The sequence below is a fragment of the Anomaloglossus baeobatrachus genome, chromosome 1 (genome assembly GCF_048569485.1).
Source record: "Anomaloglossus baeobatrachus isolate aAnoBae1 chromosome 1, aAnoBae1.hap1, whole genome shotgun sequence".
In the NCBI taxonomy this organism is placed as follows: domain Eukaryota; kingdom Metazoa; phylum Chordata; class Amphibia; order Anura; family Aromobatidae; genus Anomaloglossus; species Anomaloglossus baeobatrachus.
The window spans coordinates 395635588-395923945 of record NC_134353.1 but is presented as its reverse complement, the minus strand read 5'-3'; the positions used below and the strand labels follow the sequence as shown (position 1 = coordinate 395923945).

At 49.4% G+C, this 288358-nt stretch overlaps 1 protein-coding gene across 1 annotated transcript; it reads left to right on the top strand.

Moving 5' to 3' along the window:
* Positions 1-124586: 124586 nt before the first annotated feature.
* Positions 124587-246662, top strand: LOC142293767 (complexin-4-like). Its single transcript, XM_075337840.1, has 3 exons — positions 124587-124759; positions 124989-125076; positions 246385-246662. The coding sequence occupies exons 1-3, from the start codon at positions 124587-124589 to the stop codon at positions 246598-246600; spliced, it is 477 nt and encodes a 158-aa protein (XP_075193955.1). The 3' UTR covers positions 246601-246662.
* Positions 246663-288358: the final 41696 nt, after the last annotated feature.

Sequence of the window (288358 nt, the reverse complement as noted above, 5' to 3'; positions counted from 1 at the left end):
ACCAATGGGAAGACACCACACCCTTTTTTAGGCCCCTCCTGTCTGCAGATCACTGCCAGACAAAGCTATGAACCTCTTGTTACTGTTACCCCCAGTTCAGTTTTATGATTTTGTGTGCTTGTTACCTGACTACTTTTCCTGCTTGCTGTTTATGTACCTTCTTGGCCGATCCGCATTTCACCTCTGCTTGTTTTCTGATTAAGTCCTGGCCATCCCATTCTGTTCCTCTTCCTCAATTAATGTTTTTGACCCTGCATAACTACTATTCTCTTGAACTGCAGCCTTCTTCAGGTATTGATCAACTTGGGCCCTGTGTAATTCCAAATCACTGTATAGGGGTTAAAGGGTTTCAGGGTTCTGGGTGTCCAGCTTGGTGAGTGGCTTGCCTCTAGCCTATCCTTTACAGCCGATCTGAGTGTGTTGATCCAGGCAGGCGTTACACCGTGCCCTCTGCAGAAGGCCATGTAGGCCGGGATAGTGTTTTAAAAATTACTGGACAACCAGGTTCAACACGTGAGCCATACAAGGCACGTGTGTCACATTGCCCTGAAGAAGGGTCGCAGACTGGTTTGCATCATTGTCACACCCGGCCTTCGCTGGCTGCTGGTTGAGTGGAGACAACCATTGATGAAACTCGGTCACACTCTCCAGAGCTTACCGTCCACAACTCCTCAGCGGTGTGACTCACATTTCCCAGACATTTCTAAGTAAAGAGTCGACCGCATCATGCTGTTGAGCTGTGCTGCCAGCATAGTAAGGAGGTGTGTGGGCTTCCTTGGGCGCAGTTACAAGGAAGGGTGGCCTGACCACACAGGGGTTGGGCTGAGGTGGAGGACCCACATGAGGTTGAGGAGGCAGAAGCAGTGGAGGAACTTGTACATACAGAGGAAGGATTGACACACAAGTCGTGGGGACGGCAAGACTTGTACAGCAAACCCTTCTCCATCTCTCACCATAGTTACCCAGTGCCCAGTCAGCAACATGTAACTCCCCTGTCCATGCTTACTGGTCCAAGTATCTGTGGTGAAATGCACCCTGTCACACACAGAGTTTCTCAAGGAATCGGTGAGGTTGTGTGCGACCTGCTGTGGTACCGCGGGCACGCCTTTCTTGGAGAAGGAGTGACGACTGGCCATCGGCTCTTGGGGCACTGCAATGGGCATAAGGTCTCGAAAATCCTCGGTCTCAAAAGGGTGTAAAGGCAGCCTTTCTGTTGCCAACAAGTTGCAGATGATGAAACTCAACCTCTTAGGCATGTCATGCCCTTTGAAAATCATGTAAAACACAGTGAGGGGACTCCAACCACAGTCTCCCTCGTTGCCCCTAATTGGGCCACACACACCCCACTTGACTGGCATCAGTTGACCCCCCTTTTGAAAAAGAAAAAGATGCTTTGCATGAAGCACTCTAAAAAATACGCGTGCCTTTCGCCTCCCCTGGCTGACCCAGGGGAATAAAAGTCCTCTGAGAGCCATGTCCACATTGTCAATGGACAGACACGTGTGCTTATCTGCCAGCAGACCCCCAGCAGCACTGAAGACAGGTTCCGAGAGAACGCTGGCTGCAGGACACGACAAGATCCCCAAGGCGTACGTGGCAAGCTCAGGCAATTTATCCAGATTGGAAGCCTAAAATGAGCAGGGCTCAAGTTGCACAGTAATGGCATCGATGTTTCATGGCATATACTCATATATCTGTGTGTCTTCCTCTTTTTCCTTGTCCTGCTCTTTTGTTTTAGCATGAGTATATGTCCTTGTCACTTTCCCATGTGTTTGTGTTGTGTTGTGAGTTGTTTGTCACCTTTTGGACACCTTTGAGGGTGTTTTCTAGGTGTTTTTCTGTGTTTGTGATTGCCTGCCATTGTTTCCTATGCGGTTCGAGTTCGGTTCGTCGAACGTTCGACGAACCGACCTCGAACGAGACCTCCGTTCCGCGAACCGAACTCGAGCCGAGCCGGGACCGGTTCGCTCATCTCTAGTCACTAGGATTATGTGAATTAATGTAAAGTCAGTTTTCCACTCATCTGTGTTGGTGTAGTGGTAGGCTCTTTGCTTGGGCTGCGAGAGGTTGTGAGTTTGACTCTGAAGCAAAGCCCATGGACTTTTTATGGCTGCATGTAATTGCCTAGTCCAATGGACTGTGTTGCCTATGAGGTTCCATTGGATTGATAGGCCAGTTACTGTGTTTGGCCATGTTGTGTGCGCAGTCACTAGGATTATGTGAATTAATGTAGAGTCAGTTTCCCACTTCTCTGTGTTGGTGAGTGTTAGGCTCTTTGCTTAGGCTGCGAGAGGTTGTGGGTTTGACTCTGCGGCAAGGCCCTTGGACTTTAATGGTGTAGTGGTACGCTCTTTGCTTGGGCTGCGAAAGATTGTGGGTTCGACTTTGAGGGAAGGCCCATGGACTTTGTATGGCTGCATGTAATTGCCTAGTCCAATGGACTGTGTTGCCTATGAGTTTCCATTGGATTGATAGGCCAGTTACTGTGTTTGGCCATGTTGTGTGCGCAGTCACTAGGATTATGTGAATTAATGTAGAGTCAATTTCCCACTTCTCTGTGTTGGTGTAGTGGGAGGCACTTTGCTTGGGCTAAGAGAAGTACTGGGTTTGACTCTGAGGCAAGGCCAATGGACTTTGTATGGCTGCATGTAATTGCCTAGTCCAATGGACTGTGTTGCCTATGAGTTTCCATTGGATTGATAGGCCAGGTACTGTCTTTTGCTTTTGTTTGGCCATATTGTGTGCGCAGTCACTAGGATTATGTGAATTAATGTAGAGTCAGTTTCCCACTTCTCTGTGTTGGTGTAGTGGTAGGTGTGGAGACACGGGGCTCAGTGGGTGCTCTTGTCCACTGAACCAGCCGCCTTTAGAAAGACAGCGTGGCTCAGGGCTCATCCCAACTGAACGCACGACCTCCTTAACCGTGGGCGGAACACTACTCAGACAACTCAGGGTGAGGGAACCACAATAATTAGACTTCATTGGATTCCCAAACAATTAACGGCAAATAACACATAACCAGCAAAACACAAATGTAACAGGCAACAGAGTCTCACCATTCCGCTGGCTCACCAGGGATTAGAATGTCCTTGCCTCAGAGCTTCCAGGGCCGCTTACTCCAATCCAGCAGCACCCTGCTTTTGGCAGGCACCCACCGAGAAAGGAATAATGCCAGATTTAGGAAGCTGTGTAAGGTCTGCAAAGTCTGTAGCAGGTGACTGAACTGTCCCAACCTGAGTGTCCTCCTTAGGTAGTCCTGGTATGATGATGCATTCCTGTCAGCCGGTGTCGAAATCCCTAGGCTGTGGATATGGTCTCCAACCGGAACCGTAGTCCCTAGATTGAAGCCATAGATATCCTGATCCTCTAGTCAGCTCCTAAGAGCTTAGACTGGATCCGTCAGCATCCATCAACCTTCATCAATCTGGTGGCTTAAAGAAGTCCTCTCTTATAGCCACAGCCCTCCCTCTGGGCACACTGCGTCCTCATCGATTGGTTGGACAAGATCGCCTCTCCCATTGGATGAATCTCAAGCTGCATGGACAATGTTCATCCACATGATGTCTACAGAAATACTGAGGGTATACATGTAGTCTGGAATGCACATACTAGATAATGGCTACTAAGGTAATCACATTAGCAGTACACAACTACAATACAATGATTACTGGAAGAGTCTGGAGAAACAATACGTCTGGCTTTCAGTGGCCAACACAATTACATGAGTCAACAAGAGTCTTGTAAAAACAATGAGGGACTTATCCCCCGTCTATAAACAATCTATCATCCTGTCTGGCTGAATTTTAAGAAACTTTAACCCAAGAGAGTCCATGTCGTCACATTCCTCCCCCTTCTTAATATTAGCCAGACATGATAGGCTTCCGATCATCCTTCTCCTCTTGACGGCATTGTCCTTTTTAATGGTGAGGTCAGCAACAGAGGCTCGCATCTATACACCTTCCCCTGTTTACCTACCCCAAGTTGAGCAGCCATATTGTGGACAAGCACTAAGGTGGGGTCGATGAGTTGGGCTTGCATATATTTCTTACTATCAATCTTCCCCCAGTCAATAGCCACATCTTGGTTAGGCTTACTCACGGTTCTTGGCTCAGAAGTGGATGCTGGAGACTGGGAATGTGAATTATCCTTGGAAAAGATTTTAGAAGATCCACATCAGGGTCCTGCTTGGCTTGGAAGTGGGTGATGGCTGCTTCAAACTGACTGGATAGTCCTTGTCCTAGGTCATTCTCCAAAATGACTGGTGTGAGCAGGTAATCCCCAAGCCTCACTTTCACTTCGCTCTGAGTGGTAATCGAAACAACAGGCTTGGTGGAGCCATCTATGAACCCCACTTCAACTTCCTCCTGGCTAGTCCCCGAAACAACAGGTGTGGGGATGCTGTCCATAAACTCCATATGGACCTCTTCGTGGTCAGACCCCAAAGTAACTGGTGTGGGGACGGTGTCCATAAGCTCCACATCAGCCTTGCTCTGGTCAGTCTCCACAAGGACAGGTATAGGGAGACTGTTCACAAGTCCCACATTGATCGCTTCCTGGTTAGTTCCCAAAATACCAGGGGTGGGGAGGCTGTTCATAAGCTCCACATCAGCCTTGCTCTGGTCAGTCTCCACAAGGACAGGTATAGGGAGACTGTTCACAAGTCCCACATTGATCGCTTCCTGGTTAGTTCCCAAAATACCAGGTGTGGGGAGTCTATCCACAAGGTCCACCTCGACCTCTCTCTGGTCGGTCCTTAGGTCCAACTGCACACATGCCAGAGGGACGTCTGAGCGCTGGCCCTCAGCCAGGGAGATGGATAATTGGGAATCTGGTAAAGGGTCTTCTGGGGAAACAATAACTGGGCTTACCAGGGTAATGGAGGAACCAGTGTCTCGTAGTCCCTGGCTCTTGACCGGCTGCTTTTGTTTGGCCATGTTGTGTTCGCAGTCACTAGGATTATGTGAATTAATGTAGAGTCAGTTTCCCACTTCTCTGTGTTGTTTTAGTGGTAGGCTCTTTGCTTTGGACACGAGAGATTGTGGGTTTGACTCTGAGGCAAGGTCCATGGACTTTGTATGGCTGCATGTAATTGCCTAGCCAAATGGACTGTGTTGCCTATGAGTTTCCATTGGATTGATAGGCCAGGTACTGTCTTTTGCTTTTGTGGCGCCCTGGACAAGCCAGGGGCCACAGGTAACAACACCACCACACCCCACACTCCCTGTAGGCACATCAAGGTCAGACACAAAAATCCTTGTTGCCTTCCCCAGGGGCTGATGTCCACACCAGGGGGTAGAGCCAGGCGGTTGGTCTCCACCCAGCGAGGAGTTCACAGTCCTGGAGGAGGGAAAAGGAGCAGTTAGAGTTTGGAGGAGGAAGTGAGAGGAGTGGAACAGTAAGGGAGAGTCTAGTTTTGGAGGTGAAAGTGTGAGGAACAAAGTAGTAGTGGAGCAACTGACTGACAGAGTCCGGGTGTGTGGCCCGGACAGAACAGCAAGGTTGGCAGACGGTGGTGACCGTCTGCAGGAGTGGCCGATTGGAGTCTACCGTAAGGACCGTGGACGGGCGGTGGCCGGGCGGTACCGGATCGGTACACAAAGAGAAGCCAGAACCAGTGGCAGGGGCTTTTCGGACCCCGGCAAGGCTAGGAGTCGCCGTGAAGTTGCCAAATCCGTTAGTGAAGGGGACCTCCTGGGTTTCCAAACAGTCAAGTCCCGACAGAAGGCAACCGTCCAACCGTGCAGGGGAGACACCGCCACCGCCAAGGGCAACCGTCTCCCAGGGCCAGCGCCTGCGGGCAAAAGGGGCTCCTCCGGCCCATATCCAAGTCGTGGAGCGGGTTACTGGTTGGAACCGATCGCTACCAACACTGAACTTAGGTGCAGGGAGAGACAGTCATCACTAACCTGCAGGGATGAACAACCGCAGCCGTCCGGGGGACCCGTCCATCCAGCCGAGTGTTTTACCAAGAACTGTGTCCTGATTACTGGCTGAGTGAGTACCCCCGTGCCGTGCGGCACAGCGCTGCCCCTGCGACCCTGCACCTCACCAGGCCCCGCAACCCGCCTGTCATGCATCCCTACCGGGCCCCGGGACAACCAACCCCCCTACCCACGGAGGGTAGAACTACCAACAAAGCTGTTCCCTGTCCCCGCTCCCGGGATCCCCGTCTAGAGCAGCGGTGGTGTCACCAATATCACCACAACCGTGGGTGGCGTCATGGACAATATACAAATCCCCACAATCAAACCCCCTTTTCACTCACGGGCGAGGAGCGCCGCTCGAGTCCCCGGGATCCGGCCCACCGCTCGAGCCACCACCGAGCAGCAGCAGCCGCAGCGGCCGGACCCGAGCAGTGGGAGAGCGCAGCGTCACCTCCTCCGCCAGCGACAACTTGGCGTCACGAACAGGATCTTACCGCTCTGCCGTCTGGTAGAGGTGCGCCTTGTAACCGCCGGAGGTGTCCGGCCGAAAATTTCGAGAAGCCGCCATCTTGGGCGCGAAGAATTCCCGCTCGAGCATCTCCTCGAGTAGTGGAGGCGCGAAGGCCAAAACTCCGCCCCTAGAGAGGAGGATCCGGAAAGAGGCTAAGGGGGACGGAAACAAGATGTCTGCGCCCGTCAGAGCCGCTGGAGGATCGGCGAACGCAGCCGTAAAAGCAACCGCAGCTGGGAATGGGCCTGCCCAGGTCCCGGCCGCATTGGCGGGGGGCGCCGCGGCCCCAGCTCTCGCTCAGGTGATGCCGTTCTCTTTGCCCTATGTGCCCGGAGCTGTCTGGCTACCGCAGTACGATGGGAAACCTGATGCTCTGCAGGTTTTCCGGAAAAAGCTTAGCCCGCTACTGGAACTGTACCCCCTGACTGATAAGCAAGGTGCAGCGCTAGTGCTGGGGCAGCTAACCGGCGCGGCAGAGCAAGAGGCGGAGACCTGGGCTGAGGGGGACCGGTCCTCTGCGGCCACCATCTTTGAAAAGCTGCAGACTGCCTTTGAGACCCGTACCGAGGCCGAGTTGCGGATGCAGTTCTATCAATGCCGACAGCGGCCCGCAGATAACATTCGGGACTATGCCCTGCGCCTGCAAACCGCACTCCGCACACTGAAGCGGGTGGACACCATCAACAGTGTGGACAGTAACAAGATGTTAAGTGAGCAGTTTGTGCAGGGGATAAGATCCTCAGAGGACCGCAAACAGCTCCGGCTGTGGGCTCTAAAACACCCTGACGCGGACTTTGCCGTTTTAAAGGAACGGGCCATCAAGGCTCTACAACCTCCCGCATTAGAAGCTCCTGAACCAGCCCCGTGGCCAGTTGAGACTGCTCCCGTCGTGGTGGCCCCTACCCCACCAGCACCTCCAGTGCCTACAGCCCCGAGCGGGGCGATGGAGGAACTCGCTGCTCGAGTTCGCCGCATGGATGGGGACCTTGCTAAGATTCTCGCCGCACTCCAGCCTCCAACCAGATCCCAGGCACCGGTGAAGATGCAACTCGCCGACAGCCCGGAGGACGTCCCCTGGATGCAGCGGAGAAGGGCCACTGACTCCCGGAAAGGGCCCCCAATCTGCTAAAGGTGCAGCAAACCCGGCCACTACTACCGACGGTGTCCGTTAAACGAGCAACCCCTGGGGCCACAGGCCAATCCTCAGGAGTAGAACCCCATGGCCTCCCAGACTGGTGGGACCAGTACATCGGGGCCCGGCCCATAATCCCCGTGGCTGTGGACGGCATACCGGTGATGGCTCTCCTGGACACTGGATCACAGGTAACCACCATACCATACACACTGTATCAACGGTATTGGGGAACAGACGAGCTGGCTCCCCCAGATGCCAGCATAACACTGATTGCTGCTAATGGATTCCCATTGACCCAAGTGGGATACAAACAAGTAGCCATGACCGTGGGACGAGCTGAACTGCAACACCAGGGTATGATTGTGATAATGAATGAACCCAGTGATCATAACCCGAAGATAGTGCTAGGGACCAATGTGATGGAGCACTGTATGAGTGATGTGCTGACCCTATTGCAGCAGCTGGCCGCCACGGCGGCGGGGACCCGACAGAGAGCTGTGCAGCGTGAGATCCGAGCCTTGATGTACCGCCAACATGTGAACTCGACAGGAGGAGAGATTGGTGGGGTGAGAGTGATGGATGTTGCCCCTTTGATTGTGCCTCCCAGGAGCGAGATGATGATTTGGTGTAGGGCAGCAGTGGAGCCCCAGGGGCGTGACTACCCTGCCATGATAGAGCCCATGCCCTCCAAACACTGGCCCACAGTAATGGACGCCCGAGGGGTGGTGGATGTAAGGAAGGGGAGAGTGCCTGTGAGAGTGCTGAACTGTGGAGAGAAATAAGTCAGGCTTCCCCGGTACGCTACACTTGCTAAGTTGCTCACTCTGGATCCCCACACCATCCATGAGGCAGCCCCCCCAATCTCACCACCTGCTGCCAGCACTCCCCCGCCCCAAGGGGAGTTAGATGAGTGGCACCGACAGCTACACGTAGGCACTGACGATACACCTACACACCACAAAGAAGGGGTATACCGGGTGGTCCGGGAGTATGAGCAGGTTTTTAGCAAACATCCCCTAGACTTTGGGCAGATTAAAGGGGTTCAGCACCATATCCCCACCGGTGAGCATCCCCCTATTAAGGAAAGGTACAGGCCTATTCCCCCTGCACACTACCAATGTGCCAAGGACATGTTGAGGAACATGAAGGAGGCAGGAGTTATCAGGGACAGTTGTAGTCCCTGGGCCGCCCCATTGGTGCTGGTTAAGAAGAAGGACGGCACCATGCGGATGTGTGTAGATTACAGGAAGATCAATCAGATAACGCATAAAGATGCTTACCCTCTGCCCCGTATTGAGGAGTCCTTGTCCGCGCTGAGAACCGCAAACTACTTCTCTACTCTTGACCTCACCAACGGGTATTGGCAAGTGGCCGTGGCGCCCGAAGACCGAGAGAAAACTGCCTTTACCACCCCTATGGGGCTAAGGGAATTCAACAGTATGCCATTTGGGCTGTGCAACGCCCCTGGTACCTTCCAGCGGCTGATGTAGTGCTGTTTGGGGCACCTGAATTTCGAGACCGTCCTGTTGTACTTGGATGATGTGATTGTGTATTCACAGACATATGAAGCCCACCTGAAGCACCTAGCTGAGGTGTTCGCGTCCCTTGCTAAGTACGGGATGAAGTTGAAGCCCTCCAAGTGTCATCTGCTGAAACCCAGAGTGCAGTACCTTGTGCATGTGGTGGGAGCAGAAGGTGTCGCCCCCGACCCCGAGAAGATCACTGCCATCCAGGACTGGCCGAGGCCAACCACGGTGAGGGAAGTAAGGCAGTTTCTGGGCCTGGTAGGGTACTACCGTCGCTTCATCAAGGGGTACACGAAGATGGCTGCCCCCATGCAAGACCTCCTCGTGGGACAAACCAAAGGTGGTAGACCCCTCGGAGCCCCGCTGGTGTGGGAAGAGCGGCATGAAGGATCCTTCCGCCAGCTGAAAGCGGCCTTGACTGGAGAGGAGATCCTAGCGTACCCGGACTACAGCCACCCATTCATCCTCTACACCGATGCCAGCAATGTGGGCTTGGGGGCAGTCCTATCTCAGGTCCAAGACGGGAAGGAAAAAGTGATTGCTTATGCTAGCCGAAAACTCCGACCGACTGAAAGGAACCCTGAGAACTACAGCTCTTTCAAGCTGGAGCTCCTGGCGCTGGTGTGGGCTATCACCGAGCGGTTCCGCCATTACCTGGCGGCAGCAAAATTCACTGCTTTCACACACAACAATCCACTGACCCACCTGGACACAGCCAAGCTGGGCGCGTTGGAACAGCGGTGGGTGGCCAGGCTAGCCAACTATTTCACCATAAAATACAGGGCCGGCCGTGCCAACGTTAATGCTGATGCACTCTCTCGGAAGCCCCACCTGTCAGAAGAGGGGTGCGAGGATGACGACCTCGAGGAGATAGAGTTGCCTGCATTTCACCAGCCGCCAACTGAAAAGGTGCATGTCTACCAACAACGGGTGAACCTGGACCCACTGCCCAGTCAGGAGTGGCAGGAAGCTCAGGACCAGGCGCCCGCTGTCCACCTAGTCAAGACCCTGGTGGAGCAAGGCGCTACTGGGATAGACCCTGCCGCCCCGGCTGAAGCCCAACGCCTGTGGCGAGAATGGACCCGGCTGTACCTACAACAGGGAAAGTTGTACCGTGAGCTGATCAACCCAAAGACTCATGAGAAAATCCGCCAGTTGGTGATTCCCCAAGCTAATGTACCGACCGTCCTACAGGCATACCATGATGGTGCTGGACACTTCGGATGTAAGAAACTGGAGATGCTGTTGAGAGAGCGGTTCTATTGGAGTGGAATGCGGGTATCTGTGGAGGCCTGGTGCCGAGAGTGCGGTCCTTGCACACTGAGAAGGAAGGATGAGGCCAGCCAGAAGGCTCCCCTACACCCGATCGTTACACATCAACCGCTGGAGCTGGTCGCCCTGGACCATGTAAAGCTCACTCCCAGCCGAAGTGGGTACACCTACGCTCTGACCATGATAGACCACTATTCCAGATTCATGGTGGTTGTCCCAGTCAAAGACCTAACTGGCCGTACCGCCGCTAGGGCGTTCCAAGCTTATTTCTGTCGACCACATGGATACCCTGAGAAGGTGCTTAGTGACCAAGGCCCGGCCTTTGAGGCGGAGGTGTTCCATGAGTTTTGTCAGTTGTACGGCTGCAAGAAGATCCGGACCACACCTTACCATGCTCAAACCAACGGCATGTGTGAGAAGATGAACCACCTGGTCCTGGGCCTCCTTAAAATGTTGCCGCTAGAAGAGCGGAACCTATGGCCGGAGAAGCTACCTGACTTGGTCGATATGTACAACAATATCCCTTCCAGCTCAACGAAATGCACCCCAGCCTACCTGATGAGGGCTCGCCCCGGCCGGCTACCGGTGGATCTGGATATAGGATTGGAGGCCCCAGAAGCACTCCCTTCGACAGCTGACTGGGAAACTCGGCGGAGGGCGCAATACCGACAGATTCAGGAATATGTTGAGAAGAACTTGAGTCGAAGTCGGGAACAACAGGAGCAGCGCTTCAACCAGAAGGCGTCTGCTGGCCCTTTCCAGCCTGGAGATATAGTGCTGAAGCGGAAGAGGAGAACCCACAAGCTGGATGATCAATGGGAACAAAACCCATATGTCATACAGCCCACAGGGTGGGAAGATGGGAAGACCTACCAGATCAGTCGTGACCAAGGGGGCACTTTGGCCACGGTTTCCCGGGACCATCTAAAGAGGTGCCCACCAGCATTGAGGTCAGCGGCTGAAGTACCAGTTCCTACCCCGGCGGAGAAGGCAAAAGATGTCATCCACACCGCAATGGGTGACATCCCAGCGAACTAGCCTACGCAAAACGGCGCGGTGATTCTTCCAGTGATACTGTTCCCACAACCCGTGGAGGAGGAAGTGATGGAAGTGGTCAACCGTGAGCCAGTGCCAGTGCCCAGGGATGAACCTGTGCCCAGCTCCCCTATGCCTCCGCCTACCCTACACGATAGCAGGGGGGAGGAACTGAGTGTTCCCTCTCCCCCGCTGCCTGTCACCACTGACACCGGACCCCGGAGGTCCACCCGTCCCAACCTAGGTAGACCCCCACTTAGGTACAGGGAAACCAGTATCTAGGGGGGGGGGAAACCTTGTGTGTGTTAAAAGTTTGCAAGTTTTGAAATGATGAAAATGAGTAATTGATGAGCAAGTAACCTGATTGTCTGCTACTGTGATTTGAACCGGTCGTTGCCGGCACCGTTGTCCCCGTGGGGACCGTCTACAGTTGCATAAGGAACTCCTTATGGACAAGCCCGTGAACTTGCAGGGCAACCACAAACTAGTGGCTTGTAAATAAAAATGTTGTTTTACAGCTTCAACCGTTACCGCCTCCGGAGAGGCAGATTGGAGGAAGGGCCCGCAGTGGAGCAGGCTGGGGCCCAGACAACCACCGGAACCAGTGGCGACCCTCTGGAGGGGAAGGACAGATCCCGCTCGGGTGACTTGTGCTGGACTGGGGGTCAAGGGGTGCTGCCTGTTTTCTTAGGGGCAGCATCAGGGCCAGGTTGCTTGGGTGGGAGAGAGCGGAAGCCGTACCGTTTAGTAACGTTTAAGTAAAAGTGCCTCCCGTTGTGGGATGATGTTAATATACCTGTATTATGTCCTTATCTTTTTGCAGTTCAAAAGAAAAATAAAACCGGTGATAGCCGGGCAGCCCGAGGACGGTCTGCATTTTGCTAAGGGGGAATGTGGCGCCCTGGACAAGCCAGGGGCCACAGGTAACAACACCACCACACCCCACACTCCCTGTAGGCACATCAAGGTCAGACACAAAAATCCTTGTTGCCTTCCCCAGGGGCTGATGTCCACACCAGGGGGTGGAGCCAGGCGATTCGTCTCCACCCACCGAGGAGTTCACAGTCCTGGAGGAGGGAAAAGGAGCAGTTAGAGTTTGGAGGAGGAAGTGAGAGGAGTGGAACAGTAAGGGAGAGTCTAGTTTTGGAGGTGAAAGTGTGAGGAGCAAAGTAGTAGTGGAGCAACTGACTGACAGAGTCCGGGTGTGTGGCCCGGACAGAACAGGAAGGTTGGCAGACGGTGGTGACCGTCTGCAGGAGTGGCCGATTGGAGTCTACCGTAAGGACCGTGGACGGGCGGTGGCCCGGCGGTACCGGACCGGTATACAAAGAGAAGCCAGCACCAGTGGCAGGGGTGTTATGATCCGGAACCATGGAAGATCACCTCAAATCATTGGCAAAAAGGTGACAAGAGCATTGGTAACTAATCTGGCCGCCATCCCCTTACTAACCAACACAACTAGAAGTAGCCGAGGGGTGAACGAACATCCTGTGCACCGCGAACCCAGCCGGAGAACTAACTATCCTAAAGCTAGGAAAGATGAATAACTCTCTGCCTCAGAAAATAGACAAGAATAGCAAGCCCCCCACATTCAAAGACTGCGGTGATATAGGAAAAACACAATACACAGGTAGATGACAGGATTAGCAAAAGGTGAGGCCCCAGCTGACTAAAATAGGAAAAGACAGGAAAGGGACTGATGGTAGCCAGAGAAAAACCCTGCAAAATACCAACTTCCTGATAGTACAAAAAGGCCCTCAGATCGCTCGATCTGAACTCCGTCCTATACCTGGTGCCCTTGTCATACCAATGAACAGAAAACAAGAATTATAACAAATTCAACAAGCCATAAACACATGGACCCAAAGGAGCTATACTCCACACAGAACTGCAGGGAGTTCCACAACAATCCACTGAGAAGGAAAATCCCTGGAAGGAAATAAACTGAAACCAACCACAACAAATGACAAACCCAGATAAGCAAAAGAAGCAGGCAATAAATAAAGAGCAAGAACTTATCTGGAGTGGATGTGATGTAGAGCAGGATTAAGCAGGCTGTAGATACAAAGAACAACTGACATCCGGCAACAGCCTGCAATCAGACCAGGACTTAAAATAAGCAGAGAGTTAGGAAAGGAAACACCCACTGCACAACACACCTGGTCTCTGTCCAAACCCTTCCTGGCCACCAGAGGGAGCCTCCCAGCAGCCAAGACATAACTAACATTCACAACAAAGGGGCTTTTTGGACCCCGGCAAGGCTAGGAGTCGCCGTGAAGTTGCCAAATCCGTTAGTGAAGGGGACCTCCTGGGTTTCCAAACAGTCAAGTCCCAACAGAAGGCAACCGTCCAACCGTGCAGGGGAGACACCGCCACTGCAAAGGGCAACCGTCTCCCAGGGCCAGCGCCTGCGGACAAAAGGGGCTCCGCCGCCCCATATCCAAGTTGGGGAGCGGGTTGTTCTTCTCTGTGTTGGTGTAGTGGTAGGCTCTTTGCTTGCACTGCAAAAGGTTGTGGGTTTGACTCTAAGGCAAGGCCCATGGACTTTGTATGCCTGCATGTAATTGCCTAGTCCAATGGACTGTGTTGTCTAAGAGTTTTCATTGGATTGAAAGGCCAGGTACTGTCTTTTGCTTTTGTTTGGCCATGTTGTGTGCGCAGTCACAAGGATTATGTGAATTATTGTATAATCAGTTTCCCACTTCTCTGTATTGGTGTAGTGCTAGGCTCTTTGCTTGGCTGCGAGAGGTTGTAGGCTCCACTCTGAGGCAATGCCCATGGACTTTGTATGGCTGCATATAATTGCTTAGTTCAATGGACTGTGTTACCTATGAGGTTTCATTGGATTAAAAGGCCAGGTACAGTCTTTTGCTTTTGTTTGGCCATGTTGTGTGCGCAGTAACTGGGATGATGTGAATTATTGTAGAATTAGATTCCCACTTCTCTGTGTTGGTGTATTGGAAGGCTCATTGCTTGGGCTGCGAGAGGTTGTGGGTTTGACTCTGAGGCAAGACCTATGTACTTTGGCTGCTTGTAATTGTCTAGTCCAATGGATTTTGTTGCCTATGAGGTTCCATTGGATTGATAGGCCAGATGCTGTGTTTTGCTTTTGTTTGGCCATGTTGTGTGCGCAGTCACTAGGATTATGTGAATTAATGTAGAGTCAGCTTCCCACTTCTCTGTGTTGGTGTATTGGAAGGCTCATTGCTTGGGCTACGAGAGGTTATGGGTTCGACTCTGAGGCAAGACACATGATCTTCGAATGGTTGCATGTAATTGCTTAATCCAATGGACTGTGTTGCCTATGAGTTTCCATTGGATTGAAATGCCAGGTACTAACTTTTGCTTTTGTTTGGCCATGATGTGTGCGCAGTCACTAGGATTATGTGAATTAATGTAGCAATAATCTCCCACTTCTCTGTGTTGGTGTAGTGGTAGGCTCATTGCTTGCTCTACGAGAGGTTATGGGTTCGACTCTGAGGCAAGACACATGAACTTCGAATGGTTGCATGTAATTGCCTAGTCCAATGGACTGTATTGCCTATGAGTTTCCATTGGATTGATAGGCCATGTATGGTCTTTTGCTTTTGTTTGGCCAAGTCACTAGGATTATGTGAGTTAATGTAGAACCAGTTTCCCTCTTCTCTGTGTTAGTGTAGTGGTAGTCTCTTTGCTTGGGCTGCGAAAAGTTGTGGGTTAGACTCTGAGGCAAGGCCCATGGACTTTGTATGGCTGCATGTAATAATCTTGTTCAATGGACTGTGTTACCTATGAGTTTCCATTGGATTGATAGGCCAGGTACTGTCTTTTGCTTTTGTTTGGCCATGTTGTGTGAGCAGTCACTAGGATTATGTGAGTTAATGTAGAACCAGTTTCCCACTTCTCTGTGTTGGTGTAGTGGTAGGCTCGTTGCTTGGGCTACGAGAGGTTGTGGGTTAGACTCTGAGGCAAGGCCCATGGACTTTGAATGGCTGCATGTAATTGCCTAGTCCAATGGAATTTACCTATGAGTGTCAATTGGATTGATAAGCCATGTACTGTCGTTTGGCGATGTTGTGTGCGCAGTCACTAGGATTATGTGAATTAATGTAGAATCAGCTTCCCACTTCTCTGTGTTGGTGTATTGGAAGGCTCATTGCTTGGGCTACGAGCGTCTTTGAGTTCAACTCTGAGGCAAGGCACATGAACTTTGAATGGCTGCATGTAATTGCCTAGTCCAATGGACTGTGTTGCCTATGAGTTTCCATTGGATTGATAGGCCAGGTACAGTCTTTTGCTTTTGTTTGGCCATGTTGTGTGCGCAGTCACTAGGATTATGTGAGTTAATGTAGAATCAGCTTCCCATTTCTCTGTATTGTTGTAGTGGTTGGCTCTTTGCTTGGGCTACGCGAGGTTGTGGATTCAACTCTGAGGCAAGGCCCATGGACTTTGCATGGCTGCATGTGATTGCCTAGTCCAATGGACTGTGTTGCCTATGAGGTTCCATTGGATTGATAGGCCAGATACTGTGTTTTGCTTTTGTTTGGCCATGTTGTGTGCGCAGTCACTAGGATTATGTGAATTAATGTAGAGTCAGCTTCCTACTTCTCTGTGTTGGTGTATTGGAAGGCTCATTGCTTGGGCTACGAGAAATTACGGGTTCGACTCTGAGGCAAGGCACATGAGCTTCGAATGGCTGCATGTAATTGCCTAGTACAATGGACTGTGTTGCCTATGAGTTTCCATTGGATTGATAGGCCAGGTACTATCTTTTACTTTTGTTTGGCCATGTTGTGTGCGCAGTCACTAGGATTATGTGAATTAATGTAGCGAGAGTCTCCCACTTCTCTGTGTTGGTGTAGTGGTAGGCTCATTGCTTGGGCTACGAGAGGTTTTGGGTTCGACTCTGAGGCAAGGCCCATGGACTTTGCATGGCTGCATGTAAATGCCTAGTCCAATAAACTGTGTTGCCTATGAGTTTCCATTGGATTGATGGGCCAGGTACTGTCTTTTGCTTTTGTTTGGCCATGTTGTTTGCGCAGTCACTAGGATTATGTAAATTATTGTAGAATCAACTTCCAAATTCTCAGTGTTGGTGTAGTGGTAGGCTCTTTGCTTGGGCTATGAGAAGTTGTGGGTTTGACTCTGAGGCAAGGCAAAAGGACTTTGTATGGCTGCATGTAATTGCCTAGTCCAATGTACTGTGTAACTTATGAGTTTCCATTGGATTGATAGGCTAGGTACTGTCTTTTGTTTTTGTTTGGCCATGTTATGTGCGCAGTCACTAGGAATATGTGAATTAATGTACAATCAGTTTCCCACTTCTCTGTGTTGGTGTAGTGGTAGGCTCTTTACTTGGGCTGCGAGAGGTTGTGGGTTCGACTCTGAGGCAAGGCCCATGGACTTTCTATGGCTACATGCAATTGCCTAGTCCAATGGACTGTGTTACCTTAGTGTTTCCATTGGATTAATAGGCCAGGTATTGTCTTTTGTTTTTGTTTGGCCATATTGTGTGTGCAGTCGGTAGGATTATGTGAATTATTGTTGAGACAACTTCTTACTTCACTCTGTTGGAGTAGTGGTAGGCTCTTTGCTTGGGCTACGAAAGGTTGTGGGTTTGACTCTGAAGCAAGGCCAGTGGGCTTGTAATTGCCTAGTCCAATGGACTGTGTTGCCTATGAATTTCCATTAAATTGATAGTCCAGGTACTGTCTTTTGCTTTTGTTTGGCCATGTTGTTTGCGCAGTCACTAGGATTATGTGAATTATTGTAGAGTCAGTTTCCCACTTCTCTGTGTTGGTGTAGTGGTAGGCTCTTTGCTTGGGCTACGAGAGGTTCTGGGTTTGACTCTATAGCAAGGCCCAAAGACTTTGTATGGCTGCATGTAATTGCCTAGTCCAATGGATTGTGTTGCTTATGAGTTTCCATTGGATTGATAGGCCAGGTACTGTCTTTTGCTTTTGTTTGTCCTTGTTGTGTGCGCAGTCACTAGGATTATGTGAATTAATGTAGAGTCAGTTTACCACTTCTCTGTGTTAGTGTAGTGGTAGGTTCTTAGCTTGGGCTACGAGAGGTTGTGGGTTTGACTCTGAGGCAAGGCCAATTGGCTTGTAATTGCCTAGTCCAATGGACTGTGTTGCTTATTATTTTCCATTGGATTGATAGGCCAGGTACTTTCTTTTGCTTTTGTTTGGCCATGTTGTTTGCGCAGTCACTAGGATTATGTGAATTATTGTAGAATCAGTTTCCCACTTCTATGTGTTGGTGTAGTGGTAGGCTCTTTGCTTGGGCTACAAGAGGTTGTGGGTTTGACTCTGAGGCAATTTCCATGGACTTTGTATGGCTGCATGTAATTGCCTAGTCCAATGGACTTTGTTGCCTATGAGTTTCCTTTGGATTGATAGGCCAGGTATTGTCTTTTGTTTTTGTTTGGCCATATTGTGTGTTCAGTCGGTAGGATTATGTGAATTATTGTTGAGTCAACTTCTAACTTCTCTCTGTTGGTGTAGTGGTAGGCTCTTTGCTTGGGCTGAGAGAGGTTGTGGGTTTGACTCTGAAGCAAGGCCAGTGGGCTTGTAATTGCCTAGTCCAATGGACTGTGTTGCCTATGAATTTCCATTAAATTGATAGGCCAGGTACTGTCTTTTGCTGTTGTTTGCGCAGTCACTAGGATTATGTGAATTATTGTAGAGTCAGTTTCCCACTTCTCTGTGTTGTTGTAGTGGTAGGCTCTTTGCTTGGGCTACGAGAGGTTCTGTGTTTGACTCTGTGGCAAGGCCCAAAGACTTTGTATGGCTGCATGTAATTGCCTAGTCCAATGGATTGTGTTGCTTATGAGTTTCCATTGGATTGATAGGCCAGGTAATGTCTTTTGCTTTTGTTTGTCCTTGTTGTGTGCGCAGTCACTAGGATTATGTGAATTAATGTAGAGTCAGTTTACCACTTCTCTGTGTTAGTGTAGTGGTAGGTTCTTAGCTTGGGCTACGAGAGGTTGTGGGTTTGACTCTGAGGCAAGGCCAATTGGCTTGTAATTACCTTGTCCAATGGACTGTGTTGCTTATTATTTTCCATTGGATTGATAGGCCAGGTACTTTCTTTTGCTTTTGTTTGGCCATGTTGTTTGCGCAGTCACTAGGATTATGTGAATTATTGTAGAATCAGTTTCCCACTTCTATGTGTTGGTGTAGTGGTAGGCTCTTTGCTTGGGCTACAAGAGGTTGTGGGTTTGACTCTGAGGCAATGTCCATGGACTTTGTATGGCTGCATGTAAGTGCCTAGTCCAATGGACTTTGTTGCCTATGAGTTTCCTTTGGATTGATAGGCAAGGTACTGTTTTTGGCCATGTTGCTTGCGCAGTCACTAGGATTATGTGAATTAATGTATTCAATGTAGTCAGTTTCCAACTTCTCTGTTGGTGTAGTGGTAGGCTCTTTGCTCAGGCTGCAAAAGGTTGTGGGCAGAGATAAGCGAACTGGTCGTGGTTCGGCTCGAGTTCGGTTCGCCGAACGGAGGTCCCGTTCGAGTTCGGTTCGTTGTCGTTGAACCGAACTCAAACAGCATAGGAAACAATGACAGGCATTCACAAACACTTAGAAAACACCCTCAAAGGTGTCCAAAAGGTGACACACAACCCACAACACAAACACATGGGAAAGTGACAAGGACATATACTCATGTGAAAATATAAGAGCTTGACAAGGAAAAAGAGGAGGAGACACAGATATAGGCATGGCACGCCCTTCTAAAATCATGTAAAACACCGTAAGGTGACTCCAAGAGGAGTCTCCCTTTTTTCCAAAAATTGGGCCCCACACACACCCACCCATTCATTGGCAGCACTTGTGCCCCAGTTGTACACTTCACAGCTAGATTTGCATCAAGCACATTCAAAAATACGCCATACTTAACCGTCCCCAGGATGACACCGGGGTAGGTAGCAAAGTCTTTCCTGATCCCAGCTCTGTTCATCTTGGATCATTTTTAAAAACAATATAAGCAAGGGTTACTCCAAGCGGAGTCTCCCTTTTTTCCAAAAATTGTGCCCCACACACACCAACCCCTTCAGTGGCAGCACTTGTGCCCTAGTTGTACACTTCACAGCTAGATTTGCATCAAGCACATTCAAAAATACGCCATACTTAACCGTCCCCAGGATGACACCGGGGTAGGTAGCAAAGTCTTTCCTGATCCCAGCTCTGTTCAAGGATGGGGAACAATAGTACAGGATGGGGGACATTACTACATAATGAAGGGGAGGGACAATTTGTTTCTCTTTACAGGATTTAAAATGCTATAATGTGTCACATATCTGACCAACATGAGGAAAGGGGGGATGTCCCAGACCCAAACTTTGCACTGGGGCCCATCGATCTTTAATTATGATGTGGCGCCCCTGAGGCTTCAGTCGCCACAGGGTACTGCACCTTACTTAGGGTGCAGTATTCATCTCGGGTAAGGAGGGGGTCATTCCCACTGGGGACTGGACTAGGGTAGACAAGAAGGTGGCCATCACGAAGCATGGGTCTTTCCCGGTTACTAGAACAACCACCTGAGGGGCGGGCACCACTTGGGGTAGAATTAGGCGCAACTCTTACACAAACTTGAGTCAAGTCGGGACTACAGTTCTTGCAATGCGACACCAACTTCTTTCATCTTTCTTCTTCACGGGGCCTGTGGTTTGGAACGTGAAGCTTAGCTCGGGTTCCTCAGTTCCACAGGGACAACTCTTAGGAAAGGACATTTCCAAATACCGGTGGCTGTCTCCAACTTATTCGGGATCGGCTGGGGCCCATCATGGCAGAGACCGGTACTCTGAGGCAGCACTTGAACTGTGAGTAGAAAGACCTGGAACCGCAGCAGCTGATTAAGGCTCTTATTGCTAACGCTGGCGCCCCGCGCTTTGGCGCTAATGTCCACGACTACAACCTCCATCATCCTCCCAGGGGCCCGCTCCGCCTGTGGGGAGCAGAACCATACTTGCTGCGACACCACTAGCCCCAGAGGACATCACCCCCATCGGCAGGTAATCCTTGGCCGCGTACCACAGGTGGCGTCACGAGACAACCATGACTCCCAACCTCCTCAACCTCCATCATCCCACCATCATCCCATCCCCCATCCTCCTTCCCTTTTATTGTACACCTTGGGGCCATGAAGCCGGGCAGGGCCACCCGTGACATCCCCAGACCCGACATCACCGGCCCAGCAACGAGTACGTTTAACGCTTGCTCTGCGGGTGCTACAATGACACTGCTTATCCCATTGTCTTTTGACATCCACTCATCATCCTCTTCTCCTGCCTGAGCCTTCACACAGTGAACAGGTTCAATTCAATATATTTGAGTACACAGTTGACTTTACAGACTTTCCATTGAACCTGTAAACTGCCTTGTTTGCACCCTCTGGCAGAAGCTGAGCATATCTGTTGTGAGGCTGTGACAGGGGTAATATTTGAAGGTCACTATGTGTCCCTCAGAATGTGTCTGGAAACCCTCTGAGTTTGCTATAGCCATTACTGGGAAAGAGATGGATTCCTTCTCCAGTCCAGGTTTTGTAACATCCTCATGTCCAGCATTTGGTTTAACCCCTTCAGCCCCCAGCCTGTTTTCACCTTAAAGACCCGGCCATTTTTTGCAATTTTGACCAGTGTCACTTTGACAGGTTATAACTCTGGAACACTTCAACGGATCCCGGTGATTCTGACATTGTATTTTCGTGACATATTGTACTTCATGTCAGTGGTAAATTTAGGCCGATATGTTTTGCGTTTATTTGTGAAAATTTTGGAAATTTGGCGAAAATTTTGAAAATTTCGCAATTTCAAAATTTTAAATTTTATGCCCATAAATCTGAGAGATATGTCACACAAAATAGTTACTAAATAACATTTCCCACTTGTCTGCTTTACACCAGCGCAATTTTTGAAAAAAAAAAAATTTCCGTTAGGAAGTTAGAAGGGTTCAAAGTTCATCAGCAATTTCTCATTTTTCCAACAAAATTTACAAAAAAAAATTTTTTAGGTACCACATCACATTTGGAGTGATTTGAGAAACCTAGGCGAAAGAAAATACCCAAAAGTGACCCCATTCTAAAATCTGCACCCCTCACTCTGCTCAAAACCACATCCAAGAAGTTTATTAACCCTTTAGGAGCATCACTGCAACCAAAGCAATGTAGAAGAAAAAATGAAAATTTTACTTTTTTAACACAAAAATGTTATTTTAGCCATAAAAATTAGTATTTTCACAAGGGTATCAGGAAAAATGCATCATAAAATGTATCGTGCATTTTCACCTGAGTACGCAGATACCTCATATGAGGTGGAAATCAAATGTTTGGGCACACAGCAGGACTCGGAAGGCAAGGAGCGCCATTTGAATTTTTGAGTGCAAAATTAGCTGCACTCATTAGCGGACGCCATGTCGGGTTTGAAGACTCCCTGAGGTGCCTAAACAATGGAGCTCCCCCATAAGTGACCCCATTTTGGAAACTAGAGCCCTCAAATATTTTTTCTAGATGTTTGATGTGCACTTTGAACCCTTGGGGGCTTCACAGAAGTTTATAACGTTAAGCCGTGAAAAGAAAAAAAAATGTTTTTACCACAAAACTGTTTCTTCAACCAGGTAGCTTTTTTTTATCACAAGGGTATCAGGAAAAAATGCACCATAAAATGTATTGTGCATTTTCTCCTGAGTACGCAGATACCCCATATGTGGTGGAAATCAAATGTTTGGGCACACGGCAGGACTCGGAAGGCAAGGAGCGCCATTTGAATTTTTGAGTGCAAAATTAGCTGCACTCATTAGCGGACGCCATGTCGGGTTTGAAGACTCCCTGAGGTGCCTAAACAATGGAGCTTCCCCATAAGTGACCCCATTTTGGAAACTAGAGCCCTCAAATATTTTTTCTAGATGTTTGATGTGCACTTTGAACCCCTGGGGGCTTCACAGAAGTTTATAACGTTGAGCCGTGAAAAGAAAAAAAATGTTTTTTTACCACAAAACTGTTGCTTCAACCAGGTAGCTTTTTTTTATCACAAGGGTATCAGGAAAAAATGCACCATAAAATGTATTGTGCATTTTCTCCTGAGTACGCAGATACCCCCATATGTGGTCGAAATCAAATGTTTGGGCACACGGCAGGACTCGGAAGGCAAGGAGCGCCATTTGAATTTTTGAGTGCAAAATTAGCTGCACTCATTAGCGGACGCCATGTCGGGTTTGAAGACTCCCTGAGGTGCCTAAACAATGGAGCTCCCCCATAAGTGACCCCATTTTGGAAACTAGAGCCCTCAAATATTTTTTCTAGATGTTTGATGTGCACTTTGAACCCCTGGGGGCTTCACAGAAGTTTATAACGTTGAGCCGTGAAAAGAAGTTTTTTTTTTTTTTTTACCACAAAACTGTTGCTTCAACCAGGTAGCTTTTTTTATCACAAGGGTATCAGGAAAAAATGCACCATAAAATGTATTGTGCATTTTCTCCTGAGTACGCAGATACTTCATATGTGGTGGAAATCAAATGTTTGGGCACACAGCAGGACTCGGAAGGCAAGGAGCGCCATTTCACAGGAAAATTGTTTGGAATTATTAGCGGACGCCATGTTGCGTTTGGAGACCCCCCTGAGGTGCCTAAACAATGGAGGTTCCCCACAATTGACCCCATTTTGGAAACTAGACCCCTCATGGAATTTATCTAGCTGTTTAGTGAGCACTTTGAACCCCTGGAGGCTTCACAAACGTTTGTAATGTTCAGCCGTGAAAATATTTTATTCTTTTTTTTACCACAAAATTGTTTTTTCAAACAGGTAGCTTTTTTTTCACAAGGGTATCAGGAAAAAATGCACCATAAAATGTATTGTGCAATTTCTCCTGAGTACACAGGTACCTCATATGTGGTGGAAATCAATTGTTTGGGCGTACGGCGGGGCTCAGAAGAGAAGGAGCGTCATTTCACAGTAAAATTGATTGGAATTAATAGCAGACACCATGTTGCATTTGGAGACCCCCTGAAGTGCCTAAACAATGGAGCTCCCCCACATGTGATCCCATTTTGGAAACTAGACGCCCCCCCCATACAAAAAAATTAGTTTGGCGAAATAAAAAATACAGACATCAGTAAAAAAAAAAATGAATTAAAAAAAAAATAATATGAGCGCCTGCCACTAAGACCAGTGTCAAACGTCAGAGCAATGCACGAGTCTCGCATCGCATCATCCACTCCAGTCTGGAAGCGAGCAACTGCGCTGAATAATGCGATGCGAGAGGGCGGGGCGGCAGATGAGAAAGGGCTCAGCGGATGGAAGATGGGAAAGGGCGCAGCGGATGGAGGAGCGGCAGAGGATGGGAAAGGGTGCAGCGGATGGATGATGGGAAATGGTGCAGCGGATGGAGGAGCGGCGGAGGATAGGGGGGAGGGAGGTGAGATGGGGATACCTACCTTACAGGATGGATCTAGGCAGCAGGATCACAGCAGACAGAAGAGGCAGCAGATGAAGGAGGCAACAGATTGAGGAGTGTGAGAGGGGGCAGTAGATGAAGAGGATGGGAGAGAGCAGGCAGCAGATCGGGGAGGGGGGCAGAGTCTGATGGGAGAGAGAGATGGCACATGGTGGAGGGGGGGCCCCGGGGGGAGGAGGGCCCCCAGAACATGGAGGGGGGAGGGTGGCTTGCACCACATGAGGGGGGAGAGTGGCTTGCAGCACATGTGGGGGGAGGGTGGCTTGCAGCACATGGAGGGGGAGGAGGTGTAGTGGCGATGGAGAAGGGGCAGCCGATGAAGGAGGTGGCCGATCGGGAACAGTGGGGGCCGATTCGGGGGCAGCAGCGGCTGAAAACGGTGGGTGCGACGACGGCGGCGGGGACAGTGGCGAGCGTGGTGGCGAGCGTGGCGGCGGGGACAGTGGCGAGCGTGGCAGCGGGGACAGTGGCGAACGTGGCGGCGGGGACAGTGGCGGGCGGGGCCATCGGGGACAGCGGTGGATTGGGAGCAGCGGCGGGGCGATCGGAGACAGCGGCTGGGGCTGGCGGTGGCGATCGGAGCCGCGGCGGGGCTGGCGGTGGCGGGCGGGGCGATCGGAGACACAGCGGCGGGGCTGGCGGTGGCGGGCGGGGCGATAGGAGACAGCGGCGGGGCTGGCAGGGCGATCGGGGACAGGGGTGGGCGGTGGGGGCAGCAACTTACCGATGGGCACCCGCAGAGACCGCTCTCCTCGGCTTTCAGGGACGGACACAGGTCACTGGCACCAGATCCACGGTGATTGGAGAGATCGGTCACAAGACCGGTCTCTCCAATCAGAGCTGGGGGCAGGTGAAGCACCGATCACCCAGCTCCAGCCAATTGCCAGTGCTACAGCAGCACTGATCAGGGCTGGATTTCAATGTTCCAGCCATTTTCAATGGCTGGAACATTACAGTGACTGTATTTGGCTGAGCGGCGTTCGTCAGCCAATCACAGCCTCTGTAGGTTCGGGGAGGAGGCACCACCCCTCCTGAGGTCAGGCAGAGGTCCCCTCCTTCCCGAATCTACTGTATAATTAAACAAATTTCACTCCCCGGGGCTCCGGGACCCCGATTTCGCCATGACGTACCGGGTACGACATGGGTCATTTAGCACCATGTCACCATGACGTACCCAGTACGTCAAGGGTCGTTAAGGGGTTAAATCTTGCAGGGCACATCAGGGTGTGTCTCAGTTGAGAGCCAGGCTTGTTGAAGCAAACATATGCTGTGTGAACTGGCTCTGTGTGGAGTGAACACTGGCTAGGAGTGTGAGCCTGGGAGAACCTAAACAGATCCCTGCAGTTAACGGGGTCCTAAGGTAACAAGACCTTTATGATTTGTTTATATGCACTGGCTGTGATCCGGAAGAGACTTTATTTGACTGTGGAAAACTGGATGTATTTATGCTGCAACAATAAATAGCCTGTTGGTGTGAACACGCTGCTGCCTCACTGCCTCCTGTTTTTGCCGAAGCAACGCTTCTACCTCACATTGTGGTGGAGAGTGCGGGCATTGCAGCCTGGTTGCTAGGGGCAACAACCCAGTTTCCACATGTTCATGATCAAGCCTGCAAGGCTACAATTTAACCCAGCAGCCACCATGGAGGATCTTGTAAAGCAGCTGGCCCAGTCTAGTGCTGAATTACAGCAAGCTTTTTCACAAACCAGTGCTCAGCAGCAACAAACCAATGCCCAGCTGCAGCAGGTGTTAGTTCAGCAACAGGAGACAAACAGCTTGTTAACTCAGCAGCTTGCAGCTCTGCGAGATGCACTCCCAGCAGCAACTCCATGTCATCCAGTCCCTCCTGCGGCCCTGGAAAGAGTAAAGGCCCCGTCACACACACAGATAAATCTTTGGCAAATCTGTGGTTGCAGTGAAATCATGGACATATTGTTCCATTTGTACACAGCCACAAACCTGGCACTGATTGTCCACAATTTCACTGCAACCACAGATCTGCCGCAGATTTATCTCTGTGTGACAGGGCCTTTAGAGTAAGAGGACTGCTGAGCGAGAGAAATTGCCTATCAACCGTTGGACTGATGTCGTGTCCCCGTTCTTGGTGGGTGAACCCCAAAAAGCCTACCTGGATCTCAGTACGGAGGATGCCCAGGACTATGGCACACTGAAAGGTGAGATCCTTGCATGAATGGGGGTAAACACTTATCTCCAGGCCCAGCGAGTGCATCAGTGGTCCTTTGTGGAGGGAAAAACCCGCACGTTCAAAGGCCCATATCTTACTGGACCTTGTAAAAAAAATATGGCTCCAGCCGGAGACCTTGAGCCCTGGACAGATGATTGAGCGCATTGTGATTGAACAGTTTGTGCAGACTTTGCCAGCTCCCATTCAACGGTGGGTGGGCCAGGGGGATTCCGGTACCTTAGAGCAACTAGTGAGTTTGGTGGAACGCTACACGGCTATCCAGGAGTTGGTCCAATACTCTGCTTCACGGCGGGCACTCCGTAGGGACACGTCCCCTACACAGTCGGCGAAAGACTCCTGTCCCTCCTCGGGGGCTACCCTGTCTCCAGCCCTGGCAGAGAGTAAACCCCAGACTAATGTCAGCCGGGGTCCCGGTTCCCCAAAGCCAGACACCCAGAACAGGGACACCTCTGCTGTTATGTGCTGGCGGTGCCATCAGCTGGGGCATATGATGGCACAGTGCCCGCTCACATCAGAACCCATGGAGTGCCGGGACGCTCGCCGGGAATCAATGTATGCCCATACTGTTTGTGCCGTAAGTGTCGCGGGCGGGGAGGGGACACTGCGCTCACCACGCTCGGGTCCGGCGCTGCTGCTTCGCTTGCTGCTCGTGGTGGCTCAAGCGGTGGGCCGCATCCCGGGGACTCGAGCGGCGCTCCTCGCCCGTGAGTGAAAAGGGAAATGGTTTTGGGTTTTATTGTCCGTGACACCACCCACGGTTGTGGTGAGGTTGTGACACCACCGCTGCTCTGGACGGGGATCCCCGGGAGCGATGACAGTGAGCAGCTTGGATGTTGTTTTTCCCCTCCGTGGGTAGGGGGTTGGTTGTCCCGGGGACCGGTGAGGGAGGGATGGCAGGCGGGTTACGGGGCCTGGTGAAGTGCAGGGTCGCGGGGGCAGCGCGGTGCCGCACGGCACAGTGGTATTCACTCAGCTAATGATGAATGCAAAGTCTCCGGTAAAACAAACGGCTGGATGGACGGGTCCCACAGACGGCTGCGGTGGTTCTTCTTCCGGTAGGTTAGTGGTGACTGCCTTTCCCTGCACCTGCGTTATGTTCTCGGTTCTGGTGGCTTCCCACTGGTAACCCGCTCCCCAGCTTGGATGGAGGCTGAGGGAGCCCCTTTTGCCCACAGGCTCTGGCCCTGGGAACTGTAGCCTTGGCGGTGACTGTATTTCCCTTCACGGTTTGAGCTGTTGCCTTCAATCGGGTCTTGGCTGCTGGGAAACCCCGGAGGTTCCCTTTGCTAACGGATTTGACCGGTTTTACGGCGACTCCTAGCCTGGTCGGGGTCCGTAAGCCCTGCCGAGTGGTGCTGGCTTCTCTTTGCTCCCCGATCCGGTACCGGCGGGCCACCGCCGGTCCCCGGTCCTTACGGTTCACGTCAATCAGCCCCTCCTGCAGACTGTCACCACCGTCTGCCAACCTTGCTGTCAAGTGCCCGGGCCACGCACCCGGACACGGTCAGTCTCCTCCACTACCACTTCACTTCTCCAACTCCAAAACTCAACTCTTCACTACACTGACTTCCTTTTCCCGCTTCCAGGACTGTGAACTCCTCGGTGGATGGGGCCAACCGCCTGGCTCCAACCCCCTGGTGTGGACATCAGCCCCTGGAGGGAGGCAACAAGGATTTTTGTCTGACCTTGATGTGCCTAGCCAGGGTGTGGGGTGTGTTGTTGCAGTACCTGTGATGTCCTGGCTTGTCCAGGGCGCCACATTAGCACTGTCACTATGGGGGAGGAGCCCCATCTCTGCAAAGTACGTGTTAATGACTATATGGCAGAGGCTTTGTTGGACTCAGGAAGTGTGGTGACTCTTGTACATGCCTCCTTGGTCTCCGAGGAAAACCCCACAGGACACAAAATAGGGGTACTCTGTATACATGGAGACCTCCGTGAATACCCGATTGAAAGGGTCACCATTGCTACCTCATGTAGAGAGGTACAACATGAAGTGGGGGTGACGAAAACCCTCCCTTATGATGTTATTTTGGGAAGAGACTTGCCCCTGTTCTGGACATTATGTGGGAGGTGACCAAGCCCTCCAAGGTGTATGATTGAAATGATTGAACCAGGCTCTGAGCCGGAAGATCATGAATCAGGGATACATGCCGCAGGGGTCACCAGTATAGGGACAGAGTGTAACCCTGACAGGTTCCCCCTAGAGGTAATGGCAGGAGAGGTTGAGCCACCCGAGCTAATCCCGGAGTTGATTGTGTCCCCAGATAATTTTGAGACAGCACAGCTCCGGGACCCTACCTTGGCTCCAGGACGTGGAAATGTACAGGTAATTGATGGGGTGCCCCAGTGGCCTGGTGCCAAGCTGGAAACTCCCTACATGGCTCTAAAGCGAGAGTTGCTCTATCGGGTTGATAAAATCCAGGGTGAAATAGTGGAATAGTTGGTGGTCCCTCAGACGTAGCGCCATCAGGCCTTGGAATTGGCTCATAAGCACCTAATGAGTGGGCACCTAGGTGAAGAGAAAACGCGGGAGCGCATGTTCCAGCGATTTTTTGTCCAGGGGTAGGCGCAGAAATTAAGAGTCCTGCCCCGTTTGTCAGTTGACTGCACCCACACACCGTTTCCGTAGTCCTCTGATACCTTTACCCATTATAGAGGTGCCTTTTCAGCAGATTGCTATGGATCTGATCGGACCTATTGTAAAATCAGCCCGTGGTCACCAGCACATCCTGGTAGTGATGGATTACGCAACGCGTTATACGGAGGCCGTTCCACTGCATCACACCTCGGCAAAGCTTATTGCTCAGGAGTTGTTTGCCATGTTCTGTCGCATGGGGTTACCCAAAGAAATCCTGACCTATCAGAGAACTCCCTTTATGTCTAAAATTACTAAGGAACTGTGCAAACTCCTTCACATTAAGCAGCTACGCACGTCAGTGTACCATCCCCAGCCCGACGGTCTAGTGGAATGTTTCAATAAAACTCTGAAGTCTATATAGAAAAAGGTGGTCTCCAAAGAGGGGAAAGATTGGGACATGTTATTGCCCTTTTTAATGTTCGCTATCTGTGAGGTCCCACAATCTTCCACCGGGTTCTGGCCATTTGAGTAACTGTATGGCAGACATCCGCGGGGACTGATGGATATAGTTAAAGAAACTTGGGAACAGGAGCTCACCCCTCAGAGAAGCACAGTTGAATATGTTATGGGTATGCAGGATCGTATCACGGCAGTAATTTCCATTGTTAAAGAACATTTGCTGGATGCTCAGGCGGTCCAAAGCACTCAGTATAATAGAAGCCTCCGTCCGTTCTTTTAAACCGGGGGATTGTGTCTTAGTCCTAATGCCTACCGCAGAAAGTAAGTTCTTAGCCAAATGGCAAGGTCCTTATGAGATCCGGGAGAAGGTAGGGGAAGTAAACTATAAGGTGTATCAGCCAGGTAGAAGAAAACCTGAGCAAATATACCATGTAAATCTGCTAAAGGCGTGGAAAGACAGGGAATGTATGGTGACAAACGTACTGTTAAACCTATCCTCTTCAGGTGCCTTGACAACCACCAAGGAGGAGTCCCCTGATGATGAATTGGGAGTAAGGATAGGGGATTCTCTCTCAAAATAGCAGAGACTGGAATCTCGGAGGTTAGTGCAGTAGAATATGGATGTGTTCTCAGACCTGCCAGGCCGAACAACCGTAATCCACCATGACATTGCCACCAAGCCTCAAGTAAGGGTACGCATGAGGCCATACCGGGTACCAGAGGCTCATAGGCAAGCCATTGCGGAGGAGGTAAAAAAAATGCTCCAACTAGGAGTTATTGAAAAATCCACGAGCGAATGGGCCAGTCCCATTGTGCTGATCCCAAAACCAGATGGGTCTTTAAGATTCTGTAATGATTTCCGAAAGTTAAATGAAGTTTCAAAATTTGATATGTATCCCATGCCCAGGATCGACGAGCTAATAGAGAGATTGGGACGGGCCCAGTACTTCACAACTCTCGATCTCACTAAAGGTTACTGGCAGGTGCCGCTGACAGAGACGGCAAAAGAAAAGACTGCTTTTGTCACGCCAGAGGGGCTCTATCACTATGTCGTCTTACCATTTGGTTTACATGGGGCACTGGCCACGTTTCAGAGATTAATGGACATAGTGTTAGAGCCCCATCAAAAGTATGCCTCCGCATATTTGGATGACATCATCATCTATAGCAGTGACTGGAGCACCCATCTATCTCAGGTACAAGCGGTAGTGGATTTGCTCAGAGCTGCTGGTCTGACGGCGAATCCACACAAATGTGCTATGGGTCTCAAAGAAGCCCGTTACTTGGGGTATGTGATAGGCCAAGGGATTATCAAGCCCCAAGTGAACAAAATGAAGCCATTCAAAACTGGCCTTGTCCCCTTACCACAAAACAGGTAAGAGCCTTTCTGGGCATAATGGGGTATTACTGACGGTTCATACCCAATTTTGCTGGGAGGTCGGTGCCCTTGACCGATCTCTTAAAAGGGAAGAAGTCTGTCATGGTACACTGGAATACACAAGCAGAGGAAGCCTTTCAGGCACTAAAGGTAGTCCTATGTGATCAGCCTGTCCTTTCCAACCCTGACTTTTAAAAGGAGTTTATAGTACAGGCCGATGCCTCTGAGGTGGGTCTGGGTGCAGTTCTGCCCCAGGAGGTAGATGGAGAAGAGCATCTGGTCACCTATTTGAGTAGAAAACTCACCCCGGCAGAGAAGAACTATAGCATAGTGGAGAAGGAGTGCCTAGCCATAAAATGGGCTCTGGAGTCCCTACGCTACTACCTGCTGGGGCGACACTTTCGCCTGGTGACAGATCACTCTCCTTTGGTCTGGATGAGGAATGCCAAGGAGAGAAATGCTAGAGTCACCAGGTGGTTTCTCTCCATGCAGAACTTTCACTGTTCTGTGGAACACCGGGCAGGGAGGTTGCAGGTCAATGCGGATGCCCTATCCAGAGGCCCCTGTATGTTGGCAAATGTTCAACCCTACCCGTTTGAACTGAGGGAGGGGGGATATGTGAGGCTGTGACAGGGGTAATATTTTAAGGTCGCTATGTGTCCCCCAGAATGTGTCTGGAAACCCTCTGAGTTTGCTATAGCTATTACTGGGAAAGCGAGACGGATTCCTTCCCCAGTCCAGGTTTTGTAACATCCTCATGTCCAGCATTTTGTTTAAATCTTGCAGAGCACATCAGGGTGTGTCTCAGTTGAGAGCCAGGCTTGTTGAAGCAAACACATGCTGTGTGAGCTGAGCTGGCTCTGTGTGGAGTGAACACTGGCGAGGAGTGTGAGCCTGGGAGAACCTAAACAGATTCCTGCAGTTAACGGGGTCCTAAGGTAACAAGACCTTTAGGATTTGTTTATATGCACTGGCTGTGATCCGGAAGAGACTTTATTTGACTGTGGAAAACCGGATCTATTTATGCTGCAACAATAAATAGACTGTTGGTGTGAACACGCTGCTGCCTCACTGCCTCCCGATTTTGCCCAAACTGCTACCTCACACTCTCTGCGGAGCTGTGTGTTTCAGGGTAGCTTTTATAAAATAAAATGCAGCATTTTACTTTACCAGTAAATAGAGATTTCTGAAATATTATGCACACACTGCATATTTTTTTTTCTTTGCAGATTTTAAGCAGTTTCAAATCTGTGTAGAATGTCAATTTTTTTCAGAGTTTTTGCAGCATTTTTCACCAATTTAAAATACTGCGAAAAATAGAAGAAAAAGAGGCATAAAAAACAAACGTGAATATGGTCAAAATGCAATAGAAAATTTGTGTTTATTACAGAATGTTTTTTCCTGGCAATATTCCAGCATTTGCAGCAGATGTTACTGCTTATTTCTGAATCAGTTACAAATATGTATGTAACATTTAAATATTTGACATGTATTTGCATATATAGTGTGGAAAAAAAGTATTTAGTCAACCACCAATTGTGCAAGTTCTCCCACTTAAAAAGGTGAGAGAGGCCTGTAATTGACATCATAGGTGACTACAACTATGAGAGACAAAATGAGAAAACAAATCCAGAAAATCACCATGTCTGATTTGGCAAGATTTTTTTTTTTGTTGCAAATTATGGTGGAAAATAAGTATTTAGTCAATAACAAAAGTTCATCTCAATATTTTGTTATATATCTTTTGCTGGCAATGACCGAGATCAAATGTTTTCTGTAAGTCTTCACTAGGCTGGCACACACTGTTGGTGGTATGTTGGCCTATTCCTCCATGCAGATCTCCTCTAGAGCAGTGATGCTTTGGGCCTGTTGCTTGGCAATACGGACTTTCAACTCCCTCCAAAGGTCTTCTATGGGGTTGAGATTTGGAGACTGGCTAGGCCACTCCAAGACCTTCCAATGCTTCTTACAAAGCCACTCTTTTGTTGCCCTGGCAGTGTGCTTGGGATCATTATCATGCTGAAAGACCCAGCCACGTTTCATTTTCAATGCCCTTGCTGATAGAAGGAGGTTTGCACTCAAAATCTCACGATGCATGGCCCCATTCATTCTTTCATGTACACAGATCAGTCATCCTGGTCCCTTTGCAGAGAAACAGCCACAAAGCATGACGTTACCACCCCCATGCTTCACAGTAGGTATGGTGTTATTTGCATGCAACTCAGTATTCTGTCTCCTTCAAACACGACGAGTTGTGTTTCTAGTAAACAGTTCTACTTTGGTTTCATCAGCCCATATGACATTCTCCCAATGCTTTTTTGGATAATCCAAATACTCTCTAGCAAACTTAAGACAGGCCCGGACATGTACTGGCATAAGCGGTGGAACACGTCTGGCACTGCAGAATCTGAGTCTCTGGCGACGTGGTGTGTTACTGATGGTAGCCTTTGTTATGGTGGTCCCAGCTCGATGCAGATCATTTACTAGGACCCCCTGTGTGGTTCTGTTATTTTTGCTCACCGCTCTTGTGATTTTTGACCCCACAGGGTGAGATCTTGCATGGAGCCTCAGATCAAGGGAGATTATCAGTGGTCTTGTATGTCTTCCACTTTCTTATTATTGCTCCCACAGTAGATTTCATCACACCAAGCTGCTTGCTTATTGCAGATTCAGTCTTCCCAGCCTGGTGCAAGGCTACAATTTGGTTTTTGGTGTCCTTTGACAGCTCTTTGGTCTTTACCATAGTGGAGTTTAGAGTGGGACTGTTTGAGGTTGTGGAAAGGTGTCTTTTATACTGATAACAAGTTCAAACAGCTGCCATTACTACAGGTAATGAGTTGATGACAGAGGAGCCTCTTAAAGAAAAAGTTCCAGGTCTGTGAGAGTCAAAAATCGTGCATGTTTTTATGTGACTAAATACTTAAATACTTATTTTCCACTATAATTTGCAAAAAAAATCTTGCCAAATCAGACAAGGTGATTTTCTGGATTTTTTTTCTCATTTTCTCTCTCATAGTTGTGGTCTACCTATGCTGTCAATTACAGGCCTCTCTCACATCTTTTTAACTGGGAGAACTTGCACAATTGGGGGCTGACTAAGTACTCCCCCCCCCACACTGTATTTGGATAATACTAAATACTAATACTAAACTTATGTTGGAATTGACCCTTTAAGAAATCCACCTTGGAGTCAAATGATTGGCTACTAATAGCTATACTATATCAGGGGCGTACATACAACTCATGGCCCCAAAAAAATAACCTGATTAGGTGGGGTCACAGAAGGACATACCTCTCAACTTATAAGCATGGGAGAATAGCATGTATTGTGGCATATAGACATAATAGTGCCCCTAATAAAGCCCCTTAGTGTTATTAATTACCTAATATGACTACCCTTCCATAGCTCTCATACAGTATGAAAAATACTCCACAGACACACTGTAATAATACACAATGAATTCTCCACACATTTTGTCCCCATAATACCCCCAACACACGGTATGATAACCTTGATTGACCCCCCACACACACAATATATTGGTCTACATAGCCTTCCCATACAGTGTGATCCCCGACATTCCCTCACACAGTATGATAGCCCCCACAATCGAGCCACACTGTATGATTGCCTCCACATGCAGGATGATGGCCCGCACAGTCCCCCCACACAGTATGTTGGCCCATACATTTGCACACCTAGTATAAAATATGGAGAATGAGGCAAGCATGCGTGAAAAAGCTCACTGGATATTTCACTGGATGGTCTGTGTCGTTCTTTATTTGTTAATTATTGATGACTGCTGGATTAACAATGTAGATTCATGCACTTTCTCTTTCAAATTGCAAGTGCTGCTACTTTTCCTTTACGCTCACATAGTATAATGACTCCACACAGTTTGATGGCACCACAAGTAATGAAGGACAAAATACGAAAAAAAAACCTCATCCCTGTTCCCTTGATGCACTGCTCTATATTGTACAGTGTGTAAACAGATGCTTTGCACAGTGGGTAACATCTAGTGACGTTTCAGAACTGTAGCATTAAGTCTTAGATCCACTTGTTGAATGATGAAAGTGGCAAAAATGGCTCCCTCCTCCATCATTATATTATTGGTACCCCTGAAATCAGAATGCATGGCAAAAAGATGAATGGTGCCACCCAGCAATGGGCTAAGCAATGGGCACCCTCCCAGCACAAGGGCTTCATAAATGTAAAATTTATAATTACCCTGAACACATAAATATCATGTCCTCATGAGGAGCAGGCTGCAAATTGCATATCAGTGGCCTGAAAATGAATGAAACAAAGAAAAGCCCGGACGCCTGCCCTGAAAGGGCTCAAGGGAGGGCAACATGACTGAGGAGGGATGCTAGGCCTGAGGGTTAGCAAGGGGTTAAGGTGCAGGGTAGTTTGTGCGGGAAAAGTGGGAGGTGGAGTTATGGGGCTGTGGGGTCATGTAATTGGTCAGGGGGTTGCTAGTGTAGGGGGGCTATATATAGGGCCGGATTAGGAGGTGGGAGGTCATTCCTACCTGGAAGACGCTTGGAATTGTCCCCTGTCCAGGTGAAGTCGGCTATGGCGGAGCGGAGCTGGTTCCAGGGACGCAGTGGATGGCGGTCGTGTGCTGGAGGAGGTCCAGGCTTCTACAGGACCTCGACTCCAGATGGCGCTCTGGACCGGAGGCCTGGCGGGACCCATCTGGCGACGGCGGCTGGATCCAGGTGCAGAGGCAGCGGTCGGTGGACGGCGGTGGAGCGACGCTGAGAGGAGCCCGACGGCGAGGTGGTGAGTGACGTCACCGGCCTCAATACCTTTCCCGCGGCGCGGGGTCACCAGGGTGACGCGGCCACGTGACCCGGGGCGCGGTCACGTGGTCCGGCGTCGCCGTCACGTGCCCCCGGCGTCCTGACGTCACGGTCACATGGCTCGGCGGTGCGGTCATGTGACCGGGCGCTGAACCCGGAAGTGCGGCCTGCGCGATAGCGCAGGGCTACGTCAGCACAGAGGGGGCTGCTGCGGCCCGTTTTCACGGGGCCTGGTCACGGAGGAGCTTTAGGAAGGGAGCGGATGAGGGCCCATGGCGGGTTTCCACCTGTCATGGGATGATGTCGGGGCAGAAACTGCGGACCGGGACGGCAATCAAACTGCGGTGCGGGCGGTAGTGGGTTGGTAAGTGCCATCACTGGCCCCTTCTATTTTCCATCAGTTGCGGCGCAGGGGTCAGCGTGACACCATGGGTGGCGCGGCCACGTGATCCAGGACTCGGTGCGTGGTCTGGCGGCACAATCATATGCCCCTGGCGTCACGGTCATCTGCGACTGCCGGGGATCTCGGTGGAACAGCCTGAGCAGGGTCCAGCGGGCAGTGGCGGCACGACTGGCGCTGGCTCGGGGGGTCAGCGAACGGCAGGGCTGTTCCAGAGCTGGACTTGTCGCGTGCTCGTCTGCATATTCCAGGAGTGCGGCCTGCGCAGCCGCGTAGGGTCAGGCCAGCGGTCGGGTGGCAGCACGTGTTCCAGCTGGCGGATGTGCGGCTGGAGCGCACCACCCCCCTCCCCCCCAAGTTGTGGCTCCGAGCCAGTTACTACGGGACAAGCGTCCCCGGACGAATGGTCAGTCCGGCCGGTGGCGTTGCGGCCCTGGAAGGCTGCAACCTGCGTTACCCGTGGAAAAGATGGCGGTGCTCGACGCGGAGGACACGTGACGGCTGTTCCGTGGGATTCCATGGAGTCAGCCTAGTAACTTAAGGCTCACTTAAAACCTTGTATTAATGCTTGGATTAAGGTGGGTGGTAAGGGTGTTGATACGTATGATTTTGGGTGCAATAGGGCGTTAGTTTGTGTGTCAGTGGGTTTCGTCAGGAGGTTGGGGGCCCTGTGTACGGCGTTGAATTTTGTGTGGGAGTGGTTGCTATGTGGTCCCGGATGCCATGCTAGGGGGTTTTCATGCTAGGATGTCTATCTCTAGGTGAGGACATTGTTTATTCTGGTTGGCGTAATTGCGCTTGCATTATCTGGGTGATTTTGTATGACTGGGTGATTTCCTGGTGGTTCACGACTGATTCAGGTGTAAGCCGGCGGTGGTGGGGAGATTGAGACAGGGATACGAATACTTGCAAAGGGGTGGTGGATAGCCGTGTTCAGGGCGATTCCATGGTTTAGGTAATGGTCATAGGGGCCTTTTGGCTAGAGGATTATCGCGGTTCATAGTATTTGGTAAGGGTTCCATGGTAGTCCACTGACGTGATGGCCCATTCTGCCGGGGGCATTTGCATTGGCGGCTTATTCTTGAGCATTGCATGGGGTGTGCTATCGCCGGTAGGAGGTGAAGGTGAAGGTGGTTGCATTTTACGAGGGGGTGTTATCTATTTTATAGGCATCGGTCTAGGTCCGGTTTCACAACAGGGGTTGTGTGAGTGCTGGGGTTTTTCAGGTTCCCTGGGACGCGGCATGTTTTGTTGCGGCCAGATGTTAAGGAGAGGTCGAGAGGATTGGGACAGCAGTTCTTTGGAGATCTGTCCCTCCTTGCGGCGGTTGATGACACCTCCCTGGGGGTCTTGAAATTGACCATTCACCTGTATGCGGTGCCCAGGCTAGCCGTCTATTAACAGGAGTGATAGGCGATTAATATATAAAAAAAAAAAAAAAAAAAAAGAGGCACGATTTTATGGCCTTTGCCTGTAATCGGGTTTCAGTGTTTTTGTACGATTGCTTTCGTAGATATATTGTGTGGAGCTGGGTGTTTTATGGTTGCTCAATATCTGGTTATTGTGGTCCATGGTTCAGGTTCGGTCCCATAGTTGGGGGATTATCCAATGTTCGGGATTGCTGAGTGCTTATTTTCTGTTTCTGGGACAACCTGGGACTGCTAAGCTGTTTCTTCATGCCCAGGGTGTATTTGCAGAGTTAGCATGTGTTTGATAAGTCAATGTGTTTGGTTCGTCTAGGGGGGGCCCTATGTCTGAGGTCAGGTTACGGGCCATTATCAGGTTCCGGTGTATATCGTGCTCCTGTTTTGTGGTCAAGTTTGGTTTATTGAACACGGGGATCCACGTGCCGTTTGGGGGGCCTTTACAGGATCTGCGAATTCATGGTGAGGTTACGAGAGTTTGGGGGCAGTGTCTGCACAGGGGCAGTTTTAACAAGTTTTATACGCGCGGATTGGTATGCGGTCATAGTAGGGTTGCCGGCTTAACGTTGACAGACCTTATCGGGCTGCATTCGTTATGGCAGTTGATCATAGCTCCGCAGGAGTTTATTATGAGTAGGTGGTTCTCGTTTACGATGGGCTTGGGGGTGTTCTTTTGGGGACAACTGGCTTTGCTTTGCCTTATGGGTATACTGCATATCGTAGAGTGTTTCTTTCTGGTGCTCCCGGATAGGGGGCTCGGGTAATGTGTAGGTGCGAGAAATGAGTGACATTTGGGTGGGGTATACAGTGTGTGGATTATTGGTGTCGGGGGCCTCTGATTGGCGACTTGTGTGATTTTCAGCTAGCTAGTGCTGATGGCGGGTGTTGTTCCAATTTTGGTTATGCGGATAGATCATGGGGCATGTTGTGGTTTCGCCGGCTGTCACGCGGCAGTGTAGCCCCTCCCGGCACTACATTGCCAGGTGGTTTCTTGGTTTTACGTATTGGTCGGGACTGGCAGGTATTACGGGTACGCAGTCGTGCGGCGCAACTATGGGTGAGTTATTCGAAGTAGTGTGCGAGTAGGTCGCAACTATGGCATTACCTCCCTCAATGTCGGGCTGGAGGGCAGTGGTAGTCAATGCGGTGTGCACTGACTCTTATGGTTTAAGGACCTGGTAATCGTCTGGGGTGGTGCCCCGTGTCGGGGGTGTTTTGCGGCACTTTAAGGCTGAGTGGCGGACAAGCACCAGGCACCTGTAGGTGCAACGTTTGACGGTTGGCCCTGGCTTATGGTGCCTAAAAGCTTCGGAGAAATGGGGTGTCTAAGTTTTCCGGACTACGGGTTGAGTGGGAGTTGATGCTCTCTCATTTTGTGAGTAGTATTGAGTCTGCCGTTCAGCAGGGATTGGGCGTGGGGTACAGTTGTCTTTTGGCGAGAGGGTGGCAACGGTAGTGTTGTTCTTTCGGGTTCGACGTGCACGGAGATACCAATGATTAACTGTGGTCATGTGCCCCTCTTACGGGGCTTTGAGCAATATGTGGTGGTCAGAAGGGTGTATTCTGACTTAGTTTTGGGAAATCGTCTGGTGGTGGGAGTATCGTTACACATTGGTATAGTTAAGGTCTTTTCTTCAGGCCGGTGGTCGGCTTGACTGTCTTTGGTTCCGTGTTGTTGTGACTTCGGGGTGGAATGGTTTTGACTATTGGGCTGGGTAGGAATTTCAGGATCGGTGCGATCACACACAGTTTTCGGGAACAGCAGCGTTTTGGTACTGCACGTGGGTGGAGGAGACGTGGTCGCTGGGGGCATCCGGGGTGCTTGATTTGTGACATCGGGTCTGTTTGGCCCGAGCCATTTCTTCCTGCCTGGGTGCCGTGCTCATGTTGTTGTTCACAGGGGCATGACTGCCTAGTGGTTTTATTACTGGGCATGTTTTAGGAATCTGTCAGAGGTTGGGGAAACAGGAGAGGTTGTTTTGTTTCCAATTATAAGGGTTGGCTTTGCTTAATTATCATTGGATGTGTAATTTTCGGAGGCGCCTGCTGTGTAGCTGTCTCAACGAGGCCGAGCTTGCCCCTTGTTCCATGGAGATGGGGGTGGCAGCTCAGGTGGCTCGTTGGGGACTGGTCGCGCAATCGGTGCATAGGATCGGATAATGTGGTCGGCTAGTGGCAGGTCTAGGGTGCGGCTGCCCTTGTTGTACTGGTACACCAATAATGGTTGGCTTTGCTTAACTATCAGTTGGTGGGTAATTTTCAGAGGCGCCTGCAGTGTAGCTGTCTCAACGAGGCTGAGCTTGCCCCTTATTTCATGGAGATGGGGGCGGCGGCTCAGGTGGCTCGTTGGGGACTTGTCGCGCAGGCGGTACATAGGATCGGAAGATGTGGTCGGCTGGTTACAGGTCTTGGGGGTGGCTGCCCTTGTTGTACTAGTACATCAATAATGGTTGGCTTTGCTTAACTATCAGTTGATGGGTAATTTTTGGAGGCGCCTGCAGTGTAGCTGTCTCAACGAGGCTGAGCTTGCCCCTTATTTCATGGAAATGGGGGCGGCGGCTCAGGTGGCTCGTTGGGGACTGGTCGCGCAGGCGGTATATAGGATCGGACGATGTGGTCGGCTGGTTGCAGGTCTTGGGGGCGGCTGACCTTGTTGTACTTGTGGTTTGGGGTTGGCATCGTGAGGTCTAGAGGGGGTTATTTTGCTCGATTGGCATTGGTCCCACAGCATTGGTTACTCGAGCCGAGGAGCCGGCTCGGGTCGGGGTTTTTGGTGGTGGGGCTTGCACGTACAAGGAGTCATACGTGCTCGCTGTGGCGGAAAGGAGGGGGGTATTTGAAGTCGGAGGATTGCACAAAGAGCGGGGGGGAACCCAGTGCAGGAGCGGGTTACCCCTGGTGGTGCAATGGTATGGTTGGTGGGTCCCTACTGTGCTCGGTCACAGCGGGACATGTTAACGTGGGACCCTGCTGTGCTGGGTCACAGCAGGGCATGTTAATGTGCTGGGTGTCCTCGAGCCGGTGTGGTGCGGCTGAGGGCACATGGTGGAGCAACACTCGGCTGGGTGTCCTCGAGTCGGTGTGGTGCGGCTGAGGGCACATGGTGGAGCTGGTGCTGCAATCATGTACAAAGGGACTCTTCACTTACCCCCCCTCCTTTGCTGGTGGTTATGTTTATGGAGTTATTTACTATATTTATGAATAAAATGTTATTGATTATTTTGGTGTTAATAAACGAGGCTGCTGTGGCCTTTTACATCCAATGTCACGCAGTCTGTGTCTTATTTAAGTGAAAGGCGGTAAAAGGTGGATAACTGGTTTGGTTCAGAACGGCAAGTTAGGGCCGTCAGTCAGACGTTCCTAAGTCAAGAAAAGCCCGGACGCCTGCCCTGAAAGGGCTCAAGGGAGGGCAACATGACTGAGGAGGGATGCTAGGCCTGAGGGTTAGCAAGGGGTTAAGGTGCAGGGTAGTTTGTGCGGGAAAAGTGGGAGGTGGAGTTATGGGGCTGTGGGGTCATGTAATTGGTCAGGGGGTTGCTAGTGTAGGGGGGGTATATATAGGGCCGGATTAGGAGGTGGGAGGTCATTCCTACCTGGAAGACGCTTGGAATTGTCCCGCCCACCCGCCCTATTTTAGGATTTCTGGCGATCACCATGGAGAGATGAAGAGGATTGACCTTGTCGCAGCAGTTGGCGGAAAGGAGGGGGGTATTTGAAGTCGGAGGATTGCACAAAGAGCGGGGGGGAACCCAGTGCAGGAGCGGGTTACCCCTGGTGGTGCAATGGTATGGTTGGTGGGTCCCTACTGTGCTCGGTCACAGCGGGACATGTTAACGTGGGACCCTGCTGTGCTGGGTCACAGCAGGGCATGTTAATGTGCTGGGTGTCCTCGAGCCGGTGTGGTGCGGCTGAGGGCACATGGTGGAGCAACACTCGGCTGGGTGTCCTCGAGTCGGTGTGGTGCGGCTGAGGGCACATGGTGGAGCTGGTGCTGCAATCATGTACAAAGGGACTCTTCACTTACCCCCCCTCCTTTGCTGGTGGTTATGTTTATGGAGTTATTTACTATATTTATGAATAAAATGTTATTGATTATTTTGGTGTTAATAAACGAGGCTGCTGTGGCCTTTACATCCAATGTCACGCAGTCCGTGTCTTATTTAAGTGAAAAGCGGTAAAAGGTGGATAACTGGTTTGGTTCAGAACGGCAAGTTAGGGCCGTCAGTCAGACGTTCCTAAGTCATGAAAATTGCATCCTGTAACTTAAAGAGGCTATCAAGCCTCAGAAGAAAAGTCTGCAGGCTTAACAGTGTGCAATGTGCAGAGTGTCACAATTCTCCTGTATTCCTTATGTGGGTGGGTGGTCATGTTACCCCAGGTATGCAATTTGCATACTTGTAATAAAGTGCCAAACAGATTTCCCAAGGCTTCTCTGAATTATCTTCTAGCGAGGTGACACTGGTGACTACCATATGAATACAAGTATACAAATCCCATACGGAAGTTCATATATCCACTCATCTACACAGGGAATTCAGGGGAATTGTGACAGTGTGTGCATTACACGCTGTCATGATCCGGTAGTCTGGAGTCACTGAGTGACTGCAGACTTTTCTTCTGAGAATGAACAACCATATCAATGCAACAGTTTTTTACTAAAAGTAAGCAGTAACATATTGTATGAATAAATATTTTTTTAACCTCTTTCACATGTCAATCAAAACACATGTTTTTCACTAATGTGTTAAAGATGCATATGGCCATCCATGTGCCATGATTTTGGCACACATTCTCCGTGTGCTATCAATGATAACACACGGAGATCAGGCACTCATCCTCACCTGTCCGCTCCACGGTCTGTGGTGCTGGTCCCGCAGTGCTGTCTCCAGCCACCGCTGTCTGTCCCCTGCTGTTCCTTCCGAGTTGCGCTGCAGTGAATATGTGGCTCCCCTGACCTGGTCAGGCACCACTGAGTACTGCACCCATGCTGGGGACAGTACAACACAGGTAATCCAGAAGGCTGACCGAGGTGTGACTAGACAGGCGCATAGTGATCAGGTCTCACACATGTACCTATGAGAGGACCCCTGGGGACCCCAGGAGGGGGAAAAGCCTTCACCTCCACTGGAATAGTGGAGGGGGCCAAAAGCCTCCATCTCCTCTCAAGGGGTGTGGTAAGAGAGCCTGGTTGCTAGGTGGCGTAGGCAGGCACAAAGGGAAAAGAGAAGGAGGAGTAAACAGTCTGCAGCAGAGTGTGGAGGAGTGAGGAGCAGGAAAGTGGAGCTCTGACAGGAGCAGCAGTGAAGGTCCCAGATGTGAGCCGGTTCAGAGCAGAGTCCAGGGAGCTCCGAGGAGAGCTGACCCCTTCCCCTGGGCTGCTGTAGTCTGACAGCGTCCGCGCAGTGGCTACCGACGGGGGAGAACGGTCACCTAGGAGTGCTACCCGAAACCCATCTCCAGCTAGAGAGAGAGCACAGAGTGGGAAGTAAGGAGACTGCTAGGGAGAACCAGGCCCAAACGGGCGGCAGATCCCGGAGCGGGGATAGATCCACCTTTCCCTGCTAAACCTGCCGGTGTGGGGCCCTCAAAGCCCACACCACAACACCTAAAAGCCGCAGCCACGTAGCCACAGATAGGGCCCATAGTTCACAGGAGGCAAGCAGCTGGAGTGATCTGGCCCAGGCAACAAGCAAACGGCAAACGAAGGGGAGTGAGGCTTCAGCAACTTCCCTGGGTGACCCCCATAGGGACTAAAAGTCGGGGTCACCCCAAACCACCAAGGGCTAAGGAAGGCGAGTTGGTAGTCACCATCAGAAGTCAGCCTGAAGGATACCTGGTTCCCGCCTGGTTCATCCCAGCTACGCCCGGGTTACTCACCCTGCCACCTGAAGTGAGTAAAAACCCTGAAAGACATTCTGCCTGTGTGGAGTTATTCTGCGCCTTGTGGTTCTACGCACCTACATAGGGCCCTGGGGCTTGCCTCACTCTCAGGAGGCTATTCCAACTAACTGCACTCACCATCAGCCCCAGGCGTCCCTCAACCTGCAGTGGCGGTCCCCACTGACCGCAATTCTGAGAGTGGCGTCACGACAATCCTAAAAGAAGATCTCCTACCTGTGACAAGATCCAGCCGAGTGGAGTCCCTGAAGGTAATGCACCGACACTACACCTGTGGGGCTTCACAAATATGCATGAGCATAATTAGCGGGCCTGGAAGCAGGACACAGCAGCGGCCGAAGACAGCATCACTGGAGAAGGAGAGTATAAAAATCATTTTATTTCAAAGACGTGTTTTCTGTGGCAAATGTAACATGGCTCACACCACTGTGAGGTCCATATGACATCAGTGATGCCATAGAAAAACAGACTTGTCTCCGCGTGGAACAAACGGACACGCGTGTGCACAGCACTGAAACACAGTCAGTGAGAATTGTTGTGTGCGGAGACCCATTGATTTTAACGGTTCTGCATATGGCCGTGATTCTTGTATGTATAAAAACAATAACATACGTACCAGAATCATGGACCTGCGTGTGAAGGGGGGCCTTAGTGACAGAGTTAATTTATACCTTCATGATAAAGCCAGATTTTTCAAATCTGACATGTAACACTTTATGTGGTAATAATTTTGGATTGCATCTACATATCTGTGATTCTGAGATTGTTTTTTTCATGACACATTTTACTTTATATTAGTGGGAAATATACCGTAGTTGTTTTGTGTTCATGAAAATATCTGAAATTTGATTACAGTTTTGAAAAATTTGCATTTTTTAAACTTTTAAATTTTACACTGTTAAATTTGTTAATTATACCACACAATAAAAAGTTAAATAACATTTCCAATATGTCTTTCGCATCAAAAATACATTTCATACATCTTTTTATTGTGTTAGAGTGTTAAAAGGGTTTCAAGTTTAACAGCAAATTGCTATTTTTCAAGAAAATTTTACAAAATCAGTTTTTTTTACTGACTTGTTTTTTTTAAATGTCTTTGAGTCCAGATTTGGGAAAACCTCTGAAGATGATACCATTTTAAAAATCCTCACCCCTCCAATTGAAAACCGGTGTCAGCAAATGTGCCAACCTTCAGGTGCTTCACAGTTGTGTTGCTTGAGCTTGATTTTTTTTTACTTTCTCAAAAGAAAATAGAAGAAAATAAGCAACAAATGCTGCAATACCCTACATGTGGTCAGAAACTGCATTTAGGCCCCATTCATGTGTGTGTGTTTCCGGTATGTGTGGTATTTATTTACATGTACCCATTATAAGTTATGTTGCTTTTCACATGTGCAAGGGGCTGCTGATAAGTCTTTGGCTTTACCCAGAAACAAACAAGATAGGATGATGAAACTTTACATTTATTCCACATACTCTCCACTGATGTCAACATACTTCTTACATCAGTATTCCAAGTTCTGTAAGCCTAGCAAAAAGAAGGATTTCGGTTGTGCCTCAAACCAGGCATCCGTAGCAGCCATGGCATCAGAAATGGTGTGAAATTTGGTACCCTTGAGGTGTTTCTTCAGGTTTGGAAACAGAGGATAGTCAGAGGGAGCTAGATCAGGTGAATAAGGTGGGTGTCAACCAGCTGGAAGCCCAGCTCTGTCACTTTTGCGAGAGTCGCTTGTGCAGTGTGAGCGGAGGCGTTGTCTTGCAGGAACAAGATTCCTTTGGACAGCTTGCCGTGCATTTTGGCCTTTAGAGCTGCCTCCATTTGGTCCACTGATGGTGGAACCCTTTTGAAAGTAGTCCACTAGCAACACGCTCTCTTTATCCCAGAACACAGACGCCATCACCTTAGTTGCTGATTTTTGCATCCTGAACTTCTTTGGATGAGGAGAACCACTGTAACTCCACTCTTTTGACTGCTCCTTGTTTTCAGAGTCATATCAATAAATCCAGGTCTCATCCATAGTGACCAGTCGATCCAGGAAGTCCTCATCAGTCCAGAAACACTAACAAATGGACAGAGAAATTTTCACTTGCATGCTTCTATGATCTGTTGTCAAACATTTGGGGACCCACTTTTAAGATAGCTTCCTCATGTCTAAATGTTCATGGATAATGACACAAACACGTTTACGGGAAATCTCCATGCTGTCTGCTATTGCATTAGCTGAAATTCGTTGGTTTTCCAGTATGAGGTTGTGCATAGCATCGACGATCTCCGGAACAACAACCACTCTTGGTCATCCAGGATGTTCCTCATCATTGGTGCTGAAGTGGCCCATTTTAAATTTGGCAACCCAGTTCTTAACTGTGGAACATGAAGGGCATTGATCCCTCAATGTCTGCTTCATATCCCCATGAATATCCTTCACGGACTTTCCATGCAGAAACAAGAATTTTATCACTCCTCTGCTCTCAGTTGCGCTCTGCGGTATTTTTGATTTTTAGCGCAGATAAAGCGGACGGCTACGGGCTGCTACCCCCATCTACCTGGCTTTATCTTGGCTGGCAATCAAAATTGCAGGAAGCCCATTCATTTTTTTAATTTAAAAAAATAATTAAAAAAAATGCATGAGCTCCCGCCGTATTTCGATCGCCAGTCAGCTAAAGCCAGGCAGCTGGAGGCTGGGATTCTCAGTATGGTAAGGCCCAAGAATTCTAACTCCCCCACGCTAAAACCGCAGCCCACAGCCGCCCCTGCAAATGGTGCATTGTTTCTTAGCACCATTTCCAGGTGCTTTACCTGGCTCATCCAGCAGCCCTGATGGCGGTGGCACGCTGGGTAATAAAGGGATTAATACCAGCGTTGTATTCTCAACTGGTACTAAGACTAAAATTCATAGTGTCACTCCAAATTAGACATGGCCACCATGAATTTGTAGTAAACAATAAAAAAACACAACACATAGAAAACATTTTTTATTAGAAATAAAACAAGAAATGCATTTAGAGACTCCATCTTTATTATAAAGTATTATCCTTAGTCTGACGTAGTCCACAGGTAGAGCAATGTCAGCTCTGCTTCATCACTCTGTATAGACTAGTGTCTCTACCGAGTGAGAAGCAGAGAGAACAATTTCAGCTCTTCATCACTCTGTACAAACAAGTATTTATACAGAGCAAGAAGCACAGCGAGCAATGTCAGCTCTGCTTCATCACTCTGTACAGACAAGTGTCTCTACAGAGAAAGAAACATGTAGAGCCATGTCAGCTCTGCTTTATTGCTCTGTACAGACACATACAGAGCGAGAAGCAGTGAGAGCCATGTCAGCTCTGCTTCATCGCTCTGTACAGAGCGAGAAGCAGGCTGACACTGAGGGTATGATTCCACTTGCTTATGATTCTTGCAGTCTCACATTATATCACCCCGCACAAGCTGACACTTTACAGACAGGGGCGGCTCAGCTGCATGGAAATAAATGCTCCTGTCGAGAGAGTGTGCGCTGTGCCGGTGATGAGATGTGACACTCGCACAGCTACAGTCAAAGTTCAATCAAGTCCATGAGCCATGGACTCAGGTGAACCCTGATGTCACTGCGAACATGGCCGAAAACAGCCGAAGACTGCCGAGTGACGAGCAGTGCAATGAATACCCCCGGAAGGAAACTGGACCTTTGATGACATCATAGTCATGTGGCCAGTGTGTAAGCCAATGTCTGTACAACATTCACACCAGACTGGTCACATGGCTATAACATTATGGAATGTCCTTTAGTCAGTGGTGGTTACCTGGGGGCACAGTAATGATCGGACGTGGAAGCAAAAGCAGCCGAGAGACAGAGTCTGCAGGACGCATCGCAGGACCTCTAAGTATAATCAGAATGTTTTTTAATAATGTGCTTTTTTTTATTTATTTTTTTTTTTTTTCTTTACAGCCCATGGACCCGAACTGGACCTGAACTGTAAGGCCTTGTGCGCACTAGGCGTTTTTAGCGGCGTTTTTTACCGCGTTTTTGTGCTGAAAACGCAGTGACATTGCTTCCCCAGCAATGTCTATGGGTTTTCAGAAGTGCTGTCCGCACACAGCGTTTTTTTGTAGCTGCGTTTTTGTGGTGACCACAAAAATGCAGCATGTCAATTATTTCTGCATTTTTCACTGCGTTTTTGACCCATTGTGTTCAATGAGATGTTCAACAACGCAATGAAAAACGCATATAGCTGCGTTTCTATGACTAAAAACGCAGCTATAAACGCAAGGGGTGGGCAGTATAGTGACGTGTACAGGAAGAGGATTCCTTCTGTTGGTAAACACAGAAGCATGAATCCTCCCGGTACCGTCACCGCTGCTTCCACAACCCGCCCGGTGCCATGTCAGCTCCGTGCGGCGCCATGTCTGGGCGGGAGGTGGAGGCAGCGGCGAAAACAAAAGTGAACAGTAGAAAAAAAAAATGTCATATATACTCACCTGTCTGCAGGGTCCCGGTGCCATGCCCGCTCCTGTCCCGGTCCCGCCGCTCTGGCTGTGTGCAGTCTCCCCGGGGCACGTACGAAGCTTGCAGGACCTGGCGGTGGATCACCTGATGCAGTCACCTGATGCATCAGCTGATCGTAAGTCTCGCGGTGTCGCCGGCTTTTTCATGCCCGGCCGGCTATCAGCTGATCCTGCCATCAGGAGACTTCATCAGCTGATTACCGGCAGCTCCTGCAGCGATGGGACAGGATCAGACTCTCATCCGATCGCTCCAGGAGCTGCCGGTAATCAGCACAGACGTGAGTATTTATTTATTTTTTTTTTTTTGCACCGATGCATCAGCTGATTGTATAATCGGCTTTTATACAATCAGCTGATGTGTGATGTGCTTCAGCCCCTAGAACCTGACACATCATCTGATCGCTTTGCCTTCCAGCAAACCGATCAGATGATATTGGATCCGGATTGGACGGCGCGGGACCCTGACCCAGGATTACTGCAGAGGGGGGTTCTTTATTTCAATAAAGATGGAGTCACTAATTGTGTTGTGTTTTATTTCTAATAAAAATATTTTTCTGTGTGTTGTGTTTTTTTTTTATCATTACTAGAAATTCATGGTGACCATGTCTAATATTGGCGTGACACCATGAATTTCGGGCTTAGGGCCAGCTGATAATATACAGCTAGCCCTAACTCCATTATTACCCAGCAAGCCACCCGGCATCAGGGCAGCTGGAGAGAGTTGGATACAGCGCCAGAAGATGGCGCTTCTATGAAAGCGCCATTTTCTGGGGTGGCTGCGGGACTGCAATTCACAGCGGGGGTGCCCAGAAAGCATGGGCACCCTGCACTGTGGATTCCAATCCCCAGCTGCCTAGTTGTACCCGGCTGGACTCAAAAATTGGGCGAAGCTCACGTCATTTTTTTTTAAAATTATTTCATGAAATTCATGAAATATAAAAAAAGGGCTTCCCTATATTTTTGGTTCCCAGCCGGGTACAAATAGGCAGCTGGGGGTTGGGGGCAGCCCGTACCTGCCTGCTGTACCCGGCTAGCATACAAAAATATGGCGAAGCCCACGTCATTTTTTTGGGGGGCAAAAAACTCCTGCATTCAGTCCTGGATGGAGGATGCTGAGCCTTTTAGTTCTGCAGCTGCTGTCTGCTCTCCTGCATACACTAGTTCTGCAGCTGTCTGCTCTCCTGCATACAATGAAGAAGCAAATGACATCAGACCTTTTTTTTTTTCATCAACAATCTTTAATGGCATTTGGCACTGATTAAAAACGCAGTGAGCAAAAACGCAGCAAAAAACGCACCAAATCGCGGTAAAAACGCATGCGTTTTTATCGCGTTTTTTTAGCCGGGGGTGCGTTTTTTGAGACAAAAACGCATATAAAATCGCAGCGTGAAAAAAACGCCTAGTGCGCACATACCCTAACACGAGCTTCCCAGGAAAGCTCGTGTTCGGGGGATCGTGTGCACGAACACTATGTGTTCGATACGAACTCCGAACTTAACCACTAATAATTAGCCGTTTTGCTGTTCAGAGGGATGTTGAAGCACTGCTCTGAACAGCGGAAGCGATCGGACAGTGCAGGCTTTAAGTCCCCTAAGGGGACTAATAAAATCAATGCGAAAAAAAAAGTTTTTAAAAAATATGAAAAAACAAACAAAAAAAAACCTAAAAGTTCAAATCACCACCCTTTTTTCCCATTGAAAATAAATCAATAAGAAAAAAAAATATATACACATATTTGGTATCACTAAGTGCAGAAATGCCCGATCTAACAAAATATAGAATCAATTAATCTGATTGGTAAATGGCATACAAGGAAAAAAATTAAAACCCCAGAATTACTATGAAATAGTGTCACATTAAGTAAAATAATAAGTGTGTGTGTGTGTGTGTGTAAGGTGATCTGCTACACGCAGACATAATTTGTATGCCCTTACATACTTTAGGTAATTATGCCAGATGTGAACAGAAACCAAAGTCCACTTGTGTTCAATATTATTATGCTACCATTACATTAAATTATGTAATGGTAGACTAATAATGATAGTCCACTTCTATTACGTAATTATTATTAGCCTATCATTACATTACATAATTACATTACCTAATTATATTATGCAATGTAATAGTAGCGTAATAATAATTATGATTATTATTATTCTAATTAATTCAAGGGCACATTGGCTACTGTTCACATGTGAATCACCGACAAAGGAAAGAGAAGAAGTTTAATAAAAAATAACTTTTATTAATTGATAAAATATAAAAGCATAGACAAGGATGTCTTCAGGAAAAACAAACCCCATTGATGGGTCAAAAATATGTAACTCACAAAGTCATGTTTGGGAACACCATAATTTCGCATAAAAATAATAATAACCATGAAGATATACCAATATTCCTGCAGCTATAAATATATATGTAATATAACACAAAAGTGTTGTAAAAATACAAGACTCAGCTAAGTCAGTTGTAACTAAGTAGCGATCAGTATACCTACGGAATCTTACATAATTTAAATGATGTCCCGCACCCTCTCCGACGCACGTTTCGCGCTGTACAGCGCTTTATCCAGGAGGTACTGTTCACGTGTCAAATTTATTTACCTGAATTATGTCAGGGCATTATGGCCGTGTATGATAAGATATTTATATTGGCATAAAATTATAGCTCAATTAGCAGCATTACCACAGTCTAATTGCCAGGATACAGTGCAATTGCTTAATAGGTGAACTTACACTAACATTTTAATATCTAATTATTAGTCAAAGTTATATTTTATTCATATTCTATTACCTGTTTCCCCATATATATAGTGCCTTGCGAAAGTATTCGGCCCTTTGAATTTTCAAACCTTTTTCCACATTTGAGGCTTCAAACATAAAGATAAAAATGTTAATTTTATGGTGAAGAATCAACAAGTGGGACACAATTGTGAAGTTGAATGAAATTTATCGCTTATTTTAAACTTTTTTAAAAAATAAATAACTGAAAAGTGGGGCGTGCAATATTATTCATCCCCTTTAAGTTAATACTTTGTAGCGCCACCTTTTGCTGTGATTATAGCTGCAAGTCGCTTGGGATATGTGTCTATCAGTTTTGCACATCGAGAGACTGAAATTCTTGCCCATTCTTCATTTGCAAATAGCTTGAGCTGAGTGAGGTTGGATGGAGAGCGTTTGTGAACAGCAGTTTTCTGCTCTTTCCACAGATTCTCGATTGGATTCAGTTCTGGATTTTGACTTGGCCATCCTAAGACCTGGATACATTTATTTGTAAACCATTCCATTGTAGATTTTTCTTTGTTTGGGATCATTGTCTTGTTGGAAGACAAATCTCCGTCCCAGTCTCAGGTCTTTTGCGGACTCCAACAGGTTTTCTTCAAGAATGGTCCTGTGTTTGGCTCCATCCATCTTTCCATTAATTTTAACCATCTTCCCTGTCCCTGCTGAAGAAAAGCAGGCCCAAACCATGATGCTGCCACCACCATGGTTGACAGTGGGGATGGTGTGTTCAGGGTGATGAGCTGTGTTGCTTTTACGCCAAACATATCGTTTGGCATTGTGCCCAAATAGTTCGATTTTGGTTTCATCTGACCAGATCACCTTCTTCCACATGTTTGGTGTGTCTCCCAGGTGGCTTGTGGCAAACTTTAAACGACACTTTTTATGGATATCTTTGAGAAATAGCTTTCTTCTTGCCACTCTTCCATTAAGGCCAGATTTGTGCAGTGTACAACTGATTGTTGTCCTATGGACAGACTCTCCCACCTCAGCTGTAGATCTCTGCAGATCATCCAGAGTGATCATGGTCTCTTGGCTGCATCTCTGATCAGTCTTCTCCTTGTTTGAGATGAAATTTTGCATGGACAGCCGGGTCTTGGTAGATTTGCAGTTGTATGATACTCCTTCCATTTCAATATGATCGCTTGCACAGTGCTCCTTGGGATGTTTAAAGTTTTGGAAATATTTTTGTTACCAAATCTGGCTTTAAACTTCTCTAAAACAGTATTACGGACCTGCCTGTTGTGTTCCTTGGTCTTCATGATGCTATTTGCGCTTTAAACAGAACACTGAGACTATCACAGAGCAGGTGCATTTACACGGAGACTATATTACACACAGGTGGATTATATTTATCATCATCAGTCATTTAGGACAACATTGGATCATTCAGAGATCCTCAATGAACTTCTGGAGTGAGTTTGCGGCACTGAAAATAAAAGGGCCGAATAATAATGCACGCCCCGATTTTCGGTTATTTTTTTTAAAAATGTTTAAAATAAGCAATAAATTTCGTTCAACTTCACAATTGTGTCCCACTTGTTGTTGATTCTTTACCATAACATTAAAATATTTATCTTTATGTTTGAAGCCTGAAATGTGGGAAAAGGTTGAAAAATTCAAGAGGGCCGAATACTTTCGCAAGACACTGTATTTATTTGTTATTATTTACGGTAGTGTACACTAGTGTGAATTTATGATAGGTGGGGCTTCTATAACTTTAGTGAACATAGTAAGGCCTCTTTCACACATCAATTAAAGAATGTACATCTGGAACACCAATGGTGTGAACTCAAAGACTCAAAAACATAACTATACACACTAGTCACAATGTATAGGGGAATACTAGAATGAAAAATACAATGAACTATCTGAAAAAATGGAAAACATGAAAATGGAATGTGCATAACTGCTATAAATAATAGGAATATAAGAGATGTTTAACCATTGTATTGCTCAATGCAAAATAGCCCCAAAATCACGCCAAGGTAATCTCTATTTTTGGGGTCCCTAACCTACGTGTAACCTCACCTGCAGTTAAAAAACTTGCTCTGTATGGAAAGCAAAGGACCAAGCTATATACGTGAAATAAGACACATTGCTATGGGTGGGGCAGGGTTCTCAGACAGAAAGTGCATACTAATTAAAGAATGTACGTCTGGAACACCAATGGTGTGAGCAAGGTGTAAGACTCAAAAACATAACTATACAATAGGATAAAAAGTTGCACACTAGTCACAATGTATAGGGGAATGATGTAAAGCAGAGTCGGTAGCCTGGTTTTCAGGTGCCTAGGAGTCGGTAGCCGGGTCTTCACCTCTGGTCTGGTCTGAGGCCGGGTCAGATGGATCTGCCACCGGGGGTTGCAGACTGCTTGGTGGGGCCTGGAGGGTGTCACCGATGGCAGGGGTGACCGGGATCCCTGTTCCTCCTGTCCTAGGTTCCTCCTCCTCCAGGATTGGCGGCTCCCATTCTTCGTGGGCCCGCATGGCTTCCACCATCCCCACCATGGATGCCTCCCAGTCATGGATGGCGTCAAACTGCATCCTTCACAGCTGATGTCTCACCTGAGCCACCTCTGCCTCCATCTCCCTGGCGCTCCAGAATAGAGGGCACACCGGTGTTGTCCCGTGATGGCCAGGGTTTGCCATGTCTGACACCCTGCGCTTCAGGTGGTCCCGGTACGTCTGTACTCTTTGGGCTTTGAAATCCGACTCCCTTTCTGTTAGTTTCGTTTCTCTCTCTTGGTGCTTGGGAGGAGGCGGGTCTCGACCTTAATGCCACTCTCCCCGCCAACCCACGGAGGGCGGGCATTCTTCATCCACCTGTTGTTCTGTAATGGCCACTGTGTAAAAACTTTCAATTAAACAGTCCTGTAGGCATTCAGTTCACATTCGCATCATGTCCTTTTTATAGGTGACAGTAAGTAGTGAGAAGAGTAAAATCACACTGTGCCTTGTTCTATTCCTGTAATCTGAGCGGGGGGCACCATAGAGCAATAATATTTGTTCTCCAATCTAAAGTTCAATTGATTAACAACCTGCTGAGCCTGTGAGTGTGCTGAATGGCATGTCAATCAACTGATCAGAGGGTATCATTTCAGAACAGCTATGGCAGCTCAGTGCTATGCCCTACTCAAAAAACTGGAGTTGAGATAATAATAAGTTTTATTTCTATAGCGCCAACATATTCCGCAGCGCTTCACAATTCAGAGGGGACATGTACAGACAATATTAGACAATACAAAATAACAAAATTAAGATACCAGGAGGAGTGAGGGCCCTGCTTGTAAGCTTACAGTCTGAGGAAATAGGGGAGACACAAAAGGTGAATGGGGGGGAGAAGAGCTTGTTATATATAGTCCAGCCATCGATTTAATAGGGAATTCAAAAGCAGCTGCATGAACCTGTCATCGGCCAGAATTTATACACTTACAGGGGACAAGAATTGGACGTAATTTTTTTTTTTTTTAGGAAGGGCAGAAAGGGACTAGATTAGATCAGGGCAGTGAGGTGATAGGCTAGTCTAAAGAAATGCGTTTTTAGGGCCTGCTTAAAGGTGTGGATGTTGGGAATTAATCGGATTTCTCTTGGTAGTGTGTTCCAGAGCATAGGCGCAGCTCGTGAGAAATCTTGAAGACAGGATTGAGAGGTTTGAATTGTTGATGTCAGTCTTAGGGAATTAGCAGAGCGGAGGGCATGGGTGGGGTGATAGACAGAGATGAGGGAGGAGATGTAGGGTGGTGCAGAACCATGGAGAGCTTTGTAAGTGAGAGTAATAAGTTTATGTTGGATTCTGTAGCGGATAGGCAACCAGTGCAATGACTGGCAAAGAGCAGAGGCATCAGTGAAGCGGTTGCAGAGGAAAATGATCCTGGCTTTGGCATTCAGAATGGATTGTAGAGGGGAGAGTTTAGTAACAGGGAGACTAATAAGTAAAGAATTACAATAATCCAGGCCAGAATGAATGAGAGTGACAGTAAGAGTTTTTGCAGAGTCAATGGTAAGAAGAGGTCGAATTCTCGAGATGTTTTTGAGGTGGAATTAACAAGAACGAGCAAGTGAACGAATATGGGGACTGAAGGAAAGATCGGAGTCGAATATAACCCCAAGACAGCGGGCGTGCTGCTGGGGCGTAATGGTCGAGCCACACACAGAAATGGTAATATTGGGTTTCGGAAGGTTAGAAGAGGGAGGAAACAGAAGAAGTTCAGTTTCTGACAGGTTCAGTTTTAGATAGAGGGAGGACATGATGTTGGAGACAGCGGACAGACAATCGGTAGTATTTTGTAATAGTGCAGGGATGATGTCAGGAGAAGATGTGTACAGTTGGGTGTCATCAGCATAGAGATGGTACTGGAAACCAAATTTGCTGATGGTTTGTCCAATAGGGGCTGTGTATAGAGAAAAAAGGAGTGGGCCAAGGACTGAACGCTGAGGAACCCTGACCGTAAGGCTATGTGCGCACGTTGCGTACAGTTCACTGCAGAACGTTCTGCAGCGATCTGAAGAGTACATGTGCGCTTTAAATCGCTGCAGAAATGTCCGTAGTGAAGCCGATTCCATGCGCTCTGCCTGCAGCTCCTCCCATAGACAGAGCAGGAGCTGCCGGCAAAGCGCACGGAAGAAGTGCCGAAGCGCTGCGCTCTAAAACGCCACGTGCGCACGTCCCCTGCACAATCTCCATAGACTGTGCAGGGGACGCAGGACGCATGCAGTTACGCTGCGCTACAAAGCGCAGCGTAACTGCATGTATATACGCAACATGCGCACATAGCCTAAGGGAAAGAGGAGAGGAAGAGGATTCAGCAAAGGATACAGTGACTGAGCGGTCAAAGAGGTAAGAGGAGAACCAAGAAAGAACTGTGTCCTTGAGCCCGATAGACCAGAGCATAGTGAGGAGGAGCTGGTGATCCACAGTATCGAATGCAGCAGAGCGATCCAGGAGGATCAGCAGGGAGTAGTGACCATTAGATTTAGCTGTTAGTAAATCATTAGAGACTTTAGTAAGAGCAGTTTCAGTAGAATGTAAGCAGTGAAAACTGGATTGTAGACGGTCGAGGAGAGAATTATCTGACAGATAGTGGATTAGACAGGAGTAAACCAGGCATTCAAGGAGTTTTGAGATGAATGGGAGATTATTATTATTATTTATTATTATTATAGTGTGGCGCCCCAGGACCTGGTCGCCACAACAGCATTGCCCTCCCAAAGGGTTAATGCTGAGCCTGGAGGTAATTGGGAGGTCCATTGGCCAGCAAGTTTAACATCCAACGCAGTTCTCCCTCCGGCCAGCAGGGGGAGCTCTGAACCTGGGATTCCAGGGAGGATCCCCTTAAGTCTGATCTGAGGGAGGAAGTAGTGGTCAGTCTGTAGAGAGCAGTAGAAGTGAACAGACGCAGAGTGAGCTGTCCTGTGGATCTGGGGCCTAGAGCTAGAGTAGCTTGGCCCAGAGAAGCAGGAGTAGCTGAGAGGCAGTGGAGAGACTCGGACATCGGAGTCTGTGGCCACCAGGGCTTAAACATACTCCCTGGTAGCCGAATCCGAAGGGCAGGAGAGCTGCAAGCACATGGCTCAAAACATCCCAAAGGTACAGCTGCAGCATCAAGGCCCGGTGTGGACTCCAGCAGAGAAGCACCAGAGAGAGGGCCTGCGCAGCCTGCTACAGAGGGAAAGGGACGCACCATCAGTCCCAGCAGCAAAGAGGGCCATTGCTGGATTCAGAGAAGCAGGGTCCTATCATAACAAAGAAAAGTACAGGAGTAGGCCTCATACTCAGCTGGCCAGAAAGATCACCCCAAGTATTTCCAGGCCGACCGGATCCCCATCACCACCTGTAACGGTCTCCCAGGACTGGACTGTTTCCAAAGTAAAAGAGGAAAAGGTAAAGAGACTGTTGTTTGTGCCTGGTTCTTTCATTGCCTGTCGGCCCTGCACCGTGTTAGCCACACAACCCCATAGACTTCCACGAGCACTAACAGTGTCCCCGGGGCTCCGCTCCACCTGTGGGGAGCAGTACCACCATAGCTGCTATAACATCACCCCGGAGGCCTCACACAGCAGCGGCGGTTTAATAGCCGCAGACCACAGGTGGCGTCACGAAAACAAACTTTATTAATTCAAGCCACATATTCTACTGACACCCACCAGGGCCACGGAGCCGGGCCCAGCCACCACTCGGAGCCGGGCCCAGCCACCACTGACTACCACCGGACTAGTCCGGCCCGGCACCGGGTGTCCCATAGCCCTGGGGTGGGCGAGTCAATTTTGGCGTCACGAACAGGATTTCGTGCCCGGTCACACCGGGTACTGTGCGCCTGAAGAATTGTGTTTTACTGTGAGAAACTGCCGCCATTGCAGCCACTGAGCGCAGGAAGAAGGGGGGCATGCCTGACAAAGAGCGCGAAGGGAGCGCGCCATCAGAGCAGAGCGCTGTTAACCCCGCGCGACCCAGAAGGGAATTTGAAAAGTGAACGGAGCCTGGTAAGGTTCACTAAGGGGGAGGAAGATGTCCGACTCAGAGGGAGGGCAGGTGGCTGCCATAGCCCGAGACGCCGCAGCACCAGCCGAAGCAATCCCAGTCGCCGTCGCCCCAGCCCCCGCTGTAGCGCCGGTAATGCCGATCACGATGCCGTACATCCCGGGAGCGGAGTGGCTGCCGCAGTACTCCGGGGAGTCCCATACCTTGAGCGACTTCAGAGAAAGTCTGCACAGCTTGTTCCGGGTGTATCCTCTGACTGAGAGCCAGAAGGTGGGCATATTAATGGGGCAGCTAGCCGGCGCGGCCCAGCGTGAAGTGAAGTCCTGGCCTGATACAGATAAAGGGACAGCAACCCAGATACTGGCCAAGCTAAAGAGTACTTTTGACACCCGCACCGCAGCAGAAATAAAGATGAGATTCTTTGGGTGCAAACAACGGGCCACAGACAGCATACGGGACTATGCCTTAAACTTGCAGGAGGCCCTGAAAGCAGTTAAACAGGTGGACCCAGAGAGTGTACGTGAAGAACACAAACTCCTAACTGAGCAGTTTATAGAGGGGCTCCTGTCAGATGCCCACAGGACACAGCTGCGTATCATGGTCCTGCAGAACCCTGCTCTGGACTTTGCAAAGTTTAAGGACCAGGCCATCCGGGTACTGAGAGAATCTACACCGAATGACCCAGTACCCCTCCGGCCTCTTGCTATCACGTACCCCGGGGTGGTGCCTGCAACACGAGCCGCTGCAGGGGCTGAGGCGCAGTCCCTGGATAAGGACCCCACTGCAGAGCTCAGACAGCAGGTCCAGGAGCTGACCAAGACTGTAGCTGCCCTGGCCAAGACCGTGCAGTCTCTACAAGTGACCCCATCACCTGCAAGAATCGAGTTGGCCTCCAGCCCAGATGACGTCCCATGGATGCGACAGAGGAGGATTCCGCCGACCCGAGGCAGAGACACAGACCGGTATGATTCCACGGGACAACCGATCTGCCGCCGCTGCAGCCAGGCGGGCCACATTGCACGACACTGTCCTTTAAATGGGCCGAGCCTGGGGCCAGGAGCCGACCCCAGGTGTAAGGAAGCCCGACTCAACCCCCAGCCGCAGCAAGTATGTGGGAGGACGACCGGTCCTTCCTATTGTGCTGGATGGGATCCCTTTGAATGCCCTCCTGGATACGGGGTCCCAGGTAACAACCATCCCCTATAAACTGTACAAAAGATATTGGGCTGATTCAGACATTGACCATGGCCCAGATGATGATTTAACAATTGTGGCCAGTAATGGTCAGCCCTTACCTCAAATTGGGTACAAAGAAGTAACCATTAAAGTGGGGCGGGTAGAATTGCCATGTCAGGGGATGATAATTGTAGATATTGATCGCAAAGAATCTGACCCACTGCTAACCATTGGTACAAATGTGATAGAAAATTGTATTGCCGAAGTGATAATTTTGTTGCAGCAGGCGTCTGAAACTGCCAGCTCCGGGCAGCAGTGTGCCCTACAGAGGGAGATCAGAGCCCTGGTGAGGAGGCAGCAGGTAGAGCTTGCCGGAGGAGAAATTGGCAGTGTGAGGGTAAGTGACCCCCTCCCCATTGCAATACCCCCAAGAAGTGAAATGTTGATATGGTGTCGGGCAGCAATAGGCCTCAAGGGTCAAGATTACCAGGCCTTGGTAGAACCGGTGTATTCAGACAGCAGGCCTGGAGTCCTGATAGCCAGAGGGGTAGCAGACGTCCGCAAGGGAAGAGTGCCCGTCCGTGTCCTGAATTGTGGGGAGGAGGAAGCCAAATTGCCCCGCTACGCCACTGTAGCAAAACTGTACACTGTCAGCAACAATACCATCAAAGCAGTGGAACCCTTCATCCCGTCCGACCAGGCGGAAGACAATGACTCCAAGGGGCAGCTGGAAGACTGGTGCCAAAAATTACATGTGGGCACCGACTCCACCCCCTCACACCAAAAGCATGGGGTTTACCGGGTGGTACAGGAGTACGAGCGGGTCTTCAGCAAACACCCCCTAGATTTTGGGCAGGTGAAAGGGGTTAAACATCAAATCCCCACGGGTGATCATCATCCCATTAAAGAGAGATACCGCCCTGTACCTCCCGCCCAGTATCAGCGTGCCAAAGAAATGTTACGGGAAATGAAGGAGGCTGGGGTTATCAGAGATAGTTGTAGCCCCTGGGCAGCTCCACTAGTGCTCGTAAAGAAAAAAGATGGTACAATGAGAATGTGTGTAGATTACAGGCAAATTAACCGCATTACACATAAAGATGCTTATCCACTGCCCAGAATAGAGGAGTCACTAACAGCCTTAAAGTCAGCTAACTATTTCTCCACCTTGGATCTTGACATTTCCAGGAGGGATTTTCCGGTCGTTGATTCCTATATTATTCCCAAATTACCCTTACCCGGTATCAATAATACACGGACACTGCTTGTGACTTGGTAAAATATGGCCACAGCAGCCCTTTATTGCCTATTGTTTACACACTAACACAAGGGGGCGCCGTCCAACGGGCGTCCCCAACATTTAACAATAGGTAATACCATAATAATAATAATAATACAGTACGTAATACAATACGTAACCCTGGGTAGGCCCGGTCCAGAAACCACCTTCCACCACCAAAACATGATCCCTGGCCGCAACACACACCGGGCCGGAGATGAGGTATGAATCACCTACGGATCAATACCCCCCACCTTGCAGGACCCATGCCTGCAAGATCCTTGTAACCGGAGCCACTATATCCTACAAGTGACTCTCCAATCAAACAACATTATCCGTTAAACCGCCTCTGGACCAGACCTACCCCCGCCACAGAACAGGCCACGTGACACCTTGCGTGGCCTGGACCCCCACACACCCAACGCTTGCTCCCCCAACTTGCAAGCCAAACCAACCATTAAAACCTTTCCATCCATCACTTAAACTCTGAGCATCCAATATATGCACCAGCCAGCGTACCCAGTCCACCTTACTGCACCGCACTCCCCTGATCCTTAGTGGCAGGAGCCACCGGGTCCCTCTGACGGCCACTCAGGCCCACCATGCCACAAGCTCCCAAACTATACCGGAATCCACACCATGCCGCGCTGGCCTTATTATAACCAATTAAATGCAGTACCGACTGTACCATCGTCCTCCCCAGTACCGACCAAAGAACCACTGTACAGTCACCCTGCTCCTCCTCCTGTCTCCAGCTGAATTAAACCACCACTGGGGTTGAAATACAACAACAGGATGACACTCACACTGCTTATGCGACTGGGTCACTTCGCACCCCAAACCTAGTTCTCCCAGGAAACCGCTAAAGTGAAACCCCGCTGTAAAACAACTGCAATCCATAGCCTTGAAATTTCCCCTACAGCTGACCTTGCAGCTTTCCCAGAGCCAAATATCACTACCGGTCTCCCCTGACCAATTTATTCCGCCATCACACCCTCTGACAACAACAGAGGCTCGAGCTGTCTTCCCCAGAAAATCCCAAAATCTTCCCACATACTCAACTACCACACTAATGGACCTTCTTCATCCGAAATCAGGCCCACTTAATTTCAACGAGGCCCACACGGCCTAACGGAACTATGCTCTACCCCAAAATTAATACGGCCTCAAAAAACAAAACAACCGCAATCATCGCCCTGTACCCCTTACTGAGGCGAAGATATTGAAGCATTACCTTCGATCCCAAGGTCCCAAACAACACCTCCAACCATAATGCATAGTCCGCTTGCCTCCGCAAACCGGACCACGACAAGCTCCCTGTACTACAATGCCCACCGGAAAATTGTAGCCACACCACTGGCCCGATTGACTCCATATGCAACTATGGGCATCAGGAGACACAACTTTACCAAACACCATGTCCGGGCCTTTCGATCTCAAGGAAAAACCTTGTGACACGCAACCCCCTTTGAGCTCTCATATTACACCACAAGATAAATTAAAACCTTGGCCACACCATAGTATCCGCTCAAAGCCGACCACCGAGGGGCGTACCACTATTTTCCCGTAACGCACAACTGCACCTTCAAACCAAATAACTTCGTGCCGTGAGACCGGAGCACCACGACTCCCTAAGCAAATCCTTACCCAGATGCCCATACCTACCACCGGGCCAAGAATTCCTTTTTTTTTTTTTTTTTTTTTTTAAATTGTATATGAATATAAAATAGACTCCACCAGCCCACAGATGCCAGGAGTCCACCCATGCAAAACACCCAATAATACCAGATGGCCCCAAGCTATCCGACTTACACTCTATGCACCACAAGTACCCAATCCTCTAGTCCAAACCATAACTCGCATAGTCCCCACCCGTAATCACGGCTGTCCGAAGAACTCCATTATTCCGTCCACAGCCCACCATTGCTGATTAACCGAGTTCACCCACAGCAGCCCAAAGCTGCCCAGCACCTACATTAACACCAATTCAGTCACGCTGGACTCAACATTCCTCCCAGCACCAACCTCCACAATGGGATAACATGCTGACTAGCCACAAATTAACCCCATGTTACCATTGATGCGGTTGCAAACCTATAAACCCATTACAGCAACCAACACTTCACCTTCTCCTACATTTCCGCTCTCCTTTATTCACTTATCCACAGCAACCCTCGCGCCATACCGGGGCCCCGCACCTACACATCACTCACAAAAACCCCCTGAAAACTCCTCGCATACACCGTACCGCGGGACCCCCCGCCCCTTTACCTGACCCACCATAATTCATCCAATAAGAACCACCATGCATCAGAAGATTAATAATGAAATACCCCAGCAAACCTTCAATAACTGCGCCGTCTCACCCGCTCACATGTGCCGCAATCATCAGCCCCCTTAACCAAGTCTCACAAGACCTAAACTGCGGTAAACGCCGAACCTCGCCATCCCCAACCTGCGACTGTAACCACCGGACCTGACGCCACCTGCACCCTCACGGCCCCGCTGCCATGAGACCACCCCGTCCGTAACTCTGCCCCTGGCCTCCAGAACATGAACCCACACCCCCCGGGGACCACGGCAGCAACCGACCTATGAACTAACCACATGCTCCAAACCCCCCCAGCTGCTACCCATATCTCCAGACACTACTCCACTACAGCGACTGTCACCCCACCACTACAAAAAGGCTGAAACTTAAATTGATTACCGCGCCAGGCTGCCTCCAGAGGACGCCCTCAGATCAGCCGTCACCGTCCTTTTCGCCAGTCGTCTGTCGCTGATCTCGGGACAGTCCCTCAAGCTGCAGGCACCTAATGCCCGCCGGGTTCACCCCCTGACGCCAGGAGCACCGTGTCCACATGCCCTGTTTGGGCCGATTGTCACCTCCACAATGCTGGGCGCTCCCCTCCTGGGGGAAGCCGCTACTGATTAGAGCTGCACGCTTGTCCCAATGCCTGCTCCAGGATAGACAGCAGGCCTCCTGTCTCCTCCTCGTCGCCACCTGCTGCGCCCAGTCCTCTGGTCCCGATGATCCAGCCACACAGGTGAGGTGACCCTGCAGGCGCCTCCTGTCTCCTCCTCGCCGCCTACTGCGCCCAGTCCTCCGGTCCCGATAATCCAGCCACACAGGTGAGGTGACCCTGCAGGCGCCTCCTGTCTCCTCCTCGCCGCCGCCTGCTGCGCCCAGTCCTCCGGTCCCGATAATCCAGCCACACAGGTGAGGTGACCCTGCAGGCAGCCGTCCTTCGGCCCCCCCGCGGAGGGAGGGGGGGGTTGTTGTCCAACCACCGCCGCTGGGCGCGCTCCCGGCCGGGAGCGGCCGCATCGCTCAAAAATCCAGGCTGAGGCCTCACACCGGAAGTAGGCCCCCGGGCTGGACACGCCCCCTTTTCGGCCGTCGCGGCCCTGCAGAAGATTCCTCCCGACAGCCAGAGCGGGCGCAGCAAGCTACCGCCGCCCGCCCAGCTGCGGAGGGTCCCCACGGAAGTGGGGGCTCTCACGTTGTCCTCCTCACCCCCACCTTCCCAAAAAGACCCCGGCGAGTCCTGAAACTGCCAGCACTGCAGCAAAGAGGGGGGGAGGGGAAGGTGCCGAGGAGACACCCAGGCAGCCTGGGTGTGGGACTGCACTGCCTGGGCGCCCTGCACCGCCATGCTGACCAGATCCGAGAATTCCTCAGGACATCATGATGGAGGTTCCCCAGCCCGTCCAAGCTGCAGATGTGCGATGTTCGGATCCATCAGGCTAGATGTCATGATGGAGGTTCCCCAGCCCATCCAGGCTGTCATCCAGGAAGTGCAAAAGGAGGTAATTGACTCCCACCTCCTATTATATACAACATAAAGCTCCCTCCTTTCCTTCCACCACACTCCACCCCCTAACCAATCACCTTCTTTTCCTCATTCCTAAATGAACCAACACTGTTTAACCCCATCAACTCCCTACCCTCCGGGCTGTCATGTCGCCCCTACACCCTATGGGTTCCATGGCTTTCTCACCAGTGGGTATTGGCAGGTTCCCGTGGCAGAGGCGGACAGGGAGAAGACTGCATTCACGACACCAATGGGCCTCTGTGAGTTCAACTGTATGCCATTCGGGCTCTGCAACGCCCCAGGGACATTCCAAAGGTTGATGGAGTGCTGCTTGGGCCACCACAACTTTGAAACCGTGCTGTTGTACCTGGATGACTTCATAGTCTACTCCAAGACTTATGAAGACCACCTGAGGCACTTAGCAGAAGTGTTTGAGTCCTTGTCGAAATATGGCCTGAAGATAAAGCCGTCTAAATGTCACCTCTTGAAGCCAAAGGTACAGTACCTGGGTCATGTGGTCAGCGCAGAAGGTGTGGCACCTGATCCGGAGAAAGTCACCGTAATCAAGGACTGGCCAAGACCCACCACGGTAAAGGAGGTGCGGCAGTTCCTTGGGCTGGTGGGCTACTACCGAAGGTTCATTGATGGTTTCACCAAGATAGCAGCGCCCCTTCAAGATCTCCTGGTGGGCCAGCCAAAGCAGGCTAAGAAGCAGAGCCCTCCATTTGAATGGAGCAGCCAACTAGAAACATCCCTAACTACAGCCAGCCGTTTGTACTGTATACAGACGCCAGCAACGTGGGACTGGGAGCAGTTCTGTCCCAGGTGCAGGGAGGCAGAGAGAGGGTGATAGCGTACGCCAGTAGGAAGCTTCGGCCCACAGAAAGGAATCCAGAAAACTACAGTTCCTTCAAGCTGGAGTTCCTCACTATTGTTTGGGCAGTGACTGAACGCTTCAAGCACTATCTGGCATCGGCCAAGTTCACCATCTTCACGGACAACAATCCATTAACACACCTGGCAACAGCCAAGCTAGGTGCGTTGGAACAGCGATGGATGGCCCGGCTGTCTAACTTTGACTTTACCATCAAGTATCGGGCTGGCAAGAAGAATAACAATGCTGATGCGCTGTCCAGAATGCCTCACTTACCCGAGTCTGGAGAAGACCTGGATGAACTCGAAGAGATAGAGTTACCGGCTTTCCATCATCAAGGTGTTTCCCAGTGTGAGCATGCTGTAGGAGTGAAGCGTTCGAGCCAGCACGAGGTCTCGGTCAACCCATTACTCCACCATAATTGGGAAGAGACACAGAACGGTGACCCGGCCGTGCGACTGGTCAAAGAAAAGCTAGCACAAGCTGAGACTCATCTTGGCCCAGATGCTCCAGAAGAAGCCCAGCAGTTGTGGGAGAGGGGACGACTGTTCACCTACCAAGGCAAGCTCTGCAAGAGATATGTCAACTGGCGAACGAATGAACTCGTCTGGCAGATAGTGGTCCCGCAGAGGGATGCTCCAATGGTCCTAGCAGCTTATCATGATAATGCAGGACACTTTGGGTGGAAGAAGTTGGAGACCCTACTCCGTGATCGGTTCTACTGGGTGCACATGAGAAAGACAGTCGAGAAGTGGTGCCGAGACTGTGGTCCGTGTAACCTGAGGCGGAAAGATGATGCCAGCCAGAAGTCTCCCCTACAGCCAATTGTCACGAAGCAGCCCCTGGAGTTGGTGGCCCTGGACCACGTGAGGTTAACACCAAGCCGGTCAGGCTATGTGTACGCCCTCACCATTGTGGACCATTACTCTCGTTTCCTGGTAGTAGTGCCCGTGAAGGACCAGACAGCCAGAACAGCAGCGAGAGCATTTCAGGCCTACTTTTGTCGACCTCACGGTTACCCTGAAAGGGTACTGACTGATCAGGGTCCTGCATTCGAGGCAGAAGTGTTCCAAGAGTTCTGTAACATGTACGGTTGTAAGAAAATCAGAACCACACCGTACCACCCCCAAACCAATGGATTGTGCGAGAAGATGAACCATGTGGTTATTGATATGCTCAAGACTCTACTTTTGGAAGAAAGAAACCAATGGCCAGAAAAGTTACCAGATCTGGTAGACTTGTACAACCATATCCCGGTAAATTCGACCAACTGCAGCCCTGCTTACCTGATGCGAGCCAGACCTGGCAAGTTACCTGTAGACTTGGAGATGGGGACTGTGTCACCTGAGGCGGTTCAGGAAATAGAGGATTGGGATACAGAGCGGCAGCAGCGGTACCGTAAGGTCCAGGAATGCGTAGAGAGGAGCCTGTCTCAAGCAAGAACGAGACAAGAGCAGCATTACAATCAAACAGCCCCAGCAACTCCCTTAGCACCTGGAGAACAAGTCCTCAAGAAGAAGCGGAGGACGCAAAAATTGGATGATCAGTGGGAGAACGAGCCCTACACCATTATCCCCTCCAACTTTGACAATGGTAAGGTATGCCTCATAAGGAAGGATGAAGGCAAGACCTATCAAGCAGTTTCTCGGGACCGCCTGAAAGCGTGCCCTGAACGGTGCAGAACCCAAAAAGAAGTAGAAGAAGTACAATAAAGTCCCCAAAGTCAAGAAAAAGAGGAAGAGATGATCCAAACAATCCTTGGAAAATTCCCCAAAACTTGGACCCGAATAAACAATGCCATAGTGGTACCAGTCTTGACGTTCCCGCAGTTGGTCGAGCCAGAAACAGAAGAGGTTCCAGATCCACCTAAAGAACCGTCCGCTCCAACACGAGGTGACACGCCAGCAGTGGAACAGGAGGTTCAACCCCCTGCCAGTGGTGAACCTGCCGTACCCTTGGTGAATCTGAGATCCCGTAGGCAACCGACATGTATCCCTGTCAGGGTTAGGCCTACCAATCACACGGGGGGGGCAGACACTCTAAGTAGTCAGGGACAAACCCCAGAGCTACGCTGGTCCCAACGTAGCACTCGGGGACAGCCCCCTCCAAGGTATAGAACATAGAAAGTAAAATACCTAACAGAATGTAAATAGTTATGTGAAATGTCTGTAATGTTGTGTATAAAATGCTTTTTTTGTCTTAGGCGATTAAGTAAATGGACAATTGGGCCACTGAACTATGGGTGGCCAACACCTAAATTGTTCATAGTTAGCACCAGTGTGCTCAACACCCCTGAAGAAAAACCCGTCCGGCGTGCATAGAGTGGGGTCATCAATGCTCTGACGCACGCCCAGAGCCTACGTTGGGGGTTTGATCGCGGCGAGTCCCCCATGGAGCAGTGTAATGGACACCCGGCAGGGAGCCACACTGGACTCTTATAGTAGTGTTTAAGTTTGTAACGTTTAAGTAATGCGCCTCCCATAATGGGATGAATTGTTGTAACATGTTATGTTTGTTTCCACAGTCTGGGAGTACTGAATTTAACTAAGGGGGAGTGTGGCGCCCCAGGACCTGGTCGCCACAACAGCATTGCCCTCCCAAAGGGTTAATGCTGAGCCTGGAGGTAATTGGGAGGTCCATTGGCCAGCAAGTTTAACATCCAACGCAGTTCTCCCTCCGGCCAGCAGGGGGAGCTCTGAACCTGGGATTCCAGGGAGGATCCCCTTAAGTCTGATCTGAGGGAGGAAGTAGTGGTCAGTCTGTAGAGAGCAGTAGAAGTGAACAGACGCAGAGTGAGCTGTCCTGTGGATCTGGGGCCTAGAGCTAGAGTAGCTTGGCCCAGAGAAGCAGGAGTAGCTGAGAGGCAGCGGAGAGACTCGGACATCGGAGTCTGTGGCCACCAGGGCTTAAACATACTCCCTGGTAGCCGAATTCGAAGGGCAGGAGAGCTGCAAGCACATGGCTCAAAACATCCCAAAGGTACAGCTGCAGCATCAAGGCCCGGTGTGGACTCCAGCAGAGAAGCACCAGAGAGAGGGCCTGCGCAGCCTGCTACAGAGGGAAAGGGACGCACCATCAGTCCCAGCAGCAAAGAGGGCCATTGCTGGATTCAGAGAAGCAGGGTCCTATCATAACAAAGAAAAGTACAGGAGTAGGCCTCATACTCAGCTGGCCAGAAAGATCACCCCAAGTATTTCCAGGCCGACCGGATCCCCATCACCACCTGTAACAGTCTCCCAGGACTGGACTGTTTCCAAAGTAAAAGAGGAAAAGGTAAAGAGACTGTTGTTTGTGCCTGGTTCTTTCATTGCCTGTCGGCCCTGCACCGTGTTAGCCACACAACCCCATAGACTTCCACGAGCACTAACAGTGTCCCCGGGGCTCCGCTCCACCTGTGGGGAGCAGTACCACCATAGCTGCTATAACATCACCCCGGAGGCCTCACACAGCAGCGGCGGTTTAATAGCCGCAGACCACAGGTGGCGTCACGAAAACAAACTTTATTAATTCAAGCCACATATTCTACTGACACCCACCAGGGCCACGGAGCCGGGCCCAGCCACCACTGACTACCACCGGACTAGTCCGGCCCGGCACCGGGTGTCCCATAGCCCTGGGGTGGGCGAGTCAATAGCGCCATCAATTCCATGGCGCTTTACATGTGAAAGGGGTATACATAATAGGGACAAGTAGAATAATCATAAACAGTACAAGACACAGACAGGTACAGGAGGAGAGAGGTCCCTGCCCGCGAGGGCTCACAGTCTACAAGGGATAGATGAGGATACAGTAGGTTAGGGTAGAGCTGATTGTGTGGCGCTGTATCAGACTGAGGGTTACGGCAGGTTGTAGGCTTGTCGGAATAGGTGGGTCTTCAGGTTTCTTTTGAAGCTTGGCAAGGTAGGCGAGAGTCTGATGTGTTGTGGCAGAGCATTCCAGAGTATGGGGGAGGCACGGGCGAAATCTTGGATGCGATGGTGGGAAGAGGAGATGAGAGGGGAGTAGAGAAGGAGATCTTGTGAGGATCGGAGGTTACGTGTAGGTACAGTTAGGTCCAGAAATATTTGGACAGTGACACAAGTTTTGTTATTTTAGCTGTTTACAAAAACATGTTCAGAAATACAATTATATATATAATATGGGCTGAAAGTGCACACTCCCAGCTGCAATATGAGAGTTTTCACATCCAAATCGGAGAAAGGGTTTAGGAATCATAGCTCTGTAATGCATAGCCTCCTCTTTTTCAAGGGACCAAAAGTAATTGGACAAGGGACTCTAAGGGTTGCAATTAACTCTGAAGGCGTCTCCCTCGTTAACCTGTAATCAATGAAGTAGTTAAAAGGTCTGGGGTTGATTACAGGTGTGTGGTTTTGCATTTGGAAGCTGTTGCTGTGACCAGACAACATGCGGTCTAAGGAACTCTCAATTGAGGTGAAGCAGAACATCCTGAGGCTGAAAAAAAAAGAAAACATCTATCAGAGAGATAGCAGACATGCTTGGAGTAGCAAAATCAACAGTCGGGTACATTCTGAGAAAAAAGGAATTGACTGGTGAGCTTGGGAACTCAAAAAGGCCTGGGCGTCCATGGATGACAACAGTGGTGGATGATTGCCACATACTTTCTTTGGTGAAGAAGAACCTGTTCACAACATCAACTGAAGTCCAGAACACTCTCAGTGAAGTGGGTGTATCTGTCTCTAAGTCAACAGTAAAGAGAAGACTCCATGAAAGTAAATACAAAGGGTTCACATCTAGATGCAAACCATTCATCAATTCCAAAAATAGACAGGCCAGAGTTAAATTTGCTGAAAAACACCTCATGAAGCCAGCTCAGTTCTGGAAAAGTATTCTATGGACAGATGAGACAAAGATCAACCTGTACCAGAATGATGGGAAGAAAAAAGTTTGGAGAAGAAAGGGAACGGCACATGATCCAAGGCACACCACATCCTCTGTAAAACATGGTGGAGGCAACGTGATGGCATGGGCATGCATGGCTTTCAATGGCACTGGGTCACTTGTGTTTATTGATGACATAACAGCAGACAAGAGTAGCCGGATGAATTCTGAAGTGTACCGGGATATACTTTCAGCCCAGATTCAGCCAAATGCCGCAAAGTTGATCGGACGCCGCTTCATAGTACAGATGGACAATGACCCCAAGCATACAGCCAAAGCTACCCAGGAGTTCATGAGTGCAAAAAAGTGGAACATTCTGCAATGTCCAAGTCAATCACCATATCTTAACCCAATTGAGCATGCATTTCACTTGCTCAAATCCAGACTTAAGACGGAAAGACCCACAAACAAGCAAGACCTGAAGGCTGCGGCTGTAAAGGCCTGGCAAAGCATTAAGAAGGAGGAAACCCAGCGTTTGGTGATGTCCATGGGTTTCAGACTTAAGGCAGTGATTGCCTCCAAAGGATTCGCAACAAAATATTGAAAATAAAAATATTTTTTTTGGGTTTGGTTTATTTGTCCAATTACTTTTGACCTCCTAAAATGTGGAGTGTTTGTAAAGAAATGTGTACAATTCCTACAATTTCTATCAGATATTTTTGTTCAAACCTTCAAATTAAACGTTACAATCTGCACTTGAATTCTGTTGTAGAGGTTTCATTTCAAATCCAATGTGGTGGCATGCAGAGCCCAACTCGCAAAAATTGTGTCACTGTCCAAATATTTCTGGACCTAACTGTAAGTACCAGGAGACTAGGTCACAGATGTAGGGAGGAGACAAGTTGTGGATGGCTTTGTTTAGAGACAGGTCTGTAGTTAGCGGCACAATTTTGGTCCAGGGATTTTTTTTAAGTAATGGATGTATTCTGGCATGCTTGAAGGACGAGGGAAAGACACCAGAGGAGAGAGAGAGATTGAATATTTTAGTTAGGTGAGTGGTGAGAGCTGGGGTGACAGATTTAAGGAGATGTGTGACGCCCTGGGCAAGCCAGGGGTCACAGGTCATAACACCACACCCTACACCCCAGCTAGGAACACCAAGGCTAACCTAAAATCCTTGTTGCCTTCCTCCAGGGGCTGATGTCCACACCAGGGGGTGGCCAGGCGGTTGGCTCCGCCCACCGAGGAGTTCACAGCCCTGGAGGCGGGAGAACCAGGCAGTGAAGTTAGGGAAGTGAAAGAAGAAGGAAGTGAAGTGGTAGAGGATTTAAGGAGAGAAGCTGAAGTAAAGGGAAAGTGACAGTTAAGACAGCCTGAAGCTGGTCCGGGTGTGTGCCCCGGACTGAAACAGCAATGTCAGCAGACGGCGGTGACTGTCTGCAGGGGTGACTGTTTGGAGGATGCCGAAAGGAATGCGGACGGGTGGTGGCCCGGCGGTACCGGAGCAGTATACGAAGAACAGTCAGCACCAGTGGCAGGGGCCTTTCGGATCCCGGCAAGGCTAGGAGTCACCGTGAATTTGCCAAATCCGTTAGTGAAGGGGATCTCTGGGTCTCCCAACAAGCAAGTCCCAATTGAAGGCAACAGTCCAACCGTTACAGAGAGACACTGCCACCGCCAGGGCACCAGTTTCTCAGGGCCAGCGCCTGCGGGCAAAGTAGGGCTCCTCCGGCCCACATCCAAGCCGGGGAGCTGATTACCGGTGGGAACCCATCGCAACCATCATCATCTTAGGTGCAGAAGAAGGGACCGTCACCGTCAACTACTGGGGAAAAGCAAGTGCAGCCGTCCGTGGGAACCGTCTTTCCAGCCGTGTGTTTTACCGAGAACTGTGTCATCGTCTCAGGCTGAGTGAGTACCACAGTGCCGCAAGGCACAGCGCTGCCCCCGCGTCTCTGCACCCCACCAAGCCCTGCATCACCCACCTCATCACTGGGCCCCGGGACAACTACCCCCTACCCACGGAGGGGAGGACTAACATCTAGCTGCTCCATACCATCACTCCCGGGATCCCCATACAGAGCAGCGGTGGTGTCAACAAATCACCACAACCGTGGGTGGCGTCACGGACAAACTATCCCAAAAACCAATCCCCTTTCACTCACGGGCGAGGAGCGCCGCTCGAGTCCCCGGGATCCGGCCCATCGCTCGAGCCACCGAGCAGCAGCAGGCCGCAGCAGCCGCGGCAGCCGGACCCGAGCAGTGGGAGAGCGCGGCGTCCCCTCCTCCGCCCGCGACAACTTGGCGTCACGAACAGGATCTTACCGCTCTGCCGTTGGGTAGAGGTGCGCCTTGTTACCGCCGGAGGTGTCCGGCCAGAAAATTTCAGAAGCCGCCATCTTTGGCGCGAAAAGTTCCCACTCGAGCGTCTTCTCGAGTAGTAGAGGCGCGAAGGCCAAAACCCCGCCCCGATAGAGGAGGGGCCGGAAAGAGGCTAAGGGGGACGGAAACAAGATGTCTGCGCACGACGGAGCCGCTGGAGGAGCGGTGGTCGCAGCCGCAGTGGCACCCGTGGATGGGAATGGGCCTGCCCAGGTCCCGGCCGCGCTGGCGGGAGGTGCCGCGGCCCCCGCGCTCGCTCAAGTGATGCCGTTCTCCTTGCCCTATGCGCCCGGAGCTACCTGGCTACCGCAGTATGACGGGAAACCTGATGCTTTACAGGTCTTCCGGAAAAAGCTTAACCCGTTGCTAGAACTGTACCCCCTGACCGATAAGCAACGTGCAGCGGTAGTGCTGGGCCAGTTAACCGGCGCGGCTGAGCAGGAGGCGGAGACCTGGGCCGAGGGGGACCGGTTCTCTGTAGCCACCATCTTTGAGAAGCTACAGACTGCCTTTGAGACCCGGACTGAAGCTGAGCTGAGGATGCAGTTTTACCAGTGCCGGCAACGGTCTGTGGATAGCATTCGGGACTATGCTCTACGTCTGCAAACCGCCCTCCGCACGCTAAAGCGGGTGAATCCTATCAACGAGGCGGATAGCAACAATATGTTAGTAGAGCAATTTGTGCAGGGGATGAGGTCCCCTGTGGATCGCAAACAACTCCGGCTGTGGGCCCTAGAACACCCTGATGTGGACTTTGCCGTGTTAAAGGAACGGGCCATTAAAGCACTGCAGCCCCCAGCTTCAGAAATCTTGGAGCCAGCCCTGTGGCCCATTGAGACGGCCCCCGTCGTGGTGGCCCCTGCCCTACCAACCTCTCCAATACCTACAGCCCCAAGCAGCACGATGGAGGAACTGGCAGCCCAGGTCCGTCGCATGGACGGAGACCTCGCCAAGATCCTCGCTGCACTCCAACCTTTGACCAGATCCCAGCCTCCAGCACAGATACAGCTTGCCGACAGCCCTGAGGATGTTCCCTGGATGCAGCGGAGAAGTGTTAACAACCCGCGGAGCAGACCTCCAACCTGCTACAAGTGCCGCAAGCCTGGGCATTACTTCCGACAGTGCCCGTTAAACGAGCAACTCCTGGGGCCCCGGGCCAATCCTCAGGAGTAGAACCCCATGGCCCCCCAGACTGGCGGGACCGGTATATCGGGGCCCGGCCCATCATCCCCGTGGCTGTGGACGGCATACCGGTGATGGCTCTCTTGGACACTGGATCACAGGTAACCACCATACCATACACATTGTACCAGCGGTATTGGGGGATAGACGAGCTGGCACCCCCAGATACTAGTATAACACTGATTGCTGCTAATGGACTCCCATTGACCCAAGTGGGGTATAAACAGGTGGCTATGACAGTGGGGCAAGCTGAACTGCAACACCAGGGTATGATTGTGATCATGAATGAACCCAGTGATCATAACCCGAAGATAGTGCTAGGAACCAATGTGATGGAGCACTGCATGGGTCATGTGTTGGCCCTACTGCAACAGCTGGCCGCCACGGCGGCGGGGAGCCGACAGAGAGCTGTGCAGCATGAGATCTGAGCCTTGATGTACCGCCAGCATGTAAACTCCACGGGAGGAGAGATTGGTGGAGTGAAATTGGTGGAGTGAGAGTGATGGATGTTGCTACGTTGATTGTGCCCCCCAGGAGTGAGATGATGATTTGGTGTAGGGCAGCAGTAGGGCCTCAGGGGCGTGACTACCCTGCCATGATGGAGCCCATACCCTCCGAGCACTGGCCCACTGTAATGGCCGCCTGAGGGGTCCTAGACGTAAAGAAGGGGAGAGTGCCCGTGAGGGTACTGAACTGTGGGGAGGAAGAAGTCAGGATTCACCGGTATGCCACCATTGCCAAGCTGCTCATCCTGGAGCCCCACACCATCCACGAGGCCACTCCCCCAGTTTCCCCACCTACTACCAGCACTCCCCCGCCTCAAGGGGAGGTAAATGAGTGGCACCAACAGCTACACGTGGGCACTGATGATACCCCTACACATCACAAAGCAGGGGTATACAGGGTGGTGCGGGAGTATGAGCAAGTTTTCAGCAAACATCCACTAGACTTTGGGCAGATCAAAGGGGTCCAACACCACATCCCCACCGGTGAGCACCCCCCTATCAAAGAGAGGTACAGGCCTATTCCCCCTGCGCATTACCAATGTGCCAAAGATATGTTGAGGAACATGAAGGAGGCAGGGGTTATTCGGGACAGCTGTAGTCCCTGGGCTGCTCCGTTGGTACTGGTCAAGAAGAAGGATGGTACCATGCGGATGTGTGTGGACTACCGGAAGATTAATCAGATAACGCATAAAGATGCCTACCCACTGCCCCGTATTGAAGAGTCTTTGGCCGCACTGAGAACCGCAAATTACTTCTCTACCCTTGACCTCACCAGTGGGTACTGGCAAGTGGCAGTGGCCCCGGAGGACCGGGAGAAAACCGCCTTCACCACCCCAATGGGGCTCTGTGAATTCAATAGTATGCCGTTTGGGCTGTGCAATGCCCCTGGAACCTTCCAACGGCTGATGGAGTGCTGTCTGGGACATCTAAACTTCGAGACCGTCCTGTTATACCTGGATGATGTGATTGTGTACTCTCAGACGTATGAAGCCCATCTGGAGCACCTAGCCGAGGTGTTCACGTCCCTTGCCAAATACGGGATGAAGTTGAAGCCCTCTAAGTGTCACCTGCTGAAACCCAGAGTGCAGTACCTGGGGCAGGTGGTGAGTGCGGAAGGTGTCACCCCTGACCCTGAGAAGATCACTGCCATCCAGGACTGGCAAAGACCAACCACCGTGAGGGAAGTAAGGCAGTTTTTGGGTCTGGTGGGGTACTACCGACGCTTCATCAAGGGGTACACGAAGATGGCTGCTCCCATGCAAGATCTTCTCGTGGGACAGACCAAAGGTGGTAGACCCATCGGAGCCCCACTGGTGTGGGAGGACAGGCATGAGGAATCCTTCTGCCAGCTGAAAGCGGCCTTGACTGGAGAAGAGGTCCTAGCGTACCCTGACTACGGTTGCCCATTCATCCTCTACACAGACGCCAGCAATGTGGGTTTGGGGGCAGTCCTGTCCCAGGTCCAGGGTGGAAAGGAGAAAGTGATTGCTTATGCTAGCCGAAAACTCCGGCCGACTGAAAGGAACCCTGAGAATTACAGCTCCTTCAAGCTCGAGCTCCTGGCGCTGGTATGGGCTATCACTGAGCGGTTCCGCCACTACCTGGCCGCAGCAAAATTCACCGCTTTCACGGATAATAATCCATTGACTCACCTGGACACGGCCAAGTTGGGCGCGTTGGAGCAGCGGTGGGTGGCCAGGCTAGCCAACTATAACTTCACTATCAAATACAGGGCCGGTTGTGTCAACATTAATGCTGATGCACTCTATCGGATGCCCCACTTGTCAGAAGGAGGGTGTGAGGATGATGACCTCGAAGAGATCGAGTTGCCTGCATTTCACCAGCCACCAACTGAGAAGGTACATGTTCACCAACAACGGGTGAACCTGGATCAGCTGCCCAGTCAGGAGTGGCAGGAAGCTCAAAACCAGGCGCCCGCTGTCCGCCTAGTCAAGACCCTGGTGGAGCAAGGCGCTGCTGGGATAGACCCTGCCGCCCCAGCTGAAGCTCAACGCTTGTGGAAGGAACGGACCCGGCTGTGTCTACATCAAGGGAAGTTGTACCGTGAGCTGATCAACCCGAAGACTCATGAGAGAATCCGCCAGTTGGTTATCCCCCAAGCTGATGTACCCACTGTTCTGCAGGCATACCATGATGGTGCCGGACACTTTGGGTGGAAGAAGCTGGAGATGCTGTTGAGGGAGCGGTTCTATTGAAGTGGGATGCGGGAGTCTGTGGAGGCCTGGTGCCGAGAGTGCGGTCCTTGTACGCTGAGGAGGAAGGACGAAGCTAGCCAGAAGGCACCCCTCCACCCGATCATTACGCATCAGCCGCTGGATCTGGTCGCCTTGGACCATGTAAAGCTCACTGTAATACTATTGTATGTTCTGAGGATTTCGATAGCGTTAGGGCAATGACAACCAGAGACGAGTTTGTGGTACAAGATGTTTATAATATGTAACCACGGTAGATACACAACGGAAATACACAGTATAACAAACACATGAAAATACCTTTCCGAAACGGAGCGAAGGGAATTCCCGGGGCCACGCACCGGACTCCCCCAGTGAGACCACCAGAGCGAACCCCTATACAGGGACTGTCCGGCAATCAACCCCGGAAGGCCTAAATGCGCCGCAGCCGGGACACAAGGGGCAAGTGGTAAAGTCCAGAAGTGTCCGTACGGGATGAAAGTCCAGAATGGTTATGGGCCGGAAGAAACCGGGCAGACGTGCTGACCAAAGACGGCAGACGGAGTCCGGGCACAGCTTGAAGAAACCGGGTATGGTCCAGAGTCGGTCGGTAGACTTTCAGGAGGATCCAAAGGTAATCAAGAAGTAGCAGAAGCAGCAAAGCAGGAGCACACAGCAAGCAGTATACTCAGGCACTGGACTAGGCTTAGAGGCGGCCTTTTAAGCAGCTGGACAGGAAGTAGGGCAACAGAACATAAAACTCCATGTTAACCGAGGGCAAGCTCATGCAAAAGAGAACTGGAAAACCCGGAAACCTGACACTCACCCCCAGCCGAAGTGGGTACACTTACGCTCTGACCATGGTAGATCATTACTCCCGGTTCATGGTGGTTGTCCCGGTCAAAGACCTAACCGGCCGTACCGCCGCTAGAGCGTTCCAAGCTTACTTCTGTCGACCCCATGGATACCCTGAGAAGGTGCTTACTGACCAAGGCCCAGCCTTTGAAGCGGAGGTGTTCCATGAGTTCTATCAGCTGTACGGCTGCAAGAAGATCCGGACCGCGCCTTACCATGCCCAGACCAACGGTATGTGTGAGAAGATGAACCATTTGGTCCTTGGCCTCCTCAAGACGCTGCCGCTGGAAGAGTGGAACCTGTGGCCGGAGAAGCTGCCTGACTTGGTCGACATGTACAACAATATCCCATCGAGCTCAACGAAGTGTATCCCAGCATATCTGATGAGGGCTCGTCCCGGCCGACTGCCGGTGGACCTGGAAATGGGACTGGAAGCCCCAGAGACACTTCCCTCGACGGCTGAATGGGACACCCGGCGGAGGGTGCAGTACCGACAGATTCAGGAATATGTGGAGAAGAATTTAAGTCGGAGTCGAGAACAACAGGAGCGGCGCTTCAACCAGACGGCGTCCGCAGGCCCTTTCCAGCCTGGAGATGTGGTGTTAAAGCGGAAGAGGAAGACCCACAAGCTGGATGATCAATGGGAACAAACCCCATACGTCATACAGCCCACAGGATGGGAAGATGGGAAGGCCTACCGGATCAGTCGTGACCAAGGGGGCACTTTGGCCACGGTTTCCCGGGACCATCTGAAAAGGTGCCCACCAGCATTGAGGACAACGGCTGAAGTACCAGTTCCTCCACCAGCAGAGAAGGCAAAAGAGGTGATCCACACTGTAATGGGTGACTTCCCAGCAGACTGGCCTACACAGAACAGCGCGGTGATTCTTCCAGTGATACTGTTCCCACAACCTGTGGATGAAGAAGTGATGGAGGCGGTCAACCGTGAGCCAGAACCAGTGCCAGTGTCCAGGGATGAACCTGTGCCCAGCTCCCCTATGCCTCCGCCTGCCCCACACGATAGCAGGGAGGAGGAACTGATTGTTCCCTCTGCCCCACTGCCTAGCCCCACTGACACCGGACCCCGGAGGTCCACCCGTCCCAACCTAGGTAGGCCCCCACTTAGGTACAGGGAAACCATTCTTTAAAAAGGGGGGGTGGGGGAAGAAAGCATGTGTGTTTTGAAAGTTTTGTGTTTGAAAAAGTTTTGCAAAAATGAGAATAATAACCGAAGATTAACCTGATTGTCTACCGTGATTGGAAATTGGCCGTTGCCGGCACCGTTGTCCCCGTGGGGACCATTTAGTTGCATAGAAACTTCTATGGACAAGCCCGTGAACTTGCAGGGCAACCACAAACGTTAAGTGGGTTGTAAATAAAAATATATTGTTGCAGCTAACCGTTACCGCCTCCGGAGAGGCAGGTTGGAGGGAGGGCCCGCAGTGGAGCAGGCTGGGGCCCAGCCACCACAGGAACCGGTGGCTACCCTCTGGAGGGGAAGGACAGATCCCGCTCCGGTAACTTGTGCTGGTGCTGCCTGAGTTTTAGGGGCAGCATCAGGGCCAGGTTACTTGGGTGGGAGAGAGCGGCAGCCGCAACCGTTTTAATGTTACCGTTTGCAACGTTTAAGTACCGAACCTCCCGATGTGGGATGATGTCATAAGTTGTATTATGTTTACCTTTTTATATATTTTCAGAAAATAAAACCGGTGTTGGACGGGCAGCCCGCGGACGGTCTGCATTTTTCTAAGGGGGAATGTGACGCCCTGGGCAAGCCAGGGGTCACAGGTCATAACACCACCACACCCTACACCCCAGCTAGGAACACCAAGGCTAACCTAAAATCCTTGTTGCCTTCCTCCAGGGGCTGATGTCCACACCAGGGGGTAGCCAGGCGGTTGGCTCCGCCCACCGAGGAGTTCACAGCCCTGGAGGCGGGAGAACCAGGCAGTGAAGTTAGGGAAGTGAAAGAAGAAGGAAGTGAAGTGGTAGAGGAGTTAAGGAGAGAAGCTGAAGTAAAGGGAAAGTGACAGTTAAGACAGCCTGAAGCTGGTCCGGGTGTGTGCCCCGGACTGAAACAGCAATGTCAGCAGACGGCGGTGACTGTCTGCAGGGGTGACTGTTTGGAGGTTGCCGAAAGGACCGCGGATGGGTGGTGGCCCGGCGGTACCGGAGCAGTATACGAAGAACAGTCAGCACCAGTGGCAGGGGCCTTTCGGATCCCGGCAAGGCTAGGAGTCGCCGTGAATTTGCCAAATCCGTTAGTGAAGGGGACCTCTGGGTCTCCCAACAAGCAAGTCCCGATTGAAGGCAACAATCCAACCGTTACAGAGAGACACCGCCACCACCAGGGCACCAGTTTCTCAGGGCCAGCGCCTGCGGGCAAAGTAGGGCTCCTCCGGCCCACATCCAAGCCGGGGAGCTGATTACCGGTGGGAACCCATCGCAACCATCATCATCTTAGGTGCAGAAGAAGGGACCGTCACCGTCAACTACTGGGGAAAAGCAAGTGCAGCCGTCCGTGGGAACCGTCTTTCCAGCCGTGTGTTTTACCGAGAACTGTGTCATCGTCTCAGGCTGAGTGAGTACCACAGTGCCGCAAGGCACAGCGCTGCCCCCGCGTCTCTGCACCCCACCAAGCCCTGCATCACCCACCTCATCACTGGGCCCCGGGACAACTACCCCCTACCCACGGAGGGGAGGACTAACATCTAGCTGCTCCATACCATCACTCCCGGGATCCCCATACAGAGCAGCGGTGGTGTCAACAAATCACCACAACCGTGGGTGGCATCACGGACAATAAACTATCCCAAAAACCAATCCCCTTTCACTCACGGGCGAGGAGCGCCACTCGAGTCCCCGGGATCTGGCCCATCACGAGCCACCGAGCAGCAGCAGGCCGCAGCAGCCGCGGCAGCCGGACCCGAGCAGTGGGAGAGCGCGGCGTCCCCTCCTCCGCCCGCGACAGATGTTAGGGAGTAGGGTCACTGGTGCAGGTAGTAGGGCGACAACATGCGAGGAGCTTGGTGACTTTGTCGCGGGCGGGGAGGACGCCACTGTGCTGCGCTCGCTAACGCTCGGGTCCGGCGCTGCTGCGATGGCTGCTCGGTGGCTCAAGCGGTGGGCCGGATCCGGGGACTCGAGCGGCGCTCCTCGCCCGTGAGTGAAAGGGGGTGGTTGGTTTGGGGAATTTAGTCCGTGACGCCACCCACGGGTCATGGTGAAGATAGGCACCACCGCTGCTGATGACGGGGATCCCGGGAGCAATGGTAAGGAGCAGCTGCATGTTGTTTTCCCCCTCCGTGGGTAGGGGTTGGTGGTCCCGGGGCCCGATGATGTGACGGGGAGGCAGGGTTGGTGAGGTGCAGGGTTGCAGGGACAGCGCGGCGCAGTGCCGGATGGCACGGGTGTACTCACTCAGCAAGAAAGGTACAAAGTCTTTGGTAAACCAAACGGCTGGATGGACGGGTCCCGCAGCCGGCTGCAGTGTCTCTCCCCGGACAGGTGATGGCGGCTGTCTTTCCCTGCACCTTGATGTTCTCCTTCTGACTACTATGGATTCCCAACGGTAGTTCGCTCCCCGGTATATGGGTACTGGAGGAGCCCGTTTGCCCGCAGGCGCTGGCCCTTGGGTCTCTAGCCTTAGGCGGTAGCTGTATACCCTCACGGTGTGGGCAGTTGCCTTCAATCGGGACTTTTGCTGTTATGAAACCCCTGGGGTTCCAGTCACATTCGGATTTGACTATTGGCGGCGGCTCTAAGCCTGGTCGGGGTCCAATGGCCCTGCCTGGGTGTGCTGGCTTCACTTCGCTCCCCGGTCGGTACTGGCGGGCTGTCGCCCGACCCCGGTCCTACGGTTCCGCGTTGCTTCACCACTCCTGCAGATGGCCACCACCGTCTGCCAACCTTGCTGTCAGTGCCTGGGCCACAAACCCAGACACCCAAGTGCTCGCTCCTCACACTTCAAACTCCAAACTCTGTCACTTTTCCCGCCTCCAGGCCTGTGAACTCCTTGGTGGGTGGGGCCAACCGCTTGGCTCCACCCCTCCTGGTGTGGACATCAGACACTGGAGGGAGGCAACAAGGGTTTTGTGTTTTGCTGGTGTCCCTGTCTAATGGGGGTGGGGGTGTTTGGGTGTTATCTGTGACGACCTGGCTAGTCCAGGGCGCCACAACTTCTTCTGTGACCGGATCAAAGAGTGAAAGTGAGCTAGATGAAGTGTAGGAGGGCAGACAATGTGTGGTGTTATGAGGCTGTGAAGAAATTTCCTGGCGTATATGGTCAATTTTTTCTTTAAAATAATTGGCCAGGTCATCTGCGCTGAGGTTGGTGGGTGGTGAGATGAGTGAAGTCTAATTATATTGTTGTTTTTTCCTTGTATTGCTTATTGCTACCCATGACATATACAAGATCTGGATACCAGTTATAACCCCCAGCCTGCTCTGCATTTACATCGAAACAGAATTCTGACTTTCCTTTATTTAACAAAAATCTGTCAGCAGGTTTTTGCTATTTAATCTGAGAGCTGCATAAAATAGGGCTAGAGAGCTTAATTATAGGGATATGTTACTTATTAGGCTGTGTGTTGTAGATTCAATACAATCAGTGTTTTATGAGCACAAGGTTATCACAGTTTGACTTGGACTCACATGAACAGCAGTCTGGCTAATCTGTGTAAGCCTGCTCCACCCGCAATTAACAGCTTTGTAAAAATTCACAATGTACCCAGGAAGCTACCACGTCAGGGGTGTGAGTGAGTTTATACATAGCCTAGAAGTCTTAGCTCTGCTACATCTACATCAGAGAAAACAGGGATTCTATCAAAACTGCACCAACTGTCCAGTAAGTGATACATTGCTGGAATCAGGCTTTCTTGTTCTATATCATGCTGTCCTCAGATATCAAAAATTTACTGACAGATTCCATTTAAAAAATGTAGAGACTATATTAATGCAGTTTCCACATACAGTCATTAAAGCCTTGAAAAACTACATTTTTTACCAACTTTATATGGCACATATTACTTCTTTAAGTGCTTTTCCCATTTTAGACTTTCATGGTGTAGCCACTAGAGATGAGCGATCCTGCCAAGGATCGGATCAGTTCGGGATTGCAGAACCCACATGGGTCCGTCAATAACATCACCGATCCGACACCTTTCGGGGAGGGCAAAAGTTGCCAAAATAGCTTAAACTATTTGGTAATGGAACCACACTGTTCTGCCACTGTTCAAGCCATTAACTTTGTAGAATATTACCATAAGAAATATTGGATGAGTGATACTGAGGCCTGTTATTCTGAGATCCCTGTCACTACAGAAAAGACAAAACTTGGAGACCAATCTTGGAATCTCCACATTTCCAAAACGTATGGGCAGACAACAGGACAGTGGCATCATTTGCCCCACAGTATCCATAGTGGCTTTGCACAGCAGTCACCCATAGGCCTTGCACCACACAGGGTCTGGCCCAGCATTTTCATTTTTATCAAATGAAGAGGTAGGTGGATGAGTGACAGGTATCTGCCTCTTGCTCTGAGTTCCGTGCCACTGCAGAGAAGACACAACTTGGAGACCCTGATAAGATTCTCCATATTTTCAAAAATTTCAGGCAGAAACCAGGACATTTTCAGCAATTCCCTCAGAGTACCCATAGAGTCTTTTAACAGCAGTGTTGCATGGGTCATGCAACATACAGGGTGTGGCCCATGACTGCCCTACTGCAGAGGCTTCCCCCCCATCGGCTCAACCCCAACCAAAACCAATTTATATCACCCACTAATAAACACGCAACACCAATATTTGGATAAATTGGCCAAATCGGACCGGTTTATTAACAAACATCATAACACATAAATAACCATTTATACAAATGCAAAGGCGGTTCTTGGAGCCCAAAAACCTGGCGGACACCAAGTATTACCAAAACCGTCCGGCATATTTGCCCCTAGCCGCAACCACAAGCTCGGGGGCATCACCTTTTGCCGAAAAACCGTGTCCCTAACTGACTTTCAGGAGACCCCACCCCTGGAGAGCCCCCCAAATCCGCCAGGCAGTTACCATACCAGAATAAACAAGGGGGGTGGTCCCCATCTATCCGATGTACCACTCCCCCTCCCCGACATTTTCACCGACTCCAAAAACCCCCCTAGCCACCGCTTGCCAAAATTACCCGAACACACTATAGGAATTTATATTAACCTCAACTCCTCCATCTTCCCCTGACACAGATTAAACATAGGGCGGGAGGGCGGGACCTTTCTCTATAGGTGCCTCGCGCCGAAGTGGTGCCCCCCCCTCTCCCTGGACATATGTATATACAGCCCCCCCCTATTCCCTCCCCTGGCCCTACAAATCCACCCCTTAAACTCTTGACCCCGCAGAAAACCCGCTCTTTTCCAGATAAACAATTAACCCCTTGGTTGCCCTGCAAAGGTGAGTCATGGGTCACTACTCCCATGGCTCTGCCCTGGCTCCGTTTAGCCTTGACTGCCCTACTGCAGAAGCTTCCCCCCATCGGCTCAACCCCAACCAAAACCAATTTATCCCACCCACTAATAAACACGCAACAGCAATATTTCGATAAATTGGCCAAATCAGACCGGTTTATTAACAAACATCATAATACATAAATAACCGTAAATAACCATTTATACAAATGCAAGGGCGGTTCTTGGAGCCCCAAAACCTGGCGGACACCAAGTATTATTACCAAAACCATCCGGCATATTTACCCCCAGCCGCAACCACAAGCTCGGGGGCACCACCTTTTGCCGGAAAACCATGTCCCTAACCGACTCTCAGGAGACCCCACCCCTGAAGAGTCCCCACGTCCGCCAGGCAATTACCATACCAGAATAAACATAAACAAGGGGGGTGGTCCCCCATCTATCCAATGTACCACCCCGCCCCTGACATTTCCACCGACTCCAAGAACCCCCCTCGCCACCACGAGCATTACCTGACACCTCATAATGCGAGTCACCCCACCAAAACCAGTGCCCGCTCCACTCCTTCTTGAATGCTCAAGGCCCACAGATCAATACCCACGGCAGTCAGGTGCACACCATCTGATCGTCAAAAATTCCCCTCCCCCGACTCCAAGTCCCTGTGCCGAACTACAACTCCTTTATTCCTGGACACAAAATTCCCAACCACCCTCTTGACCTTTTCAGACCTCTTGGTCTTTTCGATCCTCTCCAGGGACCGAGCCCCCGCTAAATCTTTCGGGGAACGATGTCTGACCAAACCACCCTGAGGTTAGGGAAGGTTGACCAAAGGCGGAGCAGGTCATACCAGATATCCCGTATCAACTCCTGACAGGGGCGGGTCCCTAAATCATTTCCCCCGACATGCAACGTCATGGGGGCGATCTAAATGAGCGAACCGGTGAAAATCCACCAACACCTGCCGCCAGCGCATGCCCCGCACCCTGATCCAATGAACTATTACCTCGTCTCTGGACCAACCCAACTGCCGACCTTTGCGCCGCACATCAGCTCTCAGTGCCCCCCAATAAACAAAAGAATGGCCGAAAATCCACACCAGGGGTGAAACAAACCGAAAATCTGACACGCACCAATAACTACCATGAAACTGTAAAAACAACATTACAGAGGGTTTTTTTAGTATTTTATTTTATATACACCCCAGACCAGAAAAAACGCCCCGACTTCTACAACAAATGGGGGCGGACGTACAGCCTGAACCTCCTCGACTCCCATCTGCCTATCCTCTACACTGTCTCTACTGGGAGCCCCCACCTGTCAGCTTCAGTCGCCACCCCAATGCGAAGCGAGTGGGCGGAAAACTTGTCCGCCTGCAACCCCAACCTCTCCAGACATTTTTGGAAAACCGCCACAAACTGGTACCTGGACAAAAACGATCCATCCTGATGCTTCAACAACGACCCGGGCGGTCCACCCCCAATTCTAAATACCATTTAAAACAGGATACTGGGCACATCCCGGACCCCGCCAAAGCCCATAAAGTGACCCTTCTCCCATGACCAAATTGATCCGTCTTAGACCGCCGGATCCAAAATTCCACAGAGTCCCCAGAAACAACAGTGTCCTCTCCCAAAACACCCCCCCCACCCCCGGGATGATGCTGGGGATACCAACTCGTCTATCCTCGTAGCTCCGAAGAAAGCCCATGAAAATGCCAACTGAAACAGAACCATTTCAAAGTATGAAACACACACTCGCTCCAGCTGAGCACCCAGCTCTTCCAGCAGCTGGAATGACACCGGCCTCTGCCTGTCCAGTCAATGAAGCCCCTTCTTTAAGCCCCTCACCTCTTGCCGAGCAAGAAAATTCTTTGTTATATCAAACAACCGACAAAGCAAGGCGCCTACAGAATCCTCTTCAGACTCCCCTGCCCCAAATTCCTGCCTCCAATTCATCCAGTCCCTCCAAGCTACTTCATATGCAGCCCATGTACCAGGAGCCAATGCCACTCTGATCAACGAGCTCGCCTCTCGAACACCAACTCCAAGAGCTCCATTGGCCAGGTGCTGCCAGCGGACTCCGCGTCCGGCGCCAGGCTCCAAAAATCCCTCTGCAAGTGAGAAAGGGAATAAGCAATGGAGTTTTCGACCCCCGGTACATGCACAGCCACAACCCACACATTAAGGCAAAGACACCGCACCACAAAATACCGCAACAGGCGGACAACCGGAGGAGACACACCAGACAAGTTGTTAATTGCCATGACAACCGACATGTTGTCGCAGTGAAAGCGGATTTTCCTGTTGCTAAAATGCTCTCCCCAAACGGACACCGCCACCACAATCGGAAAAAGCTCCAACAACGTCAAATTCCGCGTAAACCCTGCTTCATGCCACGCTGTCGGCCAGTCCTCAACAACGTCTGACAAACTGCCGACTCGGCAGGACCAATGAACGACAAATCACCGATGAGAGCTGAGCCACATCACACACTGCCCATTCTAAGAAAGAACTGAATGCTTCAAAATAAGCACAAATGGAACACCCCATTGGCAAACAATGATCAACAAAATAGGAACCGTCCCAAAAACAACCGAACAGATGCATACTCTCAGGATGCACCGACAGCAAACGGAAAGCCAATTCGATGTCCGTTTTTGCTAGCAATGCTCCCCTACCACATCCTTGAACCCATCTGACGGCTGCATCAAATGAGGTATATACCACAGAGCAGAGTTCCGGGTCAATACCGTCAGTTACCGACAAACCCTGGGGGAACGACAAATGCTGAATGAGCCAAAATTTGTTCGGCTCCTTCCTTGGGACGACCCCTAGCGGCGATACAACCAAATTCGGAATGGGGGGGATGCAAACGGACCACCATACGACCACAAGCAACCTCACCAAGTAGCTTTTTAGTCACAACCTCTGGGTGTCGCCGCGCTGACAACAAATTCTTTAACTGAAACAGAACAACATGGGGTGGGGGGGGAACCTAAAACCAACACGAAAACCGTCCTCCAATAACACTGCCTTGTCCCGCCTAGGGTATCTATTTAGATAAGGGGCCATCTCGTGAAGCCTCACTGGGCTCCCCCCCCTTTTCCAGGGTCTCCCCCTGCCTTAGGCCTTCCCTTCTTAAAGCAACGAGCCGCTCCGTTCCACAACCGGAGCACTGGTGCTTAAACTTGCAGGAGCTTCCTTGCACTGGCTGTTGTTAAACTGCCGGCACACACCCCTGCCTTTGCTCCAACACCCCCCACCTGGGTCCCCGCTCCGCCAAAAGTATGCTGACCGGCTGACCCGGCCCCTCTGTGAAAGGGCTGACCATAACGAGCCGGTGCCATGACTTTCAACCATAACCCGATATCCTTCTGATCCCATCAAATACTGGGCCGCACAGCTTTCTGCTGCCTAAATTGTTCATCGTACCGTAACCAAGTTTTCCCGCCATAAATCCTGAGCTTCCGCTATAGCATCCATATAGCAGAATAGCCCGGAACAATTATCCGGTGCCTTCTCGCCAATAACGCTAGCTAGGATCGCAAAAGCCTGCAACTAGTTAGCAAACGTCTGAGGGATCAGCCGCCACCTACGCTTTTCTTCCTCCTCCTTCTTGCTATCATCCTTCTTTTTCTTATCTAAATTAAACTTCTCCAAAGGAAGGAGGGAAAAAATCTCCACATATTCATCCTTCCAAATCTTCTCCTTCACTTCCTTCTTTAAATGCACCCCTAGAGGGCCCTCAAAGCAAACATACATCTCTCCTCTGGCCCTATCATCCAAAATAATCCTATCCTCTTTCTTATCCTTCTCCTTTTGCCCGGGAGCCGCCACATCATCCCCAGCAATCACCTCGCTCTCCGTCGATACCACAACAACGGCCGGTGCTGCCGCCCCAGAAGCCGGTACCTAGTTAATTAACCAATTGAGGGCAGGATTATAGGTCCTGTCCCAACCTAAGTCCCAAAAAGAGACAACTACCCATCGAGAGGGATAGGGAATCCGCCAGGGCCCGGTAGATCCCAAGGGTCAGTGGGCAAGGCTCCCTACCAAAGGACCGGGAGCGGACCCCCGTGTTTCACACCGGGAGGTACAACATACAGCACAAAGCATGCAGAGGAGAGATACATTGACTACTAGCCTGGGTGTGGGATCATATCGGCCACCAGCACCTTGGTTTACCAAAAGGACTTTGTGTGTATTGACTCCACACATCAGTGCAACCTCATCCAGCACCAGAACAACCGAACTGTAAGTTTACTGGTCCCTGCAACCCTGCACAACCCTGGGCCCCGGGACATCCATCCCTACCCACTGAGGGGTTAATATCCAGCTGCCATCCCATCGCCCCCGGGTACTGCATAACAGCAGCGGTGGTGCCACATCTCACCACACACCGTGGGTGGCGTCACAGACTAATTACAGCAAATCCCGTACAAATACGTCCCCTTTTATTCGAAGTGTCTGCGCGACCCCCGGGTCCGGTAGAGTTCCTCAAGCCATACCATAGATCCGGATACGAGCAGCACGGCTGCTGGCACGGGGACGGCACACTCCCTCGCTTCTTCAGATCTCGTTGTGACTGCGGGAGTGTGCGCGGTCACAACAGGACTGGATAACAGCTGATCTTACCATTTAGATGCAGCAGACAGCTAATCAATAAGATCAGCTGTTCTCCAGTCCTGTTGTGACCGCACGTGCTCCCACGGTCACAACGAGATCTGAAGAAGCGAGGGCGCATGCGCCGCCCTCTTAGGCACAAGACTAGGTAATGTGGGCTTCAGAAACATGGCACCGTAGATAAGCGCTATGCGCAGGCGCCAACTCCAACGCCATGTTACTGAATATAAAAATTTGCATAGAGCCAGAGAGAGGGAGGAACAGGCGGCTAATCATGTGCATAACCCGCCCAGACTGTACCTGATAGTGCCAGTACTGCACTGGTTTACCTTCTATACCAAAATCCTGATGTTTGGTTCCCTTTAAGGGCAATGGAACCGAATAATAATGAGATGTATGTAAACTTTTGACTTTGCAGAAAGTAATAAAAATGCCTTAAAACTTTCTCGCTCTCATTATTCTGGCATTTGGCAAATATATAAATCATTTGGTAATCCTAATTGACCTAAAACGGGAAAGGTTTGTTTTGATTTCATGTTAGATGAGAAAAACATGCAAATATGTCTTTTTAGATGTAAACTTCTGGTTTCAACTGTAGGTGATTGAGTGACAGTTGTAAGCCTTGTGCTCTGAGACCCCTGCCACTACAGGCAAAAAAGAACAAGGAGACTTGGATAAGAGACTCGATTTTAAAAAAAATAAAAAATTAGACTTGTCGTTACTCATGAGGAAGCAAAAGGAAGAGGAATAAGAGGAATAGTAGGTCCTTCATACGGAACAAAAAGCCAAGGTGTTAATATAACAGCGGTGGATACATTGCTTCATTGTTGCACCACTAAAGCACTTGTTATTAACATCAGCAGCAGTAGTAACAAAAGCTATGACAAAGGTGTCACAGACTGCAATAATGCGATATCAATGCAGCACACTGAAAAGTACAACATTGCCTACTCTGCACAGTCTGCAACTGGGGTGGAAAAGTCATTGGAAATGTGACGCGCTCACGGAGTCCCTAGGTTCGCCACTCGTCACCGGGCTGGTGATGCTTTGGCTTGTCACGACAGCCTAGCCCAGTTTCGTGACCCCTAAAGAGGATGGAAGGTTTGGGGGATGAAGGGAGTAGTTGTCTTGTGACGCCACCTGTGGTATGCGACTATGAGGGAAGCCGCTGCGGAAGGTCTCTCTCTTCTGGGGTGGATGGTAACATAGCTTGGATGTTGCAGCTCCCCACAAGTAGAACTAGGCCCCAGGGAGGATGATGGAGGTAGTAGTAGCTGATGGCGCCGAAGCGCGGGGAGACGGCGCCGGCAAGGATGGGGACAACACCAGGAATTGCGGTTCAAGTTCTTTACTCACTGTCATATTGTAAAATAATGAGTTTATAAATTAAAGATTTGATTCATTATTTGAACTCATTAAAGTACAGGCCTTTAGCTTGTCTAGGCCCTCATCCCTTAGAGTAAGTTTGAGTTTGGAGAACTTCTGGCTAACATCTGACATGATTAATCAAAACTGGCTGACAGCTAAGTGCTATTCTCTATCTGGTTTCTTAGTAACGGTCTGAAATTAGGCATAAAGAATGTATATGCATTACACTAGGGTACAGGTCAACTAGCCTGGTTTTGGAAAACAAGTTCTGCGCAGGACACTTACGTTTGCAGATTTAAGACCACATGAACAATGACTTAATGTAAAGGCTAAGAATTGGAATGAGGTGTATATTGGGTTCTGAAGACATGTTAGAGCCATGTTTAGTTACAAAGGGTAGTCTGAGGGTGTGAGGAAATGTATATAAACTGGACCACAGTTCATAAATTTAAAATGCCGACCATTGTCAACCCAGATAGAAGACTGCCGTAACATCACAGCTATGTAAGATACAATAGACTCTCTCTTTCTTTTTCTTTCTTATTACTCAATTTCAACTAAGCCAAGAATTATTTTTCTGTAATGATTTTTAACCTTTATTGAATAAACCCATATTTGTTTTGCACCTCCTTCTGTCTCTAAACAATCATTATATACTGGCTAAGTGGATACGCCAAATCCTATTTTTAACACATATCATCACGCCATGATGGGCCTCAGTCGATTCTGGATAATTCGGCAGCTAGAACCAGTGTTGTGGACTGTGAGCCCTTCCCTCTTGCGCTGTCTTAGGTGAATCCCCGTTGCATATAGCCTTTCAGAGACTCCTGTCTTGAGTTAGGTTCCTGTCCCGTGTAGAAGGCAGCGCGAGTCCTTGAGGGGCTGGATCGTGGTCACAATTCCTGGCTCTATCTGCTGCTGTGCCCCGGGCACTAAGGTGGGCAAAGGGACACATGGCGGATTTGTTAGAAGGACTTAAAGTTCCCTCTAACCTAGAGCTCCGCACCCCATCTGCGCCGGTCCTGAGGGAGCCAAAAAGCTCTCCCCTCAGCTAAAGTATCACTCCTGTGTCTCACAGGTTCCACCGGTCTGTTCGTCTGCCTGATGCAGACTCTGCTCCATGTACCTTGCACCTCTCTTCCTTACCCCGGATGCTGCCCCTCCCTCCCAGAACTCTCTGGCTAGTGAGTGGAAGGCTCCATATGTTCTGGTGACCGACTCAAGACCCTACCCTAATTTGGTCCCGGGGTAAAGGGAGCTTATTGTTTGTGTTGTGTATTGTGGCACCGGCACTAGCCTCCTCCTTACCCGGGATGAATACTGCACCGTAAGTGAGGCAGTTACTCACAATATGTACAAAAATTATGCCAACAGAAGAAGCGGCGAAACGTACGTTGGTGTGATGGGACGTGGACTGAGCACCTTTTATAATAAGTATTGTGTGTTATCATATGTCTCCTATGTTTATCTGCTCACAGTAATAATCAAAAAGATCGCTGGAACACTATTGAAAATGTGAACAGGGTGCTAGCTAAAAAATAAACAATTTATATAAAGTGAAAGCTGCACACCAAATTCAGAGAAATATGAATAAGCATAACTGCTCTATGATACATAAAGAATGAAAAATACACTTAGCCACATGAAAAATTGAAAAAATTTAAAATGTGACATTGCATGACTGCTAAGAATTATTTGAAAAAAAGAGATAGTTTGCTTATGTATTGATCAATTAATTACTGCCTGATAACCACTTCACGGTAATCTCTTATTTATCGGGTCCCTAACCAAATGTACCTCTGTGTGCTATTAAAACCTGCTAGGACAGAAGTCTATTCAACTGATATCTTGGCATTATTGGTGGCCTACCCTGTGGCAAGATGTCATGGAGTTTGTTTCTGCCTGTCCCTTGTGTGCGATTGGGTCAAGCTTTTTCCATGGGTGGAGTTCTCCTACAACAATCACGTGAGTGAGTCCTCCACTAATTCTTCATTTTGCATTGTATATAGACAGCAGCCCAAAATTAATTTTCCTATGGCTATCACCGCAACCCTGTGGCTGATGACATCTCAAGAGGGTGAAATTTAGGTGAAGACTAAAGGGTACTTTACACGCTGCAATATCGGTATCGATATCGCTAGCGAGCAAACCCGCCCCCGGCGGTTGTGCGTCACGGGCAAATCGCTGCAAGTGGCGCACAACATCGCTTACACCCGTCACACGGACTTACCTTCCCTACGACGTCGCTCTGGCCGGCGAGCCGCCTCCTTTCTAAGGGGGCAATTCATGTGGCATCACAGCGATGTCACACGGCAGCCATCCAATAGAAGCGGAGGGGCAGAGATGAACAGGACGAACATCCCACCCACCTCCTTCCTTCCTCTTTGCGGGCGGCCACAGGTACGAGGTTGTTGCTCGTTCCTGCGGTGTCACACATAGCGATGTGTACTGCCGCAGGTACGACAAACAACCTCGGTACTGAATTGGCAACGATTTTTGGTAAGTGAACGACGTCTCACATACCAACGCATTTTGCCTCGATTGCGATAGTTTAAGGTCGCTCATACGTGTTACACACTGCGACGTCGCTAACGACGCCGGATGTGCGTCACAAGCACCGTGACCCTGACGATATATTGTTAGCGATGTCGCAGGGTGTAAATGGCCCTTAAGTCATCCCTGGAGCAGTCGACCACTCATATGAAAAAGCATATGGATAACAGATGCCTAGACCCTCCTTCATTTTGGTCTAGAGACAAGGTATGGCTCTCATCTAGATATGTCTGCCTCGTGATTCCATCCTACAAGCTGGGTTCTTGTTTTATTGGTCCTTTGTCATATAAGCTGAAGTTTCCGGCATTCTTGCACATCTCCAACTTCTTTCATATGTCTCTCCTCAAGCCTGTTGCCTGAGCCACTATTTTAAAAAATCTGGTACCCTGTCTTCAGTGGTCAGTGTGTGACGCCCTGGCAAAACCAGGTTGTCACAGAGCCTGCACAAATCCACCAAAATGCAGCCCATTCTCCTCTTTGGCACCAACACAGTCCCCACACAGGTATACACCAGCCAATCAGGCCTAGTCACCCTCCCCCCCCCCCGCGGACAATGGGAGGGTTCGAGGAGAAGAGCTCAGGAAGTGACAGAAGAGTTTAGTTTCAGTTTGAGCCGTAGTCAGTGTAGAGCTGACAGGAGGGAGTTGGAGCTCCCTGGAGAGGGAGGTGGTCGGGGTTGGAGCCCCGGACCCCCGTACGACTGACTAGCTACACTGACTAGGTGGCAGTGAGGGCCACAGGCGACGGAGATCCGGTCGCGGGGAACCTGAGGTAGACCGGGGAAGGGTTGTAGCCCGCCAGTGCCAAGAGAGGGGAACGGGTACGGAGGCCATTTCAAGCGGACTAGTCCAGACAAGAAAGACAGACAGAAAGTGCAGAAGAAAGGGCCCCTGGCTGTATATCTGTGTGTGGGACCCGAATGCAACCGCTGGAGGCTACCGGTCACTGGCAATTTGCTTTACAATACAGACTCTGTGTGTTTACTGACTGTCCAAATCCACACCAGCTCATCCAGCACCACGACAATAAACTGAGTTCCCTGTTTCCTGCCTCCTAAAGACTTCTCCCTGCAACCCCTCACAATACCCTGGGTCCTGGGACTACACCTCCCCTACCCGTGGAGGGGATCCCACCTTGCTGCCCCGCTCCATCAGCCCTGGGCACCCCCATATCTAGGCAGCGGCGGTGTCACCATCCATCACTGCAACCCATGGGTGGCGTCACTGACAAAGACTCTATCCCCTGTAAATAACCCCTTTTCACTCGTGGGCGATGGACGGCTGCACGAGTCCCGGATCCAGCTGCCACTAGAGCCAGAGCAACCGCCCGGATCCAAGCACCTCGAGCGGCCCCCCTGTTGTGGTCTGTCCCCCGCCCGCAACAAGTGCAGATGACATCTTTGAGGTAAAAGACATTCTTGCTATGAAGAGAGTGATGGGTAGAACTCTCTTCTTGGTGCATTGGAAGGGTTTTGAGTCAGAGGAGAGGTCATGGGATATTAATGCCTCTCTTCTCCTTAAGAGATTCCTGGAAAAGGCAGGTTGTAATGGGGGATACTGTAATGCAGGTACCAGTGTCCCTGAACTGTCCTGCCCCCATTCCCCAGCGGGGATGCTGGCACACTCACCTGCTCACCAGTGGCTTCTCCATTCTCAGTCTTTGCCGCTGGCTCCCAGGGCCTGCTCATGTCACACAGGGCACCTGGGAGAACACTTAAGGAGCGCGAGTGCACCTATTCCTAAAGGGCCAGCCCAACATAACATGGAAGTGCCTCTCAGCCTATAACTCAGAGGCACAAGGTATTTAAGGCACCCTTCCCTTATAGGAGGTGCCTGGGCAACGTGGTCTATACATCGCTAGTTATCAGGCCCTTGTGCTGCTGCTGCTGTTGCTTTATTGATGTTTGCTGTATTGCTAACACCCTTCTGCATTCCAGTACCTGACATATTTGCTGCTGCACCCATCCATACCAGTTGTACTTGCCGCATCCACTGCTACACCTATCCTTTCCCGCTGCATCTGCTATACCCGCTGCTGCACCAGTACATGGACTCCGTTAATTTTTTATATATTTTAAGTAAAAATGGACCACGGTCACAGGACTGGTGTGACCAACACAAACTTGTGTCTTGTATAATAGTTGCACCTCCTGTGCTAGCCAGAGCCGTCAAAGTTACAACACTGAGGACCTTAACCCGGTCACGGACACTTTAGGTTTCCAGGGGGAACAGGTTGTTTGGGTGGCGGGTTATTGGGATCTGGGACGTTGGGACAGAACTGTCGCAGGAAGGGGCTGCAACGGAGTAGGTTGAATGTCCCACCGTTGGGCGACGAACTCTAAAGTAGTGTTTTAGTAACGTTAAGTGCATTACCTCCTCTGTGTGGGATGGACCCGTTAAAATAAAAGTATGTTAATTTATTTTCTTTCCAGTTCCAGCAAAACAAAATAAACCTCTGTTATCCTGTAGCTCGCGGAGGAGCTACGCTTAGGCCATTGGGACAATGTCTGGAACCTTGTCCCCGGCTGGTCAATTGGAGAGGGGCTTGCAACCTTCCTCGCCCTAGAGTCCAGGCACCCCGACTGTGCACGGCCTACGGACCGGATTCTCGCTGTCGCTACCGGCGGGCTACAACCCTGCCCCAGTCCACTTTAGGTCTCCCGTGACCGGATCTCCGTCACCTGTGGCTCTGCTCACCGTCTGCCACCTAGTCAAGTAGTTCAAGGGCCACTACCTCTGACCTACCACTGTCAACTGTCAAAACTTGACTACTCTGTTTAACTGTCAGGACTTGACTACTGTGTTCCCGCCTCTGACACCTCAGGACTACAGATGAGTGAACCGGTCGTGGTTCGGCTCGAGTTCGGTTCGTCGAACGGAGGTCCCATTCGAGTTCAGTTCGTCGAACGTTCGACAAACCGAACTCGAACTGCACAGAAAACAATGGCAGGCATTCACAAACACATAAAAACACCTAGAAAACACCCTCAAAGGTGTCCAAAAGGTGACAAACAACTCACAACACAACACAAACACATGGGAAAGTGACAAGGACATATACTCATGCGAAAACAAAAGAGCTGGACAAGGAAAAAGAGGAGGAGACACAGATATAGGCATGGCACGCCCTTCTAAAATCATGTAAAACACCGCAAGGTGACTCCAAGCGGAGTCTCCCTTTTTTCCAAAAAATGGGCCACAGACACATACCCACCCCTTCAGTGGCAGCACTTGTGTCCCAGTTGTACACTTCACAGCTAGATTTGCATCAAGCACATTCAAAAATACGCCATTCTTAACCGTCCCCAGGATGACACCGGGGTAGGTAGCAAAGTCTTTGCTGAACCATGACTTGTTCATCTTGGCTCCTTTTAAAAAACACGGCAAGCAAGGGTTACTCCAAGCGGAGTCTCCCTTTTTTCCAAAAATTGGGCCCCACAGACACTAACCCCTTCAGTGGCAGCAGTTGTGCCCCAGTTGTACACTTCACAGCTAGATTTGCATCAAGCACATTCATTGTATACCAATATCAGACCATTAATCTATCTAAACATAAATTGTCACCAATTGAAGAAAAAATTCTTAGAGCAGGGCTTAGTTTTGTGCCAACCACACGTTTTGATGCTTTTAATTGGACCAAAGATATCCATCTGTTTATAAGGAAGCTAAAATGGAGAAAACATTTTGCCATAGAAAAAAGAAAGAGGAGCCAGGAACTGGGGATTCCAGTGGACATGATAGAGGACGTGGACACTCTGATCGAACTGGAGAACGAGAGCACACGAGTAATAGGTGAGGGGCCATTCTCCACCCTTAAAAATAAGAGCAGAAAGATCCCTCCCTTGGGGGATTACACCAATCTGGAACTATTCTGTAAAATTGTCTCTGATGAAATTAGAATGATACACCCTAGGAAACATGCAACAATTCCAAATGTTACAAAGGAAGAAAGACGCCATAACCAATTTGGAACAGAATAATAACATTGTGATAAAACCCTCAGATAAAGGGGGGAACGTGGTGTTGCTTGATCGTGAAACATATGTTCATATGTGTGTACAGCTACTCAGAGATCAGAAGTCTTATGAACCACTGAAGGAAGATCCTACCCCCAGATACTCCCTCCAGCTAAAACATATATTGGACATAGCAAAACAAGAAAAATTAATATCAATGAATGAATATGAATTTGTACTCCCACGCCACCCTAAACTGGCAACATTCTATGCAGTTCCGAAGATCCATAAAGGAACCAATCCTATCAAAGGTAGACCTATAGTGTCCGGAATAGACTCGCTGACGCAGAACTGCAGCACCTATATTGACCAAATACTAAGAACCTTCGTCACGACCTTACCCTCGTACATTCGGGATACATTAGATCTATTGGCAAAAATTGAGGACATCTCTTTGGAAGAGAACATGATTCTTACTTCCATAGATGTAGAGTCCCTATACACGAGCATCCCCCATGATAAAGGGATGGAGGCCGTCAATTACTTTTTAAGTATGCGGGGGAACCAGATGGAGGCACATAATAGGTTTGTCAAAGAACTCCTATACTTCGTCCTTACCAGCAACGCGTTTTTGTTTAACTCCAGATTCTACCACCAGCTCAGGGGCACAGCAATGGGGAGCCCCTGTGCCCCCACGTATGCCAACTTACTCCTGGGCTGGTGGGAGAATACTATAGTCTTTGGGGATGATGGGAATAACCGCTGCTCCCAGATTAAAGGGGCAGATATATAGACGACATTCTGGTTATCTGGTCAGGAAGTACTTCTTCCTTTAAAGAATTTGTTGAAGAACTCAATGTCAATCCAATAGTACTCAAATTCACGTATGACATTGGAGTCGACAAACTCTCGTTCCTTGATATTTACATCAAGAAAGGACTTGATGGAAATCTAGAAACTACCCTATATAGGAAACCTAGTGCCACTAACAGTTTCCTACAATGGAACAGCCACCACCCAGACAGCCTAAAAAGAGGGATACCAAAGGGCCAGTTCCTGCGGGTACGCAGGAACTGTTCAGACAGTTCAGAGTTTGATAGGCAGGCAGGCCAACTTACCAAGAGATTTGTAGATAGAGGATACCCAGATAAGGTAATACATAGGGCCTACAGGTTTGCGGCAGGGAAGGACAGACACACATTATTAAACTCCAAAGCAAAAGAGGAAGTAGGAGGGATAACTAGACTAGTGGGCACCTATGATGACCAAAATAATCAAGTCATGAAAATTCTCAGTAAATACTGGGGCATCTTGAAGCAGGATGTGGACATCATAGACAACATCCTCCCCTATCCCTCAGTGACCTTCCGAAGAGGCCGGAACCTGAAGGACCACATAGTTAAAAGTCACTATGTGGCCCCAGAAACCTCCGGCAGTGCCTGGTTAAGATCAAGAGAGAACGGCACATATCGTTGTGGATCCTGCAAATTCTGCAGGTTTATTTCTCCCTCTAAGGATTTTCAAAGTGTGAAGACAGGCAGAATATATGTAAACAGAAACTTTGCCAACTGCCGGACCCAAGGGGTCATCTACCTATTCAACTGTGGTTGTCCCAAGAACTACATTGGTAAAACAAAAAGGCAGTTCAGGGTGCGAATAGGAGAACATCTCGGAGACATTCGTAATTTACGTGACACACCAATTGCACGTCACATGAACCAGGAACATGCAGGCAAAATGGAAGGTATTTGTTTCAAATCTATTGAAACAATACCGGAACCAGAAAGAAAAGGAGATTGGGATGCTCTCCTTTTACAAAGAGAAGCGCGGTGGATCTTTTGGATGGGCTCAGTGCACCCGGATGGCCTAAATGAACAGATTAGCTATACGTCCTATATCTGACCAAAACCACTTTCCAGCTAGCACAGAATATAGGGATACTATGTCTGTAGTAGACTTTCCCTTAACCCCTTGTAGGGTCTATGTATAACCATAACAACTTTTATGGATACAAAGTTACGGTATTACAATTACTAGTAACTCACTATAATATGCCTTTATTACATACAATAAAATATATTATACTCATTCTATGGATGAGTCCCTCACTCTTATCAACTGGATATACTAAATAGATCATCTGACCCGCATGATTAATTGTCCCTATGAAATACACTACAATGCCAAGTTGCATAGAATCTTTGCCACCTTAAAGAATGAATAACAATGGCCCCAGCATATAAATAACTGGTAAATGTCCGGAATTGATAGTATATTAAAGCGTGATTAGTAACTAGAAATAGCACGCATGCCCGGATATGTCCTTCTATGGAACTAAAAGAAATATCCCATTGCGCATGCGCGATGACGTGGGATCCTTTTCATCATGGAACCCTTATTCCACGAGGAGGGGAGGACAAAAAAAGATGCACCACACCCGGTCACATGATCGGGTAATGACGTGGTCTCAGTGCTGGAAACATGAGGAGGAAGAGACATAAGGAACGTAACGTCACTTCCGGTTTTCCGGTTTATGGCGCCAAACATGGCTTTAAATGGTGGATTCAGTGTAGCCAGGGGAGCGATCACTGAACACCTGACCTGGGACTCCCCATACAGACCGGAGAAGGTAGGACCCCTGAATATTATGTGGCAATGTGCACTTTTATACAGAAATAGCGCTATATATCTTGTGCTATAGATACCTATTGCGGTGGATTCTTTCACTGTCACCCCATTGTGGGACAGTAATCAGATATATGGCTGCCAGTATATATTTGTGTCCGCTGCTTAAAATATCAGGCATAGCAATCCTGTAATATGCCATTTACATGCAGAACTAAGAGCATGTTGATTATTGTCTGTTAATACATAGGACAGTACTAAACCAATACAGGAATATTATGTGGCAATGTGTACTCTCATACTGAAACAGCGCTATATATCTTATGTTATAGATACCTATTGCGGTGGATTCCTTCACTGTCACCCCACTGTGGGACTGTAATCAGGTATATGGTCGCCATTATATATATTCTTGTGGCCGCTGCTTAAAATATCAGGCACAGCAATCCTGTAATATGTCATTTATATGCAGGACTACGAGTACGTTGGTTACTGTCTGTTAATACAGAGGACAGAACTAATACAGGACACCCGAGGGATCGCCCACCTGGAGGCATTGATCTTCCTGAACTCAGGCAAGGTATTCCATCTAATCCTGCTATCTTAAGCCTATGTACTGTAGTATATGTTAGAGCACCAACATCTAGATCAGGGGTCTCAAACACGCGGCCCGCGGGCCGCATGCGGCCCCTGAGGCTGTTTGTTGCGGCCCGCAGACCCCGTGCCAATCGCGGCTCTATGCTGAGGGTCGGCGGCGGCAGGAACTTGCATTTGAATCCATCTGCGGTGCCGCGCAAGGAGCTGTCAGTTCTATCCCAGTTGCTGCTGCTGTCTGCCAATCAGATGCAAGGAGGTGACGTCATACAGCGACGTCACTTCCTTGCATCTGATTGGCAGGCAGCAGCCATTGGTCCAGATACAGCTCCTCTGCGCTGCACCGCAAATGGATTCAAATGCAGTGAAGTTTCTGCCGGCGCCGACCCTCAGCACAGAGCCGCGATCGTCACGGGCTGCAACAAGCAGGTAAGGTACGTGCTCAAGATCAGGACCCGCTGCGTGCTGGACACAGCGCGTCCTGATCGGCGGGGCCGCAAGTCTGCTCCTTAGGAGACCGCAGCTGCCCGTGCCTGCGATCAGGGGTTCGGGCCGCTGCGGTCTCCTCGCTGTGCTCTGCCTAGGGAGGACGCTTCAGACGCCGCAGCATAAATTCACATGCTGCGGCCTCTGGAAGCCACACCGCAGTTCCGTTTTCACTGCGGGCCGTACACGCACAGTGGGCATGGGATTTTTAGAAATCCCATGCCCACTGTGCTTTTACCATACATAGCAGGGTTTTGGACGCAGCTGAAGCATGCTGCATCCAAAACTCTGCAAGTACTGATCGTGGGCACACAGGGAACGGAGGAAAGGTGAGATTTTTTTTTTTTGTTTGCGTATTACTAAAGGATGGGCAGAATACTACAGGGATGGCCACAATACTACAAGGGTGGGCAGAATACTACAGGGATGGGCTGAATACTACAGGGATGGGCTGAATACTACAGGGATGGGCTGAATACTATAGGGATGGGCTGAATACTACAGGGATGGCCACAATACTACAGGGATGGCCACAATACTACAGGGATGGCCACAATACTACAGGGATGGCCACAATACTACAGGGATGGCCACAATACTACAGGGATGGGCTGAATACTACAGGGATGGGCAGAATACTACAGGGATGGGCTGAATACTACAGGGATGGCCACAATACTACAGGGATGGGCTGAATACTATAGGGATGGGCTGAATACTACAGGGATGGCCACAATACTACAGGGATGGCCACAATACTACAGGGATGGCCACAATACTACAGGGATGGCCACAATACTACAGGGATGGCCACAATACTACAGGGATGGGCAGAATACTACAGGGATGGGCAGAATACTACAGGGATGGGCAGAATACTACAGGGATGGGCAGAATACTACAGGGATGGGCTGAATACTACAGGGATGGCCACAATACTACGGGAATTGGCAGAATACTACAGAGCACAATACTACAAGGATGAGCACAATACTACAAGGATTGGAACAATATTACTGGGCACAATACTACAGGGCACAAGGATGGGCACTATACTACTGGGCACAATACCACAAGGATGAGCACCTTACTACAGGGCACACGGATGGGCACATTACTACAAGATTTTGGCTAAGATTACTATATGATGCTGCTAATTGTAAAACAATTACAAGAAGGTGATAAAATGTAAAAAAAAAAAAAAATCCTAAAGCATGACTTTTTTTATTTACATTAAAAATGCTTTTCTGTATATAAACTTAACAAAAAAAGTACACGTTTGTTATAATAAACAAGCGAAAAATGTTTACAAAAGTGATCCAAGATGTATAGAAAAAAAAACATGGATTCATTAAAAATGTTCACTTTGTCCTGCAAATAATGCGGCCCCCCTCATTTTTTTTTTTCTATATGCGGCCCATACACCCAGCTGAGTTTGAGACCCCTGATCTAGATCAAGTGTGTTCCCTCCTCCCTCTATTATAGGTTATCCTTTACGGTTGGCAAGCCTAGTGTGGTAATCACATGAATCATATCTAAGAGTCAAAGGCATTATGGAGCTATAGAATTATTACAGACAGACGTACATCAGTAAAGTGGAACGCCTGAGACCAAGTATGCAATTATTATTATTATGCATGCCTGTTCACAATTGACATGCATTGATATCATGAATAATAAGGTGTGATCTGTTCCCTTGATAGAGTTTAGCTATACTCCGGACTCATCGGTGCTAAACCTTGGACAAAAGAATCATCCATGTAGGAGGTATAAACCAGAGTCATTGACCACAGTATCATAGGGATATTAATCAATGATGGGTACTAATTAGTTATTTATATCCATGCAGGACATGTCCTTAATCTGACACATTTTGGGACATAACTCCAGTGAGTCAATACTCCCATACATCACAACCATTTCTTTAAAAGTGATGAAAAAAGGAGTTCACTAGCACGGGTTAGTATGAGTGGTCTAATATACACTCATATGATTGAAGTTACTCCTGGAGCCTAATGAGGGTTTTCATTCTGTGTTGTTTCAGAATTGCCAAAAGAAAATCTTCAAGACCCAGTCACAAAGCCCCTGATGAGCCCTCAACTGTTTAAAGGGCGAAACGCGTCGGGCAGTCTTTGATACGGCTAGAAATAATTTTGGGCATTTCTTTAATAGCTAATCATTAATATCTAACTCTCTATATCTAATACTGAGCACACAGACCTAATGACAGCTCCTGACCCTAAACCCCCAATCCCCAGTGGTCATATTGGTGATACAGACAAATTAGCCATTATTGACTGAGCACCTCTTTCCTCACTGTGGTGTTACTACTGTTGGGGTATTTCATTCTTGAGGGGATTACACTTTGAATACGCAGGGAGGGATTACCTAGGGTCAGTCGTCGTGGAACGGGGGCGTCTTTCTAATTAGGACGCCGACCCCTGTTGTAAGGTAGGAAAAGAATAGGGTCAATTATCCTTTCTTTCCACCCTGATTTTAAACAATCTATGTATGTATGTGCAATTGTTATAATAAAGTACATGGTTTTTATATAAAAAGTAGTATAAATATTTGGTTGAACATCAAGCACATTCAAAAATACGCCATCCTTAACCGTCCCCAGGATGACACCGGGGTAGGTAGCAAAGTCTTTCCTGATCCCAGCTCTGTTCATCTTGACTCCTTTTTAAAAACACTGCAAGCAAGGGTTACTCCAAGCGGAGTCTCCCTTTTTTCCAAAAATTGGGCCTCACACATACCCACCCCTTCAGTGGCAGCAGTTGTGCCCCAGTTGTACACTTCACAGCTAGATTTGCATCAAGCACATTCAAAAATACGCCATTCTTAACCGTACCCAGGATGACACCGGGGTAGGTAGCAAAGTCTTTCCTGATCCCAGCTCTGTTCATCTTGGATCATTTTTAAAAACAATGTAAGCAAGGGTTACTCCAAGCGGAGTCTCCCTTTTTTTCCAAAAATTGGGCCACACAGACACCCCATCAGTGGCAGCACTTGTGCCCTAGTTGCAAACAGGATGTTTTGATTTGCATCAAGCACATTCAAAAATACGCCATAATTAACCGTCCCCAGCATGACACCGGGGTAGGTAGCTAAGTCTTTCCTGATCCCAGCGCTGTGCATCTTGGATCATTTTTAAAAACAATGTAAGCAAGGGTTACTCCAAGCGGAGTCTCCCTTTTTTCCAAAAATTGGGCCACACAGACACCCAATCAGTGGCAGCACTTGTGCCCTAGTTGCAAACAGGATGTTTTGATTTGCATCAAGCACATTCCAAATCCACAAGCATTTACTCTCCCCAGGATGACACAGGGGTAGTAAATTCCTTGTGGATCCATGACTTGTTCATTTTGATGAACGTTAGTCTGTCCACATTGTCACTGGACAGACGCGTGCGCTTATCTGTCAGCACACACCCAGCAGCACTGAAGACACGTTCAGAGACAATGCTGGCAGCTGGACACGACAAAATCTCCAAGGCGTAAGTTGAGAGCTCTGGCCATTTTTCAAGATTTGAAGCCCAAAATGAGCAAGGCTCCATTTGCAAAGTCATGGCATCAATGTTCATTTGGAGATACTCCTGTATCATCCTCTCCAGCCGTTGACTATGTGTCAGACTTGTTGTCTCTGGTGGCCTTGCAAAGGACGGTCTAAAAAAATTATGAAAAGATTCCATAAAATTGCTGTTACCAGCACCAGATACGGTGCTACTGGTACGGGTAGACTGTTGAAGATGACGAGACCGTCCCATGTTTGTCAAGTTACAACTGGGAGATTCACTCCCTGCACCTGCACAGTTGTTTGGTGGAAAAGCCGAGCTAAGATCGAGTAACAGCTTCTGCTGATACTCCTGCATACGTGCGTCCCTTTCTTTGGCTGGAATTATGTCACAAAATTTGGACTTGTACCAGGGAACTAATAGTGTGGTAAGCCAGTAGTCATCATCACTTCTAATTTTGACAATACGAGGGTCATGTTGGAGGTAGTGCAGCAAGAAGGCGCTCATGTGTCCTGTGCAGCCATGCGGACCAAGTCCACGCTGTGTTTGTGGTATAGAGGTGCTAACCGTTCTTTCTTCCTCTGACATCTCCCCCCAACCTCTTTCAACTGAAATTTGACCAAGGTCTCCCTCATCCGCTGAGTCTTCCATGTCCATGTACAGTTCGTCCTCCATTTCTTCATGTTCTCCTGCACCTTCCTCAACATTTCGCCTGCTACCATGCGCCCTTGTTGATCCCTGTCCCCCATGGTCCCATGCCTGCCGCGTTGGTGATGATGAACGTCTGGACCTTGGTGATGTTGTTGTGTCTTGCACATATGAATCCTCCTGTAGTTCCTCCCCTTCCTGTTGTCCCACCCCCTGACTCCGAATAGTGTTTAGCGTGTGCTCCAGCATGTAAATGACTGGAATTGTCATGCTGATAATGGCATTGTCAGCGCTAAACATATTCGTCGCCATGTTGAAACTGTGCAGAAGGGTGCATAGGTCCTTGATCTGAGACCACTCCATCAGGGTGATCTGCCCCACCTCTGCATCTCGTTGGCCCAGGCTATACGTCATGACGTATTGCACCAGGGCTCGGCGGTGCTGCCACAGTCGCTGTAACATGTGGAGAGTTGAATTCCAGCGTGTCGGCACATCGCATTTTAGGCGATGAACCGGCAGGCCGAAAGACTTCTGGAGCGATGCAAGTTGCTCAGCTGCGGCGGTTGAACGGCGGAAGTGAGCAGACAGTTTTCGTGCCCTGGTCAGAAGGCCATCTAGGCCGGGATAGTGTGTTAAAAATTGCTGGACAACAAGGTTCAACACGTGAGCCATACAAGGCACGTGTGTCACCTTGCCCAGGCGAAGGGCCGCACCCAGGTTTGCAACATTGTCGCACACGGCCTTACCAGGCTGCAGGTTGAGTGGAGACAACCATTTATTAAACTTGGACCGCAGAGCTGACCACAACTCCTCAGCTGTGTGACTCCTATTCCCAAGACATGTCAAGCTAAAGACCGCCTGATGCCGTTGCGCTCTGCTGCCAGCATAGTAATGAGGGGTGCGTGATTCCTTCTGCGCAGTGCGAACGCTGGTGGCCTGACCAGGCAGGCTTGGGGCGGAGATGGAGGACCCAGATGAGGTGAAGGAGGCAGAAGCAGTGGCGGAACTTGGACAGACAGAGGATTGACACACAAGTCGTGGTGACGGCAAGACTTGTGCAGCAGACCCTTCACCATCTATCACCATAATTACCCAGTGCCCAGTGAGCGACATGTAACGTCCCTGTCCATGCTTACTGGTCCAAGTATTGGTGGTGAAATGCACCCGTTCACACACAGAGTTTCTCAAGGAAGCGGTGATGTTGTGTGCGACATGCTGGTGTAGCGCGGGCACACCTTTCTTAGAGAAGTAGTGGCGACTGGGCATCTGGTACTGGGGCACAGTGAGAGACATAAGGTCTCTAAAATCCTGAGTGTCCACCAGGCGGAAAGGCAGCATTTCGGTAGCCAAAAGCTTACAGAGGGATAAAGTCAACCTCTTAGCTTTGTCATGGGTAGCAGGAAATGGCCTTTTATTTGTCCACATCTGAGGGACAGAGATCTGGCTGCTGTGTGTAGACGGTGTTGAGTGGGGTGTCCCTGGAAAAATGCAGCTTTGTGAGGAAAGTGCAGGCGTAGACATGATGTTGCCTTCATCCAACGTTGGTGCTATCGATGTCTGAGAGAGCTGTACACACGTACTTGTTTCCCCTTCCAAACCAACTGACGACCTACCAAGCAAACTGCCTGTTGCGGTTACAGTGGTGGAAGTTGTGCGTGGAAAACCAGGTGTGACAGCTGTCCCCACAGTCCTAGAAGATGAAGAGCGCGTGGATGCACTAGAAGGGGCATGCGGTGGATGGTTCGCTCCGCTAGGCCGCATTGCAGCACGGTGAGCTTCCCACCGGGACATATGATATTTATTCATGTGACGATTCATGGAAGAAGTTGTCAAACTGCTGAGGTATTGCCCCTCTACTAACAGAATCATGACAAATTTTACAGATCACATAATTTGGGCGATCTTTTGCTATGTCAAAAAAGGACCAGGCTAGGCAAGGCTTAGAGGGCATGCGACCTGTTGATCCACCCCGACTAGTGCTCAGAGGCAGAGTGGTGGTTGAGGATGCAGTTGTAGACGTGCTACCAGTACTCCGACTCTGTCCAGGAAGGCGCAAAGTAACTTCGTCATCAGTTACATCCTCCTCCACCACCTCTGTTGACCTCCTCGAGTGCCTGACTGTGGGTTGACAGTAGGTGGGATCTAGAACTTCCTCATCAATTTTTGTGTTTGCACTCCCCTCACCCTCAGACCGAGCCTCTTCTTGCCCTGACCGAATATTTAAGTTGTCATCTCAATCTGGTATCTGCGTCTCATTGTCATCAGTATGTTCCTCATTGTCTATAACAACAGGTGTTACAGTTTGTGAAAAAGGGTCAACATTATGCTCAGAAACTTGGTCCTCACGGACTGAATCAGAGTCACAAAGGTTCTGGGCATCACTGCAGACCATTTCCTGGTCTGTACTCACTGTAGCTTGGGAGCAGACCTCTGATTCCCAGGCTATAGTGTGACTGAACAGCTCTGCAGACTCAGTCATCTCAGTTCCACCATACTGTGCAGGGCGGATGGAGACTTCAGAGCTGGGAGAAAGCAAGTTTGATTGGGATGACAACTCAGAGGACTGGTGTTTTTTGGATGCGGTAGTTGAGGTGGCGGAGAGGGCACTTGTTGGACCACTTGAGATCCATTCAAGCATTTTCCTTTTTTGGCCATCATCTACCTTTGTTCCATTTGTTCGTGTCTGTAAAAAAGGGAGCACATCGGATTGTCCACGGTAAGTAGTAGACATCTTATTTTTGCTGGTAGATGGTCTATCTTCAGCAGATGTTAATGGAGCTTTGCCACCTTCCCCACGGACAAACCCTTTTTTTCATTTTCCAACACGCTTCTTCCCCTTTCCACCAGCATCTGTCATTTTGCCACTCATTTTGATTGCGACAAGATTGTGCACTTAAAATGTGGTAGTAAAAATTGAGAGGTGGTGTAGATTGCAGCGGTGGTCTATCTTTATTAACAGCAGAATAAACAACAATAATTATCACTGACAATGCAACTACGGCCCTTAAACTGGCAGCAGTGTTTGCTAGTATAATGGCTTAGTAACAATGAGCTTGAGAGTGCAATGCAGGCAGACGTGCTGCAAATATCTTTGCACTAGTGGGACAATACAGAAGTCCAACAGCCACTTTTAGGATGCCACTAAGTTCACTCAGTGTTTGCTAGTATAATGGCTTAGTAACAATGAGTTTGAGTGTGCAATGCAGGCAGACGTGCTGCAAATATCTTTGCACTAGTGGGACAATACAGAAGTCCAACAGCCACGTTTAGGATGCCACTAAGTTCACTCAGTGTTTGCTAGTATAATGGCTTAGTAACAATGAGTTTGAGTGTGCAATGCAGGCAGACGTGCTGCAAATATCTTTGCACTAGTGGGACAATACAGAAGTCCAACAGCCACGTTTAGGATGCCACTAAGTTCACTCAGTGTTTGCTAGTATAATGGCTTAGTAACAATGAGTTTGAGTGTGCAATGCAGGCAGACGTGCTGCAAATATCTTTGCACTTGTGGGACAATACAGAAGTCCAACAGCCATGTTTAGGATGCTACTAAGTTCACTCAGTGTTTGCTAGTATAATGGCTTAGTAATAGAGTTGAGCGCGGTTCGCGGTTCGAGGTTCTCCAGTTCGTGGCTCGAGTGATTTTGGGGGCTGTTCTAGATAGAACTAGAACTCGAGCTTTTTGCTAAAGCTCGATAGTTCTAGATCCGTTCGAGAACGGTTCTAGCAGCAAAAAGACCAGCTAATTACTAGCTGGCTTTCCGCTGTAATAGTGTAAGTCACTCTGTGACTCACACTATTATGAAATTTCAGTGTATAGTGTGCGGGAACAGCGCATTCAGATCACTGCTGTATGGATAATGGCGATCGCCATTTTTTTTTTTTTTCCTTGTTTTCCTTCCGTAAGCGCGCGCGTATAGTGGGGCGGGCCAGCATGTCAGCCAATCCCAGACACACACACAGCTAAGTGAACTTTTAGTCAGAGAAGCAACGGCATGTGTGATAGGATGTCCATGTCACATGTCCCTGCATTATAAAAACGGACATTTTCCTCCAACACGCCATTATCTGCCTTCTGCGTCCTTGGTGTCAGTCATCACTGGCGCAGCTCCTATCTCCGATACTGCAGTGTACGCTCCATACACAGCGCTGTACAGAATAGGGATAGAAGTTTCTATCAGTCCTTTTAAAAGCTAATACCGGCAGGGTCAGAGCCATAGGTGACAGGTCCGTGAAAACAGAGTTTAACAGCAAACACTGAATGAACTTAGTGGCATCCTAAACGTGGCTGTTGGACTTCTGTATTGTCCCACTAGTGCAAATATATTTGCAGCACGTCTGCCTGCATTGCACACTCAAACTCATTGTTACTAAGCCATTATACTAGTAAACACTGAGTGAACTTAGTGGCATCCTAAACGTGGTGTTGGACTTCTGTATTGTCCCACTAGTGCAAAGATATTTGCAGCACGTCTGCCTGCATTGCACACTCAAACTCATTGTTACTAAGCCATTATACTAGCAAACACTGAGTGAAATTAGTGGCATCCTAAACGTGCTGTTGGACTTCTGTATTGTCCCACTAGTGCAAAGATATTTGCAGCACGTCTGCCTGCATTGCACACTCAAACTCATTGTTACTAAGCCATTATACTAGCAAACACTGAGTGAACTTAGTGGCATCCTAAAAGTGGCTGTTGGACTTCTGTATTGTCCCACTAGTGCAAAGATATTTGCAGCACGTCTGTGTTACGGGGGGCTGTCTGATAATAAAACTTAAAGGAATGTCAGACAGTCAGGGTCCACTGTGCAAAGACTCTGCTGCAGACTATGGCAGAGGATAAGGGGTATATAAGTGTGCCACTTTAAAAAATAATAGCACAAGTGCAGAGTGCAATACCTCTGTTAAACTCACAGAGGAATATAATTAGAAAATAAAGCAATTCCTCCCTTACTTGGAGGGTGTGTGGTATGGTCTCTGTTAAAGATCACAGAGACAAAAGCAGTGAGTGTGAAATGGCACCTACCTAGGTCCGTTCCTTTAGTGGTGCCAGGAGACGGACAGCAGCGTAAGCCGCACAAAGCTCCTACCTGCGTTCGCTCCACTAGTGTGCGAGGACACAAACCACTAGATATGGCACCTGCCTAGGTCCACTCTTCTAGTGGTGCAAAAGAGACGGACAGCAGCATAAGCCGCACAAAGCTCCTACCTCTGTTCGCTCCCCTAGTGTGCGAGGATACGAACAACTGCCAGACGCAGTATAAGGAACATTACCCTAGCGGCAACGTCCACCTACAAGTAGAATCACAAGGCCCAGCCGGACCATGTGCCTCAGGCACCTGCCTATGTCCGCTCCACTAAGAGGTAAGGATACGGACTGCAGCCGAAGCTGTAAGGTATAAGAATGCTACCCTGCCGGTAGCGCTCACCTAACATAGACAGAGAGATGCCTAGAGGGACGTGCACAGGGCGTCTACACTCATGCATGAACCAAGAGGACTGAGCACCGGGCGGCGTGTGTCAGGGTCTTATATAGACTCTGTGCCTCATCCAAGATGGAGGACACCAGAGCCAATCCGCTGCCAGAATGACAGCAATGAGGTCACGCTGGCCTATCACCGAGCAAAGAGTCACAAGCACATGACCAGCGACCAATCGGCATAGGTGTCAGAGACATGTGACCACGTGTCACAAGCACATGACCAGTGGCCAATCAGCTTAGAAGGTGTCAGAGACATGTGACCTCGTGTCAGCGATGATGTCACCCGCACATGTGCAATGGCTCCAAGATAGGACTTAGTCTCCAGCGCTTGCACATGTGCAGTAGCAAGAAATCCGGACATAGTCTCCAGAGCCACAGCAACCGTAACAATACCTCCCCCTCAAGGGCCCCCCTCCCGGCGACGCAGGTAATCGGCAACTAAGTCGGAAGCATGGACAGCCTCCTCAGGCTTCCAAGAGCGATGTTCCGGGCCATAGCCCTCCCAATCTATCAAGAAAAACCTGCGCCCTCTAACCATCTTAGAACCAACTATGGCTCGTACCTCATAGCTAGAGCGAGAGGAATCAGAGGCAGGAGAGTGCACTTCACGAGCGTGAGGTAAAATAGCCGGCTTTAGCAGTGAAACATGGAATTTGTCATGGATCCTAAGATGGACGGGTAACTTCAATTGGTAGACTACAGGATTTACTTGTCGAAGAACCTCATAAGGACCCAGGAAGCGAGGAGCAAATTTGACAGAGCTCACTCTAAGTTTCACGTGTTTTGCAGAGAGCCACACAAAATGCCCTGGAGAAAAGACAGGAGCCGGGCGACGAAACCGATTGGACACCGTCTTCATACGGTCCTTAGCTGCTTGGATCGACTCTTGAGTCTGATCCCAAACCTCTCTGGCATTAGTTGCCCAGTCAGCCACAAGAGGAGAAGGTGCAGCAGCGGGAAACGGTACCGGTACCCTAGGGTGTTGCCCATTATTGAGTACGAATGGTGTCTGCCCAGTGGCCTCAGCCAGCGAATTGTTAAGGGCAAATTCTGCCCAGGGTAGGAGGGAGGACCAGTTATCGTGGTTCTCAGCAACAAAGTGTCGAAGGTATATAATCATGGATTGATTGGTACGCTCAACCAAACCATTGGTCTCCGGATGGTATGCCGAAGAGAAATTCAACTCAATTTGCAGAAGGCTACAAAGATCTCTCCAGAAACGGGAAGCAAATTGCGGGCCTCTATCACAAATTATACCATCTGGCATCCCGTGAAGCCTAAAGACATGCTTGAGGAATAGTTTGGCTAGTACCCTGGAAGACGGGATTCTCGATAACGGTACGAGATGAACCATCCTGGAGAAATGGTCCGTAGTGACCCACACAAATCTATGTCCCTGTGAACACGGAAGATCACCCACAAAGTCCATGCCTACCACCTCCCATGGTCTATCTGGCACTGGTAAAGGATGCAAGAGCCCAGCCGGTCTCTGCCGTAATGGACGGTTGCGAGCACACGAGTAGCAGGAACCGACATATCTCTTGACGTGGCTGGCTAAGTGTGGCTACCAATACCACCTCTCCAGTAACTCTCGTGTCCGCCTAATACCAAAATGCCCACCCACCTTTGAGGTGTGGGCCCACGACAGTATATCATTCTGTCGATCAGGCGGCACAAAGGTCTTGCCCGGTAGGATTTGTAAAAATAGCAAATACCCAGGGGATCCACAATATCAACTGCAGTAAATAGCTGAATCCAGGCAAACAAAGATATAAAACCTAAAATATAACTTTTATTGGTATATAGCTAAAAGTGAATCTCAATTCACTCAAGGTGAGTAAAAACAGACAAACAATAACAAAAAGATATAGTCATGTTGCCATAGGGCTACATATACCAAATCAGATACACACTGATAAGATATGGCAGCACTCGTATTTCACCAGTTATTTGTGAGTACTACTCAAATGAGGCTGCCTAGGTATAGTATGACTATAGATGGACACACACTACGTTATGCCCTTGGGGCTGCAACCATCATAAATTACAAATAGTGTGTCCAAGCATCAAAAGCATACGGGTATCAGGGTTAAATCCCCTAAGGGAACGATCTTACCCGATCTTGCAGACGTAGGAGTGGGCGACCAATGTCAGGACAGCACGGTTCATAGATAGGGGGCTGTCCACCAGCTCATCAAAATCCCATACTTCTATTGCCGAGTGTTCCAAATTTTACAAAACACATTACTCCCGACATGATACCCGTATGCTTTTGATGCTTGGACACACTATTTGTAATTTATGATGGTTGCAGCCCCAAGGGCATAACGTAGTGTGTGTCCATCTATAGTCATACTATACCTAGGCAGCCTCATTTGAGTAGTACTCACAAATAACTGGTGAAATACGAGTGCTGCCATATCTTATCAGTGTGTATCTGATTTGGTATATGTAGCCCTATGGCAACATGACTATATCTTTTTGTTATTGTTTGTCTGTTTTTACTCACCTTGAGTGAATTGAGATTCACTTTTAGCTATATACCAATAAAAGTTATATTTTAGGTTTTATATCTTTGTTTGCCTGGATTCAGCTATTTACTCCGGTAGGATTTGGTCTAACGTCACAGGGGAGAGCGTATGAAAAACCCTGGAGGGAAGGATAAGACGAGGTTCGTCAATCTCTTCCTGGGTAGAAACCATAGAGCGAGACAGAGCGTCTGCCTTGTTATTCTTACTCCCAGACAGATAGTTGATGGAGAAGTGAAAGCGGGAGAAAAACAAGGACCAGCGGGCTTGGCGAGGATTCAGACGCTGAGCGATTTGTAAGTACGTCAGATTCTTATGGTCTGTATAGACCTGGAAAGGATGTTTCGCTCCTTCCAGCAAGTGACGCCACTCCTCCAAGGCTAATCTCAGGGCGAGCAGTTCCCTATCCCCAATGGTATAGTTTCTCTCTGCCGGTGAAAAGGTTTTAGCAAAAGAGAAACACGGCCTTTTTCTACCTGCACCGTTCTTTTGATACAAGACCGCACCAGCACCCACTGAAGAAGCATCAACCTCCAAGAGGAAGGGCTTATTCTCATCGAGTCTTTGAAGAACGGGAGCAGTTGAAAAGTGTCTTTTTACTGCCTCAAAAGCCTGGGATGTCTCAGTAGACCAGACTTTTGGATTAGCACCTTTCTTAGTCAAGGCCACCAAAGGGGCCACCAAAGTAGAGAAATGGGGTATGAACTGCCTGTAATAATTTATGAATCCTAAGAAGCGTTGCACCGCCTTCAAGGAATGAGGTTCGGACCATTCCAGGACAGCAGAGAGCTTCGCAGGATCCATAGCCAGACCCTCTTGTGAGATAATGTAGCCCAAAAAAGGCAAGGATGACTGCTCGAATACACATTTTTCGAGTTTAGCAAACAAAGAGTGCTCCCTTAAACGGGAAAGGACACGAACGACATCCTGACGATGAGTCTCCAGATCAGGAGAAAAAATCAGGATGTCGTCCAGATACACCACGACGGAGGATAACAGTAAATCCCTGAACACATCGTTTACGAAGTCCTGAAATACTGCGGGTGCATTACATAAACCAAAAGGCATGACGAGGTATTCATAGTGACCGTCTCGGGTGTTAAAAGCGGTCTTCCATTCGTCACCCTCTCGAATTCGTACCAAGCTATACACACCCCGCAGATCCAAGTTCGTAAAAACCTGAGCTCCCCTCAGTCTGTCAAAGAGCTCCGAAATTAAAGGTAACGGGTATTTGTTCTTTATTGTGATTGCGTTGAGACCCCTGTAATCTATGCAGGGACGCAAATCACCCTCTTTCTTCCGAATAAAGAAAAACCCAGCTCCCGCGGGAGAGACAGACTTACGAATGAACCCCTTCTCTAAACTCTCTCTTATATAGGCCGACATGGCCTCCGACTCAGGTATCGACAGGGGGTAAACCCTGCCCTTAGGTGGAACCGAACCTGGGATAAGGTCTATGGCACAGTCATACGGACTATGGGGTGGAAGAACCTCAGCACCCTGTTTGGAGAACACGTCAGCGAAATCCAAATAGGGTGTAGGTATGGGAGAGAGATCAGTTGATGCAACCGCAATGACTTTAGGTGGTAAGGGAAGACATCGGGACTGACATTTCGAACCCCAACTAATAATGTTGTCGGACTCCCAGTCAATGTGAGGAGCATGAGTCCGAAGCCATGGGAGACCCAGAAGGACGTCGTCTATACCCTCAGGCAAAACAAGAAAAGAAATCTCCTCTATGTGACCCTGAGGCAGGGAAAGGCGCAAGGGAACTGTCCTCAATGTAATGGAGTCAGACAACATAGTCCCATTAACAACACGGACAGGAATAGGCGCCTCTAACATGATAGAGGGAATATTGTGTCCCTTTACAAATCCTGAGGACACAAAATTCCCGTCAGCTCCGGAATCCACAAAAGCCATAATAGGCCATGTATTCTCAGAGAATGAGAGCTGACCTGGGATACTACACTTAGAGGGTGCAGAAGATGTCTCTAGTAACCCCCCTCTAATGGTTACTAGGCCTGGGAGTTTCCCTGACGACTAGAACACTTGTTGGCATAATGCCCAGCCTGACGACATACGTAACATATAGGAGGACCAGACTTGCGTAGTCTGGAGGACGTATGACCTAACTCCATAGGAGTGGGAGATGTTTCAGATGCTGAGGAAGATGGTAGTGGACCCTCAACAACTGGAATAGCCCGATGCTTAGGGCGTGAGGAAGAGACCTCGAGTCTACGTTCCCTATGGCGTACGTCGATCCTCGTTGCTACTGTGATCAAGTCCTCCAGAGAAGCAGGGACCTCACGAGTAGCAAGGGCATCCTTGACATAGCCTGCCAACCCTCTCCAGAAGATAGGAATCAACACCTTCTCTGGCCAACCTAGTTCTGCCACCAGAGTTCTAAAAGCAATGGCATAAGAACTAGTGGATAACGAACCCTGAGATAGATCTAAGAGTCTCAGGGGCGCATCATGGGTAACCTGCGGACCCATGAATACCGCTTTAAGAGCATCAAGAAAGTCTTGATGTCCCAGAGTAACCACATCAGAGCGCTCCCATAAGGGAGTCGCCCATTCTAAGGTTTTGTCCTGAAGTAAGGAGATGATAAAGCCTACTCTGGACCTCTCCGTAGAGAAGCGAGAAGAGTTGACCTCTAGGTGTATCTGACACTGACTAATGAAACCACGACATGATCTGGCATCGCCAGAATATCTGTTTGGCAGAGCAAGTCGAGGATCATGTGCAGATGTCACCATGGTCTGAAGTTTATCCTCTATACTCTTGAGCCGCGACTCAAGTACTTGTATGTAACGGTGTAACTGCTGATATTCTGCCATAACTGCCAGACCCTTGGCTCAGTCCTAATGTTACGGGGGGCTGTCTGATAATAAAACTTAAAGGAATGTCAGACAGTCAGGGTCCACCGTGCAAAGACTCTGCTGCAGAGTATGGCAGAGGATAAGGGGTATATAAGTGTGCCACTTTAAAAAATAATAGCACAAGTGCAGAGTGCAATACCTCTGTTAAACTCACAGAGGAATATAATTAGAAAATAAAGCAATTCCTCCCTTACTTGGAGGGTGTGTGGTATGGTCTCTGTTAAAGATCACAGAGACAAAAGCAGTGAGTGTGAAATGGCACCTACCTAGGTCCGTTCCTCTAGTGGTGCCAGGAGACGGACAGCAGCGTAAGCCGCACAAAGCTCCTACCTGCGTTCACTCCACTAGTGTGCGAGGACACGAACCACTAGATATGGCACCTGCCTAGGTCCGCTCTTCTAGTGGTGCAAAAGAGACGGACAGCAGCGTAAGCCGCACAAAGCTCCTACCTGCGTTCGCTCCACTAGTGTGCGAGGACACGAACCACTAGATATGGCACCTGCCTAGGTCCGCTCTTCTAGTGGTGCAAAAGAGACGGACAGCAGCGTAAGCCGCACAAAGCTCCTACCTGCGTTCGCTCCACTAGTGTGCGAGGACACGAACCACTAGATATGGCACCTGCCTAGGTCCGCTCTTCTAGTGGTGCAAAAGAGACGGACAGCAGCATAAGCCGCACAAAGCTCCTACCTCTGATTGCTCCCCTAGTGTGCGAGGATACGAACAACTGCCAGACGCAGTATAAGGAACGTTACCCTAGCGGCAACGTCCACCTACGAGTAGAATCACAAGGCCCAGCCGGACCATGTGCCTCAGGCACCTGCCTATGTCCGCTCCACTAAGAGGTAAGGATACGGACTGCAGCCGAAGCTGTAAGGTATAAGAACGCTACCCTGCCGGTAGCGCTCACCTAACATAGACAGAGAGATGCCTAGAGGGACGAGCACAGGGCGTCTACCCTCATGCATGAACCAAGAGGACTGAGCACCGGGCGGCGTGCGTCAGGGTCTTATATAGACTCTGTGCCTCATCCAAGATGGAGGACACCAGAGCCAATCCGCTGCCAGAATGACAGCAATGACGTCACGCTGGCCTATCACCGAGCAAAGCGTCACAAGCACATGACCAGCGACCAATCGGCATAGAAGGTGTCAGAGACATGTGACCACGTGTCACAAGCACATGACCAGTGGCCAATCAGCTTAGAAGGTGTCAGAGACATGTGACCTCGTGTCAGCGATGATGTCACCCGCACATGTGCAATGGCTCCAAGATAGGACTTAGTCTCCAGCGCTTGCACATGTGCAGTAGCAAGAAATCTGGACATAGTCTCCAGAGCCACAGCAACCGTAACAGTCTGCCTGCAATGCACACTCAAACTCATTGTTACTAAGCCATTATACTAGCAAACACTGAGTGAACTTAGTGGCATCCTAAAAGTGGCTGTTGGACTTCTGTATTGTCCCACTAGTGCAAAGATATTTTCAGCACGTCTGCCTGCATTGCACACTCAAACTCATTGTTACTAAGCCATTGTACTAGCAAACACTGAGTGAACTTAGTGGCATCCTCAACGTGGCTGTTGGACTTCTGTATTGTCCCACTAGTGCAAAGATATTTGCAGCACGTCTGCCTGCATTGCACACTCAAACTCATTGTTACTAAGCCATTATACTAGCAAACACTGAGTGAACTTAGTGGCATCCTAAAAGTGGCTGTTGGACTTCTGTATTGTCCCACTAGTGCAAAGATATTTGCAGCACGTCTGCCTGCATTGCACACTCAAACTCATTGTTACTAAGCCATTATACTAGCAAACACTGAGTGAACTTAGTGGCATCCTAATAGTGGCTATTGGACTTCTGTATTGTCCCACTAGTGCAAAAATATTTGCAGCACGTCTGCCTGCATTGCACACTTAAACTCATTGTTACTAAGCCATTATACTAGCAAACACTGAGTGAACCTAGTGGCATCCTAAAAGTGGCTGTTGGACTTCTGTATTGTCCCACTAGTGCAAAGATATTTGCAGCACGTCTGCCTGCATTGCACACTCAAACTCATTGTTACTAAGCCATTATACTAGCAAACACTGCTGCCAGTTTAAGGGCCGTAGTTGCATTGTCAGTGATAATTATTGTTGTTTATTCTGCTGTTAATAAAGATAGACCACCGCTGCAATCTACACCACCTCTCAATTTTTACTACCACATTTTAAGTGCACAATCTTGTCGCAATCAAAATGAGTGGCAAAATGACAGATGCTGGTGGAAAGGGGAAGAGGCGTGTTGGAAAAGGAAAAAAAGGGTTTGTCCGTGGGGAAGGTGGCAAAGCTCCATTAACATCTGCTGAAGATAGACCATCTACCAGCAAAAGTAAGATGTCTACTAATTACCGTGGACAATCCAATGTGCTCCTTTTTTACGGACATGAACAACTGGAACAAAGGTAGATGATGGCCAAAAAAGGAAAATGCTTGAATGGATCTCAAGTGGTCCAACAAGTGCCCTCTCCGCCACCTCAACTACCGCATCCAAAAAACACCAGTCCTCTGAGTTGTCATCCCAATCAAACTTGCTTTCTCCCAGCTCTGAAGTCTCCATCCGCCCTGCACAGTATGGTGGAACTGAGATGGCTGAGTCTGCAGAGCTGTTCAGTCACACTATAGCCTGGGAATCAGAGGTCTGCTCCCAAGCTACAGTGAGTACAGACCAGGAAATGGTCTGCAGTGATGCCCAGAACCTTTGTTACTCAGATTCAGTCCGTGAGGACCAAGTTTCTGAGCATAATGTTGACCCTTTTTCACAAACTGTAACACCTGTTGTTATAGACAATGAGGAACATACTGATGACGATGAGACGCAGATACCAGATTGGGATGACAACTTAAATATTCGGTCAGGGCAAGAAGAGGCTCGGTCTGAGGGTGAGGGGAGTGCAAACACAACAATTGATGAGGAAGTTCTAGATCCCACCTACTGTCAACCCACAGTCAGGCACTCGAGGAGGTCAACAGAGGTGGTGGAGGAGGATGCAACTGATGACGAAGTTACCTTGCGCCTTCCTGGACAGAGTCGGAGTACTGGTAGCACGTCTACAACTGCATCCTCAGCCACCACTCTGCCTCTGAGCACTAGTCGGGGTGGATCAACAGGTCGCATGCCCTCTAAGCCTTGCCTAGCCTGGTTCTTTTTTGACATAGCAAAAGATCGCCCAAATTATGTGATCTGTAAAATTTGTCATGATTCTGTTAGTAGAGGGCAAAACCTCAGCAGTTTGACAACTTCTTCCATGAATCGTCACATGAATAAATATCATATGTCCCGGTGGGAAGCTCACCGTGCTGCAATGCAGCCTAGCGGAGCGAACCATCCACCGCCTGCCCCTTCTAGTGCATCCGCGCGCTCTTCATCTTCTAGGACTGTGGGGACAGCTGTCACACCTGGTTTTCCACGCACAACTTCCACCACTGTAACCGCAACAGGCAGTTTGCTTGGTAGGTCGTCAGTTGGTTTGGAAGGGGAAACAAGTACGTGTGTACAGCTCTCTCAGACATCGATAGCACCAACGTTGGATGAAGGCAACATCATGTCTACGCCTGCACTTTCCTCACAAAGCTGCATTTTTCCAGGGACACCCTACTCAACACCGTCTACACACAGCAGCCAGATCTCTGTCCCTCAGATGTGGACAAATAAAAGACCATTTCCTGCAACCCATGACAAAGCTAAGAGGTTGACTTTATCCCTCTGTAAGCTCTTGGCAACCGAAATGCTGCCTTTCCGCCTGGTGGACACTCAGGATTTTAGAGACCTTATGTCTGTCGCTGTGCCCCAGTACCAGATGCCCAGACGCCACTACTTCTCCAAGAAAGGTGTGCCCGCGCTACACCAGCATGTCGCACACAACATCACCGCTTCCTTGAGAAACTCTGTGTGTGAACGGGTGCATTTCACCACCGATACTTGGACCAGTAAGCATGGACAGGGACGTTACATGTCGCTGACTGGGCACTGGGTAACTATGGTGATAGATGGTGAATGGTCTGCTGCACAAGTCTTGCCGTCCCCACGACTTGTGTGTCAATCCTCTGTCTGTCCAAGTTCCTCCACTGCTTCTGCCTCCTCCACCTCATCTGGGTCCTCCACCTCCGCCCCAAGCCTGCCTCGTCAGGCCACCAGCGTTCGCACTGCGCAGAAGGAATCACGCACCCCTCATTACTATGCTGGCAGCAGAGCGCAACGGCATCAGGCGGTCTTTAGCTTGACATGTCTTGGGAATAGGAGTCACACAGCTGAGGAGTTGTGGTCAGCTCTGCGGTCCAAGTTTAATAAATGGTTGTCTCCACTCAACCTGCAGCCTGGTAAGGCCGTGTGTGACAATGCTGCAAACCTGGGTGCGGCCCTTCGCCTGGGCAAGGTGACACACGTGCCTTGTATGGCTCACGTGTTAAACCTTGTTGTCCAGCAATTTTTAATACACTATCCCGGCCTAGATGGCCTTCTGACCAGGGCACGAAAACTGTCTGCTCACTTCCGCCGTTCAACCGCTGCAGCTGAGCAACTTGCATCGCTCCAGAAGTCTTTCGGCCTGCCGGTTCATCGCCTAAAATGCGATGTACCAACACGCTGGAATTCGACTCTCCACATGTTACAGCGACTGTGGCAGCACCGCCGAGCCCTGATGCAATACGTCATGACGTATAGCCTGGGCCAACGAGATGCAGAGGTGGGGCAGATCACCCTGATGGAGTGGTCTCAGATCAAGGACCTATGCACCCTTCTGCACAGTTTCGACATGGCGACGAATATGTTTAGCGCTGACAATGCCATTATCAGCATGACAATTCCAGTCATTTACATGCTGGAGCACACGCTAAACACTATTCGGAGTCAGGGGGTGGGACAACAGGAAGGGGAGGAACTACAGGAGGATTCATATGTGCAAGACACAACAACATCACCAAGGTCCAGACATTCATCATCACCAACGCGGCAGGCAAGGGACCATGGGGGACAGGGATCAACAAGGGCGCATGGTAGCAGGCGAAATGTTGAGGAAGGTGCAGGAGAACATGAAGAAATGGAGGATGAACTGTCCATGGACATGGAAGACTCAGCGGATGAGGGAGACCTTGGTCAAATTTCAGTTGAAAGAGGTTGGGGGGAGATGTCAGAGGAAGAAAGAACGGTTAGCACCTCTATACCACAAACACAGCGTGGACTTGGTCCGCATGGCTGCACAAGACACATGAGCGCCTTCTTGCTGCACTACCTCCAACATGACCCTCGTATTGTAAAAATTAGAAGTGATGATGACTACTGGCTTGCCACACTATTAGTTCCCTGGTACAAGTCCAAATTTTGTGACATAATTTCAGCCATAGAAAGGGACGCACGTATGCAGGAGTATCAGCAGAAGCTGTTACTCGATCTTAGCTCGGCTTTTCCACCAAACAACCGTGCAGGTGCAGGGAGTGAATCTCCCAGTTGTAACTTGACAAACATGGGACGGTCTCGTCATCTTCAACAGTCTACCCGTACCAGTAGCACCGTATCTGGTGCTGGTAACAGCAATTTTATGGAATCTTTTCATAATTTTTTTAGACCGTCCTTTGCAAGGCCACCAGAGACAACAAGTCTGACACATAGTCAACGGCTGGAGAGGATGATACAAGAGTATCTCCAAATGAACATTGATGCCATGACTTTGCAAATGGAGCCTTGCTCATTTTGGGCTTCAAATCTTGAAAAATGGCCAGAGCTCTCAACTTACGCCTTGGAGATTTTGTCGTGTCCAGCTGCCAGCGTTGTCTCTGAACGTGTCTTCAGTGCTGCTGGGTGTGTGCTGACAGATAAGCGCACGCATCTGTCCAGTGACAATGTGGACAGACTAACGTTCATCAAAATGAACAAGTCATGGATCCACAAGGAATTTACTACCCCTGTGTCATCCTGGGGAGAGTAAATGCTTGTGGATTTGGAATGTGCTTGATGCAAATCAAAACATCCTGTTTGCAACTAGGGCACAAGTGCTGCCACTGATGGGGTGTCTGTGTGGCCCAATTTTTGGAAAAAAGGGAGACTCCGCTTGGAGTAACCCTTGCTTACATTGTTTTTAAAAATGATCCAAAATGCACAGCGCTGGGATCAGGAAAGACTTAGCTACCTACCCTGGGGTCATGCTGGGGACGGTTAATTATGGCGTATTTTTTAATGTGCTTGATGCAAATCAAAACATCCTGTTTGCAACTAGGGCACAAGTGCTGCCACTGATGGGGTGTCCGTGTGGCCCAATTTTTGGAAAAAAAGGGAGACTCCGCTTGGAGTAACCCTTGCTTACATTGTTTTTAAAAAGGATCCAAGATGAACAGAGCTGGGATCAGGAAAGACTTTGCTACCTACACCGATGTCATCCTGGGGACGGTTAAGAATGGCGTATTTTTGAATGTGCTTGATGCAAATCTAGCTGTGAAGTGTACAACTGGGGCACAACTGCTGCCACTGAAGGGGTGGGTATGTGTGGGGCCCAATTTTTGGAAAAAAGGGAGACTCTGCTTGGAGTAACCCTTGCTGTGTTTTTTAAAAGGAGACAAGATGAACAAGTCATGTTTCAGCAAAGACTTTGCTACCTACCCCGGTGTCATCCTGGGGACGGTTAAGGATGGCATTTTTTTGAATGTGCTTGATGAAAATCTAGCTGTGAAGTGTACAACTGGGGCGCAACTGCTGCCACTGAAGGGGTTAGTGTCTGTGGGGCCCAATTTTTGGAAAAAAGGGAGACTCCGCTTGGAGTAACCCTTGCTTACAGTGTTTTTAAAAAGGAGCCAAGATGAACAGAGCTGGGATCAGGAAAGACTTTGCTACCTACCCCGGTGTCATCCTGGGGACGGTTAAGGATGGCGTATTTTTGAATGTGCTTGATGCAAATCTAGCTTTGAAGTGTACAACTGGGGCACAACTGCTGCCACTGAAGGGGTGGGTATGTGTGGGGCCCAATTTTTGGAAAAAAGGGAGACTCCGCTTGGAGTAACCCTTGCTTGCTGTGTTTTTTAAAAGGAGCCAAGATGAACAAGTCATGGTTCAGCAAAGACTTTGCTACCTACCCCGGTGTCATCCTGGGGACGGTTAAGAATGGCGTATTTTTGAATGTGCTTGATGCAAATCTAGCTGTGAAGTGTACAACTGGGGCACAAGTGCTGCCACTGAAGGGGTGGGTGTGTGTGTGTGACCCAATTTTTGGAAAAAAGGGAGACTCCGCTTGGAGTCACCTTGCGGTGTTTTACATGATTTTAGAAGGGCGTGCCATGCCTATATCTGTGTCTCCTCCTTTTTTTCCTTGTCCAGCTCTTTTGTTTTCGCATGTGTATATGTCCTTGTCACTTTCCCATAAGTTTGTGTTGTGAGTTGTTTGTCACCTTTTGGACACCTTTGAGGGTGTTTTCTAGGTGTTTTTATGTGTTTGTGAATGCCTGCCATTGTTTCCTATGCGGTTCGAGTTCGGTTCGTCGAACGTTCGACGAACTGAACTCGAACGGGACCTCCGTTCGACGAACCGAACTCGAGCCGAACCACGACCGGTTCGCTCATCTCTACTTAGTAACAATGAGTTTGAGTGTGCAATACAGGCAGACGTGCTGCAAATATCTTTGCACTAGTGGGACAATACAGAAGTCCAACAGCCACGTTTAGGATGCCACTAAGTTCACTCAGTGTTTGCTGTTAAACTCTGTTTTCACGGACCTGTCACCTATGGCTCTGACCCTGCCGGTATTAGCCCTTAAAAGGACTGATAGAAACTTCTATCCCTATTCTGTACAGCGCTGTGTATGGAGCGTACACTGCAGTATCGGAGATAGGAGCTGCGCCAGTGATGACTGACACCAAGGACGCAGAAGGCAGATAATGGCGTGCTGGAGGAAAATGTCCGTTTTTATAATGCAGGGACATGTGACATGGACATCCTATCACACATGCCGTTGCTTCTCTGGCTAAAAGTCCACTTAGCTGTGTGTGTGTCTGGGATTGGCTGACATGCTGGCCCGCCCCACTACACGCGCGCGCTTAGGGAAGGAAGACAAGGGGAAAAAAAAAAAATGGCGATCGCCATTATCCCAGCAGCAGTGATCTGAATGCGCTGTTCCCGCACACTATACACTGAAATGTCATAATAGTGTGAGTCACAGAGTGACTTACACTATTACAGCGGAAAGCCAGCTAGTAATTAGCTGTTTTTTTTTCTGCTAGAACCGTTCTCGAACGTATCTAGAACTATCGAGCTTTAGCAAAAAGCTCGAGTTCTAGTTCTATCTAGAACAGCCCCAAAATCACTCGAGCCGCGAACTGGAGAACCTCGAACTGCAAACCGCGCTCAACTCTACTCAGGACCCCTAGGTGGGCATTCTCATCCACCTGATCCCGCCCACTGGGGTGTCCCTATTATCATGAGGGGGTGGCTAGGATTTAATGGCTGTGTGTTATACCTAAGTGTAGGTGTCTGATGGTAACAAGGAGAAGGTACACATCTGTGACTACCTGGTTTTGCCAGGGCGTCACATACTTGCTGTAGACGAGTCGTGGGTGGAATAAATTATGTCAGTCTGGGCCAAATGGAAAAAAACAAGACAAGTTAAAGACTCCATCAGAAAGAATGTCAGCTGTAAATCACTATCTGTAACAATAATCCTTTAGATCAGAGTTCTGAAACACGCGGTCCACTGGCCGTATGCGGCCCCTGAGGCTGCTTGTTGCGGCCCGCAGACCCCGTGACGATCGCAGCTCTATGCCCGGGGCAGGCTCAGGCAGGACTTTACTACAATTGAATCATTTGCGGTGCCACGAAGAGGAGCTGTCTGCGTTATACCAATGGCTGCTGCCCGCCAACAGATGCAAGGAAGTGACGTCACTGTATGACGTCACCTCCTTGCATCTGTTTGGCCAGCAATAGCCATTGGTATAACACAGATAGCTCCTCTTCGCGGCACTGCAAATGATTCAATTGTAGTAAAGTCCTGCCGGCGCCAGCCCTGAGCATAGGGCTGCGATCGTCACAGGGTCTGCGGGCTGCAACAAGCAGATATGTGCTCATGATCAGGACCCGCTGCATCTTGGACGCATTGGGTCCTGACCTGCGGGGCCGCTAGTCTCCTCCGCAGGAGACCGCAGCTGCCCGTGCCCGCGATCAGGGTTGGAGCGTTGTGGTCTCCTCACTGTGTTCTCCCTAGGGAGGGCATGCGACTCCTCAGCATAAATAAATTCACATGCTGCGGTCTCTGCAAGCCACACCGCAGGTCAGTTTTCACTGTGGACCGCACAAGCACAGTGGGCATGGGGTTTCTAGAAATCCCATCCACTTTGTTTGTACTGTTTATCGCAGTGTTTTGGACTCAGCTGAAACACGCTGCATCTAAAACGCTGCAAACTCTGATCTTGTGCAGACAGGGAAGGGAGGAAAGGTGCGGAGATTTTTTTTTTTTTGCGTATTACCACAAGGATGAGCACAATGCTAAAATACTACAAAGGATGGGAACAAAACTGCAGGACACAATACTACAGGATGAGCACAATACTACAGGGCACAATACTACAAGGATGAGCACAATACTACAAGGATGAGCACAATACTACAAGAATGGGCACAATACTACAGGGCGTAATACTACAAGGATGGGCTCAATACTACAAGGATGGGCACACTACTACTGGGCACAATACTACATGGATGAGCACAATACTACAAGGATGGGCACAATACTGCAAGGATGAGCACAATACTACTGGGCACAATACTATAAGATGGGCACAACAGTACAAGGACCACAAGTATGGGCACTATATTACAAGGATGGGCACAATACTACTGGGACAATAGTACAAGGATGGGTACAATAATACTGGGCACAATACTACAAGGATGGGCACAATACTACAAAGATGGGCACAATACTACAAGGATGAGCACAATAATACAAGGATGGGCACAATACTATAAAGATGAGCACAATACTACAATGATGGGCACAATACTACAGGGCACAATACTAAAGGATGGGCACAATCCTACAAGGATGAGCATAATACTACAGGGCACAATACTACAAGGATGGGCACAATACTACAGGGATGGGCACAATACTACAGGGCACATTACTACAAGGATGGGCACAATACCACAAGGATAGGCACAATACTACAAGGATGGGCATAATACTACAAGTCACAATACTACAAGGATGGGCACAATACTACAAGTCACAATACTACAAGGATGGGCACAATACTACTAGGCACAATACTAAAAGGATTAGCACAATACTATAGGGCACACAGATGGGGACATTGCTACAATATGTTGGCTAAGATTACTATGTGATGCTGCTAATTTTAAAAAATATTACAAGAAGGTGATAAAATTAAAAAAAAGCAGGAATTTTATTTTATTTTATTGCCATTAAAAATGCTGTTTTATATAGAAACTTAACTAAACAAAAAAGTGCAGGTTTGTTATAATAAACAAGCAAAAAATCTTCAAAAAAGGGATCAAAAAATTCCTTGGTGTATACAAAAAAACCATGAATTCATTAAAAATGTCACTTTGTCATGCAAAGAATACGGCCCCTCTCAATTTTTTTTCTATATGCGGCCCATACACACAGCTGAGTTTGAGACCCCTGCTTTAGATGATAGTAGGACTGGTATCTACAACAATATAGCAGTAATATCAGTGTTCGTCTTTGTGTAGACATTTATTTCCAATAACAGCCCAGTCACCAGAAATACTGGTGTCTCCTCCTCTCTAATACTTAATTCTTTAAGCTGGTTAAGATTGTCTCTGCAGGGACACATTCACCTTGCAGTGTCAGTTATAAGGAAAGTAAGAGCCTTAGCAATAGTGTACATTTTGTAGGAATGTCCTGTTGAAGAGATGATTCAACAGATTGACCACATTGCTGTCTGAAAATTTCCAATATATTAATTCTTTGCTTTCTCTTGGTGGACGCAACTAGAGAGAAGAGAGGGTAGTTGATTGTAGGGTAATATGGCTTCTTTCATATTCAAAACAATGATGGGCTCTCCCATGAAAAATCTGGGGAATAATCTTGGGAGTGATAAAGAATCAAAAGGCAATTCAGATCGGGAAGAAACTGCACAGTCGAAGGGAATGACTCGAGAAGAGCTGGAGGAATATCAGAGACAACTGGTGGAAGAGAAGTAAGTGCTCTCTATACATTGGTCAAATACCGAGTTTTGGCAAATAAGAGTGTGTGTATAGTAGAAGACCATAGACTGAAGCCTTAACCCTTTATGCACTGATTCAGCCACTTTTAAATGTCTGTTAAAATGGTACAGTCTCAAAAGCATTTAATTCGAATTAAATATTACTGTATTTTAGAAAATATATAACGTTTCCACTCTGACAGCCAATTCTGTCTTTATACAGAATAGAACGGGATCATACCTTTGCACAGAAGAAAGCAGAAAGAGCCGCAGTCAGAATGCATGTGAGAGACAAGTATAAGCTCCCACAGGTAAGAAAATAAATGTTTCTTTTCTTATATAAGAAGCCATCCCCTTTTCAATGATGAAAATTGTATTTCCTTATACTATTAACTGTTGCAAGGAAACATAAGGCAAAAAGAATTTTTATGTTTTCAAATGATTGATCCATAGACATAACTGTCTTATCTGTCAGGGTCACAATGGCCCTGTACGGAAGTGGACTGGGTGCTGTCGCAGTTCCTCCCTTGAAAACACAAATCGCATTGTTGTGCAGTGTAATGTGAATTGGGTTCTGCATTTTTTGTAAATATTGTGATATATGAACTGTGATGCTAATGTGGATTGTATTATAATGTGTGATGGTAATGTAATGTATTGTAATGTTTTATTTTTCATGAGGAGCACTTTTATATGTACTTTCCGGACTACAGGGTAAGAAACAGTTACGTTTTGGGACTAGCCCACAATGGGAGGTGTTGGCTGATACAGTAAGAAATGGTTCATTAGGCCAGAGCTACACAGGGACTACTGCGATCCTTGCATGACACTCGGCTAATGCTGACAGCACAGTGGGAGTCGAGTGTCATGTGAGTGTCATTCCGACAAAGGTCTGATCGTGCGATCGGACCACAGCTGCGGGGAGCAGGCCAGCACTAAGGAGGGGCAGGCCAGCGCTGAGGAGGTGTGGGAGAGATTTATCTCCCTCTCTCCCTCTCACCTCCGTTGCTGACTATTGCCCTTGTCGCTCTGCACTCGCATTACACCGGTGTAATGCAAGTGCAGTGCAATGTTTCTCTCGCCCCATAGACTTGAATAGGTGCAAGAGAAAGAAGATCGCATTGCACCTGCAGCGTGCTGCGGCTGTTTTCTCGGTCCAATTAGGGCAGAGAAAACAATCACTCATGGGTGCTGGAACATAGAGTAATATTGGTCCGAGTGGAATGCGATGTTTTATCGCATTCTACTCACTCTGATTTTCATGCCGTGTGTTTTAGGCATTATAGAGAAAGTTAGGGGTACTTCACACACAGCGAGATCGCTACTGAGATCGCTGCTGAGTCATGTTTTTTGTGACCTCATTAGCGATCTCGCTGCGTGTGACACTGAGCAGCGATCTGGCCCCTGCTGTGAGATTGCTGCTCGTTACACACAGTGCTGGTTCGTTTTTTTATTGTTGCTCTCCCGCTGATAAGCACACATCGCTGTGTGTGACAGCGAGAGAGCAACAATCCTGAATGTGCAGGGAGCAGGAGCCGGCGTCTGACAGCCTGCGGTAAGCTGTAACCAAGGTAAACATCGGGTAACCAAGGTGGTTACCCGATATTTACCTTCGTTACCAGCCTCCGCAGCTCTCACGCTGCCAGTGCCGGCCCCTGCTCCCTGCACACGCTAAGTTAAGCGGTGTGAGCTGGTAACTAAGGTAATCATTGGGTAACCATACCCGATGTTTACCTTAGTTACCAGTGTCCGCAGCTTCCAGACGCCGGCTCCGTGCAAGCCCAGCGTCGCTTGCACGTCGCTGCTGGCTGGGGGCTGGTCACTGGTCGCTGGTGAGATCTGCCTTTTTGACAGCTTACCAGCGACCATGTAGCGATGCAGCAGCGATCCTGACCAGGTCAGATTGCTGGTCGGATCGCTGCTGCATCGCTAAAGTGTGAAGGTACCCTTAGTGGAGTCCTAGTGTGCAATGGATAAGGACAGATAAACTGTAGGTCCTGAAGGTTGCAGGCAGTGGAGGACTTTTGGTAGAAAAAGAGTGAAGGTGACTGGAGTCGAGCTAGTGTGATAGTGTGATCCTCAAGTATTGACCAAGACATCTAATGCTAAAAAATGTTGAGACTAGAGTCCAGCCTCCGTACGGACTGGCCCCAGAAAGTATGGTCTTGAGTACGGGACTTTAGGGACTAGGCCCCAAGCCTGAAAGGTAATGGGTCTGAACAAATTGAGATGTGAGCTCTGTTGACTTTCCCAGGTGGAGTCTCCCTAGGCATCCAGAGCATAAAGGCCCCGTCACACTAAGCAACATCGCTAGCAACATCGCTGCTAACGAACAACTTTTGTGACGTTGCTAGCGATGTTGCTGTGTGTGACACCCAGCAACAACCTGGCCCCTGCTGTGAGGTCGTTGGTTGTTGCTGAATGTCCTGGGCCATTTTTTAGTTGTTGCTGTCCCGCTGTGAAGCACAGATCGCTGTGTGTGACAGCGAGACAGCAACAACTAAATGTGCAGGCAGCAGGAGCCGGCTTCTGCAGAGGCTGGTAACCAATGTAAACATCGGGTAACCAAGAAGCCCTGTCCTTGGTTACCCGATATTTACCTTTGTTACTAGCCTCCTCCGCTCTCACTGTCAGTGCCGGCTCCTGCTCTGTGCACATGTAGCTGCAGCACACATCGGGTTAATTAACCCGATGTGTGCTGTAACTAGGAGAGCAAGAAGCCAGCGCTAAGCATTGTGCGCTGCTCCCTGCTCTGTGCACATTTAGCTGCAGAACACATCGGGTTAATTAACCCGATGTGTGCTGTAACTAGGAGAGCAAGGAGCCAGCGCTAAGCATTGTGCGCTGCTCCCTGCTCTGTGCACATTTAGCTGCAGCATACATCGGGTAATTAACCCGATGTGTGCTGTAACTAGGAGAGCAAGGAGCCAGCGCTCAGTGTGCGCTGCTCCCTGCTCTCTGCACGTGTAGCTCCGTGCGGTGGTAACCAAGGTAAATATCGGGTTGGTTACCCGATATTTACCTTAGTTACCAAGCGCAGCATCTTCCACGCGGCGCTGGGGGCTTGTCACTGGTTGCTGGTGAGCTCACCAGCAACTCGTGTAGCGACGCTCCAGCGATCCCTGCCAGGTCAGGTTGCTGGTGGGATCGCTGGAGCGTCGCAGTGTGACATCTCACCAGCAACCTCCTAGCAACTTACCAGCGATCCCTATCGTTGTTGGGATCGCTGGTAAGTTGCTTAGTGTGACTGGACCTTAAGGCTCTTATCTGGCAGCACAGGGTATCCCTTATCTCCCTAACCTTCCTCTACAAAGAGAAGAGACATGAATACTGAAGTGTCTGGAAGCACAAGGATCTACTCTGGCCATACAAATAGGTACATGGCACTCTCAAGGGTTAATTTTCATATAATTTATTCCAAAATAATTGTAAACATGTGACGTTTCAGCCACTAGGTGGCCTTCATCAGACACCTGAAATAAACAATAATTTACAAAAATTACTCAAATGAGCTAAATAAACAGAATATAAAGCAATCAGCTTAGATGTAAAAAACTAGAGAAAAAAAAATCATCAAAGAGAAATAAAAAGACATAATGTATGACTTAGCAGCAAAAATTGATTGTATCAATCACAAAGGAAAGAGGTATATAAACACCAATACATGGATGTGTGTGGGGGGAGGAGGTTGGGAAAAGAAAGTTTTAATAGGGAAAGCATATGATAATGCAGAGTTACCAGGATAGACATACTGCATAAAGGAAAGAGCGTTCAGTCAGTGAAATATAGAGAAACGTTAAAGAAGGGTTAAAGCCACCTCATCTGGTATTATAAACTGGCCAAAATTGGAATGTCAAGGCAACGGTATCCATAGCTATGCTGCGTGCACTAAGTGTCAGGGCGCCATGTTTAAATAGCACCTTTAGCCAATAGGAGCAAAAAGGGGGGGCAGAACTAGTAAGGCATTTGTTAAGAATCGGCGCTGCCATAGCCGCAAGCAGCCTGCTGCGGTTCCTGTTGTGCCCAGGCGCCGGCTGCCGTTTTTGGCCGTGCCTCGGGTCGTCCTGCTGGATGCTTCTTCCTCCACGTCAAAGTGTGGAAAGGCGGCTAGTGCGCATGCACGCACCGATTTACCCCAGCCAGAGCCTAAAGGCCCCGTCACACACAGAGATAAATCTTTAGCAGATCTGTGGTTGCAGTGAAATCATGGACATATTATTCCATTTGTACACAGCCACAAACCTGGCACTGATTGCCCACAATGTCATTGCAACCACAGATCTGCCGCAGTTTTATCTTTGTGTGTGACAGGGCCTTAAGTCCAGTGTTTCGCATAGTGAGCATGCTCAGCCTGATAGCGCCATTTCTGAGGCTAAGTCCTCGGTTCAGGCTACTGAGCATGCTCCTACACTTAGTGCGAAAAGCCTCTAATCGTGCCATGTCTAAGTCCTGTGTTGTGCCTACTGAGCATGCTCAGGTAGATAGTCTGATTTCCGAAACTGTTGTTCAGGCTACTGAGCATGCTCAGGCACTTAGTGCATCAGAGGCTAGGTCTGGTAAGGACCTCACTGGGCATGTCCGTGAGGTGGCAGGCTCTGATAGGCCGACACATATCAGGTGTCCTGATGATGTGGCCACTCCGGACTGGCTCGAGGAGGCCTGCCCCTATGACACGGCACCTCACCATTGGTCGTCAGACGATGACTGGTAAAGTGTTTGGGGTGTGGCTGCCATGAGGTCATCAATAACGTGGCGGCTCCAGATAGGCCACTGGTGACGTCGCTGATGACATGGCACTCTGCTATTGGACCTTGGTGGTTCCACCCTGGGTTTGGGGCGGACCCAGGTTATAAAAGGTTCTGGAGACAACATGGAGGGGCGCAGTCTTCACTTAGAGTTCATGGTGGCATAAGCTTTGTTGGAAGCGGTAGGTAGGGCTAGCCGAACGGTGCCTGTCACGCCAAGATTCGTGGCTCGGCACATCAGGGTCAGGCGCCGTGCTTCCTTGCTGCCGTTCCAGTTGTACTGTAGCAGTCCAGTGATGTTAACTGGGCTGCGGCTGCTGCGCTATTTGTCCGGTTGTGTCATATACGCAAATGGACAGCATACCTGCTGCGTCACCTGTCCGAGAGTGCCCTCTGCGCAACCCGGACAGCATACCTGCTGCATACAGCGTATCCCAAAACCTCTGTGGAGTTAACAGGGTGTTCCCAGATTGGGTGTTTGAACCCTATTTCCCTCCTCAGCTTCCCAGTCAAATGCTACTGGTGTATAATAGAATAAACCTGGCTCGTCTACCGGGATGTAGGTGCTCTGGGCATTGTGCCCGATGCGCACGCGCCTGTCACGTACAGTACTGTATTCACTGCACGTGCGTGGAACACCCTGCCTTCCGCGCATGTGGCGGGACATTGCGCCGATTACAAGGCGTCCTGTTGTTTACTGTCTTACCGCGCATGCGCGGGGCATCGCGTCATGCACGCATGCGCTGGCGTGCGTCTCATACTGCGTTCCACTTCATATCAGGAAGTGAACGCCACCTGTTAAGTCCATTATATAAGCCCACTGCAACCTATGCACATTTCTCCATGTGTCGCGGGCGGAGGAGGGGACGCCGCGCTCTCCCACTGCTGCTCGGGTCCGGCTGAAACTGCGGCTTGCTGCTGCCGCTGCTCTGTGGCTCGAGCGATGGGCCGGATCCCGGGGACTCGAGCGGCGCTCCTCGCCCGTGAGTGAAAGGGGGTTGTTGTTGGGTGTGGGGGTTGTTTATTGTCCGTGACGCCACCCACGGTTGTGGTGATTTGTTAGCACCACCGCTGCTCTGTATGGGGATCCCGGGAAGGATGGTATGGGGCAGCCAGTTGTTGCGTTGCCCCTCCGTGGGTAGGGGTCGGTGATCCCGGGGCCCAGTGATGAGGTGGGAGATGCAGGGCTTGGTGGGCGCAGGGACGCGGGGGCAGCGCTGTGCCTTGCGGCACTGTGGTACTCACTCAGCCTGAGACGTTGACACAGTTTTTTGGTAAACCACACGGCTGGGAAGACGGTTCCCACGGACGGCTGCACTTGCTCTCCCAGTAGGTGATGGTGATGTCCCTTTGTCCTGCACCTAATGTTTCTGTGTTGGTAGCGATGGGTTCCCACCGGTAACCCGCTCCCCGGCTTGGATATGGGCCGGAGGAGCCCTACTTTGCCCGCAGGCGCTGGCCCTGAGAAACTCGTGCCCTGGCGGTGGCGGTGTCTTACTGTAACGGTCGGACTGTTGCCTTCAATCGGGACTTGGTTGTTTGGAGACAGACGTCCCCTTCACTGACGGATTTGGCAAATTTACGGCGACTCCTAGCCTTGCCGGGGTCCGAGAGGCCCCTGCCCTGGTGCTGACTGTTCTTCGTATACTGCTCCAGACCGCCGGGCCACTACCCATCCGCGGTCCTTCCAGCAACCTCCGAGCAGTCCCCCTCCAGACTGTCACCGCCGTTGCTGACCTTGCTGACACTGTCCTGCACACAGCCGGACCAACTTCAGGCTTTTCTACTCTTACTTTTACTCTTTTCTTCTTTGCTCCACTACTACTTCACTTTCACTTCGCTTAGCTCCTTTCTTACTGTTTACTCCTACTCCTTCCTCCTCCTAGACTCATCTGCTTGGTTCTTCCCGCATCCAGGGCTGTGAACTCCTCGGTGGGCGGAGCCAACCGCCTGGCCCACCCCCTGGTGTGAACATCAGCCCCTGGAGGAAGGCAACAAGGATTTTAGTAGCTTTGGTGTTCCTACTGGGATGTAGGGTGTGGTGGTGTGATGACCTGTGACCCCTGGCTTGCCCAGGGCGTCACACATGCAACATACATCACCACGTGCTCCTCACTTATACAGGTATGTGCTCACTACCCACCATACTATGCATTGAGAGTCTATTTAACTCAATTTCCCTTTGACTCTATTTTACCCATTTTTTCCCATTAGAGCCTTTGGCCAGCTCACAATATTGTGATTTCTCATATATACCTTCACCTGGGAGGTATGTGCTGGTTTAAACATTTTTGTATTTTGGTGTATCTTAATGCATCTTGTATTTCACCTCCACTTATACAGTGATTGTAATGTCAGCATTTTCTCTCTGTTATCAGCCATTTCTTCATACATGGTTACCACATGATAGTGGTTCACCTACTTTATAACTAATTTTGGTCTCCATTAATATGGTAATTATGACTATGCTTTTCATGTATTTGATCTTAGTAGTAAAGGTATCTATGTCTAATGGTCACTATTATTTTTCATGATCATTATAAGGCCATGATCTGCTAATGGTAGACCCATTTCCCTATTAATTCTCTCCTCTGTAGGATCATAATGATCATACCCCACCTTTAACTTATCTGACCAACAATGGTGTCCATATTTAAGCAGATGTAACAAATGACATTGTTTATACAATATCATACCCCCTTCTTCTGTTTCTTTCTCTGCTTCTCTATTAGTCATTCAAATACGGATCTATACAGGTTTTTTATATCCTGCCATAACCTTGACCTACACCTTTGATGTCCCACAATTTACTCTTGTTATAAAGGTATGCCACTTTGAAGAATCCACAATCTGTTATCCCTTTACCATATTCATATACGATAATTATACTGTCGTCCATTTTTTAGATTGTCATGGTCCTTTATCCTACCACATCTTCTGTGTGAAATGATGAAATATTGAAAAACATGATATTGTAACAATCATTAGATACTGGTACAGGTATGCCCCCTTGCACTCCTTAGGCTGTGTGCACACGTTGCGTTTTTTACCGCGGAAACGCTGCGTTTAGAACCGCAGCGTTTCAGTGGCAAATTGCATGCGTTCAGCTTTCCCAGCAAAGTGTATGAGAAAGCCGAAAAATCAGTGCACACGCTCCGTTTTGGATGCCAAAAATCGGTGCGGAAAGAAAAGCAGCATGTCACTTCTTTTGTGCGTTGTGGCTGCGTTCTCTCCCCCATTAAATCAATGATGTGGGGTCAGAACGCAGCTACACTGCAGTGAGCTGCTTTTTTGTTGCGGTCCGCGGGCTTTGTCGGCATACAGAACGCAGGCATTTACCTGGAAGTGAGGTCAAGAGGTTTCCTGTTGACCTCACTTCCTGGCAAAGTCCTGGAAAGCCCCCGGTGTCGCCAAAGTGCCCACCCCGACCCCCCTCCCGAAAATCCAACATGGCCACGCGCACAGTAGCGCACCGGCCGCCCTGCTCCTATGATTTCTGTCGCATGTGCCTTGAGACATGCGACAGAACAGAAAAATGCCCCCCAGGCCCTGCCAGGTCACCCCCTATTCCCCCCGGTATTCCCCCTTACCTGTCGCAGCGCTGATCCCCCGCGGCCCCCTCCTCCTTCACAGTGCACGCTGGCCGGTCACATGTGCAGAGCAGCTGACAGCCAGCACTGTGATCTAATTTGGGGGGACTCCACGTTATTTTTTTTTTAATTCTTTATTTATAAATAAAAAAAAAAAAAAGCCTGGGGAGCCCTCCAAATTGATCACCAGCCAAGATGAAGCTGCCAGCTGTGGTTTGCAGGCTACAGCTGTCTGCTTTACCCTGACTGGCTATCAAAAATAGGGGGGACCCCACGCCATTTTTTTCATTGTTTTTTTTTTTTTTTTTGATAAATACTAAGCTAGGCACCCTTTAGTGCCACATGAAAGGTACTAAAGGTGCCAGCTTAGAATATGCAGGCGGGAGTGGGACGTTATATATATTTGACATCCATTCATCCATTGACGCTTTTTAGGCTGTGTGCCCACAATCAGGGTTTGCAGCGTTATGGGCGCTGAGTGTTTTCCCTGTGTCCATAACGCTGCGTTGTGCAGTAGAAGCACAGTGGAAGGATTTTTGGAGATCCCATGCCCACTGGGCTTCTTTTCTCCGCAGCATAAACTGACCGGTGGCGTGGCTTCCCAAGCCTCAGCATGTCAATTTATGCTGCGGAGACGAGAGTGTTCTCTGCAGGTAGCATAGAGCTCCACAGAAGCCTGAACCCAAATCGTGGGCATGGGCAGCTGCAGGAAGGCTGACACTGTGTACTAGACGCCGTGTCGCTGGATCATGGCCACATAGCCTTAGGCCCCTTTCACACGTCAGTGATTCTGGTACGTTTGTGCTTTTTTTTTAAACGTACCAGAATCACTGACATACGCAGACCCATTATAATGAATGGGTCTGCTCACACGTCAGTGATTTTTCACTGCATGTGTCTCCGTGCGGCGTACCCGCGTGTGCGTGATTGCCGCACGGAGACATGTCCATTTTTTTCTGGCATCACTGATGTTCCACGGACCACGCAGTGGTGTGGTCCGTGAAACATGTGCCAGAAAAAAACGTGCTTTTAAAATAAAAATCATTTTAACTCACCCGGCGTCCAGCGATGTCCTCTCCAGCCCGTGCAGCCTGCTGCTTCTGGGCCGGCTCATTATTGTCGCGCATATTCATGATGCGCGACACAGCCGACCTGGAAGCAGCTGCTGCGGGGGTCACCGCCGGCCGGATGCTGCACCGCGGGAGCGATCAGCACCATGGACAGTGGTAGCGCGCACAGGTGAGATGATTACTGAGTGCAATCACGGGCCACGGAGAACGGAGCCCGGATTGCACTTAGACAACCCACGTGTGCCGTAATTCACGGCACACGGAGGACATGTGCATGTTTTACACGCCAGTGAAAAACGTCAGTGTTTTTCACTGACGTGTGAAACGGGCCTAAAAGTGAGAATATTGTTGCTACAGCAACATTTTGGGGGAAGTAGATGTGGATTCAAAATGCTTAATATACTCCTGAATAAAATCCTTGAGGGGTGCAGATTCCAAAATGGGGTCACTTGTGGGGGTTTTCTGACGTATAGGTACCCAAGGGGCCCTGCTAATGTGACATGGTGCACGAAGTTTATTTCAACTTTTCCAAAATTCAAATGGTGCTCCTTCCATTCCAAGCCCTCCCATTTATCCAAACAGAATGAGGAGAAGGAAATGACATCACAGGTTTTTTTTTTCCAAAGGTCTGTGTTCAACCAACTTTATTAACACTGACAAGTCTTAAAAAAGCACCTAAAAAAACGCATGAAAAACGCATGAAAACCGCATGCGTTTTTGATGCGTTTTTCTCAAAAAGCATTGTTTACAATTCTCCCCTCTGCCAGAGGGTGCGTTTTTTTCCGCGCTGACAAAAAAGCAACGTGTGCACATAGCCTTATTCTTTCCTAATAGAGGAGAACCTCATACGAGATTCTTTCTGATACTCGGTATAGATTAATCTGATTTCCCTTTTATCACTCAGAGATATCTGGACGTTAGGTCTTCTAGATCTATTTGACCTTTTTGGGTGCTTGTAGAGAGGTGATCCTTTTATGCATAGGTATGTTGTAAACGTTCTTGATCTCTCAATTATTGATCATATTTTCATATTTTGATAGGTATCATATGATACATAGATTTTTCGTAATGCAAATAATCAAACAGGAGGCTAATTACTGGTATTATCCTGTTTTAACAATGTCATGTATGCGACATGTATTTTCTGTTTTTTATGATTCTTTGTAAACAGTGACATGTTTTTCTCACTACAATTTTCTTTCTGTAATTGATGTCCTTAGTCCTTGAAGAAGACCCTAATTGGGTTGAAACGTTGGATAGTATATAAGAAATTAAATAAAAAACATTTTTTGAGCACCACTTTGGACTCATATTTCCTCTAGTGTGCCGAAATGCTACTGGTGTAACTACCTGGTCTGACGTGTCCTTCACACACGTGAGCAGTCGAGTGGTGACCAGAAACGCTAATCGGAGGACCGCTCGGCCTGACGTGTCTTACACACGTGGCCGACAGGGCGCTGTCGCAACAGTCTTCTCGTTCAATGCTAACTGGTTACCATGTGGCCTGACGTGTTCCCTACAAACGTGGTCGGAGTAGCGCCCGCTCCACCTAAATGCTAACTGGGACGTCGTCTGGTTTGACGTGTCCCTACACACGTGACCGGTTTCCAGGTTTCCTGGGTTATCTCTGGGTCATCAGCTCTATAGTCTCCGCCTAACCCACAGGGTACCAGCAGCTCCATTGCCATCTGGAGCACGGTGGGCCCCGACTGGTGATTGGGATATATACCCCCTGGTCCTAATCTGCCGGTCCTCCCGTAACAGCATGCAATGTGCATGCTAGAGGCTGGCAGCGTGACTGACCAAGAGGGAAGCCAATGAGAGGTGTGCCTGATAGGACAAATGGCATCACTGCTGCAAAAGCCAACCAGAGGCGAGGGGGTGTGCTTAACTAAGTCACTAGCGTCCCTAGTAACCAAGGAGAACCTGGAGCATGCGCACTAGTGAAAATGAGGAACTTAGAGTTAAGGTGGAAGCACCGCTGTAGGAGCTAGTGGAGAAGGGATTGACACTTTGTGTGCAGTGTCCAGAGCATGCTGAAGTATGCAGATAGTAGGATAAATGTATCAAGGAGTAGCATATGGGCATGATTATGTACAAAGAAGTGGAAATAGTACAGGAAGAGAGAAAAAGGAAAATAAGGAGAGAAAAAAGAAAGGAAAAGAAAAAAAAGGAAAGAAAAAAAGGGGAGAGAAAAAAAGGGGGGGGAATAACTTTAACATAGTATTAATACTAACAATGCAGTAAAGGATATATAATGAAAAGCACAAAGACAGGATCCACAGAAGCAAATTAAGAGGTGCACATCGCAAATAAAATGGAATCATGAGCGATTCTGCTGAAAAAGAATATCACCATTAGTGAACCAATAAATCAAATGTACATACATTTATTACAAGTTTACAAGGATTAAAACAATAAATCATATTAATTTCACAAAAATGCCTGTAAATCATAATCTCTGTTGAGCCCCTTTGGTGATAGAGTTTTAAGCTTGTGGATCCAAAATGCCTTGCGTTTTTGAAGTATTGATTTAATATTTCCACCCCTATGTGGGGTAAAAACCTGTTCAATTATCAAGAATTTTAATTGAGATATATTGTGTCCTACAGTATTGAAATGATATGGAAGTGGCAATATGTTCTCCTTACACCTAATAGTCGACTTGTGCTTAGAGACTTTATCCTTGATACGTTATTGTAGTCTCACCTATGTAAAATAGGCCACATGGACATATGATAACATATATTACATTGGTACTGTCACACGTGAAAAATCCCTTGGCGCTGTATCTGTTGCCCGAATGTGGATGAAAAAAGGACTCGCCTCTCTGGACATTACTGCACTGTGGACAATGGAAGCGTGTATGTGCCGACTTTAGGCATCCCTAGGAGCCTCTGCCGTGGGATGGACTTAGCTGAGCCAACATCTGCTCTAACCAGGTGATCCTTTAGATTATTTGCTCTCCTGAAACAAGGAAGAAATTTATTCTGAAATTCAGGAATATTACGATATCCATTGCTTAAGAGATGCCAGTGTTTACGAATTGTCCCGTGCAGTTTGTACATGAAAGGGTGATATGTATGTACGAATGGAATACGGCCAGATTTATCACGAGTTCTAAGTATTGTCTGTCGAGCGCTTTCTAATACACTCTGTGGATAACCACGTTCAGCAAATTTAACATGCATCTCATCAAGTCTTTTCTCCAGTTTCCTTGGATCAGATACGATCCTCCTAACTCGTCCAAATCGAGAAATTGGTACGAACTTTTTCGTAGCTGTGGGATGGTGACTGGTATAATGAAGTAGAGTATTACGGTCTGTAGGTTTAGTATATACAGTGCCTACAAGTAGTATTCAACCCCCTGCAGATTTAGCAGGTTTACACATTCGGAATTAACTTGGCATTGTGACATTTGGACTGTAGATCAGCCTGGAAGTGTGAAATGCACTGCAGCAAAAAAGAATGTTATTTCTTTTTTTATTTTTTTTTTTTAAATTGTGAAAAGTTTATTCAGAGGGTCATTTATTATTCAACCCCTCAAACCACCAGAATTCTGTTTGGTTCCCCTAAAGTATTAAGAAGTATTTCAGGCATAAAGAACAATGAGCTTCACATGTTTGGATTAATTATCTCTTTTTCCAGCCTTTTCTGACTAATTAAGACCCTCCCCAAACTTGTGAACAGCACTCATACTTGGTCAACATGGGAAAGACAAAGGAGCATTCCAAGGCCATCAGAGACAAGATCGTGGAGGGTCACAAGGCTGGCAAGGGGTACAAAACCCTTTCCAAGGAGTTGGGCCTACCTGTATCCACTGTTGGGAGCATCATCCGGAAGTGGAAGGCTTATGGAACTACTGTTAGCCTTCCACGGCCTTGACAGCCTTTGAAAGTTTCCACCCGTGCCGAGGCCAGGCTTGCCCGAAGAGTCAAGGCTAACCCAAGGACAACAAGGATGGAGCTCCGGGAAGATCTCATGGCAGTGGGGACATTGGTTTCAGTCAATACCATAAGTAATGTACTCCACCGCAATGGTCTCCGTTCCAGACGAGCCCCTAAGGTACCTTTACTTTCAAAGCGTCATGTCAAGGCTCGTCTACAGTTTACTCATGATCACTTGGAGGACTCTGAGACAGACTGGTTCAAGGTTCTCTGGTTTGATGAGACCAAGATCAAGATCTTTGGTGCCAACCACACACGTGACGTTTGGAGCCTGGATGGCACTGCATACGACCCCAAGAATACCATCCCTACAGTCAAGCATGGTGGTGGCAGCATCATGCTGTGGGGCTGTTTCTCAGCCAAGGGGCCTGGCCATCTGGTCCGCATCCATGGGAAGATGGATAGCACGGCCTACTTGGAGTTTTTGGCCAAGAACCTCCGCTCCTCCATCAAGGATCTTAAGATGGGTCGTCATTTCATCTTCCAACAAGACAACGACCCAAAGCACACAGCCAAGAAAACCAAGGCCTGGTTCAAGAGGGAAAAAAAATCAAGGTGTTGCAGTGGCCTAGTCAGTCTCTTGACCTTAACCCAATTGAAAACTTGTGGAAGGAGCTCAAGATTAAAGTCCACATGAGACACCCAAAGAACCTAGATAACTTGGAGAAGATCTGCATGGAGGAGTGGGCCAAGATAACTCCAGAGACCTGTGCCGGCCTGATCAGGTCTTATAAAAGACGATTATTAGCTGTAATTGCAAACAAGGGTTATTCCACAAAATATTAAACCTAGGGGTTGAATAATAATTGACCCACACTTTTATGTTGAAAATTTATTAAAATTTAACTGAGCAACATAACTTGTTGGTTTGTAAGATTTATGCATATGTTAATAAATCCTGCTCTTGTTTGAAGTTTGCAGGCTCTAACTTATTTGCATCTTATCAAACCTGCTAAATCTGCAGGGGGTTGAATACTACTTGTAGGCACTGTAAATCTGATGTTAAAAGACCGGATGAATCTTTCAGAATGTGTCCAAGAAATTGATTTTTCTCTTTATCAAACTGTATGGTGAAATGAAGTGAAGGCCAAGGATACCGTAATTTCTCTAGGCGACTGATTGCGACTGATGCAAAACAACGGAAATGTGAACTTAGCCTTAAGGCTTTGTGCGCACTAGAACTGTGAAGTTTCTCAAGAAAATTTCTTGAGAAACTTCTGGGAGTGGAAGATTTCCGGACCTCCGGAAAAAATCCGCACCAAATCCGCGGTAAATCCGCATGCGGATTTGCCGCGGATTAGCCGCGATTTTCCCGCAGGTTGTTCCCTGCGGATTTTGCAGGCTGTACTGCCGAAATCCGCAGGGTACCTGCAGAAAAGAATTGACATGCTCATTTTCTCAAGAAATTTTCTCAAGAAATTCTTCAAGGAAATTTCTTGAGAAAAATCCGCTATGTGCGCACAGCTATTTTTTTTTCACATAGGATTTGCTGGGAAATGTCTGCACAAAGATTGCAGACATTTCTCAAGAAATTTCCACGGCAAATCCGCAGGTAAATCCGCGGGTAAAACGCACTAGTGCGCACATAGCCTAAGGGTATGTGCGCACTAGGCGTTTTTTTCACGCTGCGTTTTTATGTTTGTTTTTGTCTCAAACAATAGTACCGGGAGCGGACACCGGGAAGTCCACACCGGGAAGTCCACCACATCACAACACAGTGCAGAGGAAAGTGACACAGACCACCAGCCCGGGTGGGCGACCAGAGTACACCCGGCCGCGGCGGCCAGCCACCAGCACCTTGGTCAATCACTGGACTTGTCTGATTTATTTAATCGTGAGTAAGCTGAGACTCCATGGTCTGACCAGGCGTGCCGGACCCTGCCATCACCGTCCCCTGCACCAAGTCACCGGGTCCCGGGGCAACCATCCCTACCCACGGAGGGGTTAACAACCAGCTGCCATCCCATCGCTCCGGGTGTCCCACAGCAGCAGCGGTGGTGCCATACTTCACCACACACCATGGGTGGTGTCACAGACTGACTACGGCAAATCCCGTACAAATATGTCCCCATTTATTTGTAGTGTCCGCGTGACCCCCGGGTCCGGAGGATCCCTCGAGCCACACTGCAGGTCCGGATCCGAGCAGCCTGGCTGCTACTGACGTGGGGGCGGCACAGCAGCCTTGTAAAATCACTGGGCTGGGACCAGGGTACGACGGGGTATGTGGACCCTAGGTCAAGGAGTAGCTTCAGGCAACCTGACAATTCACCCGGCGAGAACAGAGCCTTCAAGATCCGCTCTCCACCCACTCCAAAATAAGGGTACTAGCGCAACTTTCCACTAAAATGGTCCAGGAAATCCCAAGCAATGAACTCTGAGAGCAAGCTCCCTCAGTTAGCCACACTGGGGAGCAGGTCCCGACTAGTTTCAAGCTACCAGGGCCAACTGAGAAGCAGACTAAGTGCCAGGGAAAAGGTCACAGATCATCAGGCAACACCACCGGGGACGGGACCCAAACTAGCTTCCCTCTGCGGCAGCGGTGTCCAGAACTTTGGTTTACCAAGTTGTCGGCGTCAGCTTTATGGACTGAGTGAGAAAGCAATTGATCCTTTCACCCCCAACGGCACTTCCCAACTACACCATCGAGGCCCGGGGCATCCCCCTACCCGTGGAGGGTCGCAACACCTAGCTGCCCCCTGTCATCACCCCGGGTACTGCCCAACGGCAGCGGTGTTACTCCAACCTTACCACACACCACGGGTGGCATCACGAACTGTAGATACACAATTCCCCGTAAATACCCCCTTCATTTGAGTGACCGCACGACCCCCGGGTCCGGTCACACTTCGAGCCACCGCGGATCCGGATCCATGCAGCTCGGCTGCTGACGTGGGGGCAGCACACATACAGCTTATAGTGCTCGTCCACATTGCGAATTGGTGCTGGAGCTGCCTTCCATTGCATGTGCTCTTCTGGTAGAAAATCTCCTATGTGCAGGACTGGATTGGCCATCTGGCAATTCTTGCCTGTCTGGCTTTTAGTCACATCAGTTGCAACTCTGTTAACAGTATCAGAGTTCTCAGGATGCTGATACTGTTAACAGCCGTGGCAGTGCAATGGAATCCAGAGAGCATTAAAGGTAGCCAGGGTACCCAACATATTGCATGGGCCGCCAAACACCCAATATATCATGACATATTGCATAACATTTTTGGGTGGTCATGTGATAGGTCATGTAATGAATACACAGGTGCTCTGGTTCACATCTGCAAATGTAAGAAAACAGAGGGAGCAGTGCGCATGCTTGCTTTTTAACATTATTTTATTTTTGTTAGCAATTAAAAGGTGTCACAACTACAAGATTATAATTTTGAGAGCAATTAATCATTTGAGTGTTATTAAGAACGCATGTTTCGTGATATTCTTTCAGGGTAACCAAACTGCTGGTTTAGCAGTTGGTGGTTATTTAGTGATGCTGGTCGTAGTAGCTGATGCCGCTGAGTCAATGCACAACGCACAACAGCTCTCTCTGGATAAGGGGGTGAGTCCACACCCGATGCAATCAGAAGAATAGAGAGGAAATCCAGCGAGCAGGCAAAATGGGTTAGCATATAAAAACTTTCTTTTTTTTCAAATCTTAATTAAAAATCCATACAAAATTTGTATATATGCAGTATTAACAGTTTGATAAGTGCTGCAGCTGTCTAATGCGACAACATGTTTCGGCTTTCTGGAAGCCTTCTACAAGGTCACAAAATCTTACCGCTGACATTCATCTAATTATAGCAATTTTTTTTGTTTCTTCTCAATCTTGTCAAACCTTCATGTCAACATCTTAAAGTTGTGATTTGGTCACTGCAGAGTTTGCCGCATTTAGCAAACTACTCCTGAATAGAAAAAGGTCACATCATATATAAACATTTATTTCCTGAATAAAAAAAAATCACCTACACTGAACCGCTAATTAGAAATATAAATCACATCATCAATATAAAATTAGCAATTGTACAACCCACCATTTATCATATAAATTAATAAGCCAGCACTCTGCACCCCATTAATTAGCCACTTCTCCCCCACTCAATTAAAATATAAATCAATTAGCCATTATATTTGTTTCTCAAAATCATTACTATTCACTCTCCTTTGTCCTCAATTCCATATCACTCTGCACCTCCTGCTACCCCTACTGATTTTAGTTACACAACCCCCAAATTTACTATAATGATGTGGTGCCCTGGGCAAGCTAGGACGTCACAAGCACTACACCAACTCACCCCACACTCCCGGTCAGGCACACCTAAGTCAGACAAAAACCCTTGTTGCCTTCCTCCAGGGGCTGATGTTCCCACCAGGGGGTGGGCCAGGTGGTTGGTCCCGCCCACCGAGGAGTACACAGTCCTCTAGGCGGGAAAAGAGTTCAGATTAGTTTGGAGTTTTGAGAGTGAAGTGGTAAAGGAGCAGACAGAAAGTGGTCCGGGTGTGTGGCCCAGACGGAACAGCAAGGTTGACAAACGGTGGTGACCGTCTGCAGGAGAGGCCTATTGGAGCTAGCCGTAAGGACCGTGGACGGGCGGTGGCCCGGCGGTACCGGACCGGTATGCAAAGAGAAGCCAGCACCATCCGGCAGGGGTTTACGGACCCCGACAAGGCTAGGAGTCGCTGTGCAATTTGTCAAATCCGTTAGCGAAGGGAACCTCCTGGGGTTCCCAGCAGCTAAGTCCCGACAGAAGGCAACAGTCCAACCGAGAGAGGGAAATGTCGCGGGCGGAGGAGGGGACGCCGCGCTCTCCCACTGCTCGGGTCCGGCTGGCACTGCGGCTGCTGCGGCCTGCCGCTGCTCGGTGGCTCGAGCGACGGGCCGGATCCCGGGGACTCGAGCGGCGCTCCTTGCCCGTGAGTGAAAGGGGGTGTTTGGGTGTGGGGATTGTTTATTGTCCGTGACGCCACCCACGGTTGTGGTGATTTGTTGATACCACCGCTGCTCTGTATGGGGATCCCGGGAAGGATGGTATGGAGCAGCCAGTTGTTTTGTTGCCTCTCCGTGGGTAGGGGTTGGTGATCCCGGGGCCCAGTGATGAGGTGGGTGATGCAGGGCTTGGTGGGCGCAGGGACGCGGGGGCAGCGCTGTGCCTTGCGGCACTGTGGTACTCACTCAGCCTGAGACGATGACACAGTTCTCGGTAAAACACACGGCTGGAAAGACGGTTCCCACGGACGGCTGCACTTGCTTTCCCCAGTAGGTGACGGTGACGGTCCCTCTGTCCTGCACCTATGATGATAATGGTTGCGATGGGTTCCCACCGGTAACCCGCTCCCCGGCTTGGATATGGGCCGGAGGAGCCCTACTTTGCCCGCAGGCGCTGGCCCTGAGAAACTGTTGCCCTGGCGGTGGCGGTGTCTCTCCGTTACGGTTGGACTGTTGCCTTCAATCGGGACTTGGTTGTTAGGAGACAGACGTCCCCTTCACTGACGGATTTGGCAAATTATGGCAACTCCTAGCCTTGCCGGGATCCGAAAGGCCCATGCCCTGGTGCTGACTGTTCTTCGTATACTGCTCCAGATGGGTCACCACCCGTCCGCGGTCCTTCCAGCAACCTCCGAGCAGTCCCCCTGCAGACTATCACCGCCGTCTGCTTACCTTGCTGTCACTGTCCGGGGCACACACCCGGACTAACTTCAGGCTTTCCTAACTGTCACTTTCTGTCACTTCAGCTTTTCTCCTTAGCTCCACTACCACTTCACTGTTTACTCCTTCACTTCCCTAACTTCACCGCCTGATTCTTCCCGCCTCCAGGGCTGTGAACTCCTCGGTGGGCGGAGCCAACCGCCTGGCCCACCCCCTGGTGTGAACATCAGCCCCTGGAGGAAGGCAACAAGGATTTTAGGTTAGCCTTGGTGTTCCTAACTGGGGTGTAGGGTGTGGTGGTGTTGTGACCTGTGACCCCTGGCTTGCCCAGGGCGTCACATTCCCCCTTAGCAAAATGCAGACCGTCCGCGGGCTGCCCGTCCAACACCGGTTTTATTTTCTGAAAAATATATAAAAAGGGTAAAACGGTAACATAACAATTCATGACATCATCCCACATCGGGAGGCACATTTCTTAAACGTTGCAAACGGTTTACGGTTACGGTCTCCGCTCTCTCCCACCCAAGCAACCTGGCCCTGATGCTGCCCCTAAAACCCAGGCAGCAACCCTTGACCCAAGTCCTGCACCAAGTCACCCGAGCGGGATCTGTCCTTCCCCTCCAGAGGGTAGCCACCGGTTCCTGTGGTGGCTGGGCCTCAGCCTGCTCTGCTGAGGGCCCTCCCTCCAACCTGCCTCTCCGGAGGCGGCAACTGCGGAAACGGTAACGGTAAAACAACTTATTTACAAGCCACTAGCGTCTGTGGTTGCCCTGCAAGTTCACGGGCTTGTCCATGGAAAGTTCGCCATGCAAAACTTTTTAAACGGTCCCCACGGGGACAACGGTGCCGGCAACGGCCGGTTTTTCTCACAATCACGGTGAATCAGGTGAAGCTTCGGTAATTATTCTCATTTTTAAACTTTCAAAACATAACTCAGTCAATCTCCTTTCCCCCCCCCCTTTTAAAGGACGGTCTCCCTGTACCTACGTGGGGGTCTACCTAGGTTGGGACGGGTGGACCTCCGGGGTCCGGTGTCAGTGGGGCTAGGCAGTGGGGCAGAGGGAACAATCGGTTCCTCCTCCCGGCTATCGTGCGGGACAGGCGGAGGCATAGGGGAACTGGGCACAGGTTCATCCCTGGGCCCTGGCACTGGTTCTGGCTCACGGTTGACCGCTTCCACCACTTCTTCATCCACAGGTTGTGGGAACAGTATCACTGGAAGAATCACCGCGCCGTTCTGTGTAGGCCAGTCTGCTGGGAAGTCACCCATCACAGTGTGGATCACCTCTTTTGCCTTCTCTGCTGGTGGAGGGGCTGGTACTTCTGCCATCGCCCTTAATGCTGGTGGGCACCTTTTCAGATGGTCCCGGGAAACCGTGGCCAAAGTGCCTCCATGGTCACGACTGATTTGGTAGGCCTTCCCATCTTCCCATCCTGTGGGCTGTATGACGTACGGGTTCTGTTCCCATTGATCATCCAGCTTGTGGGTTCTCCTCTTCCGCTTCAGTACGACATCTCCGGGCTGAAAAGGGCCAGCAGACGCCTTTTGATTAAAGTGCTGCTCCTGCAGTTCCCGACTCCGACTTAAGTTCTTCTCGACATATTCTTGAATCTGCCGGTATTGTGCTCTCCGCCGAGTTTCCCATTCAGCTGTTGAAGGGAGTGCTTCTGGGGCCTCCAACCCCATTTCCAGGTCCACCGGCAGGCGGCCGGGGCGAACCCTCATCAGATATGCTGGGGTGCACTTTGTGGAGCTGGACGGGATATTGTTGTATATATCGACCAAGTCGGGTAGCTTTTCCGGCCACAGGTTCCGCTCTTCCAGCGGTAACGTCTTGAGGAGTCCCAGGACCAAGTGGTTCATCTTCTCACACATGCCGTTGGTCTGGGCATGGTAAGGGGTGGTCCGGATCTTCTTACAGTCGTACAACTGGCAGAACTCGTGGAACACCTCCGCTTCAAAAGCCGGGCCTTGGTCAGTAAGCACCTTTTCTGGATATCCATGTGGTCGGCAGAAATAAACCTGGAACACTCTAGCGGCAGTTCGGCCAGTTAGGTCCTTGACGGGGACAACCACCATGAATCTTGAATAGTGGTCTACGATGGTCAACGCGTAGGCGTACCCACTTCGGCTGGGGGTGAGCTTGACATGGTCTAGGGCGACCAGTTCCAGCGGCTGATGTGTGATGATCGGGTGTAGGGGCGCCCTCTGGCTGGCCTCGTCCTTCCTCCTCAGCATACAAGGACCACACTCTCGGCACCAGGCTTCTACCGACTCCCGTATCCCACTCCAGTAGAACCGCTCTCTCAACAGCATCTCCAGCTTCTTCCACCCGAAGTGTCCGGCACCATCATGGTATGCCCGCAAAACAGTAGCCACTTCAGCTTGGGGAATAACCAACTGGCAGATTTTCTCATGAGTTTTCGGGTTGATCAGCTCACGGTACAGCTTCCCTTGATGTAGATACAGCCGTTTTCCGTTCCTTCTACAAGCGCTGGGCTTCAGCCGGGGCGGCAGGGTCCATCCCAACAGCACCTTGTTCCACCAGGGTCTTGACGAGGCGGACAGCCGGTGCCTGGTTTTGAGCTTCCTGACACTCTTGACTGGGCCGTGGGTCCAGGTCCACCCGTTGTTGATGTACCTGTACCTTCTCAGTTGGTGGCTGGTGAAATGCAGGTAACTCGATCTCCTCGAGGTCGTCATCCTCGCACCCTTCTTCTGGCAAATGGGGCATTCGGGAGAGTGCATCAGCATTAATGTTGACACGACCAGCTCGGTACTTGATGGTGAAGTCATAGTTGGCTAGCCGGGCCACCCACCGCTGCTCTAACGCGCCCAACTTGGCCGTGTCCAGGTGAGTCAACGGATTGTTGTCCGTGAAAGCGGTGAATTTTGCGGCAGCCAAATAGTGGCGGAACCGCTCTGTGATAGCCCATACCAATGCCAGGAGCTCGAGCTTGAAGGAGCTGTAGTTCTCAGGGTTCCTTTCAGTTGGCCGAAGCTTCCGGCTAGCATAAGCAATCACTTTCTCCTTCCCATCCTGGACCTGGGACAGGACTGCTCCTAATCCCACATTGCTGGCGTCCGTGTAGAGGATGAACGGGCAGCCATAGTCAGGATAAGCTAGGACCTCTTCTCCGGTCAAAGCCGCTTTCAGCTGGCAGAAGGATTCCTCATGCTTTTCTTCCCACACCAATGGGGCTCCGATGGGTCTACCACCTTTGGTCTGTCCCACGAGGAGATCTTGCATGGGGGCAGCCATCTTCGTGTACCCTTCGATAAAGCGCCGGTAGTACCCCACCAGACCCAGAAACTGCCTTACTTCCCTCACTGTGGTTGGTCTCGGCCAGCCCTGGATGGCAGTGATCTTCTCAGGGTCGGGGGCGACACTTTCTGCACTTACCACGTGTCCCAGGTACTGCACTCTGGGTTTCAGCAGGTGACACTTAGAGGGCTTCAATTTCATCCCGCATTTGGCAAGGGACGCGAACACCTTGGCCAGGTGCTCCAGATGGGCTTCATACGTCTGGGAGTACACAATCACATCATCCAAGTACAATAGGACGGTCTCGAAGTTTAGGTGTCCCAGACAGCACTCCATCAGCCGTTGGAAGGTTCCTGGGGCATTGCACAGCCCGAACGGCATACTATTGAATTCACAGAGCCCCATCGGGGTGGTGAAGGCAGTTTTCTCCCAGTCTTCCGGGGCCACGGCCACTTGCCAGTACCCACTGGTGAGGTCAAGGGTAGAGAATTAATTTGCAGTTCTCAGGGCGGCCAAAGACTCTTCAATACGGGGCAGTGGATAGGCATCTTTATGGGTTATCTGATTAATCTTCCGGTAGTCCACGCACATCCGCATGGTACCATCCTTCTTCTTGACCAGCACCAACGGAGCGGCCCAGGGACTACAGCTGTCCCGAATAACCCCTGCCTCCTTCATATTCCTCAACATATCTTTGGCACACTGGTAATGTGCAGGGGGAATAGGCCTGTACCTCTCTTTGATAGGGGGGTGTTCCCCGGTGGGGATATGGTGTTGGACCCCCTTGATCTGCCCAAAGTCTAGTGGATGTTTGCTGAAAACCTGTTCATACTCCCGCACCACCCTGTACACTCCTGCTTTGTGATGTGTAGGGGTATCATCAGTGCCCACGTGTAGCTGTTGGTGCCATTCATTTACCTCCTCTTGAGGCGGGGAAGTGCTGGTAGTAGGTGGGGAGACTGAGGGACTGGCTTCGTGAATGGTGTGGGGATCCAGGGTGAGTAGCTTGGCAATGGTGGCATACCGGGGACTTCTTCCTCCCCACAGTTCAGCACCCTCACGGGCACTCTCCCCTTCTTCACGTCTACCACCCCTCGGGCGGCCATTACAGTGGGCCAGTGCTCGGAGGGTATGGGCTCCATCATGGCAGGGTAGTCACGCCCCTGAGGCCCTACTGCTGCCCTACACCAAATCATCATCTCCCTCCTAGGGGGCACAAGCAACGGAACAACATCCATCACTCTCACTCCACCAATCTCTCCTTCTGTTGAGTTTACATGCTGGCGGTACATCAAGGCTCGGATCTCACGCTGCACAGCTCTCTGTCGGCTCCCCGCCGCCGTGGCGGCCAGCTGCTGCAGTAGGGCCAACACATCACCCATACAGTGCTCCATCACATTGGTTCCTAGCACTATCTTCGGGTTATGATCACTGGGTTCATTCATGATCACAATCATACCCTGGTGTTGCAGTTCAGCTTGCCCTACTGTCATAGCCACCCGTTTATACCCCACTTGGGTCAATGGGAGTCCATTGGCAGCAATTAGCGTTATACTAGTGTCTGGGGGTGCCAGCTCGTCTATCCCCCAATACCGCTGGTACAATGTGTATGGTATGGTGGTTACCTGTGATCCAGTGTCCAAGAGAGCCATCACCGGTATGCCATCCACAGCCACAGGAATGATAGGCCGGGCCCCGATATACCGGTCCCGCCAGTCTGGGGGGCCACGGGGTTCTACTCCTGAGGATTGGCCCAGGGCCCCAGGGGTTGCTCGTTTAACGGGCACTGTCGGAAGTAATGCCCAGGCTTACGGCACTTGTAGCAGGTTGGAGGTCTGCTCCGCGGGTTGCTAGCACTTCTCCGCTGCATCCAGGGGACATCCTCAGGGCTGTCGGCAAGCTGTATCTGTGCTGAACGCTGGGATCTGGTCAAATGTTGGAGTGCAGCAAGAATCTTGGCGAGGTCTCCGTCCATGCGATGGACCTGTGCTGCCAGTTCCTCCATCGTGCTGCTTGGGGCTGCAGGGGTTGAAGAGGTTGATAGGGTAGGAGCCACCACAACGGGGGCCGTCTCAATGGGCCACAGGGCTGGCTCCAGGACTTCCGAAGCTGGGGGCTGTAGTGCTTTAATGGCCCGTTCCTTTAATACAGCAAAGTCCACATCAGGGTGTTCTAGGGCCCACAGCCGGAGTTGTTTGCGATCCTCAGGGGATCTCATCCCCTGCACAAATTGCTCTACTAACATCTTGTTGCTGTCCGCCTCATTGATAGGATTCACCCGCTTTAGCGTGCAGAGGGCGGTTTGTAGACGTAAAGCATAGTCCCGAATGCTATCCACAGTCCATTGCCGGCACTGGTAAAACTGCATCCTCAGCTCAGCTTCCATCCGGGTCTCAAAGGCAGTCTGTAGCTTCTCAAAGATGGTGGCTACAGAGAGCCGGTCCCCCTCGGCCCAGGTCTCCGCCTCCTGCTCAGCCGCACCGGTTAACTGGCCCAGCACTACCGCCGCACGTTGCTTATCGGTCAGGGGGTACAGTTCTAGCAGCGGGTTAAGCTTTTTCTGGAAGACTTGTAAGGCATCAGGTTTCCCGTCATACTGCGGTAGCCAGGTAGCTCCGGGCGCATAGGGCAAGGAGAACGGCATCACCTGAGCGAACGCGGGGGCCGTGGCACCTCCCGCTAGTACCGCCGGGACCTGGGCAGGCCCATTCCCATCCGCGGGTGCCACTGCGGCTGCGACCACCGCTCCTCCAGCGGCTCCGTCGGGCGCAGACATCTTGTTTCCGTCCCCCTTAGCTTCTTTCCGGCCCCTCCTCTATTGGGGCGGGGTTTTGGCCTTCGCGCCTTTGCTACTCGAGAAGACGCTCGAGCAGGAACTTTTCGCGCCAAAGATGGCGACTTCCGAAATTTTCAGCCGGATACCTCCGGCGGTCACAAGGCGCACCTCTACCCAACGGCAGAGCGGTAAGATCCTGTTCGTGAAGCCAAGTTGTCGTGGGCGGAGGAGGGGACGCCGCGCTCTCCCACTGCTCGGGTCCGGTTGGCACTGCGGCTGCTGCGGCCTGCCGCTGCTCGGTGGCTCGAGCGACGGGCCAGATCCCGGGGACTCGAGCGGCGCTCCTCGCCCATGAGTGAAAGGGGGTGTTTGGGTGTGGGGATTGTTTATTGTCCGTGACGCCACCCACGGTTGTGGTGATTTGTTCACACCACCGCTGCTCTGTATGGGGATCCCGGGAAGGATGGTATGGAGCAGCCAGTTGTTGTGTTGCCCCTCCGTGGGTAGGGGTTGGTGATCCCGGGGCCCAGTGATGAGGTGGGTGATGCAGGGCTTGGTGGGCGCAGGGACACGGGGGCAGCGCTGTGCCTTTCGGCACTGTGGTACTCACTCAGCCTGAGACGATGACACAGTTCTCGGTAAAACACACGGCTGGAAAGACGGTTCCCACGGACGGCTGCACTTGCTTTCCCCAGTCGGTGACGGTGACGGTCCCTCTGTCCTGCACCTATGATGATAATGGTTGCGATGGGTTCCCACCGGTAACCCGCTCCCCGGCTTGGATATGGGCCGGAGGAGCCCTACTTTGCCCGCAGGCGCTGGCCCTGAGAAACTGTTGCCCTGGCGGTGGCGGTGTCTCTCCGTTACGGTTGGACTGTTGCCTTCAATCGGGACTTGGTTGTTAGGAGACAGACGTCCCCTTCACTGACGGATTTTGCAAATTATGGCGACTCCTAGCCTTTCCGGGATCCGAAAGGCCCCTGCCCTGGTGCTGACTGTTCTTCGTATACTGCTCCAGACCGCCGGGTCACCACCCGTCCGCGGTCCTTCCAGCAACCTCCGAGCAGTCCCCCTGCAGACTATCACCGCCGTCTGCTGACCTTGCTGTCACTGTCCGGGGCACACACCCGGACTAACTTCAGGCTTTCCTAACTGTCACTTTCTGTCACTTCAGCTTTTCTCCTTAGCTCCACTACCACTTCACTGTTTACTCCTTCACTTCCCTAACTTCACCGCCTGATTCTTCCCGCCTCCAGGGCTGTGAACTCCTCGGTGGGCGGAGCCAACCGCCTGGCCCACCCCCTGGTGTGAACATCAGCCCCTGGAGGAAGGCAACAAGGATTTTAGGTTAGCCTTGGTGTTCCTAACTGGGGTGTAGGGTGTGGTGGTGTTGTGACCTGTGACCCCTGGCTTGCCCAGGGCGTCACAGAAACACAGTCACCGCCAAGGCTAAAGTTCCCAGAGCCAGAGCCTGCAGGCAAAAAGGGGCTCCTTCAGCAACCTTCAAGCTGGGGAGCGGGTTACCGGTGGGAACCCATTGGAACCGTTTACACTACACAGGTACAGCGAAAGGCAGTCACCATCAAACTGCCGGGAGGAGAAACACCGCAGCCGTCTGTGGGACCCGTCCATCTAGTCGTTTGTTTTACCGGAGACTTTGTGTACATCATTGGCTGAGTGAGTACCACCGTGCCGTGCGGCACAGCGCTGCCCCCGCGACCTTGCACCTCGCCAGGCCCCGTAACCCGCCTGCCATCCATCCCTACCCCATCACCGGGCCCCGGGACAACCAACCCCCTACCCACGGAGGGGAGAACTAACATCCAGGCTGCTCCCTGTCATCGCTCCCGGGATCCCCGTCCAGAGCAGCGGTGGTGTCACCAATCTCACCACAACCGTGGGTGGCGTCACGGACAATATCAAATCCCCACAATCAATTCCCCCTTTTCACTCACGGGCGAGGAACGGAGCTCGAGTCCCCGGGATCCGGCCCACCACTCGAGCCACCACCGAGCAGCAGCAGCAGCAGCAGCAGCCGGACCCGAGCAGTGGGAGAGCGCAGCGTCCCCTCCTCCGCCCACGACAACTTAGCGTCACGAACAGGATCTTACCGCTCTGCCGTCTGGTAGAGGTGTGCCTTGTGACCGCCGGAGGTGTCCAGCCGAAAAATTGGAGAAGCCGCCATTTTGGGCGCGAAAAATTCCCGCTCGAGCGTCTCCTCGAGCAGTGGAGGCGCGAAGGCCAAAACCCCGCCCCTGTAGAGGAGGAGCCGGAAAGAGACCAAGGGGGACTGATGGCGTCTGGCCGCATGTAGCCTGCGGCTATAAAAGCAGGGACGCCAGGACCCTGCGGCCATCTTGTTGCTGGTTCTTGGAAGAGGCCGCCAGAGCCATATTTATGCCATCCCGCAGCACCGTAGCCCCCGCGCCTGGAACCGCGGCGTGGGTGGAGATCCGGACTGCTCAGCTCCAACAACGGCTGCAGGTCAAAATGCAGCTCCTCCTGGAGGAGTGGGAGGCCGACATGGCGGAGGTTGTGGCGACCGTGTGGAGATGCGAGGAAGAGGGAGTTTCGGAAGGGAGGGTGAGTGACCCACGCCCCTGTACCCCTAGTGGGTCGGTCATCGCGGCCAAGGGACCCAGTCCACACCCACTCAACCAGCTACCTCCCCCGCTACCCGTATTGGCCGCCGCGCCCCCGCCACTAGGCCCGCTACCACCGCAACCGGTAGCGGTACCCCGCACGTCCGCCCAGGCGGATCAGCCTGCAGCCGGAGCCCGTGATCGACCAGAACAGCTACCGTGGAAGGTGCCGAAGCCTGAACCGGAGGTATCTGCGGAGACTTCCCCCGAGCCGGAGCCGACAGGCCGCTCCGTGCAGGAGGCCCGGCGGAAGAGGACCCCTGCGCCCATCCCCCACACCTCGGCTGAGGTTGCGCCGGGTTGCTGCTGCAGGGCAGCACCCCAGGCCAAGTCACCGCGGGACCTTCCACCCAGATTGCCAGTGGTGGGCAGTGTCCAGAAGGTCTCGCGGGGCCCGACCCGTGCGCCGGAGCTCGCAGCAGCCCCGTATTGGGACAGGGAGCCGACACCGCTGGGCCCGGAGATCGCGGAAAGGGAGAGGAAGAAAGCAGAGTTGATGGCCCGCACGATCCGGGAAAAAGAAAGCCTCCGGCAAGCGACCTTCCGTGTCCGGGGCCCCCTGTATGAAGGGCAGGTGAGGCGGTTTGATGTCCGCCGGGGCTATGGCTTTATTTACGAGCCGGGCCTGGAGGCCAAAGTCTTTGTAGCCCGGCGGGATGTCAACGCCCACCTGCCAGAGGAGCAACCAGGCCGCAACCTGATGCCGGGAGACCTGGTGCAATACACCCGGCACTGCGGGGAGAGGGAGTGGTTTGCGTTGGATGCAAAGTTGAGGGGAACCAAGAGGCCCGGGTGTCCACCACGTCCCCTCCCCCTGCCGACACCGAAGAGTTGGGACCACCAAAGTACCGTTTAAAAGTTTTAAAAGAATGATAGAGTGATCAACCAAAGTTCACCTGATTGACAAAACCCTGATTTGAACCGGTCGTTGCCGGAAACTGTTGTCCCCGTGGGGACTGTTTGCAATCAATGCGTAGAAACTGCTACGGACAAGCCCGAGAACTGGCAGGGCAACCACGAACTTGTGGTGTGTAAATAAAAATGTTTTATGGCTAAACCGTGACTGCCTCCGGAGAGGCTGATTTGGAGGATGGGCCTGGAGGGAAGTGATGGCCCAGGCCCGCCACTACCGCAACCGGTGGCGATCCTCCGGGGGTTTCAGGGGTTCCCCATGGACGTGGGTCCCCTGAAAAGGACAGAACCCGCTCGGGTAACTTGTGCTGGACTGGGGTCAAGGGGTGCTGCCCATTTGCTTAGGGGTAGCATCAGGGCCAGGTTGCTTGGGTGGGAGAGAGCGGAAGCCGTTACCGTTAGCAACATTTAAGTATGTGCCTCCCAATGTGGGAAGATTGAAAAATGTTTTTATATGTTTACCATTTATCTTTTTCAGTTGTGAAAATAAAACCGGTGATGGACAGGCAGCCCGCGGACGGTCTGCATTTTACTAAGGGGGAATGTGGTGCCCTGGGCAAGCCAGGATGTCACAAGCACTACACCAACTCACCCCACACTCCCGGTCAGGCACACCTAAGTCAGACAAAAACCCTTGTTGCCTTCCTCCAGGGGCTGATGTTCACACCAGGGGGTGGGCCAGGCGGTTGGTCCCACCCACCGAGGAGTACACAGTCCTGGAGGCGGGAAAAGAGTTCAGATTAGTTTGGAGTTTTGAGAGTGAAGTGGTAAAGGAGCAGACAGAAAGTGGTCCGGGTGTGTGGCCCCGATGGAACAGTAAGGTTGGCAGACGGTGGTGACCGTCTGCAGGAGAGGCCTATTGGAGCTAGCCGTAAGGACCGTGGACGGGCGGTGGCCCGGTGGTACCGGACCGGTACGCAAAGAGAAGCCAGCACCATCCGGCAGGGGCTTACGGACCCCGACAAGGCTAGGAGTCGCCGTGTAATTTGTCAAATCCGTTAGCGAAGGGAACCTCCTGGGTTTCCCAGCAGCCAAGTCCCGACAGAAGGCAACAGTCCAACCGAGAGAGGGAAACACAGTCACCGCCAAGGCTAAAGTTCCCAGGGACGGAGCCTGCGGGCAAAAAGGGGCTCCTTCAGCAACCTTCAAGCTGGGGAGCGGGTTACCGGTGGGAACCCATTGGAACCGTTTACACTACACAGGTGCAGGGAAAGGCAGTCACCATCAACCTGCTGGGAGGAGAAACACCGCAGCCGTCTGTGGGACCCGTCCATTCAGCCGTTTGTTTTACCGGAGACTTTGTGTACATCAATGGCTGAGTGAGTACCACCATGCCGTGCGGCACAGCGCTGCCCCCGCAACCCTGCACCTCGCCAGGCCCCGTAACCCGCCTGCCATCCATCCCTACCCCATCACCGGGCCCCGGGACAACCAACCCCCTACCCACGGAGGGGAGAACTAACATCCAGGCTGCTCCCTGTCATCGCTCCCGGGATCCCCGTCCAGAGCAGCAGTAGTGTCACCAATCTCACCACAACCGTGGGTGGCGTCACGGACAATATCAAATCCCCACAATCAATTCCCCTTTTTCACTCACGGGCGAGGAACGCCGCTCGAGTCCCCGGGATCCGGCCCACCGCTCGAGCCACCACCGAGCAGCAGCAGCCGGACCCGAGCAGTGGGAGAGCGCAGCGTCCCCTCCTCCGCCCGCGACAATGACATGCCTCCCCCAATTCATTACAACATGTCCTCCCCCAGTTCATTTTAATTACATATCCTCGCCCCTTGATTCATTATATTTATATGTCCTCCCCCCAATTCATTAAAAATACAATTCCTCTGACCTCAAAGAAGTTGAAGATCACGAAGATTCACCCAGCTCTTTTAAGGTTGCACCTACAGTGTGTGGGGAGGGATGCCCAGGAATGTAAAGAGATGTGGAGAGAGAAGGTCCAACCATTGAGTGTCAGCAGAGAATGGGACACACTTAGAGAAAACAGGATGGCAACTCTGTCCAAGGTGGAGTCGTGGTGCAGGACATTGAGGGGTGAATGAGACAGTATCACATGTCTGCAGCTAGATATCTGCATTATCTGAGGGACTGAAAGTGACTTGGTTGGAGCTGGTGTGTGCCATGGCAGTTAACCCCTTCACCCCCAGGCGATTTTCCTTTTTTCCGGGATTTTTATTCGCTCCCTTTCTTCCAAGAGCCGTAACTTTTTTTCATTTTTCTGTCAATCTCGCCATATAAGGGCTTATTTTTTGCAGGACAAGTTCTACTGGAAAATGGCAAAAAAATTCCAAGTGCAAAAAAATTGCAAAAGAAAAAGTGCAATTGCATGATTGTTTTTGAGATAGTTTCTTAACTGTGTTCACTGTTGGTAAAACTGATATCTCAGTGTGATGCCTCAGGTCTGTACGACACCAAAAATGTATAAGTTTACTTTTATCTAAAAAGTTAAAAAAAATTCAGAAGTTTGTCCCAAAAAAATGATGCACTTTTTGCGCCATATTCCGTGATCCGTAGTATTTTCATTTTACGGAATCTATGGCTCAGTGATGTCTTATTTTTTGCGCCTTCAAATGATGTTTTTAATGGTACCATTTTTGCGCAAAAGCATAGTTTTGATCACATGTTATCGCATTTTGCGCAAAATTTGCAGCGACCAAAAAACATAATTTTGGAGTTTGGAGTTTTTTTGCCGCTACGCCATTTACCAATTGGATTAATTGATTCTATATTTTGATAGATCAGGCATTTCTGAACACAGCGATACCAAATGTGTGTATCATTTTTTTTTTAACCCTTTGATTTTCAATGGGGCGAATAGAAGGTGATTTGAATTCTTAGGTTGTTTTATTTTTTTAAAGTTTTTTAAAACTTTTTTTTTTTACTTTTTTTAAATTTGCTACCCCTTAGGGGACTATAATGCTCAACAGTCTAATCACTTTTCCATTTCTCCAGATCACAGCTACACAGCTGAGATCTGCAGAAAAGGAGCTCTCTGTAAGGATAGTCCTGAGAGTGGACCCACTGGACCATGCACCTTGTGACGCTGCCTCGAGCGAACCCCTGTACAGGGACTGTCGGGCGTAGCCTCAGAGGGCCTAAATGCACGGAAGCCGGGATCAGAAAGAGTTACTGGAAGCAGGATCTGATCTGGACTAGGTACAGGTTAACGGGATCACGCAGAAGTACAGAACTGAGACTTGTGCAGGTCACAGGGATCAGGCTGAAGTCCAGAACCGGAGACTTGTGCAGGTTACTGGGATCAGGCTGGAGTGTGTGCTCAGAACGGTACCCAGGATCTGCAAGCAGAGACAGAGTTACACCAAGCACAGGCATAGGGGGACCTGAACAACTAGTACAAGAGACAAGTTACAGGGACACGTTGAACAAGCACTGGCCATGCAGAGTAGCAAGTCTTAAATACCCAAGGTTACTTATTCGTGATATTACAGACAGCTGTGCTGGCCCTTTAAGTCTAGGTGAGTGCATGCGCGCGCCCCCTAGTGCTCATGTGTGAGGGCCGCAACCCGAAAGACAGAGCCGAGACCCCAGGAGGAGAGGCAGGACGCTGGAGCGCAGGTGGCTGCAGTCAGTGAGTGGCGCGGAGCCGGAGCCGACAGTGAAGAGGTCTGGACGGGGTAGCAGGAGAGAGGGCTCGGCGGGGAGCAGGGACCGCAGGTGTTGGAGTGATGGGTGGTGAGCGGCGCGGTCAGACCGGGAGAGTAACACTCTCCTATTACAAATGGCAGTCTGCCGGGTGTAAAAGGAAATGACTCATGATAGCTACAGGAGTCATCACATGACCCTGTGCTACCATGACAACCATTGAATCCATGTGATCACATCGCGTGACTTCCGATGGCGCCAGGTAAGTAAATGCTTACTGCAGCCCACTATTACATTGCACTGTGACATTTTCACAGCACGTTGTAAGGGGTTAACAGGCACAAGTGGGTAGTGAATCCACTCGTGCTTGACAGCTGCACATGTCAGCTGTTCAAATCAGTTTTAACCTGACACGATCCATGACGTACCTACTATGTCGTGTCATGACGTGGTAAAGATGATGGCAACCCCAGAGGAGAGGCGGAGCTTTAACACCAAATTTACATTCATGTATTGGATGCAGTACGTTGATGCAGCTGAAAAAAAGCACCATGTGCGAAAGTACATCCCAATAATCCGGGGTATGAAGTCCAGCCCAAACGGGAAGAGAAGAAGACCGAATCCTAGAGAGAATCAGAAGATGCAGCGCCATGGGTGGTGTGCGATGGTGAAGACGAGTGTGTACCGCCCCTGTGTCAGCTGCTGAGCCGCTCGGATACGGAACTGCGGTGGCTTGAGGGGTCTCCGGACCCGGGTGGGGTCGTGCGGACACTCGAATTTAAAAGGGGGGATATGTACAGGGGGGTTAGAAGTTCTAGACGCCACCCACGGTGCGTGGTAAGATGGAGTACCACCACTGCTGTTGGGAGCGCCCGGTGGCGGTGGTATGGCAGCAAAGTGTTTAACCCCTCCGTGGGTAGGGGGTTTTGCCCCAGGGCCCGGTGATGGTAGTGAAGGGTGTGCTGTTGGGGAGGAAAAGGTTTTCTGCGTACTCACTCAGTCCAAGAATACTGAAACCGACAACTTGTAAACCAGAATTATGAGCACCGCTGCAGCAGGGAGGGAGCACGTGTGGATCCGTGCCCAATGGTGTTGCTTGTTAGCCTGTGACCTTTTCCGTGGCACTTTCTTCACTATTTGGTCCCTGTAGTGTGGAACTAGTCGGGTCCCGCTCACCCGTATGGCTAACGGAGTGAGCTTGCTCTCAGGGTTCACGCTTGGGATTTTCTGGACTATGTATTGGGAAAGTCCTATCCCCTTGTTGTGCTAGTACCCTGATTTTGGAGCGGGTGGAGGATGAATCTTGAAGACTTCACCCTCATCGGGTAAATTACCAGGATGCGTGAAGCTACTTCCCAGCCTAGGTTCCACGTACCCTGACGTGCCCTGGACCCTGCCCAGAGATGGCTCAAGGCCGCCGACTGCCCTCCTCGGCAGATCCGTGCCCCTTGATACGACCCCCTGCGACCGGGGTTCCAGCTCCTACCAGGCCCAGAACAACGTCTGCCACCTAGTATTTACAGGGAGCCCTGCTCCTGACCTCCTCTCTCCTTCCCCTCCAACACTCCACTTTGTGACCTCTCCTCTCGAGAGTCACCTCTGACTCTCCCCTACCAACCCACCCAAGTGGGTGGCCCTATTCCCTTCAGTCCCCCCAATGGGGTGTTTGGTGGATGTGATGCAGAGTGTTCCTAGGGTTTTGACTGGCTCTGCTCTTAGCAACACCGGAGGCCAGGGATCCGTAACCAAGGAAGATTTGGATACTGTGCAGAAGGGCAGATTGCACAATACCCTGTGACGACCTGATAGTCCAGGGCGTCACAAGTGATTTGCATTGCCTGGAGAAATAGTCTATTCACCTCCAGTAAGACCAGAAGGCAGGTTATTGCTTGAATCTCTGCATGAAGTACCCGAAGTGCAAAGCATCCTTGTCAAACCATTTTCTGAGGGCCATGTAGAATTGAACGGCTAATGCTGGCATCTCACCTACAAGGCATTCACGCAACGAGATCCTGCAGCTGAGCAACCTACATCTGAGAGATCTAAGAGTAGTGTGCTCAGCAGCTGATACTATCAGGGCTAGAGATGGGCGAACCCGAACTGTAAAGTTCGATGTCCGTACCGAACACATGGTGTTCGTGCATGCGATCCCGAACACGAGTTTTCTGGGACGTTCTTGTTACAGTTCGTGTTACAGTTCGGGTCCAGGGGCTGTTAAAAAAAGCAGGTTATTAAAAAAACAATATGATCATACTTACAGATCCCGCGACACATCCTGCAAACTCTGTGTCCCAGCGCTTCTGCCTCCGCGTCCGTCCGATTATTGCTGTGCCCCCCGGTAAGCACCTCTGGCTTAAAGGACCTGCCATGACCGTGACGTCATACCCATGTGACCAGTCATATGTGAATGTTGTATTACCTCATTTGCTACAGACTGGTCACGTGAGTATGGCATCATCAAAGGTCCTGGTGCGCCGTGATGCATCGTATCATAGCTCACAATCTTCCGACAGCAGTAGGTCAGCTGCATGTATTTCCACAGCTGAGGCATTGCTGTCGGGAGAGTGGGGTGATGCAATGCAAGACGCAAGTGCAATCATCCCCTCACTGTCAGCCTCTGCTTCATCGCTCTGTCCAGAGCGATGTAGCAGACCTGACATGGTTCTGTGTGCTTTTCACTATGTATAGACACTGTCTGTGCACAGTGATGAAGCAAAGTTGACATTGCGCTTTGCTTCTCACCGTGTATAGACACTGGCTGTGCAGTGATGAAGCAGAGTTGACATTGCGCTTTGCTTCTCACTATGTATAGACTGCGTTTGTGCACAGTGATGAAGCAGAGTTGACTTTGCTGTCCCTGTGGAGTACGTCGGACTAAGGTTTTTTTTTGTAATAAAGATGGAGTATCAATGTTTTTTTTTATTTCTAATAAAAAAAATGTCTCTGTGTTGTGTTTTTTTTTGTTTTCCTGTTTCCTAGGAATTCATGGTGGCTAAGAAACAATGTGCCAATACCAGGGGCGGCTGAGGGCTGCCGAGAATCCCAGCCCCCAGCTGCCTGGCTTTACCTGACTGGCGATCAAAATACGGCGGGAGCCCACACATTTTTTTTTAATTATTTTTTTTAAATAAAAAAAAATTAATGGGCTTTCCTGTATTTTGATTGCCAGCCAAGGTAAATCAGGCAGATGGGGGTGGCAGCCACTAGCCGTCTGCTTTATCTGCGCTGAGAATCAAAAATACCGCAGAGTGCTACGTCATTTTTTTTAATGACATTTATTTTTACAGTACTGTGATGTCAGGCAATCAAAATACAGGGAAGCCCATTTTTTTTTAGTTATTTAAATAAATGATTAAAAAAAATATGTGTGGGCTCCCGCTGCATTTTCTATTGCTAGCTAAGGGTAATCCAAGCAGCTACTGGCTGCTAACCCACACTGCTTGGTGTTACCTTCACTGGCAATGGAATATTCAGGGAAGCCTTTTTTTTAAGTTTTTTGCCAAAAAACTAAAAAAAAATGACATGGGCTTAGCCATATTTTTGTATGCAAGCCAGGTACAGCAGGCAGGTATGGGCTGCCCCCAACCCCCAGCTGCCTATTTGTACCCAGCTTGGAACCAAAAATACAGGGAAGCCCTTTTTTTAATTATTTCATGAATTTCATGAAATAATTAAAAAAAAAATGACATGGGCTTCGCCCAATTTTTGTCTCCAGCCGGGTACAACTAGGCAGTGAGGATTGGAATCCGCAGCACAGGTTGGCCCAAGGTTTCTGCCCCCCCCCCCCCCCGCTGCGAATTGCAGTCCGCAGCCGCCCCAGAAAATGGCGCTTTCATAGAAACGCCATCCTCTGGCACTGTATACAACTCTTCCAGCGGCCCTGGTGCCAAGTGGCACGCTGGGTAATAAGAGGTTAATACCAGCTTTGTTTTACTAGCTAGTACTAAGTCAGAGATTCTTAATGTCAGGCAAGTTTGACCTGGCCATTAAGAATTTCCAATAAAGGGTTAAATAAAAGACACCACACAGAGAAAAAATACTTTATTATAAATAAATACACAGACACACACAGGGATTCCATCTTTATTACTCCCTCTCACCCCTCAATGATCCTGGTCTTCTGTCTTCTTTCTCCTTCAACCCATGCAGCTCTGCTACATCAGACAGCACAAGGGAAGAACGCTTCTGCTCCCCAGTGCTGTGTAATCACTCAATGAGTCAGGAGAAGCTGCGGGTTGGTAAGCGGTGATGTCACTGCTGCCACCATTGCCATAGTAACCTGACGGGCGGGTTACTATACCAATGGTTGATCTCCGATCACCTGATTCCCGCTATTCATCACCGTCTGTGGCAGCTAATCCCTGCATGTGGGCTAACTCTGTAAAGCCGACCATGTGCCCGAGCATCTCGCCGGTACATGCCACTCGCCAAGTATACTGAGTACTGAGATGCTTAGGCGAGCACCGCGTACCGGCGAGTTGCACTGACAGGACCTAGCATGACGTCATAGCCATGTGACCAGTCTGTAGCCAATGAGATAATACAACAGTCACACATGACTGGTCACATGCTATGACGTCACGGAAGGTCCTTTTGTTACCGGGCGGCACAGCGATGATCGGGCTCAGAAGGAGAAGCGGTGGGAGATAGTCTGTAGGATGTGTCGCGGGACCTGTAAGTATGACAATGTTGTTTATTAACTGTATTCTTTATTTTGCAGACCTCCCCCGTCCCCCCGCTCTATCACATAACTGTAAAGTCCAAGTTCGGTGTTGGGACGCAAGTATGTGTAATATCAGATCCCGAACGCGACCTTTACAAAACGTTCTGGCGAGTCTCCCGAACATCGGGGGGGGTTTTCCATCCCTAATCCTAATCAGGGTCACACCCTAAGAACATCAAGATTGTTCTCGCCTGAGGACTGGCGAGTTTAAAGAAAGGGGTAATGTAAGAGAGCAGCTGAAGCAGAAGATGCAACAGCAGATATTTTCTGTGTCTGCAAGAAAATACCACCATCAGCTGGCCAAAAACAATAACATCAGAAGATAATGCCAGTACACAGGAACTAAACAGTAATATATGTATTTCCTGCAGGGAGGAATGATGAGTGTTGTAAGGAGCTTTTTTGTGCTGCCCTTCTGATGTAATGAGCAGGGATTAGCCGCTGCTGCTGTCGCTGTCCTTCGGGGTAGATGGTAATAGCAGCCAAGATGGTATCACTCCCCACAGGTGGAGCGGACCCTGGGGAGGATGATGAGGGGAGTAGTAGTAGTGGCGGTGGCCTTCGGCGCCAAAGCGCGGGGCGCCGGCGCTGATAATAAGAGTCCAAGTCGGCCGCTGCAGTTCCAGGTGTCTTTAACCACAGTTCTTTAAGTAACCCGAGCGCTGCCGTAGTAGCACTGGTCACCGCTGTGATGGGCCCCGTCGACCTCGGATAAGTTGGAAAAAGCCACCGGTGTTTGGAAAAGGTTCTTTGTAAGAGTTGCCCCTCCAGCAGTGAGGAACCTGGGCTGAGCGTTCTGCTCCAATCCTAGTCTCCATGTAAAAAAAAGATGAAAAGAAGATGGGGGTGTCGTGTCACCAGAACTAATGTCCCGGGTAGACTCACTAAAAATTGTGTGAGTTGCTCCAACTCTTACCCCAAGTGGAACCCTCCCCCAGGTGGTTGTCCTAGTGACCGGGAAATTCCCATGCTTTGTGATGGCCAACCGCCTGCCTACCCTAGTCCAGCTCCCCAGTGAGAAGGCTCCAAAGCTGTGTGAATGTGGAACACCAGTGATTAACCCCCTCCTTACCCGAGGCAAATACCGCACCTTAACTGAGGTGCAATACTCTCTGGCGACTACAGCTGCAGGCGTGCCACATCTCCACCGGAGACGACTTCTGCTTCGATTACCAGACAATGACGCATCACCATTGTGGGTGGTGCTGGGGACAGGGGGAGCAGTCAGTGGCTCTGCTGGGCGCAGGCTCCGCTCATCTATTAAGCTGGGTTTCACCAGGACCTGCAGTACCACTGGTTGACTGTGGTGATGTGTGCCTTCAGGCTGGAGTAACTGCCTTTCAGCTGGGGCCAATGGGAAGGTACCACACCCCTCTTATGCTTTCTCCCTTCTGCTGCTATAGTCCTGTAATTCCCTGTTAGTCTTTGGTTTCTTGCTGTTTGTTTGTATTCCCATATATTGACCTTAGCTTGATTACCTGACTGCTCTTCTGCCTGCCGTTTCTGTGCTTCGCTGCTAGCTACGGTTTTGATGGTTAGCTTGATATATGACCACTCTCCCACCTGACGATATTTGTCCCTGTTCTACCTTCTGGATTTGATCCTGCCTGGTTACTACTCTTCTCAGGGCTACAGTCTTCCATTGGCAGCGATCACCTGGGCCCTGTCATAATTCCAAATCCCTATGTAGGGATAAAGCGTTGTGGAGTTCGGGTTCCTGCTTTGTGGGCGGTTGCCTCTATCCCCCTGTTTCACCGTTCCTGAGTCTGTGGCTCCAGGCAGGCGTCACATTCCCACACAGATATACAGTATTGAATCGCGACTGAGGCTCCACTTCAAAGCGACAGCTGGTAGTATGTGGAGAGATCACCCATCTTGGACTTGCATTGTTTAAATAAGTAAACTACTGTGGCGCCCCTGCGGCTTCAGGCGCCACAGGGTACTGCACCTCACTTAAAGTGCAGTATTCGTCTCGGATACGGAGGAGGTCATCGCTGGTAACAATCACAACCAACACATAACACAGGGGTTCTGTCACTTGGACTGGGCTAGGGTAGGTGCTGGGGTAGCAATCACGAGGTATGGGACCTCATGCCCACTAGACAGGAACCCAGGATGCGGGGCACTCACAGGGGGAAGTTAGGAGCCATCCAACACACAATAGGAGTCTGCACCGGACAGTGTCCACGTGAGGTTGCACTTTGGAGGAGCAGCAGGCAAGGAATAGTACGGGGCCCGTGGTCTGGAGCAGGAAGCTCGACCCGGGTTCTTAGGAAAGGAAGGGGAATCCCTGCCAATGCCCTCCCCATCGCGCTACCGCGCTCTGCGCCATAAGGCAACTACTACCACTACCATTCTCCAGGGGAACAGCTCTGCATGTGGAGAGCTGAACCATCCGAGCTGCGTAATCATCTGCCCCTGCCGAGAAGTCCTGCAGCGGTGGCTCATATTGGCCGCACACCACAGGTGGCGTCACGAACACCTATGGTCTTGGAAGCTGGTGGCGGTGACCTGGTGAGATCATTGGCGGAGCCTCCGGCTGTCGCACCTGTTCGCAGCAGACCAAGCGTGGCCTGGGATGCGATGGTTGATAAGGAGACTGGCCTGCAAGCTCCCCTGAAACCCACCATCACAGGTTGACCTGTGAGCGGCAACTCCTGGAGCTGCTCGCAGAGCAGGAGGAACGCCGGGCATGCCAAGAGGCCATGGAGGCACAGAACCTGGCTGCCAAACAGCAGAGCTGTCGAGAGCAACCCTCATCACGGGGCCGCTGCGGCATGGCGTGGTGATCAGTTTCGACCTGGAGCGGGGGTGGGGGTTCATTGGTGAATCCAGGATGATCATCAATACCATAAATAATCTGATCAGAGGATCAAATATGTCAAACCAAAAAGAAAAAAGCCTCTAAAATATTAAGTTTGTTAATTCTAATTAAAATAACCGTCAGTGAGTATAGACACAGGGGCCATACCCAATTGTAAGATCACAGACAAATGTCGTAAAGTGCATAATAGCTAGGTGAGGTTATGGACAGGGCAGTGAGTGATAGAGTGTGTGATGGTGTTGCTTCTATTCAAGGGACTATCAGGTTAAATTGATATCAAAATGTTCAGGGTAAAGTGCCTAATATTCCCTAAAGCTAATCCCTTCCTGACAACGGAGGTTTAATTCACCTTAATGTTATGGGTGCCCCCGTTCCTCGGCGGCTGACCCTAGTTGCCCCTGTCACTATCACATAACCTAAAACCACCACCAGGTGTAATGTGCTGAAATTATTACACAGTCATATGTCATTACATGAAAGTATCTGTGGTCAGACCTTGGTCCCCCACAAAAGATGTCAATTCCCAATTGCACAGTAAACCATCTGGCTACAATATAGAGGGGATACGTATGGTTAGGGTCCTAACCAACATGTATAGATAATTGGCCTAAAGATCCCAGTTACTTATCAGCTGGGACTGGTGTTGATTAGTGTTGAGCCACCCCGCTAGTGTTCGAGTTCGGTTAGTCGAACGACAGCTTACTTCGGCGAACGTTCGACGAACACCTTCGAACCCATTGAAAACAAAGGCAGGCAAACACAAACACATAAAAACACATAGAAAACACCTTCTAAGGTGTTCAAAAGGTGACAAACAACTCACAAGACTCCACAAACACATGGAAAGTGACAAGTACATATACTCATGCTGAAAGAAAAGAGCTGGACGAGTAAAAGGAGGAGGAGACACAGATATATGTCATGCCCTTCTAAAATCATGTAAAACACAACAAGTGGACTCCAACCAGAGTCTCCCTTTTTTCCAAAAATTGGGCCACAGACACCACTTAAGTGGCATCAATTGTCCCCCAGTTGCAAACTTGACATGTTGTCCACTTTTTTCACAGATGCATCCATGTGGTATCCGTGTGACATCCGTTCCGTTCTGTATAAGGGCCGTGTGCCTTCCGTTTTTTTTGCGGACAGCAAAACACGGAAGCAGCTAGATAGATAGATAAATAGATGGATAGCTAGATGAGATAGATAGAGGAATAGATAGATAGATAGATAGATAGAAGGATAGATAGACAGAGAGATAGCTAGAGGGATAGATAGAGGAATGAATGAATGAATGAATGAATGAATGAATGAATGAATGAATGAATGGAGGGATAACTAGAGGGATAGCTAGAGGGATAGATAGATAATAGATGAGAAAGAGATATAATGTCCCACTCCCCAGCATTTTGTAATCTTGCACCCTTTAGTGCCTTTCATGTGGCACTAAAGGGTGCTTAGCCTTGTATTTAGTAAAAAAATAAATAAATAATTAAAAAAAAACCGACGTGGGGTCCCCCTATTTTTTGTAGCCAGCTTGGGTAAAGCAGACTGCTGCAGCCTGCAGACCACAGATGGCAGTTTCACCTTGGCTGGTAATCCAAAACAGAGGGCACCCCACGCTGTTATTTTACATTAAATAAATAATTTAAAACAAAAAACGTGGGCTCCCCCCCAATTTGGATCACCAGTCAAGGTAACGCGGACAGTCTGGTATTCTCAGACTAGGGAGGTCCGCGGTTCTTGGACCCTCCCAAGCCTAAGACTAGCAGGGCGCAGCTGCCCCAGAAGTGGCACATCCATTAGCTTTGCCCCTTCTCCTCCGATGCCCTGGTGCGGTGGCAAATGGGGTAATATATGGGGTTGATACCAGATGTGTAATGTCAACTGGCATCAAGCCCTGGGGTTACTGATGTCACTTTGAGTTCGTATCTCGCCAGGTTCAATTTTTTTATATAGCACCTGTTTTTTTATCTTTTTATTTTTTTTTATTTATGTTTTAATTTTTGCCATAATAGACAATATTTTAACTTTGGATATATAAAATCTTTGTTTAATGTTAGCTAGATTTATATTTCTTGTAAGCTTTTAGTAATTTTGAAGTTTGGAGACATTTTGTCCGAGGACTTTTTCTGTTACCTTGCGTGCCTTTTTTTGTATTTCACAAGGCTATGTATAGCCTCCATTGTATAGTTCAAGCATGTAAATGTGTGATTTATCTGAAGGAGACGTGATCACTGACACGTGTAATAAAAATCACAAATTAATGAGCACTGCCGACTGCCTTCTTACGACAGTGTGGGAGTCCACTTCTATTTTATTTTTTTCCCTTTGACATTGATGTATTTATAAAAATATAGAGGGTCTATTTTAATGTCTTTGGCGATTTTTGTTTCAGTAGCTAATTTTGCTCGCTTGATTTCTTTTTCACATTTCCTATTGATATCTTTATACTCCTGAAGTGCTATTTCTGCTATTTCTTAGCCTTCAGGATTTTGAATGCCCTTTGTTTTATTATACTTTTTCCTGTCTTATTTATCCATAGTGGCTTCTTTTTATTCCTGGACATTTTATTACCAGAGGGTATAAGTTTTTTACAGGACTCTAGGAGTATATCCTTAAACTTAGCCCATTTATGTTCGGTATCCACAGTTACCTTTACATTGTCCCAATCTACATAACTAATCTTTTCGCCATAATTTGTTGAAATCAGCTTTCCTAAAATGCAAGGTTTTAGCATTTTCCCTTTCAAATGTTCTATTGAATATTACTTTGAAGCTTACCATATTATGATCGCTGGTGGCCAAGTGCTCACGGACCTGTAGATCTGAAATTATATCTGGCCTAATTGAAAGGACTAAATCCAGCAAATTATCTCCCCTCGTCGGTTCATCTACCATCTGAGAAAGTTACCGTATTTTTCGCTTTATAAGACGCACTTTTCCTCCCAAAAATTTGGGAGGAAAATGGGGGGTGCGTCTTATAATCCGAATATAGCGGTACCTGGGGGTCCTGTCTGTGCGGCGATCAGACGGTCGGGTACCTGTGTTTGCGAGCGGTGGCAGCCGGGTACCCGTGGCTGCGTGCGGGCGGCAGGCGGGTGCTGTGTGCGGGCGGCAGCCGGGTGCTGTGTGCGGGCGGCAGCCAGGTGCTGTGTGCGTGCGGCAGCCGGGTGCTGTGTGCGGGCGGCAGCCGGGTGCTGTGTGCGGGCGGCAGCCGGGTGCTGTGTGCGTGCGGCAGCCGGGTGCTGTGTGCGGGCGGCAGCCGGGTGCTGTGTGCGGGCGGCAGCCGGGTGCTGTGTGCGGGCGGCAGCCGGGTGCTGTGTGCAGCTGCCACTCTGTGCGTGCGGGGCGGCCGGCTGTGCAGCAAGTTACCCAGTTTGTCCGCGGTCCCAGTTTCAAATGATGGCGCCGGGAGCGGGCGCGTGCGCAGATGGAGCTCTTGGATGAGAGCTCCATCTGCGCACGCGCTGCTCCGGGAATCAGCGTGTGCGCAGATGGAGCCCTTGGATGAGCGCTCCATCTGCGCATGCGCCGCTCCAGGCGGCATCATTTGAACCGGGACCGCGGACACTGGGACACTCACTGCACCGGCCTGCTGAAAGACTTACCGCCGCCGCCGTCGCTGCTGCTGCCGCCGCCACCGCCGTCACCACCACCATGGACCCCCCGACTCTTGCCACCACGGACCCCGCGGCTCCTGCCACCACAGACCCCGCGGCACCTGCCACCACAGACCCCGCTGCCACTGACCCACCGCGGCTGCCCGCACAACCTCTGCCTCCTGTGACCCCGCTTCACCACCACTGCAGCCCCCCTCCGGTAAAAGAACACAGGATTTTAAGTAGAGATGAGCGAACCGGTCCCGGTTCGGCTCGAGGTCGGTTCGCCGAACGGAGGTCCCGTTCGAGTTCGGCTCGTCGAACGTTCGACGAACCGAACTCGAGCCAATAGGAAACAATGGCAGGCAATCACAAACACAGAAAAACACCTAGAAAACACCCTCAAAGGTGTCCAAAAGGTGACAAACAACTCAAACACATGGGAAAGTGACAAGGACATATACTCATGCGAAAACAAAACAGCTGGACAAGGAAAAAGAGGAGGACACACAGATATAGGCATGGCACGCCCTTCTAAAGTCATGTAAAACACCGCAAGGTGACTCCAAGCGGAGTCTCCCTTTTTTCCAAAAATTGGGCCCCACACACACCCACCCCTTCAGTGGCAGCAGTTGTGCCCCAGTTGTACACTTCACAGCTACATTTGCATCAAGCACATTCAAAAATACGCCATTCTTATCCGTCCCCAGGATGACACCGGGGTAGGTAGCAAAGTCTTTCCTGATCCCAGCTCTGTTCATCTTGGCTTCTTTTAAAAACACAGCAAGCAAGGGTTACTCCAAGCGGAGTCTCCCTTTTTTCAAAAAATTGGGCCACACAGACACCCACCCCATCAGTGGCAGCACTTGGGCCCTAGTTGCAAACAGGATGTTTTGATTTGCATCAAGCACATTCAAAAATACGCCATAATTAACCGTCCCCAGCATGACACCGGGGTAGGTAGATAAAGTCTTTGCTGAACCATGACTTGTTCATCTTGGCTTCTTTTAAAAACAATGTAAGCAAGGGTTACTCCAAGCGGAGTCTCCCTTTTTTCCAAAAATTGTGCCCCACACACACCCACCCATTCAGTGGCAGCACTTGTGCCCTAGTTGTACACTTCACAGCTAGATTTGCATCAAGCACATTCAAAAATACGCCATAATTAACCGTCCCCAGCATGACACCAGGGTAGGTAGATAAAGTCTTTGCTGAACCATGACTTGTTCATCTTGGCTTCTTTTAAAAACAATGTAAGCAAGGGTTACTCCAAGCGGAGTCTCCCTTTTTTCCAAAAATTGTGCCCCACACACACCCACCCATTCAGTGGCAGCACTTGTGCCCTAGTTGTACACTTCACAGCTAGATATGCATCAAGCACATTCAAAAATACGCCATAATTAACCGTCCCCAGGATGACACCAGGGTAGGTAGCAAAGTCTTTCCTCATCCCAGCTCTGTTCATCTTGGCTTCTTTTAAAAACACAGAAAGCAAGGGTTACTCCAAGCGGAGTCTCCCTTTTTTCAAAAAATTGGGCCACACAGACACCCACCCCATCAGTGGCAGCACTTGGGCCCTAGTTGCAAACAGGATGTTTTGATTTGCATCAAGCACATTCAAAAATACGCCATAATTAACCGTCCCCAGCATGACACCGGGGTAGGTAGATAAAGTCTTTGCTGAACCATGACTTGTTCATCTTGGCTTCTTTTAAAAACAATGTAAGCAAGGGTTACTCCAAGCGGAGTCTCCCTTTTTTCCAAAAATTGTGCCCCACACACACCCACCCATTCAGTGGCAGCACTTGTGCCCTAGTTGTACACTTCACAGCTAGATTTGCATCAAGCACATTCAAAAATACGCCATAATTAACCGTCCCCAGCATGACACCAGGGTAGGTAGATAAAGTCTTTGCTGAACCATGACTTGTTCATCTTGGCTTCTTTTAAAAACAATGTAAGCAAGGGTTACTCCAAGCGGAGTCTCCCTTTTTTCCAAAAATTGTGCCCCACACACACCCACCCATTCAGTGGCAGCACTTGTGCCCTAGTTGTACACTTCACAGCTAGATTTGCATCAAGCACATTCAAAAATACGCCATAATTAACCGTCCCCAGCATGACACCAGGGTAGGTAGATAAAGTCTTTGCTGAACCATGACTTGTTCATCTTGGCTTCTTTTAAAAACAATGTAAGCAAGGGTTACTCCAAGCGGAGTCTCCCTTTTTTCCAAAAATTGTGCCCCACACACACCCACCCATTCAGTGGCAGCACTTGTGCCCTAGTTGTACACTTCACAGCTAGATTTGCATCAAGCACATTCCAAATCCACAAGCATTTACTCTCCCCAGGATGACACAGGGGTTGTAAATTCCTTCTGGATCCATGACTTGTTCATTTTGATGAACGTCAGTCTGTCCACATTGTCACTGGACAGACGCGTGCGCTTATCTGTCAGCACACACCCAGCAGCACTGAAGACACGTTCAGAGACAACGCTGGCAGCTGGACACGACAAAATCTCCAAGGCGTAAGTTGCGAGCTCTGGCCATTTTTCTAGGTTTGAAGCCCAAAAGGAGCAAGGCTCCAGTTGCACAGTCATGGCATCGATGTTCATTTGGAGATACTCCTGTATCATCCTCTCCAGCCGTTGACTATGTGTCAGACTTGTTGTCTCTGGTGGCCTTGCAAAAGATGGTCTAAAAAAATTATGAAAAGATTCCATAAAATTGCTGTTACCAGCACCAGATACGGTCCTACTGGTACGGGTAGACTGTTGAAGATGACGAGACCGTCCCATGTTTGTCAAGTTACAACTGGGAGATTCCCTCCCTGCACCTGCACGGTTGTTTGGTGGAAAAGCCGAGCTAAGATCGAGTAACAGCTTCTGCTGATACTCCTGCATACGTGCGTCCCTTTCTATGGCTGGAATTATGTCACAAAATTTGGACTTGTACCGGGGATCTAATAGTGTGGCAATCCAGTAGTCATCATCACTTCTAATTTTGACAATACGACTGTCATGTTGGAGGTAGTGCAACAAAAAGGCACTCATGTGTCTTGCGCAGTCATGCGGACCAAGTCCACGCTGTGTTTGTGGCATAGAGGTGCTACCCGTTCTTTCTTCCTCTGACATCTCCCCCCAACCTCTTTCAACTGAAATTTGACCAAGGTCTCCCTCATCCGCTGAGTCTTCCATGTCCATGGACAGTTCGTCCTCCATTTCTTCATGTTCTCCTGCACCTTGCTCAACATTTCGCCTGCTACTATGCGCCCTTGTCGATCCCTGTCCCCCATGGTCCCATGCCTGCTGCGTTGGTGATGATGAACGTCTGGACCTTGGTGATGTTGTTGTCCCTTGCGCATATGAATCCTCCTGTAGTTCCTCCCCTTCATGTTGTCCCACCCCCTGACTCCGAATAGTGTTTAGCGTGTGCTCCAGCATGTAAATGACTGGAATCGTCATGCTGATAATGGCATTGTCAGCGCTAAACATATTCGTCGCCATGTCGAAACTGTGCAGAAGGGTGCATAGGTCCTTGATCTGAGACCACTCCATCAGGGTGATCTGCCCCACCTCTGCATCTCGTTGGCCCAGGCTATACGTCATGACGTATTGCACCAGGGCTCTGCGGTGCTGCCACAGTCGCTGTAACATGTGGAGAGTTGAATTCCAGCGTGTCGCCACATCGCATTTCAGGCGATGAACCGGCAGGCCGAAAGACTTCTGGAGCGATGCAAGTCGCTCTGCTGCGGCGCTTGAACGGCGGAAGTGAGCAGACAGTTTTCGTGCCCTGTTCAGAAGGCCATCTAGGCCGGGATAGTGTGTTAAAAATTGCTGGACGACAAGGTTCAACACGTGAGCCATACAAGGTACGTGTGTCACCTTGCCCAGGCGAAGGGCCGCACCCAGGTTTGCAGCATTGTCGCACACGGCCTTACCAGGCTGCAGGTTGAGTGGAGACAACCATTTATTAAACTCGGACCGCAGAGCTGACCACAACTCCTCAGCTGTGTGACTCTTATTCCCAAGACATGTCAAGCTAAAGACCGCCTGATGCCGTTGCGCTCTGCTGCCAGCATAGTAATGAGGCGTGCGTGATTCCTTCTGCGCAGTGAGAACGCTGGTGGCCTGACCAGGCAGGCTTGGGGCGGAGGTGGAGGACCCAGATGAGGTGGAGGATGCAGAAGCAGTGGCGGAACTTGGACAGACAGAGGATTGACACACAAGTCGTGGGGACGGCAAGACTTGTGCAGCAGACCCTTCACCATCTATCACCATAGTTACCCAGTGCCCAGTCAGCGACATGTAACGTCCCTGTCCATGCTTACTGGTCCAAGTATCGGTGGTGAAATGCACCCGTTCACACACAGAGTTTCTCAAGGAAGCGGTGATGTTGTGTGCGACATGCTGGTGTAGCGCGGGCACACCTTTCTTAGAGAAGTAGTGGCGACTAGGCATCTGGTACTGGGGCACAGCGACAGACATAAGGTCTCTAAAATCCTGTGTGTCCACTAGGCGGAAAGGCAGCATTTCGGTATCCAACAGCTTACAGAGGGATAGAGTCAACCTCTTCGCTTTGTCATGGGTCGCAGGAAGTGGCCTTTTATTTGACCACATCTGAGGGACAGAGATCTGGCTGCTGTGTGTAGACGGTGTTGAGTAGGGTGTCCCTGGAAAAATGCAGCTTTGTGAGGAAAGTGCAGGCGGAGACATGATGTTGCCTTCATCCAAAGTTGGTGCTATCGATGTCTGAGAGAGCTGTACACACTCACTTGTTTCCCCTTCCAAAACAACTGACGACCTACCAAGCAAACTGCCTGTTGCGGTTACAGTGGTGGAAGTTGTGGGTGGAAAAACAGGTGTGACAGCTGTCCCAACAGTCCTAGAAGATGACGAGCGCGCGGATGCACTGGAAGGGGCAGGCGGTGGATGGTTTGCTCCGCTAGGCTGCATTGCAGCACGGTGAGCTTCCCACCGGGCCATATGATATTTATTCATGTGACGATTCATGGAAGAAGTTGTCAAACTGCTGAGGTTTTGACCTCTACTAAGACGACCATGACAAATTTTACATATCACATAATTTGGGCGATCTTTTTCTATGTCAAAAAAGGACCAGGCTAGGCAAGGCTTAGAGGCCATGCGACCTGTTGATCCACCCCGAATAATGCTCAGAGGCAGAGTGGTGGCTGAGGATGCAGTTGTAGACGTGCTACCAGTGCTCCGACTCTGTCCAGGAAGGCGCAAGGTAACTTCGTCGTCGGTTGCATCCTCCTCCACCGCCTCTGTTGACCTCCTCGAGTGCCTGACTGGGGGTTGACAGTAGGTGGGATCTAGAACTTCATCATCAATTGTTGTGTTTGCACTCCCCTCCCCCTCTGACCGAGCCTCTTCTTGCCCTGACCGAATATTTAAGTTGTCATCCCAATCGGGTATCTGCGTCTCATCTTCATCAGAATGTTCCTCATTGTCTATAACCACAGGTGTTACAGTTTGTGACAAAGGGTCAACATTATGCTCAGAAACTTGTTCCTCACGGCCTGAATCCAAGTCACAAAGGTTCTGGGCATCACTGCAGACCATTTCCTGTTCTGTACTCACTGTAGCTTGGGAGCAGACCTCTGATTCCCAGGCTATAGTGTGACTGAACAGCTCTGCAGACTCAGCCATCTCAGTTCCACCATACTGTGCAGGGCTGATGGAGACTTCAGAGCTGGGAGAAATCAAGTGTGATTGGGATGACAACTCAGAGGACTGGTGTTTTTTGGATGCGGTACTTGAAGTGGCTGAGAGGGCACTTGTTGGACCACTTGAGATCCATTCAAGCATTTTCCTTTTTTGCCCATCATCTACCTTTCTTCCTGTTGTTCGTGTCCGTAAAAAAGGGAGCACATCGGATTGTCCATGGTAAGTAGTAGACATCTTACTTTTGCTGGTAGAGAGTCTATCTTCAGCAGATGATAATGGAGCTTTGCCACCTTCCCCACGGACAAAACCTTTTTTGCCTTTTCCACCACGCCTCTTCCCCTTTCCACCAGCATCTGTCATTTTGCCACTCATGTTGATTGCGACAAGATTGTGGACTGAAAATGTGGTAGTAAAAATTGAGAGGTGGTGTAGATTGCAGTGGTGGTCTAGCTTTATTAACAGCAGAATAATAAAGAATAAATATCCCTGACAATGCAACTACAGGCCTTAAACTGGCAGCAAAAATTGCTAGTCTAATGGCTTAGTTATAATGAGTTGGAGTGTGCAACGCAGGCAGACGCGCTCTGCAAATGTCTTTGCACTAGTGGGACTATAGCAAAGTCCAATAGCCACGTATAGGATGCCACTAGGTACACTGAGTGTTTGCTAGTGTAATGGCTTAGTTATAATGAGTTGGAGTGTGCAACGCAGGCAGACGCGCTCTGCAAATGTCTTTGCACTAGTGGGACTATAGCAAAGTCCAATAGCCACGTATAGGATGCCACTAGGTACACTGAGTGTTTGCTAGTGTAATGGCTTAGTTATAATGAGTTGGAGTGTGCAACGCAGGCAGACGAGCTCTGCAAATGTCTTTGCACTAGTGGGACTATAGCAAAGTCCAATAGCCACGTATAGGATGCCACTAGGTACACTGAGTGTTTGCTAGTGTAATGGCTTAGTTATAATGAGTTGGAGTGTGCAACGCAGGCAGATGCGCTCTGCAAATGTCTTTGCACTAGTGGGACTATAGCAAAGTCCAATAGCCACAGATAGGATGCCACTAGGTACACTGAGTGTTTACTAGTGTAATGCTTAGTTATAATGAGTTGGAGTGTGCAACGCAGGCAGATGCGCTCTGCAAATGTCTTTGCACTAGTGGGACTATAGCAAAGTCCAATAGCCACAGATAGGATGCCACTAGGTACACTGAGTGTTTGCTAGTGTAATGGCTTAGTTATAATGAGTTGGAGTGTGCAACGCAGGCAGATGCGCTCTGCAAATGTCTTTGCACTAGTGGGACTATAGCAAAGTCCAATAGCCACGTATAGGATGCCACTAGGTACACTGAGTGTTTGCTAGTGTAATGGCTTAGTTATAATGAGTTGGAGTGTGCAATGCAGGCAGACGCGCTCTGCAAATGTCTTTGCACTAGTGGGACTATAGCAAAGTCCAATAGCCACGTATAGGATGCCACTAGGTACACTGAGTGTTTGCTAGTGTAATGGCTTAGTTATAATGAGTTGGAGTGTGCAACGCAGGCAGACGCGCTCTGCAAATGTCTTTGCACTAGTGGGACTATAGCAAAGTCCAATAGCCACGTATAGGATGCCACTAGGTACACTGAGTGTTTGCTAGTGTAATGGCTTAGTTATAATGAGTTGGAGTGTGCAACGCAGGCAGACGCGCTCTGCAAATGTCTTTGCACTAGTGGGACTATAGCAAAGTCCAATAGCCACAGATAGGATGCCACTAGGTACACTGAGTGTTTGCTAGTGTAATGGCTTAGTTATAATGAGTTGGAGTGTGCAATGCAGGCAGACGCGCTCTGCAAATGTCTTTGCACTAGTGGGACTATAGCAAAGACCAATAGCCACGTATAGGATGCCACTAGGTACACTGAGTGTTTGCTAGTGTAATGGCTTAGTTATAATGAGTTGGAGTGTGCAACGCAGGCAGATGCGCTCTGCAAATGTCTTTGCACTAGTGGGACTATAGCAAAGTCCAATAGCCACAGATAGGATGCCACTAGGTACACTGAGTGTTTGCTAGTGTAATGGCTTAGTTATAATGAGTTGGAGTGTGCAACGCAGGCAGACGCGCTCTGCAAATGTCTTTGCACTAGTGGGACTATAGCAAAGTCCAATAGCCACAGATAGGATGCCACTAGGTACACTGAGTGTTTGCTAGTGTAATGGCTTAGTTATAATGAGTTGGAGTGTGCAACGCAGGCAGATGCGCTCTGCAAATGTCTTTGCACTAGTGGGACTATAGCAAAGTCCAATAGCCACGTATAGGATGCCACTAGGTACACTGAGTGTTTGCTAGTGTAATGGCTTAGTTATAATGAGTTGGAGTGTGCAATGCAGGCAGACGCGCTCTGCAAATGTCTTTGCACTAGTGGGACTATAGCAAAGACCAATAGCCACGTATAGGATGCCACTAGGTACACTGAGTGTTTGCTAGTGTAATGGCTTAGTTATAATGAGTTGGAGTGTGCAACGCAGGCAGATGCGCTCTGCAAATGTCTTTGCACTAGTGGGACTATAGCAAAGTCCAATAGCCACAGATAGGATGCCACTAGGTACACTGAGTGTTTGCTAGTGTAATGGCTTAGTTATAATGAGTTGGAGTGTGCAATGCAGGCAGACGCGCTCTGCAAATGTCTTTGCACTAGTGGGACTATAGCAAAGTCCAATAGCCACGTATAGGATGCCACTAGGTACACTGAGTGTTTGCTAGTGTAATGGCTTAGTTATAATGAGTTGGAGTGTGCAACGTAGGCAGATGCGCTCTGCAAATGTCTTTGCACTAGTGGGACTATAGCAAAGTCCAATAGCCACAGATAGGATGCCACTAGGTACACTGAGTGTTTGCTAGTGTAATGGCTTAGTTATAATGAGTTGGAGTGTGCAATGCAGGCAGACGCGCTCTGCAAATGTCTTTGCACTAGTGGGACTATAGCAAAGTCCAATAGCCACGTATAGGATGCCACTAGGTACACTGAGTGTTTGCTAGTGTAATGGCTTAGTTATAATGAGTTGGAGTGTGCAATGCAGGCAGACGCGCTCTGCAAATGTCTTTGCACTAGTGGGACTATAGCAAAGACCAATAGCCACGTATAGGATGCCACTAGGTACACTGAGTGTTTGCTAGTGTAATGGCTTAGTTATAATGAGTTGGAGTGTGCAACGCAGGCAGATGCGCTCTGCAAATGTCTTTGCACTAGTGGGACTATAGCAAAGTCCAATAGCCACAGATAGGATGCCACTAGGTACACTGAGTGTTTGCTAGTGTAATGGCTTAGTTATAATGAGTTGGAGTGTGCAATGCAGGCAGACGCGCTCTGCAAATGTCTTTGCACTAGTGGGACTATAGCAAAGTCCAATAGCCACGTATAGGATGCCACTAGGTACACTGAGTGTTTGCTAGTGTAATGGCTTAGTTATAATGAGTTGGAGTGTGCAACGCAGGCAGACGCGCTCTGCAAATGTCTTTGCACTAGTGGGACTATAGCAAAGTCCAATAGCCACAGATAGGATGCCACTAGGTACACTGAGTGTTTGCTAGTGTAATGGCTTAGTTATAATGAGTTGGAGTGTGCAATGCAGGCAGATGCGCTCTGCAAATGTCTTTGCACTAGTGGGACTATAGCAAAGTCCAATAGCCACGTATAGGATGCCACTAGGTACACTGAGTGTTTGCTAGTGTAATGGCTTAGTTATAATGAGTTGGAGTGTGCAATGCAGGCAGACGCGCTCTGCAAATGTCTTTGCACTAGTGGGACTATAGCAAAGACCAATAGCCACGTATAGGATGCCACTAGGTACACTGAGTGTTTGCTAGTGTAATGGCTTAGTTATAATGAGTTGGAGTGTGCAACGCAGGCAGATGCGCTCTGCAAATGTCTTTGCACTAGTGTGACTATAGCAAAGTCCAATAGCCACAGATAGGATGCCACTAGGTACACTGAGTGTTTGCTAGTGTAATGGCTTAGTTATAATGAGTTGGAGTGTGCAATGCAGGCAGACGCGCTCTGCAAATGTCTTTGCACTAGTGGGACTATAGCAAAGTCCAATAGCCACGTATAGGATGCCACTAGGTACACTGAGTGTTTGCTAGTGTAATGGCTTAGTTATAATGAGTTGGAGTGTGCAACGCAGGCAGATGCGCTCTGCAAATGTCTTTGCACTAGTGGGACTATAGCAAAGTCCAATAGCCACAGATAGGATGCCACTAGGTACACTGAGTGTTTGCTAGTGTAATGGCTTAGTTATAATGAGTTGGAGTGTGCAACACAGGCAGATGCGCTCTGCAAATGTCTTTGCACTAGTGGGACTATAGCAAAGTCCAATAGCCACAGATAGGATGCCACTAGGTACACTGAGTGTTTGCTAGTGTAATGGCTTAGTTATAATGAGTTGGAGTGTGCAATGCAGGCAGACGCGCTCTGCAAATGTCTTTGCACTAGTGGGACTATAGCAAAGTCCAATAGCCACAGATAGGATGCCACTAGGTACACTGAGTGTTTGCTAGTGTAATGGCTTAGTTATAATGAGTTGGAGTGTGCAATGCAGGCAGACGCGCTCTGCAAATGTCTTTGCACTAGTGGGACTATAGCAAAGTCCAATAGCCACAGATAGGATGCCACTAGGTACACTGAGTGTTTGCTAGTGTAATGGCTTAGTTATAATGAGTTGGAGTGTGCAATGCAGGCAGACGCGCTCTGCAAATGTCTTTGCACTAGTGGGACTATAGCAAAGTCCAATAGCCACAGATAGGATGCCACTAGGTACACTGAGTGTTTGCTAGTGTAATGGCTTAGTTATAATGAGTTGGAGTGTGCAACGCAGGCAGATGCGCTCTGCAAATGTCTTTGCACTAGTGGGACTATAGCAAAGTCCAATAGCCACAGATAGGATGCCACTAGGTACACTGAGTGTTTGCTAGTGTAATGGCTTAGTTATAATGAGTTGGAGTGTGCAATGCAGGCAGACGCGCTCTGCAAATGTCTTTGCACTAGTGGGACTATAGCAAAGTCCAATAGCCACGTATAGGATGCCACTAGGTACACTGAGTGTTTGCTAGTGTAATGGCTTAGTTATAATGAGTTGGAGTGTGCAATGCAGGCAGACGCGCTCTGCAAATGTCTTTGCACTAGTGGGACTATAGCAAAGTCCAATAGCCACAGATAGGATGCCACTAGGTACACTGAGTGTTTGCTAGTGTAATGGCTTAGTTATAATGAGTTGGAGTGTGCAATGCAGGCAGACGCGCTCTGCAAATGTCTTTGCACTAGTGGGACTATAGCAAAGTCCAATAGCCACAGATAGGATGCCACTAGGTACACTGAGTGTTTGCTAGTGTAATGGCTTAGTTATAATGAGTTGGAGTGTGCAACGCAGGCAGATGCGCTCTGCAAATGTCTTTGCACTAGTGGGACTATAGCAAAGTCCAATAGCCACAGATAGGATGCCACTAGGTACACTGAGTGTTTGCTAGTGTAATGGCTTAGTTATAATGAGTTGGAGTGTGCAATGCAGGCAGACGCGCTCTGCAAATGTCTTTGCACTAGTGGGACTATAGCAAAGTCCAATAGCCACGTATAGGATGCCACTAGGTACACTGAGTGTTTGCTAGTGTAATGGCTTAGTTATAATGAGTTGGAGTGTGCAATGCAGGCAGACGCGCTCTGCAAATGTCTTTGCACTAGTGGGACTATAGCAAAGTCCAATAGCCACGTTTAGGATGCCACTAGGTACACTGAGTGTTTGCTAGTGTAATGGCTTAGTTATAATGAGTTGGAGTGTGCAACGCAGGCAGATGCGCTCTGCAAATGTCTTTGCACTAGTGGGACTATAGCAAAGTCCAATAGCCACGTATAGGATGCCACTAGGTACACTGAGTGTTTGCTAGTGTAATGGCTTAGTTATAATGAGTTGGAGTGTGCAATGCAGGCAGACGCGCTCTGCAAATGTCTTTGCACTAGTGGGACTATAGCAAAGTCCAATAGCCACGTATAGGATGCCACTAGGTACACTGAGTGTTTGCTAGTGTAATGGCTTAGTTATAATGAGTTGGAGTGTGCAACGCAGGCAGATGCGCTCTGCAAATGTCTTTGCACTAGTGGGACTATAGCAAAGTCCAATAGCCACAGATAGGATGCCACTAGGTACACTGAGTGTTTGCTAGTGTAATGGCTTAGTTATAATGAGTTGGAGTGTGCAATGCAGGCAGACGCGCTCTGCAAATGTCTTTGCACTAATGGGACTATAGCAAAGTCCAATAGCCACGTATAGGATGCCACTAGGTACACTGAGTGTTTGCTAGTGTAATGGCTTAGTTATAATGAGTTGGAGTGTGCAGAGGACAGGAGGGTACAGTGCCAGGATTGTGGTGCTCTGGGTAGAGGAATGGAAGCCTGCCTTTCTATTCCCTCCTAATGGTGAAATGCAGGGAGGAAATCCCTGACCTTGGCTACACAGACGCTGTCGCTGTTTTCAGGACCTGTCACCTATGGCTCTGACCCTGCCGGTTTGAGCCCTTAAAAGGACTGCTATAAAGTGCTCTCCCTAAGCTGTCTAACGCTGTGTATGCAGCGCATACAGCTGTATCGGCGATAGGACTCAGGAGGAGGACGGAGCTGCGACAGTGATGTCTGACACCAAAGACGCAGAAGGCAGATAATGGCGTCCTGGAAGAAAATGTCCGTTTTTATAATGCAGGGACATGTGACATGGACATCCTATCACACATGCCGTTGCTTCTCTGGCTCAAAGTCCACTTAGCTGTGTGTGTGTCTGGGATTGGCTGACATGCTGGCCTGCCCCACAAGACGCGCGCACTTAGGGAAGGAAGACAAGAAAAAAAAAAAAAAAATGGTGATCGCCATTATAGAAACAGCAGTGATCTGAAGGTGCTGTTCACGCACACTATACACTGAAATGTCATAATAGTGTGATTCACAGAGTGACTTACACTATTACAGCAGAAACCAAGCTATGATTTAGCTGTTTTTTTGCTGCTAGAACCGTTCTCGAACGTTTCTAGAACTATCGAGCTTTTGCAAAAAGCTCGAGTTCTAGTTCGATCTAGAACAGGCCCCAAAATCACTCTAGCCTAGAACTGGAGAACCACGAACCACGAACCGCGCTCAACTCTAATTATAAGACGGACCTCATTTTTCTTTTTTTTTTTTTTCCTTTTTTTATGTTTAAATTTGGGGTGCGTCTTATAATCTGGTGCGTCTTATAAAGCAAAAAAATACGGTAATTGTCTTGAATTGTAGATAAGAACTTCCAGCTTTTAGCACAACCCAAAGATTCTATGTCCAACTGAATGTCTGAATAGTTGAAATCCCACATAATAAGGACCCAATTATTAATATTATTAGCTGCCTTTTCAATTTATTGCAGCATTTCACCCTCTACCTGCTCAGATAAGTTAGGAGGCTTATAGCAAACTCTAATTAGCAGCTTTCCGTTATTCCCCTCCCCTTGTATATTTACCCATACTGACTCTACATTGCTGCAGCTTCCCCCAATGTCATCATTGAACACAGGTCTTAAGTTAGATTTGATAAATATACACACCCCTCCACCTTTTTTGTCTTTCCTGTCCTTTCTGAATGTGGTATAACCCTCTACGATTGTCATCTAGTCATGGCTCTCATCCAGCCAGGTTTCCGTAATGCCCACCACATTATATTCAGTAGTTGAGTCTCCAACTTATTCCTTTTGTTTAAAAGACTTCTTGCATTTGCCAGTAGACATTTAATACCACTAACACATTTCTTACTCCTAGCTTTCCTACTTTACTTGCATGTCTCTGCCCCCCTAAACCCGCCTTGACCCCCATAGTCTCACTCTGTCTACTCTTTTTATTCCTTTTTTTGCACAACTACCCCCCCCCCCTGCCCCCAGTTCCTAGTTTAAAAGCTCCTCCGTCCATCTGACCTTTTTTACCCCAGCACAGCTGCCCCCTTTCCATTGAGGTGCAGCCCATCCCTACCATAGAGCCTGTAGCCCACACAGAGAAGTTAGCCCAGTTCTCATGAACCCAAACCCTTCCTTCATGCACCAGTTTTTAAGCCACGTAATTATCTCCCTAAGCTCACGCTATCTTTCTAGCGACGCTCATGACACCGTTCTGAAAACACCACTTTGGAGGTCCTTTAGCTTCTCTCCTCGTTCTCTGTAATTGTTTCTAATGTGCACCATGGCCGCTGGGTTTCCCCAGCCCCACCCAGCAATTTGTCTATGCGATCTGCAATAGGCCAACCCGATCACTCGGCAAACAACACACTGTTCGGCATTCGCGGTCTTGGCAACAGTTTAGTCTCCTACCACCAACATCTGACTGGCCTTTCTTACTCTCCTATTTACCTTCTTTTTTTCCTGGTTTCTAGGAGCAACATCCTGCTTTCATGATCCTAATCCTGGCCCTGCATCCCCAATATCAGCTCCTCAATATGCATGACATATGTGAACAAGGCTGTAGGTTTTGCAGTGGGAAGCTCCACAACTTAAAAAAAAACCTTTGCAATTTAGCGATATTCTTTTAGAATGAGTAGTTGTAAAGAAAATGAGGAAATATAAGATTTCATATAGTAGAAACCCTTTTTGCTACAATATTGCAACCGTCTTTTAATAGCTCCTGCAAAATGTCATCTTCTTATAAACTCAGTAGATATGTTTATTGTATTTTTTATGGACCTGTTTTGTAAATTAGATTGTAAAGAAAGTAACGGCTTGTTTATTTTTCCATCCTGCTTTTATTGTTTTTATTTCCATTATATTCAATCAATGCAGACCTATCCTTCCTCAATGCAATATTTTTACCTCTATTTAGCAACCAGTTTGGATAGCCACAAGCCTTCAGTCTGGTGCATGAGTTTTCAATTTGACCGGTGGCATCCTAGTAAGGCTACCAACAGGTATCAACTTTATAACATGCTTAGGATTAAAGCTATTAGGGTGTTTCCTGATAATTTGAGTTAATGAAATCAATGAATGATGGTACGGCAGATACATTGCCTCTCCACATACGGAGCATATCGTCGAAGTATCTGACGTACAAAAAAATGGAAGAGAAAAAACGATTACAGCCTGAGTAAATAAATTTATGGTAAAAAAAAAGCCATGACCAAAATTGCCAATAGAAGCATTAATTTTGGTATAAAAATCGTTCTGTACAGCTAAAATTATTTTGCAAAAGGTCTTAAATGTATTAATTTACCTAGGCATGTCCTTATCCCCAGACAACCACTCCTATTCAAATATAATTACCTTCACCTACTGAATGCAATTGAAAAAAAAATGACAATTAGCACGATTTTAAATATGGAAGCAGCTAACAGCGGTATTCATAGGTAAACTGGAAAGGATCTGCAGTCAGCACGAGGCCTAGCCAAATGACAAATGAGGCACAGGTGATGTTATGGGACACAAGGTTGTGTAATGCCGGGACACCACACCTGGAAAAATAGTGAAGGTTGAAGATCAGGTACTGTGGGACAGCCAACGCCATCAGGTTGTGAAAATCATCAGTGTTCACAAGCCTAAATGCCAACATTTGCAGGGAAAGCAGACTGGAAATGTGGCCGTTTATTGTTTTGGCCTGTGGAAGAGTGGCAGCGTATTAACACTTGCGCTCCAAGGCCAGTGGTATCAACAGCTGATCACTGCGCTGGGACAAGTAAGTGGACGTGGTTGCTGATGGTTTCTGGGATCCAGTCCCCTTCTTCAGGACCAAGAGAATCAACAATATTGATATTGTTGATTCTCTTGGTCCTGAAGAAGGGGACTGGATCCCAGAAACGCATCAACCTATGGAATAAAGATATTATCATTAATCGACATTTTTTCCTTATTGGCAGTAGCGCGGCAATAAACCCGTTTCTTATCTCCAGCACCAAATATTAACACACGTGGGGCTGCGGCAGCCGCCATTATCACTTATACCTTCATAGGATTGTGCCTTTCCACAACCCTGCTAGGTGAGTGTAATCCTTCACACACCACTATTTTTAATCTGGTAAAACCCTATTGCAGTCTCTTAATTTGAAAACACTCAATTTTTGACGCAAAAATTGAATTGAGCAAGAATATGCATTCACCAGACATACAGTACAGACCAAAAGAGTTTTCTTTATTTTCATGACTGAAAATTGTAGATTCACATTGAAGGCATCAAAACTATGAATTAACACATGTGGAATGAAATACTTAAAAAAGTATGAAACAACTGAAAATCTGTCTTATATTCTAGGTTCTTCAAAGTAGCCACCTTTTGCTTTGATTACTGCTTTGCACACTCTTGGCATTCTCTTGATGAGCTACAACAGGTAGTCACCGGAAATGGTTCTCACTTCACAGGTGTGCCCTGTCAGATTTAATAAGTGGGATTTCTTGCTTTATAAATGGGGTTGGGACCATAAGTTGTGTTTTGCAGAAGTCTGGTGGATACACAGCTGATAGTCCTACTGAATAGACTGTTAGCTGCTTTTTTCTTGCCATAATACAAATTCTAAGTAAAGAAAAACGAGTGGCTATCATTACTTTAAGAAATGAAGGTCTGTCAGTCCGAAAAATTGGGAAAACTTTGAAAGTGTCCCGAAGTGCAGTGGCAAAAACCATCAAACGCCACAAAGAAACTAGCTCACATGAGGACCGCCCCAAGAAAGGAATACCAAGAGTCACCTCTGCTGCGGAGGATAAGTTTATCTGAGTCACCAGACTCAGAAATCACAGGTTAACAGTAGCTCAGATTAGAGACCAGGTCAATGCCACACAGAGTTCTAGCAGCAGACACATCTCTAAAACAACTGTTAAGAGGAGACTTTGTGCAGCAGGCCTTCATGGTAAAATAGCTGTTAGGAAACCACTGCTAAGGACAGGCAACAAACAGAAGTGACTTGTTTGGGCTAAAGAACACAAGGAATGGACTTTAGACCAGTGGAAATCTGTGCTTTGGTCTGATGAGTCCAAATTTGACATCTTTAGATTCAACCTTGGATTCTTTGTGCGACGCAGAAAAGGTGAACGGATGGACTCTACATGGCTGGTTCCCATCGTGAAGCATAGAGGAGGAGGTGTGATGGTGTGGGGGTGCTTTTCTAGTGACACTATTGGGGATTTATTCAAAATTGAAGGCATACTGAACCAGCATGGCTACCACAGCATCTTGCAGCGGCATGCTATTCCATCTGGTTTGCGTTTAGTTGGACCTTTAATTTATTTTTCAACAGAACAATGACCCCAAACACACCTCCAGGCTGTGTAAGGGCTATTTGACTAAGAAGGAGAGTGATGGGGTGCCAAGCCAGATGACCTGGCCTCCACAGTCACCAGACCTGAACACAATCGAGATGGTTTGAGGTGAGCTGCACCGCAGAGCGAAGGCAAAATGGCCAACAAGTGCTAAGCATCTCTGGGAACTCCTTCAAGACTGTTGAAAGACCATTTCCGGTGACTACAGCAGGCTTTACACGCTACGATATCATTAATGAATTATCGTCGGGGTCACGGTGTTTGTGACGCATATCTGGCGTCATTAACGATATCGCAGTGTGTGACACTTTTGAGCAACCTTAAACGATCGCAAAAGTGGTCAAAATCGTTTGCCACGGAGAGGTCATCCTGAAACAAAAAATCGTTTTCTGCTTACTAGCAATGTTGTTACTCGTTCCTGCGGCACCACACATCGCTGTGTGACACCGCAGGAGCGACGAACATCTCCTTACCTGCCTCCACCGGCAATGCGGAAGGAAGGAGGTAGGCGGGATGTTACGTCCCGCTCATCTCTGCCCCTCCGCTTCTATTGGAATCCTGCCGTGTGACGTCGCTGTGATGCCGCACGAACCACCTCCTTAGAAAGGAGGCGGTTCGCCGGCCAGAGCGACGTCGCAGTACAGGTAAGTCCGTGTGACGGGGGTAAATGAGGTTGTGCGGCACAGGCAGCGATTTTCCTGTGTCGCACAACTGACGGGGGTGGGTACGATCGCTTGCGATCTTGCTAGCGAGATCGCAGCGTGTAAACCCGCTTACCTGCTGCTGCTTGGTGGCTAGAGCGGTGGGCCGGATCCGGGGTCTCAAGTGGCGCTCTTTGCCCGTGAGTGAAAAGGGGGTGGTTTGTTTCGGGATTTAGTCCGTGACGCCACCCACGGGTTGTGGTGAAGATGGGCACCACCGCTGCTGGTGACGGGGATCTCGGGAGTGATGGTAGGGAGCAGCTGGGATGTTGTTTTCCCCCTCCGTGGGTAGGGGTTGGTGGTCCCGGGGCCCGGTGGTGTGACGGGGAGGCAGGGTCGGTGAGGTGCAGGGTTGCAGGGACAGCGCGGCGCGGTGCCGGATGGCATGGGTGTACTCACTCAGCAATAGATGCACAAAGTCTCCGGTAAACCAAACGGCTGGATGGATGGGTCCAGCAGCCGGCTGCAGTGTCTCTCCCCGGTCAGGTGATGGTGGCTGTCTCTCCCTGCATCTTTGTGTACTGTGTTGACTCCAATGACTTCCCAACGGTAGTCCGCCTCCCGGTGTATAGATACCGGAGGAGCCCGTTTTGCCCGCAGGCGCTAGCCTTTGGATTTCTAGCCGGAGGCGGTGGCTGTGTATCCTCACGGTGTGAGCGGTTGCCTTCAATCGGGACTTGGTTGTTAGGGAACCCCGGGGGTTCCTGTCACATTCGGATTTGACTATTGATGGCGGCTCCAAGCCTTGTCGGGGTCCGATGGCCCTGCCTGTGTGTCCTTAGCTTCACTCCGTTCCCCGGTCCGTTACCGGTGGGCCACCGCCCAGCCCCGATCCTTACGGCTCTGTGGAGTTCCACCAACTCCTGCAGATGGCCACCACCGTCTGCCAACCTTGCTGTCAGTGCCTGGGCTCCGACCCAGACACCTCAAGTGTTTACCCCTCTCACTTTCACCTCCTGAACTGAACTGTCTGCTTTCCTGCCTCCAGGCCTGTGAACTCCTTGGTGGGTAGGGCCAACCGCCTGGCTCCGCCCCACCTGGTGTGGACATCAGACCCTGGAGGGAGGCAACAAGGGTTTTGTGTCTGACTAATGTAACTGTCCGGGGGTGGGGGTGAGTGTGTGTTTTGTCTGTGGCTACCTGGCTAGTCCAGGGCGCCACAGAAGCTCATCAAGAGAATGCCAAGAGTGTGCAAAGCAGTAATCAAAGCAAAAGGTGGCTACTTTGAAGAACCTAGAATATAAGACATATTTTCAGTTGTTTCATACTTTTTTGTTAAGTATTTCATTCCACATGTGCTAATTCATAGTTTTGATGCCTTCAATGTGAATCTACAATTTTTAGAGTCATTAAAATAAAGAAAACTCTTTGAATGAGAAGGTGTATCCAAACTTTTGGTCTGTACTGTATATACATACACAACCAGACGTCACTCATTGTGGTTGAGGCTGATGTGGGCGGTGCATGGGCAGTCCGTCGGCAGCTGTGACGCGCACCCTGCCCATTAAGGAGTTGGCCGTCTGTTGGTGGTCCTTATTTTTAATCAATAGAAATGTATTGTTCATGACCTTATCGGTTTTCTTCTAAGACTTTGTTCTAAATTTCGGTGGCCCTATTGAATTTTCCGTAGGTCCGCCATATTCCTACAACCCATACACTGTTTATAGATACACTTTGTATATACACTCCAATTCTTATTGTGTTTTGCATTGTTGTTTTTTTATCTAACTTGGTATTTTCTAATGCACTATACCTACTTCAGCAGCTTTTCCTACAGTAAATGCAAAATAAGTATGGTATTATTAAAGAATATAATTGCTTTCAATTAGCCCAGTAAAGGACTGTTTGTTTACTATTGTACCAGCAGGAGCTATCACGCTATTGTGAAGCCCCACAGGTGTTGTGTCGGTGCATACCTTCAGGGACTCCACGTAGCTGGTGCTGGTCACAGGTAGGAAATCTTCGGTTTTGATCGTGACGCCACTCTCAGTATTGCGGTCAGTGGGGACCGCCACTGCAGGTTAGGGGACGCCTGGGGCTGATGGTGTGTGCAGTTAGTTGGAATAGCCTCCTGAGAGTGAGGCAAGCCCCAGGGCCCGGTGTAGGTTTGTAGTACCACAAGGCGCAGAATAACTCCACACAGGCAGAATTGTCTTTCAAGGGCTTTACTCACATTTGATGGCAGGGTGAGTAGCCCGGGCGTAGCTGAGATGAACCAGATGGGAACCAGGTATCCTTCAGGCTGACTCTATGAGGGTGACTACTGACTCGCCTTCCTTAGCCCTTGGTGGTTTGGGGTGACCCCGACTTTTAGTCCCTATGGGGGTCGCCCAGGGAAGATGCTGCAGCCTCTCTCCCCCTTTTGTTTGCCGTTTGCTTGTTCCCCGGACCAGGCCACTCCAGCTTCTTGCCTCCTGTGACCTATGGGCCCTCACTGCGGTTACGTGGCTGCGGCTTTTGTGGTGTTGTGGTGTGGGCTTTGAGAGCCCCACACCGGCAGGTTTAGCAGAAGAAAGCTGGATCTATCTTCGCTTCGGGATCTGCCGCCCGGTTGGGCCTGGTGCTCTCTAGCAGTCTCCTTACTTCCCACTCCGTGCTTTCTCTCTAGCTGAAGCTGGCTTTCAGGCAGCACTCCTAGTTGACCGTTCTCCCCCGTCAGTAGCCACTGCGCGGGCGCTGTTAGACAGCATCAACCCCACAGGTCTGCTCCTCACTGAGCCCTCTGGAGTTCTCCTCTAACTGACTCACTGCTCCTCCTCTCCTGTTCTTGCCTACGCCACCTAGCAACCAGACTCTCTTACCACACCCCTTGAGAGGAGATGGAGGCTTTTGGCCCCCTCCACTATTCCAGTGAAGGTCAAGGCTTTTCCCCCTCCTGGGATCCCCAGGGGTCCTCTCATGGGTACATGTGTGAGAGCTGATTACTATGCGCCTGTGTTCCACACCCCTGTCAGCCTTCTGGATTACCTGTATTGTACTGTCCCCAGCATGGGTGCAGTACTCAGTGGTGCCTGACCAGGTCAGGGGCGCCACACTATAACACACTGTCCCTTATACAGCAGAATCTCTAGCTAGTCCTTACACTATTTCAGGGTACAGTGAGGCAAACATGGCATTTCTGGGTCTTATATAGATCCAATGATGCTATGCAGCTAACCGATCACAGTAATGCCAGTAGCCAAGATGGTTACAGTATGACTCTGATTGGCAGGCAATCCCTGCATGTTTACTGGCTGATAAAAAGATGGGAAAAATTTGGGGTGGCGACTCAAGCATGGCATCTGAGTGTAGTGACCAGAAAAGCCACTACTGTGTGTTCTGTATTCTCTATGTGATTACATTTGTGACACCTATTCCCCACTTTGAGAGGAGGTAAATTATTTAGTGTTGTGCTGTCCTCTACTGCCTTGGTTTGGTATTGCAATAGAAGACTGCTTAGCCACAAGGCTAGATTCAAGATGGAAGGAATGTCATTTGACTTTTGGAGAACAAATTTTTATACAATAGTTTGAGGACTCCATATACAGAGCCCCCCTGTGCCAGAAGAGCAGAATCCCCTTCAAGTAACCCCATTTTGGAAATTAAACCCCTCTAGTAATTTATCTACAGGTGTAGTGACAATATTGACTCAATAGGTATTTTCCCAAAACAAGCAGCAATTAGTTTTGCAGCTTGAAAATGGCAGTCTGCCATTGAAGTGCCCAGAACATTGCAGTGCATATAGATTGTGCATCATGCTTTTGGAGACATGGACATTGTAAATTAAGTGGGCTCACCACATAAATATGTAGACACTAAATGTGATTGAGGCACACTTTGGTACTAAAAAAGGAGGTGTAATTTGGATTTGGGAGCATAGATTTTGCCGGATTCCTTTTTTGAGGGGGAGAACCATAGCGCTATTCCAGAGCTTTTGTGCTGCCAGTGACGTGGAAGCCCCCTATATTTCCTTTAACAGATGACAGACCTGAGTGGGGACTTGTGTTTTTGTGGGTTGAGTTGAATGCTATTTTGTGGTAATTTGGGTACAAAACATTTTGGAGCAGGTCACGTTTATCCTGAGCTCTAAGCTCAGTACTTAGATTAGAGTTTCCATCTCCAGCTCTTACAATGTGCAATACAAGGTAATATTGTGGTACTGTGTTAGCCAGAAAAATCAATTGAAATACTATCTCCTAAGAACGACAAAAGTATTTTAGGAGTGATACCTTTATAGGCTAACCATAAAAATTATATTAGTAAGCTTTCAGAGCATTAAGGCTCCTTCTTCAGGCAAAATTACAAATTAATTACTGAGACAAAATCACAACATTTAAATTAATGTTACAACAGGACATGGGAAAGATAATGCCTCCTAAAGATAAGCCAAGGAAATCAAATTAAGGTTTTTGTTAGAAATGCAGAAGTGTGTCCATGTAGTGAGTCATAAAAACAGGTGTTAAATTGAGTCCTTTTGTTAAAGATTCGAACATCCTTATCAGTTTAAATTCCCAATTTTTTCTCTCTCTGTGATCCTTAAGGCCGCTTTACACGCAACGACATCGCTAACGAGATGTCGTTGGGGTCACGGAATTCGTGATGCACATCTGGCCTTGTTAGCGACGCCGTTGTGTGTGACACGTACGAGCGACCACTAACGATCAAAAAATACTCACCTAATCGTTGATTGTTGACACGTCGTTCAAATCCGAAATATCGTTGCTGGTGCTGGACGCAGGTTGTTCATCATTCCTGAGGCAGCACACATCGCTATGTGTGACACTCCAGGAACGACGAACAACACCGTACCTGCGTCCTCCAGCAACGAGGTGGGCGTGACTTTCTTTCGGCTGCTCTCCACCCCTCCGCTTCTATTGGGTGCCTGCCGTGTGACGTCGCTGTGACGCTGCACAAACTGCCCCCTTAGAAAAGAGGCTGTTCGCCGGCCACAGCAACGTCGTTAGGAAGGTAAGTTCATGTGATGGGTACTAGCGATATTGTGCGCCACGAGCAGTGATTTGCCAGTGATGCACAAACGACGGGGGCGGGTGCTTTCACGAGCGACATTGCTGACCTTTTAGTATTGATACTTTTAAATCTGTCATAATGTGTTCTAGAGAAGTGTTTTCCCACTAGCGTGCCCAGTTCATTTTTTATAGTGTGCCTGTGTAGATTCCTCCTTGTTTGTAGTTTTTGTTTAGTTTTCCCAATATATGTTCCTCCAGGGCATCTTGTGCACTGTATCATGTATACCATATTGAAGGATGCTATAGCTTTTTTCTTTTTGCTGACAAAGCCGTATGTTGGCTTGTTTTTTGCGGGACAAGATAACATTTTCAGCTATACCATTTTTATTTACATATGACTTTTTGATCTCATCTTCCTCCACTTTTTGCTTTTTGTCAGCCATATGATGAAAAGACATAGTTTTTGGAAGATGGTGAAGGAGTACCTAGCTGACTGTACCAGCATCCAAGTTGGACATGTGACGCCCCTGCAGTAACCAGGTGTCACAAAACAAGGTAATTTACCGCCCTGTGGGCTCGGCTGCGACCGCCGAGCCGCTCGGATCCGTGCTCGCACTACGGGTGGTGGCTCGAGCCTCTCACGGACCCGGGGTCACGTCGCTCTGCAAGGGAGTTGGCGCTACACGCGGGGATTTGGGTGTTTGGTTTGAAATGATAGTTCGTGACGCCACCCACAGGTTGTGGTGATTGTAGACACCACCGCTGCGGTGAAGGTGTGGGGACCCCCAGGAGCGGTGTAGTAGCGCAGCTAGGTGTTGACCCCTCCGTGGGTAGGGGATGTTGGTCCCGGGGTCCGGCGGGCCGGGGCCCGGGTGCAGGGTATAGTGTTGTGGTGCAGCGCGGCATGGTGCCTGATGGCATTGGTGTACTCACTCTGACACAAGACACTGGAGTCATTGGTAAACCAAACGGAGTGATGAACGGGGCCCACAGCCAGCTGCAGCTTTTCCCAGATTAGGTTGGTGGTGTCCGCCTTTCTCCTGTACCTCTATGTGTGAATCTTGACTCCGGTGCCTAGACACCGGTAGTCCGCTCCCTGACGTGTATCTGTCGTAGGAGCCCGTTTGCCCGCAGACACTGGCCCTTTGGATCTCTTGCCCTTGGCGGTGGCACTTATCCGGAATTGTTGGGCTGTTGCCTTCAATCGGGACTTAGGTAGGAATGAACCCCTGAGGTCCAGACCGCAATCAGTTAATTTGACTATGTTGGTGGCTTCTAGCCTAGTTTGGGGTCTGCGTACCCTGCCTGGTGCTCCGGTATCCAGTTGGCTCCCTGTGTAATACTATTGTATGTTCTGAGGATTTCGATAGCGTTAGGGCAATGACAACCAGAGACGAGTTCTTGGTACAAGATGTTTATAATATGTAACCACGGTAGGTACAGAACGGAACAAACACAGCAGAACAAACACACGAAATACCTTTCCGAAACGGAGCGAAGGGAATTCCCGGGGCCACGCACCGGACTCCCCCAGGGAGACCACCAGAGCGAACCCCTATACAGGGACTGTCCGGCAATCACCCCGGAAGGCCTAAATGCGCAGCAGCCGGGACACAAGGGGCAAGTGGTAAAGTCCAGAAGTGTCCGTACGGGATGATAGTCCAGAGTGGTTACGAACCGGAAGGAACCGGGCAGAAGTGCTGACCAAAGACGGCAGACGGAGTCCGGGCACAGCTTGAAGAAACCGGGTATGGTCCAGAGTCGGTCGGTAGTCTTTCAGGAGGATCCAAAGGCAATCAGGAATTAGAAGCAGCAAGGCAGGAGCACACAGCAAGCAGTATACTCAGGCACTGGACTAGGCTTAGAGGCGGCCTTTTAAGCAGCTGGACAGGAAGTAGGGCAACAGAACAGCAAACTCCATGTTAACCGAGGGCAAGCTCTTTCAAAAGAGAACTGGAAAACCCGGAAACCTGACATTACTCCCCCCCCCAGAAACGGCCTCAGGACGGATCAGGGCCTGGCTTGTCCGGGTACCGTCGATGAAACTGAGCAATCTTCCGGGGTGCCCGAATGTTACCCACCGGTTCCCAGGAATCGTCCTCGGGGGCGTACCCCTGCCAACGTACCAGATACTGAAGCCGACGACGATGGAGCCGGGAGTCAATAATGTCCTCAACCACGAACTGCTCCTCGCCGTCGACCATCACAGGCGGAGGAGGAGGCACGACACGACCATGAAACGTATTAGGAGAAACCGGTTTGAGGAGAGAAACATGAAAGACCGGGTGTACCTTCAGATGGTGCGGTAACCGCAGCCGACAGGCCACAGGGCTCACGATCCCGGTGATCTGAAACGGACCGATGAATTTTTGTCCCAGCTTCTGCGAAGGAACACCCAATCTCAGGTTTTTGGTGGATAACCATACAGAGTCCCCTACCTTATACATGGGTGCCGGTTTCCGGTGAGTGTCTGCCGACCTCTTGTAACGCTCCTGAGCCGTAGCCACAGTGTCCTTTAGAATCTCCAGATTTTGTCGTAGCTCTGTCAATCTGTCCTCCACCGCTGGCACCGAAACCGCAACCGGTGACCTAGGCAAAACATTCGGATGGTAACCCAAGTTAGCAAAAAAGGGCGTTACCTTAGTGGAGCTGCTCTGAGTGTTGTTATACGAGAACTCCGCCAACGGAAGCATCTTCAACCAATCGTCCTGCAGATGGCTGACATAACATCGAAGGTATTGTTCCAGGGTTTGATTAGTCCGTTCGGTTTGCCCATTTGTCTGAGGATGGTATGCAGAAGACAAACAGACATCAATCTGGAGTGCCGTACAAAACCCCTTCCAGAACCTAGACGTGAACTGCACGCCCCGGTCAGTGATGATCTCGTCTGGTACCCCATGCAATTGGAATACGTTCTGGATAACCAAATCCACTGTCTCTGCGGCTGAGGGAAGACCGGTACACGGAATAAAGTGAGCAGCTTTTGTCAACCGATCCACCACCACTAAAATGGTATTGTGACCGCCTGAGACTGGCAACTCCACAATAAAATCCATTGAGATAGATCCCCAAGGGCGAGATGGAACGGGTAACGGTTGGAGGAGTCCCGTAGGAGCCACACGAGGGACCTTGCACCGGGCACAAACCACACATGAGTGGACATAGTCCTTTACATCCTTTAAACAGGTAGGCCACCAGAAAAAACGGCTCAGAAATTCCTGCGTCTTCTGTACCCCCCTATGACCAGCCAACACGGAGTCATGGACCAACTTGAGAACCCGAAGTCTTACGGCCTCCGGGACATAAATGCGTCGCTCTCTCAACCACACACCATTCCGAAGAACAAGAGTTACATCATTCGAGGGGGCAGCAAGAAATACGTCACCATCATAGGCCAGCTTGATGTCCTTCCACAAGTCCTGGTCCTGGATTACTCCAACGAAATTGGCATCCGATAACACGGTCTGAGACGGGGTTCCAGGCACGGAGTCCACGGCGTGGATTCGGGACAAGGCATCGGCTTTCCCATTACGTGAACCTGGACGGTATGTAACGATAAAATTGAACTGGTTAAGGAATAGGCTCCAACGGGCTTGCCGTGGAGACAGGCACCTGGCAGACTTAAGAAATTCCAGATTACGATGATCTGTGAGTACTATCACTTGCTGCGCGGCTCCCTGTAAGTGGTGTCTCCATTCCTTAAAAGCTGAAATAATCGCCAACAATTCCTTGTCCGCAATGTCATAGTTCCTTTCTGCAGGGGACAACCGGCGGGAAAAGAAAGCACACGGATGCAAGAGACTCTTGTCCCCAGTCCTTTGAGAAAGGATGGCCCCTAATGCATAGTCGGAAGCGTCGACTTCCACGATAAAGGGAAGTGCGGGATTCGGATGTACTAATATTGGCGCTGAGGTAAAACAAACCTTGAGACGATGGAAAGCTTCCTGGGCCTAGGCGGACCACACAAACTTCTGTCCTTTCTTGGTTAACAGAGTGATGGGACGAACGATCTCTGAAAAGTTACGGATAAAGCGTCGGTAAAAGTTGGCAAAACTGACAAAGCGTTGTACCTCTTTGATGTTTCCCGGTTCCGGCCAGTCTAGAATTGCTTGTATCTTGCCAGACTCCATGTTCAGTCCCTGAGGAGAGATGACATAACCTAAGAATTGTATTTGTGAGCAATGGAATTCGCTCTTCTCCAGTTTAATGTACAGGTGGTTTTCCCTCAGACGGGTAAGTACGGTCTTGACGTGCTCCTGGTGTTCCTGTAGGGAATCAGAAAAGATTAGGATATCGTCCAGATAAATCACCATGAATTGGTCCATTATATCCCTAAAAATATCGTTAACTAGATGTTGGAAAGCCGCGGGAGCGTTACAAAGTCCAAAAGGCATCACTAGGTACTCAAAATGTCCATACCGACATCGGAACGCGGTCTTCCACTCGTCTCCGGGACGTATGCGAAGTAGATTATATGCCCCACGGAGATCCAATTTAGTGAATATTTTTGCCTGTTGGACCCTCTCCAATAGCTCAGGAATCAACGGTAACGGATACCGGTTCCGGATGGTTATTTTATTCAGTTCCCGGTAGTCAATACAGGGTCTCAGAGTCCCCTCTTTCTTTTTCACGAAAAAGATGGGTGCCCCTGCTGGTGAGGTAGACGGGCGAATAAATCCCTTGGCTAGACTTTCATCAATGTACTCTTTTAGTGCTTCTAGCTCAGGTGCCGCCAACGGGTAGACATGACCAAACGGGATCTCCGCCCCTGGGAGTAAGTCTATGGGGCAATCATACGGTCTATGCGGGGGAAGCCGATCGGCTTTTCTTTTGTCGCATATATCAGCGAAGTCATGATAAACCGGGGGTAAAACAGGTACCTGTACAGTGCCCTCCGCATTCGGTGTTACTGGAACCGGAACAGTTGGACTAATGGTCGGACCACTCTGCGGTGGGAAGGATATTTCCTTAGTCTCCCAATCGATGACAGGATTTGTAGACCGTAGCCACGGAATACCTAAAATAATCGGAAAATGAGGAGAAGAAATTACCATGAAAACAAGGGTCTCCTGCTGACCTGGCTTCATCACGCATTCTAGCGGTACTGTTTCCCGATCAACTGGTCCAGAGATTAACGGAGATCCGTCTACCGTCTCCATGGTAACCGGTGAGGATCTTTGCTGAGTCCGGATACCGTGTTTCCTGGCAAAAGAAGAGTCCATGAAATTTCCCCCTGCCCCAGAGTCTATCATTGCAGAGGTAGGTATTAGCTGTCCCTCCCACCGGATCTGAATGGGAAGCGAGCAATGGGTATATTTCCCTTCTGAGTCCTTCGGTGAGGTTGACATTACAGTCAAGGGAAATACCGCATCCAAGTGTCCACTTGCCTCAGAGATATCGGACTCTGCGTCCGTGTTGTCACACTCTGCCATGGCTGCCAATACCTTATTTGGGCGATTTGGACGTTTCGGGCAGTCGATCAAGAAATGGTCCGATTGACCGCAATAGAAACACAAACGCTCACGGAGCCGGTGTTCACGACGTTCGTTGGTCTCTCGCTTTTGCAGAGAGTCCACTTGCATAGGAACGTCCTCGGCCTCCCGTGGCGTCCTGAGAGCGGGTTCTCTGGAAGGAAACGCAAAGTTGTTTACACGGTTTACAGCTGCCCATTTTTCCTGTCTACGTTCCGTCAAGCGGGTATCAATACGCACACAGTGCTGGAGAAACAGTTCAAAATCCCCTGGAGATTCGGAACGAGCTAACTCGTCCTTGATGGTACCGGACAAACCTTTTCTGAAAACAGACAATAATGCATTGTTTCCCCAGTCGGTGTCTACCACTAACCTCTTGAACTCAGTGGCGTATTCAACGACAGAACGCTTTCCCTGACGTAAGGAAAGGAGAGCCGATTCAGCGGTAGCACGTCGATTCGGATCATCAAACATTTGCGCCATTGCGGTCAGAAAGTCATCCAGGTGATTTAAACGGATGTCCCGATTCTCTATCATAGGATTAGCCCAAGCCAGTGCTCGTGAGGTTAATAACATGATTATACATAACACTTTTGACCGGTCAGAACGGTAATAATCAGCATGTACATCAAAAAACAGTATACATTGGTTAACAAATCCACGAAACTGACTACGATCACCATTGAAACGGAATGGGGGTAACCTAGGCATACCGGCAGCTGATACGGACGTAGTGGGGACGGCTTCCTGAGCCTCCACTCTGACTTGCAAATCCTGAATAGCCGGACCCAGTACCTGGTGATCATGGCCCAGCTGTGCCTCCACATCTCTAAGTTTAGTTTGTACCGCCTCCATCTCCTGCTGCAAGGAGTTAATCATGGAAAAGAGCTGGTCTACTCGTGTCTCAGTCATTGCCCCAGCGAAATCCTCTTATGGCCTGAGTATAATGTAATACTATTGTATGTTCTGAGGATTTCGATAGCGTTAGGGCAATGACAACCAGAGACGAGTTCTTGGTACAAGATGTTTATAATATGTAACCACGGTAGGTACAGAACGGAACAAACACAGCAGAACAAACACACGAAATACCTTCCCGAAACGGAGCGAAGGGAATTCCCGGGGCCACGCACCGGACTCCCCCAGGGAGACCACCAGAGCGAACCCCTATACAGGGACTGTCCGGCAATCACCCCGGAAGGCCTAAATGCGCAGCAGCCGGGACACAAGGGGCAAGTGGTAAAGTCCAGAAGTGTCCGTACGGGATGATAGTCCAGAGTGGTTACGAACCGGAAGGAACCGGGCAGAAGTGCTGACCAAAGACGGCAGACGGAGTCCGGGCACAGCTTGAAGAAACCGGGTATGGTCCAGAGTCGGTCGGTAGTCTTTCAGGAGGATCCAAAGGCAATCAGGAATTAGAAGCAGCAAGGCAGGAGCACACAGCAAGCAGTATACTCAGGCACTGGACTAGGCTTAGAGGCGGCCTTTTAAGCAGCTGGACAGGAAGTAGGGCAACAGAACAGCAAACTCCATGTTAACCGAGGGCAAGCTCTTTCAAAAGAGAACTGGAAAACCCGGAAACCTGACACCCTGGTTCGGTTCCAGCGGGCCACTACCCTGTCCCGGTCCCTTACGGTTCCACCGGTCATTTTTCCGGTCTCCTGCAGGCGGCCACTAACGTCGGCCTCCCTGCCAGTGGCAACTGGGCTACGACCCAGCCACCTGGTAGTCTCTGGGCAGCCTGGACACAGGACTGCCCGTGAACTTGTCTGCTCTACACTTAACTTGAACTTGACTCTTCCAGAGCCTGAGCTCGACTACTTGGGTTCCCGCCTCCAGGCCTCTGAACTCCTCGGAGGGTGGAGCCAACCAACTGGCTCCACCCCCCCTGGTGTGGACATCAAACCTGGAGGGTGCTGACAAGGCTTTCAAGTTTGACTGATGTTACGTAACTGGGAGAGGGTTGTGGTGTTGTGTGTGACTACCTGGGACGACCTGACTAGTCCAGGGCGTCACATTCCCCCTTGGTTTAATGCAGACTGTCCGCGGGCTGCCCGTCCATCACCGGTTTATTTTTGTTGTAAAATTGCAAAAGATAATAACACAAGTACATTTATAATAACATATTTACATTTTCACAAATATTTGGTTTTTCTTTCTTCCCTTACGGGAGGCACATTACTTTTAACGTTGCAAGCATTTTTAACAATGGGTCCATGTCCTTCCGCTTTCCCACCCAAGCAACCTAGCCTTGATGCTGCCCCTAAGAAGTGGGCAGCACCCCTTTTCCCCAGTCAGGATCAGGAACTTGGCCAGGAAACCCAAGCGGGAACGGGTACGGTGCTTTGCACCCGGTAGTCACTCAGAGGCCCCACGTCCAGGGGACCCCTGACCCGGAGGATGGTCACCGGTTCCTGTGGTGACCGGACCCCAGCCTGCTCTGCTGCGGGTCCTCCCTCCAACCAGCCTCTCCGGAGACCGGCAGTTGCAGGAAGGGCAATAAGGGCACTATTCACAAGCCCAAAAGTTATTGAGTGGCTTGCTAGTTGTCAGCCGTGTTCATGATTACTCATGTCAACAAAAGGGGCAACAAAAGTCCCAACAGGGACGGGCGCTTCAGTAGCTGGTCTGCTACCATAAACAACATAGGTCCTAACGGGCACCTGCAGGTGGGTCCCAACGGGGACTGTCCTTGTGGTAATGGGGATCCACTACCTCACTCTAACTTTTTGTAAAACTCCGCTGCCGGCGCAGCCTCTTCCAGCCACTTTCCCCTGCCCACCACAGGGCAGCACGGGTCCCCAATGCCACACTCACTCACGGTGGCACTGTCAATAAAGACCCCTTCTTCAACTGCCTGCGGTGCGGGTACGGTAGCCTGGCTCCACTTCTAGAACTGCCCTCGCTCCTTGAACTCCCTGCCGTCCTCCACCAGGGGCTCCGACCCCAGATGGCGCCCACTGGTCTCCGGCCCTGGCGGCGTTCAACAAGTCAGGCAGGGTCCGGCTCTTCCACCCGGCATACCGGATGGCGCCCCTCGGGGAACTCAGGGACGTTCAACAAAGGACTCCGGGTTTTGCAGGAACGGGTTCTTAAAACATCAACTTTAAAACGGTGAACTGTAAACTTCAGGGGTTAATTTGGAGTGCGGCTACCACCGCAGGGGACCGGCCCGGCTGATGGTCTGACGATCCACCGGGTTCCACATCCATGTGCAGTAGGCTCCGGGGCTGCAGGCCATCAACGGGAACGGCGGAGGGGGCAGCGCACTCAGCACCTCTTCCTCCATGAGTTTCACCATCTCGAGCCCACTTGCTGCGGTACTGCCAGGTCCCGGCTCCCAATGGATCAGGGCTGGCTTGGGAGTCTGCATGGCTTGATCTCGGTGCTGCACGGCTAAGACGGCCCCTTGTTCACGGGCCCACACCATGGCAACCATCCTGCAGACCTCCGCCTTCCAATCGAGCAGCTGCTGCAGACTCTGCGCCCTCACCTTCATGCAGAACCGGCCCAGCTCCCACTCCAACCAAGCAGCGGTTCCGGCAGGAAGCTCGCCCGGGCCACAGTCCTCAAAAGCTACTACTCCCCTGCTTTTTCCGAGTCCCGCCGCTCCAGCGGCGGGCGCCCCTCCGCTCCCGTCCGGGAACACCGACATCTTTCCAAACGTTCCCCCCTTGGTCTTTTCTGAGAACTTCACTTGCTTTCCGCACTGCTCCGCTCTCGGGGGGTGGGGCCTCGCTTTCGTGCCTTTTCTGCTCAGGGAAGACGGCTCGGGTGGGAACTTTTCGCGCCCAAGATGGCGGATTCTCAAATTTTTCAGCGGGATGCCGCTGACGGGGACTTCAATGCGCAATTCCACTGGTAAGTGGACTGGTTCAATCCTGTTCGCAGACGCCAGAAGAGTCGATGTGTACCGCCCCCCCCCGGGCTCGGCTGCGACCGCCAAGCCGCTCGGATCCATGCTCACACTACGGGTGGTGGCTCGAGCCTCTCACGGACCCGAGGGTCACGTCGCTATGCAAGGGAGTTGGCGCTACACGCGGGGATTTGGGTGTTTGGTTTGAAATGATAGTTCGTGACACCACCCACGGGTTGTGGTGATTGTAGACACCACCGTTGCGGTGAAGGTGTGGGGAACCCCTGGGAGCGGTGTAGTGGTGCAGCTAGGTGTTGACCCCTCTGGGGGTAGGGAATGTTGGTCCCGGGCTCCGGTGGGCCGGGGCCCGGGTGCAAGGTATAGTGTTGCGGTGCAGCGCGGCGCGGTGCCTGATGGCACTGGTGTACTCACTCTGACACAAGACACTGGAGTCATTGGTAAACCAAACGGAGTGATGAACGGGGCCTGCAGCCGGCTGCAGCTTTTCCCAGATTAGGTTGGTGGTGTCCGCCTTTCTCCTGCACCTCTTTGTGAATCTTGACTCCGGTGCCTAGACACCGGTAGTCCGCTCCCTGATGTGTATCTGTCGTAGGAGCCCATTTACCCGCAGACGCTGGCCCTTTGGATCTCTTGCCCTTGGCAGTGGCACTTATCCGGAATGGTTGGGCTGTTGCCTTCAATCGGGACTTAGGTGGGAATGAACCCCTGAGGTCCAGACCGCAATCAGTTAATTTGACTATGTTGGTGGCTTCTAGCCTAGTTCAGGGTCTGAGTACCCTGCCTGGTGCTCCAGTGTCCAGTTGGCTACCCGGTTCGGTTCCGGCGGGCCACTACCCTGTCCCGGTCCCTTACGGTTCCACCGGTCGATTTCCCGGTCTCCTGCAGGTGGCCACTACCGTCTGCCTCCCTGCCAGTGGCGACTGGGCTACAACCCAGCCACCTGGTAGTCTCTGGGCAGCCTGGACACAGGACTGCCCGTGAACTTGTCTGCTCTACACTTCACTTGAACTTGACTCTTCCAGAGCCTGAGCTCGACTACTTGGGTTCCCGCCTCCAAGCCTGTGAACTCCTCGGTGGGTGGAGCCAACTGCCTGGCTCCACCCCCCCTGGTGTGGACATCAAACCTGGAGGGTGGTGACAAGACTTTCAAGTTTGACTGATGTTACCTAACTGGGAGAGGGGTGTGGTGTTGTGTGTGACTACCTGGGACGACCTGACTAGTACAGGGCGACACAGTAACACCACTGTAACAGCTCGGGTCCTACATTACTGTGCCAGTCAGTATACACACCAGCACACCAGGACACTTACACTTAGCTCACAGTGCCCAGCCCTGTCACCTGGTTCTAACAGGCAGCCATCTGGGGGAGGAGCGAGTGGCTTGGGGGGTGTGGGTAGACAGCGGAAGAGGAGTAGGTGAATGAGAGAGAAGGGAGAAGGTGGTGGAGAGGAGTCTGAAGTGAGCAATAATAAGAAAGGGAGAGTTGACAGCAAAGGTGTCAAGACTGACAAAGGAACCTTGAGACACAGAGAAAGAGAAGAAAACTGAAAGGAGAGTGAGGAGTAAGAAAGCCGGCGGAGTAGTAGTAAAGACACCGCCAGGACCTGAGGAGAAACATCAGCCATTCAGGGGAGAAAGTAGCTGGAGAGTGAGAGATCAAGCTCCAGGGACAGTGGAATCCTGTGGGGGTGGAAATCCAGGGCTCCCAGGACTTTGCACACACGGGGTGCAGATCCCAGAAGAGACCGGGCCTTCAAGCCATCTCTTACCTCTGCCAGGCGGGTAGGTTTCCAGGACTCATCTGCCACCACTAACGTCTAAGACATCAGCAGCAATTGGAGGACCGGGACATATTCCCTTAAATAGTCCAAGCTGCCTGCGGCAGGACCCAGACACCAGACGGACCTCCGGGTGCTTCAAGCCAGGGAGGAACGTCACACAGACACGAGTGCATTGGTGGGCGATTGGCACCAGGTCGGCTGTTACAGGAACACAGGACTTGGGATTTTCTGGACCGCTTTTAATGGAAAGTCCTATCCCCCTCATTGTGCTAGTACCCCGATTTTGGAGCGGGTGGGAACGGCTCTTGAAGACTCCGTTCTGGGTTCTAAAATGGCCGCCGATGAAGGAGGACGTGCGTGATGGAGCTCCCACACATCTAACGCCATCGGAGCTCTAACACGCAAAAAACAACACTGCGACACACACATCGGCACCCTTGAAGCTCAGAGGACAAGAGGAGCTGCATATTGCGAGCCGAGACCCACCCAGAGGCTCCGTGAGCCAGCATCTCTGGAGGAGGCCCGGATCCACGCGGGAGATGCCTGGCCTGGAGAGCGGGGACCAGACTCCTGCAAAGAGAGAACCGCTGAGAGAGAGCCGCAGCACACCCACCAGAGCGGAGGAAGAAGCCACAGGAAGGAGGCAGGTGACTGAACATAAACCGAAGCAGCGGCAGGAGGGATTGTGGAGCCCGCGGCGTCTGGAAATGTGTGGGCGCCATCTTGTTAGGCGAGAGCGGTGAATGGAGGAGCGGGCTGGTGCGCAGGAGCAGCAGGAGGGGGCCCCGTGTACTCACCGGTGGAGGAGAAGGGCGTGACTGGCCTGTCCGGGTGAAGAGGAGCCGTCGGTGAGGAGAGCAGTTGGGGGTCTGCCGGAGGTGACTAGGCCTGAGCGGAGGCAGAGAGAGGCGACGCACCAGGTCTTGGGTCAGGAGGAAGCGGGTGAGTGCGGCCCCACAGGGCACAAAAGCGGCGGTGGCTCTGGGACATCTATACGCCCGTGGGAGCATTAAAGCACTGGTGCAAAACTAGGGTGAATTATACATGCCCCGCAACCCCCCCCCCTCCTTGGAGCCTGCACGATCACCTTCACCCCTGCAGCTCCGGCAGCGCTGGCCTGTCAGGAAAGCAAGGGCCAGGAGCTGCAATAAAGGGGCCTTTGCTGGCTAGGCGGGGGTAGTGAGAGGCACTAAGGTGGTGTGGAGGCCCTGACCTGGGGAAGAGACAGGGAACCCTTGCAGGGGAAAGTAAATCTTGGGGCTCAGAATTAAACTGTGCTCCAACACCACTAAAAGAGCTTAGTCCCCATCTTCCTGTAACCTCATATATGTGAAGAGACCCTAAACACAGGAGGTGCAAAAGAGACCAGAAGGAGTGCTGGAGCTGCTCTATTCACAGACTCCTCAACAGAATTAACCCCAGCAGAACCTTGCCACACTACCACAAGGTGGCATTAGGCTTTACATTACCAAGTGGTGCGACCCGGTGCCACTTGCAGCCCGATAGCAGTATCTACATATAGAAAACAACTTAATTCTCTTCCACTGCAATAGCAGTTGTATACAATACCTCAAGAGGGGAGTCTTACTTCATTCTCTTATATTACCATACCCGGAGAAGTTAGTATGACTTAACTCACTAGAAATATTAACCGGATAGGGGTCAATTCCTTTAGATGAGTGGCAGAACATAGAGGATGGTGAGAATTGGAAATAAAGCAGCGGGAGCCACTTTTAGATCTGCATCGTCATCCACTCAAGCAGATATTCATAAATTTATCAAAAAACACATGCAGAATCCAAAACAGATGTCATCTCTGCTCACGACTCCACCTGCAAAAGAAGACTCAGAGTCTGAGGAAGAGAGCGACATGGAGGAGACAGGAAGGCAGAAGGAGCAACCTCTGTCAAGATCGTTTATGAAACGCCTCCTTGAAAAAACCATGGCACCTGTACTTAAAGACCTCACGGACATTAAGCAGGATGTGGCGCAAATTGGTCACAGGGTAGATGCGTTAGAGGCCGCCAATTCTGTCGCAGTTCACCATGTAAACTCTACACTCACCTGTCTCCAGGCCCAAGAAGGTCATATCAATCAGATCTACAACACCTTGGAAGACCACGAGAACAGGGAACGAAGGAACAACCTTCGCATTAAAGGACTGCCAGAGTCGGTCGCCGCAGAAGCATTGAACTCCGCTCTCAAGGAAATATTCACCAAATTACTCCTTCCAGATGACCCAAACTCTTTGGATATAGTCAGGGCACACAGGTCTCTGAGACCCAGACCCAGGCAGACTGATCCCCCCCGGGACATTATATGCCGCTTCTTGGACTTTCGTGTTAAAGAGCTGGTGCTCAAAAGAGCTAGGGAGGCCGACAGTATCACCTACGAAGGAGCCAATATTTTAATATTCCAGGATCTTGCTGCATCCACACTCACCAAAAGACGGGCGCTCAAGCCCTTCACAGAGGCCCTACGCCTGAAGCAGTTCCAGTATAGATGGCTGTTTCCTTTTGGGATTGCAGTCACCGTCATGGATAAAAGATATCAGGCCAGAACATCAACATAAATTCTTAAGATCTGGGAAGAACTGAACATTGCGTTGGAAAAACCCCCAGACCTGGAGGTTACACAACTTCCATCCACAGTCCAACCGCTGCCGAATCCGGCCCCTTGGCATACAGTAACCACGCCCAAAGCCCAGAAGCACAAGCAAAAAGCAGCAAAAATGCTACTGCTCAACTCGACAAGCAAGAAGGTCTGATGTACTTTCACCGTCACTTTCTACAATGGGCTTACCTCCATTCACACTCCTTCTCTCTGGGAATAGTAAGGAGTGGGGGTCTGAGCTTCTTTTGGAAACTGATTAGACTCTCAATTAACCTATTACCCCCCCCCCCTTTGAGATGTTGAAACAGACCTGCTCTTTCTTTACCTGTATTGAAGGGGATTCCCCCCCCCCCCCGTGCAGAACTTTGAAGGTAGAGTTTTCCCTAATGGCTTCTTTGAACTCGCCTTGGGAACGATACGTCAGGGTCATTACCCTGAGGAGACGTCTCAAAGAAGTTACGCCCACTATCATCATCCTCTCCATTTTGCATTTGGGAACATAGAACTGAATGCTGTTCAATGTTATTTGACCTTTAAGATTCTCACCTATCCGGTCACAAGTTAAACCGAACTTATGTTGTTTTACTTCTTTTTCTAGAATTGAACATTTTCTGTTGTCTTTCCCATTCTTCCCTGGTCTTTCCTTACCCCCCTCCAACATACGGCTCTGAGAGGTGTCCTTGTTGGTGAACCGTCGTCCAGTATGCACTTCACCATGGCTTCCACACATAAGGTAATTAAAGTAGCCAGTCACAACACACATGGTTTCAACTCTCCCATTTCGCGATCACAAGCTTTAGATAGATTCCGCAGGGAAGGTATCGGAATTCTAGCTCTTCAAGAGGCACATTTTCTATCAGAAAAGATCCCCAACTTCGATAGAAATCATTGTAACCAGTGGTTTCATGCCCCAACCCCGCAAAAAGGCTCCAGGGGAGTCTCCATTGCCATCTCAAAAAATATCCCGTTCTCGGTAATCGAATACAAAGCAGACCCAGATGGTAGATACATCTTTGTTAAAGGTCTTACTGGTGGATCCTTGATTACGGTTGGAAGCATATATGCTCCAAACAGGAAACAAATCAAGTGGATTTTGTCTACTGTTAAGAAAGTTGGTCTCTTTTCAGAGGGATCGCTTTTCCTGTGCGGAGACCTGAATCTATCATTGGATCCCTCAGTGGACTCCACGGCAAAGAGGTATCATATATCCTTGAGAGACCTGTCCCGGGTTAAAAATTCCCTGCAACAGCAATCCCTATATTTTCACCCCTCCGACCGAGATTACACTTATTACTCCCACCCACACCACTCTTACCACAGAATCGACTACATATTTATAACTAAATCCCTCTTGCCCGCAGTGCTTAAGGCTGATATCCTTCCGGCAGTCTTATCGGACTACTCGATCGTCACAACTCATCTTACACTTCAGAAACTTCACTCGGACATCAGATCATGGAGACTTAATGAGTCTATATTATCCTCCGCTGATAACAAGAAACGCATACAAACCACTCTAGAAAATTATTTTCGAATAAATGAGATCCCGGAGGTTTCACCCTCCACCCTTTGGGAAGCGCATAAGGCGGTAATTAGGGGGGAGATGATTTCCATCGCGTCGCACTTAAATAGAATAAGGAAAGATACACTTCATAAGCTATACGACGAAATAGCTGCCCTGGAACTATTACATAAGAGATCCCAGAGGAGTTCGGTATTGGAACAGTTAGCCACTAAAAGGCAATGTCTGAAAGACCTGCTTAACAAGCAATCAGCCAAGTTCTATATGAGCTGGAAAAATAAGTTATATGTACATGGAGACAGGGCGTCAAAACTGATGATGTCCCTAATCAAAGAGCGCCAAACGCGCACCTTTGTTCAATCGCTTAAATTAGCAGGGGGCGGCCGTACTACTGACCCCTCTGGGATCTTGGCAGAATTTTTAAAATTCTATACAGATCTTTATCAAATTCGACCGAACGAGACGCACTTAGAAAAAGAAAAGAGAATTCCCCGCATTCAGGAATTTCTTTCCAAACTGCAGCTCCCCAAACTGTCCCCGGACCAACAAACAGTCCTCTCCAGACCCTTCACCCTTGCGGAACTTCAGTCCACCCTGTCTAAAACTCCTCAAGGGAAAGCACCAGGACCTGACGATCTCCCAGTGACCTATTATAAAGCATTCCCTGGTACACTAATGCCCCACTTACTCAGCATGTGTAACGCTGTCATGGCTGGACATCCCTTCCACAAACAGGCTTTAGAAGCCCATATTTCGCTGATTCATAAAGAAGGGAAAGACCCGGAGCTCTGCAGCAATTATAGGCCAATTTCTCTTTTGAACGTTGACTTAAAAATCTTTGCTAGTATGATTGCCAGCAAAATAGCCGATTTCCTTCCCACTCTTATATCAGCTGATCAGACAGGCTTTGTAAAGGGAAGGGAGGGCAGGGACAACGCTATATGTGTTCTGCACCTCCTCCAACATGCTAATTTAAACAAAATCCCCTTGGTTCTACTGGGCACAGATGCTGAGAAAGCGTTTGACAGGGTGGACTGGACTTTCCTTAAGGGGACCCTCACACACTTTCTTTTCCCCCAGCCCCTTATCCAGGCTATAATGCAAATGTACACATATCCGTCAGCAAGAATTAAACTCAACAATTCCTTAACTGCCCCATTTGACATACAGAATGGGACCAGACAGGGGTGCCCTCTGTCCCCTACCTTTTTTGTCTTGGTAATGGAACCCCTGATACAAGCGATTAAAAAATGCAGGGATATCCAGGAATAGACGTAGGAGGAGTAACGCACAAAACTGCGGCTTTCGCGGATGATCTACTGGTTATCTTATCACGTCCAACAAGAGGCTTCTCAGCGTTCATGAAAATTCTGACAGAATATGGCTCCCTGTCTAATTTTAAAATAAATCCATCTAAATCGGAAGCCCTCGGTCTTAACATTCCCACACACCTAATTAACAGTCTTAAAATCAACTTTCCGTTCCGCTGGCCACCAAAGTATATTACATACCTGGGCATTAAGATTGGTCATAACCCTAAAACTCTTTACGAACCTAATTTCAAACCCTTGCTCCCAAAGGTTTCAGATTGTATCAATTCATGAAGGGCCCCATACTTATCGTGGATTGGGCGAAAGAATTTGATAAAGAGTATAATCCTGCCAAAATGTGTATACTTATTCCAAATGCTGCCAATTCCGGTCCCAGAATCATATCTAGCCCAGGCCAACTCACTTATTAGGAATTTTATTTGGAATAACAAACGATCTCACTTAAATTTCCGTACCTTATCCCTGCCCAAACGTGTAGGGGGAATGGGGGTGCCAAATATCCGTGTATACTATCATGCGGCACTAGCTACTAGAGCTCTGGACTGGATCCGGAGACCCAAAGAGAAGTCATGGGTCTGTGTTGAAGACTGCCTGGCCCCAATCCCCCTCCGCTCCCTTTTATTTTTACCACCTGGATTTGACAAGAAAAATGCAATCACTAATATACTGACGAAAGCCACGTTATCGGAATGGAAAAGCCTAGTAAAGATACTTGCCCCATATGGGTCCCCATTGACTCATATTTCAGATATACTGTGCCTCCGTCATACCTACATGGGTTCGCATCTTGAGAATCGGCCCTCTAGCTTTGACATCCCTGTACATGAATTGATGGAAGATGGAGCTCTATTAGCATACCAAGAAGTGTGTGCCTCTCCTAGACTCGCAAGCCTAACCTTTCTCCGTTATAATAGAATAAAAAACTTTGTTCGCCGCCTACAACTAGAAAGGAGCCCGCCAAGATCGCTCACAAAATTTGAGGCTCTATGCTCTCAACTGAAACACCCCACGAAGGTCCTCTCACAAATTTACAACTCACTGGTTTCTGATAATACGCCCAAGAAGAGGGCTTATGTGGGAAATTGGGAGACAGATATGGGCACACATGGCCCATCACGCTGCATCAGAATTCAAGAAAACTCATATAAAGTGGTAACTAGGTGGTACACGACGCCTGTGCAGTCGCATCAATGGTACCCGTCCTCTTCCTCGCTGTGCTGGAGATGTGGAGCAGAGGAGGGCACGTACATACACATATGGTGGGGCTGCCCAATAATTAGTTCCTTTTGGTGAGAAATCTCAATACTTGTTTCGTCTCTTGTGGGCAGTAAAGTCCAACTTACCCTGGAAATGGTTTTACTTAATTTTCCGATTTGGCTGGCTGATCATTCTCTGTCAAAACTGGCGGCCTTTGTAGTAGCAGCAGGTAAACTCTTGATTCCCACCCTCTGGCTCACTGCCAATATTCCATCTAAAAAGCAGGTGCTTAACAAAATATACCTTCTATTTCAAACGGAGGAACTGGCTTCTCTCTCTCAGCTTACCTTAAATTCCTTTCACAAGGTTTGGAACCCTTGGATTGCATTTAGGAAATCCGCAGAATATCTGTCTATAATTGCAGTAGTGGAGTAATATCAGGTTGGGGTGCGTTAACGACAGGCGGTTCCAATTCTCGCTAAATACTTCCTCTCTCGCTCTAATACCCTCAGAGCCCACTCAATCTTCATGCTCGTACCTATACCCCCCTCCTCCCCCACTTATCCCTCCTCTTCCCTTTGTCTTTAGTGTAGTTTTATTGCATAGAACTGGTTGATAATTGATTTTAATGCATGCCATGGCCACCCTCGCTGTGTTTTTTTATTTTCTTTTTTTTTTCTCCTCATAGCTTCAACCTAATGATGGCCAGGGTCTGAGGCAATGTATGCTGTCACTGTTTTCCATCTAATGCATATATTCTGATGAGACATGCATATTTACTAATGAGAAATGTTTTGTTGTCTGTATTGAAAATTTCATAAATAAAACATTGAAAAGAAAAGAAGACTCCGTTCTCCTCGGGTAAATTATCTGGTTGTCTGAAGCTACTCCCCAACCTAGGGTCCACGTACCCTATCGTGCCTTGGTCCCAGCCCAATGATGGTGCAAGGCCACCGGCTGTCCTCCTCGACACTTCCGTGCCCCTTGCCACGATCCCCTGTGACAGGGGGTCCAGCTCCTCTAGGCCCAGACCACCATCTGCCACCTAGATAGCTTCCTAGGAGCCCTGCTCCTGACCTCCTCTCTCTTTCACTTCCAAACTACAACTCCTCACTCCTGACACTCCTGACTTCCCCTCTCCAACCCCCCAGGTGGGCGACTCTATTCCACTCAAGCCGTCCACTGGTGTGTTTGTTGGGTGTGGAGCAGAGTGTACCTAGGATTTTGATTAGCTGATGTAGGCAACACCATGTAGTTGGGGACCCATAATCAAGAAGGAGGTGGATACTGCACGGGAGGGCAGATTGTTCAATACCCTGTGATGACCTTGTAGTCCAGAGGCGTCACATTCTCCCTTGGTTAAACGTAGCTCGTCCTCGAGCTACAGGACATCAGAGGTTTATTATATTTTTTTTTCAAATCTGCAAAAGTAGAAAATAATAAAATTTTTATTTACAAGATTCATCCCACAGGAGGCTTGGCACTTAAATATTACTATAATTTTGAGTTCATCAAACCAACAGTGGAACGCTACCAAGTTAGATTAGTAGTGGAGACTCAACCTGCTCCGTTGCAGCCTCTTCCTGCGACAGTCCAGTCCCAATGTCCCGGATCCCATTAACCTACCACCCAAACAACCTGACCCGCTGCATACCTATTCATGGGTCCGTGACCAGGTTAAGATCCCGGGTGTTGCAAAAGATGACTCTGGTGGGCACAGGAGGTGCAACTATTTACAATACACAAGTCTGTGTTGGTCACAACCAGTCCCATGACCATGGTCCATTTTTACTACTACAAAATATTGTTGCATAAATACAACAAAGTCCATGCACCTGGTGCACACATGACGTAATCTTCTTTCCAATCAGGTAACTTTCTCTATTGATTTAAACCTTGTTGAATAAAACACTGTTGTTTCCTAACATTTCTCTATATGAAAAATAACAAACTTTGTAAAACAATAAAAGAAACACTGATACCTAACAGTTTATATTCGCATATTACTGGTACCATCAACATTCTTCCCTATACCTCCGTGGACCCGTGGAAGCCCAATTTGTGGGCGAAACGGCCGTCGTCCGTCTTAGAGGAGCCAGCTCACAGTGCGTCTCCAGCCCTCCACCCTGCACGTGTTTTGCATAAATGACATCCAGCACAGCGGACAGAGTGCGGTTTCTTTATACTCTCACCTTATCATACCTCCGTGGGGGCTGACCAATGTTAACCCGGGTCGACCTTCTCAATTCTAGACCCTCACCTCCCTCTTGTGGCATGGCAATGTTTTCTACAAGTTCCTCGCCCTCAGTGATAGGTGTAGCTGGCAGGATTCTACGTGTGCGTGGCAAGGGTACAGGTGCTACTCTAGATGCTGAAGTGGGTGCAGTGTCAGTAAGCCTTTCCTGTTCTGGTTCTTCGATGGGTTGTGGGAATGTTAACACAGGGACTATTACTGCTCCATTCTGCATAGGCCAATCTTCTGGAAAGTCACCTAGAATGGTACAGATCATTGTCTTCTTTCCTTCCACCACTGGAGGTTGGGGCTGAGGTCCATCTGCTACTCTTAAGGGGCTCTGTAAATTTTTTTTTAAATGGTCTCAGTAGACAGTAGCCGTGGTCCTTCCCTGGTACTTGCTGATTAGGCAAGTCTTCTGGTTGTCGAAGTGGGACGGTTGTACAACATATGGCTCCTTTTCCCATTGATCATCCAATTTGTGCAGCTTTCTTTTCCTTTTCAGCACAACCTCACCTGGTGAGAAAGGGGTTGCTTTTGCCTGCTTGTTAAAGTTCCTCTCTTAACGTTCTCTGTTTTGATTCAAACTCTCTTCAACACACTTTTGAATCTGTTTATACTAGGTCTGGTGGAGTGAGTCCCAATCCGCCCTGGGTAAATAGGTTTCAGGCAACTCGACCTCCATCTCCAAGTCCACTGGGAGTCTTCCAGGTCTGGCTCTCATCCGGTAAGCTGGGGTACATTTGGTGGATCCCACCGCAATGTTGTTATAGATGTCCACAAGGTCCGGTAGCTTTTCAGGACACTGGTTCCGCTCTTCAATAGAAAGAGTCTTCAGCAGATTGATCACCAGATTGTTCATTTTCTCGCACATCCCATTTGTCTGTGCATGATAGGGTGTGGTGCGTATCTTCTTGCACCCGTACAAACTACAGAACTCCTGGAAGATTTCAGCCTCAAACGCCGGACCTTGGTTGGTAAGGACTTGATCGGGATATCCATGCAGCCTACAGAAGTGCGCTTGAAATGCCTTTGCCGCTGTACTGGCAGTCCAGAACCGAAAGTAGTGGTGTACCATCGTGAGCGCGTACGTATACCCACTCCGGCTGGGGGTTAACTTGATCCAAGGACACAATTTCCAGGGGTTGCTTGGTGACTATCGGCTGGAGTGGTGCTCGCTGACTGGTGCCATCCTGCCTTCTCAAGGCACAGGGACCGCAATTCATACATCAGGCTTCTATGGAGTCTCTCATCCCTATCCAATAGAAGAGACTTCTCAGCAACATCTCCAACTTCTTCCATCCAAAGTGCCCGGCTCCATCATGATACGCTTCCAACACCACCAGGACATACGCCCGAGGGATCACGATCTGGCAGATTCTCTCATGGGTCTTGAGGTTGGTTAAGCTTCTGCACAGTTTGCCTAGGTAGAGATAAAGCTGACTTCTGTCCTGCTACAGTTTTCTGGCTTCCTCTGGGGAACCCGGCTCCAGACAGGCACCAGCTCTGGCCAACAATGCTTTAACTAATCTGATTGCAGGGTCCCCGTCCTGGGCCTCTTGCCAACCGTGATGGGGAAATGGATCACCGGTCATTTCTTGCTGATGGGCACATGGTCGAGACCGTTTCGTGGGAATGGGCCAATGGAACACAGGCAATTCAATGTCTTCTAGGTCATCTTCATCCTTCTCCTCATCAAACAGATGGGGCATCCTAGAGAGTGCATCAGCGTTAGTGTTCTTGTGGCCAGCCCTGTACTTTATGATAAAATCATAATTCGCCAACCTTGCGACCCAGCGCTGTTCCAATGCTCCCAGCTTCGCCGTATCTAAGTGAGTCAACGGGTTATTATCCGTGTACACAGTAAACTTCGCGGCAGCAAGGTAGTGCTTAAACCTTTCCGTCACAGCCCATACAAGTGCCAGAAACTCCAGCTTGAAAGAGCTATAGTTCTCGTGGTTCCTTTCCGTGGGCCTTAGTTTCCGGCTAGCGTAGGCTATCACCTTCTGCTTGCTCTTCTGCACCTGTGACAGGACGGCTCCCAGTCCTACATTACTGGCATTATAGTATAAACGGGAGACCGTAGTCGGGATATGCCAGAATTTCATCCCAAGTCAGAACAGAATTCATCTGCTCAAAGGAATCTTCTTGTTCTTTGCCCCATTGGAACACAGGGTTAGAGGACTTGCCGTGCATGGGTTGTCCCACCAGAAGGTCTTGCAAGGGAGCCGCCATCTGTGTGTACCCCTTGACAAACCTCCGATAGTAACCCATCAGGCCCAGGAACTGCCGCACCTCTCTGACGGTGTTGGGCCTCGGCCTGTTCTGGATAGCTGTGATTTTCTCTGAATCTGGTGCCACACCTTCAACACTGACCACATGCCCCAAGTACTGTACCTTCGGCTTCAGCAGGTGGCACTTGGATGGCTTGAGCTTCATCCCATACTTGGACAGTACCTCAAATACCTCTGCCAGGTGTTCCAGGTGCGCCTCGCACGTCTTGGAGTATACAATGACATCGTCCAGATACAGCAAGACTGTTTCAAAATTGCAGTGGCCCAGACAACACTCCATGAGCCTCTGGAACGTCCCCGATGCATTGCACAGCCCTAATAACATGCTATTGAATTCACATAGTCCCATCGGGGTAGCAAACGCCGTTTTCTCACGGTCCTCTTCAGCAACAGCCACCTGCCAGTATCCGCTAGAGAGATCAAGGGTAGAGAAGTAAGTAGCAGATTTCAAGGCGGCCAACAATTCCTCAATGCGGGGCAAGGGGTAAGCATCTTTGTGCGTGATCTTATTGATTTGTCGGTAGACTACACACATTCTCATGGTACCATCTTTCTTCTTCACCAGTATCAGTGGGACAGCCCAGGTTCTGCAACTGTCACGGATTATTCCAGCTTCCTTCATACTCCTGAGCATATCTTTGGCACACTGGTAATGTAAAGACCTGCTCATACTCCTGGACAACCCTGTAGACTTCCTGTTTATGATGTGCAGGTGTAGAGTCGGTGCCCATGTGTAACTCCTGACACCACTTCTCTAAGGGTCCCTGGGGACTGTCACTGGAGAGCTGACTGGACTGGTTTGGGGAACCTGATGCGTGTCTGGCATCTGCATTGACTACAAACAGCTTGGCAATAGTGGCATACCTGGGTAGTGTGATCTCGCACGGGCACTCTCCCCTTTCGGACATCAACTACTTCCCTGGCCGTAAATACAGTGGGCCAATGCTCTGAAGGCAGGGGTTCTACTACTGCCTGGTAATCCTGTCCATGGGAGCCTACAGCTGCCCTGCACCATATCATCATTTCGCTTCGCAGGGGCACTATAAGAGGGGCCACATTTGTGGTGCCCCTGAGGCTTCCATCGCCACAGAGACATTCCACCTCAGCCTGAGGTGTGATGTCCCATTCTGGCTAAGTTTAGGAGTAAACGCCGGTCCACAGGCAAATTTACACTACACCCATTGTTAGGCACACACAGGGACCGGGGATATTGGCAGCTACCCCCCATGCTGCATGCTTGGGGTGCCGTAAGACCCATCCCTTCTCCCTTAGGGTGGGTTCTAGCAATTGGGGAGGTGGGAGGAGCCAACAGAGAGTAGAGTAGAGATAGGAAGGTCAAGTTTAGTCAGATAGAGTTTGGAGTTGAAGTGAGTGAGAAGTCTGCGGGAGGCAGAGGAGGCAGATAGTCTGAGAGAGGAGTGAAACAGCAAGAGAAAGTGACGCTTCCTGGTGGAGACCCTGGGGCCCAGCTAGGCCCAGGTGACACCACAGCAGAGAACTACAGAAAGGATTCCAGGGCCACTGCAAGGCTTTCAAGCTTGTGGCCTGTTCCACTAAGACATCGGCTGGAGGGATCAGGCTGCATACAGGGAACGGTCCCTAGAAACTGGAGGAAGAGAAGTCATTTCCAAAGGTGAACACCGAGGCCCAGGGTGGTTGCAAGCGCCCAGGGCCACATCCCACTGTAGAACCCCTGGTAAGAGGGCAGAGTACCATTCAGGCAAGCTCTCGTCCAGAACCTTTAGTGGAGGCCAAGACAGGTTTATCCAGAAAAGTCGAGGCTTTGAAGACAGCTGAGGGAAGAGACACAACAGAGGGGTGCACCGGCATTTATTCCCAGATCTACCCGGGATCGGCGGAGGTCCCTGACAGTGGGTACCAGCAGTCCAAAGGCACCAGTGTGCTGCAGCCCAGGAACTGTGATCAAACATCTTGAAACTGCACCCCTTGGTGATGCCTCCATTATTTCGCCTGCACTGCACCATTTCCAAAGCACTATAGACTTTAATAGGCACCAACGGTTGCACCTGTGGGGAGCAGAACCATCCCAGCTGCTAGTCAATCAGCCCCGGAGGTCCCATCCAGCAGCAGTGGCTCCATAGCCGCATTCCACAGGTGGCATCACAAATAACCTACAAACTTTATTATATATCACCACTACCATCACTGCCATATTAGTTGACCCCGCCAGGGTCACGGAGTCGGGCCCGGCCACCACTGACTACCCCCGGACTAGTCCGGCCCGACACCAGGTGTCCCATAGCCCTGGGGTGGGCGAGTCAACCTTGGCGCTGTGAACAGGATATCGTGCCTGGTCCCACCGGGTACTGTGCGCCTTGCAAAACTGTGTTTAAAGACTGTTGTACTGAAAAAAAACCTGCTGCCATTGAGACCGCTGAGCACGGGAAGAAGAGGGGCGTACCTGAAGAAAGAGCATGAAAATAAGCCCCGCACCCTTGGTCTTGCAGAAGAGCGCGAAGCAGAGCCCGCTATGCAGAGCGGAGGATGTAACATGGCATAACAAGAAGCTGAACGGCTGGCAAAGTAATTCCAGATGCCAGATCCGCAGACAGCAAGAATGTACTGGATTATAGGCGGAGTGATGCCGGCCGTGGCCTGGGTGCCAGTCTGGTGCCAGGCGCTGGTGCAGCCCCCGGCCCCGCCTTCAGCAGCGGAAAGGGTGCAGCCGAGTGGCGTGGTCGAGCACCCGAGCAGTTCTGCAGCGAGCAATCGCCAGGCAAGCAGCATGGCAGAGAAGCCGCAGCAAAACACCCCAGGGACCAAGGAGATGGACCCAGAGCTGACCTTCCTCCAAAGAGAAGTGGAGCTCCTCACCCAGAGGTAGAGCTCCCTGCAGGAGGAGGTGGAGCGGCGGGTGGAAGGCGAAGAAAGGCGGGCGAGTGCCAAGGAGGACCGGGCGGCACCTGAGGTCGTGGGCCACCGAGAGCAGGCCGCAGTACTGAACCCGAGTAAGCCGCAAGTTGCCCCTACCTGCCCAAGCCCCTGGTACTGCGAGGTGCCACCGCCGACCCCCGCTGATAGCTCCGAGGCCGGAGAGACCGCAGCAGACCCCGGCAGCGAGGATGATTCCTTGAGCAGCGCGGACCCCGCGCACCTAGTGGGCCCCCTGCCGAGCCCTCCCACCGGCTTACCTGGGATGTCCTCGCCAGGAGTGAACTGCGACACCGCGCCAGTCTGAGACGGGAGACTGCCCCTGCCAATCCTCCCCGCCGCTACCCTGCTAGCCACCCACCTGGCCTGCAGTCAGCAACTGGAGCAATTCCAGCAGGAGCGGGAACTCCGGGAGGAGAAGCGGAGGGCAGTGGAGGTGTCCAACCTGGCCTCCAAAGCACAGATCCGCAAGGCCCGCAAGGGATCCCAGGGCCCAGTAAGAAGGGGCCAAGTAATTGATTTTCGACAGGCGGCGGGCTGGGGCTTCATCCGGGAGCCCGGCCTAGGCAAAGATGTGTTTGTCTCCTGCCGAGACATCAAGGAGCACCTAACCAAAGGCCACCCACGTGACGTCCAGCCCGACGACCTGGTGGAGTACACGCAGCTAATGGGGAGCCGTGGCTGGTACGCCCTGGGCGTGCATGTGCTGAGGGAGGAAGCATCCCTGGAGGAGCCAGAATGGCGCCGTACAGCCAGCAGCCCCACTTCAGCAAGTGGTCCTGCTACAGCCCAGGTCGCAGCACGCAGCCGCAGACCTGCTAGCAGCACTCAGGAAATGCAAACCAGGATATCATCAGCGTACCTGTTGCCTGGGGCAATGCCTGAATGGGATCCTCAAATCTACCCAAGAGAATGAAGTAAGAAGATACAGAACTGTACATAGCCCCTGTCTGTCCCTCATCATTTCTTGAAGACTTTCCTCTGAATTGCCCCACCCCATTGTTCTTTTTGAAGATGACACCCATTCCTAATGTCCTGCCCTCATGTTCTTTGCGAAGATGTCATCCCCTTGTTTATGTGTTACCGGGCCACTAGACTGGAATGTGGTCCACTGTTATAAATGTGTATTTATGTGTCATGTTTAACCAGGCCACTGGACTTAGTGGCTGGTCCTTTCCTTTTGCCCCTTAAGTTAAACGAGTTGAAAAGACATTTGGGCCACTGGACCATGCGTGGTCAATAATCCCCTGTATATATGTTGCACCTGTTGTGCCCCCTACCAGAATTCTGGTGGGAGTGCCCAAAAGACTCTAAAGTTTTATTATTTTAAGTTTTGCAACGTTCAAGCTATGTGCCTCCCATAAAGGGATGTAAAGTTTTACAAATGTTATTGTTATATGCATATATAAAAACTTGCAGTTTTTTTCACTGTCTTCTTGTTTCAGCCCGCGGTCGTGCTGAGATTCGCTGTGGGGGAGTGTGGCGCCCCTGAGGCTTCCGTCGCCACAGAGACATTGCACCTCAGCCAGAGGTGTGATGTCCCATTCTGGGTAAGGAAAGGAGTAAACGCCGGTCCACAGGCAAATTTACACTACACCCATTGTTAGAAATAGACAATACCAAAAGGCACGGACAATCCCGTGCCATATTCACAATATGGACGAAGCCATATACAGATTATTATAGACAAAAGAAAGAAAACATTCTGTACAACGACTTAATGATAGAAAATGTATATTTTATTGATAGAAAAAATAGCTAAAAAGCAGACAAACAATATTGGATTAAAATTAGCAGAGACAAAAATTGGTGAGTACCAATAGATGGCGCCCTCACCCCACAGTAGGTGTATGGTAGCACATGTTAGAGTTTAGCACACAGCAAATAAAGGGCTAAAAAGCCAATATTACATACAAACTAAAGCGTGCTGCTGCTTATTAGGTGCCCGTTACTGATACATCAATTACATAGTGTCAGAAAGGTTCTTGTAACAACGCACTATAATACCTTGCAACCAACATACCTAAATGGTGGATGAGAGCCCAATTCCCCGACCCATAGGTTTCGGTATGACTCCTTCTTCCGGGGGTCCCGGAAGAAGGAGTCATACCGAAACCTATGGGTCGGGGAATTGGGCTCCCATCCACCATTTAGGTATGTTGGTTGCAAGGTATTATAGTACGTTGTTACAAGAACCTTTCTGACACTATGTAATTGATGTATCAGTAACGGGCACCTAATGAGCAGCAGCACGCTTTAGTTTGTATGTAATATTGGCTTTTTAGCCCTTTATTTGCTGTGTGCTAAACTCTAACATGTGCTACCATACACCTACTGTGGGGTGAGGGCGCCATCTATTGGTACTCACCAATTTTTGTCTCTGCTAATTTTAATCCAATATTGTTTGTCTGCTTTTTAGCTATTTTTTCTATCAATAAAATATACATTTTCTATCATTAAGTCGTTGTACAGAATGTTTTCTTTCTTTTACCCATTGTTAGGCACACACAGGGACCGGGGATAGTGGCAGCTACCCCCCATGCTGCATGCTGGGGGGGCCGTAAGACCCATCCCTTCTCCCATAGGGTGGGGTCTAGCAATTGGGGAGGTGGGAAGAGCCAACAGAGAGTAGAGTAGAGACAGGAAGGTCAAGTTTAGTCAGATAGAGTTTGGAGTTGAAGGGAGTGAGAAGTCTGTGGGAGGCAGAGGAGGCAGATAGTCTGAGAGAGGAGTGAGGAGTGAAACAGCAAGAGAAAGTGACGCTTCCTGGTGGAGACCCTGGGGCCCAGCTAGGCCCAGGTGACACCACAGCAGAGAACTACAGAAAGGATTCCAGGGCCACTGTAAGGCTTTCAAGCTTGTGGCCTGTTCCACTAAGACATCGGCTGGAGGGATCACGCTGCATACAGGGAACGGTCCCTAGAAACTGGAGGAAGAGAAGTCATTTCCAAAGGTGAACACCGAGGCCCAGGGTGTTTGCAAGCGCCCAGGGCCACATCCCACTGTAGAACCCCTGGGAAGAGGGAAGAGTACCATCCAGGCAAGCTCTTGTCCAGAACCTATAGTGGAGGCCAAGACAGGTTTATCCAGAAAAGTCGAGGCTTTGAAGACAGCTGAGGGAAGAGACACAACAGAGGGGTGCACCGGCATTTATTCCCAGATCTACCCAGGATCGGCGGAGCTCCCTGACAGTGGGTACCAGCAGTCCAAAGGCACCAGTGTGCTGCAGCCCAGGAACTGTGAGTAAACATCTTGAAACTGCACCCCTTGGTGTTGCCTCCATTATTTCGCCTGCACTGCACCATTTCCAAAGCACTATAGACTTTAATAGGCACCAACGGTTGCCCCGGGGCACCGCTCCACCTGTGGGGAGCAGAACCATCCCAGCTGCTAGTCCATCAGCCCCGGAGGTCCCATCCAGCAGCGGTGGCTCCATAGCCACATTCCGCAGGTGGCGTCACGAATAACCTACAAACTTTATTATATATCATCACTGCCATATTAGTTGACCCCGCCAGGGTCACGGAGTCGGGCCCGGCCACCACTGACTACCCCCGGACTAGTCCGGCCCGGCATTGGGTGTCCCATAGCCCTGGGGTGGGCGAGTCACATCCATTACCCACACACTATGTATCTCACCTCCAGAGAGATTCACCTGTTGCCGCTGCAGGAGGGCTCGGATTTCACATTGCAGGACTCTTTGCCGTCCTGCCCCTGCAGTCTCAGACAGCTGTTGAAGCAAAAACAATACTTCTCCCATACAGTTTTCAATGACATTTGTGCCTAAAATGATCTTAGAGGTCCGATCACTAGGGTCATTATGCACAACTATGAGGCCTTGCCTCTCCAACTCTACCCGGCCCACTTTAATGGTCACCTCCTTGAACCCGATTTGAGTCACTGGTAATCCATTGACGGCGTAGATGGTAATGCTGTCATCTGGTGGGGTGAGTTCATTGTCAAGCCAAAATTTCTTATACAATATTTAGGGAATAGTTGTTACCTGGGAGCCAGTATCAAGAAGTGCAGAGGTCGGGATCCCATCCAGGGTAATGGAAACGATGGGCCGCCCCCCTACATACCACTCCTGTCAGTCTGCTGGGCCTTGAGAGTTTATTCCTGGGGATTGGCCCTTGGCCCCAGGGGTTGCCCGTTTAAAGGACAGCTCTGTGCATAATAGCCAGTCTTGTTACATTTATAACAAACAGGTTGTCCATACTGGCCACTGTTCCGTCCTCTATACGCCAGGGTTCTCTTCCTCATCCATGGGATGTCCTCTGGGCAGTCAGCTAGTTGGACCTCTCTCGTCGGGATGGCCTTGGACTTGAGTTGCATTGCCTCCAAGATCCTTGCGACGTCGCTACTTAACTGCTGTACCTGTGAAGAAAAATCGCTGATTCCGCCTACAGGCACTACCGGGGAAGTTGGCTCCAGCAGTGCCAAGGCAGAGGGCTTCACCTGCAACGGGGATGTACAAGCTTGCCAGGACAGAAGTGGAGAGTCAGGAGCCTCCGGGGGCTGCAGAGCTTTGATTTCCCGTGTTCCTTCAAGGTAGCAAAGTCCAAGGCAGGATGTTCCAGGGCCCACAGCCGAAGCTGCTTACGGTCCTCCACTGATCCCAGGCCCTGGAGGAACTGCTCCACAAGCATCTTGTTCCCCTCTGGCTCACCGATGCCGTTGGTCAGTCTCAGAGTCTGTAGCGCCGCGTGCAGTTTTAAGGCATAATCCCTAATGCTGTCTTGGGGCCGTTGTTTACAGCTATAGAACCTCATCCTCAGCTCAGCTTCAGTGCGGGTCTCAAATGCAGCTCCCAGTCTCTTAAAGATGGCGGGTACCAAGACCCAATCCTCCTCAGTCCATGTCTCCACTTCCAATTCGGCAGCGCCGGTCAGCTGCCCTAGTACAACAGATGCCCGCTGCCGTCCGGTCAGGGTGTACATATCGAGGACGTTACATTTCCTTGTTAGAGGTTCTTGTGCAGACCACCCAGGGAGCTTCCCTTCCAGACTCCTTTTGTAAGCCAATATAATAATACTTGTAAAGGAGGGGAAGGATTCCCTGGAGTGCGGATCATATCGCCCCCTATCCCAGTCATTGTGGACTACAAAATCTTTACTAAAATATTGTCGACTAGGCTGAACTCTGTAATCCTAGAGGTTATCAACCTAGATCAAACAGGCTTTATGCCAGAGAAGAATACTTCCATTAATATCAGAAGAGTTCAGTTGGTTGTCCAATATAGTACTATGCTGGCGGACAGCGAATGGTGCTTGGCCTCGCTGGATGCGGCTAAGGCATTAGACTCCCTGGAGTTGAACTTCCTGATGGCCTGCCTCCAGAACTTCAGTTTTGGTCCCCGATTTTACGCCTGGATCCAGATGTTATATCGGGCCCCTAAGGCCAGATTGGTGGTCAATGGGATCTCATCTGAACCTTTCTTATTAGAAAGGGGGACTTGTCAGGGGTGTCCCTTGTCCCCGCCATTCTTTGCCCTAGCCATTGAGGCTTTAGCATTTAAGCTACGTTCTGACAGACTGATTAAGGGTATCCGGATTGCTGACTGGGTGGATACTATGGGTCTGTATGCAGATGATATGATTATATTTATGGATGGTGTGGAGCAGTCAGTGCCTCAGATTGTTGAGATTATACATTACTTTACTGAATATTCCTGATTGAGCATCAATTGGGATAAATCTAATCTGATGTCCCTCTCCAATGGTCCCACGCCCCTCCTAGAGGCTTTATCTCCTTTGCGCTTAGTCTCTGACTTTAAATATTTAGGCTTCATTATCCAAAAAGATAGCAACGCGACCTCTCATCTAATATATTCCACCTTCTAGCACTGGCTAAACGTAAATTCCTGTTATAGGGTACATTTCCTTTATCAGTCCTGGGGCACATTAATTTGATAAATATGAAATTGCACCCCAAATTTAACTATTTTCTCCAACATAATGCAGTGTTAGTACCCAAATCATTCCTTTCAGCCTTAGATATGCTAATAACTGGATTTGCATGGGGCAATGTAAGACCAAAGCTAAAACTAACTACCCTCCATAGGTCCAAATAACTGGGAGGGACACCATTGACAGATTTCTTTTATTATTATTTAGCGGGCCAGTTAAAAGCCATATACTCCTGGATGCCCTGCTCTGTCTTGCCTAATTCTGAGAGTCATGTGGCTTATGCTGCATAGGGGAATTGTCTACTTGTTTTGGGGTTTTTTTAGACGGAGGGAACAAGGTTGCGTAATTTGTTGTCCCTTCATAGGCTTGCACAGCAGGTGTGGAGGCAGGCAAAGAAGATCCTGCATTTTTCTGATGTTATGTCGAAATGCCCCATATGGCAAAATATGTATTTCCCCATGCTATCGTATCACCCGTCTTCCACATTTTGGAGTGCGCATGGTGTTTTCTACCTCGGTGATATTTACGCGCAAAATATACTATTATCTTTTTACCAGATCCAATCCAAGTTCAATATCACTAGCTGTCATTTTTTCAGGTACTTACAGCTTAGAACAGTGATCCAGCACCACATGAGGGGGACTCCTGGGACCGTTTTAATCTCCTCTTTTCCCTTGATAGGGATACTTCAGTTCCAAGGCCCGAAGGGACTGATCTCATCTCTGTATACCGTATTTTTCGGACTATAAGACGCACTTTTTGCCCCCAAATGTTGGGGGAGAGTGGGGGGTGCGTCTTATAGTCTGAATGTAGGGCATGGCTGCGGGGAATGAGGGTACTTTGGTGGAGCGGGTCATCGGGGGCATGAGCAGGCTGTAGCAGCGCCTGCCGTGACCACGTGTGCCCAATCATTTCATATGAATGCATCCTCCCGCCCATCGTTTCTCAGCGCTGAAGCCAGCGCTGAAAGGTGGGCAGGGGATGTGCGCATAATTAACAGCTGACCCGTGTGATCCCCCCCTGGCAACTACAGCCAGGAGTGATCATGTGCGGCTGTATCCACTGCTCCCCGCGCATCATCATTAGCGCGGGACGCAGTGAATAAGTATACTCACCCACCACCGTTGAATGCAGCATCGCAATGTCCTCCTGTCTGCCGGACGCTGCTGTGTGTGGAGACTAGCGGTGCGCACAGCGATCACGTCATCGCTGTGCACACGGCTCCACACAGATCAGCGGGTCGGCAGACAGAAGGACGAGCGATGCTGCAGGGAACGGTGACGGCTCCACACAGGTCAGCGGCGCTGCTACCGGCACAGACAGGAGGAGGAGCGATGCTGCTGGAGTGAGTAAAGGTGAGTATACACGTTTATTTTTTTTGTGCGCCACACGATGCAGGCCATATACCAGGATGGGGTATAAAGCAGGATGGCATTATATACGAGGATGGCGGTATATAGCAGAATGAGGGCATATACCAGGATGGCGCTATGTAGCAGGATGGGGGTATATACCAGGATGGTGGTATATAGCAGGATGAGGGCATATACCAGGTTGGCAGTATATAGCAGGATGGGGGTATATAGCAGGATGAGGGCATATACCAGGATGGCAGTATATAGCAGGATGGGGGTATATAGCAGGATGAGGGCATATACCAGGATAGCGCTATGTAGCAGGATGGGGGTATATACCAGGATGGCAGTATATAACAGGAAGGGGGTATATACCAGGAAGGCAGTATATAGCAGGATGAGGGTGTGCCACCCCTGTGTCAGCAGCCAAGCTGCTCGGATCCGGGTTCTCAGTGGCTCGAGGGTCTCCGGGGGTCGTGCGGCCACTCAAATGAAGGGGGGTATTTACAAGGGATATTATAAAGGTTTCTGATGCCACCCGTGGTATGTGGTAATTAGGAGTACCACCGCTGCAGTTGGAGAGTACCCGGGGTGATGGAATGGGGCAGCTAGGTGTTAGAACCCGCCACGGATAGGGGGGATGCCCCGGGACTCAGTGGGTTGCGGGGAAATCCCGTTGGGTGCAAGGGGGGTCACTTTGGGACTCAGTCCATCAAGCAGACAACGACAACTGGTAAAACAAGTCTCTGGACACCGCTGCCGCTGAGGGGAGCTTAGTTCGGGTCCCATCCCCAATGGTGCTGCCTGGTGATCCGTGACCTGCCTCCTGGCACTAAGTTTACTTCTCTGGTGGTCCCGGTAGTGTGAAACTTGCCGGGTCCCGCTCCCCACTATGGCTAAGTGTGGAAGCTTGCTCTCAGGGCTCACGCTTGGGATTTTCTGGACCGTTTTGAATTGGAAAGTCCTATCCCCCTCGTTGCACTAGTGCCCTGATTTTGGAGCAGGTGGGAATGAATCTTGAAGGCTCCGTTCTCTGCTGGTAAATTATTGGGTTGCCTTAAGCTACTCCCTGACCTAGGGTCCATGTACCCGTCGTGCCTCGGTCCCGGACCGGTGATGGTGCAAAGCCGCTGGCTGTCCTCCTCGATAGATCAGTGCCCCTTGCCACGATCCCTTGCGACCGGGGGTCCGACTCCTCTAGGCCCAGACCACCGTCTGCAACCTAGATTGCTCCCAGGCGTCCCACTCCTGACCCCCTCTCATTTTCACTCCACAGACTACTCTCTCTTTTTTGACACTCCTCACTGCCTCTCCCCAACTCCCCAGGTGGGCGACTCTATTCCACTCAAGCCGTCCACTGGTGTGTTTGGTGGGTGTGGTGCAGGGTGTATCTAGGGTTTGATTAGCTGATGTAGGCAACACCATATGGTTAGGGACCCAAAACCAAGAAGGAGGTGGATACTGCACAGGAGGGCAGATTGTTCAATACCCTGTGACGACCTGATAGTCCAGGGGCGTCACAAGGGCATATACTAGGATGGCGGTATATAGCAGGGGGATTATATACAAGGCAGAAGGATCATTACCAGGATGGGGTACCTTAGTAGAGATTTTGGGGACATTACCCCCATAATAGTGTCAACAGCAGATCCTCGCCCCATAACAGTGTGTCATGACCACATTTTTTGCTAAAAATTTTATTTTCCTATTTTCCTCCTCTAAAACCGGGGTGCGTCTTATGGTCCGGTGCGTCTTATAGTCCGAAAAATACGGTACAGTACTTACCTACTGTCCATGGGGAATGAGTCCCAACCCTTTCCAGTTAAAGAAAAGTGGGGACTGCTGGTTCCAAATATGCAGGAGGATTACTGGGATGAAGTCTTGGAATCGTCTACTAAGGTCTCCCCATTAATTAACAGCAAAATGTTGTGTCGCGGGCGGGGAGGAGGGTGTCAGCACACCGCGCTCACCCCTTCTGCTCAGGTCCGGCAGCTGCTCCTGGTGGCTCGAGCTGTGGGCCGGATCCCGGGGTGTCTCGAGCGACACTCCTCGCCCGTGAGTGAAAGGGGGTGTTTGTTGGGTGTGGGGATTGTTATAGTTCGTGACGCCACCCACGGTTGTGGTGATTGCACCACCGCTGCTCAGTATGGGGGTCCCGGGGATGGTGATGCGGAGCAGCCAGGTGTTGTGTTGCCCCTCCGTGGGTAGGGGTTGGTGATCCCGGGGCCCAGTGAAGAGATGTAAAGTGTAGGGCCCGGTGGGCGCAGGGACGCGGGGGCAGCGCTGTGCCTTGCGGCACTGTGGTACTCACTCAGCCTGAGACACGGACACAGTTTGTACGGTAAACCAACGGCTGGTAGGACGGTCCCACAGACGGCTGCACCTGCACTCCCGGTAGGTGACGGTGACGTCTCTCTTCCTTGCACCTGTGTTGTCTGATGGTAGCGGTGGATTCCCTCCGGTTACCCGCTCCCCGACTGCAATCTGGGCCGGAGGAGCTCTACACTTTGCCCGCAGGCGCTGGCCCTGGGGAAACTGGTGCCCTGGCGGTGGCGGTGTCTCCCCTGTAATGGTTGGGCTGTTGCCGTCAATCGGGACTTGGTTGTTGGGGGATCTACGTCCCCTTCACTGACGGATTCGGCAAATTTGGCGACTCCTAGCCTTGCCGGGGTCCGAGAGGCCCCTGCCCTGGTGCTGACTGTCCTTCGGAACACTGCTCCAGACCACCGGGCACACAGCCAACGGGGTCCTTCCAGGAACGTCCAAACGGTCCCCCTCCGGACAGTCACCGCCGTCGCTGACCTTGCTGTTCTGGCCCTACACAGAGCTGGACCTTCCAGGCTTTCTCTCCTTTTTCCACTTTACTTCCTTCACTTTCACTTAGCTGTTGTTTACTCTCTCACTTCTAGCTCCTCACACTTGCCCTGCCTGGGCTTAACTGCCTGGTTACTTCCTGCCTCCAGAGCTGTGAGCTCCTTGGTGGGCGGAGCCAACCGCCTGGCCCACCCCCTGGTGTGCATCAACAGACTCCTGGAGGAAGGCAACAAGGATTTGTGGTTAGCAGATGTGCCTACCTGGAGTGTGGGGTGTGGTGGTGTTGTGACCTGTGTCCCCTGGCTTGCCCAGGGCGACACATTCCCCCTTAGCAAAATGCAGACCGTCCGCGGGCTGCCGTCCTACACCGGTTTTATTTTTCTGTAAAAAGGGGATAACAGGGTTAAGCAAAAACATAAATACATTTTTAATCAAAATTCTTCCCAAGACGGGAGGCACATTTACTTAAACGTTGCAACGGTTTACGGTCACGGTTTCCGCTCTCTCCCACCCAAGCAACCTGGCCCTGATGCTGCCCCTAAAGCCCAGGCAGCACCCCTTGACCCACAGTCCAGCACAAGTTACCCGAGCGGGATCTGTCCTTCCCCTCCAGAGGGTAGCCACCGGTTCCTTTGGTGGCTGGGCCCTAGCCTGCTCTGCTCAGGGCCCTCCCTCCAACCTGCCTCTCCGGAGGCGGCATTGCGGAAACGGTAACGGTAACCAACATATTTACAAGCCACTTAACGTTTGTGGTGCCCTGCAAGTTCATGGGCTTGTCCATGGATAGTTCCCATGCATTTTAAACGGTCCCTCACGGGGACAACGGTGTCGGCTCCAGCCGGTTGCAAATCAACAAGCAAATCAGGTGACTTCTTCGGTAATTTCACTTATCATTCTTTTCAAAACTTTCAAACTTTTAAACAAACACACAACTTCAGTGATGGTCCCAACGGGGACGGTGCAACGGGCATCCGCTGCCCTACTCCGGTCCTTTTGCTGCTTCATCCGAGGGAGGGGATGCAGAGCTCACCTTGCTCTCCGGGCTGCCCTTCAGCTTTACATCCAGGGCAAACCACCCCCTCTCTCCGCAGTGCCGGGTGTAACGCACCATGTCCCCCGGTATAAGATTGCGGCCAGGATGCTCCTCGGGCAGATGGGCATTCACGTCCCGCCGGGCCACAAACACCTCGGCCTCCAGGCCCGGTTCGTATATGAATCCGTAGCCCCGGCGGACATCAAACCGCCTCACCTGCCCCTCGTAGAACGGGCCCCGGACACGGAAGGTCGCTTGCCGCAGGTTTTCCTTTTCCCGAATGGCTCGGGCCACCAGCTCGGCTTTCCTTCTCTCCCTCTCCGCGATCTCCAGGCCCAGCTTTGTCGGCTCCCTGTCCCAGTATGGCGCTGCTGCCAGCTCCGGCGCACGGGTTGAGCCCCGCGGGACATCCAGCACGTTACCCACTGTCAGGAAGGTGGGTAGCGTATCCCGCGGTGTCATGGCCTTGGGCGCTGCCTTGCAGCAACAACCCGGCGCCACCTCAGCCGAGGTGTGGGGGATGGGCACAGGGGCTTTCCGCAGTTGGGCCTTCGGCTCGGAGCGGGTCATCGGCTCCGGCTCGGGAAACTGCTCGGGGACTGTCTCTGGCACAATCTTCGGGGCCTTCCAAGGTAATGCCTCCGGTTTGTTACGGGCTCCGGCTACAGGTCGGTCCGCTGGGGCGGACGGGCTGGGTATCGCTACCGGTGGCGGTGGTAGCGGGCCTAGTGGCGGGGTCACGGCCTCCGAGACGGGTGGCGAGGGAGGCAACGGGGGGAGAGGGCTTGGACCGGGTCCCTCAGCCGCAGCGACCGGTCCCTCCGGGACATAGGGGCGTGGGTCACTCACCCTCCCTTCCTCCGCTTCCTCCTCGCGTCTCCGCACGGTGGCTATAACGTCCGCCATGTCGGTCTCCCACTCCTCCAAGAGGAGCTGCATCTTGACCTGCAGCCTTAGGTGGAGCTGCGTGGTCCGGATTTCCACCCACGCAGCTCCTCCCATGGTGTTGTGACCTGTGTCCCCTGGCTTGCCCAGGGCGACACAGTTGTAATATAGTATATATAGTACAACAAGCATATCTTAGCCCACTGAGGTTGTTTAAGATGCAACGCCGTGAGACGTCAGTTTGTCTGCGGTGTTAAGAGGAGGACGCAGACTAAAGGGTACTTTACATACTGCGATATCGGTACCGATATTGCTAGTGAGCGTACCCGCCTCCGTCGGTTGTGCATCACGGGCAAATCGCTGCCCGTGGCGCACAAAATCGCTAACACCCGTTACACGGACTTACCTTATCGTGCGGCGTCACAGCGACGTCACACGGCAGACGTCCAATAGCAGAGGAGGGGCGGAGATGAGCAGCCGATTTTTCACGTTTTTGCGCTCGTTGATCGTTGCTCCTTGGTGTCACACACTGCGATGTCGCTAACGGCGCCGGATGTGCGTCACTAACTACGTGACCCTGACGATAAATCGTTAGTGATGTCGCAGCGTGTAAAGCACCCTTTAGTCCATATGATCTGGGCTGCCTGCCTTATATTGTAGTAAATATATTACGGTCTGGTATTAATGTTCAATGCTCATTGGTTGGCACCTATGGCAGAAACGGTCACTGTGATATTGTTATTATGTGTTCTGTGTTTTTTTTCTTTTGTTCTCTGTGTCTCATTAAGGTGCAGAGGCATGGTCGGACTGGGGTGTCTGGGGCCCATCAGGGGAACTGACACAAGGGGCCCACTCTACAGCTATGTGTAAATACCTATTAGCTGTTATCCCCATTATAGTGGTGCATTGACTGTATACACAGGCGGCTACTGCACATCTCCTGTGCACCATAATTGATGTACTGTTACAGTAGTTTGCAGTAAAGGGGATCTTTGGTGACAAGTTATCACGGATCCACAGGTTAGGTACGTGATAACTTATTGATTGGTGGTACCAGACCAGTGGAAACCGCACCGATCGGAAGAATGGGGACCTTTTATCCCTGACAGGGCACTTGTATGCCCATTATAACATGCAGCGGTGGCAGGTGGGATGTGTGGCCGCAGCTCCATTCACCCTCTTTGAGGCTGACAGAAAAAGCCAAGAACAGCACACGGCAGTGTAATCAGTTACCGGCAAACTAGATATCCTCTCTACTATCCTCGCCTCCTCTAAAAGCCCGCCCCTAATGTAACGGCCCTTTAGTGATTAACAGATTTATGTGGAGGTATATACCTTTTTCCAGTATATAGCATCTATATGTAAATGATAGAATTACACATATATATATACTCCTAAGTTTCATTATATAAGTATGGGGGCCATTAGATATAATACCAGAGTGGCATCTGGCAACGGTATATTCGTGAATCCAATGCAGTAATGACTCGCCCACCCCAGGGCTATGGGACACCCGGTGCCGGGCCGGACTTGTCCGGGGGTCATCAGTGGTGGCGGGGCCCGGCTCCGTGGCCCTGGTGGGTGTCAGTTAAAATGGCTGGTGACTTGGGAGTAATTAAAGTTTTTATTTCGTGACGCCACCTGTGGTTTGCGGCTAATAAGCCGCCGCTGCTGTGTGAAGCCTCCGGGGTGATGATATGGCAGCAATGGTGGTACTGCTCCCCACAGGTGGAGCGGTGCCCTGGGGACACTGTTGGTGCTCGTGAGAGTCTATGGTGTTGTGTGGATAGCACGGTGCAGGGCCGACAGGCAATGAAAGAAACAGGCACAAACAACAGTCTCTTTACCTTCTCCTCTTTTACTTCACAAACGGTTAGTCCTGGGAGACCGTTACAGGTGGTAGAGGGCTCCAGCCGGCCTGGAAGTAACTGAGATGTCGTTTTGGCCAGATGAGTATGAGGCCTACTCCTGTTCTTTTCTTTACTGTGATAGGACCCTGCTTTCTGAACTTAGCAATGGCCCTCTTGCTGCTGGGACCGGTGGTACGTCCCTTTCCCTCTGTGGTAGGCTGCACAGGCCCTCTCTGGTGCTTCTCTGCTGGAGTCCACACCAACCCTGATGATGCAGCTGTATCTTCGGGCTGTTTATGGGCCAGGTGCTTGCAGCTCTCCTGCCCTTCGGATTCGGCTACCAGGGAGTATTTTAGGCCCTGGTGGCCACAGACTCCGATGTCCGAGTCTCTTCTGTGCCTCTCTGCTCCCCCTGCTTCACTGGGCCAAGCTGCTCCAGCTCTAGGCCCCAGTTCCACAGGACAGCACACTCTGCGTCTGCTTGCTCTGACTTCTCTCTACAGACTCAACACTAACCCCTCCCTCAGGTCAGGCTTAAGGAATGCTCCCTGGAATTCCATGTTCAGAGCTCCCCCTGCTGGCCTGAGGGAGGAACTGCGTTGGATGTTAAACTTACTGGCCAATAGACCTCCCAATTACCTCCAGGCTCAGCATTAACCCTTTGGAGGGGCAATGCTGTTGTGGCGACCAGGTCCTGGGGCGCCACAGTAACGCGCTGAGTATAGCACGGTTCAAACTATATAAGTGACGTTCGTCTGGAGACTGCGCAGTAGGAGAATGGGTCCCAGCATTTTGGCCAGATGTCACATGCCTCCCCCTGTGGAACGCGGAAGTGGCAGCACATCGTGCGGTCATGACGTTCGTCTGGTGCATTCGCTATGGCTATATCCGGCCTTATCATGAACCGGATAACATTGTGTTCCACTGTGGAATGCGGAAATGACAGGGAGAATCTGACATGTGGACGTGGAGGATGAGCAGGTTTGGTTTACAGTGAGAGGTAGGAACATAATTAGGATGTCTTTATGGTCATTGGATGAGATTTGAATCTGAGGACACCTGTAGGGTTATAAGGCAGTTTCATCAGCTTGGTGGCCCCCTAGCATCATAAAAATCTGGCAGCATGGTGGCTGCTATTGGTGTATCTAGCCACATTAACTGACTATCAGCCTCCTGATGAACCAAGGTTGGGGAAACGCGTCGAGGCATGAGAGGCATGAGGTAGAGTTAAGTGCATCTACATTGTCCCTGCTTATAAAAAAAACCAAGGAGAAAAATTGTAGGAAAAATACCCTGACTATAAATAAATAAATTGCAAGTGCTTAATAACAGGGTACTTAGTATATACATTTTTGCAAAAAGGTAAGAAGCTGTCTCACTTCGTCACGGTGTACCCATCTGAGACAGTCCCTAACCTACTAAAGTTAAAAACATATTCTGTACCTGACTTGTGTCATGTCCAAAACTTCAATATGAATGGTAAAGTGGTCAGCTGGGTCCCAGATTAAATACACAGCAAAAAGTGAGACGCGTCGAAACGCGTCGAGGCATGAGAGGCATGAGGTAGAGTTAAGTGCATCTACATTGTCCCTGCTTATGTAGAGGTTCTCATTGAGAACACTGGTGACCTCCTGAAATTTTAGGAGGCTTTTGTGAACCCAAGTATTGCACTTTATCACTTTGTTATGCGCACTGCACCTTATCTTTGACTGTAGGGGTTTACAGGGTAATAGTGTCGCGGGCGGAGGAGGGGACGCCGCGCTCTCCCTACTGCTCGGGTCCGGCTGCCGCTGCTGCTGCAGCCTCTGCTGCTCGGTGGCTCGAGCGATGGGCCGGATCCCGGGGACTCGAGCGGCGCTCCTCGCCCGTGAGTGAAAAGGGGATTGGGTGTTTTGGGATAGTTTATTGTCCGTGACGCCACCCACGGTTGTGGTGATTTGTTAACACCACCGCTGCTCTGTATGGGGAGCCCGGGAGTGATGGTATGGAGCAGCCAGTTGTTGATGTGCCCCTCCGTGGGTAGGGGTTGTGGTGCTCCCGGGGCCCGGTGATGGGATTGGAATGGTGGACAGGCGGGTCTGGGGCCTGTGGACGTACAGCGGCGCAGGGGCAGCGCTGTGCCGCACGGCACGGAGGTACTCACTCAGCCAGTAAACACGACACAGTTCTCGGTAAACAAACGGCTGGTTGGACGGGTCCCTCGGACGGTTCACGGTGCTGATGTTCCCTGCAGTTAGCGGTGACGGTCTCTTCCCTGCACCTATGAAAGTCTCTTTGGTAGCGATGGGTCCACCGGTTACCCACTCCTCGGCTTCAAGCTGGGCCGAAGGAGCCCTACTTTGCCTGCAGGCGCTGGCCCTGGGAAACTGGTGCCTTGGCGGTGGCGGTGTCTCCCCTCAATGGTCGGGCTGTTGCCTTCAATCGGGACTTGGTTGTTAGGAGACAGAGGTCCCCTTCACTGACGGATTTGGCAAATTATGGCGACTCCTAGCCTTGCCGGGATCCGAAAGGCCCCTGCCCTGGTGCTGACTGTTCTTCGTATACTGCTCCGGTACCGCCGGGTCACCACCCGTCCGCGGTCCTTCCAGCAACCTCCAAACAGTCCCCCTGCAGACTATCACCGCCGTCTGCTGACCTTGCTGTCACAGTCCGGGGCACACACCCGGACCAACTTCAGGCTTTACTACTCTCACTTTTCTGTCACTTCAGCTTTTCTCTTTAGCTCCACTACCACTTCATCTCCTTCTACTTCCTCTAACTTTTCTTATCTCCTGGTTCTTCCCGCCTCCAGGGCTGTGAACTCCTCGATGGGCGGAGCCAACCGCCTGGCCCACCCCCTGGTGTGGACATCAGCCCCTGGAGGAAGGCAACAAGGATTTTGGGTTAGCCTTGGTGTTCCTGCAGGGAATGTGGGGTGCATGTGATCTTGTGACCTGTGACCCCTGGCTTGCCCAGGGCGTCACATTCCCCCTTAGCAAAACGCAGACCGTCCTCGGGCTGCCTGTCCAACACCGGTTTTATTTTCCTTTTTGTTTTCTGTAAAAGATAGAAAAACGGTAACATATTTACAATTTATGGCATCATCCCACAGCGGGAGGTTCATTTCTTAAATGTTGCAAACTTTATCACGGTTAACGGTTACGGTCTCCGCTCTCTCCCACCCAAGCAACCTGGCCCTGATGCTGCCCCTAAAACCCAGGCAGCACCCCTTGACCCCAGTCCAGCACAAGTTACCCGTGCGGGATCTGTCCTTCCCCTCCAGAGGGTAGCCACCGGTTCCTGTGGTGGCTGGGCCCCAGCCTGCTCTGCTGTGGGCCCTCCCTCCAACCTGCCTCTCCGGAGGCGGCAAATGCGGAAACGGTACCGGTAACTCAACTTATTTACAAGTCACTTAACGTTTGTGGTTGCCCTGCAAGTTCACGGGCTTGTCCATGAGCAGTTCCTCATGCATAACTTTTCAAACGGTCCCCACGGGGACAACGGTGCCGGCAACGGACGGTTGCAAATCACGGTTAATCAGATGACTGTTCGGTTCCATTTACTTATCATCATTTTAAACTTTCAAACAAACACACTTGTTGGTCCCAACGGGGACGGTGCAACGGTGCTCCGCTGCCCTTATTCCGAGTCCTCAACATCACCTGAGGGAGGGGGCGCGGCGCTCACACGGGACTCCTGGCTGCCCCTTAGCTTAGCGTCCAGCGCAAACCACCCCCTCTCCCCACAGTGCCGAGTGTACTGCACGATGTCGCCCGGCATCAAGTTACGACCGGGATGCTCCTCAGGCAGGTGGGCATTCACATCCCGCCGGGCTATAAACACTTCGGCCTCCAGGCCCGGTTCATAGATGAACCCATAGCCCCGGCGGACATCAAACCGCCTCACCTGCCCTTCGTACAGCGGGCCCCGGACACGGAACGTTGCTTGACGGAGGTTCTCCTTTTCCCGGATTGCACAGGCCATCAGCTCCGCTTTCTTCCTCTCTCTCTCACCGATCTCCGGACCCAACGGTACCGGCTCCCTGTCCCAATACGGCGCTGCTGCAAGCTCCGGCGCACGGGTCGGGCCCCGCAAGACCTGTTTGACATTGTCCACCGCTGGTACTCTGGGCGTCAGGTCCTGCGGTGACGTGGCCTTAGACGCTGCCTTGCATTGGCAACCCGGCGCAACCTCAGCCGAGGTGTGGGGGATGGGCACAGGGGCTTTCCGCAGTTGGGCCTTCGGCACGGAGCGGGTCATCGGCTCCAGGTCGGAGACTTTCTCGGGGGGCGTCTCCGGTTCGGCTTTCGGGGCTTTCCAGGGCAACACCTGCAGTCGGCTGCGAGCTCCGGCTACAGGTTGGTCCGCCTGGGCGGGCATGCTGGGTATCGCTACCGGTTGCAGTGGTAGCGGTCCTAATGGCGGGGTCACGGCTTCCGAGACGGGTGGCGAGGGAGGCAGTGGGGGGAGAGGGCTTGGACCGGGTCCCTCAGCCGCAGCGGCCAGTCTCTCGGGGACATAGGGGCGTGGGTCACTCACCCTCCCTTCCTCCGCCTCCTCCTCGCGTCTCCGCACGGCTGCTACAACGTCCGCCATGTCGGTCTCCCACTCCTCCATGAGGAGCTGCATCTTGACCTGCAGTCTTTGGTAGAGCTGCGCGGTCCGGATCTCCACCCACGCCGCGGTTCCAGGCGTGGGGGCTACGGTGCTGCGGGACGGCATCCACATGCTGCTGGCGGCTTCTCCCAGGAACAAGATGTTTGCAGAGTCCTGGCGTCCCTGCTTTTATAGCCACGGCTACATGCGACCAGTCGCCATTTCGTCCCCCTTAGCTTCTTTCCGGCCCCTCCTCTTTTGGGGCGGGGTTTTGGCCTTCGCGCCTCTGCTACTCGAGAAGACGCTCGAGTGGGAACTTTTCGCGCCAAAGATGGCGACTTCTGAAATTTTTCCGGCCGGATACCTCCGGCGGTCACAAGGCGCACCTCTACCCAACGGCAGAGCGGTAAGATCCTGTTCATGACGCCAAGTTGTCGCGGGCGGAGGAGGGGACGCCGCGCTCTCCCTACTGCTCGGGTCTGGCTGCCACTGCTGCTGCGGCCTCTGCTGCTCGGTGGCTCGAGCGATGGGCCGGATCCCGGGGACTCGAGCGGCGCTCCTCGCCCGTGAATGAAAAGGGGATTGGGTGTTTTGGGATAGTTTATTGTCCGTGACGCCACCCACGGTTGTGGTGATTTGTTAACACCACCGCTGCTCTGTATGGGGAGCCCGGGAGTGATGGTATGGAGCAGCCAGTTGTTGATGTGCCCCTCCGTGGGTAGGGGTTGTGGTGCTCCCGGGGCCCGGTGATGGGATTGGAATGGTGGACAGGCGGGTCTAGGGCCTGTGGACGTACAGCGGCGCAGGGGCAGCGCTGTGCCGCACGGCACGGAGGTACTCACTCAGCCAGTAAACACGACACAGTTCTCGGTAAACAAACGGCTGGTTGGACGGGTCCCTCGGACGGTTCACGGTGCTGATGTTCCCTGCAGTTAGCGGTGACGGTCTCTTCCCTGCACCTATGAAAGTCTCTTTGGTAGCAATGGGTCCCCACCGGTTACCCACTCCTCGGCTTCAAGCTGGGCCGAAGGAGCCCTACTTTGCCCGCAGGCGCTGGCCCTGGGAAACTGGTGCCTTGGCGGTGGCGGTGTCTCCCCTCAATGGTCGGGCTGTTGCCTTCAATCGGGACTTGGTTGTTAGGAGACAGAGGTCCCCTTCACTGACGGATTTGGCAAATTATGGCGACTCCTAGCCTTGCCGGGATCCGAAAGGCCCCTGCCCTGGTGCTGACTGTTCTTCGTATACTGCTCCGGTACCGCCGGGTCACCACCCGTCCGCGGTCCTTCCAGCAACCTCCAAACAGTCCCCCTGCAGACTATCACCGCCGTCTGCTGACCTTGCTGTCACAGTCCGGGGCACACACCCGGACCAACTTCAGGCTTTACTACTCTCACTTTTCTGTCACTTCAGCTTTTCTCTTTAGCTCCACTACCACTTCACCTCCTTCTACTTCCTCTAACTTTTCTTATCTCCTGGTTCTTCCCGCCTCCAGGGCTGTGAACTCCTCGGTGGGCGGAGCCAACTGCCTGGCCCACCCCCTGCTGTGGACATCAGCCCCTGGAGGAAGGCAACAAGGATTTTGGGTTAGCCTTGGTGTTCCTGCAGGGAATGTGGGGTGCATGTGGTGTTGTGACCTGTGACCCCTGGCTTGCCCAGGGTGTCACAATAGCAGGGATAGTCGTCGGTGAATGGGGGCGCCATATCATACATTTAGGGTGCCAACCTCCACGGCTAGGTAGGGCACAGGAGAGAGTGGACATTGTAGGAATTGATTTTCCCTCTCTCTGCTGTGCACCGTTTTGTTTTATCTTATTGAACTGTGGTTATGTACCTTTTAATAGTATCAATAAATGTTATGTTTTAGTTAGGGAATTATGTCCTTAGTAATAATGTCCCCTAAATTGCCCCTACAGTTATTGTGCCATGCTTACCACCATAAACCATTAATTTATGTATGTCCCTCATTCTGGCCCCATATAGTAAGTATGTCCCTCATCCTAGCCCCTTTTATTTAATAAGGTCTCCCATCCTGCCCCCCTTTATTTAATAATGTCTGGAGAAACAAGTGGAATCAGAATTGGCTGTTAATTGCTTCCTGCACAAAATGTCCCCCCACACACTGCTCCTCTCCAAAATAGCCCCACAAAGTGCCCCTTTCCATAATGTCCCCCCAAAACTTGCCCTTTCTATAATATCTCTGCCATACTACATCTCTGCTTAAAATCCCACGCACTCCTCATTATACCATGTTGCCTTTCACAGTCCCCTTCCTAATTGCCTCATAATTACCATCATTGCCCCATAATGTCTCCCATTGCTCCATAATGTCCCAATTTGTTTCCTAATTTCCTCCATTGCTCCATAATGTTCCCATTGCACTATAATGTCTCTCATTGTCCCAAAATGTCCCAATTTACTCTATAATGTCCCTCATTGCCCCATAATGTCCTAATTTGTTTTATAATGTCCCCCACTGCCCTATAATGTCCCAATTTGCTTCATAATGTCCCCCACTGATATATAATGTCTTCCACTAACCCATAATGTCCCAATTTGCTTCATAATGTCCCCCACTGATATATAATGTCTTCCACTAACCCATAATGTCCCAATTTGCTTCATAATGTCCCCCACTGATATATAATGTCTTCCACTAACCCATAATGTCCCAATTTGCTTCATAATGTCCCCCACTGATATATAATGTCTTCCACTAACCCATAATGTCCCAATTTGCTTCATAATGTCCCACACTGACCCATAATGTCTCCCACTGCCCTAAAATGTCCCAATTCACTTCAAAATGTTCTCCCACTGACCCATATTGTCTCACACTGCCCTATAATGTCCCAATTTGCTTTATAATGTCCCCCACTGACCCATAATGTCTCCCACTGACCCATAATGTCTCCCACTGCCTTATAATGTCCCAATTTGCTTCATAATGCCCCCACTGACCTATGTCTCCACTGCCATATAATGTCCCCCACTGACCCATAATGTCTGCCACTGCTCTGTAATGCCCCGCACTGACCCATAATGTCTCCCACAGCCTTATAAAGTCCCAATTTGCTTCATAATGCCCCCCACTGACCCATAATGTCTCCCACTGCCCTATAATGTCCCAATTTGCTTCATAATGCCTCCAATGCCCTATAATGTCCCCCACTGACCCCTAATGTCTGCCACTGCCCTGTAATGTCCCCCACTGACCCATAATGTCTCCCACAGCTTTATAAAGTCCCAATGTGCTTCATAATGCCCCCCACTGACCCATAATGTCTTCCACTGCCCTATAATGTCCCTCACTGACCCATAATGTCTCCCACTTCCTTATAATGTCTCAATTTGCTTCATAATGCCCCCCACTTACCCATAATGTCTCCCACCACCCTATAATGTCCCAATTTGCTTCATAATACCCCCCCCACTGACCCATAATGTCTCTCACTGGCCCATAATGCCTCCCACTCACCTATAATGTCCCTCATTGCCCCATAAAAGTCCCCCACTGCTCCATAATGTCCCTTTTAAAGTAATACTACCACTCCAACCCCACCACAGCCCCTCATGTAAAATTATTGTACATGTCATCTTCGGCTCCTCTGGAGCGCTTACCTGTGTCTGCGTGTCCTCCTCCTCTTCTCAGAATATGCATATAGTTGTGCACTCTAATTTCGTCCGTTTGTTAGAGGTGCTAGTGTGACAGTCTTTTTTCATGCAAGATTAACATATAGTTTATTTACAACAGCGATAACTGAGATTCTTTTTAACGTTTCGGTCCTCCTGGACCTTGGTCACAATTAATCGCTAGAAAGAATAGAATAATAACAAAAATAAGTGATAGTGCTATATATACAATCAATTATCAATTCTTCTTATCTGCTTTCTTTTAAAAAACAGATCTCATTATTTGTGATGTACCTTGATACTACGTATATGTTCCGTGTCTCCAGGTCCTGTGCGCACCTCATCTGTGCAAGCCTGGGGACTCCCACAGTGTAGCGTTAGGAGGACCTTATGTGAGTCACATGACTGTGAGGTCAATAAAGGTCATTCTGAAACTGTAGAATAGTGGCACGGTCTCTAGGTCCGGCGCACCTCATCTGTGCAAGCCTAGGGACTCCCGCAGTGCAGCGTTAGGACCTTTGGAGTGTCACATGACTGTGATGTCACTAAAGGTCATTCTGCAACTGCAGAAACTTCAGTGATTGTACAGAACTTGTATGATCACTGATGTTTATGATTGAAAGGCTGGGTGCCCCTCAGAGCATGGGGGCCCTTGATAAGCTGCCCAGTCTGCCACCAATAAATGCCGGCCCTGAGAAACAGGCGGCCCCGTACAACGGCCCCGCACTATAGAAGGCATGGGGGCCCGGGGCCTACCGGGGATTTCCCCGGTGCCCCGGTGGGCCAGTCCAACCCTGTGCATATGCACCCCAGGTACCTGGAATATGTGTATCTCTGTACAGAATCCTTTTAAAATTTCACATGTAAGCATTGTACATGTCTTTATTTGTACCTGGTTGATTTCTGTTACTTAATAAACGAATTTAATTTTTTTTTACTGTAACAATAGAAAAATATAGTGAGCAAGAATTTGCCCTCAGAAAGTCAAACACCAGCTATAAAATATCTGGAATTCTTTATTAACATAACAAAACAGTTATTTTATATATACAAAAGTTATGACATATAATTTCATATTCATAGAGAATATCAGGTGAAGACACATAAGAAAAAGGGTCAGCAGCAGAAATACAGACATACTGTATATAAAAAGGAACAGTGTCCGGGTCAGGAGTTTATATGTACAATGTTATATAGTCAAATATAGTAAGAGACTGCTCATGTAATGAGAGGTATTGTCCACTAGATGGCATTAAAGTACATGAAATTCCAAAGATATTGAAAGCTTTGTATAACTATATAAGGAGACCTAGCAGGGAAAGAACTTATTTATATATGAATGGTTGTCCACATGTGAACTTAATCACCCCATGAATGTGGTGCATGGGAGGCAGGTCCCCGGTGGCAAAGGCATCACATCCAGCATCCCGGTGACATTGTGGGTCAAGAAAAAACTTCATGTGACATCAAGGATCCATACTGCCCCATGAGGATGCCTTCAGGGGACCCATTACTCATGCCCGCCACTCTGCGGCCATCTTAAAAAAGAACTGAAATGGAGGACATATTGAAAAGCTCAGTGTGTAGGAACCTGTATTTCAGCGGTTACCACAAGTCTTCCTGGTCCTCGCTCTGATTTTAGTGATTTGTTCTCAGAGGGGGGTGTCAGGAGTTGCCGCAAGTGATGAACCTGTCCCCATTCTTCAGAAGGGAGTTGTGGTATCAGTGCTTAGTACAGATTTTGAGCCTGAGACTGCAGAAGCTCAACAAGATGTGCCGTCTGGGGTTCCAGTGAACAAATCATTTGTTCTTCTGAATCTCCGTCATACGATCTTGAACATCATGATTCAATTCTTGCTGGTCACCCTAGAGTTAAAGGTACTCTTGACCTCATATTGTGCATATTTTGGTGTCCCAAACTTCAGAGGGATGTGGTAGCCTATATGTCTGCCTGTGTTACCTGTGCACACTCTAAGACCCGCAACACACATCCGTTTAATTTGTACGTGTGCGGTACGTATTTGCACGGAGACCCATGTTGTTCTATGGTAGATGGCACACACACGTAAAATCACACGGAACGTGTGACCGTGTGGTAAGTACGTGTGTGCGCTTTTCTACACGGACGACATGTCCATTTTTGGCCGGCAGCACGCAGGCACGGACCCACTTTAGTCTATGGGTCCGTGCCTGCACGTACCGCACACAGAGTATGTCCGTGTTCAGCACGTTTCGTGCGTGTGCGTTTTTACACTAGCGATCTTTTCTTTTGTTTTTTTTAAATTAAATTCAGTATACTTACCTTTTTTTCTGCTGTTCTCAGTCATACTTACATTGGCGCTCGTTTTTTTTCTTCCCCCGGCTCATACCGCTCCCCGATCACGAGCGCGGCGAGGAACAGCTGTGCAGAGAATGCGCGGCAACAATTACTTTGAATATGCCGGCCACTCATTAATCAATCTCGTATTCCCTGCTTTCCCCACCCACAGACGTCTGTGATTGGTTGCAGTCAGACACGCCCCCACGCTGAGTGACAGGTGTCTCACTGCACCCAATCACAGCAGCCGGTGGGCGTGTCTATGCTGAGCAGTAAAATAAATAAATAATTAAAAAAAACGGCGTGTGGTCACCCCAATTTTAATACCAGCCAGATAAAGCCATACGGCTGAAGGCTGGTATTCTGAGGATGGGGAGCCCCACGTTATGGGGAGCCCCCCAGCCTAACAATATCAGTCAGCAGCCGCCCAGAATTGCCGCATACATTATATGCGACAGTTCTGGGACTGTCCCCGGCTCTTCCCGATTTGCTACAGCGATCTCGTTGGGGTCACGGAATTTGTGACGCACATCCGGCCGCATTAGCGATGCCGTTGCATGTGACACCTATGAGTGATTTTGCATCGTCACAAAAACGTGCAAAATCGTTCATCGGCGACATGGGGGTCCATTCTCAAATATCGTTACTGCAGCAGTAACGAAGTTGTTCCTCGTTCCTGCGGCAGCACACATCGCTCCGTGTGACAATGCAGGAACGAGGAAGTTCTCCTTACCTGCCTCCCGGCCACAAAGCGGAAGGAAGGAGGTGGGCGGGATGTTCGTCCCGCTCATCTCCGCTCCTCCGCTTCTATTGGGCGGCGGTTCAGTGACGCTGCTGTGACGCTGAACGAACCGCCCCCTTAGAAAGGAGGCGATTCGCCGGTCACAGCGACGTCACAGGGAAGGTAAGTAGTGTGACGGGTCCGGGCGATGTTGTGCGACACGGGCAGAGATTTGCCCGTGTCGCACAACCGATGGGGGCGGGTACGCACGATGGCAATATTGGTACCGATATCGCAGCGTGTAAAGCGGCCTTAAGGTCCCCTAGAGTGAGGGACAGCATAGTAACTCCTTGTCCGTTGCTATTCTATAGTCACATTGTGCTATACAGTAATCAATTTTGGTATATGATGATTTTGAAGTTTTGTAGATCAAGAGTATCCCTCTGAAATTTGAGAGAATTTACTGTACAAATTTTTTGTTCCCATTTTAGAGACATTTTTGTACTGATTGGTATTCATTTTCTCCATTGCATCAGTTGTTAAGTCATTATTTAACCGATTCTGAATACTCTCAATTTCAATTTCCATCTCCCCTAACAAATGTTCATCTAATTGAATAAGTGATTACATAAAACCAGAAGAGAATTTTGTTGCAATACCCTCGAAAGGAGATCTAAACTCCTCATCATCAATTATATCTATTACAATCAATCGGAAAATTTAGATGTGTACACCTCTTGGTTTCGAACCTTTGGTGAGATATTTTCCCAACAACGCCTTGTTCCACCACATCCTTGTTCTCCTATGTAATAGTTACTTAAGTCTAGATATTTGTTTTTTAGTATCTCTGCAATTAAAATCTAAACGTGAACTTGAATCCTCCTTAAATACCTCCTTAAGCTGTGAGAGCGATGATTGATCATGTGCTAGAAAATCCATGTGCTAGAACATGAATGTGCCTAGCATAACTAGCTGTGAAAAACACAGAAAATAATATAATTGTCACAATATTCATATGGCACATAAAGCATTTCCAGGTTGGGATTATAATTAATTTATGTGTTCCCTTATCAATAATAGTACAGAATAAACAATGGATTACTCCTATAACATTTTGTACCCAAAAATACAACTGCTTGGTAACCACAAAGCACCAAAGATTTATAATACTGAAATTATTTTATTAAGGTATAATTAAAATCTTATACAGAGCAACTTTGTCTTATCTGGAGGAAAATGTTATAATGAGATTTGGTAGGCCATCACATAGAATAGGAAAAAATATAATTGTGTACAAATTACATAGACATAATCTTGTGTACTTGCGCAATTATCCAAATGTCTGCGCTGAACCCAGGGAGGGTATGCAGTGCACTGGTGTGCTGAACAGCTGCAGCCCTCTGATAGGCCAGTGGCTATAAAGTCCAGTGCAGGGAGCCATCTAAAAGAAGGACGCAAACTAAGACGCTCAGCATTGCAGTTCTGACAAGTGAGTGTTTTCACATTACAAAAATTAACAGAGACCAGAAAAATTGAATAGGAGTGTGTACTGTTTAGTTTTGGGAAGTTTTAAATAGTAAGAAAAGTAAAACAAGATCTTCACTGGAGCACAATAATAATACAAATGTTAAAGCAATATCAGATATTAGTAAAAAATTAGATTATGGAAAGTTTTAAATGGAGAATGCATTTAATGATTTTACTAAAATGTAATATTTATATATTTCTGAATTAATTGTTACAACATAGGCTCCCACTGTGTACCATGTTTTCCCGAAAATAAGACAGTGTTTAATATTATTTTTTCCCCAAAAAATCCACCAGGGCTTATTTTTGGGGTAGGCATTATTTTTGGGGAAACACGGCTAAGTTCACCCCCAAACGAAGGCAGACATCCCCCAGGAGAATTACACTTACTAGACCCAGGACATCTGCATTGCTGCCAGGTCCCCCTGCTGGTCAGAAGCAATATCACTAGTGCAGTGTTAGGCTTCTTTCACACGTCCGTGTTTCAGGTACGTGTGACATCAGTTTTTTTATGGATGCCACATGTACCCATGTAATTCTATGGGCTAACTCACACATTCGTGTGTTCACACGGACCGTATGGCCCCACACATACACACAGAGACATGTGTGACATCATTGTGACACATACCAGAGAAAACACGTGTCCTTGAAATAAAGTTATTTTCTATACTCACCTGTCTCCAGTGGTGCTGTCTGCAGCGCTGCTGTCATTTGCTTCAGGGCCCGCTCATTATGCTCATGCATATTAACCCGCACCATGGACCTGGAAGCAGCAGCATCACCAAGGATAGCATCGTCAGAGACAGATATCCAGCAAGCAGTGTGTGTGTGCAGTTACGTTAGGAGGTCATCGGAGTATCCAATGAATTCGGATGACCTCCTGTTGACATCACTGTGACACCTGCGTTACTGAGAGTGTTGCGACAGTGACTTCACAGGTTCATCAGAGTTCTTTGGAAACTCCGATGAACCCATGACATTACATCGCGACACCCGCGTTGGCGGGTGTCGTTAGAAGGTCATCCAAGTTCATTGGATGGTCCGATGAACCCGTAACATCATAGCCGCATCCACACACACACACTGCTTAGTGTGTCCCTGTGGTGACCTGGGCTGACCTCAATGGGGGGAATGTATGGTTCATCATTGAATGTACCAGCAGTATGGGATCGATGTACGCACTCCCTAATTGGATTATGGTGGACCAGGATTAGAGCTTGGACAAGGAAATAATTTGTGAAAGAGGGTGTCTCTTGTCTTTATTTATTGAATAATTTTTTCTTTTTCTGTATGTTCAGGTTCACTTTGGGTGAATGTCGTGGGACCTCACAATAGATTATGGCAGACCTTTTGTATTAAAAAGAAAAACAAAAATCAAATTGGTGAACAAGGGCTAGAGTTGTTTTTTTATTTTTTCAAATAAACTTTTTTATTCTCCTTTAAACTACTGGATTAGTAATGGATGTGTCCAATAGATGCTACCCATTACTAATGCCAGGGCTTGATGCCAGCTGGAGCTGGCATCAATCCCACAAATATTACCCCATTTGCCACTGCACCATGGCAATGGGAAGAGTCGGGTCCAGCTCCAGAATTGCCACATCTAATGGATGTGCCACCTCTGGGGCAGCTGCAGGCTGTTATTGCTAGGCTGGAAAGGGCCAAATAACCCACCCTAATAATATCAGCCCCCAGTTGTCTGCTGTACCTTGACTTGTTTTAGGAAAATGGATGGGACCCCAAGTCTTTTTTTTTTTTTAAATTAAATCATTTAAAAAATAAGCGTGGGATCCACTCTATTTTTAATAACCAGCCAAGATCCAGCAAGGAGCTGAGGGTTGCAGCCCACAGCTGCTGGATATGAAAATTGGGGGGGACCCCACATCTTTTTTTAATTTTTTTTATCTATTGAGCTATTCTTTCTTTCTATCTATTTTATATGTTCGTTCCTATTTTATTTCTTTATATCTATCTATTTTATCTGTTCTACCTAGATATTTTCTAGCTTTGCACTTCTTTTACACATTAAAAATCATTCATTTCAGTATCAAGTGTTTTATGCTGGTACCAGTCACAAGGATATCACATGTATGCAAACACAGCTGGCACAAGGATGTCACACGGATGACCATACCGGTGCGTGTGGCTTGTACGTGTTTAAACACAGACGTGTGAAAGAGGCCTTAGCGAGAGCGGAGTGATGCTGCGATCGGATATGTGTGTGGGAAAAGAATGTTATTGGAAACGGATATCTGTGAGACAGAGGAGGTATACCGGGACACGATGTGTCCAAGCAGAGTGGATGTGACGTCATGAAATCTCCACTCTTGGGGCATCTAATGACGCTGCTGAACTGTGCGCTTTTGGTTTTATTTTTTCTCTAGAAGCCACTTCGTGGAGCCTGAAGAAAAAGACAGGGAAAAAAAAATGTTGTTAGATTTTTAAATGCAGAATCAAAGCTTTTCTGTATTATTAAATAAACATTAAAAACCAGCATTCGTATCTACACCAAACGTATAAAATATTGGAAAAAAAATGTGAATATTGGAGAAAATCCATAAACAATGCAGCAAACACGTAGTAATCAGAGCATATTCTCATTGCGTTGCATGGTGTGGACACCTGGACAAAAAACACAGCATTTATGCTACGTGTGAACATGGCCTCAGCGATTCATTTTTCATTGCATTTTTTATGGGTTTAATAGAGAAAAAGAATAAATTGCGCAATTTATTTAAGCCATTTGCCGATCACAATAAAAAAAGTAATGTGTTTTTGTAATTTTTTTTCTCATTTCTTGGCACAAAACAATCTGATCTGACTTTTTCCTTTACTTACATAGAGATACAGTATAAATCTATCTATATCTCTATGTAGCTGAATAATCTGCTTCTGGTTTCTCTGCCTGCAATACAGATCAAGATTACCACATTCCTCCTATGCCCTTTAGTATGGTCTGTGGCTCAACTGTAGAGCTGTTGCCTCTGGACAAATAGCTCACTAGCTCCTGAGTTCTAATCCCATCCTGGGAAACTAGATCCAATGAGAATTTTATTTATATACTGCAATTTTATGTGTGGGTGTGTTTGAGAGCAGAGGCATGCTGAACCTGATGCATGTGTCTAATTGGAATGGCGAGGTCCCTCGACGCAGATCACCTTGGGAGCCAGCAGTAGTTGTTTGGGGTCTGCTGAGTGCTATTACCTTTTTAGGGCGGCTGTCTGCTTTTTTTTGGGGCTGTCTTCTCTCTTTTGGGTCTCTCTTCTGTTTTTTGGAGATGTCTGCTTTCTTTATCAAATCTCCTGCTGTATTCATTAACTTTTTTAGTTGCCCGTACACTTTATTATTGAACTGGAACTAAGGCTTATTTGTGGAGTAGGGATTATATTTTAAGCATACTCCAAGAAAGCTGAAAATTCCTGCTAGGGCTTATTTTCAAGGAAACATGGTACAACCAACAGAGCTTACCTACCCTCCCATGCCTCAGGTAATGTTCTACTTGCTATACTCTTATCTAATGAAGTAGGAGGTGTAATTTCAGGTCTGTTTGCTATATTAACCTAGAAAGAGCCTACTTTGTTGAAAAATCATTCCTGTAAAACCCCTTTAATGTACTACCAGAAAAATTACTAGCACTGAAAGATGCAGGATCGAGCAAGGCAACCCTTTTGTTCTCCTAATCAATAATGCCCTACTGGTAGGACTGCCTCTCCCCCTCCCCAAAAAATAAGACCGTTTTGGTATATTCAGTATAATCTGTTATATCCAATCAACATTCAATCTCAATGTCATGCTGTCCTTACAAGCATTATAACTAATATATATTGTTCATTGTATTTGCAGAGTGAAAAGGATGATGCACAGATTCAGATGGTAGGGGGAGAGGTGGAACTTAGTGAAGAGATGGCCAAGATGGTACAGGAAGAAGATGAAGAAGAAGAGCGGGGTTCTTTATTATCCATGTTGCCCGAAATTGATATTGATGGTATGAAAACACGGGCCCAAGGAACATTTACTGAGGTCAAGCGAGCAGCTGAAGAAAAGTGTTTTGTTATGTGACACATATTTGTATCTCTAGAGAGAGAATTTCCCAAAAGGTAAACAAGCAGGATAACCAAAGCACGGTACCTAAATAGCACACTCAAAAACGTTTCAAGAACAGGAGGACAAAGAGAGTAAAGTGCAAAATGAATAATTTATTACAATACCACCAGTACAAGGTAAAATCGGCAACAAAACTACACCGGGTGTGTAGATGAAAAGTGTTAAATCCGGATCCTAATGGCAGCCATTAGGATCCGGATAGTCAGCTTTACCCTTCTATTTATATTATATGCTCTACAATTTAACACTTGTCATCTACACAACCGGTGTAGTTTTGCTACTGATTTTACCTTGTGCTAGTCGTATTGTAATAAATTATTCATTTTGCACTTTACTCTCTTTGTCCTCCTGTTCTTGAAATATTTGTATCTCTAGTGTAGACATTCATGAGCTGAGGAAAATAATTATTTCGTTTGACTGTGTTTACAGCAACACTACTGCTAAGGTTCCTCGTCTATTTTTGTCATATGTGTTCTGTCCAGGTTTATCATAGATAAAACATTGAGTGATCACATCATAAAGATGGAATTATGTCCAATTAATCCGATATAAACTTCAAAATCGTCCATTCAAGTTCATAGGTCCAAGAAGATTTTGTGTTATACTGAACCTGATGAAGAGACCTGAGTAGTCTCGAAAGCTTGCTATTTATTACCGTCTTTTCAGTTAGCCATTAAAAGGTATCAACCACTGAGGACTCTCAATTCTTTTAAACATTTTTTTTAGGTCCATGAAGAAAATAAATAGCATGCAGATTACATTTGTGTTTTGTCTGTTTTTCACAATTTTATTAAATTTGCCGACAAGAAAAACAGTGAATGATGGTGAAATACTATGGGCCAAAAGTAAAATTGAATAACAATATAAATCAAATATGTATCAGTTTTTCACATCAGCAAAAAAAAACAAAACAAGAAACTGAGTTGTGTAAGAATTATTTTTAGCTTTAGATATCTGTAAATGTTGCTAATATAAATGTATATAAACTTTTTGCAAAAGTTTCATGTCTGTTACTAGTTCCTTAGCACACTGATAACATCTTTTTTACATGGTGCTATAAAACAGAACAACCACATGATGGCATATCTGATCTTCTATACAGAAACATATACTGTAAACTGTATTTAGTACAAGCATAAAGGGAATTGTTATGCTGAGCATCTTGAGAAGTCCGCACCCTTCTTAGTCATGTCAGTAAGCACTGCAGTCTTGCTATAACAAAGACATTTTTAATAAATTTAGTAAAAATTAGCAAAACCTAAAAAACATTGCAGGGGCTTTGAGGTTCTCAGAATAGCCCCACTTCAAAATAGCTTGTAATTTAGATGGTTCCATCTGAAAACCTACCACTAACATAATGTAACCCAAAAGCAGAAGCTCTTGAACGGTGAACACACATTTTTCTAGCTTAGTGTACAATTTATTCACTCTGAGAATTTATAATACTTGTCTGACATGTTCCAAATCAGACACAAAATCCTGTGAATGTATGAGAATATCATCAAGGTAAATGATTACAAATTTCCCAGACAGATGAGAAAGCACATCATTAATAAAATGCTAGAATACTGCAGGTGTGTTGGTTAGATTGAATGGCATCATCAGATTTTCAAAGTGCCTATGTGGCGCCCCTGTGGCTTCAGGCACCACAGGGTACTGCACCTCACCTGAGGTGCAATATTTATCTCGGATACGGAGGAGGTCGTCAGCGGTAACCACCACCAATACACTCATCCAACACAAACACGGGAGCTCTGTCACTGGGATTGGGCTGGGGTAGAGACATTGGAGGGGGTGGCCATCACTAATGTAGTGGACCCTCTGCTCACTAGTTCAGGAACCCAGGGGGGCGGGGCACCAAGAGGGGAAGTTAGGAGCCATCACACACAGAACAGTCAGTCTGCTCCGGGCGCTGCAAGCGTGTAACGCCTGCCTGGATCAACAGACTCAGATGGGATGTAATGGACCGGCTAGAGGGAAGCCACTCACCAAGCAGGACCCCCAGAACCCTGAAACCCTTTAACCCCTATACAGGGATTTGGAATTACACAGGACCCTGGAGATCACTACCTGTGGAAGGCTGCAGTCCGATGAGAGTAGTCGTCAGGCAGGGTCAAACCAGGATTAGCAGAGCAGGGACAGAATCGGCAGGCAAAGACGTAATCAGAAAACGTAGCAGAGGTGAAATCCGGATCGGACAGCGAGGTACAAAAACAGCAGGCAGAAGGGTAGTCAGAAAACACGCAGACGTCAGAACACCAGAATCACAAAACAGAATAGGGCAGACCAGGAGCCAGGAAATCAGAACTATCTCTGGCAGAGGTCAGCAGACAGGAGGGGAACTAAGAAGGGTGTGGTCTCTTCCCATTGGCTGTAGCTGAACGCTGGCAACTTCAGCTGGAAGACACACGCCACCCACAGTCAGCCAGTGGTACTGCAGATCCCAAGATAACCCAGCCCAGTGGATGATCGGAGCCTGCGCCCACCGGTGCCACTGGCATCGACTCCTCTCCCATCACCAGCACCATCCACAGCAGGAATACTGCGTCGCCTGGCGTTCGGAGCAGAAGTCGCTGGAGCGGACGCCGGTGGTGACGTAACAGTCTCTCCCCCTCCACGACGGGCCTCCGGACCCTCAAAACCCGGCTTGGAGGTGAAAACGCCGGACCAGACCCTTAGCATGAATATCGCTTGCAGGGACCCATGACCTCTCCTCAGGGACGTAACCCCCGCCAATGCACCAAATACTGTACCGCTCCTCTGACCATACGGGAATCAAGTATGCTCTGTTCCTCATACTCCAAGTTACCTTCAACCAAAACAGGAGGAGGGGGGGCACTGACTGGGTGAATGAGGACACAATATAACTTGAGGAGGGACTTGTGGAACACATTTGATATCTTAAAGGATGGGGGGAGTTGCAGGCGGAAAGCTGTGGGATTAATTACCTCGATTATCTCATAGGGTCCAATAAATCTCGGACCCAGCTTAGCAGAAGGGACCTTGAGTTTAATATTCTGTGTTGATAACCATACCTTGTCCCCAACTCCCAGGTTAGGGCCCTTGGAACGTCTCTTATTAGCAGAGGAGGCTTGACCAACCTTTGCCTTTTTCAAGTTCTCTTTCACTTCAGACCAGATAGCCTTCAGTTTGTCCACAGTTGTTTCAGCCTCAGGAGTATCAACCGTAGCGGAAGAAAAACAACCAAAACGTGGATGCAACCCTAAATTGCAGAAAAAGGGGGTAGTCTTGATGGATTCCTGATACTGATGGCGAACTCAGCTAGTGGCAGATATTCCACCCAGTCAGACTGACAGTCAGACACATAACACCAGAGATATTGTTCAAAGGTTTGATTGGAACGTTCAGTCTGACCATTGGTCTCTGGGTGGTAGGCAGATGAAAAAGATAGCTCTATATTGATCTTTTTACAAAACGCCCTCCAGAATTTCGAGACGAACTGTGTTCCTCGGTCAGAAACAATATTTTCCGGAACCCCGTGTAACCGCATAATATGCCTAATAAACAACTTGCTAAGAGTTTCAGAATTGGGTAATTTGGACAGAGGAACGAAATCACACTGTTTGCTGAATCTATCCACTACTACCCAGATACAAGTCATCCCTTCTGAGGGTGGAAGGTGAGTGATGAAGTCCATAGAGAGATGTGTCCAAGGGCTTACTGGAGTAGGTAGGGACTGGAGAAATCTGGCAGGGCGGGTACGGGGTGCCTTGGCTCGAGCACAAGTTTCACAAGCCAGTACATATTCCTTACAATCTTTCGCTACGGTTGGCCACCAAAAATTCCTGGTTACTAGTCGGAGTGTATTGCCTATACCAGGGTGGCCTGCAAGCACAGAATTGTGGGATTCCTGGAGTACCCGTAGGCGAAGTGAGGGGACGACAAACAGTTTATGGACAGGAGTGATTTTAGGAGCTTGGTTTTGGGTATTATGGACCTCTTCTATCAAATCGACGGAAACAGATGACATCATAATGCCTTTAGCTAAAATATACACTGGTTCAGAGTTTTCAGACTGAGAGGGACAGAAGCTACGGGAAAGTGCATCAGCCTTTGTGTTCTTGGTACCAGGCCGGAATGTTACCACAAAATCAAATCTGGAGAAGAACAATGCCTACCTAGCTTGTCTAGGATTGAGTCTCTTAGCAGATTCCAGATAAGTGAGGTTCTTATGGTCTGTGAAGACTGTGACCTTATGTTTGGCGCCTTCGAGGAAGTGGCGCCATTCCTCGAAGGCCCATTTAATTGCCAACAGCTCACGATTTCCAATGTCATAATTTCTCTCTGTGGGAGAAAACTTGCGGGAAAAGAAGGCACAAGGACGAAGCTGAGTGAGAGACGGAGTACCTTGTGATGGCACCGCTCCAACTCCAACCTCGGATTCATCGGCTTCTACAATAAACGGACGCATAAGGTCAGGCTCAACCAGAATCGGGTCTGAGGAGAAACATTCTTTTAATGTAGAAAAGGCATGGATTGCCTCTGGCTTCCAATTAACCACATCAGCCCCCTTTTTAGTCAAATCGGTGAGGGGTTTGGCAATTTTGGAAAAATCTGTAATAAAATTGCGATAATAATTAGCAAACCCAAGGAAACCTGCAAGGCTTTCAGAGACTTGGGTTGCACTCACTCCTTAATCGGTTGAAGCTTAGAGAGATCCATGCGGAAGCCTTCTGCAGACAATATATAACCCAGGAAATTAACCTCTGCCTCAAAAAAAAACAAATTTCTCATATTTAGTAAATAGGGACTTCTCCCTGAGTCTTTGGAGCACAGTGCGAACATGTTGGACTTGTGACGTAGCATCAGGAGACTAAATCAGGATGTCATCCAGATAGACCACCACATACTGACCACAGAGATCTCTGAAAATGTCATTAACAAAGTTCTGAAAGACAGCCGCCGCATTACTTAACCCAAAAGGCATTACCAAGTACTCATAGTGTCCCTCTGGAGTATTAAATTCTGTTTTCCACTCATCTCCTTCTCTGATGCGGATTAGGTTATATTCTCCCCTGAGATCCAGCTTGGTGAACCACCGGGCTCCTATGAGCTGGTTAAACAGATCGAGGATGAGTGGCAGAGGGTACTGATTTTTTACAGTAATAGCATTCAGTTCACAGTAGTCAATACAAGGTCTGAGGCCACCATCTTTTTCTATCAATGAAAAAGAATCCAGCACCGACTGGTGACCTGGATGGTCTGATAAACCCTCTTTGCAGACTGTCTGCTATATAATCTTTCATGGCCTGATGCTCCGGACCAGAAATATTATACATTTTACCCTTGGGGAGTCGGGAATTGGGGACCAAATCTATGGGGCAGTCATAATCTCTGTGCGGAGGGAATATTTCAGATACAGAAAACACATAAGCAAATTCCCTGAATGCATGAGGTATGAAGATAGGTTCAGCTCTAGTCAGGTTAATAGATGAAGACATACACGTCTCCTGACACTCAGGGCTCCCTCGCACAATCTCATCCTGGTGCCAGTCTATGACCGGGTTATGTTTGCGCAGCCATGGCATGCCCAGTACCACTGCTGACATCAGATTCTCAAGAACAAAAAATGACACAGATTCTACATACAGAGTCCCAACAAGCATGGAGATCTCTGGAGTTACAAAATTAACCACACCCTGAGTGAGAGGGGTGCTATCAATAGCAGATATTCTAATGGGAGCATTCAATCTTAGCAAAGTCAAACCCAGCTCTTTTGCTACAATTGTGTCTATGAAATTAGCTGCAGAGCCACAATCAACAAAGGCCTGCAGCCGTAAAGATTTTCCCTGGTGAGACAATGAAACAGGTAACATTAACCTCATAGGGTCTGCAGGGAGTACCTGGCCACCTGAGTGGGTATCCTGGGGCCCTGCTGCTGCCTTGGAAGCAATTGTCTCTGAGATCCAGGCACTCCATGTTTAGCTCCACAACGTGATCTGCTCCCTTGCAGTCGACGGGACTCTGGACACGATGAGGTAGGTGCTGCAGGGGCTTGAACTTGAGCAGACCTGAGATCCTGCACTTGCTGTGTAAGTCCATGAACAAGGCCATAAATGGTGTGCACCTGGTTTAGCACAGCATGGAGAGAATCCATTTTTTTTCTCTCCTTGTTAGATGGGCCAGAGATAATGTAACGTCTGCCTGGATCAACAGACTCAGATGGGATGTAATGGACCGGCTAGAGGGAAGCCACTCACCAAGCAGGACCCCCAGAACCCTGAAACCCTTTAACCCCTATACAGGGATTTGGAATTACACAGGGCCCTGGAGATCACTACCTGTGGAAGGCTGCAGTCCGATGAGAGTAGTCGTCAGGCAGGGTCAAACCAGGAATAGCAGAACAGGGACAGAATCGGCAGGCTAGGACGTAATCAGAAAACGTAGCAGAGGTGAAATCCGGATCGGGCAGCGAGGTACAAAAACAGCAGGCAGAAGGGTAGTCAGAAAACACGCAGAAGTCAGAACACCGGAATCACAGAACAGAATAGGGCAGACCAGGAGCCAGGAAATCAGAACTATCTCTGGCAGAGGTCAGCAGACAGGAGGGGAACTAAGAAGGGTGTGGTCTCTTCCCATTGGCTGTAGCTGAACGCTGGCAACTTCAGCTGGAAGACACACGCCACCCACAGTCAGCCAGTGGTACTGCAGATCCCAAGATAACCCAGCCCAGTGGATGATCGGAGCCTACGCCCACCGGTGCCTCTGGCATCGACTCCTCTCCCATCACCAGCACCATCCACAGCAGGAACACTGCGTCGCCTGGCGATCAGAGCAGAAGTCGCTGGAGCAGACGCCAGTGGTGACGTAACAAAGCGTCAGGACTTACTTGAAGGCAGTTAGTGACATGCCCAACTCCAGGGCCGGGGGTACTTGGAACTGGGCCGGACTAGTCCGGGGATGTCAGCCGTGGCGGGGTCCGGCTCCATGATCCTGGCGATGTCTTTTAAATAATAAAGGGGATGATGATGGGAGTGGTAGTTTCAGAGAAATAAAGTTTGTGACGCCACCTGTGGTTTTGCGGCTATGTGGGCCACTGCTGCGCTGCGTGTTCCCCGGGGCAGGTGATGATGGTGCAGCTGAGGTAATCTTGCACCCCACAGGTGGAGCGGGAACCCGGAGGGACCATTGGAAATTTGAAAAGTCTGTGAGGGCAGGTTGTGACGCAGGAGGAATGGAGACGACACCATGGCTTTGCAAGAACAGTCTTTTACTCACTGTATCGGTTCCAGGTTGACATCCAGCTTAGTTCACCCATGGTATGCTGGGATCCCTGGTGATGGGCCTCTGCCGATCCCGAGTAAAGGGTGCTTTACACGCTGCGACATCGCTAGCGATCTCGTTAGCGATGTGACACGCCAGATTGCAGATAAGATTTGCTGAGATCGCACATAGGTCATTTTTTTTTATAGCGCCGGTCACATGTGCGATCTCGGCAAATCGTATGTGCGATCTGGCATGTTACATCGTTAACGAGATTGCTAGCATTGTCGCAGCGTGTAAAGCACCCTTAAGTCCGAGGTCAGTACCGGTTCACCTTTCGCTTGCCTTTCCTGGTCGTCTCGTCTGCGCTGACTCTCTCCTGCTAGTCCTGCGCCTCCACACACAGTGCCCTGAGCCAGGGGTCGCGGACCTCTAAAAGGACTTCTGCCTGTTTGGCTCCCTGATCCTCTGTGACCCCCTTTCAGTGGATTCGTGCGCGGCTTGTGGCCCAAAGGTGCGTACAGTCACCCTGGCTTCTGGTGTTACTAGAAAGTCCTAAAGTATTTTTCTAGTCTAGGGACCGGAACCCTGTCTGCGACCAAATCCCTCCACTTTGAGATGTTGCTTGTGGAACGAGACTATAGGGGAGTCTGGCACACCTCCCCTAAGTCGCTGTGATTCTCCCTTCAGCGTCACCAGGGACGAGGAAGACCTCCAGGGTCTTGACCCCTAGTCGGTCTCCTTCCCACTCCTGACTGACTCTGTCAACTGTAAACTTTTAAACTTAGCTCCGCCTATTTACCTCAGACGCATCCCCCACCAAGCTCCACCCCCAGGCTGGTTCCAGAGACAGTGCACAGGGCTTAAGTGCCATAACCAGATTACTGGTTGACAAACATTAATGGGAACTGCCCCGCCTCTGATGTAGTGTGTGAGGTAGCAATTGGCTGTCTGCAGGATTTTGGTATGTGAACTGGTAGATGGCCTCTTTCTTACCCAGGATGGGGCACCACACCTCTGCCTGACGTGCGACGGTGGCATCAGGGGTGCCACATTAGCACCTCTCAGGGTCCAAGTGAGGTTGGACCCAGGAACAGGCAAGCAAAGACACGAATAGTTTGGGGCCAATCATCTGGAGGTTGAGGCTCAACCCAGGTTCTGAGGAATGAAGGGGGATTCCAGGGTTCGCAGGGATTGCGGAAGGCACACGTGACCCGTTCCACGGCCCAGGAGCTGGGTTGGAGGGAAACCATTGAAAGGTGACGCACAGAAGGAAACACCGGCCTCGACCTCCGAAGTATCCGGGATCGGCTGAAGCCCATCACAGCGTAGCCCGGGACTCCAACGGCGGTGTCTTTTCAGTGAGTAAAAGAACTTGAACTGCACCCTCTGTCGTCCCCTCACTGCCGGCGCTTATAGTATCACGCCCCTCCGCCATTGGCGACTACAACCACCATGATCCTCCCTGGGGCCTGAGTTCTGCCTGTGGAGAGCTGTTCCATCCAAGCTGCGTTATCATCCACCCCAGAGAGAACACATCCCGCAGTGGTAGCTAATATTGGCCACAAACCACAGGTAGCGTCACGAATAACTACTCCCAACATCCCCATCCCCATCTTTATTGACACCGCCAGGGTCACGGAACCGGTATGGCCATCGCGACGACCCAGAAGAAGAACCGCGGCCTGGTAACGCGTAGACCCCGACCCCGTGGGCGCGTCACCTCCAACGTTATTAAAAGCTATTTTTCACTCATCCCCCTGCCTGACCTTCTCAGATTGTAGGCCTTACTAAGGTCTAGTTTCAAAAATCATTTAGCAAATAGTTTAGGAATGAGTGCACTCTTGAAAGTCCAGGCACAGCCGTAGTCCAGCATCCTTTTTTTAACATGAAGAAACCAGCAGCCACTGGAGATGATGATTGCCTGGTGTGCCTTTTAGCCAAGCTCTAAGTTATATACTCCTTAAGAGCTAATCTTTCAGGGACCAACAAGTTATACATTCTACACTTGGGCAAATTTGACCCTGGCTTCAACTTTATAGTTCAGTCATACGTTTTATGCAGCGGCAACTCCTGACAACCCTTCTCAGAAAACACATCACCAAAATCTGAGAGAGGATCAAGAAGACTTGAGGTAACCGCTGAAATACAGGTTTTTAGACAGTGTTCTTTACAATATGTGCTCCACTTAATTATGCCTTGGGTTTTCCAGTCAATAGTGGTGTTATATAATGCAAACCAGGGGGAACCCTAATACAACTTGTGCAGGAAGGCCCTTAAGTAGATAACAAGTTATGAGATGCAAATGAAGTACACCTATACGGAGTTCCATCCTCTGTACATACTCAACAAAACCCCCCTGAGAAAGAAGTGATGAATCAATGGCAAAAATCAGTACCAGATTAGAAAACTCGTTCATCTCTTACCCAGAAGAACGAGCAAACTGCTCATCAATAATGTTTGCCCTAGAACCACTATCCATAAAGACTGTAATTGGGACATCTAGTACCCCAACCTTAACACTTTCAGGTAATAAACATTAAGACACCATAGTTGAGGAAATACATATACCCAAGTTGGAATCTCCCAACTAAGAAGGGTTTAAACGTTTTCCAACTGCCGTTTTCTTTCGTCATAGAGGGGCAAGTACTGACAACTACCGTATTTTTCAGACTATAAGACACACCGGACCATAAGACGCACCCTGGTTTTAGAGGAGGAAAATAGAAAAATAAAATTTTAAGCAAAATATGTGGTCATGACACACTATTATGGGGCGAGGATCTGCTGCTGACACTGTTATGGGGGTAATGTCCCCAAATTCTATGCTAAGGTACCCCATCCTGGTAATGATCCTCCTGCCTTGTATATTTACCCCATCCTTGTTACGGGGGGCTGTCTGATAATAAAACCTAAAGGAGTATTAGACAGTCAGGGTCCACTGTGCAAAGACTCTGCTGCAGACTATGGCAGAGTGCAATACCTCTGTTAAACTCACAGAGGAATATAATTAGTAAATAAGGCAATTCCTCCCTTACTTGGAGGGTGTGTGGAATGGTCTCTGTTAATAATCACAGAGACAAAGGCAGTGAGTGTGAAATGGAACCTACCTAGGTCCGTTCCTCTAGTGGTGCCAGGAGACGGACAGCAGCGTAAGCCGCACAAAGCTCCTACCTGCATTCGCTCCACTAGTGTGCGAGGACACGAACCACTAGATATGGCACCTGCCTAGGTCCGCTCTTCTAGTGGTGCAAAAGAGACGGACAGCAGCATAAGCCGCACAAAGCTCCTACCTCTGTTCGCTCCCCTAGTGTGCGAGGATACGAACAACTGCCAGACGCAGTATAAGGAACGTTACCCTAGCGGCAACATCCACCTACGAGTAGAATCACAAGGCCCAGCCGGACCATGTGCCTCAGGCACCTGCCTATGTCCGCTCCACTAAGAGGTAAGGATACGGACTGCAGCCGAAGCTGTAAGGTATAAGAACGCTACCCTGCCAGTAGCGCTCACCTAGCATAGACAGAGAGATGCCTAGAGGAACGTGCACAGAGCGTCTACTCTCATGCATGAACCAAGAGGACTGAGCGCCGTGCGGCGTGCGTCAGGGTCTTATATAGACTCTGTGCCTCATCCAAGATGGAGGACACCAGAGCCAATCCACTGCCAGAACGACAGGAATGACGTCACGCTGGCCTATCACCGAGCAAAGCGTCACAAGCACATGACCAGCGACCAATCGGCATAGAAGGTGTCAGAGACATGTGACCACGTGTCACAAGCACATGACCAGCGGCCAATCGGCATAGAAGGTGTCAGAGACATGTGACCTCGTGTCAACGATGATGTCACCTGCACATGTGCAATGGCTCCAAGATAGGACTTAGGGCTACTTTGCACACACAGATAAATCTTTGGCAGATCTGTGGTTGCAGTGAAATTGTGGACATATTATTCCATTTGTACACAGCCACAAACCTGGCACTGATTGTCCACAATTTCACTGCAACCACAGATCTGCCGCAGATTTATCTCTGTGTGCAAAGTACCCCTTAGTCTCCAGCGCTTGCACATGTGCAGTAGCAAGAAATCTGGACATAGTCTCCAGTGCTCGCACATGTGCAGTAGCAAGAAATCTGGACATAGACTCCAGTGCCACAGCAACCGTAACAGTACCTCCCCCTCAAGGGCCCCCCTCCCGGCGACGCGGGTAATCGGCAACTAAGTCGGGAGTATGGACAGCCTCCTCAGGCTCCCAAGAGCGATGTTCTGGGCCGTAGCCCTCCCAATCTATCAAGAAGAACCTGCGCCCTCTAACCATCTTAAAACCAACTATGGCTCGTACCTCATAGCTAGAGCGAGAGGAATCAGAGGCAGGAGAGTGCACTTCACGAGCGTGAGGTAAAATAGCCGGCTTTAGCAGTGAGACATGGAATTTGTCATGGATCCTAAGATGGACGGGTAACTTCAATTGGTAGACAACCGGATTTACCTGTCAAAGAACCTCATAAGGACCCAGGAAGCGAGGAGCAAATTTGACAGAGCTCACTCTAAGTCTCATGTGTTTTGCAGAGAGCCACACAAAGTCCCCTGGAGAAAAGACAGGAGCCGGGCGACGAAACCAATCGGACACCGTCTTCATACGGTCCTTAGCTGCTTGGATCTACTCTTGAGTCTGATCCCAAACCTCTCTGGCATTAGTTGCCCAGTCGGCCACAAGAGGAGGAGGTGCAGCAGCGGGAAACGGTACCGGTACCCTAGGGTGTTGCCCATTATTGAGTACGAACGGTGTCTGCCCAGTGGCCTCAGCCAGTGAATTGTTAAGGGCAAATTCTGCCCAGGGTAGGAGGGAGGACCAGTTATCGTGGTTCTCAGCAACAAAGTGTCGAAGGTATATAATCATGGATTGATTGGTACGCTCAACCAAACCATTGGTCTCCGGATGGTATGCCGAAGAGAGATTCAACTCAATTTGCAGAAGGCTACAAAGATCTCGCCAGAAACGGGAAGCAAATTGAGGGCCTCTATCACAAATGATACGATCTGGCATCCCGTGAAGCCTAAAGACATGCTTGAGGAATAGTTTGGCTAGTACCCTGGAAGATGGGATTCTCAATAACGGTACGAGATGAACCATCCAGGAGAAATGGTCCATAATGACCCACACAAATCTATGTCCCTGTGAACACGGAAGATCACCCACAAAGTCCATGCCTACCACCTCCCATGGTCTATCTGGCACTGGTAAAGGATGCAAGAGCCCAGCCGGTCTCTGCCGTAATGGACGGTTGCGAGCACATGAGTAGCAGGAACCGACATATCTCTTGACGTGGCTGGCTAAGTGTGGCCACCAAGACCACCTCTCCAGTAACTCTCGTGTCCGCCTAATACCAAAATGCCCACCCACCTTTGAGGTGTGGGCCCACGACAGTATATCATTCTGTCGATCAGGCGGAACAAAGGTCTTGCCCGGTGGGATTTGGTCTAACATCACAGGGGCGAGCGTATGAAAAACCCTGGAGGGAAGGATAAGATGAGGTTCGTCAATCTCTTCCTGGGTAGAAACCATAGAGCGAGACAGGGCGTCTGCCTTGTTATTCTTACTCCCAGACAGATAGTTGATGGAGAAGTGAAAGCGGGAGAAAAACAAGGACCAGCGGGCTTGGCGAGGATTCAGACGCTGAGCGGTTTGTAAGTACGTCAGATTCTTATGGTCTGTATAGACCTGGAAAGGATGTTTCGCTCCTTCCAGCAAGTGACGCCACTCCTCCAAGGCTAATCTCAGGGCGAGCAGTTCCCTATCCCCAATGGTATAGTTTCTCTCTGCCGGTGAAAAGGTTTTAGCAAAGAAGAAACACGGCCTTTTTCTACCTGCACCGTTCTTTTGATACAAGATTGCACCAGCACCCACTGATGAGGCATCAACCTCCAAGAGGAAGGGCTTATTCTCATCGGGTCTTTGAAGAACGGGAGCAGTTGAAAAGTGTCTTTTTACTGCCTCAAAAGCCTGAGATGTCTCAGTAGACCAGACTTTGGGATTAGCACCTTTCGTAGTCAAGGCCACCAAAGGGGCCACCAAAGTAGAAAAATGGGGTATGAACTGCCTGTAATAATTTATGAATCCAAAGAAGCGTTGCACCGCCTTCAAGGAATGAGGTTCGGACTATTCCAGGACAGCAGAGAGCTTCGCAGGATCCATAGCCAGACCCTCTTGTGAGATAATGTAGCCCAAAAAAGGCAAGGATGACTGCTCGAATACACATTTTTCGAGTTTAGCAAACAATGAGTGCTCCCTTTAACGGGAAAGGACCCGAACGACATCCTGATGATGAGTCTCCAGATCAGGAGAAAAAATCAGGATGTCGTCCAGATACACCACTACAGAGGATAACAGTAAATCCCTGAACACATCGTTTACGAAGTCCTGAAATACTGCGGGTGCATTACATAAACCAAAAGGCATGACGAGGTATTCATAGTGACCGTCTCGGGTGTTAAAAACGGTTTTCCATTCGTCACCCTCTCGAATTCGTACCAAGTCATACGCACCCCGCAGATCCAACTTCGTAAAAACTTGAGCTCCCCTCAGTCTGTCAAAGAGCTTCGAAATTAAAGGTAACGGGTATTTGTTCTTTATTGTGATTGCGTTGAGACCCCTGTAATCTATGCAGGGACGCAAATCACCCTCTTTCTTCCGAACAAAGAAAAACCCAGCTCCCGCGGGAGAGACAGACTTACGAATGAACCCCTTCTCTAAACTCTCTCTTATATAGGTCAACATGGCCTCCGACTCAGGTATCGACAGGGGGTAAACCCTACCCTTAGGTGGAACCGAACCTGGGATAAGGTCTATGGCACAGTCATACGGCCTATGGGGTGGAAGAACCTCAGCACCCTGTTTGGAGAACACGTCAGCGAAATCCAAATAGGGTGTAGGTATGGGAGAGAGATCAGTTGATGCAACCGCAACAACCTTAGGTGGTAAGGGAAGACATCGGGACTGACATTTCGAACCCCAACTAATAATGCTGTCGGAATCCCAGTCAATGTGAGGAGCATGAGTCCGAAGCCATGGGAGACCCAGAAGGACGTCGTCTATACCCTCAGGCAAAACAAGAAAAGAAATCTCCTCTATGTGACGCTGAGACAGGGAAAGGCGCAAGGGAACTGTCCTCAATGTAATGGAGTCAGACAACATAGTTCCATTAACAACACGGACAGGAATAGGCGCCTCTAACATGATAGAGGGAATATTGTGTCTCTTTACAAATCCTGAGGACACAAAAGTCCCGTCAGCTCCGGAATCCACAAAAGCCATAATAGGCCATGTATTCTCAGAGAATGAGAGCTGACCTGGGATACTACACTTAGAGGGTGCAGAAGACGTCTCTAGTAACCCCCCTCTAATGGTTACTAGGCCTGGGAGTTTCCCTGACGGCTAGGACACTTGTTGGCATCGTGCCCAGCCTGACGACATACGTAACATATAGGAGGACCAGACTTGCGTAGTCTGGAGGACGTATGACCTAACTCCATAGGAGTGGGAGATGTTTCAGATGCTGAGGAAGATGGTAGTGGACCCTCAACAACTGAAATAGCCCGATGCTTAGGGCGTGAGGAAGAGACCTCGAGTCTACGTTCCCTATGGCGTACGTCGATCCTCGTTGCTACTGTGATCAAGTCTTCCAGAGAAGCAGGGACCTCACAAGTAGCAAGAGCATCCTTGACATAGCCTTCCAACCCTCTCCAGAAGATAGGAATCAACACCTTCTCTAGCCAATCTAGTTCTGCCACCAGAGTTCTAAAAGCAATGGCATAAGAACTAGTGGATAACGAACCCTGAAATAGATCTAACAGTCTCAGGGCCGCATCATGGGTAACCTGCGGACCCATGAATACCGCCTTAAGAGCATCAAGAAAGTCTTGATGTCTCAGAGTAACCACATCAGAGCGCTCCCATAGGGGAGTCGCCCATTCTAAGGCTTTGTCCTGAAGTAAGGAGATGATAAAGCCTACTCTGGACCTCTCCGTAGAGAAGCGAGAAGAGTTGACCTCTAAGTGTATCTGACACTGACTAATGAAACCACGACATGATCTGGCATCGCCAGAATATCTGTTTGGCAGAGCAAGTCGAGGATCATGTGGAGATGTCACCATGGTCTGAGGTTTATCCTCTATACTCTTGAGCCATGATTCAAGTACTTGTATGTAACGGTGTGACTGCTGATATTCTGCCATAACTGCCAGACCCTTGGCTCAGTCCTAATGTTACGGGGGGCTGTCTGATAATAAAACCTAAAGGAGTATCAGACAGTCAGGGTCCACCGTGCAAAGACTCTGCTGCAGACTATGGCAGAGTGCAATACCTCTGTTAAACTCACAGAGGAATATAATTAGTAAATAAGGCAATTCCTCCCTTACTTTGAGGGTGTGTGGAATGGTCTCTGTTAATAATCACAGAGACAAAGGCAGTGAGTGTGAAATGGCACCTACCTAGGTCCGTTCCTCTAGTGGTGCCAGGAGACGGACAGCAGCGTAAGCCGCACAAAGCTCCCACCTGCGTTCGCTCCACTAGTGTGTGAGGACACGAACCACTAGATATGGCACCTACCTAGGTCCGCTCTTCTAGTGGTGCAAAAGAGACGAACAGCAGCGTAAGCCGCACAAAGATCCTACCTGCGTTCGCTCCACTAGTGTGCGAGGACACGAACCACTAGATATGGCACCTGCCTAGGTCCGCTCTTCTAGTGGTGCAAGAGAGACGGACAGCAGCATAAGCCGCACAAAGCTCCTACCTCTGTTCGCTCCCCTAGTGTGCGAGGATACGAACAACTGCCAGACGCAGTATAAGGAACGTTACCCTAGCGGCAACGTCCACCTACGAGTAGAATCACAAGGCCCAGCCGAACCATGTGCCTCAGGCACCTGCCTATGTCCGCTCCACTAAGAGGTAAGGATATGGACTACAGCCGAAGCTGTAAGGTATAAGAACGCTACCCTGCCGGTAGCGCTCACCTAGCATAGACAGAGAGATGCCTAGAGGAACGTGCACAGAGCGTCTACTCTCATGCATGAACCAAGAGGACTGAGTGCCGTGCGGTGTGCGTCAGGGTCTTATATAGACTCTGTGCCTCATCCAAGATGGAGGACACCAGAGCCAATCCGCTGCCAGAACGACAGGAATGACGTCACAACCTAAACAAACTTTCCTATGACCGGAAAGGGGTCCACAAGAAATATAGAAGCTAAAATTATGTAGCCTTAAGATACCAATAAATAGAGGTGGGGATACAAAAAGAGAGGACCACGGATAATCATAGTAAAATACAAATTTTATTAAATGTAAATGTAAAGGTGATACAGGACACACAGTGGTGGCAGGCTAGATGGAAACAGCCTGCCAGAAAACAACCCACAGCAGTACCAGGACACACCACCCGATGTCAAAAACCTGCTGACAGGCAGCAATATAATGGAGGATTGTACAGAGTGTAAAATGGCCCGTGAAAAGTCAAATAGGGACAGTGTAAAGTAAACAGTTTATGTAGGAGATCTGTAGAATCCCATAAAAGTCCCAATGGCAAGGGGGCATAAGTAGTTAATCAGTATTACCTTGCGTCATGTCAGAGCAGAGATGGTGGATGTGTCCGGGCGTGGGGGCGGGGCCTCGACGCGCGTTTCACCAAAGGCTTCGTCAGGAGGCGTGGCTATAGGTGATGAGTGAAGGGTATAAGTAGGGAAGTGTAGGAGCCCATTATCAAATTGGCGCGCACAGCGTCATGTTGCCACGCCCCCCCGACGGCAGGGCATGCCGAGCCCCCAGGTCATGAGCGTGAGAAGGAAGTGACTTCATTCCCACGTTCAGCACAGGGACCCGCCCGGGCCCAGGCTGCAGGGGGGAGGAGGCAGCACATGACGGAGGCGCGTCTGTGCCAATCAAGTGATGAGTCAGTCATGTAGCAGAGAATGGGGGAGAAGCCAAAGACGTCATGGGGAGCTGATAGTAAAGCACGAATGTGTAAACACAGCAGTGTGAACAACAGACGTGAAGGGATAGACAAATCGGTATGTGCTGCAGCCAAATGCTGCAGGGAGGACAGTATATGTCCATATGGAGAGACAGAATCTGTCATGGTCAAAATATATCAAAGGTGCAGAAGTTACATGCATGTATGTCGCCCTCTGGATAAAGAGAAAAAGAGGAAGGATATATAAACAAAATGTGTGCATGAAAGACATGCTCACATGAATCATAGGTCCAAACACACATAAATGTACAGGAAATGGATTTTCCATATATAATAAATGGAGGTTGGTGTGTAGTAAAAAGGCCATGGAGCATGTACGTATCATAAGGACATCGGCATATATATACACACATTTGTATACAGGAAGTGAATACATATCAAAAATATTCGATATCAATAATGATATGTACAGTGTTACAAACACAGAATTAATAATCATGCAGACTGTATCCAATCCGGAATAAAGATACGAAAGGGAGGATTCCATATGAAGCAGCACTCCACAAGGCAATTGCTCCCGACGTCCCAAGCATGACATCATGAACTGCAACAGAGATGCAAATGGGCGCCTAAGAAAAGAGAATAAAAATTAAAACCCAGAAAAGAAAAAACACAAAAGACCCACCATAAAATTCGCGCTGTTTACAAAAAAGACTTAAAGCTAACCGCCTCATTGAGGCCCAATGGAGCAACAGTACCCAAAACCGTCATCCATCTTGTCTCCTTTTGCAGGAGTTTACGTTTGACATCACCCCCCCTAGAGCCGATGTAAACGCGGTCAATTCCACGCACACAGAGGCCTCGGGGACTGCATCCATGGCAAGCCCGAAAATGTTTGGGAATAGTCTTTAGTTTTTCGGGTTCTAAAGACTTGGCCGCATTCCTAATGTCACGCACATGTTCTTGGGTACGGACACGCAAAGTACGTGTTGTCATGCCAATATAGATAAGACCACATGGGCAGGTAAGATGGTAAATAACTGCCTCCGTACCACAAGAAATGGAGTGGACAATTCTGAAGGTCTTACTACCACATAAACTCAAAAATTCTAATTTCCTAGGAATGAACGGACAAGCAGAGCATGTACCGCAAGGTGAAGAGCCCCAAGGAGGGCCACGGCTATCAAAAATAAATTTACTGCGAGGAGAGATATAATGGCTCTTAGTCAACATGTCCTTGAGATTACGAGATCTGCGCCATGTGATAGCTGGATGTGGAGTGAGAGCCAAGCGCAGGTCCCTGTCGGTAAGTAGCACAGACCAGTGTTTCTCCAGGACATTTCGGATCTCATGGGATTCTGCGTTAAACATAGTAATAAACCCAATGGTTTGATCAGCAGAACCACCCCGAGATCGATTTCTGGAGAGCAAAGACTGTCTTGTAGTCTGACAGGCACGTTGGTAGCCGGCAGTGATATCTGTAGGCCTGTAGCCCCGATCACGGAATCGGCGCGACAGAACTGATGCCTGCCGATGAAATGTAGTGTCATCAGAACAAATTCTCCAAGCCCGGAGAAACTGCCCGACTGGGATAGAACGCTTGAGCTGCAAGGGATGTGAAGAAGAGAAATGAAGGAGGGAGTTGGTGGAGGTGCTCTTACGAAAAATGTCAGTATGTAATGAACCATCAGGCGTAACAGAAATAGACAAGTCCAGGAAATCAATTGTATCTCGACTATACTTCCATGTCAGTCTGATGTTCCTGTTGTTGTGATTGAGGAGGCCAAGGAAGGTGTCAAGCTGCGATGTGGAGCCCTGCCAAATAAACAGGATGTCATCTATGTAGCGCATCCAGGAGATGACCGCCCCATGTCCCTCAGTGTCAAGGACCGTATCCCTTTCCCACAGGCCCAGGAAAAGGTTGGCATATGAGGGTGCGCAAGCAGCCCCCATAGCCGTACCCTGGAGCTGTAGGAAGGGGCGGTCCTTGAACATGAAAAAATTACGACTGAGGATAAACCGGAGGAGGAGAATGATGAATTCCCTCAATTCCGGTTCCAAGTTTGTCATGTTGAGAAAAAACTGGGATGCTGCTACACCTTGTTCATGACGGATGGATGTGTAAAGTGACTCCACATCACAACTGACAAGCCACATATCATCCTCAAGAACAACGCCATCAAGCCTCCTAAGAACATCATTAGTGTCCTGGACAAAGGATGGTAAAGTCAGGACACTTTGCTGCAAATAAAAATCAATGAACTGACAATCCGGTTCACAAAGACCCCCAATCCCTGAGACTATGGGTCTCCCAGGTGGGGACCGGGGGTCCTTGTGGACCTTGGGAAGGAGGTAAAAAGTAGGGATGGTAGGGCAAGTGGGGTACAAGGCATCCCGCATTTTAGATGTAATAGCCCAGCACTCAACTCCATCATCAAGGAGGGATCCTAGCTCCTGAGAGAAAGTAGCTAAAGGAGAGCAAGGTAGACGCTTATAGCACTGTTTGTCGTTAAGCAATCTAAAGGCCTCGTCCTCATACATGCGCACCGGCCACAACACAACATTCCCGCCTTTATCCGCAGGTTTTATCACTATGTCAGTTAGTCCTTTTAGTGAACGGAGGGCCGCCCTTTCAATGTGAGATAGATTATCATGACGGATGTGAGTCCGCAAGCGGGAAAACTCGTCCCGGACCAACCGTACAAAAATCTCAATTTGAGGGCAACCATATTTAGGCGGGAAATGCTGCGAGTGGCGGTGCAGATGCGTAGGGACAGAGGGATTAAGAGGGCTGTTATGCTCTTGGGCCAAGGACTCAAGGTCCCTAAGGGCCTGAAGCTCTGCATCAGAAAAGGAAGATGGAACATCTGAAGAAAAATACTTTTTGAATGTTAATTTTCTTGCAAATAGCTCCAGGTCCTTAATGGCCTCAAAACAGTCAAATCTACTGACCGGTGCAAAGGAAAGACCACGAGATAGAACACTAATCTGTGGTGGCGTGAGTACATGTGAGGACAAATTGATTACCTTTAGAATCTCCTGTTGGTCCTTTTCCTGGTGTTGTAACCGTGGGGTTGTCCCCACCCCATAGGTGTTTTTATTTGTAGAGATATAGGACCAGGAGCCTCTCCAGGAGCTGACCGTTTTCCTAAAAAACGAGTAGTACATTCTTCCTCCGAAAGAGAAGAGACGCTAGAGGCCGACTGTAAACGAGGGGCACCCCTAGATCCCGGGTGCCAGCGGTAGACCTGGTTACACTAATAATCGTTAAGATCACGCTGGAATTTTTTGGCCTTAGAGGCCTGGATATCACGTTCCCACTTGTCAAGTGTTTCCTCTAAGGAGCACTCAAAGGTTTTCAAATCCTCAGCAGAAAGGGCAGTCTGAAGTTTGGACCTGATGTTCTCAATGTCTTTCTCAAGAGTGTCCAAGCTCCTTTTGTCCGCACCAATAAAAAGTTCCAGGAGAGTGAGGGAACACTTAGAAAGTGCCTCCTCCCACCTATCAGTAAAAGTAGTATCCTGCACACCTAGGGTGGGAAAAAGTTGTACCCTCAGACCCCTAGGGATTATGTTTTTCTGCAGGTAATTCTCTAGGGCAGCCTTATTCCACCACACCTTGACACGTTTCTTGAGGAGAGACTTAATTTCTAGCTTTAAATCAGTAACATTCTGTGTTTCTGTACCAACCGTGGCCTGTTCACCAAATACAGCACTGAGTTGTGATACCCAGGCTCTATCACGTTTTTTAACGTGTGATACCCAGGCTCTAGGGGGGTGATGTCAAACGTAAACTCCTGCAAAAGGAGACAAGATGGATGACGGTTTTGGGTACTGTTGCTCCATTGGGCCTCAATGAGGCGGTTAGCTTTAAGTCTTTTTTGTAAACAGCGCGAATTTTATGGTGGGTCTTTTGTGTTTTTTCTTTTCTGGGTTTTAATTTTTATTCTCTTTTCTTAGGCGCCCATTTGCATCTCTGTTGCAGTTAATGATGTCATGCTTGGGACGTCGGGAGCAATTGCCTTGTGGAGTGCTGCTTCACATGGAATCCTCCCTTTCGTATCTTTATTCCGGATTGGATACAGTCTGCATGATTATTAATTCTGTGTTTGTAACACTGTACATATCATTATTGATATCGAATATTTTTGATATGTATTCACTTCCTGTATACAAATGTGTGTATATATATGCCGATGTCCTTATGATACGTACATGCTCCATGGCCTTTTTACTACACACCAACCTCCATTTATTATATATGGAAAATCCATTTCCTGTACATTTATGTGTGTTTGGACCTATGGTTCATGTGAGCATGTCTTTCATGCACACATTTTGTTTATATATCCTTCCTCTTTTTCTCTTTATCCAGAGGGCGACATACATGCATGTAACTTCTGCACCTTTGATATATTTTGACCATGACAGATTCTGTCTCTCCATATGGACATATACTGTCCTCCCTGCAGCATTTGGCTGCAGCACATACCGATTTGTCTATCCCTGCACGTCTGTTGTTCACACTGCTGTGTTTACACATTCGTGCTTTACTATCAGCTCCCCATGACGTCTTTGGCTTCTCCCCCATTCTCTGCTACATGACTGACTCATCACTTGATTGGCACAGACACGCCTCCGTCATGCGCTGCCTCCTCCCCCCTGCGGCCTGGGACCGGGCGGGTCCCTGTGCTGAACGTGGGAATGAAGTCACTTCCTTCTCACGCTCATGACCTGGGGGCTCGGCGTGCCCTGCCGTGGGGGGGGCGTGGCAACATGACGCTGTGCGCGCCGATTTGCTAATGGGCTCCTACACTTCCCTACTTATACCCTTCACTCATCACCTATAACCATGCCTCCTGACGAAGCCTTTGGTGAAACGCGTGTCGAGGCCCCGCCCCCACGCCCGGACACATCCACCATCTCTGCTCTGAAATGACGCAAGGTAATACTGATTAACTACTTATGCCCCCTTGCCATTGGGACTTTTATGGGATTCTACAGATCTCCTACATAAACTGTTTACTTTACACTGTCCCTATTTGACTTTTCACGGGCCATTTTACACTCTGTACAATCCTCCATTTTATTGCTGCCTGTTAGCAGGTTTTTGCTATCTGGTGGTGTGTCCTGGTACTGCTGTGGGTTGTTTTCTGGCAGGCTGTTTCCATCTAGCCTGCCACCACTGTGTGTCCTGTATCACCTTTACATTTACATTTAATAAAATTTGTATTTTACTCTGATTATCCGTGGTCCTCTCTTTTTGTATCCCCACCTCTATTTATTGGTATCTTGGGGCTACATAATTTTAGGTTCTATAGGAATGACGTCACGCTGGCCTATCACCGAGCAAAGCGTCACAAGCACATTACCAGCGACCAATCGGCATAGAAGGTGTCAGAGACATGTGACCACGTGTCACAAGCACATGACTAGCAGCCAATCGGCATAGAAGGTATCAGAGACATGTGACCTCGTGTCAGCGATGATGTCACTCGCACATGTGCAATGGCTCCAAGATAGGACTTAGTCTCCAGCGCTTGCACATGTGCAGTAGCAAGAAATCTGGACATAGTCTCCAGTGCTCGCACATGTGCAGTAGCAAGAAATCTGGACATAGACTCCAGTGCCACAGCAACCGTAACAATCCTGGTATATGCCCTTATTTTGCTATATAATGGCATCCTGCTATATACCCCCATCCTGCTATATACCCCCATCCTGCTATATGCCCCCATCCTGATATATACTGCCATCCTGATATATACTGCCATCCTGATATATACTGCCATCCTGATATATGCCCTTATCCTGCTATATACCACCATCCATCCTGCTATATACCCCCATCCATCCTGCTATATATACCCCATCCATCCTGATATATACCCCCACCCATCCTGCTATATACCCCCATCCATCCTGCTATATGGCCCCATCCTGCTATATACCTTTATCCTGCTATATGGCCTGTATCCTGTATCACACAAAAAAAAATAAACGTTTATACTCACCTTTCCTTGCTCCATGCAGCAGTGCTGCTGATCTGTGTGGAGCCGTCACCGGTCACTTCCCTGCAGCACCGCTCGTCCTCCTGTCTGCCGGTCAGCTGACCTGCGTGACTAGTGGCGTGCACAGCGATGATGTCATCTCTGTGCTTACCGCTCTCTACACAGATCATCTGACCGGCAGACGGGAGGACATCGCGAAGCTGCAGGGGAACGGTGAGTATACAGTACTTATTCACTGCCCCTCACGCTGATGATGAGATGACACACGGTGGGCAGTGAATACATCCGCACATGATCACTCCAGGCTGTAATTGCCAGGGGTGATCACAGCCGGCTGTTTACTATGTGCGCACCCCCCGCCCATCACCCCACTCACCTGTCAGTGCCGGCTTCAGCGCTGAGACATGATGGGCGGGATGATGGACGAGCATATGTAATGAGCGGGCCCACGTGGTCACAGCAAACTGCTACAGCCTGCTCATGCCGTCGATGACCCGCTCCACCGCACCACCCTCATTCCTGGCCTCAGACCTATACTCAGACCATAAGACCCACCTCCCACTTTCCCCCAACATTTGGGGGAAAACAAGTGCGTCTTATGGTCCAAAAAATACGGTATCCATTTTTGCCCAAAAAAACCCCTCCTCTCCTTTTAGGAGTAGAGGAGTTTCTCACCCCATGGACCAGCACTGGAATTCAGTACAATAGTCCTCTGCAGGCCAATTCCCCAGTTGCAGTGAATGGATTTTAGACTCGGATATATGTAATTTGTCTGGATCATCATAGATGAGCTCGAGTGCAGGGAAAAGGCAGTTTGGGTTCGAATGATCCAGCAACCACAACCAATTGCGCTGGTTTGGCGGTCTGCGCTTGTTACTGTACCCCTTGCTTTAATTCAGCTGCCTAGAGAAACAAGTTATTGACAAATTTGTCCAAATACTAATTATAGAGCATCACTCCAAATCAACAACATTCAACACTATCTCATGATTTTAATCATAAGATACCCAGAGTATAAAGATGCAAATAGAAAATTCAGTAAACGTTTCTTAGGATAAAACCCAAAACTTTATTGAATAATTAATTACAAATATGCTAAAAATAAACCGAGGAGCACACCACAGAGGGACGGATAATATGCCCCTTATCAAAAAAGCACAAGGTATATTGTCATATTATAATCCTATAAATACAATCACAAAGTGCAACATATAAATCTATTCTGATAAATAGATAAATATATAGTCACTAAATGACAGACTGACTACAGTGGAACCTTGGATTACGAGCATAATTGGTTCCGGGAGTCTGCTCTTAAACCAAGTTACTCTTATATCAAAGCGAATTTTCCCATAGGAAATAATTGAAACACAGACAATTCGTTCCACAACCCAAAAATATTTACTGTATTTATACAAACGTATTACAGTAATACAAAATAATGTGCTGTATTCATATAAAATTATTACCGTACACTAATACAAAATACTGTACAGTAAAAAACATGTAAAACAGATTAAACTGCACGTTAGCTTACAATAGAATTTTTGGTGTGCGAGAAGTACAGTATAAGCAATGTGCTGCACTGGTTATCAGAAAGAGAGTACAGTACTGTATCCACAAATGCAAATTGATAGAAATGCTATATAGTATATACTGTACTGTGCAATTGTGTACTGTATACTGTACACAGCAGAGTAAGAGACAGAGATCAGCTCACCCAGGTCTATGGAGACTCCAATGAGGGACAGGTGCAAGGATGAAGGCAGGCCCCGCCAGGAAATTCCACAACAGCAAAAAATATCCAGCATCCATGTCCAGGTAAATAAAAATTGTATCTTTATTCAGAATCCATTAAAAACATGGGGTGATAACGTCACATCCCCAAAAAATATAAAAGTCCTCTTGGACCCCTACATACAGATGCTACGTGTTTTGAGCTACTCGCTCTTAGTCTGAGTCCAATGTGCTGCACTGGTTATCAGAAAGAGAGTACAGTACTGTATCCACAAATGCAAATTGATAGAAATGCTATATAGTATATATTGTACTGTGCAATTGTATACTGTATACTGTACACAGTACATATGGACAGAAAATTACCTCCAGAGCGGGTTAGAGAGCGGTGAAAGGACAGAACCGGAAGTGTGCACGGTGAGGATTTGCTCTTATTGCAAAGCATTGCTCTTAAACCAAGTTACAAATTTGGAAAAAGCTTTGCTTGTCTTGCAAAACGCTCTCAAACCAAGTTACTCTTAAACCAAGGTTCCACTGTATTTATAATATGAAAGTTTTTTTGAGGAAGTTTGCAACAATATAAGTATCAAAATATTTAGTAACTATCCAGTCTGTTCAATCACTGTTGCAGATGTCCTGATTCTCACACTATAGACTTCACTAAATACATCAATTCCAAAATCAGACCATCAACCAAATATAAATCAGTGTTATTTCTCAGATTATAGTCTGTCACTAAAATATTTATGTGAGATGGTTCAGATAACCGGTAAGCTGGCGAAAATAACGCACCTAGATTGCAAGTTCTAAATAGATACTAAGTCACTGAATACAGCTGTTTATACAGATACTTATCAAAAATGGGGATGCATGGATCAAAAAATGCTCGTCAATAAGATGCAGAAAAATCTCCTTATAGGCACAGTACCGCCATTAAGTAAATATAACTGGTGCATATCCGATAGGCACTATGTCTTTTATTAGAACTATTTGTACAAGTGATTCACATAAGCGGTAATGCTTTCCTCATACATTAGATGGAATATAGAAAATCTTTCTTTATAGACGCAGTACCGCTGGTGTAATCTAAATAGAAAATATCACTACGACTAGTGCATATCCAACAATGTACACAGAAAACTACCGGTATAATACCACAAGTGTATAATGTTGGTTTTGTTTAGAAAAACATACCCACATAAGAGACGGGCATATTGTTCCATGCATCATACGGACCTGTTTGTATTGGTCAGATCCCGCTTGTCTATAGTAGCACACAACATCTCTACCCTAAATGACACATATGTTAATAATTGTTCAGTGCCTATGTGTAAGTTGAATGGACTAATTGCTCTCTGAGCTAGAGAAAGTATTGGAAACAGCAGTGCTCCGGTTCATGCATACGTCACCTCACACTCAGCACACAGTTGTAAATGCATAAGCAGCAATAATGGGATTAAATCAGACAAAATCAAACTATACCTTGGCGTGGGGCAGCCCGTCCCTCCACCTCGACATACGTTTCGCAAACGCTTCTTCAAAAGGAGGCGTATGTCTGGGTGGGAGGACACTGCAGATAATATACTCTCCTGCTGCCAATCAGAGTCAGCCATTCATCTTGTGGACCATTGAATATCCGAGAGTCTTGACAGGCTTTTTATTAGCGCATGCCGTAGTCTCTGCCAATCTCATTTAAATGGACTTTCCGGCTGCGCACGCTGGACCGCATGCATGGAGCGCACATAGATCCATAGAGCACAGAGTCAGAAAGTCGAGGGGCATTGAACCACGCATGCGTTGAGTCTGTCAAAGATATCTATACATACTGTAGCTAGTGCATATTCAGTCAGCTTACAGGCGTTTTTCACTCATACTGGTATATATTAATTAATCACGCTTAATGCATAATGATAAATTATATGAAGTTATATCTTATAGCATCAAATAAATAAATATTAATAATAAATATTAATATACAGCATGTGTACACACCAATATTTACGTGATCAACAGACAACAATATACAGTTAGGTCCAGAAATATTTGGACAGTGACACAAGTTGTGTTATTTTAGCTGTTTACAAAAACATGTTCAGAAATACAATTATATATATATAATATGGGCTGAAAGTGCACACTCCCAGCTGCAATATGAGAGTTTTCACATCCAAATCGGAGAAAGGGTTTAGGAATCATAGCTCTGTAATGCATAGCCTCCTCTTTTTCAAGGGACCAAAAGTAATTGGACAAGGGACTCTAAGGGCTGCAATTAACTCTGAAGGCGTCTCCCTCGTTAACCTGTAATCAATGAAGTAGTTAAAAGGTCTGGGGTTGATTACAGGTGTGTGGTTTTGCATTTGGAAGCTGTTGTTGTGACCAGACAACATGCGGTCTAAGGAACTCTCAATTGAGGTGAAGCAGAACATCCTGAGGCTGAAAAAAAAGAAAAAATCCATCAGAGAGATAGCAGACATGCTTGGAGTAGCAAAATCAACAGTCGGGTACATTCTGAGAAAAAAGGAATTGACTGGTGAGCTTGGGAACTCAAAAAGGCCTGGGCGTCCACGGATGACAACAGTGGTGGATGATCGCCGCATACTTTCTTTGGTGAAGAAGAACCCGTTCACAACATCAACTGAAGTCCAGAACACTCTCAGTGAAGTAGGTGTATCTGTCTCTAAGTCAACAGTAAAGAGAAGACTCCATGAAAGTAAATACAAAGGGTTCACATCTAGATGCAAACCATTCATCAATTCCAAAAATAGACAGGCCAGAGTTAAATTTCCTGAAAAACACCTCATGAAGCCAGCTCAGTTCTGGAAAAGTATTCTATGGACAGATGAGACCAAGATCAACCTGTACCAGAATGATGGGAAGAAAAAAGTTTGGAGAAGAAAGGGAACGGCACATGATCCAAGGCACACCACATCCTCTGTAAAACATGGTGGAGGCAACGTGATGGCATGGGCATGCATGGCTTTCAATGGCACTGGGTCACTTGTGTTTATTGATGACATAACAGCAGACAAGAGTAGCCGGATGAATTCTGAAGTGTACCGGGATATACTTTCAGCCCAGATTCAGCCAAATGCCACAAAGTTGATCAGACGGCGCTTCATAGTACAGATGGACAATGACCCCAAGCATACAGCCAAAGCTACCCAGGAGTTCATGAGTGCAAAAAAGTGGAACATTCTGCAATGGCCAAGTCAATCACCAGATCTTAACCCAATTGAGCATGCATTTCAGTTGCTCAAATCCAGACTTAAGACGGAAAGACCCACAAACAAGCAAGACCTGAAGGCTGCGGCTGTAAAGGCCTGGCAAAGCATTAAGAAGGAGGAAACCCAGCGTTTGGTGATGTCTATGGGTTCCAGACTTAAGGCAGTGATTGCCTCCAAAGGATTTGCAACAAAATATTGAAAATAAAAATATTTTGTTTGGGTTTCGTTTATTTGTCCAATTACTTTTGACCTCCTAAAATGTGGAGTGTTTGTAAAGAAATGTGTACAATTTCTACAATTTCTATCAGATATTTTTGTTCAAACCTTCAAATTAAACGTTACAATCTGCACTTGAATTCTGTTGTAGAGGTTTCATTTCAAATCCAATGTGGTGGCATGCAGAGCCCAACTCGCGAAAATTGTGTCACTGTCCAAATATTTCTGGACCTAACTGTATATACAATTTAAGCACTGAATAAATGTAATCTCATTCTCTTTTATTCTTTTTCTCTTCTATTCAATGGTCATCCATGGTCCAAAGTAAAAAAAGGAATCTTGAGAAAACCTTCTTTACATCATAACGATAATGGATCATTCTATGGGCCCAAATTGCAGCAGGACAAGTATACAAATTATCTAGAAATAGAATTGCATATATTAGAAACATAAAACTAAAACAGCTAAAAACATAACCCCCCCCCATAAAAACCTCATCCCAAAAGGACGTCATAAACAAGGAATAAATCCATTTTGATAGACCTATACTGCGGAAAAGGGCATCGTACCCATATTAAGCATTCATTCATATATATATATATATATATATTGAATTGAATGTCCAATGGGACACTAACCTTAATCTAGTCATTCAGGAAAGACCCAAACCCATTACTCTCATTTAAGCCCTGAGGGGTCATGGAACCAAAGCGATAAATCCATTTACATTCAACCTTGGCCAGTAGATGACCCAAATTGCCCCCTCTTGGGCCCAGGCTTACCTGATCAATTGCCCTAAATTTAATGCCATTTGGATTGCATTGATGATGACTTTGAAAATGTTTAGGCAAGCTTTTCAGTGAGGTCATATCCTCAACAGTCCTGGCATTTCTAATGTCCTTAAAGGGAAGGTATCGCGGTTTTTTATTTTTGTATTAAAAATAGTGATTATGAAATCAAGTATTTCTAATACAAAATGAAAATCGCAGCTTATTTAGTTTTTATGTAATTCTTATTTTACTGGAGGCACTAGGGGCTGCCATGCTGGATTTGCCGTGTGTGTAACGACAGTAACTCCTTCCTTTACGGCAGCCCCTGTGCATAGACTCTGATAGTCGGGATCCAACCCCATGAAGTACGTTACAGTGGGCGTCTGCTGTGACCTCGATGCGCCCACTGGGCTGTCCAGAACACAACAGAGGGAGGAGTTCAGCGCCATTATTGTGGAGCTCACAGCGTGTGCTGTTTGCTCCACTTTACCCCTGTCACCCGCCGGGATGTGTGAGTACGGGCCGCCTCCCCTCCCCTCCCCTCGTTACTGTCTCCGTTGACATCCCATCCCTCCGTTCTCCCCAGCCTCTGCTCTGCCCCAGCTACTGACGCCACCCCTCCCCCCACCGTTACCGTCTCCAATGACACCCCCTCCCTCCGTTCTCCCAAGTCCCCGCTCTGCCCGCTGTCGCAGCTCCCCCAGCTCTGCCCGCCGCTGCTGTGTGTGTGTGTGTGTCAGTGTCACAAGGTCCCCATCAGGGGTGATTGTGAGTGTGTGTTGGCGCTTGCGATGCTGTGCAGTGAGCTTCCAGGACCTGCGAGAGGATCACATGGGAAGCATGTGATATCTCCGGATATTGTGAGTGTGTGCGCGCGATTGTACAGGTATGTGCGATATCGTGAGTGTGTGTGAGTGTGTGCGATCGGATGTGTGAGTGTATGCGATCGGATGTGTGAGTGTATGCGATCGAATGTGTGAGTGTATGAGATCGGATGTGTGAGTGTAAGCGATCGGATGTGTGAAATGTCGGCCGGACGCAGGGGAGGATGGCATGCAGCACAGCTGCCTGGAGCGCCCACCGGAGATCACAGGGAGGAATGATGTGAAAGGTGTGTGTGTGGAGCACAAGGTCCCCATCAGGGGTGATTGTGTGTGTGTGTGTGTGTGTGTGTAACACAAGGTCCCCATCTGGGGTGATTGTGTGAGGGTGTGTGTGTGGCACAAGGTCCCCATCAGGGGTGATTGTGTGTGTGTGTGTGTGTGTGTGGCACAAGGTCCCCATCAGGGGTGATTGTGTGTGCGTAGTACAAGGTTCCCATCAGGGGTGATTGTGTGTGTGTGTGTGTGTGTGTGTGTCACAAGGTCCCCATCAGGGGTGATTGTGTGTGTGTGTAGCACAAGGTCCCCATCAGGGGTGATTGTGTGTGTGTGTGTGGCACAAGGTCAGGGCCGGCGCCAGCACCCGGCAAACCCGGTCAAATGCCGGGGCCCTGAGCTGCCGGGGGGGCCCACTCGCGGTGGCAGGAGTGGCGCACCGCTACTCAGGGGGGCCCGGTGGCCGCGCTGTCACCGCCCCCCGCCGAGGATCGAGCTTTCAAGTGCATCGGCATCGCAGGTGCCGATACAAGTGAGAGCAATGATTGAGCGGCGCGTCCCTCTCTTCTCCCCGCTGTGACTGTCGGCGTTCTTCTGACAGCTCTGCAGAGGACCGCGGTGACGTCATCACTGCGCGCCTGCTGAGAGGTCAGAGAGAGCGACAGCAATGGACGACGCGCCGAGGAGACCGGATCAGCGGGGGAACGAGGAGACGTGAGCCGCCCCTCTAATGACACTGGGCTCCCCTGACTCACAGGCCGGCCACTACACAGCGGCACTAGTACACATAGGGGCCCGGCAGCCGCTCTGCAGAGCCGGCTGCTATGTGTAGTGTCGCTGTGTAGTGGCCGGCCTGTGAGTCAGGGGAGCCCAGTGTCAGTAGAGGGGCCCCTGACCTGGAGAGGCCACCAGCCATGTCTGAGCTGCAGGAGTGCTAGTCCTGACCTGCACGGTAGATGCTAGAGTGTACAGGCTCCTTCCCGGCATGACGTCACTACAGTCACGTGTTAGAGGCGTGGTCAGGGGCGGGTCTAATTTCACAATGCACGAGGAGACGCCATTTCCTCCTGCTTCTCGGCATGTGTGGACGCTGCTTCTGCTGCAGCCTCTACCTCAGGACTCCGCGCTATGGATGACTCTCTCCTGCACAGACCAAGGTCAGTGTCTTCATAGTTATAAACGGGAGATCTTTATTACTGTGTGTGGAAGCTTCATGCTGTGTGCCTGGTCTGGATTTTTTTTTTGGGGCGCTCAATGCTACTGTGGACCATCTGTGGTGGGGCTAGTGCTGCTGGGGTCGGTGGGGGGCTCTGGCCTCTGCTGGGGATGGTGGGGGTCCGGTGCTGGGGTCGGTGGGGGGCTCTGGCCTCTGCTGGGGATGGTGGGGGTCGGGTGCTGGGGTCGGTGGGGGGCTCTGGCCTCTGCTGGGGTCGGTGGGGGTCGGGTGCTGGGGTCGGTGGGGGGCTCTGGCCTCTGCTGGGGTCGGTGGGGGTCGGGTGCTGGGGTCGGTGGGGGGCTCTGGCCTCTGCTGGGGTCGGTGGGGGTCGGGTGCTGGGGTCGGTGGGGGGCTCTGGCCTCTGCTGGGGTCGGTGGGGGTCGGGTGCTGGGGTCGGTGGGGGGCTCTGGCCTCTGCTGGGGTCGGGTGCTGGGGTCGGTGGGGGGCTCTGGCCTCTGCTGGGGTCGGGTGCTGGGGTCGGTGGGGGGCTCTGGCCTCTGCTGGGGTCGGGTGCTGGGGTCGGTGGGGGGCTCTGGCCTCTGCTGGGGTCGGGTGCTGGGGTCGGTGGGGGGCTCTGGCCTCTGCTGGGGTCGGGTGCTGGGGTCGGTGGGGGGCTCTGGCCTCTGCTGGGGTCGGGTGCTGGGGTCGGTGGGGGGGCTCTGGCCTCTGCTGGGGTCGGGTGCTGGGGTCGGTGGGGGGCTCTGGCCTCTGCTGGGTCGGGTGCTGGGGTCGGTGGGGGGCTCTGGCCTCTGCTGGGTCGGGTGCTGGGGTCAGTGGGGGGGCTCTGGCCTCTGCTGGGGTCGGGTGCTGGGGTCGGTGGGGGGCTCTGGCCTCTGCTGGGGTCGGTGGGGGGCTCTGGCCTCTGCTGGGGTCGGTGGGGGGCTCTGGCCTCTGCTGGGGTCGGTGGGGGGCTCTGGCCTCTGCTGGGGTCGGTGGGGGGCTCTGGCCTCTGCTGGGGATGGTGGGGGTCGTTGCTCCTCTCCCCCCCCTCCTTCTCTTCCCCCCCCCTCCTTCTCTTCCCACCCCCTTCTCTTCCCCCCCCCCCTCCTCCTTCTCTTCCCACCCCCTTCTCTTCCCCCCCTTCTCTCCCCCCCCTTCTCTTCCCCCCCCCTTCTCTTCCCCCCCTTCACTTCCCCCCCCCTTCTCTTCCCCCCCTTCTCTTCCCCCCCTTCTCTTCCCCCCCTTCTCTTCCCCCCCCTTTCTCTCCCCCCCCCCTTCTCTTCCCCCCTTCTCTCCCCCCCTTCTCTCCCCCCCTCTCTCTCCCCCCCCTTCTCTCCCCCCTCCCCCCCCTTCCCCCCCCCCTTCTCCCCCCCCCTTCTCTCCCCCCCCTTCTCTCCCCCCCTTCTCTCCCCCCCCTTCTCTCCCCCCCTTCTCTTTCCCCCCCTTCTCTTCCCCCCCTCCTTCTCTCCCCCCCCTCCTTCTCTCCCCCCCTCCTTCTCTTCCCCCCCCCTTCTCTTCCCCCCTCCTCTCTTCCCCCCCTCCTTCTCTTCCCCCCCTCCTTCTCTTCCCCCCCCTCCTTCTCTTCCCCCCCCTCCTTCTCTTCCCCCCCCTCCTTCTCTTCCCCCCCCTCCTTCTCTCCCCCCCTCCTTCTCTCCCCCCCTCCTTCTCTTCCCCCCCCTCCTTCTCTCCCCCCCCTCCTTCTCTTCCCCCCCTCCTTCTCTCCCCCCCTCTTTCTCTTCCCCCCCCTCTTTCTCTTCCCCCCCTCTTTCTCTTCCCCCCCCTCCTTCTCTCCCCCCCCTCCTTCTCTTCCCCCCCTCCTTCTCTTCCCCCCCCCTCCTTCCTCTCTCCCCCCCTCCTTCTCTTCCCCCCCTCCTTCTCTTCCCCCCCCTCCTTCTCTTCCCCCCCCCTCCTTCTCTCCCCCCCCTCCTTCTCTCCCCCCCTCCTTCTCTTCCCCCCCCTCCTTCTCTTCCCCCCCTCCTTCTCTTCCCCCCCCCCTCCTTCTCTTCCCCCCCCTCCTTCTCTTCCCCCCCCCCTCCTTCTCTTCCCCCCTCCTTCTCTTCCCCCCCTCCTTCTCTTCCCCCCCTCCTTCTCTTCCCCCCCTCCTTCTCTTCCCCCCCTCCTTCCCTTCCCCCCCCTCCTTCTCTCCCCCCCCTCCTTCTCTTCCCCCCCCTCCTTCTCTTCCCCCCCCTCCTTCTCTTCCCCCCCCCTCCTTCTCTCCCCCCCCTCCTTCTCTTCCCCCCCCTCCTTCTCTTCCCCCCCCCCTCCTTCTCTTCCCCCCCCCTCCTTCTCTTCCCCCCCTCCTTCTCTTCCCCCCCCTCCTTCTCTTCCCCCCCCTCCTTCTCTTCCCCCCCCCTCCTTCTCTTCCCCCCCCCCCTCCTTCTCTTCCCCCCCTCTTTCTCTTCCCCCCCCCTCTTTCTCTTCCCCCCCTCTTTCTCTCCCCCCCCTCTTTCTCTCCCCCCCCCCTCTTTCTCTTCTCCCCCCCCCTCTTTCTCTTCCCCCCCCCTCTTTCTCTTCCCCCCCCCCTCTTTCTCTTCTCCCCCCCCTCTTTCTCTTCTCCCCCCCCCCTCTTTCTCTTCCCCCCCCCTCTTTCTCTCCCCCCCCCCTCTTTCTCTCCCCCCCCCTCTTTCTCTTCCCCCCCCTCTTTCTCTTCCCCCCCCTCTTTCTCTTCCCCCCCCTCTTTCTCTTCCCCCCCCCCTCTTTCTCTTCCCCCCCCCCTCTTTCTCTCCCCCCCCCCCTCTTTCTCTTCCCCCCCCTCTTTCTCTCCCCCCCCTCTTTCTCTTCTCCCCCCCCCTCTTTCTCTCCCCCCCCCCTCTTTCTCTTCTCCCCCCCCCTCTTTCTCTCCCCCCCCCCCCTCTTTCTCTTCCCCCCTCTTTCTCTCCCCAGGACATGACAGACAGATGAGGATGAGATGTAGGGTGGGGCAGCACTGTGGGGAGGAGATGTAGGTGGTGCAGATCTGTGGAGAGGATGGGTAGGTGATGAACAGAGATGGGGAGGGGATGTAGGTGGTGCAGATCTGTGGATTGCTTTGTGGTTGAGAGCACTTTAGATTGTACTCTGTAGCGGATGGGCAGCAGCTGGCACAGGGTAGAGGCATGGGTTTAGCGTTTTGAGTGAGCTATGATGGCTGCTGCATTCAAAAGAGATTTCAGAGGTTTATTGGGTTAAATTAATTTTTTGGTTAGAAGTTGCTACATAATACAACTTTTTTCCTTTCTTGCTCCCCTGCAGTCACCAGAAACCCATAATTACACAATTAATTAAATGCACTTCCAATCATTTTAATTATTATTTTATTTGTTTTCAGGTTTTGACACAGATCTGCTGCAGAATTGATGATGGAATTGCCGTACTCCTTGCTTTGTGTGGATGACGCGTCCTACATGGGGGGCTGTACATATTTTTATCCATTCAGTTGCCTTTATACTGAGTTTGTTGCTCTATTGCTTTGTAATGAATTTTTTTTGGGGGGGGGGGGGTTATAAAGTTTCACTCTTCAGGAAAAAAGTTTATTTTAAAAGGAGATTCTGTTTTTGTGTCATTAATATCTGAAGTTGAAGTAAGTTTTAAATGCATCAGAAATAAGAAACATAAAACAGTAAAGTCTACAGTTTGCAATGTAAAAAAATGTATTTTTGTACAAAAGTTTAATTTGTGATAAATATAATAAAGTTGTATATGTACAATATTTAGTCATGTTTGTATTTAAATCTGTTTATTTTATTTAAATATTTCTGTGAAAATGTTTATGCCAAATTTTATCTTTTAAAGTAAAATTATTAAATTTCGACGAGTGATGGAAATGTTTTTGGTTTTTTTTCTTCTTCCCCTTTAACACATTCAGTATGTTGTTATAAAACTGGTCAGTGTTAGTTTCCATATTGAAATTTACATTTTAGTTACATGCATATGCAGGAAAAGTCTGATGCATCTGTGTAAAGTGTAAGGTCCTTATAAGAACATGAAGTGGACAAGAAAAATACTTTTGTAACAATGATGTTCACTTGCAAAAGCTGCGTGGATGAAAATATCCTTAAGGCCAGTGTCACGTTTGCCTCGCGTGTATCTCGAGCGAGTCTCGCGGTGCATTACCTTTCACGGACTCACACTTTCCTCACAGGAGTGTCTGAGCTGCATAGAGATGCATGCAACCGACCTGCTCCTGTGAGGAGAGTGCGAGTCCGTGACGGGTGATGCACCGCGAGATACACGCGAGGCAATCGCAAGTGACACCGACCTAAGGACTGTTTCACACGTCAGTGATAAACAGACGTTTTTCAGACGTGTAAAATAAAAACGCACATGTCCCTCCGTGTGCTGTGATTCACGGCACACATGGGTTGTCCATTAGAAATCCGCCATGCGTGCTTTGTTATACATGATTGCACATGGACAAACTCACCTCTCCTGTTCCTGCTGTCCATGGTGCTGAAGAGTCCCGCAATTCAGCATCCGGCCGCTTTCTCACCTCTACAGCCACTTTCACAGCATATTAAAAATGTTGTTCTTTAAATTTTCTAAAAGCAGATTAATTATATAGTACATTTTAAAATCTACATGGTCAAAATTGTTGGTACCCCTCATTTAAAGTAAAACCCACAATGGTCACAGAAATAACTTGAACCTAACAAAAATAATAATCTATGACAATGAGCAAATGACAGTCAGACATTGCTACTTTTCTGCTTCCACAGAATTATTTTAAAAAATGAAACTCTTGATACATGCCTGGACAGAAATGCTGATCCCGTAACTTAATATTTTGTTGCACAACCTTTCGAGGCATCAAACCATTCCTGTAACTGTTAATGAGACTTCTGCGCCTCTCGACAGGTATTTTATCTGCTCCTCAAGAGACCTCATAACAACCACCAGGTCACCAGCCTATGGAAATCCTCTCGGACCATGACAAACATGGATTGAGGGGCTTGTCATTGAGGAGCTCGGATATAATAATTTTCAAATCAGAAGCATTGATATTAGGGATGATCGAATACCTCAAATATTCGGCTTCACGAATTTTTTCCCGAATACCTCGCCACTATTCGATGCGCAATGTAAGTCTATGGGAAGCCCGAATAGTAGTGAATAGTTATTCGGGTTTCCCATTGACTTACATTGTGCATCGAATACTCGCAAATGGTCGAATAGCGGAGAGGTATTTGGAAAATATTTGCAAAGGCGAATAATCGAAGTATTCGATCATCCCTAATTACTATACATTATATCAGAAATGAGCGTAATAAAAGTTAAAGTCCCACTTAGTTAAAAAAAAGTGAAATCTTTTTATAAATATTGTTACTAAATAGGTACATTTATGTAAATAAAGTAGATATATTCAGCAAACATCAGGAACAAGCAGCCTATAAAACTGGAAAAATATTTAACCCCTTCAGTAAACACAGCAAAAATTACATTATACTGTTTACTCAAAGCATCAAACAAAAATTGGACTACAACATGATCGAAAAAACGAGTGTAAATTAAAAGGTATCCTAGAAATGTAATTGTCCTGCAAAAATAAAGATGCCAAACAACTCTATCATGAGAAAAAAACTAAATATACAGCTCATAAAAATAATTATTTTGTTATATTCTATATTAGTATATTTTATTGTGCAAAGTCACTAAAAACAATACAAATCCGGTATCCCTGTAATCATGAGAATAAAGCCATCTTCTCACTTGTAACACACGTGGAACGGTGTGAAAGTCCTGAATTAATGTTTTTGTGGGGTTTTTTTTAATTTCTTTGTTCATTCTGCTTACTAAAAATCTTAATATAAAGCAATTAAAAAATGGTATGTGTATGTAAATGTTAACAATAAAAATGTAAACTAGTTCTGCGCAAAACACAATCTTAGATGACTGTTTTACTAGACATAAAGAAAAATGAAAGCTCTCAAAATAGTTTGATGCAAAAAGGTTTTTTTTTGTTTTTGTTTGAAAAGGGGTTCTCACCCAAATCTAAAGACACACAATATAAATCTGAAACTGGTGTAATTGCAACGTCTAATCATGTATACCGCACAGTGTACTGTGTAAAAACTAAATAAAGAAATTATTGACCACCTGTGGATTTGTTCATTGTTCCTCCCAAAGATCGCAAAAGGGCTCTGCACACATTTATCCAGAACTCAGAGCTGAGCTCTTAAACAGGAGAATCTGTGAAAATCTCTGAAACACGGGCTTCAGACAGAACCCCTGACTGAAAATTCACTATGAGGCAGATGGAGACTGAGCCGCCCCCACGTCAGCAGTCGGGCTGCTCGGATCCGCAGTGGCACGAGGGGCGTCCGGACCCGGGGGTCTCGCGGCCACTCGAATACAGGGGGTATTTACAGGGGATGGTGTATTTAAAGTTCGTGACTCCACCCGTGGTGTGTGGTAAGGTGGAGTACCACCACTGCAGCTGGGAGTACTCGGTGGCGATGGAGTGGGCAGCCAGGTGTTTAACACCCTCCACGGGTGGGGGAATGCCCCAGGACTCTGATGGTGGCGGGACGTGCCGTTGGGGAGGTAGCGTGTCACTTGAGTACTCACTTGCGTCCTCACTCAGGCCATAAAGCGTACACCGACAACTTTGTAAACCAAAGTTTTGGACGCTGCTGCCGCTGACGGGGAGCATGTTTGGGTCCTGTTTCTGCTGGTGTTGCCTGATGATCTGTGACCTTTCCTTGGCACCATGTTCCCCTCTAGTTGGCCCCTACAGCTTTAAACTAATCGGGTCCCGCTCCCCAGTGTGACTGAGGTAGCTTGCTCTCGGGGTTCACGCTTGAGATTTCCTGGACCGGTTTAGTGGAAAGTCCTATCCCCCTCGTTGCGCTAGTACCCCAATTTTGGAGCGGGTGAAGAGCGGATCTTGAAGGCTCCGTTCTCGTCGGGTGAAATGTCAGGCTGCATGAAGCTACTCCCTGACCTAGGGTCCACGTACCCCGTCTTGCCCTGGTCCCAGCACGGTAATGGTAAAAGACCGCCGACTGTCCTCCACGACAATACTGTGCCCCTTGTCATGCTGTCCACTGGTGGGTGTGGTGCAGAGTGTTCCTAGGATTTTGATTAGCTGGTTTTGGCAACACCATTGGTTAGGGACCCATAACCAAGGAGGAGGTGGATATTGCACCGAAGGGCAGATTGCACAATACCCTGTGACGACCTGATAGGCCAGGGCGTCACATTCCCCCTTCGTTAAACGTAGCTTGTCCCCGAGCTACAGTACATCAGAGGTTATTATTTATTTTTATTTTTTTTAAAAACGGAAGTAGAAAAAAAGAAACATTTTTATTTACACAATACATCCCTCATTAGTGAGGCTGGTTACTTAAACGTTACGGGAAACTTTGTGAGTTAATCTCTCCAACGGTGGAACGCTACCGGTTTCAGTAGTAGAGGAGGCTCAACCTGCCCCGTTGCAGCCTCTTCCTGCAACAGTCCAGTCCCAATGTCCCGAATCCCATTAACTCGCCACCCAAACAACCTGACCCCCTGCAAACCTATTGTGGGTCCGTGACCAAGTTACGGTCATGGGCGTTGTAATACACAACTCTGGTGGGCACAGGTGCAACTATTTACAAAAACACAAGTTCATATTGGTCACAACCAGTCCTTTGACCATGGTCCATTTTTACTATATATAATTAACAAAGTCCATGTACCGAGTGTACACATTATAGCCAATCTGCTCGCAAATCGGGTAACTTTCACTCTTTTCATTTAGACCCTGTTGATTAGACACTCATTTTCTAAAAATCTCTACATGACAAATAACAAACTTAGTAAAATAACAAACGAAACACCAATACCTAGCAATTTCTGTTACAACATTAAACATTACTGGTACCTCTAGCATTCTTCACAATAGCTCCGTGGGGGCTGACCAAAGTTAGCACGGGTTGACCTCAACTCTAGACCCTCATCCCCCCTGGTGGCATGACAATACTCCTCTACAGGTTCCACGCCCTCAGTGTTGGGTGTAGCTGGTAGGACCCTACGTGTGCGTGGCAAGGGTACAGGCGCTACTCTAGGTGCTGGAGTGGGTGCAGTGTCAGTAAGCCTTTCCTGTTCTAGTTCTTCCATGGGTTGTGGGAATGTTAACACAGGGACTATTACTGCTCCATTCTGCATAGGCCAATCTTCCGGAAAGTCACCTAGGATTGTATTGATCATCCTCTTCTTTCCTTCCACCACTTGAGGCTGAGGTTCATCTGCCACCCTTAAGGGTTCTGGGCACTTCTTCAGATGGTCTCGGGATACCGTAGATGTGGTCCTTCCTTGAGCCTTGCTGATTAGGCAGGTCTTCTGGTTATCAAAGTTGGATGGCTCTACCACATATGGCTCCTTTTCCCACTGATCATCTAGTTTGTGCAGCTGTTCCATTTTAATACAATCTCGCCGCGGGCGAAGGTGGTTGCTTTTGCTTGCTTGTTAAAGTTTCTTTCTTGTCGTTCCCGGGTTTGATTCAAACTCTCTTCAACGGACTTCTGAATCCGTTTGTACTGGATATGGCGACGCGAGTCCCAATCCGCTCCGGGCACGTGGGTTTCGGACAATTCGACCTCCGTCTCCAAGTCAACGGGAAGTCTTCCAGGTCTAGGTCTCATCAGATAAGCTGGGGTACACTTGGTGGATCCCACCGGGATGTTGTTATAGATGTCCACAAGGTCTGGTAGTTTTTTAGGCCCCTGGTTCCGCTGCGCAAGAGGAAGGGTTTTCAACAGATTGATCACTAGGTGGTTCATCTCACACATCCCATTCGTCTGCGCATGATAGGGTGTGGTGCATATCTTTTTGCACTCGTACAGACTGCAGATCTCATGGAAGATTTCAGCCTCGAATGCAAGGCCTTGATCCGTAAGGACTCGATCGGAGTATCCATGCGGCCTACAGAAGTGTGCCTGGAATGTGGTGCTGGCAGTCAAATCTTTAACGGGTACCACCACCAAGAACCATGTGCAATGGTCGACTATCGTGAGTGCATACATATATCCACTCCTGCTGGGGGTCAATTTGACATGGTCCAGAGCCACAATCCCCAGGGGCTGCTTGGTGACAATTGGCTAAAGTGGTGCTCGCTCCCAGTAGGGGGCGTCAGCGTCTGGCCTCGGCTCTTTAGCTGGCTCTGGCTTCAGGTGCACTCTTACGGCCCCAACAGCCGTAGAGATGTCGCGCGGCGGTGGAACCGGTAGCTCTCCAGGCTCCACTTCCGCCTTGTTAAACAGAAGAACCCACTGCTCTGCAGCCGAGGCTCCACCTCTGAGGACGGGCCCGGTAATGTGGCCGGGTCTGGTCTGGCCGGTGTCGGGGTGACCACTGTCGTGACTGGGTCAAGGGACAGAACCGGGGTTCCCGCAGCTGGAGTTTCGTATATAGGAGCTGATGGTACAACTGCCGGGGTGGAAGTAGGTAACTCGGCGTCCACCGAGGACGGGGTTGGGGGTGGTCCGGATCCCACAGCTGCATTGACCGGATTAGGGTAATCAACAGGAACTGGGTAACTACTTACCCTCTCTTCGCGTAGGATCTCAATCGCACGGGCTCGCACCGCCATCGCCAGGCTCCTCATCTCTTCTCTCAAGTGGTCCAGTATAAACAGGAACTGCATCCGCATTCTCCTGCACAGCTGCTCCATCTCTTCTTCGATTCAGGTCGCGGTCCCGGGAACAGCACGTTCCAGGAACTTTATGGCAGAGTACTGGAGTCCCTGCTTCTCTTCCGCTGCTGCTACATGCCGTCACGCCCCCTCAGTTTTCACTTAGCACTCTTCTCGATGCTGTAGCCCTCTGGGAACTTCCGGTTCCGGCCTCACACTCAGGACGAAGGGCGGGGCTTCTGCTTTGCGCGCTTTTGCGGGGAAGATGGCATTTTGGCGCGGATGATGACGGAATTGGCAGGAAACTCGCGGTTTTCGGTCTTCAAGGCGCATGTCACCCAGGTAAGTGGGTCCTGCTCATATGCTGTTCGTGATGCCAGGAATTTTGAAGTCCCACTGTTAAAAAAAGACATATACTGAAGTGGATACAATTTGCCAAAGAGCACCTCAACTGGCGTAAAGGAAAATGGAGAAACATCTTGTGGACTGATGAAAGTAAAATTGTTCTTTTTTGCTCGAAGGGCCACAGATAGTTTGTCAGCCGACACCCAAACTCTGAGTTAAAGCCACAGGACATGATGAAGACAGTGAAGCATGGTGGTGCAAGCATCATGATATGGGCATGTTTCTCTTACTATGATACCGGCCTATTTACCGCATACCAGGGGTCATGGACCAGTTTACATATATCACAATACTTGAAGAGGACATGTTGCCTTACA

Coding starts and splice junctions, on each gene's coding strand:
- LOC142293767 (XM_075337840.1), top strand. CDS start 124,587: ATGGCTTCTTTCATATTCAAAACAATGATGGGCTCTCCCATGAAAAAT. Junction 124,760..124,988: donor AGACAACTGGTGGAAGAGAA/GTAAGTGCTCTC, acceptor GTCTTTATACAG/AATAGAACGGGATCATACCT. Junction 125,077..246,384: donor ACAAGTATAAGCTCCCACAG/GTAAGAAAATAA, acceptor TTGTATTTGCAG/AGTGAAAAGGATGATGCACA.